The sequence below is a fragment of the Chiloscyllium plagiosum genome, unplaced genomic scaffold, assembly GCF_037043375.1.
Source record: "Chiloscyllium plagiosum isolate Xiang-an unplaced genomic scaffold, Cpla_swu_hap1 HiC_scaffold_21, whole genome shotgun sequence".
Classification (NCBI taxonomy): domain Eukaryota; kingdom Metazoa; phylum Chordata; class Chondrichthyes; order Orectolobiformes; family Hemiscylliidae; genus Chiloscyllium; species Chiloscyllium plagiosum.
The window spans coordinates 60,507,172-60,793,470 of record NW_028270159.1 but is presented as its reverse complement, the minus strand read 5'-3'; the positions used below and the strand labels follow the sequence as shown (position 1 = coordinate 60,793,470).

Here is a 286,299-nt window from a genome sequence, read left to right as displayed (position 1 = left end):
AACTCTAACCCTAACCCAAATCCTAACACAAACCCTAACCCTAACCCAATCCTAAACCTAACCCTAACCCAAACACTAACCCTTACCCGAATCCGAACCCTAACCATAACCCTAACCTGATTCCTAACCCTAACCCTATCACTAACCCTAACCCTATCGCTAACCCTAACCCTATCGCCATAACCCTAACCTAACCTAACCCTATCCCTAACCCTGACATTGACCCTATCACTAACCCTAACCCAAACCCTAACCCTATCACTAACCCTAACCCTAACACAACCCTAACCCTATCCCTCACCCTGACCCTGTCCCTAACCCTAACCCTATCCCTAGCCCCTAACCCTATCCCTAATCCTAACCCAAACCCTAACCCTATCCCTAGCCCTAACCCTATCCCTAACCCTATCCTTATCCCTAACCCTAACCCTATCCCTAACCCTATCCCTAATCCTAACCCTTACCCTCACCCTCACCCTGGCCCTAGCCCTAACCCTATCCCTAACCCTATCCCTAACCCTGACCTTGACCCTGACCCTAACCCTAACCCTAACCCTCACCCTGACCCTGTCCCTGACCCTGACCCTATCCCTGACCCTAACCCTAACCCTGACCCTATCCCTAACCCTGACCCTATCCCTAACCCTAACCCTATCCTAACCTTAACCCTAACCCTAACCCTAAACCCATCTCTGACCCGAACACTAAACCTAACCAAATCCTAAACCTAACCCGAATCCTAAACCTAACTCGAACCCTGACCCAAATCCTAACCCTAACCCGAATCCTAACCCTAACCCTTCCCCTAAACCAAATCCTAACCCTAACCCGAATCTTAACGCTAACCCTAACCCGAATCCTAAGCCTAACCCTATCCTAACCCTAACACGAATCCTATCGCTAACCCTAACCCGAATCCTAACCCTAACCTGAATCCTAACCCTATCCTAACCCTAACACGAATCCTATCGCTAACACTAACCCTAACCCGAATCCTAACTCTAACCCTAACCCTATCCTAACCCTAACCCTAACCTGAACCCTAACCCTATCCTAACCCTAACACTAACCATAACCATAACCCTGACCCTAATGCTAACCCTAACCCTATCCTAACCCTAAAACTAACCCTAACCCTAATCCTAACCCTATCTCTAACCCTATCCTGAACCCTACTCCTAACCCTATCCTAACCCGAACCCTAACACTAACCATAACCCAAAAGCTAACCCTAGCCCTAGCCCAAATCCTAACCCTAAACCTACCCCTAACCCGAATCCTAACCTTAACCCGAATCCTAACCCTAACCCTAACCATAACCCGAATCCTAAACCTAACCCTAACCCGAATCCTAACTCAAACCCAACAATAATCTGAATCCTAACCCTAACCTAACGCTAACCCTAACCCGAATCCTAACCTTAACCCGAATCCTAACCCTAACCCTAACCATAACCCGAATCCTAACCCTAACCCGAATCCTAAACCTAACCCTAACCCGAATCCTAACTCTAACCCAACAATAATCTGAATCCTAACCCTAACCTAACGCTAACCCTAACCCGAATCCTAACCTTAACCCGAATCCTAACCCTAACCCTAACCATAACCCGAATCCTAACCCTAACCCGAATCCTAAACCTAACCCTAACCCGAATCCTAACTCTAACCCAACAATAATCTGAATCCTAACCCTAACCTAACGCTAACCCTAACCCGAATCCTAACCCTTACCATAACCCTAACATGAATCCAATCCTCACTCTAAACCTAACCTTAACCCTAACCCTATCCCAATCCTAACCATAGGCCTAACCCTAACCAAATCAGAACCTAACCCTAACCCTAACCCGAATGCTAAGCATAACCCTAACCTTAAACCGAATCCTAACCCTAATCGTAACCCTAACCCTACCCCTAACCCAAATCCTAACCCGAATCCTAACCCTAAACCGAATCCTAACCCTAACCCGAATCCTAACCCTAGCTCTAACCCTAACCCAAATCCTAACGCAAACCCTAACCCTAACCCTAACCCAATCCTAACCCTAACCCAAACCCGAATCCGAAACCTAACCATAACCCTAACCTGAATCCTAACCCTAACACAAATCCTAACCCTAACCCAATCCTAACCCAAACCCTAACTCTAACCCTAATCCTAACTCAAACCCTAACCCTAACCCAATCCTAACCCTAACCCAAACCCGAATCCGAACCCTAACCATAACCCTAATCTGAATCCTAACCCTAACCCGAATCCTAACCCTAACCCGAATCCTAACCATAACCTGAATTCTAACCCTAACCCTAACCCGAATCCTAACCCTAACCCGAATCCCAACCCTAACCATAACCCGAATCCCAACCCTAACCCAAATCCTAACCCTAACCCGAAACCTTACCCTAACCGGAGTCCTAACCCCAACCCTTACTCGAATCCTAACCCTAACCCTAATCCTAACCACAACCATAATCCTAACCCCAACCCGAACCAGAATCCTAACCCTAACCTGAATCAGAACCTAACCCTAACCCGAATGCTAAGCATAACCCTAACCCTAACCCTAACCCGAATCCTAACCCTAACCCTATCGCGGGCCTAACCCTAACCCTGACCCTGACCCTGACCCGATCCCTGACCCTAACGCTAACCATAACCCTAACCCTATCCCAAACCCTGACCCTAACCCTATCGCAGGTGACCCTGATCCTAACGCTAACCCTATCGCCTAACCCTAACCCAACCCTAACCCTATCCCTGACCCTGACCCTAACCCTAACCCTATCCCTAGCCCTATCCATAACCCTAACCCTAAACCTAACCCTATCCCTAACCCTAACCCTAGCCCTAACCCTAACCCTATCCCTAACCCTAACCCTATTCCTAACCTTAACCCTAACCCTAGTACGGGCCACCCTAACCTGATCCCTAACGCTAAACCTATACCGAACCCTAACCCTACTGCACGGGGTTCCCTAACCCTAAACTTATCCCTATCCCTAACCCTATCCCTATCGCCTAACCCTAACCCTATCCTTTACCCTAACCCTAATCCTCATCCTAACCCTCACCCTAACCCTACTCTAATCCTATCCCTAACCCTCACCCTAACCCTAGCCCTAACCGTAACCCTAACCCTATCCCTAACCCTTTTGGAGGCCTAACCCTAAGTCTAACCCTAACTCTAACCCCAACCCAAATCCTAACTCAAACCCTAACCCTAACCCAATCCTAAACCTAACCCTAACCCAAACACTAACCCTTACCCGAATCCGAACCCTAACCCTAACCCAATCCTAACCCTATCCCAAACCCTAACCCTAACCCGAATCCGAACCATAACCATAACCCTAACCTGAATCCGAACCCTAACACAAATCCTAACCCTAACCCGAATCCTAACCCTAACCTGAATCCTAACCCTAACCCTAACCCTGACCCGAATCCTAATCCTAACCCGAATCCCAACCCTAACCATAACCCGAATCCCAACCCTAACCCTAACCCTAACGCTAACCCAAATCCTAACCCTAACCCGAATCCTTACCCTAACCCGAATCCAAACAGTAACCCTTACTCGAATCCTAACCCTAATCCTAACCACAACCATAATCCTAACCCCAACCCGACTCCTAACCCGAAGCCTAACCCTAACCCGAATCCTAACCCTAACCCGAATCCTCACCCTAACTCTAACCCTGACGTGAATCCTAACCCTAACCCGAATCCTAACCCTAGCCATAACGGGAAGGAGAACTGTGAGTATAAATACTCACTGTTTCACCACCAACGGTCATTTGAGTGGGAGCAGCGGCCGAGTTGAGGTGAACCCGGGAGACTACAGCTAAGGTAAGAGTTTTTTTCAAAATTACTTACCTGTAGCGGGCATCGGTGTTTTGTTTTCTCTCTCCTTCACAGAAAGAGCGGGAGCAGCAGAGGAAGTGACGGCAAGCAGAGGGGCAGCCGAGACCCGGAAGCAGTTAGTGTAAGCTTAGCTGGGTTAGTTTTTTCCCCCTTTAAAAGCGTGAAGGAGAGAGATGGCAGATAGATGGGTTACAGTGAGGGGGACTGGGAGGAAGCAGCCAGTGCAGGGACCTCCTGCGGCCATTCCCCTCAAGAACAAGTATACCGTTTTGGATACTTGTGGGGGGGATGACTTACCAGGGGTAAGTAACGGGGCTCAGGTCTCTGGTACGGAGCCTGTCCCCGTTACTCAGAAGGGAAGGGTGAAGAAGAGCAGAGCAGTAGTAATTGGGGACTCGATAGTTCGTGGCACAGATAGGCGGTTTTGTGGGAACGAGAGAGACTCACGTTTGGTATGTTGCCTCCCAGGTGCAAGGGTACGTGATGTCTCTGATCGTGTTTTCCGGGTCCTGGAGGGGGAGGGGGAGCAACCCGAAGTCGTGGTCCACATTGGCACCAACGACATAGGTAGGAGGAGTGCTGAGGATGTTAGACAGGCTTTCAGGGAGCTAGGTTGGAAGCTTGGAGTTAGAACAAACAGAGTTGTTGTCTCTGGTTTGTTACCCGTGCCACGTGATAGAGATTCGAGGAATAGGGAGAGAGAACAATTAAATGCGTGGCTTCAGGGATGGTGCAGGAGGGAGGGGTTCCAGTTTTTGGATAACTGGGGTTCTTTCTGGGGACGGTGGGACCTCTATAAACAGGATGGTCTACACCTGAACCTGAGGGGAACCAGTATCCTTGGGGGGAGGTTTGCTAGTGCTCTTGGGGGGGGTTTAAACTAACTCGGCAGGGGCATGGGAACCCAGATTGTAGCTTCAGGGTGCAGGGCCTGGAGTGTAGGGAGGTGAGGAACATGGCATCAATTTCCAAGGAGGGTGCCTGTAAACAGGGAAGTGGCTTGAAGTGTGTATACTTCAATGCAAGAAGTATACGAAATAAGGTAGGTGAACTTGCAGCGTTGGTTGGTACCTGGGACTTCGATGTTGTGGCTATTACGGAGACATGGCTAGAACAGGGACAGGATTGGCTGTTGCAGGTTCCGGGATTTAAATGTTTTAGTAGGTTTAGAGGTGGGGGTAAAAGAGGGGGAGGTGTGGCATTGCTTGTCAAAGATAGTATTACAGTGGTGGAAAGGACGATGGATGAGGACTTGCCATCTGAGGTAGTTTGGGCTGAGGTTAGGAATAGGAAAGGTGAGGTCACCCTGTTAGGAGTCTTTTACAGGCCTCCTAATAGTCCTAGAATCATTGAAGAAAGGATTGGGAAGGTGATTCAGGAGATGAGTGGCAGTAATAGGGTGGTTGTTATGGGGGACTTTAACTTTCCTGATATTGATTGGGAAAGCTATAGCTCAAGTTCGTTAGATGGGTCAGTGTTTGTTCAATGTGTGCAGGAGAGTTTCCTGACACAATATGTAGACAGGCCAACAAGAGGTGAGGCCATACTGGATTTGGTTCTGGGTAACGAACCAGGCCAGGTGTTAGAATTAGAGGTAGGTGAGCACTTTGGGGATAGTGACCATAATTCGGTGATTTTTACTCTCGTGATGGAGAGGGATAAGTGTGTACTACAGGGCAAGAGTTATAGCTGGGGTCAGGGAAATTATGATGCGGTGAGGCATGACTTAGGATGTGTGGCTTGGAAAAGTAGACTCCAAGGCAAGAGTGTAAATGATATGTGGAACTTGTTCAAGGGGCAACTATTGAGTGTCCTTGATAATTATGTACCTGTCAGGCAGGTAGGAAAGGGTCGTGCAAGGGAGCCGTGGTTTAATAAGGAATTGGAATCCCTTGTTAAATGGAAGAGGGCGGCCTATCTCAAGATGAGACGTGAAGGTTCAATTGGGGCGATTGAGAGTTATAGGGTAGCCAGGAAGGACCTGAAGAGAGAGCTAAAAGCAGCAAGGAGGGGACATGAAAGGTCCTTAGTAGATAGGATTAGGGAAAACCCTAAGGCTTTCTATAGGTATGTTAGGAATAAAAGAATGACTAGGGTAGGAATAGGTCCAGTCAAGGATAGTAGGGGGAAGTTGCGTGTGGAGGCGGAAGAGATTGGGGAGACACTGAATGAATACTTTTCTTCAGTATTCACTCAGGAACAGGGCATTGTTGTCGATGAGAATACTGAGGCACAAATAAGTAGAATGGATGGCTTTGAGGTATGTAGAGAAGAGGTGTTGGAAATCCTGGAAAAGGTGAAAATAGATAAGTCCCCTGGGCCTGATGGCATTTATCCTAGGATTCTCTGGGAAGCAAGGGAGGAGATTGCAGAGCCATTGGCCTTGATTTTTATGTCCTCTTTGTCTACAGGAGTAGTCCCAGAAGACTGGAGGATAGCAAATGTGGTTCCCTTGTTCAAAAAGGGGAGTAGGGATAGCCCTAGTAACTATAGGCCGGTGAGTCTCACTTCTGTTGTGGGCAAAGTCTTAGAGAGAATTGTAAGGGATAGGATTTATGCACATCTAGATAGGAATAATGTGATCAAGGATAGTCAGCATGGTTTTGTGAAGGGCAAGTCGTGCCTCACAAACCTTATTGAATTCTTTGAAAAGGTGACGAAGGAGGTTGATGAGGGGAAAGCAGTAGATGTGGTATATATGGATTTTAGTAAGGCGTTTGATAAGGTTCCCCATGGTAGGCTACTGCAGAAAATACGGAGATATGGCATTGAGGGTGAGTTGGAGGTTTGGATTAGGAATTGGCTGGATGGAAGAAGACAGAGGGTAGTAGTTGATGGCAAAGTTTCTTCATGGAGTGCCGTCACTAGCGGTGTTCCGCAAGGATCTGTTTTGGGACCATTGCTGTTTGTCATTTTTATAAATGACCTGGAAGAGGGGTTAGAAGGTTGGGTGAGCAAGTTTGCGGATGACACGAAAGTCGGAGGAGTTGTTGACAGTGAGGAAGCATGTGGCAGGTTACAGCAGGATATAGAGAAGCTGCAGAGCTGGGCAGAAAGGTGGCAGATGGAATTCAATGTAGCTAAGTGCGAGGTGATTCACTTTGGGAAGAATAACAAAAAGATGGGGTACTGGGCTAATGGTCGGATACTTGGTAGTGTGGATGAGCAGAGGGATCTTGGTGTCCATGTACACAGATCTCTGAAAGTTGCCACCCAGGTAAATAGTGCGGTGAGGAAGGCATATGGCGTACTGGCTTTTATTGGTAGAGGAATTGAGTTCCGGAGTCCTGAGGTCATGATGCAGTTGTATAAGACTCTGGTACGGCCGCATCTGGAATATTGTGTGCAGTTTTGGTCGCCATACTATAGGAAGGATGTGGAGGCATTGGAACGGGTGCAGAGGAGGTTTACCAGGATGTTGCCTGGTATGGAAGGAAAATCGTATGAGGAAAGACTGAGGCACTTGGGGCTGTTTTCACTAGAGAAAAGAAGGTTTAGGGGTGACTTGATTGAGGTGTACAAGATGATTAGGGGGTTAGATAGGGTCGACAGTATGAACCTTTCCCGCGTATTGAGTCGGGTATTACAAGGGGGCATAGCTTTAAATTAAGGGGGGGTAGATATAGGACTGATGTTAGGGGTAGGTTCTTCACTCAGCGAGTCGTTAGTTCATGGAATGCCCTGCCAGTAACAGTGGTGGACTCTCCCTCTTTATGGGCATTTAAGAGGGCATTGGATAGGTATATGAAGGATAGTGGGTTAGTGTAGTTTAGGTGGGCTTGGATCGGCGCAACATCGAGGGCCCAAGGGCCTGTACTGCGCTGTATTCTTCTATGTTCTATGTTCTATGTTCTAACGCGAATCCTAACCCTAACCCGAATCCTAAACCTAACCCGAATCCTGGCACTACCCCGAACCCCTAACCCTAACCCTATCCCTAACCCAAATCCTAACCCTAACCCTAACCATAACGCGAATCCTAACCCTAACCCGAATCTTAACCCTAACCCTATCCTAACCCTACACTAACCCAAACCCTAACCCGAAACCTAACCCTAACCAGAATCCTAACCCTGACCATAACCCTAACCCTATCTCTAACCTTAAACCTAACCCTAACCCTAAACCTAAACCTAACTCTGACCCGAACCCTAAACCAAACCTGAATCCTAAACCTAACCCGAATCCTAAACCTAACTCGAACCCTGACCCAAATGCTAACCCTAACCCGAAACCTAACCCTAACCCTTCCCCTAACCCAAATCCTAACCCTAACCCGAATCCTAACCCTAACCCTAACCCAAATCCTAAATCTAACCCGAATCCTAACCCAAATCCTAAATCTAACCCGAATCCTAACCCAAAACCTATCCCTAACCTGAATCCTAACCCTAACCCTAACCCTAACCCGAATACTAACCCTAACCTGGATCCTAACCCTAACCCTATCCTAACCCTAACACGAATCCTATCGCTAACCCTAACCCTAACCCGAATCCTAACTCTAACCCTAACCCAAACCCGAATCCAAACCCAAACCATAGCCCCAAACCGAATCCTAACTCTAACCCTAACCCTAACCCTAACCTGAACCCTAACAAAAACCCGAACCCTTTCCTAACCCTAACACTAACCATAACCCTAATGCTAACCCTAACCCTAACCCTAACCCAAACACTAACCATAACCCAAATGCTAACCCTAACCCTAACCCCAGCCCGAATCCTAGCCCTAAACCTACCCCTAACCCGAATCCTAACCTTAACCCGAACCCTAACACTAACCATAACCCGAATCCTAATCCTAACCCGAATCCTAAACCTAACCCTAACCCTAACCGGAATCCTAACTCTAACCCAACATTAATCTGCATCCTAACCCTAACCTAACGCTAACCCTAACCCGAATCCTAACCCTAACCCGAATCCTAACCCTTACCATAACCCTAACACAAATCCTCACTCTAAACCTAACCTTAACCCTAACCCTAACCCCAATCCTAACCATAGGCCTAACCCTAACCCGAATCCTAACCCTAACCCTAACCTGAATCAGAACCTAACCCTAACCCAAACCCTGACCTGATTCCTAACCCGAATCCCAACCCTAACCATAACCCAAAACCTAACCCTAACCAGAACCCTAACCCCTACCCAAATCCTAACCCAAACCCTAATCCTAACCACCACCCGAATCCTAACCCTAACCCTAATCCGAATCCTAACCCTAACCCTAACCTTAATCCTAACCCTATCGCCTAACCCCATCGCCTTACCCGAACCCTACCAATAACCCTAACCCTAGCACTAACCTTCACCCTAACCCAAACCCTCACACTAACCCTCGCCCTCACTCTCACCCTAACCCTCAATTTAACCCGAACCCTAACCCTAACCTGAATCCTAACCCTAACCCGAATCCTAACCCTAACTCTAACCCTAACCCAAATCCTAACACAAACCCTAACCCTAACCCAATCCTAAACCTAACCCTAACCCAAACACTAACCCTTACCCGAATCCGAACCCTAACCATAACCCTAACCTGATTCCTAACCCTAACCCTATCACTAACCCTAACCCTATCGCTAACCCTAACCCTATCGCCATAACCCTAACCTAACCTAACCCTATCCCTAACCCTGACATTGACCCTATCACTAACCCTAACCCAAACCCTAACCCTATCACTAACCCTAACCATAACACAACCCTGACCCTATCCCTCACCCTGACCCTGTCCCTAACCCTAACCCTATCCCTAACCCCTAACCCTATCCCAAACCCTAACCCTATCCCTAGCCCTAACCCTATCCCTAGCCCTAACCCTATCCCTAACCCTATCCTTATCCCTAACCCTAACCCTAACCCTCACCCTGACCCTGACCCTATCCCTGACCCTAACCCTAACCCAACCCTAACCCTAACCCTGACCCTATCCCTAACCCTATCCTAACCTTAACCCTAACCCTAGTACGGGCCACCCTAACCTGATCCCGAACGCTGAACCTATACCGAACCCTAACCCTACTGCACGGGGTTCCCTAACCCTAAACTTATCCCTATCCCTAACCCTATCCCTATCGCCTAACCCTAAACCTATCCTTTACCCTAACCCTCACCCTAACCCTACTCTAATCCTATCCCTAACCCTCACCCTAACCCTAGCCCTAACCGTAACCCTAACCCTATCCCTAACCCTTTTGGAGGCCTAACCCTAAGTCTAACCCTATCCCTAACCCTAACTCTAACCCTAACCCAAATCCTAACTCAAACCCTAACCCTAACCCAATCCTAAACCTAACCCTAACCCAAACACTAACCCTTACCCGAATCCGAACCCTAACCCTAACCCAATCCTAACCCTATCCCAAACCCTAACCCTAACCCGAATCCGAACCCTAACCCAATCCTAACCCTATCCCAAACCCTAACCCTAACCCGAATCCGAACCATAACCATAACCCTAACCTGAATCCGAACCCTAACACAAATCCTAACCCTAACCCGAATCCTAACCCTAACCTGAATTCTAACCCTAACCCTAACCCGAATCCTAACCCTAACCCGAATCCCAACCCTAACCATAACCCGAATCCCAACCCTAACCCAAATCCTAACCCTAACCCGAAACCTTACCCTAACCCGAATCCTAACCCCAACCCTTACTCGAATCCTAACCCTAACCCTAATCCTAACCACAACCATAATCCTAACCCCAACCCGAACCAGAATCCTAACCCTAACCCGAATCAGAACCTAACCCTAACCCGAATGCTAAGCATAACCCTAACCCTAACCCTAACCCGAATCCTAACCCTAACCCTATCGCGGGCCTAACCCTAACCCTGACCCTGACCCTGACCCTATCCCTGACCCTAACCCTATCCCTAACCCTGACCCTAACGCTAACCATAACCCTAACCCTATCCCAAACCCTGACCCTAACCCTATCGCAGGTGACCCTGACCCTAACGCTAACCCTATCGCCTAACCCTAACCCAACCCTAACCCTATCCCTGACCCTGACCCTAACCCTAACCCAAACCCTAACCCTATCCATAGCCCTATCCATAACCCTAACCCTAAACCTAACCCTATCCCTAACCCTAACCCTAGCCCTAACCCTATCCCTAACCCTAACCCTATCCCTAACCCTAAACCTAACCCTATCGCGGGCCTAACCCTAACCCTGACCCTGACGCTAACCCTCACCCTGACCCTATCTCTAACCCTAACCCTAACCCTATTCCTAACCTTAACCCTAACCCTAGCACGGGCCACCCTAACCTGATCCCTTACGCTAAAACTATCCCGAACCCTAACACTACTGCACGGGGCTCCCTAACCCTAAACGTATCCCTATCCCTAACCCTATCCCTATCGCCTAACCCTAAACCTATCCTTTACCCTAACCCTAATCCTCATCCTAACCCTCACCCTAACCCTACTCTAATCCTATCCCTAACCCTCACCCTAACCCTAGCCCTAACCCTAACCCTAACCCTATCCCTAACCCTTTCGGAGGCCTAACCCTAAGTCTAACCCTATCCCTAACCCTAACCCTAGCCGAAGCCCTAACCCTAGCCTTAACCCTAACCCTTGCCCTAGCCCTAGCCCTAACCCTAACCCTGACCCTATCTCTAACCCTGACCATAACCCTAACCCTAACCCTAACCCTATCACAGAGTCACCATTGGAAATCCAGATAGACTGGAACTTTTTTAACTGGAGGGTGAGAGTTCAGGGAGTGACGGCATATAAGTTTATAAAGCCATGAGTGGAAAGGTGAATGGCTCTAATGGACATGATTCATATTGGAAATGTACGAAGCTTTCGTTTCAAAAATATCACACATCAATAAACTCCAGTTTCATCTGCAGTCAGACACAAAATTCAGACCATTGCACAGAAAATAGACGAGCCCTCCCAACATTGGAAATGACTTTGTTTGATAAAACAGTCCATCATAGACTTGCTTAGAGCAACTCGTGAATAGTGCTTGATTTCTTTTTGTGTGGGGTAACACATGAAATGTTACTGTATTCCGACTGATGTGAACCATTTACACTTCAAGTTATTTGAAAACGTCCTTCACAACAGATATGTGAGCAAATTTTAGAAATCATTGATCAAAGGGACAATTTTTTTTGGATTCAAGGAAGATCCATAGTGATATTTTGTAAATATTTGGAGCTGTGATTGCTTTAAAATTTTAACTAAGACATTGGCATACAGTGCACAACTTCACAATTTGCTGTAACATGAAACTCGCAACCACTGTGAACCTGGAAGGCGATGGTACAGAACTTAACAAGGACCTAGCAAGGTTCGTGAATGGGCCAACAAATGATTCATGAAATTTAACAACGGCATTTCTGAAATGATTAATTTAGCTAGGAAGAATGTAGAGACACAAATTCACATCTCTGTTTGCATTATATTATACTATAAATAACTTTTCTATTATATCCTGAAATAATAGGATATTATTGTTCATATTTAATACAGTCTATCTTGTCCCGTTGTTAAGATAGTTTCTTTATTTATTTCACTCAAGACTGTATGCTGCATTTTTGCCTCAGTATTCACCTAGTTTATATCACTTGAGCTGCTTTTTCAGGAAGTGAATCTCTCCACCTGTTATGTCAAAATTATCTGTTCATACTTAGATCAAAATAAATCCTGTTAATATCATCCCAAATTCAGGCTCAGTTATTTTGTATTTATTCATTGGAAATGAACAGACTATGACCGGCCTGTTCTTGGTGGAGTGGGAGAGGGAGTTAAAGTGTTCAGCCACGGGGCCGTGGGGTTGGTTGGCACGGGTGTCCCAGAGATGTTCTCTGAAATGATCAGCAAGTTAGTGTCCTGTCTCCCTGATGTAGAGGAGACCACATCAGGTGGAACAGACACAGTGGATGACATTTGTGGAAGTATAGATAAATTTCTCTGGGATGTGGAAGGATCATTTGAGGCCTTATTGGAGGTGAGGGGGGAGGTGTGGGTGCAGGTTTTGCATTTCCTGTGTTGGCAAGGGAAGGTGACAGGGGTGGGGAGTGGGCTGGTGGAGGGGCATGGACCTGACGAGGGAGTCGCGGAGGGAATGGTGTCTCCAGAATGCAGATAGGGGTAGGGAGGGAAATATACCCCAAGTGATGGGGTCTGTTTACAGGTGGTGGAAGCAGCGGAAGATGATATGATGTATGCAAGGTTGGTGCGTTGGAAGTTGAGGACCAGGAGGGCTCCCTGTTGCGATTGGAGGAATGGGGTTCAAGGGCATTGTCGACCATGTGGGAGGGGAAATTGCAGTCTTTGAAAAAGGTTATTTGGGATGTTTTATGGTGGAACTGGTCCTCCTGCGAGCAGGTGCGGTGGTGGCAGAGGAATTGACAATAAGGGATGGCATTTTTACAGGATATCGGGTGGGAGGAGTGTAGTCCAGGTAGCTGTTGGAGTCAGTGGGCTTGTAGCAAATGTTTAGTCGGTCACTGGAGATAGAGGTGGAGAGGTCTAGGAAAGGGAGGGAGGTGTCCAAGATGGTCCCTGTGAAGTTTAGGTCAGGGTGGAAGGTCTTATTAAAGTTGATGAACTGTTCAACCGCCTAGTGGTAGCATCAGGTGGTGTTGATACAGTCATCAATGTAGCAGTGGTAAAGGTGGGCAATGATACCAGAGTAGCTGTGGAAGATTGACTGTTCCACATATCTGACGAAGAGGCAGGCATAGTTGGAGTCCATACAGGTGTCCATGGCTACCCCTTTGGTTTGGAGGAAGTGGGAGGATTGAAAGGAAATGTAGTTGAGGTTGAGCACGTACTGCTTGGGTTTGGCATGACAGGGAGAAACGGAGGGCTTCGAGGCCTACATCATGGCGTTTGGATGTGTATGGGGCCTGGACATTCTGTTCATTCTGGGGCTTAGCAATAGCTTGCAGTTATTATGGAACTGCAAGTGCAATGGCTGGGAACTCGGAGAAACCAATGTTTAAGTCCTCTGCTTGAAGCAAATTTTGACCAGAACATTTAAACACCACAAAGCTCACTGTAGGAAATGCCAGGGCTGCAACTTTTAATAATATTTGAAACTTTGTTAAAAATAGGGATTTTTAGTCATAGTTTCTGAAATAATCAAGAAAATAATTAACTGTTAGAACAAGCTCTTTCAAAGAGAGAGGATTTGCAAAGTTTGAAACCATACAGTGAAACCATTCAGCCAGAAGTGGTTTATTTGAATTCAATGTCGGTCAGAGTTAGATACAGCCAAGGTGATCTCTCCATATATTGATTCTGTTAATCGGACACACCAACATACCTGGATCAGTGGTGCTGGGAAGAGCACAGCAATTCAGGCAGCATCCGAGGACAGGCAAAATCGACGCTTCGGGCAAAAGCCCTGTACAAAACTGTATTATTTGTTTAGTTGATCAAAATTTAGGAAACAGATCAAACAGAATGTATTCGGCTGGGAAGGTGATGGATACAGAAGACAGAATCAAAAACTGGGAACATTAAATCTGAAGAGAGACTAACAAGTAGTACAAGATCAAAGACATGAAAAGGTGCATATCGATGTGCTCCAGATGTTAGTGAATCGAATGAGCTTGTTAGACGGTCGAGAGACTCGTCCAATGATGTCCTGGAATCAGACCGTGAAACAAGAGATCGAAAGGTCGATTTGCAAATGTCACTTCAATGTGATCGCTTCACACTCAGTGTCCTGATATAGGTCACATTGGCAGATGTTTCCGCCAGATTGCATCCCCTGGGTTTATTTTCTGATCAGAAGTGAGATGTGTGGCTTGCTGCTGGCACATTGTTTTAAAAAATTCTCAAGGTCAGGTTTGTAGGAGAGTAGTCTGACACAGAACAAACGACCAAGAGGCGAGTCTGCTAGAATATGGGCATTTTATTCCCCGCACCGTCGCCACAACCAACGGGTCTGGCTTATACTCACTCTACATGTTACCGGAACTGGGAGCCGTCAGTTCTCGTAGAGCGGTTGCCAACAACCCACGCTCGGCGGTTAAACGTAACCCCGGAGCAGACTCACCGAACTGGAGACTTTTCCAGCTGATATACTCTTTTCCAGATATAAACATTCATGTGAACAGCAGAGCAAGGCTAAAAAACACATTCCATTCTGGTTACATACAGATAAGAAGATTCACACGGGGAGGTGTGTAATAAGATTCACACGGGACTAAGCAACACCTCCATTCCGGTTAGATTCACACATGTATTGGGACATAATTTTTAACTGTTTCACCACACACATAGAAACAGGAAGTTGCGCGCCAGCTGAGAATGATGTGCTACTTTCCGTATTATCAGCACAAACAGTCTTCCTACCTCTGAGGGTGAACACACACTGACAGTGTCAAGAACAAATGGACAGATTGTTGTTGGTCTCAACATTGTATTCAATTCCATTCCCATTTTCCAGAATGAAACAGAAGAGACACAAGATTATTTCAGTTAGAGTAAATTATCTGTCAGAGAGATAAGAAGAGTTATCATCGGGTGAAAGGAGCTAAATGGCAATGTGTAGTTTCACTCATAAACCTATGTTTAAAAGTAGAAAGCTTGGGGGAAGTTAATAAGTAAATCTAAGAGACAACATTCATTAAAAGTTGGAATTGTAAGGTTTAAGCAATAAAATTCAGCATGGCTTTGGTGGAAGTGATATCATATCGGAAGTGGTTGATTCTGTTTTCCGGAGAGGCAATGAGATCTGTCATCGGGTGTAAAAAGTGGATGTAATGCTTCTTGACTTCAATCAGGTTTTTGACCAGATCTTGCATCTTTAATATGGTAAGGGTTCATGGTATCTGGTGCAGTTTGGCAAATGCATCGAAGGTTTATTTGTTGGCAGAAGGTAATGGTCGAAGGTAGTCATTGTGAAGACATCTTGTGTCCAGTGGCTTACTATATGACTTGGTGCTGGATCCTTTGCTGTTTGCGGCGTATAGCAACGATCTAGTCAAGAATGTAGCAATTTTGATCAGTAAGTTCAAAGATGAGATGAAAAACGTTTGGTTTTGCAATTAGTGAGGAGGAAAGCCAGTGTGACATCGATGACCTTGCCTGTCGGACAGAAGAATTGAAAACAGAACATTATATCCTAAAGTCTGTGAAGTAAAGTATTTTCGAGACTAACAATTTAAGCGAATATACGATGCATTGTTGGAATCTACACAATACAAAAGATAAGCAATCTTCTGTTGTGAATATCCACATCATGGAGTGGGGGTTGGAGTTATAGTCTGGAGATATTGTGGCTGGACCATTCATTCAGGAAACAGGGGTCTGAGACCACACTGCTGCCACATCAAGTCATGAATTAAAGTTGATAATTAAACAACTCATTGAAGGAATAAGCTCCACAGATATTCCCTTGCTCTGCTTTGGAGAGCACAAAACATCAGCGCAAAAGTTAAGGCTGAAGCATTCACAGCAATCTTCAGCCAGAAATGCCAATTGTCTGATCCATCTCGGCATCTTCCATAGGTCACCAATATCACAGATACCTGTCAGCAGGGAATTCGCTTCTCTCCATGTGAAATCAAGACACTGTTGGGCGGGGGGAGCAGGGGTTACTGCAAATGCTTTGGAGCCTGACAAAATTCTCGCAATAATACTGATGACTTGTGCTCGCCAAGCACTCCCGGTACAGCTAAAACACTGGCATGAACAATGTGGAAAATAGACCAGGCACATCCTGTGCACAGAAAATAGGTCAAACCACCCTAGCGAATTACTGCCCATCAGTCCATGCTCAATCATGAGTTAGATGTAGGAAGGTGCTATCAAGCAGCACTAGCTCAGCAATAACCTGCATAAATGTGGGTTACGCAAGGCCTACTCAGCTCATGTCTGAATTACAGACTTGATTTAAACATGGACAAAGAACTGAATTCCAGAAATGAGGGGAGAGTGACAGCCCTTGACATTAAGGTCACATTCGGCAGAGTGTGATATCATGGAATCGTAGCAAAACTGGATTCAATGGGTATTAGGCAACAAACTCTCTGCTGCCTGCAGTCATATCTCACACATTCGAAGATGGCTCTGCTTGTTAGAGGTCAGTTGTCTCAGCCAAAGCAAATCTCTGTTGGAGTTCCGAAAGAAAGTGTCCTTGGCCCAATCATGTTCAGCTGCTTCAGCAATGACCTTCCTTCCATCAGAAGGTCAGAAGTGAAATCTGCATTAATCCAGCACTTTTTTGTGACTCCTCAGTCCACATTCAAACGCAAAATCTGGACAATATCCAGACTTGAGCTGACAAGTGGCACATAGCATTCACACCACAAAACTGCGAGACAATGACCATTGACAATAAGAGACAATCTAACCAAAACCCCTTGACATTCAATAGTGTTACCATCACTGAATCCCTCACCATCGACACCCGAGGTTTTATTGTTCATTAGAAATTGAGCTGGACACTCCACATAAACACAATGGTTGTACGAGCAGCCAGAAGCTAGGAATACGACAGCGAGGAACTCACCCTCCTGACTCGCAAAGCCAATTGACTGTCTAAGAGTCAGAGGTCAGGAGGCTAATAGCACAGCTCGCCCCTTGACTGGATAGGAGCAGCTTCAACTGCACCCAAAAAGCTTGGCATTATCCAGGACAAAGCATCCCACTTGATCAGTAGCACATCCACAAGCATCCATTGCCTCCAAATCTGATTCTTAGTACCTGCCATATGCACTATCTAAAATACTACAGTGCCGTAACTTAGCAACTTCCTTAGACAGTACCTTCCCACTACCACTTGCATCTCAAAGGACAGGAGCAGCAGATACATGAGAACAGCACCACTGTAAGCTCCTCTCTAAAACACTTGGCATCCTGACATGGAAATATTCACCAATCCTTTACTGTAGTTGGGTCAAAATCTGGAATTCTCTTTCTCAGGCCATTTTGGAACATGTTATTTCAGAAAGGCAGCTTACTGCCATCTGCTGAAGGACATCTACAGACAAGTAAAAGCAACCACCATGTTCCATGAGTCAATAAAAAAATAATTGAAGCGAACATGACAGTTTGATAAAGTGGTTGAGGAGGCATAATGAGTATGTAATAAGCAATCAAAAGGTTTGGAGTAAAGTTCCAGAATCAGTCCCTACCAGTCCCTTTCAATTAATAAAAGAGTATGAAATGATAATGCTGGGATAATGGCAGACCTACCAAAGGTTTGAAGCATGTTACATGGTTCAGTATTGTCCTTCAGAGGAGGACGTCTGACCTTCCTACCTGGCCTGCCCTACCCGTTCAACAATAAGGTGATGGTCCTTTCCTGTGCCGAACCTGACTAAGATGGGTTTCTTAGGAGAAAGTGAGGACTGCAGGTGCTGGAGATCAGAGTTGAGAGTGTAGTGCTGAAATGCACAGCAGGTCAGGCAGCATTCGAGGAGCAGGAAAATCAACGTTCCAGGCATAACCCCTTCATCAGGTATCCTAATGAAGGCCTCATGCCCGAAACGTCGATTCTCCTGCTCCTCGGATGCTGCGTGACCTGCTGTACATTTCCAGCACTACAGTCTCGACTGAGAAGCCATTTGGTTGTAATAAAGCTTCTCAAGAAAGATCAACCATAATTAGCTGAGCAAGATGGCAGGCCTTCAAAAAGGTAGCTGATGACCACCTCCTTGGGATATGTAACTAACTTTTTCATAAATCAGTGAAGAATTCAAAAACTGCAAATGACGGTGAGTCAGGCTTTTCAGACAGAATCTGGTACAAATTTAAGATTGATGATTGGATGCAAAGTCTCCTGTGATGTTGCTGTGAACAGCAAGAGAGTTCTTGCCAGTATTGCACTCCAATATTTGTTCATGATGTAAAGTGTCAGATTTATTGCATTTCTGTTTGTGACCACTTTCTGTGCATTTTCAATATTAGGATCACAGTGGTGATATCATGACACCAGTATTCCCAAACTCCAGTTTGACGCTGAATGGACGGGGTTTGGAATACCATCGTTTGCCCAGGGTGAAATTTGAATTCAAAGAAAGCCTGGAATCGGAAAGAAAGCCAAATGGTGACCATGTAACCCGAGTCAATAGATAAAATACAAACACAGCTGGTTCACGAATGACAAGGCATCTGTGCCACCGTGCCACTGTGGGCGGCACGGTGGCACAGTGGTTAGCACTGCTGCCTCACAGCGCCAGAGACCCAGATTCACTTCCCGCCTCAGACTGTGTGGAGTTTGCACGTTCTCCCCGCGTCTGCGTGGGTTTTCTCCGGGTGCTCCTGTTTCCTCCCACAGTCCAAAGATTTGCAGGTCAGGTGAATTGGCCATGCTAAATTGCCTGTAGTGTTAGGTAAGGGGTAAATGTAGGGGTATGGGTGGGTTGCGCTTCGGCGGGTCGGTGTGGACTTGTTGGGCCGAAGGGCCTGTTTCCACACTGTAATGTAATCTTTACATGTGTTGTGGAGATTTCACTGGGGTGTTTAATGTAGGGCTAGGGAGGGTGACACTAGTTCTGCAACAGACACTTCTAGTTCCAGCCCTGAAATGGTTAACAACAGCCAAGCGAGCTGCTGCTGGCGACTGCATGACTACCTGGCTGGAGCTTGTAAGGGATATGTATAATGTTAATTAAATCTTGGAGCCTGTAAATACCAGCCAGTATCAATTGCCCCATCGAAACTCGGGATTAATAAAGAAACCGATCGGAATCTGTAACTGTTAGACAAGTGTGAATTGCTCTATCGGAACCTGTAACTGTTAAGTGTGAATGGCTCTATTTAAGTCTAAAGTTGATAAGTGTAATTGTCAATTTAGTTAAACTGAAACTATTGAAAATGGCTAGCCTGTCAGACGCATAGTAATTCCTTGAAACAATGAACTATTGAATACGGGATCGGAACATGCCTATTCATAGTCAGTTACTGCTGGATAGCGTAGCCCTGCATAAGGAAAAGTTGGACCTGGTGATTGCCCAAGCACCAGAACAAAAGGGAATTATCCTGGCAAGATTGAGGGAAACATTTAAAAATCCCACATTAATGATCAAGATTCTGGACGGTCTCTACAGGTCACCACATTATTCGGCTCTCCAAACAATTGTGCTAGGCAAGCCCCCCGCTGGGTGGGCACCCCCGAGTACTGATAGCTCCCGGGAATGGAAAACAAAAATGGTTGTGACCTTTACCCTGCAGTGGCGATACAGACCGGTTTGTTCCCCGAATGGCCCAACTGTTTCGGACGGTCTTACCCGGGAGCTAGACTATTTAGCCGCGACTGTTACTTTACCCACTGATGCATACACTAACGAGTCCACCCCAGTCCCGAAAACCCCCGACTCGCGGCCACCAACAGGGGAGATATTGTGGGAGATCAGGACCCAGTTAAGGGAGAATAATACTGCTATGGAAGCTAAAAGAAAGGTCCGTAACCTAGAGAATAGTCTCAAGCTGTGGCGGGTTAAGAACTGGTTCCCTAAGGATGACCAACCCTTCTTTACGACAAGCGAATTTGATGCCTTCCAAGCTAAAATCCTAACCTACCTGCGGGAGAGGAAAGGGATACCAAGAAAGGGTTTTTTTAATTTAGCCAAATCTTCCACTAAAAGGGAGGATGAAGACGTTTACTTGCGGGAGCTTCTGATATGCTTCCAAAGCCACTTACCGATTTCACCTATTCACACACCAGTATTGGGTGAGCAGGGTCCTGTCCCGGAATGTGAGCCTGACTGGTCTCTGAGCCAAACTCCAATTTACCCCCCTACCCCCTACACTTCCCCTGTGGACGTGCCCACCCCCTACACTTCTCCTGTGGCCGTGCCGACCCAAGGTGCCAACCACGAGGAAGTCCGCCACCCCCTTACCAGCCCACAGTCAGGATCACCCGCTCCCGGTGCATCACCCACGGCCCCGCCTGCGGACACCAGGGCACCACTGTGTCCGCTCCAACTGCGTTGCGAGGGGCCAACCATACAGGCGCCTGTTGTCAAAGTTCTAGGGGGAAATATCGCGTCTGAGGACCCGGTCCAAGACCGTGTAACAGAGCGACTGGTGAGTGTGCTCAATAATCATGAGCAGAAACTAAACGCCCTCACTGAAATGGTCGCAGCCGGGACGGGGATGGTAAAGGCAGGGGGCAGTCTGTGTCGGATCGGCCAGCCGGACGTCATCCCACAGAGATGGGAAGTACAGGACGTAGAGGTACAAGGGGAGGGTTGCTGCCCCGTGCTGGGACAGGATGGCTCCCATGCCCCAAAGTTTCCTTCCCTGGGAAGACATGACAAATTGGCTTCAATGAATGGCCAGTCCGCCAAGTCTGAACAGGCGCCCCGGGGAATTCAAAAATCCCGGCGGGACAGTAGGTCCTTTGTTGCAGAAGGGGACACTTTAATTGTTACGGGAGCTCGCCTCCAGAACAAGCTTGTGAAGGGAGGGAGCGAGTATGACTCCCAGCTAGATACCACCTCCCTGGAGGACAAGGGCGAGATTATTGGGGATTTTGATAAGGGGTCCTACACATCACTCCCACGGCCCCACGGCAGCCCAATGCAGGGGACTCTCGCCACTATGCCACCCGTTCAAGCGGCTCTTCTCGCCACAAGCATGGGGGTAGAGAAGTACGTCCCCTGGTCACGGACAGACCTAGACGCCCTGGTCAGGAGGCTTCCTCCGATTGCCAACGGGGCGTCTGCCTGGATAGCGACTTTCGAGAGGGAGACCTGTCATGAGAAACTAGCGCTGGCGGATTTTCGAACCATAATGGTACGCATCCGAGCAGAGGAGGCGCTGATCAGGGCAGAAAGACTGGCTAGGTGTTCCAGGTCAGATGAAACTGTCTCGTTTGACCTCTACCGAAATTTAATCTGGCGGTCCCTGCGGGACAGCTTCCCCACTACTTTCTCGCTGGACGCGTTGGGGACCCTCAGACTAAAGGACGGGGAGGACGTACATGAATACCTGGGACCTATGGCAGGCTGGGACAGGTGAAAGGCCAGATAGCTCTCCCTTGGCAATAGCACATTTTCGGAGGGGGGTGACCGAGGGACTCCCTGCACCAGTGCAGAGCAAATTGAAAGACCTGGTGGGGGTGGATTCAATGAAGGAGGACATATGGAGGAAACAGGTACATCACTATCTGAACAGGCACCGTACATCGGAAAAGATGAAAGCCGAAGGGCAGGCCTCCAAGACGACTATACAGATCTTAGAGCAGTTTGGGAAAATTTTAGAGCAGGTGGGGGCAAAGAGCGCCACGCGGGAGCTCGTGCCTCCAGCCGCTCAGATGTACAGTTCCCCACAGCCCAATGCACGCAAGGCCCTGCCACGTCCCAGCCCTGACAGGGCAGAATATGATGGTCATGATGTGTCAGCCCACGCCAGCCAACAGCAGCTATCTTCAGACGCACAGAGGCAGTTCCGGGGGGGAAGGCAGCGCGATCACTGCTGGACATGTAAGGGAACTGACCATTACTTTCAAAACTGTGACCAGAGGGTGAGGTGTGGGGTCCTGCAATGGGATTGGACATTTCGCCCGCGAGTGTGACAAGGGAAGGGAAGATCGATTCATGACTAAACACTCGGGACTGCGTCCCGGGGAACGGGATAGACGGGACAGTAATGAGAGACCCCGGGATACGAATAAACGGAGAGGTTGGGTTCAGACCCGGGGCAGGGGATGGGCAAGAGGTGGCGCATGGTCCATGACCTCCGAAGGATAAATGAAGCCACGGAGACTTTAAACCTGAAGGTCCCTGACCCCTACGTTGCACTGCAGGCGCTCACGCCTGCCAGCCGCTTTTTCTCTGTCATAGACCTGGCTAACGCTTTCTTCTGCCTTCCACTGCGCCCAGAGTGTCAGGAGTGGTTTCCCTTCACCTTCGAGGGAGAGCGGTACACATACAATCGCCTCCCACAGGGGGACAAAGACTCCCCAGGCCTGTTTAGTGCGGCTTTGACCCCGACACTTAAACAGATATCGCTTCCCACCAGCACCACAATCATACAGTATGTCGATGATTTGTTGATTGCCAGTGAAACTGACACCCAAAATTTGGAGGCGGTCCGCACCTTGCTGGACACCCTTGTGGCAGCCGGTTTTAAAGTAAAACAGGAAAAGTGCCAGATAGCCCGAAAATCAGTATCCTTTATGGGACGGATAGTAGGAAAAGGGGGCACCACACTTTCAAGAGCGCACACGGAAGCGATCCTCTCCTATGGCACCCCTGTTACAGTACAGGACATGATGGCCTTCCTGGGGTTATGTGGGTATTCTCGCACCTACGTCCTGACTTTGTGACTATGACATCCCCACTCAGGGAAATGATCACGGAGGTTGGGGCAAAGAGGCTCAAGAGTCAGTTGCGATGGAACGCGGAGAGAGAGAAATCATTCAAGGAGGTAAAGCAAGCCTTGGGAGCAGTGGCCACGCTAGCGCACCCAGACTATAAGAAAGGTTTCCACCTGGACGTGGCAGAGACTGAGGGGATAGTAAACGCCGGCCTGTACCAAAAGGACCGAGGCTGCAGGAGAGTGCTGGGGTATTACAGCTGCCGTTTAGAGCCCATTGAGAAAGGGCAGCCAGGCTGTGCCAGATTTGTGGCAGCAGTAACGAAAGCGGTCAACAACACTGACCATCTCGTACTCGGCCATCCCTGGACTATTCACACAGATCACAGCATAGGAGCCTTTCTGGCCTCCAACTCATTCAGCTTTTCAGCTGGGAGGCAGGTTAGAATTGAGAATGCCCTTCTATCACTGCACATTACGTTTGAATCCGATAGGGGGAGTACTAGGAATATGATGGTGGGAGTGAATGGGGGATCCTTGAAGCCCCACGACTGTGTGGCCAGAGTGGCTGAGGAGAGGAGGATACGTAAGGGGTTGCACACAGAACCCCTGGCCGAGGCAGACTGGGACCTGTACACCGATGGCAGCAGCCGTCAGGAAGCAGGCGGCGTACGAGCCTCGTATGCCGTGGTCAGAGATTCAGGGGGGGTATACGACACCATTGAGTCTGGGGAAATCCCACAGCCTGCATCTGCACAGCTAGCAGAGATTACAGCCCTGACAAGGGCATTAGAACTGAGTGAGGGACACCGAGTTAACATCTTCACTGACTCCAATTATGCATGGACCGCAGTCCACGTAGAGGGCACAGCATGGGTTAGATGTGGTTTTAAAACCAGCACGGGGAGGCCGGTAAAACACGACCAGAGTTTGCGACGGTTGCTCCAGGCAGTGCATCGTCCAAGGGAAGTGGCAGTAGTGAAAGTGCAAGGACACTCTGCCTTACGTACCAGGGAAGCGCTGGGAAATGATGCAGCTGACAGGTTAGCCAAGCTCGCAGTGCAGACGGTCACCCTGAGGTCAGGGACAGACACCCAACAGAGTCTGGGGCCGGGGGAGGGTAGCAGTGATTCCCCTGGGGAGGCGGCTAGGGTTGATGCCATTAGGCATCTGTGTGAGCTGCAGGGACGGGCGAGCAATGCTGAGGTCAGGGAATGGGAGAATAAAGGCGCAGTCCGACAGTATGTGGAGGTCGAAGGGTCTCAACAGCCCCTTTGGCGATCCCCGGGAGGAGAGGTAGTGGCCCCGAGGGCTCTCCTGCCAACACTTTTCTCTGAAATACATGGGCCACCACACGTGGGAGTTGCCCAAGTTGTAAGAACCGTCCAGAACCACTGGTGGGCACCCCGGCTGCGGGAACATATAGAGAACCTGAGGGCTGAGTGCAGGGTTTGTAATGAGTACAACACCAGGAGAGTTCTCCCACACCCGATGTTAAACTTCCCAACCCCGACAGGGCCGTGGCAGGAGATCTGCGTGGACTTTACGGACATGGGAGTCAAATGGAGGACCCCAGATAAATACAGATACATGCTAGTCGTAGTGGACAGATTCTCCTGGTGGGTAGAGGCAACTCCTACAAAGACGGAGGATGGGGAAGTTGTTGTGAAGTGGCTCACAAAGGAACCGATTCCCTGCTATGGCGTCCCCCGAAAAATCTGCACAGACAATGGGACACATTTTAAAAACGAACATCTTGCCCAGGTGGAGGCTACTCTAGGGATACTTCACCGCTACGGTAGTGTCTACCACCCTGAGAGTCAGGGGTTAGTAGAGAGGGCCAATCGCACGCTTAAAGACAAGATTGCCAAGGTCATGGCAGGGACTGCATTGACGTGGGTGCAGGCACTCCCCCTAGCCTTGCTGTCAATGAGGCAGGAAAGGAGTGGCGATACCTTCCTGACACCCCATGAAATCCTGACAGGTCGCTCCATGCCTGGCCCCCGAACATCACCCCTGTGGGAAACAGATTGGGATACAATGAATCAGGACATGACACAGTACATGCAAGTACTGGGGGAAATGGTCCGGCTAATATCCAACCAGGTTACAGCTGCACGGCCGGACACCCCCGACAGGTCCCGACCCCTTCGAGAGGGGGACAAGGTCTACCTCCGGCAGATGGGCCGTACGACCTGGGACGGGGGTCGCTGCCAACGCCTTGAGGGTGAACTGGGAGGGGGACAATAACAGGCACCATTTCTCTCATTGCTCCAGGTCAGGAAAGCCTAACACTACTCTGACTCCAGTTGCGGAGGTCGCGCCCGACAAGGAGCTGGAAAATGAGGGAAAGTAACAGACTCCTGAACTAGCTGTGTTTCTGCCTAGTGGTAAGACTGTCCGTGCAGGTTTCAAGGGATTCATGTGGAGCAATGGTTACCATACACGCAGAACCTGCGCAGGATAAGACTTTCCAGTTCGATCTGTGCGATGTGATAGACTGTGGGAGGACTGACTCAGAGGAGGGATGCACTGCTTACAGTGTATACATGTGTCCTTGCTCATGCGCCCCCCCGCATCTTGCACAAATGCTACGGATATCCGAAAGACATCCGTACACGCCGCATGTGTGCCTCCTGGGATGATGTTTGGTGGGGGCAGGCTTACACCAGCACCCCGATACAAGCAGAATACTTGGACTATAGCAGAAAACTCTCCCTCAGGAGAGGGCGAGTCTCTGGCTCGCAAGCTCGTAAGAACCCTTTGCTTCTCCGAGTCAAGCCCGGACTCTCCAATCCCATGATCATGACAGGGTGGTCCAGTGACACCTGCTGGGCACGGGGGCACGAATCCGACCAGTCAGATGTAGCCCACGCAAAAATCCTCTATTTGGCAATTGGGGTTGCAGTCACGGGGAAAGACCTGGAGGGGATTATCCGAATAAATCTGGGAATGCCTGGTTCTTCCCAGGACCAGCTGGGGGTCCTGTTCGACCGGGATAACCATCCCCCCTGGCCTGCGCCTGGTATAGTTGCAGAGTTTGAATCGCGCAAGCTGACTAAGCTGGTTGATCCCCGAGAGCAGATCGCACCTGCCACTGGCTACATGGAGACAAACACCTGGCTGGATCGAGTCATCCAGTTTTCACGACAGGCAGGCCACGACCACTGCTGGGTTTGCGCGGGCGGGGGGGGTGGGGGGGGGCGGCCCGGCCTGATAATGAGTAGGACCCCATTTGAAGACGGCCACATGGGCTGTGCGGTCGAACTAATGTCCGAGACTAACCCTACATTGAAGTGCAGGTCATGGGAACAGTACTTCCCGATGGCACCGGCAAACGTTACCCCTCCTGACTTCGTTGTACACCCGCTAGTAAACTTCACCTGCTTCATCAACCCCACACCACTTACCTGAGGATATCCAGTTGGCAGCGTAGACAGGGCAAGCTGCAGCAGAACCTGGGTGCTTACAGGAAGCCGAGCGGCAGCACTAACAGTGAGCCGCGCGGACTTGTGGTGGTACTGCGGAGGACGGATTCTGTACAATTGGTTGCCCCTAAATTGGGAAGGGAGCTGTGTCCTGGTCACCCTCAATATCCCACTCTTCATCTCCCCGCAGGCCCCGGGAGATTACACCCTCCACGAGCCCCCGCCTGGGCTCACCTCTCTGACCCGACACAGACGGGCTGTTGACCCGCTGTTGGATTTCAAGAATTCGGATGGGGTCTGGATTGATGCCATTGGGCAGGCCAGAAATATCCCCGACGAATACAAGCTGGTGGATGAGATTGCTGCGGGTTTTTAAAGTTTTCCCCTTTTTTCTGCCATTTTCCCGATCACGGTTAATAAAAACGTTAACAGAATCAACCTCCTCCACTACAATATGCAGAGGCTTACCAACCTAACCCGGGATGCAGTTGACGCCATCCATGAACAGCTTGAACAGTCCTCCCTCATGACCTTACAAAATAGGATGGCTTTGGACATGTTACTTGCTGAAAAAGGAGGTGTTTGTGCACTGTTTGGGACCATGTGCTGTACAGCCATATCAAACAACACAGGCTCAGCTGGAAAAAAAACTCACTAAGACCCTGGTGAAGCTCCGAACCCTGGCTGCTGAGCTGAAGCACCAATCGGGGGTCAAAAATCCAGTCGTCGACTGGCTGAACGCCACATTTGGGAGATGGGGGACTCTGCTAGGGCAGCTGGCCATGGGGGCGTGCATCTCGGTAGCTATTCTTGTCACTTGCGGGTGTTGCTGCATTCCGTGTATCAGGACACTGGTAACATGCACTATTGATCGTGCCCTATCTGGAACAGATGCCTCCTCGCCCGCATACCAGGCAGTGATGCTGGACCGGCCTCCAGCTGAAACTGCCCATCGAGAGGGTACGCTCCAAAACCCGCACACATTACATGCAACATCACGGGTAATGAGTCGCAAGACTATCTACGACTTTCCCCTGTAACCCTAGTGCCCGATTCCCTCACTTTCACCCGGGTGTGGGTACTGTATTCCACAGACCCCGGGCTGTGTCATCTGTCCGTTTAAATCGGGAACTCACCCGGCTTTTACCTCAAAGGGCCCTTGCTGTCTACACAGCCGACGGCCTGTGGTGAAATTGCTAGAGTTCTAGGTAATCACTTATCAAGTGCCTTTAATATGTTTACACAGCTGGCGGGCTGCGGGGGAACTCCTGCTGATTCGAGAACTTAAATCCTAGAAAGCTTACTCAGCTGACAGCCGGATTGCCTCTGTGTGGGGGGTAATTGCTTGTGTTCAGGTGCTTGCGGTTTATAATGATTTTTTTCTCAAGTGGGAGCAGGTGCTTGCGGTTTATATTTTATTAAACAAATTACAAACAGTTTACAAAAAACATTTACAGCTGTACATAAGAGACAGCAATGTTACAAGGGAGAGGAGCAGCAAAGCTAGGCCCCAAACCCTACCGTTCAACCATTTTACAGGGAGATGAGGACAAACCTCAAATCCCAGTTCCACTTATGGCAAGACAGTGACAATGACATTTGTACGTTAGACAATACTGTTACATACAAAGTGCAGACAATACAGACCCAGCAAGCCCCCATCCCTCCCACCTTCCGACCACTAAGGCAGCCCGCCCCTACCCACCTTCTGGTTCTCGGTCCACCCCATGCCCCTTCCAGTTCTCAGTCCGCCCTGACACACCTTTCGACCACCTCTAGGACAGCCCGCCCAGGGTGACAGCAGTCAGGACAGCCTACCCACCTTCCGGCTTGTGCTTGCGGTTTATAATGATTTTTTCTCAAGTGGGAACATATGCTTGCGGGTTACAATGATTTTTTCTTCTCTTGGATAGATACAGATGCTGCAGTTTGCGTGCATGTCCGTTCCCGGTAGACGGGGGACTATCATTAATGTATGGCAATTCACACTGCTCACGGTGACAGGTCTATTTCAGGTTCGTCTATTTCCGTAGGGTACGGGGTTCCAATAGGTGTGTGCTTATGCTTCTTTTTTCCCCTACTACTACCCAATACTATCCCTTCTCCCTCAGTGTAACATCTGCTGTTCAAAAAACAGAATAATAAACCCCTTCCATGTTAGTTTTGCCCACCTACATTGGCAGCACTTTGACTTATACTGTACGCTGCAGTCAGGGGCCGAGAAGTACTGTATGCCCCGGGATTCACCTGCTGATCACACCAGTGACTACTACACTGCAATCGGAGGTTCTACGTGGGTTTTGATCGGATTGCCACTGCCCGGCTCTGTCCTCAGCGGCACCTGGATGGAGGTTGCTGTCCGTTACTGACTGGAGGTTATCCAGTGGCAGAAGAGTCTCCTCGGGCACGGGTCAGCCTGGCACAGGTGCAATTGCGCTGTGCACTCGGAGGAGATTGCCTCCGACCACATGGCCTGCAGTACATACATCAGACGCCTGGACGGGCCTGCAGGCCTGTGAACCATTCTGGCCGGCAGGAAGGCCGGGGCACAGTACACTGTTCCAATGGTTTTCCGATCGCTGGCGTGTACCTGACTGCGGGCAGTATGCCCTTACACCTTCTCGTTTGTTTTAAAAAAAAACACAAGACAAAACACACACCACCGTAGCGAATGGGCATTTACACTTGGGACTTTTTTTGGACAGCTGACGTGGCACCCGATGTAGTTTACTTTCCCCCCTTCCGGACCTCTTACGTTCGTTAATGTTTACATGGGTTGGTGTGGCCTCAGTAGAGGCCAAGGGAGGGAATGTTGGGGAGATTTCACTGGGGTGTTTAATGTAGGGCTAGGGAGGGTGACACTAGTTCTGCAACAGACACTTCTAGTTCCAGCCCTGAAATGGTTAACAACAGCCAAGCGAGCTGCTGCTGGCGACTGCATGACTACCTGGCTGGAGCTTGTAAGGGATATGCATAATGTTAATTAAATCTTGGAGCCTGTAAATACCAGCCAGTATCAATTGCCCCATCGAAACTCGGGATTAATAAAGAAACCGATCGGAATCTGTAACTGTTAGACAAGTGTGAATTGCTCTATCGGAACCTGTAACTGTTAAGTGTGAATGGCTCTATTTAAGTCTAAAGTTGATAAGTGTAATTGTCAATTTAGTTAAACTGAAACTATTGAAAATGGCTAGCCTGTCAGACGCATAGTAATTCCTTGAAACAATGAACTATTGAATACGGGATCGGAACCGCTCCCGGGGATGGCTGAGCCATTGTCAAGCACAGCAGGAGCTGGACAGGCACTTCGATGCGGCCAATAGGAGGACGGATCCCCAGCGCGCGCAGATGAATTGACCAATGGGGAAGGCGAACTGACCGGGGACTCCAGGCAGCGCGAAGTATAATTGTGTCAAGTTTGAACGAGAAGGGAGAACGCCTTCTCCAATGAATGCATGCTTGTAGATTCATTGTACCAGTTAAGATTCCGTGAATAAACGGCTGTCTGCGTCTAACCATAGTTGCCAGTGTGAGTCTCTCCTTCCGAAAGAACACGCAAAGACGGGACCCCGCGGGTCCGTCTTAACACATGGTCTGGCCGACATGAGATTCCAGACCCATTGGGAAGTAATTGACTGTGTTCTGAAGTGGCTTTAGCAAGCTATTCAATGGGCAATTGGGGATAGGGACTCATTGCTGACCCTACCCAGAAAGTAATACATGTAACAAAACCTCATAACAACTATATCAATTAAATGTAATTGTTGCGGCAGTTCCTGATGTCATTTCAAGTATTTCACGTAAATATTCTAAAATGCACTTTGAGTGATGTTGCACCGTCTAAACTGACTACAATATAAATCAGTGGGACATTCAGAGTAGATCCAGTTCAACACTGAAGTTTAATTGCTGAATTTTCAGCACTGAATTTTTAACCTAAATAAAAGTTTTAAATTGTGTTTATCATCCAGAAATAAATAAAATCTGTTGCAATTCGTCTTCATAAATTTGTATTCACTTCTGAAAATGGTCAACGTTCTTAAAATAAACTTGTTTCGATTTGAATCTTACCAACAAATCACTTCTTTCATCTGGCTTTGCTGTCACCATCACTTCCTCGAAACCAATTAAGCAGTTATGTAAATAAACACAGAAATAGAATTCTCAGAATAAATTACAGAACAACAAAACCCCAATTTATATTTCCCCACAAGCACAGCACACGAATTGTGGAAAAAAATGCAAATAACTCAATGGATTCCAATACGAATTGATGTTAGGACTTTTTAATACATAAGTTGTATGATTGTTAAATGACAGAGGTATCAATTGTCATGTTTAGTCAAAAAAAAACTATAATTAAGAGACATATTGGCACAGCTAATATTTCTGTCTCTCTTTTTCTCTCTTCCCCTCCTGCCTTCCCCCCATTTTTCTTTATATCTGATGCCTTGTTTTGCCTCTCCACAATCGGACAATGTTTTCCTTAATAACATGAAGCTAACTCCTCACCAACATATGCTCTCAGCCAAATTCATCCATTTCTTTCGAGAGATTTGAGTCAGTACAGCCAGATTTTCTCAAAAATCTGTCTGAGTATTGAGTGATCTGGAAATGCTTGATCGGAATGAGGCTGCAAGACTTTACTGTGATAGCGTTTTCATTGTAACTCAGCAGTATTATTCTTGGCTGAGGAATGTTTAATGGTTCAGTGCAATTCATATTTAGTCTATAATTAACTTTTACTGCACATCTCATGGAATGTTTAATATTGTAGAGGGTGATTTATTCTGTGTCGACCTGCTCTGGGAGGGTTTTTTTTAGGGAATCCTGGATGCAGCTCTACACTATGTCTAAACCAAAATGTATTTGACATGTTTGCATTGGACAGCACAATATAGAGGGTGGTTTACTCAGCACATTACATGAGCTGTACAATCACAGAAAACATTTGATTCCTACCCACTGTCTTTCTGATTTTGAAATGCTTGATACCAGAATAAACAGGGAACAACACTATGCATCGAAACTTTGTTATACAAGTAGATTATCATCTACAGGCACAGACATACATACACACATAAGCAAATCATCTATGAACAACCCTTGCAGTGTTTAATGGATGAGTGCTGAGAGACCTTTAATGTGTGTATTCCATGCTACACATGCCAACAGTGAGTTTGATATGGTAGTTTAAATGTAGTTTTCATCTGTCTTTAATCTTTTCTGTGACAGCCGTGGTTGTGTTTGACAAATATTCAACAGAACTGGGGGACTATAAATGCAGTCACTGCATTAGAGGCAGAATGCAATGCCATCAAACAGGGAGAAAGGCGATTTCTGTCTTTTTTCATGATGAGGAGGGATTGAAGCAGCTGGGCTTCAAACATGAAATGGAGGTTAATTTAAATGAGGCCTATATAATTCTGAAAAGACTAACTTAGAGCAAAGGTCAATGATAGGGAACCAGAAGCAGCCTGTTCAGCCAATGGAGTTTCGTCTTCCAAACAATGACATCATGGCTGAACTCCTCAGCTGTAAGCGTTTTAACTGTAAGCATTGATTCAATTACCAAATCAAAATCTGTCCATTTCAGCCTTCAAACTACTGAATGACCCAACCTCGACAGTCTTCTGTGGTAAAGAATTCCACAAATTCTCTACATTCTGGGAGACAAAATTCTCTTCTGCCCGAAATTTGTGACCTCTAATTCAGAGATTCTACTCCCTGGTCCAAAACTCTCCCACAAGGGGAAACAACATTTCTGCATTTACACCATCACGTTTCCTGAAAATAATAGATGTTTCAGAATGTCACCACTGAACCTTCTATGTTGCAATGAGTATAGGCCCAAACGACTCAGTCTCTGCTCTCAAGACAGTCCCTCCATCCTCAGGATCAGTCGACTGAACCTTGTGTGGATTGTCTCACATTCCAGTGTACCTTTTCTTTGTGATATGAGACCCAAGAACAGGTCACAGTATTCCAGCTGTGGTAAGAATAGAGCTTCTTTTCAGTTTTAACAAACATTATAGTCATACAGATATCCAGCACAGAAACAGACCTTCGGTCCAACTGCACTGACCAGATATCCCAATCTGACTGAGTACCATTTGCCAAATATTTGGCCAATCTTTCTCTAAATGTTACCTGTTCATACATCCACCCAGGTGCCTTTTAATTGCAGTAATTGAACCCGCCTCCACCACTACCGCTGGCAGCTTTTTCCATACATACACGTGAAAAGGTTACCCCTCAGGTTCTTTTCAAATGTTTCTCCTCTCACGTTAAACTGCTGTCCTCTAGTCTTGGACTCTCCCGCTCGAGGAAAAAGGCATTGGCTATTTACCATTTCAATGCCCCGCATGATTTTACAAGTCTTGTTCAGGCCACTCCTTAGCCTCCTTTTCTCTCACTGCAGGGAAAAGAAAAGCCCCAGCCTCTTCAGCCTCAGCTTATACCTTAAACACTCCAGTTCCAGCATCATTCTTGGAAATCTTTTCTACACCCTCTCAAGTTTCACAAAATCCTTCAGAGAAATGGTCAGCCAGATTTGTCTGTAATCATTCTAAACGTGGCCTCACAAATGTTCTGTACAGCTGAGATATGACATCTCGACTCCTACACTTTATGTTATGACCAATGAACGAAAGCGTGCCAAACACCTTCTTCCCCACCCTGTCTCCCTGCAACTCCACTTTCAAGGAATGATGCATCTGCACCCTTTGGTTTCTTTGCTCAGCAACACTCCCCAAGGCCCAGCCATTAATTGAATAAGTCCTGCCCTGGTTTGCCTTACAAAAATGCAACACCTCACATTTATTTAATGAAGAATGGGTTCATGAAAGGCAAGTCATCTTTAACTGATTTATTGGAATTCTTTGAGGTTATAACGAGCGTGGTAGACAATGGGGAACTGGTGAACGTGATGTATCTGGATTTCCAAAAGGCATTCAGCAAGGTGCTGCACAAAAGGCTGCTGCATAAGATAAAGATGCACAGTGTTACGGGCAATGCATTAGCATGGACAGAAGAATGGTTAACTAACAGAACACAAAAATTGGGGATAAATGGGTGTTTTTCGGTTGACAATCAGTGGCTAGTGATGTGTCTCAGGGATCAGTGTTGAGACTGCAATTGGTTACAATTGTTGGGACTGCAATTGTTTACATTTCAGGTAGATTGCTTCGAGTTAGAGACCAAGTGTAGTGTGTTGTAGCTGAGCAGAAGTCACTTAAATTAGTGATAGAGCAAGGTGTGCAGAAGGATATAGACAGGCTAATTGAGTGGACAAAGTTCTGGCAGATGGAGTACAATGTTAGTAAACGTGGGGTCATCCATTTTGGTAGGAATAATAACAACGTGGACTACTTTAAAATGGTGAAAAATTACAGAATGCTGCTGTGCAGGGGGACCTGGGTGTTCTTGTGCATGAAACACAAACGTATGGGATGCAATCCAGTAGCTAATTAGGAAGATGAATGGAATAATGTCCTTCATTGGCAGTGGATAGAGTTTAAAATTAGGACTTTCTGCTGCAGCTGTATAGGGCGCTGGTGTGGCCACGCCTGGAGTACTCTGTACACTTTTCATTGCCTTACATGAGATGGCACTGGGGGTGGGGTTTGCTGAGGAGTTTGACTATGTTGATTCTGGAAATGAGGGAGTTGGCTTATGAGGAGAGATTGAGCAGACTGGGATTATACTCATTGGAATTCAGAAGAATGGGGGAGGGGATTGTAAAATTATAAATGGGATATGTAAGACAGAAGCAGGGAGACTCAAAGTTTGAGAGAAGATTTGTAGCTTGGGTGCTCTTTTTTTTAAAGATTAGATTACTTACAGTGTGGAAACAGACCCTTCGGCCCAACAAGTCCACACCGCCCCGCCGAAGCGCAACCCACCCATACCCCTACGTTTTACCCCTTACCTAACACTACGGGCAATTTAGCATGGCCAATTCACCTGACCTGCACATCTTTGGACTGTGGGAGGAAACCGGAGGACCCTGAGGAAATCCACGCAGACACGGGGAGAATGTGCAAACTTCACACAGTTAGTCACCTGAGGCGGGAATTGAACCCGGGTCTCTGGCGCTGTGAGGCAGCAGTGCTAACCACTGTGCCACCGTGCCGCCCGTGTTGTGGTTCTGTTCGCCGAGCTGGGAATTTGTGTTGCAAACGTTTCGTCCACTGTCTAGGTGACATCCTCAGGGCTTGGGGGCCACCTGTGAAGCGCTTCTGTGATGTTTCCTCGGGCATTTATAGTGATTTGTATCTCCCGCTTCCGGTTGTCAGTTCCAGCTGTCCATTGTAGTGGCCGGTATATTGTGTCCAGGTCGATGTGCTTATTGATTGAATCGGTGGATGAGTGCCATGCCTCTAGGAATTCCCTGGCTGTTCTCTGTTTGGCTTGTCCTGTAATAGTAGTGTTGTCCCAGTCGAACTCATGTTGCTTGTCATCTGCGTGTGGCTACTAAGGATAGCTGGTCAAGCCAACGTCTTCACCCAAAGGGTTGTGAATCTCTGGCATCCCCTGCCTAGTGGAGCAGCTGAGGCTAACCTGTTGACTGTTTTAAAGGTGAAGATAGATTTGTGAACAGTAAAGGAATGAGAGGGTTATAGTGAGGGGTGGGTAAGTGGAGTCTCAGTCCATTGAAAGATGACCCACGATATTATTGAAAGGCAGAGCTGACTCATGGAGTCAGATGGCCTACTCCTGATTGTATTTCTTATGTTCGGATGTTGTTATGTTCTAACAGGCGTCCAATTCAAAACGTAATGCTCTCTAACTACTAAATAAAAACTGAAAGAACTGTGGATGCTGTGTATCAGAAACAAAAGCAGAAACTGCTGGAAATGCTCAGAAGGTCTGGCAGCATCTCTGGCGTGAAAGGCTCACCAGTTTATGGTTCCCTTGCTTTTCCATACAACTTTCTTCAATAATGCTGCCACATTAGTCACTCTCCAGTCTTCTGGCATCTCATCTATGATTATCAACAATACAAATATCTCAACAAGGGGTCCAGGAATCTCTTCCCTAACTTCCCACAAAGTTCTGGGAAACACCTAATCAGGTCTCCAGGATTTATTTCAATTATTCTACTTTAAGACGTCCAACACCTCCTTTTCTGCAAAATGAACTCATTTTAAGATCACATTATTTATTTCCCAAGTTTCTTAGCTTCCATGCTCCTATCTACTGTAAATATTGATACAAAATATTTGCTTAGTGTCTCTGCCATCAACATGGAAAGCCATGTTGATCTTTAAGGGCTGTATTCTCTCCTTAGTTATTCTTTTAACCTTAAAATAATTTTAGAATCTTTTCGGATTCTCCTTAATTCTATTTGCCAAAGCAATTTGATGTCCCCTTTTTTCCCCTCATGATTTCCTGTTTAAATATACTCCTACTGCCCTTATACCCTTCTCAGGATTCACTCAATCCCAACTGTCTATATCTGATGAATGCCCCCTTCTTTTTCTGGACAGGAGTTGCAATTTCCCTCATCATTGAGCTTTTCCCATGCCTTGCCCTTCACACAAACAGAAACATACCATCACTCAACTCTCATTCTTAAAGGCCTCCCACTTGTCAGCCGTCCCTTTACCTGTGAATAACCTCCCCCAACCAACTTCTCAAAGTCTAATACCATCGAAACTGGCCACACTCTAATTTGAAACTTTCATTTTTAAATCAATTCTATCCTTTCTCATCATTATTATTAAACCAATAGAATTATGATCACTTTCCCTGAAGCGTGCCCCTATGGACACCTCAGTCACTTGCCCTGCTTTGGTTCCCAACAGAAGGTCAAGTATTGCGAATTGTCTAGTAGGTGCATCCACATATTGAATAACAACGTTTTCTTGTACACGCTTAACCAATTTCTCCACATTCCAAGATCTTAACACTACCCCAAACTCTGTTTGGAAAGTTAAAATTCCCTATCATTATCCTTTTTTCTTACAGATAGCATAATCGCTTGTAAATTTCCCACTGACTATTACGAGGCCCATTTTACAATCCCAGCAAGGTCATCACCTCTTTCTTATTTTTAAGTTTCATCCATATGACTTCACTGGGCAGTCTCCAAGAAATATCCTCTCTACATCCAGCTGTAATGTTCTTTCTAACCAAAAAACCACTCCATCTCCTCTCTTGATACATTCTATAGCATCTATATCCTGGAACATTAAGCTGCCAGTCCTGTTCATCCCTGAGCCACATTCCTGTAATGGTAATGATATCCTTGTCCTACATTCCCATCTATGCCCCATATTCATCTGTCTCACATGTCAGGCCTCTTGCATCAAAGTAAATGCAGTTTCGCAGTCTTACCCCGCTCTTGCCAAACTGTTGTCTGCCTTGACCCCTTGAATTGCTCACCGCATCTCACCTCAAACATTTCTCTTTTCTCACTATTTTGTTGGTTCCCACCATCCCCCTTACTAGTTTAAAACCTTCAGCATACTGCTAGCAAATTTCCCCACAAGAATATCGGTCCCCTTCCAATTCAGGTCCCTCTTATACAGGTCATTTCTATCCCTGAAGAGATCCCAATGATTGAAAAATGGGAATCCTAACCCCAGCAGCAGCTCCTCAGCCACACATTAGCTGCTCTATCTGACTGTTCCTAATCTCAATATTCCAATAGTTTTTAAACAAACCCCAACATGACATTTGCCATCTTTATTGACAGTTGAAATTAAAAGCTAACTTTTTGTGGGTCGGAGATGCGGACTCCCTTTAGATTTCTGAATTCAATCTCCATCTTGCCTGTTAAAATGCATAACTTCACTGTTTATGTCTGTTCTCATTTATTTAATGCAAAGCTCCTTGTTCACTCTCTTGTCCTATCTGTATCCCTCCGCAAACTTCTTTTTGTGTCATATTCACCACTTGTCTCCGCTCCAATTTTTGAGTCATTCGCAAACTTGCCTACAATATATTCACTTTCCTCATCTAAGTCATCAAAATACTTTGTAAATTATTTTGTCCCCAGAACAGATTTATGTGGTACTCCACAGATTGACATCCTGTAAAATAAAACACTTAATCAAACTTTTCTGAATGGGATTTCAAATATCCTTTCTCCATATTAATACAGTACCTCCAAAGCCAAGGCTCCTTTATTATTCAGTAATCTTATGCATGGATGCTATCAAACATCTTCAGAAAATCAAAACATGTTACAATCACGGTTTCCTCCATTTTCTCCAAGAATTTCGATACTTTTATCAGGCAAGATTTCCATTTTGTAAAGCCATTGTCAGTTTTCTGCTGTAACATCCTTTTTTAAAGACTCCACCATTTTTTTCAATAAATGATGTGAAACTAAGTAGCCTCAGTCAATCTTTTGTGTGCCTTAACTTTTTATGAGTGAAGGTGTTGGGTGAAGGATCTACTATTAGCCCTCACTTCCAACTGCTGGAGAAGCACTGTCATTGCATCTACTGTGAAAATCTCAACAAAATTTATCTATGTACATTTACTGAGAAAGCAATTCCACAAATGTTCTAGCTCATCACCTTCTGCTGGTGGTCCCAGATTTTACGGTGGCATGGTGGCACAGTGGTTAGCACTGCTGCCTCACAGCACCTGAGACCTGGGTTCAATTCCCGCCTCAGGCAACTGACTGTATGGAGTTTGCACGTTCTCCCCGTGTCTGCGTGGGTTTCCACCGGGTGCTCCGGTTTCCTCCCACAGTTCAAAGACGTGCAGGTCAGGTGAATTGGCCATGCTAAATTGCCCGTAGTGTTAGGTAAGGAGTAAATGTAGGGGTATGGGTGGGTTGCGCTTTGGCGGGTCGGTGTGGACTTGTTGGGCCGAAGGGCCTGTTTCCACACTGTAATGTAATGTAATGTAATCTAATCTAATCTAATCTCACTGAAAGTCGACAAGGCTAATTAGCAGCAAACCAAGATCAATATTTGAGCAAAAATATCTCAATTCTTGGTCACGTATTTTTCTTCATCTCTTTTTAGGACATTAGCTTACACAATGTGGAATCTGTGTGGGTGGAGCTGTGAAATACCAAGGGAGAAAAAACATTCGTGGGTGTTATACACAGACCCCTAGATTGCAGTGGTCATGCTGGAATAGTATTAAACAGGAAATTAGCCAAGCATGTGATATGGAGACATCGGTAATCATGGGTGATTTTAACCTGCATCTAGATTGGTCAAATCAAATTAGCCACAATGTCTAAGTAGGGGAATTTTTGGAGTACATATGGGATGGTTTTTTTTAAACCAACATGTGGATGAACCAACTAGAGAACAAGCCAACTTAGACTGGGTACTGTGTAATGAGAAGGGAATCATTGCCAATCTAGCTGCGTGAGACTCCTTGGGGATGAGTGACCATGACATGATACAACTTTTTTATCAAGATGGAAAGTGAGCCAGCTGATTTGGAGACTAGGGTGCTGAATCTTAATAAAGGAAACTATTAAGGTATATAAGGCATGAGTTTGCATTGATAGATTAGTGGAAGTTGCTTAAAGGTGTGACAATAGATATGCATTGGCAAATATTCAAGGAAATCATGGGGGAGCTGCAACAACTATTTATTCCTGTCTGGTACAAAAGCAAAATGGGTAACAGGGCCAATCCAAAGCTTATAGAGGAAATTAGATAGTATCCAATTGAAGGAAGTAGCATAGAGATTGGCCAAGAAAAAATAATAGGTCTGATGTTTGAGAGCAGTTTCGAATTCAGCAAAGAAGGACCAAGGGATTGATTAAGATGGGGAAAACAGTACAAAAGAAAGTAAGCTTGCAGGGAACATGAAGACTGACATGACAAGGTTCTACAGTATGTGAAGAGAAAGAGATTGATGAAGACAAATGTAGGTCCCTACAGATGGAAATTGGGGAAATGTATAACAAAGGACAAAGGAACAGCTGAGCAATTGTATACATACTTTAGTTCTGTCTTCACAAACAAACGACAGTTGTACAGGAGGTTGGTGAGGCTGCAATTGGAGCATATGTTCTGCTTGTCACCTTGCTCGAGGAAGGAAGTTATTAAACTGGAAAGAGTGCAGAAGAAATTTATACGGATGTTGCTCACACTAAGTGGTCTGAGTTATAAGGAGAGGCTGAACAAGCCTCACTTCTGTTGTGGGCAAAGTCTTAGAGAGAATTGTAAGGGATAGGATTTATGCACATCTGGATAGGAATAATGTGATCAAGGATAGTCAGCATGGTTTTGTGAAGGGCAGGTCGTGCCTCACAAACCTTATTGAATTCTTTGAAAAGGTGACGAAGGAGGTTGATGAGGGGAAAGCGGTAGATGTGGTATATATGGATTTTAGTAAGGCGTTTGATAAGGTTCCCCATGGTAGGCTACTGCAGAAAATAAGGAGATATGGCATTGAGGGTGAGTTGGAGGTTTGGATTAGGAATTGGCTGGATGGAAGAAGACAGAGGGTAGTAGTTGATGGCAAAGTTTCTTCATGGAGTGCCGTCACTAGCGGTGTTCCGCAAGGATCTGTTTTGGGACCATTGCTGTTTGTCATTTTTATAAATGACCTGGAAGAGAGGTTAGAAAGTTGGGTGAGCAAGTTTGCGGATGATACGAAAGTCGGAGGAGTTGTTGACAGTGAGGAAGGATGTGGCAGGTTACAGCAGGATATAGAGAAGCTGCAGAGCTGGGCAGAAAGGTGGCAAATGGAATTCAATGTAGGTAAGTGTGAGGTGATTCACTTTGGGAAGAATAACAAAAAGATGGGGTACTGGGCTAATGGTCGGATACTTGGTAGTGTGGATGAGCAGAGGGATCTTGGTGTCCATGTACACAGATCTCTGAAAGTTGCCACCCAGGTAAATAGTGCGGTGACGAAGGCATATGGCGTACTGGCTTTTATTGGTAGAGGAATTGAGTTCCGGAGTCCTGAGGTCATGATGCAGTTGTATAAGACTCTGGTGCGGCCGCATCTGGAATATTGTGTGCAGTTTTGGTCGCCATACTATAGGAAGGATGTGGAGGCATTGGAACGGGTGCAGAGGGGGTTTACCAGGATGTTGCCTGGTATGGAAGGAAGATCGTATGAGGAAAGACTGAGACACTTGGGGCTGTTTTCATTAGAGAAAAGAAGGTTTAGGGGTGACTTGATTGAGGTGTACAAGATGATTAGGGGGTTAGACAGTGTGAACCTTTTCTCGCGTATGGAGTCGGGTATTACAAGGGGGCATAGCTTTAAATTAAGGGGGGGTAGATATAGGACTGAAGTTAGGGGTAGGTTCTTCACTCAGCGAGTCGTAAGTTCATGGAATGCCCTGCCAGTAGCAGTGGTGGACTCTCCCTCTTTATGGGCATTTAAGCAGGCATTGGATAGGTATATGGAGGATAGTGGGTTAGTATAGGTTAGGTGGGCTTGGATCGGCGCAACATCGAGGGCCAAAGGGCCTGTACTGCGCTGTATTCTTCTATGTTCTATGTTCTATGTTCTAAGCTAGAACTTCTTTTCTTGGCAGTCTAGGAGACAGAGAGGGGATCTTATAGACCTGTACAAAATTATGAGAGGCATACACTCAGTCTTTTTTGTCAGGGTTGGGGAATCGAGGATTAGATGGCATTAGTTTAAGGTTAGAGGGGAAAAGTACAAAAGGGAACCTGAGGGGCAATTTGATTACACAGAGGCTGGCATGCGTATGCATTGAGCTGCCAGCGGAAGTGGTTGAGGTGGGTACGTTAACAACATTCAACGGCATTTTGACAAACACATGGATAGGAAAGGGTTAGAAGGATGTGGACCAAATGCAGGGAAATGGGGTTAGCATGGGTGGACATTTTGGTCAGTATGGACCAGTTTGGGTTAAACGACCTCTCTCTGTGCTGTAGGACTCTCTGACTCGAAGATACAAATCAAGTACCAGAAATCCTGGAGAATGCAAGATTTAGTGAGAGGCAAGAACTGAGGGAGGTTAATATTAATAGAGAAATGCTGCTGGGAAATTGAAGGGATTGAACCCGATAAATCCTCAGGGCCTGATAAATCTACATCCCAGAGTACTTAAGGAAATGGTTCTAGAAATAGTGGATGCTTTGGTTGTCAGGATTCTTTAGATTTTGGTACAGTCCTTGCAGATTGGAGGGCAGCTATTGCCACTCCAATACTCAGAAAGAGAGGTACAGAGAAACCAGGGAATTATAGACCAGTAAGCTTCAGATCAGTAGTGGGGAAAATTATCAAATCCTTTATCAAGTACTTTATGGCAGAGCATTGAGAAAGCCGTGGCAAGATCAAAGAGAGTCAGCATGGATTTATGGAGGGGAAATCATGCTTGTCAAATCTATTGGAATTCTGTGAAGATGTAACTATCAGGGTCAACAAAGGGGCACTGGTCAATATGGTATATTTGGGCTTTAAGAAAGTGTTTGATAATGTCCCACTTAAGACATCACTGTACAGTATTAAAATGCATGGGATTGGGGTAGGTGTACTGAGGTAGATAGAAAACAGATCGGTAGAGAGGAAACCGAGTAGGGCTTAAGGGGTCTGTTTCAAATTGGCAGCCAGTAGCTAGTGGGGTGCCACAGGGACCCCAGCTATTAACAATTATTTTAATGATTTGGATGAAGGAATAAAATGTAATATCTCAAGGTTTGCAGATGATACCAAATTGGGTAGGAGGGTGAACTGTGATGAGGATGTAGAGACCCTATGGCATGGTCTGGACAGATTAGGTGAGCGGGCAAATCAATGACAGATGCAGTTATTTTGGATAAATGTCAGGTTAATCACTTTGGAGACAAAAGTAAGGTGGTGTATTACTACCTGACTGGCTGTAAATTGGGAGAGAAGAGTGTGCTGCAGGGCCTACATGTCCTTGTGCACCAGTCGCTGAAGGTAAGCATGCGAGTGCAGCAGGCAGTAAAGAAGGCAAATGCTATATTGGCCTTCATTGTGAGATACTTCAAGTACAGGAGCAGGGATGTGTTGCTACAGTTATACAGAGCCATGGTGAGGCCACACCTCAAACACTGTGTGCAGTTTTGGTCTCATTTTCTGAGGAAGGGTGTTCTTGCTTGGAAATAACATACGAGGACAGATTGTCCAGCTTAGGATTGTATTCGCTGGAATTTAAACGAATGGGAGGGGATCTCATTCTAACAGGACGAGACAGGGTAGATACAGGGAGGATGCTCCTGATGGTGGGGGTGTCTAGAATCAGGGGACACAGACTGAAGATTTGGGGTGGATCATTTAGGACAGAGATGAGGGAGACATTTCTTCACCCAAAGAGTGATGAGCCTGTGGAATTCATTATCACAGAAATTAGTTGATGCCAAGACATTGAGTGTATTGAAGATGCTGCTCAATATAGCATTTAAGGCAAATGGGTTCAAAGGGGAGTAAACAGGATGAGGTTGTTGAGTTGGACGATGAGCCACGATCATGATAATGGCAGAGCAGGCTCAAAGGGCTGAATGGCCTCCTCCTGCTCCTATCTTCTATTTTTAAGAGGATATTGCCCTGAGAAAACCATGCTTCCCCATTTAACTCAAAATCATCCCACCTGAAGATAATATGGAGACATAACCTCTGAAATTTCAATGACACATCGCCTCCCAAGTGTCAAGATGTGATGATTGAAGTGCAGCTTTGCTCATTCTTAACACAAGATGTCATTTTGTTCTATGATTGTGTGTGTGTCTGCAATTCTGTGTGCGTGTCTGTGTGGTGGGTGTGCCTGTGTTCGCATGTGTTTGTGTGCGTGGGTCTGTGTATGTATGTATCTGTCTCTGTGTGGTTGCATGTGTGTGTGAGTGTCTGTGTGTGTCTCTGTGTGGGGGTGTGTGCGTATCTGTGTCTGTTTGTGTCTCTGTGTAGGTGTATGTCTTTGTGTGTCTGTATATGTGCGTGCGCGTGTGTATGTGTGCATGTACATTTCTGTGTCTGTAGCCATGTGAAGCACATCATATTTCCTTGAAACTACTTTCTTTGTCAGAGGCCACCAGCATGCTCCAGTTGCTGGAAGGTGCTCTGATGTATTTCAGATTGTGTGCCTCCATGCAATGTAACTTTGCTGCTTGATGAAAAGACTGATTCATAAGAGACAGCTTAGAACATAGAACAATACAGCACAGAACAGGCCCTTCAGCCCATGATGTTGTGCCGAACATTTGTCCTAGCTTAAGCACCCATCCATGTACCTATCCAATTGTCGCTTAAAGGTCACCAAAGATTCTGACTCTACCACTCCCACAGGTAGTGCATTCCATGCCCCCACCACTCTCTGGGTAAAGAACCCACCCTTGACATCTCCCCTATACCTTCCACCCTTCACCTTAAATTTATGTCCCCTTGTAACACTCTGTTGTACCCAGGGAAAAAGTTTCTGACTGTCTACTCTATCTATTCCTCTGATCATCTTATAAACCTCTATCAAGTCACCCCTCATCCTTCGCTGTTCCAACGAGAAAAGGCCGAGCACGCTCAACCTATCCTCGTACGACCTATTCTCCATTTCAGGCAACATCCTGGTAAATCTTCTCTGCACCCTCTCCAAAGCTTCCACATCTTTCCTAAAAGTGAGGCGACCAGAACTGCACACAGTACTCCAAATGTGGCCTAACCAAGGTCCTGTACAGCTGCAACATCACTTCACGAGTCTTGAATTCAATCCCTCTGCTAATGAACGCTAATACACCATAGGCCTTCTTACAAGCTCTATCCACCTGAGTGGCAACTTTCAAAGATGTATGAACATAGACCCCAAGATCCCTCTGTCCCTTCACCTCACTAAGAAACCTACCGTTAACCCTGTATTCCGCATTCTTATTTGTCTTTCCAAAATGGACAACCTCACACTTGGCAGGGTTGAACTCCATCTGCCACTCCTCAGCCCAGCTCTGCATCATATCTAAGTCCCTTTGCAGCCGACAACAACCCTCCTCACTATCCACAACTCCACCAATCTTCATATCATCTGCAAATTTACTGACCCACCCTTCGACTCCCTCATCCAAGTCATTAATACAAATTACGAACAGCAGAGGACCCAGAACTGATCCACTTGTGCTCCAGGCTGAATATTTACCATCTACCACCACTCTCTGGCTTCGACCGATTAGCCAGTTTTCTATCCAATTGGCCAAATTTCCCTCTATCCCATGCCTCCTGACTTTCCGCATAAGCTTCTATCACCAATTTCTCACTAACAATTACAGAGTGTCATTATGAGTTATTGTCTTTAGTTTTAGCGTCTAAGATCACCCTGACAGCTCATGTCAAACCAATGGAAATCTTCCCATTCATTTCTCTCAGCCAATTGGGACTCTCACCATGTATAGTCGATATTCAGGGCTGCCATACCATTCTTCAGCATTCCTGAAGCGGACCCTTTGGTCCATCACTAGCTGCCTGGCTGTAGGAATCTCACCATGCAGGAAGCAAATTCACAAGTCACATGCTTCCATTCTGTCAACATGCTCAAGACACACTTGTTGGATGATTTAGGGACTCTCCATTTGAGAGGACACAGAATTCAAGAATTTGTCATGTCACCTCCAAATCTCAGCATTCTAACTGGGATACCCTCACCAACATCTCAATTCAACCCAACAAACTCTGCATGTCTCCATACAACAGCCTTTTCACTCCTCCCTCTGCATGTTCCAGGACCACAAAACTCCTTGCAAGGGCATCCGTACCTCTCAGATTATTCCAGACCAGACAACCAAGGGAAAAGGAGTAAGAAAGGACTGCAGCTCAGAGTCAAAAAGCGTGGCGCTGAAAAAGCACAGCGGGTCAGGCAGTATATCCAAGGAGAAGAGTCAACGTTTGGGGCATAAGCTTTTCATGGAGTGTCCTGCCCGAAACATTGACTTTTCGGTCATAAGTGAAGACTATTGTTGGGACAAGGTCTGCTGTTAGAATTGGGCAGTGAAAAGTTAGTTGTCACTCTAATAGAACGCCATAATACAACATTCTTGTGGATGGATCATCTCATGCTCTCAATAAAATACAATGAACATCATTGTTATGTGAATCATGAAAAAATTGGAGAACATTAACAGACTGATAACAAAGTCACAAAGCCACTAGTTGACACAGGAGAAGAAAACAAAGAGTACAGTTAAAGCAGAATTATCAGAGACCATATTTGATTGAATGGCTGAGACAAAACAAGAACAGATGACGAACAAATGGATATTTTCAGTTCAGAGAAATTAACTGAACTACAACGGAAAGAAGAAACACTGAAGCAATATATAGAAAAGCATACACAAAAGTAGAATCTGAAAACATTCCCAAATTTTACTAACCTAAAAATAATGTCTTGATGAGGAAATGGAGATGATCACATATTCAGGCAGATGGGAAAGTGGCAGAAATTCATTACCAGGGGCTTATAGAAAGGAGGTGTGGCATGTAGCACCTAAACTACCTGTGGGTCATTGTGGGAGTGATAAAACTCACCAAAATACAAGAACATTTTTACTGGCCTAGATTGCATTAAGATGGAGTTTAAAGTTGAAAGAAATGTCATACATGTCATGCACCTGGAAAACCTCAAGTAGGAATAAAACCAGCACCTTAATACCCATCCCTGCATTTCAGGAACCTTTTACAATTCTTTGAAGAGGTGACAAGTAGGTTAGACCAGGGAAACCCAGTGGATGTGGTCTACTTAGACTTCCAAAAGGCCTTTGATAAGGTGCCACACGGGAGGCTGCTGAGCAAGGTGAGGGCCCATGGTGTTCGAGGTGAGCTACTGGTATGGATTGAGGATTGGCTGTCTGACAGAAGGCAGAGAGTTGGGATAAAAGGTTCTTTTTCGGAATGGCAGCCGGTGACAAGCGGTGTCCCGCAGGGTTCAGTGTTGGGGCCGCAGCTGTTCACATTATATATTAATGATCTGGATGAAGGGACCGGGGGCGTTCTAGCGAAGTTTGCCGATGATACAAAGTTAGGTGGACAGGCAGGTAGTACTGAGGAAGTGGAGAGGCTGCAGAAGGATCTGGACAGTTTGGAAGAGTGGTCCAGGAAATGGCTGATGGAATTCAATGTGAGCAAATGCGAAGTCTTGCACTTTGGAAAAAAGAATACAAGCATGGACTACTTTCTAAATGGTGAGAAAATTCATAAAGCCAAAGTACAAAGGGATCTGGGAGTGCTAGTTGAGGATTCTCTAAAGGTAAATATGCAGGTTGAGTCCGTGATTAAGAAAGCGAATGCAATGTTGTCATTTATCTCAAGAGGGTTGGAATATAAAAGCACCGTTGTGCTACTGAGACTTTATAAAGCTCTGGTTAGGCCCCATTTGGAGTACTGTGTCCAGTTTTGGGCCCCACACCTCAGGAAGGACATACTGGCACTGGAGTGTGTCCAGCGGAGATTCACATGGATGATCCCTGGAATGGTAAGTCTAACATATGAGGAACGGCTGAGGATCCTGGGATTGTATACATTGGAGTTTAGAAGATTAAGGGGAGATCTAATAGAAACTTACAAGATAATACATGGCTTGGAGTGGGTGGACACTAGGAAATTGTTTCCGTTAGGCAAGAACACTAGAACCCGTGGACACAGCCTTAGAATTAGAGGGGGTAAATTCAGAACAGAAATGTGGAGACATTTCTTCAGCCAGAGAGTGGTGGACCTGTGGAATTCATTGCCGTAGAGTGCAGTGGAGGCTGGGATGCTAAATGTCTTCAAGGCAGAGATTGATAAATTCGTGATGTCACGAGGAATTAAGGGCTACGGGGAGAATGCGGGTAAGTGGAGTTGAAATGTCCATCAGCTATGATTGAATGGCGGAGTGGACTCGATGAGCCGAATGGCCTTACTTCTGCTCCTATGTCTTATGGTCTTACAAGGGCGGCACGGTGGCCCTGTGGTTAGCACTGCTGCCTCACAGCGCCAGAGACCTGGGTTCAATTCCCACCTCAGGCGACTGACTGTGTGGAGTTTGCACATTCTCCCTGTGTCTGCGTGGGTTTCCTCCGGGTGCTCCGGTTTCCTCCCACAGTCCAAAGATGCGCAGTCAGGTGAATTGGCCATGTTAAATTGCCTGTAAGGGGTAAATGTATGGGTGGGTTGCGCTTCAGCGGGTCAGTGTGGACTTATTGGGCCACACTGTAATGTAATCTAATCTAAGGGTCTTAACTGATTCAGTAGGTCCCCTACATAAAACAAAAAGTGGGAATCAGTATTTGTTAACAATTATAGATGAGTCCATTAGATTTGCAGAGGCTATTCCATTTGTGCAATACCACTGCTAGAAGGATTGTAGAAGAGCTACCCCAGTGTTTAACTCAATAAAGACTACCCACAGAGATACAACCGGATGAAGGATCAAATTTTACATCAAATTTATGGCAGGGAGTGTTAGAAAGGTGGCATCAAACTTCAAAGACCATTAGCAAATTTAGACAAGACCATATTGAGGGCTTATATTCAAGATAATCCAACCAACTGGATAAAGGAATTCCATTTGCACATCTTGCCAATAGGGATGTAGTAAATGAATCTGCCTCATTCAGTCCATTTGAATGAGTGTTGGGACATAAGCTCAGAGGACCACTGAAATTAAATAAAGAGAAATTAGTGAGTCAGAGTTCAGCAAACACATATTTGAACTGTGTATCAAATTTTACGGAATGATTAATTTGAGCGGGGAGTTGGCTAGATGGCATTTAAAAGTAGGGCCACACTGTCAGGAGTTTAGTTCTGAGGGAGGGCCGCACTGTCAGCGGTTTAGTTCTGAGGGAGGTCCGCACTGTCAAGAGTTTAGTTCTGAGGAGGGCCACACTGTCAGGAGTTTGTTACTGAGAGAGGGCCACACTGTCAGGCATTTAGTACTGAGGGAAGGCGGCACTGTCAGGAGTTTATTACTGAGGGAGGGCTGCACTGTCAGAAGTTTATTACGGAGGGAGGGCTGCACTGTCAGGAGTTTAGTTCCGAGCGAGGTCCGCACTGTCAGGTGTTTAGTACTGAGGGAAGGACACACTTTCAGGTGTTTTGTGCTGACGGAGGGCCGCACTGTCAGGAGTTTAGTTCCGAGGGAGGTCCGCACTGTCAGGTGTTTAGTACTGAGGGAAGGACACACTTTCAGGTGTTTTGTGCTGACGGAGGGCCGCACTGTCAGGAGTTTAGTACTGCGGATGGGCCGCACTGTCATGGGGTTTAGTTCCGAGGGAGGTCCGCACTGTCAGGTGTTTATTCCTGAGGGAAGGACACACTTTCAGGTGTTTTGTGCTGAAGGAGGGCCGCACTGTCAGGAGTTTAGTTCTGAGGGAGGGCCGCACTGTCAGGTGTTTAGTACTGAGGGAGGGCCGCACTGTCAGGTGTTTAGTACTGAGGGAGGGCCGCACTGTCAGGTGTTTAGTACTGAGAGAGGGCCGCAATGTCAGGTGTTTAGTACTGAGAGAGGGCCGCAATGTCAGGAGTTTAGTACTGACGGAATGCTGCACTGTCAGGAGTTTAGTGCTGAGGGAGGACCGCACTGTCAGGAGCTTAGTTCTGAGAGAGGGCCGCACTGTCAGGAGCTTAGTTTTGAGGGAGGGCTGCACTGTCAGGAGTTTAGTACTGATGGAATGATGCACTGTCAGGCATTTATTTCCGAGAGCGACGCATTGTCAGGAGTTTAGTACAGACGGAATGATGCACTGTCAGGAGATTTGTACTAAGGGAGGTCCGCACTGTCAGGAGTTTAGTTCTGAAGGAATCCCACACTGTCAGGTGTTTAGTTCTGAAGGAAGGCCGCACTGTTAGGAGTTTAGTACTGAGGGAGGCCCGCACTGTCAGGAGTTTAGTACTGAGGGAGGTCCGCACTGTCAGGAGTTTAGTTCTGAAGGAATCCCACACAGTCAGGTGTTTTGTTCTGAGGGAGGGCTGCACTGTCAGGAGTTTAGTACTGAGGGAGGGCCGTGCTGTCAGGAGCTTAGTTTTGAGGGAGGGCCGCATTGTCAGGAGTTTAGTACTGAGTGAATGCCGCACTGTCAGGAGTTTATTTCTGATGGAGGGCCGCACTGTCAGGAGCTTATTACTGAGGGAGGGCCTCACTGTCAGCAGTTTAGTTCTGTGGGAGGGCCGCAATGTTAGGTGTTTAGTTCTGAGGGAGGGCCACGCTGTCAGGTGTTTACTTCTGAGGGAGGGCCGCGCTGTCAGGAGTTTAGTACAGAGGGAAGGCCGCACTGTCAGCAGTTTATTAATGAGGGAGGGCTGCACTGTCAGGAGTATATTACTGAGGGAGGGCCGCACTGTTAGTAGTTTAGTTCAGAGTGAAGGCCGCACTTTCAGGTGTTTAGTACTGAGGGAGGACCGCCCGGTCAGGAGTTTAGTTCTGAGGGAGGGCCGCAATGTCAGGTGTTTAGTTCTGAGGGAGGGCCACGCTGTCAGGAGCTTAGTTTTGTGGGAGGGCCGCATTGTCAGGAGTTTAGTACTGAGGGAATGCCGCACTGTCGGGAGTTTAGTACTGATGGAGGGCCGCACTCTCAGGAGTTTAGTACTGAGGGAGGGCCGCGCTGTCAAGAGTTTATGTCTGAGGGAGGGCTGCCCGGTCAGGAGTTTAGTACTGACGGAATGCTGCACGGTCAGGAGTTTAGTTCTGAGGGAGGGCCGCGCTGTCAGGAGTTTAGTACAGAGGGAAGGCCGCACTGTCAGCAGTTTATTAATGAGGGAGGGCTGCACCGTCAGGAGTTTATTACTGAGGGAGGGCTGCACTGTCAGGAGTTTATGAGGGAGGACTGCCCGGTCAGGAGTTTAGTACTGACGGAATGCTGCACGGTCAGGAGTTTAGTTTTGAGGGAGGGCCGCACTCTCAGGAGTTTAGTACTGAGGGAGGGCTGCACTGTCAGGAGTTTAGTTCTGTGGGAGGGCTGCACTGTCAGGTGTTTAGTTCAGAGTAGGGCCGCACTGTCAGGAGTTTAGTTCAGAGGGAGGGACGCACTGTCAGGAGTTTATTAATGAGGGAGGGCTGCACTGCCGGGGGTGTATTACTGAGGGAGGGCCGCACTGCCGGGTGTGTATTACTGAGGGAGGGCCGCACTGTCAGGAGTTTACTTCAGAGGGAGGCCCGCAATGTCAGGAGTTTATTACTGAGGGAGGGCTGCGCTGTCAGGAGTGTATTACTGAGGGAGGGACGCACTGTCAGGAGATTAGTACTGATGGAGGCCACAATGTCAGGTGTTTAGTCCTGAGGGAGGGCCGCGCTGTCAGGTGCTTAGTTTTGAGGGAGGGCCACACTGTCAGGAGTTTAGTACTGACGGAATGCTGCACTGTCAGGAGTTTAGTACTGAGGGAGGGCCACGCTGTCAGGTGATTAGTCCTGAGGGAGGGCCGCGCTGTCAGGTGTTTAGACCTGAGGGAGGGCCACGCTGTCAGGAGCTTAGTTTTGAGGGAGGGCTGCACTGTCAGGAGTTTAGTACTGACGGAATGCTGAACTGTCAGGCATTTATTTCTGCGAGAGCGACGCACTGTCAGGAGTTTAGTACTGACGGAATGATGCACTGTAAGGAGTTTAGTACTGAACGAGGGCCACGCTGTCAGGAGTTTAGTACTGAACGAGGGCCACGCTGTCAGGAGTTTAGTACTGAGGGAAGGCTGCACTGTCAGGAGTTTAGCACTGAGGGAGGGCCGCACTGTCAGATGTTTCGTACTGACGGAGGGCCGCACTTCCAGGTGTTTTGTGCTGAGGGAGGGCCGCACTGTCAGGAGTTTAGTTCTGAGGGAGGACCGCACAGTCAAGAGTTTAGTACTAAGGGAGGGCGGCACCGTCAGGAGTTTAGTACTGAGGGAGCGCCAAACGGTCAGGTGTTTAGTCCTGAGGGAGGGCCGCACTGTCAGGAGTTTAGTTCTCAGGGAGGGCTGCACTGTCAGGAGTTTAGTTCTGAGGGAATGCCGCACTGTCAGGAGTTTAGTACTGAGGGAGGGCCGCGCTGTCAGGTGATTAGTCCTGAGGGAGGGCCGCGCTGTCAGGAGTTTAGTCCTGAGGGAGGGCCGCGCTGTCAGGAGTTTAGATTAGATTTAGATTACTTACAGTGTGGAAACAGGCCCTTCGGCCCAACAAGTCCACACCGCCCCGCCGAATCGCAACCCACCCATACCCCTACATTTACCCCTTACCTAACACTACGGGCAATTTAGCATGGCCAATTCACCTGACCTGCACATCTTTGGACTGTGGGAAGAAACCGGAGCACCCGAAGGAAACCCACGCAGACACGGGGAGAACGTGCAAACTCCACACAGTCAGTCGCCTGAGTCGGGAATTGAACCCGGGTCTCTGCCGCTGTGAGGCAGCAGTGCTAACCACTGTGCCACCGTGTACTGACGGAATGCTGAACTGTCAGGCATTTATTTCTGAGAGAGCGACGCACTGTCAGGAGTTTAGTACTGACGGAATGATGCACTGTAAGGAGTTTAGTACTGAATGAGGGCCACGCTGTCAGGAGTTTAGTACTGAGGGAAGGCTGCACTGTCAGGTGTTTCGTACGGACGGAGGGCCGCACTTCCAGGTGTTTTGTGCTGAGGGAGGGCCACACTGTCAGGAGTTTAGTTCTGAGGGAGGACCGCACTATCAGGAGTTTAGTTCTGAGGGAGGACCGCACAGTCAAGAGTTTAGTACTAAGGGAGGGCGGCACCGTCAGGAGTTTAGTACTGAGGGAGCGCCAAACGGTCAGGTGTTTAGTCCTGAGGGAGGGCCGCACTGTCAGGAGTTTAGTACTGAGGGAGGGCCACGCAGTCAGGAGCTTAGGTCTGAGGGAGGGCTGCGCCGTCAGGAGTTTAGTTCTGAGGGAGGGCCACGCTGTCAGGAGTTTAGTACTGAGGGAGGGCCGCCCGGTCAGGAGTTTAGTTCTCAGGGAGGGCTGCACTGTCAGGAGTTTAGTACTGAGGGAATGCCGCACTGTCAGGAGTTTAGTACTGAGGGAATGCCGCACTGTCAGGAGTTTAGTTCTGAGGGAGGGCGGCACTGTCAGGAGTTTATTTCTGAGGGAGGGCCGCACTGTCAGGAGGTTAATACTGAGGAAGGGCCGCACTGTCAGGAATTTAGTACTGATGGAGGGCCGCACTGTGAGGTGTTTCGTACAGAGGGAGTCCGGCACTGTCAGGTGTTTAGTACTGATGGAGGGCCGCACTGTCAGAAGCTTAGTTCTGAGAGAGGGCCGCACCGTCAGGTGTTTATTCCTGAGGGAATGCCGCACTGTCAGGAGCTTAGTTCTGAGAGAGGGCCGCACTGTCAGGTGTTTATTCCTGAGGGTGGGCCACACTGTCAGGAGTTTAGTACTGAGGGAGGGTCGCACTGTCAGGAGTTTAGTTCTGAGGGAGTGCCACACTGTCAGGAGTTTAGTACTGATGGAATGCTGCACTGTTAGGCGTTTATTTCTGAGAGAGCGACACACTGTCAGGAGTTTAGTACAGACGGAATGATGCACTGTCAGGAGATTTGTACTGAGGGAGGGTCACACTGTCAGGTGTTTAGTTCTGAGGGAAGGCTGCACTGTCAGGAGTTTAGTACTGAGGGAAGGCCGCACTGTCAGGAGTTTAGTTCTGAAGGAATTCCACACAGTCAGGTGTTTAGTTCTGAGGGAGTGCCACACCGTCAGGAGTTTAGTACTGAGGGAGGACCACACTGTCAGGACTTTAGTACAGAGGGAAGGCCGCACTGTCAGCAGTTTAGTACTGAGGGAGGGCCGTGCTGTCAGGAGCTTAGTTTTGAGGGAGGGCCGCATTGTCAGGAGTTTAGTACTGAGTGAATGCCGCACTGTCTGGAGTTTATTTCTGAGGGAGGACCACACTGTCTGGAGCGTAGTTCTGAGGGAGGGCCTCACTGTCAGGAGTTTAGTTCTGTGGGAGGGCCGCAATGTTAGGTGTTTAGTTCTGAGGGAGGGCCACGCTGTCAGGTTTTTAGTTCTGAGGGTAGGCCGTACTGTCAGGAGTTTAGTACTGAGGGAGGGCCGCGCTGTCAAGAGCTTAGGTCTGAGGGAAGGCTGCCCGGTCAGGAGTTTAGTACTGACGGAATGCTGCACGGTCAGGAGTTTAGTACTGAGGGAGGACCGCAATGTCAGCAGTTTAGTTCTGAGGGAAGGCCGCACTGTCAGGAGTTTAGTTCTGAAGGAATCCCACACAGTCAGGTGTTTAGTTCTGAGGGAGGGCTGCACTGTCAGGAGTTTAGTTCTGAGGGAGGGCTGCACGGTCAGGAGTTTAGTACTGAGGGAGGGCCGCGCTGTCAGGAATTTAGTTCTGTGGGAGGGCTGCACTGTCAGGTGTTTAGTTCAGAGTAGGGCCGCACTGTCAGGAGTCTAGTTCAGAGGGAGGGCCGCACTGTCAGGAGTTTAGTTCAGAGGGAGGGCCGCACTGTCAGGAGTTTATTAATGAGGGCTGCACTGCCGGGAGTGTATTACTGAGGGAGGGCCGCACTGCTGGGAGTGTATTACTGAGGGAGGGCCGCACTGTCAGGAGTTTACTTCAGAGGGAGGGCCGCAATGTCAGGGGTTTATTACTGAGGGAGGGCCGCACTGTCAGGAGATTAGTACTGATGGAGGGCCACACAGTCAGGTGTTTAGTCCTGAGGGAGGGCCGCGCTGTCAGCTGCTTAGTTTTGAGGGAGGGCCGCACTGTCAGGAGTTTACTTCAGAGGGAGGGCCGCACTGTCAGGAGTTTAGTACTGACGGAATGCTGCACTGTCAGGAGTTTAGTCCTGAGGGAGGGCCGCGCTGAGAGGTGTTTAGTACTGAGGGAGGGCCGCGCTGTCAGGTGTTTAGTCCTGAGGGAGGGCAGCGCTGTCAGGTGTTTAGTCCTGAGGGAGGGCTGCACTGTCAGGCGTTTAGTACTGACGGAATGATGCACTGTAAGGAGTTTAGTACTGAAGGAGGGCCACGCTGTCAGGAGCTTAGTTTTGAGGGAGGGCCTCAATGTCAGGAGTTTAGTACTGACTGAATGCTGCACTGTCAGGAGTTTAGTACTGAGGGAAGGCCGCACTGTCAGGATTTTAGTATTGAGGGACGGCCGCAATGTCAGGTGTTTCATAATGAGGGAGTGCGGCACTGTTAGGAGTTTAATAGAGGGAGGGCCGCACTGTCAGGTGTTTCGTACTGACGGAGGGCCGCACTTCCAGGCGTTTTGTGCTGAGGGAGGACCGCACTATCAGGAGTTTAGTTCTGAGGGAGGACCGCACAGTCAAGAGTTTAGTACTAAGGGAGGGCGGCACCATCAGGTGTTTAGTCCTGAGGGAGGGCCGCACTGTCAGGAGTTTGGTACTGAAGGAGGGCTGCACATTCAGGAGTTTAGTACTGAGGGAGGGCCGCACTCTCAGAAGATTAGTACTGAGGGACGGCCGCAATGTCAGGTGTTTCAAAATGAGGGAGTGCGGCACTGTTAGGAGTTTAGTTGTGAGGGAAGGCTGCACTCTCAGAAGTTTAGTTCTGAGGGAGGGCCACACTGTCAGGAGTTCAGTACTGAGGGAATGCCGCACTGTTTGGAGTTTAGTTCTAAGGGTGTGCCGCACTGTCAGGAGTTTAGTTCTGTGGGAGGACCGCACTGTCAGGAGTTTAGTGCTGAGGGTAGGCTGCACTGTCAGGAGTTTAGTACTGAGGGAGGGCCACACTGTCAGGAGCTTAGGTCTGAGGGAGGGCTGCGCCGTCAGGAGTTTAGTACTGAGGGAGGGCCACACTGTCAGGAGCTTAGGTCTGAGGGAGGGCTGCTCCGTCAGGAGTTTAGTACTGAGGGAGGGCCACACTGTCAGGAGCTTAGGTCTGAGGGAGGGCTGCGCCGTCAGGAGTTTAGTTCTGAGGGAGGGCAGCACTGTCAGGAGTTTAGTACTGAGGGAAGGCCGCACTGTCAGGAGGTTAGTTCTGAGGGAGGGCCGCACTGTCAGGAGTTTATTACGGAGGTAGGGCTGCACTGTCTGGAGTTTAGTACTGAGGGAGGGCCGCACTGTCTGGAGTTTAGTACTGAGGGAGGGCCGCGCTGTCAGGAGATTATTTCTGAGGGTAGGCCGCACTGTCAGGAGTTTAGTACTGAGGGAGGGCCGCGCTGTCAGGAGCTTAGGTTTGAGAGAGGGCTGCACTGTCAGGAGTTTAGTACTGAGGGAGGGCCGCGCTGTCAGGAGCTTAGGTTTGAGAGAGGGCTGCACTGTCAGGAGTTTAGTTCTGAGGGAAGGCCGCACTGTCAAGAGTTTAGTACTGAGGGAGGGCCGCACTGTCAGAGATTTAGCACTGAGAGAGGGCCGCACTGTCAGAGGTTTAGTACTGAGGGAATGCCGCACGGTCAGATGTTCAGTACTGAGGGAGTGCCGCACTGTTAGTAGTTTCGTTCTGAGGGAGTGCCGCAAAGTCAGGAGTTTAGTACTGCGGGAGGGCCTCACTGTCAGGAGTTTAGTACTGAGGGAGGGCGGCACTGTCAGGTGTTTAGTCCTGAGGGAGGGCCGCACTGTCAGGAGTTTAGTTCTGAGGGAGGGCTGCAATGTCAGGTGTTTAGTACTGAGGGAGTGCCGCACTGTTAGTAGTTTAGTTCTGAGGGAATGCCGCACTGTCAGGAGTTTAGTACTAAGGGAGGGCCACGCTGTCCGGTCTTTAGTACTGATGGAATGCTGCACTGTCAGGAGTTTAGTTCTGAGGAGGGCTGCAATGTCAGGAGTTTATTACTGAGAGAGGGCCACACTGTCGGTAGTTTAGTTCTGAGGGAAGGCCGCACTGTCAGGAGTTTAGTACTGACGGAGGGCCGCACTGTCGGTAGTTTAGTTCTGAGGGAAGGCCGCACTGTCAGGAGTTTAGTACTGAGGGAAGGCCGCACTGTCAGGAGTTTATTACTGAGAGAGGGCCACACTGTCGGTAGTTTAGTTCTGAGGGAAGGCCGCACTGTCAGGAGTTTATTACTGAGAGAGGGCCACACTGTCGGTAGTTTAGTTCTGAGGGAAGGCCGCACTGTCAGGAGTTTAGTGCTGCGGGAGGGCCGCACTCTCAGAAGATTAGTACTGAGGGACGGCCGCAATGTCAGGTGTTTCAAAATGAGGGAGTGCGGCACTGTTAGGAGTTTAGTTGTGAGGGAAGGCTGCACTCTCAGAAGTTTAGTTCTGAGGGAGGGCCACACTGTCAGGAGTTCAGTACTGAGGGAATGCCGCACTGTTTGGAGTTTAGTTCTAAGGGTGTGCCGCACTGTCAGGAGTTTAGTTCTGTGGGAGGACCGCACTGTCAGGAGTTTAGTGCTGAGGGTAGGCTGCACTGTCAGGAGTTTAGTACTGAGGGAGGGCCACACTGTCAGGAGCTTAGGTCTGAGGGAGGGCTGCGCCGTCAGGAGTTTAGTACTGAGGGAGGGCCACACTGTCAGGAGCTTAGGTCTGAGGGAGGGCTGCGCCGTCAGGAGTTTAGTACTGAGGGAAGGCCGCACTGTCAGGAGTTTAGTACTGAGGGAGGGCCGCAAAGTCACGAGTTTAGTACTGCGGCAGGGCCGCACTGTCAGGAGTTTAGTACTGAGGGAATGCCGCACTGTCAGGAGTTTAGTTCTGAGGGAGGGCGGCACTGTCAGGAGTTTATTTCTGAGGTAGGGCTGCACTGTCTGGAGTTTAGTACTGAGGGAGGGCCGCACTGTCTGGAGTTTAGTTCTGAGTGAGGTCCTTCATGTCAGGGGTTTCGGCCTGAGGGAACGTCGCACTGTCAGGAGATTATTTCTGAGGGTAGGCCGCACTGTCAGGAGTTTAGTACTGAGGGAGGGCCGCGCTGTCAGGAGCTTAGGTTTGAGAGAGGGCTGCACTGTCAGGAGTTTAGTACTGAGGGAGGGCCGCGCTGTCAGGAGCTTAGGTTTGAGAGAGGGCTGCACTGTCAGGAGTTTAGTTCTGAGGGAAGGCCGCACTGTCAAGAGTTTAGTACTGAGGGAGGGCCGCACTGTCAGAGATTTAGCACTGAGAGAGGGCCGCACTGTCAGAGGTTTAGTACTGAGGGAATGCCGCACGGTCAGATGTTCAGTACTGAGGGAGTGCCGCACTGTTAGTAGTTTAGTTCTGAGGGAGTGCCGTAAAGTCAGGAGTTTAGTACTGCGGGAGGGCCTCACTGTCAGGAGTTTAGTACTGAGGGAGGGCGGCACTGTCAGGTGTTTAGTCCTGAGGGAGGGCCGCACTGTCAGGAGTTTAGTTCTGAGGGAGGGCTGCAATGTCAGGTGTTTAGTACTGAGGGAGTGCCGCACTGTTAGTAGTTTAGTTCTGAGGGAATGCCGCACTGTCAGGAGTTTAGTACTGAGGGAGGGCCACGCTATCCGGTCTTTAGTACTGATGGAATGCTGCACTGTCAGGAGTTTAGTTCTGAGGAGGGCTGCAACGTCAGGAGTTTATTACTGAGAGAGGGCCACACTGTCGGTAGTTTAGTTCTGAGGGAAGGCCGCACTGTCAGGAGTTTAGTACTGAGGGAGGGCCGCACTGTCGGTAGTTTAGTTCTGAGGGAAGGCCGCACTGTCAGGAGTTTAGTACTGAGGGAAGGCCGCACTGTCAGGAGTTTATTACTGAGAGAGGGCCACACTGTCGGTAGTTTAGTTCTGAGGGAAGGCCGCACTGTCAGGAGTTTAGTACTGCGGGAGGGCCGCACTGTCAGAGGTTTAGTACTGAGAGAGGGCCGCACTCTCAGGTGTTTAGTACTGAGGGAGTGCCGCACTGTTAGTAGATTAGTTCTGAGGGTGGGCCGCAAAGTCAGGAGTTTTGTCCTGAGGGAAGGCCGCACTGTCAGGTGTTGAGTTCTGAGGGAGAGCTGCACTGTCAGGAGTTTTGTACTGAGGAAGGGCCGCACTGTCAGGAGTTTAGTACGGTGGGAATGCCGCACTGTCAGGAGTTTAGCTCTGAGGGAGGGCGGCACTGTCAGGTGTTTAGTTCTGAGGGAGGGCCGCATCGTCAGGAGTTTAGTACTGACTGAATGCTGCACTGTCAGGAGATTATTTCTGAGGGAGGGCCGCACTGTCAGGAGTTTAGTTCTGAGGGAGGGCTGCAATGTCAGGTGTTTAGTACTGAGGGAGTGCCGCACTGTTAGTAGTTTAGTTCTGAGGGAGTGCCGCAAAATCAGGAGTTTTGAACTGCGGGAGGGCCTCACTATCAGAAGTTTAGTACTGAGGGAATGCCGCACTGTCAGGAGTTTAGTACTGAGGGAGGGCCGCACTGTCAGGAGATTATTTCTGAGGGAGGGCGGCACTGTCAGGAGTTTAGTTCTGAGGGAGGGCCGCACTGTCAGGAGATTATTTCTGAGGGAGTGCCGCACTGTCAGGAGTTTAGTTCTGAGGGAGGGCCGCACTGTCTGGAGTTTAGTAATGAAGGAGGGCTGCACATTTAGGAGTTTAGTACTGAGGGAGTGCCGCACGGTCAGGAGTATAGTTCTCAGTGAGGTCCGCACTGTCAGGTGTTTAGTTCTGAGGGAGTGCCGCATCGTCAGGAGTTTAGCACTGACTGAATGCTGCACTGTCAGGAGATTAGTACGGAGGGAGGGCCGCACTGTCAGGAGTTTATTTCTGAGGATAGGCCGCACTGTCAGGAGTTTAGTACTGAGGGAGGGCCGCGCTGTCAGAAGCTTAGTTTTGAGGGAGGGCCGCATTGTCAGGAGTTTAGTACTGACTGAATACTGCATTGTCAGGAGTTTAGTACGGTGGGAGGGCCGCGCTGTCAGGAACTTAGTTCTGAGGGAGGGCTGCACTGTCAGGAGTGTAGTACTGAGGGAGGACCGAGCTGTCAGGACTTTAGTACAGAGGGAGGGCTGCGCTGTCAGTAGCTTAGTTTTCAGGGAGGGCCACATTGTCAGGAGTTTAGTACTCAGTGAATGCCGCACTCTCTGGAGTTTAGTACTGAGGGAGGGCCGCGCTGTCAGGAGCTTAGGTCTGAGGGGGGGGCCGCACTGTCAGGAGTTTAGTACTGATGGAATGTTGCACTGTCAGTTTATTTCTGAGAGAGGGGCGCACTGTCAGGAGTTTAGTACTGACGGAATGATGCTCTGTCAGGAGTTTATTACTGAGGGAGGGTCGCGCTGTCAGGAGTTTAGAACTGAGGGAGGGCCACACTGTCAGGAGCTTAGTTCTGAGGGAGGACCACACTGTCAGGAACTTCGTTCTGAGGGAGTGCTGCAATGTCAGGTGTTTAGTTGTGTGGGAAGGCCCCACTGTCAGGAATTTAATACTGAGGGAGGGACGCACTGTCAGGTGTTTAGTTCTGAGGGAAGGCTGCACTGTCAGGAGTTTATTACTGAGGGAGGGCCGCGCTGTCAGGAGTTTATTATTGAGGGAGGGCCACACTGTCAGGAGCTTAGTTCTGAGGGAGGACCACACTGTCAGGAGCTTAGTTCCGAGGGAGGGCCGCACTGTCAGGAGTTTATTACTGAGGGAGGGCCGCACTGTCAGGAGTTTAGTTCTGATGGAGGGCCTCACTGTCAGGAGTTTATTACTGAGGGAAGGCCGCACTGTCAGGAGTTTAGTTTTAAGGGAGGGCCGCACTGAAAGGAGTTTAGTACTGAGGGAGGTCCGCACTGTCAGAGATTTAGTACTGAGGGAATGCCGCACGGTCAGGTGTTCAGTACTGAGGGAGTGCCGCACTGTTAGTAGTTTCGTTCTGAGGGAGTGCCGCAAAGTCAGGAGTTTAGTACTGCGGGAGGGCCTCACTGTCAGGAGTTTAGTACTGAGGGAGGGCGGCACTGTCAGGTGTTTAGTCCTGAGGGAGGGCCGCACTGTCAGGTGTTTAGTTCTGAGGGAGGGCTGCAATGTCAGGAGTTTAGTACTGAGGGAGTGCCGCACTGTTAGTAGTTTAGTTCTGAGGGAATGCCGCACTGTCAGGAGTTTAGTACTGAGGGAGGGCCATGCTGTCCGGTCTTTAGTACTGATGGAATGCTACACTGTTAGTAGTTTAGTTCTGAGGGAGGGCTGCAATGTCAGGAGTTTAGTACTGAGGAAGGGCCGCACTGTCGGTAGTTTAGTTCTGAGGGAAGGCCGCACTGTCAGGAGTTTAATACTGAGGGAAGGCCGCACTGTCAGGAGTTTAGTACTGAGGGAGGGCCGCACTGTCAGAGGTTTAGTACTGAGAGAGGGCCGCACTCTCAGGTGTTTAGTACTGAGGGAGTGCCGCACTGTTAGTAGATTAGTTCTGAGGGAGGGCCGCAACATCAGGAGTTTAGTACTGAGGGAATGCCGCACTGTCAGGAGTTTAGTTCTGAGGGAGGGCGGCACTGTCAGGTGTTTAGTCCTGAGGGAGGGCCGCACTGTCAGGAGTTTAGTACTGAGGGAGGGCCGCACGGTCAGCAGTTTAGTTCGGAGTGAGGGCCGCACTGTCAGGAGTTTAGTTCTGAGGGAGGTCCTTCCTGTCAGGAGTTTTGTCCTGAGGGAAGGCCGCACTGTCAGGTGTTGAGTTCTGAGGGAGAGCTGCACTGTCAGGAGTTTTGTACTGAGGAAGGGCCGCACTGTCAGGAGTTTAGCTCTGAGGGAGGGCGGCACTGTCAGGTGTTTAGTTCTGAGGGAGGGCCGCATCGTCAGGAGTTTAGTACTGACTGAATGCTGCACTGTCAGGAGATTATTTCTGAGGGAGGGCCGCACTGTCAGGAGTTTAGTTCTGAGGGAGGGCTGCAATGTCAGGTGTTTAGTACTGAGGGAGTGCCGCACTGTTAGTAGTTTAGTTCTGAGGGAGTGCCGCAAAGTCAGGAGTTTTGAACTGCGGGAGGGCCTCACTATCAGAAGTTTTGTCCTGAGGAAGGGCCGCACTGTCAGGAGTTTAGTACGGTGGGAATGCCGCACTGTCAGGAGTTTAGCTCTGAGGGAGGGCGGCACTGTCAGGTGTTTAGTTCCGAGGGAGGGCCGCATCGTCAGGAGTTTAGGACTGACTGAATGCTGCACTGTCAGGAGATTAGTACGGAGGGAGGGCCGCACTGTCAGGAGATTATTTCTGAGGGAGGGCCGCATTGTCAGGAGATTATTTCTGAGGGAGTGTCGCACTGTCAGGAGTTTAGTTCTGAGGGTGGGCCGCACTGTCAGGAGATTATTTCTGAGGGAGTGCCGCACTGTCAGGAGTTTAGTTCTGAGGGAGGGCCGCACTGTCAGGAGATTAGTACTGAGGGAAGGCCGCAATGTCAGGAGTTTAGTTCTGAGGAGGGCTGCAATGTCAGGAGTTTATTACTGAGGGAGGACCACACTGTCAGGCATTTAGTACTGAGGGAAGGCCGCACTGTCAGGAGTTTAGTTCTGAGGGAGGGCCGCATCATCCGGTCTTTAGTACTGATGGAATGCTGCACTGTCAGGAGTTTAGTACTGAACGAGGCCGCACTGTCAGGAGTTTAGTTCTGAGGGAGGGCCGCAATGTCAGGAGTTTAGTTCTGAGGAGGGCTGCAATGTCAGGAGTTTATTACTGAGGGAGGACCACACTGTCAGGCATTTAGTACTGAGGGAAGGCCGCACTGTCAGGAGTTTAGTTCTGAGGGAAGGCCGCACTGTCAGGAGTTTAGTACAGAGGGAGGGCTGCACTGTCAGAGGTTTAGTACTGAGAGAGGGCCGCACTGTCCGGTCTTTAGTACTGATGGAATGTTGCACTGTCAGGAGTTTATTTCTTAGAGAGGGGCACACTGTCAGGAGTTTAGTACTGACGGAATGATGCACTGTCAGGAGGTTAGTACTGAGGGAAGGCCGCACTGTCAGGAGTTTAGTTCTGAGGGAGTGCTGCAATGTCAGGTGTTTAGTTGTGAGGGAAGGCCCCACTGTCAGGATTTTAAAACTGAGGGAGGGACGCACTGTCAGGTGTTTAGTTCTGAGGGAAGGCTGCACTGTCAGGAGTTTATTACTGAGGGAGGGCCGCGCTGTCAGGAGTTTAGTTCTGAGGGAGGGCCGCAATGTCAGGAGATTAGTACTGAGGGAAGGCCGCAATGTCAGGAGTTTAGTTCTGAGGAGGGCCGCACTGTCAGGAGTTTATTACTGAGGGAGGGCCGCACTGTCAGGAGTTTAGTTCTGATGGAGGGCCGCACTGTCAGGAGTTTATTACTGAGGGATGGCCGCGCTGTCAGGAGTTTAGTACTGAGGGATGGCCGCACGGTCAGGAGTTTAGTACTGAGGGAGGGCCGCACGGTCAGGAGTATAGTTCTCAGTGAGGGCCGCACTGTCAGGAGTTTATTACTGAGGGAGGGTCGCGCTGTCAGGAGTTTATTACTGAGTGAGGGCCACACTGTCAGGAGCTTAGTTCTGAGGGAGGGCCACACTGTCAGGAGCTTAGTTCTGAGGGATGGCCGCACTGTCAAGAGTTTATTACTGAGGGAGGGCCGGGCTGTCAGGAGCTTAGTTCTGAGGGAGGGCCACACTGTCAATAGTTTAGTCCTGAGGGCGGGCCGCACTGTCAGGAGTTTAGTTTTGAGGGAGGGCCGCACTGAAAGGAGTTTAGTACTGAGGGAGGGCCGCGCTGTCAGGAGCTTCGTTCTCAGGGATGGCTGCACTGTCAGGAGTTTAGTACTGAGCGAGGACCGCGCCATCAGGAGCTTAGTTTTGAGGGAGGGCCGCATTGTCAGGAGTTTAGTACAGACGGAATGCTGCACTGTCAGGAGTTTAGTACTGAGGGAGGGCCGCGCTGTCAGGAGCTTAGGTCTGAGGGAGGGCTGCACTGTCAGGAGTTGAGTACTGATGGAATGCTGCACTGTCATGCGTTTATTTCTGCGAGAGCGACACACTGTCAGGAGTTTAGTACTGACAAAATGATGCACTGTCAGGAGTTTCGTACTGAACGAGGGCCACGCTGTCAGGAGCTTAGGTCTGAGGGAGGGCTGCACTGTCAGGAGTTGAGTACTGATGGAATGCTGCACTGTCATGCGTTTATTTCTGCGAGAGCGACACACTGTCAGGAGTTTAGTACTGACAAAATGATGCACTGTCAGGAGTTTAGTACTGAACGAGGGCCACGCTGTCAGGAGCTTAGGTCTGAGGGAGGGCTGCACTGTCAGGAGTTGAGTACTGATGGAATGCTGCACTGTCATGCGTTTATTTCTGAGAGAGCGACACACTGTCAGGAGTTCAGTACTGACAAAATGATGCACTGTCAGGAGTTTAGTACTGAACGAGGGCCACGCTGTCAGGTGTTTAGTAATGAGGGAAGGCCGCACTGTCAGGAGTTTAGTACTGAGGGACGGCTGCAATGTCAGGTGTTTCGTAATGAGCGAGTGCGGTACTGTCAGGAGTTTAGTACTGAGGGAGGGCCACACTGTCAGGAGCTTAGTTCTCAGGGATGGCAGCACTGTCAGGATTTTAGTACTGAGGGAGGGCCGGCCGTCAGGAGCTCAGTTTTGAGGGAGGGCCGCATTGTCAGGAGTTTAGTACAGACGGAATGCTGCATTGTCAGGAGTTTAGTACTGAACGAGGACCGCACTGTCAGGTATTTAGTTCTGAGGGAGGGCCTCAATATCAGGTGTTTAGTTCTGAGGGAGGGCCACGCTGTAAGGTTTTAGTTCTGAGGGAGGGCTGCATTGTCAGGAGTTTAATACTGAGGAAGGGCATCACTGTCAGCAGTTTAGTACTGAGGGAGGGCCGCACTGTCAGGTGTTTAGTTTTGAGGGAGGGCCGTACTGAAAGGAATTTAGTACTGAGAGAGGCCCGCATTGTCAGGAGATTAGTTCTGAGGGAGGGCCGCACTGTCACGAGTTTAGCACTGATGGAGGGCCGCACTGTCAGGTGTTTCATCCTGAGGGAAGGCCGCACTGTCATGTGTTGAGTTCTGAGGGGGGACAGCACTGTCAGGACTTTAGTTCTGAGGGAGGGCCGCACTGTCAGGAATTTATTACTGAGGCCGGACCGCACTGTCAGGAATTCATTACTGAGGCAGGGCCGCACTGTCAGGAGATTAGTTCTGAGGGCGGGCCGCACCGTCAGGGGTTTAGTACAGAGGGAAGATCGCACTGTCAGGGGTTTAGTACTGAGGGAGGATCGCACTGTCAGGGGTTTAGTACAGAGGAAGGATCGCAGAGGAAGGATCGCACTGTCAGGAGTTTAGTTCTGAGGGAAGGCTGCAATGTCAGGTGTTTAGTTCTGAGGGCGGGCCGCACTGTCAGGAGTTTAGTACTGAGGGAGGGCCGCGCTGTCAGGAGTTTAGTACAGATGGAGGGCCGCGCTGTCAGGAGCTTAGTTTTGAGGGAGGGCCTCCCTGTCAGGAGTTTAGTACTGAGGGAGGGCCGCGCAGTCAGGAGCTTAGGTCTGAGGGAGGGCTGCGCTGTCAGGAGTTTAGTTCTGAGGGAGGGCCACGCTGTCAGGAGTTTAGTACTGAGGGAAGGCCGCACTCTCAGGAGCATAGTACTGAGGGAGGGCTGCCTGGTCAGGAGTTTAGTTCTGAGGGAGAGCCGCACTGTCAGGAGTTTAGTTCTGAGGGAAGGCCGCACTGTCAAGAGTTTAGTACTGAGGAAGGGCCGCACTGTCAGGAGTTTAGTACTGAGGGAGAGCCGCAATGTCAGGTGTTTAGTACTGAGGGAGTGCTGCACTGTTAGTAGTTTAGTTCTGAGGGAGTGCCGCACTGTCAGGAGTTTAGTACTGTGGGATGGCCTCACTGTCAGGAGTTTAATAGTGAGGGAGGGCGGCACTGTCAGGCGTTTAGTACTGAGGGAGGGCCGCATTGTCAGGAGATTATTTCTGAGGGAGTGCCGCGCTGTCAGGAGTTCAGTTCTGAGGAAGGGCCGCACTGTCAGGTGTTTAGTACTGAGGGAATGCCGCACTGTCAGGAGTTTAGTACTGAGGGAGGGCATCACTGTCAGGAGTTTAGTACTGAGGGAGAGCCGCACTGTCAGGAGTTTAGTACTGAGAGGGGGCTGCACTGTCAGGAGTATAGTACTGAGGGAGGGCCGCCCGGTCAGGAGTTTAGTTCTGAGGGATGGCCGCAATGTCAGGTGTTTAGTTCTGAGGGAGGGTCACACTGTCAAGAGTTTAGTTCTGAAGTTGGGCAGCACTGTCAGGAGTTTTGTACTGTGGGAGGGCCACGCTGTCAGGAGCTTAGTTTTGAGTGAGGCCGCATTGTCAGGAGTTTAGTACTGACGGAATGCTGCACTGTCAGGAGTTTAGTACTGAGGGACGGCCACGCTGTCAGGAGTTTAGTACTGAGGGAAGGCCGCACTCTCAGGAGCATAGTACTGAGGGAGGGCTGCCTGGTCAGGAGTTTAGTTCTGAGGGAGGGCCGCACTGTCAGGAGTTTAGTTCTGAGGGAAGGCCGCACTGTCAAGAGTTTAGTACTGAGGGAGGGCTGCACTGTCAGAGATTTAGTACTGAGAGAAAGCCGCACTGTCAGAGGTTTAGTACTGAGGGAATGCCGCACGGTCAGGTGTTCAGTACTGAGGGAGTGCCGCACTGTTAGTAGTTTAGTTCTGAGGGAGTGCCGCAAAGTCAGGAGTTCAGTACTGCGGGAAGGCCTCACTGTCAGGAGTTTAGTACTGAGGGAGGGCCGCACTGTCAGGAGTTTAGTTCTGAGGGAGGGCGGCACTGTCAGGTGTTTAGTCCTGAGGGAGGGCCGCACTGTCAGGAGTTTAGTTCTGAGGGAGGGCTGCAATGTCAGGAGTTTAGTACTGAGAGGGGGCTGCACTGTCAGGAGTTTAGTTCTGAGGGAGGGCCGCACTGTCAGGCGTTTAGTACTGAGGGAGAGCCGCGCTGTCAGGAGTTTAGTACTGAACGAGGGCCACACTGTCAGGTGTTTAGTTCTGAGGGAGGGCCTCAATGTCAGGTGTTTCGTAATGAGGGAGTGCGGCACTGTTAGGAGTTTAGTAGAGGGAGGGCCGCACTGTCAGGAATTTAGTTTTGAGGAAGGGCCGCACTGAAAGGAGTTTAGTACTGAGGGAGGGCCACGCTGTCAGGAGCTTAGTCCTGAGGGAGGGCTGCACTGTCAGGAGTTTATTACTGAGGGAGGGCCGCGTGTCAGGAGCTTAGTTTTGAGGGAGGGCCGCACTATCAGGAGTTTAGTACTAAGGGAGGTCCGAACTGTCAATAGTTTAGTCCTGAGGGCAGGCCGCACTGTCAGGAGTTCAGTACTGAGGGAGGGCCGCACTGTCAGGTGTTTAGTTCTGAGGGAGGGCCACACTGAAAGGAGTTTAGTACTGAGGGAGAGCCGCGCTGTCAGGAGTTCATTACTGAGGGAGTGTCGCGCTGTCAGGAGTTTAGTACTGAACGAGGGCCGCACTGTCAGTTGTTTAGTTCTGTGGGAGGGCCTCAATGTCAGGTGTTTAGTTCTGAGGGAGGCCCGCACTGTCAGGAGTTTAGTTCTGAGGGAGGGCCACACTGTCACGTGGTTAGTTCTGAGGGAGGGCCTCAATGTCAGGTGTTTAGTTCTGAGGGAGGGCCACGCTGTCAGGTGTTTAGTTCTGAGGGAGGGCTGCACTCTCAGGAGTTTAATACTGAGGAAGGGCTGCACTGTCAGGAGTTTAGTTCTGAGGGAGGCCCGCACTGTCAGGAGTTTAGTTCTGTGGGAGGGCTGCACTGTCAGGAGTTTAGTTCTGTGGGAGGGCTGCACTGTCAGGTGTTTAGTTCTGAGGGAGGACCGCGTGTCAGGAGCTTAGTTTTGAGGGAGGGCCTCAATGTCAGGAGTTTAGTACTGACTGAATGCTGCACTGTCAGGAGTTTAGTACTGAGGGAAGGCCGCACTGTCAGGATTTTAGTATTGAGGGACGGCCGCAATGTCAGGTGTTTCGTAATGAGGGAGTGCGGCACTGTTAAGAGTTTAGTAGAGGGAGGGCCGCACTGTCAGGAGTTTAGTTTTGAGGGAGGGCCGCACTGAAAGGAGTTTATTACTGAGGGATGGCCACGCTGTCAGGAGCTTAGTTTTGTGGGTGGGCCACACTGTCAGGAGCCTAGTTCTGAGGGAGGGCCACACTGTCAATAGTTTAGTCCTGATGGCGGCCCTCCCTCAGTAATAAACTCGTGACAGTGCAGCCCTCCCTCAGGACTAAGCACCTGACAGCGTGGCCATCCCTCAGTAATAAATTCCTTTCAGTGCGGCCCTCCCTCAAAACTAAACTCCTGACAGTGCGGCCCTCCCTCTACTAAACTCTTAACAGTGCCGCACTGTCTGGAGTTTAGTTTTGAGGGAGGGCCGCACTGAACGGAGTTTAGTTTTGAGGGAGGGCCGCGCTGTCAGGAGTTTAGTACTGAGCGAGGGCCGCGCCATCAGGAGCTTAGTTTTGAGGGAGGGCCGCATTGTCAGGAGTTTAGTACAGACGGAATGCTGCACTGTCAGGAGTTTAGTACTGGACGAGGGCCACGCTGTCAGGAGTTTAGTTCTGAGGGAGGCCCGCATTGTCAGGAGTTTAGTTCTGAGCGAGGTCTGCACTGTCAGGAGTTTAGTTCTGAGGAAGGGCCACACTGTCAGGAGTTTAGGTCTGAGGAGGGCCGCACTGTCAGGAGTTTATTACTGAGGGAGGACCACACTGTCAAGCATTTAGTACTTAGGGAATGCCGCACTGTCAGGAGTTTATTAATGAGGGAGGGCTGCACTGTCAGGAGATTAGTACTGAGGGAGGGCCGCTCTGTCAGGAGATTAGTACTGAGGGAGGGCCGCTCTGTCAGGAGATTAGTACTGAGGGAGGGCCGCTCTGTCAGGAGATTAGTACTGAGGGAGACCCGCGCTGTCAGGAGTTTAGTACTGAACGAGGGCCGCACTGTCAGGTGTTTAGTTCTGAGGGAGGGCCTCAATGTCAGGTGTTTAGTCCTGATGGAGGGCCGCACTGTCAGGAGTTTAGTTCTGTGGGAGGGCTGCACTGTCAGGAGATTAGTTCTGAGAGAGGGCCGCTCTCTCAGGGGTTTAGTTCTGAGGGAGTTCCGCACTGTCAGGAATTTAGCACTGATGGAGGGCCGCACTGTCAGGCGTTTAGTACTGAGGGAGAGCCGCGCTGTCTGGAGTTTAGTACTGAACGAGGGCCACACTGTCAGGTGTTTAGTTCTGAGGGAGGGCCTCAATGTCAGGTGTTTCGTAATGAGGGAGTGCGGCACTGTTAGGAGTTTAGTAGAGGGAGGGCCGCACTGTCAGGAGTTTAGTTTTGAGGAAGGGCCGCACTGAAAGGAGTTTAGTACTAAGGGAGGGCCGAACTGTCAATAGTTTAGTCCTGAGGGCAGGCCGCACTGTCAGGAGTTCAGTACTGAGGGAGGGCCGCACTGTCAGGTGTTTAGTTCTGAGGGAGGGCCACACTGAAAGGAGTTTAGTACTGAGGGAGAGCCGCGCTGTCAGGCGTTCATTACTGAGGGAGTGCCTCACTGTCAAGAGTTTAGTACTGAACGAGGGCCGCACTGTCAGGTGTTTAGTCCTGAGGGAGGGCCTCAATGTCAGGTGTTTAGTCCTGATGGAGGGCCGCACTGTCAGGTGTTTAGTTCTGTGGGAGGGCTGCACTCTCAGGAGTTTAATACTGAGGAAGGGCCGCACTGTCAGGATTTTAGTTCTGAGGGAGGCCCGCACTGTCAGGAGTTTAGTTCTGAGGGAGGGCTGCACTGTCAGGAGTTTAGTTCTGTGCGAGGGCCGCACTATCAGGGGTTTAGGTCTGAGGAGGGCCGCACTGTCAGGTGTTTCGTAATGAGGGAGTGCGGCACTGTTAGGAGTATAGTAGAGGGAGGGCCGCACTGTCAGGAGTTTAGTTTTGAGGAAGGGCCGCACTGAAAGGAGTTTAGTACTGAGGGAGGGCCACGCTGTCAGGAGCTTAGTCCTGAGGGTGGGCTGCACTGTCAGGAGTTTATTACTGAGGGAGGGCCGCTTGTCAGGAGCTTAGTTTTGAGGGAGGGCCGCACTATCAGGAGTTTAGTACTAAGGGAGGGCCGAACTGTCAATAGTTTAGTCCTGAGGGCGGGCCGCACTGTCAGGAGTTCAGTACTGAGGGAGGGCCGCACTGTCAGGTGTTTAGTTCTGAGGGAGGGCCACACTGAAAGGAGTTTAGTACTGAGGGAGAGCCGCGCTGTCAGGAGTTTAGTACTGAACGAGGGCCGCACTGTCAGTTGTTTAGTTCTCTGGGAGGGCCTCAATGTCAGGTGTTTAGTTCTGAGGGAGGGCCACGCTGTCAGGTGTTTAGTTCTGAGGGAGGGCTGCACTCTCAGGAGTTTAGTTCTGAGGGAGGGCTGCACTCTCAGGAGTTTAATACTGAGGAAGGGCCGCAATGTCAGGAGTTTAGTTCTGAGGGAGGGCTGCACTGTCAGGAGTTTAGTTCTGTGCGAGGGCTGCACTGTCAGGTGTTTAGTTCTGAGGGAGGACCGCGTGTCAGGAGCTTAGTTTTGAGGGAGGGCCTCAATGTCAGGAGTTTAGTACTGACTGAATGCTGCACTGTCAGGAGTTTAGTACTGAGGGAAGGCCGCACTGTCAGGAGTTTAGTATTGAGGGACGGCCGCAATGTCAGGTGTTTCGTAATGAGGGAGTGTGGCACTGTTAAGAGTTTAGTAGCGGGAGGGCCGCACTGTCAGGAGTTTAGTTTTGAGGGAGGGCCGCACTGAAAGGAGTTTATTACTGAGGGATGGCCACGCTGTCAGGTGCTTAGTCCTGAGGGAGGGCTGCACTGTCAGGAGTTTATTACTGAGGGAGGGCCGCTTGTCAGGAGCTTAGTTTTGAGGGAGGGCCGCACTATCAGGAGTTTAGTTTTGAGGGAGGGCCGCACTGTCAATAGTTTAGTCCTGAGGTCGGGCCGCACTGTCAGGAGTTTAGTTTTGAGGGAGGGCCGCACTGTCAATAGTTTAGTCCTGAGGGTGGGCCGCACTGTCAGGAGTTTAGTTTTGAGGGAGGGCCGCACTGAAAGGAGTTTAGTACTGAGGGAGAGCCGCGCTGTCAGGAGTTCAGTACTGAGGGATGGCTGCACTGTCAGGAGTTTAGTACTGAGCGAGGGCCGCACTGTCAGTTGTTTAGTTCTGTGGGAGGGCCTCAATGTCAGGTGTTTAGTTCTGAGGGAGGGCCACGCTGTCAGGTGTTTAGTTCTGAGGGAGGGCCGCACTGTCAGGAGTTTAGTTCTGAGGGATTGCGGCACTGTCAGGTGTTTAGTCCTGAGGGAGGGCCGCACTGTCAGGAGTTTAGTTCTGAGGGAGGCCCGCACTGTCAGGAGTTTAGTTCTGAGGGAGGGCCGCCCGGTCAGGAGTTTAGTACTGAGGGAGGGTCGCACGGTCAGTAGTGTAGTTCTGAGGGAGAGCCGCACTGTCAGGACTTTAATACTCGGGAGTGCCGCGCTGTCAGGAGTTTAGTACTAAGGGAGGGCCGAACTGTCAATAGTTTAGTCCTGAGGGCAGGCCGCACTGTCAGGAGTTTAGTACTGAGGGAGGGCCGAACTGTCAATAGTTTAATCCTGAGGTCGGGCCGCACTGTCAGGAGTTTAGTTTTGAGGGAGGGCCGCACTGTCAATAGTTTAGTCCTGAGGGTGGGCCGCACTGTCAGGAGTTTAGTTTTGAGGGAGGGCCGCACTGAAAGGAGTTTAGTACTGAGGGAGAGCCGCGCTGTCAGGAGTTCAGTACTGAGGGATGGCTGCACTGTCAGGAGTTTAGTTTTGAGGGAGGGCCGCACTGAAAGGAGTTTAGTACTGAGGGAGAGCCGTGCTGTCAGGAGTTCAGTACTGAGGGATGGCTGCACTGTCAGGAGTTTAGTACTGAGCGAGGGCCGCACTGTCAGTTGTTTAGTTCTGTGGGAGGGCCTCAATGTCAGGTGTTTAGTTCTGAGGGAGGGCCACGCTGTCAGGTGTTTAGTTCTGAGGGAGGGCTGCACTCTCAGGAGTTTAGTTCTGAGGGAGGGCTGCACTCTCAGGAGTTTAATACTGAGGAAGGGCCGCACTGTCAGGAATTTAGTTCTGAGGGAGGCCCGCACTGTCAGGAGTTTAGTTCTGTGGGAGGGCTGCACTGTCAGGAGTTTAGTTCTGTGCGAGGGCCGCACTATCAGGGGTTTAGGTCTGAGGAGGGCCGCACTGTCAGGGGTTTATTACTGAGGGAGGACCACATTGTCAAGCATTTAGTACTTAGGGAATGCCGCACTGTCAGGAGTTTATTAATGAGGGAGGGCGGCACTGTCAGGAGGTTAGTTCTGAGGGAGGGCCGCTCTGTCAGGAGATTAGTACTGAGGGAGGGCCGCTCTCTCAGGGGTTTAGTTCTGAGGGAGTTCCGCACTGTTAGGAGTTTAGCACTGATGGAGGGCCGCACTGTCAGGTGTTTAGTCCTGAGGGAGGGCCGCACTGTCAGGAGTTTAGTTTTGAGGGAGGTCCGCGCTGTCAGGAGCTTAGTTTTGAGGGAGGGCCGCATTGTCAGGAGTTTATTAATAAGGGGGGGCTGCACTGTCAGGAGTTTATTACTGAGGGAGGGCCGCATTGTCAGGAATTTAGTTCAGAGGGAGGGCCACTCTGTCACGAGTTTAGTTCTGAGGGAGGGCCGCACTGTCAGGGGATTAGTTCTGAGGGAGGTCCACACTGTCAGGGGATTAGTACTGAGGGAGGACCGCACTGTCAGGTGTTTAGTAATGAGGGAGGACAGCACTGTCAGGAGTTTAGTACTGAGTGAGGGCCGCACTTTCAGGAGTTTAGTACTGAGGGAGGGCCACACGGTCAGGAGTTTACTTCAGATGGTAGGCCGCACTGTCAGCAGTTTAGTACTGAGGGAGTGCCGCACTGTCAGGTGTTTAGTTCTGAGGGCGGGCTGCACTGTCAGGAGTTTAATACTGACGAAGGGCTGCACTGTGAAGAGTTTAGTACTGATGGAGGGACGCACTATGAAGAGTTTAGTACTGATGGAGGGCTGCACTGTCAGGAGTTGAGTACTGAGGGAGGGCCGCACTGTCAGTAGTTTAGTACTGAGGGAGGGCCGCCCGGTCAGGAGTTTAGTACGGAGGGAGGGTCGCAAGGTCAGTAGTGTAGTTCTGAGGGAGAGCCGCACTGTCAGGACTTTAATACTGGGGGAGGGCCGCACTGTTAGGATTTAGTACTGATGGAGGGCCACACTGTCAGGAGTTTAGTACTGATGGAATGCTGCACTGTCAGGATGTAAGTATTGAGGGAGGGCCGCGTCGTGAGGAGTTTAGTACTGAGGGAGGGCCGCATTGTCAGGAATTTTGTACTGAGGGAATGCCGCACGGTCAGGAGTTTAGCTCTGAGGGAGGGCCGCGCTGTCAGGAGTTTAGTACTGAGGTAGGGCCGCGCTGTCAGGAGTTTAGTACTGAGGGAGGGCCACGCTGTCAGGAGCTTAGTTTTGTGGGAGGGCCGCATTGTCAGGAGTTTAGTACTGAGGGAATGCCGCACTGTCAGGAGTTTAATACTGAGGAAGGGCCGCACTGTCAGGAGTTTAGCTCTGTGGGAGGATCGCACTGTCAGGAGTTTAGTACTGAGGGAGGGCCGCACTGTGAAGAGTTTAGTACTGATGGAGGGCCGCAATGTCAGGAGTTTAGTACTGAAGGAGGGCCGCACTGTCAGTAGTTTAGTTCTGAGGGAGGGCCGCACTGTCAGGAGTTTAGTACTGAGGGAATGCCGCACTGTCAGGATGTAAGTATTGAGGGAGGGCTGTGTCGTGAGGAATTTAGTTCTGAGGGAGGGCCGCGCTGTCAGGAGTTTAGTACTGACGTAGGGCCGCCCGGTCAGGAGTTTAGTTCAGAGGGTAGGCCGCACTGTCAGGAGTTTAGTACTGAGGGAGGGCCACGCTGTCAGGAGCTTAGTTTTGTGGGAGGGCCGCATTGTCAGGATTTTAGGACTGAGGGAATGCCGCACTGTCAGGAGTTTAGTTCTGAGGGAGGGCCGCGCTGTCAGGAGTTTAGTACTGAGGTAGGGCCGCGCTGTCAGGAGTTTAGTACTGTGGGAATGCCGCACTGTCAGGAGTTTAATACCGAGGAAGGGCCGCACTGTCAGGAGTTTAGTACTGAGGAAGGGCCGCACTGTCAGGAGTTTAATACCGAGGAAGGGCCGCACTGTCAGGAGTTTAGTACTGAGGGAGGGCCGCATTGTCAGGAGTTTAGTCCTGAGGGAATGCCGCACTGTCAGGAGTTTAATACCGAGGAAGGGCAGCACTGTCAGGAGTTTACTTCTGTGGGAGGATATCACTGTCAGGAGTTTAGTACTGAGGGAGGGCCACGCTGTCAGGAGCTTAGTTTTGAGGGAGGGCCGCATTGTCAGGAGTTTAGTACTGAGGGAGGTCTGCACTGCCAGGAGTTTAGTTCTCAGGGATGGCTGCACTGTCAGGAGTTGAGTACTGAGGGAGGGTCACACTGTCAGGAGCTTAGGTCTGAGGTAGGGCTGCACTGTGAGGAGTTTAGTACTGATGGAATGCTGCACTGTCAGCAGTTTAGTTCTGTGGGAGGGCCGCAATGTCAGGTGTTTAGTTCTGAGGGAGGGCTGCACTGACAGGAGTTTATTCCTGAGGGAGGGCCGCACTGTCAGGAGTTTATTAATGAGGGAGGGCCGCGCTGTCAGGACCTTAGGTCTGAGGGAGGGCTGCAGTGTCAGGAGTTTAGTACTCACGGAATGCTGCACTGTCAGGCGTTTATTTATGAGAGATGGACGCACTGTCAGGAGTTTAGTACTGAGGGAATGCCGCACTTTCAGGAGTTTAGTACTGAGGGAGGGCCATACTGTCAGGAGTTTAGTACTGAACGAGGCCCGCACTGTCAGGAGTTTAGTACTGAGGGAGGGCCACACTGTCAGGAGTTTAGTACTGAGGGAGGGCCATACTGTCAGGAGTTTAGTACTGACGGAATACAGCACTGTCAGGAGTTTACTACTGGGGGAGGGCCGCCCGGTCAGGAGTTTAGTTCTGAGGGGAGGGCCACACTGTCAGGAGTTTAGTTCTGAGGAGGGCTGCAATGTCAGGAGTTTATTACTGAGGGAGGACCACACTGTCAGGAGTTTAGTCCTGGGGGAGGGTCACACTGGCAGGAGTTTAGCACTGAGGGAGGACCGCAGTGTCAGGAGTTTAGTACTGAGGGAGGGCCGCACTGTCAGGTGTTTAGTTCTGAGGGACGGGCGCACTGTCAGGAGTTTAATTCTGAGGGACGGGCGCACTGTCAGGAGTTTAGTACTGATGGAGGGCCGCACTGTCAGTAGTTTAGTACTGAGGGCGGGCTGCACTGTCAGGTGTTTATTCCTGAGGGTGGCCTGCACTGTCAGGTGTTTATTCCTGAGGGAGGGCCGCACTATCAGGTGTTTAGTACTGAGGGAGGGCCGAACAGTCAGGTGCTTAGTCCTGAGAGGGGGCCACACTGTCAGGAGTTTAGTACTGAGGAAGGGCCGCACTGTCAGGAGTTTAGTACTGACAGAATGCTGCACTGTCAGGAGATTAGTACTGAGAGAGGCTGCAATGTCAGGTGTTTAGTTCTGAGGGAATGCCGCACTCTCTGGAGTTTAGTACTGAGGGAGTGCCGCGCTGTCAGGAGTTTAGTACTGAGGGAGGGCCGTGCTGTCAGGAGTTTAGTACTGAGGGTGGGTCGCGCTGTCAGGAGTTTAGGTCTGAGGGAGGGCTGCACTGTCAGGAGTTTAGTACTGATGGAATGCTGCACTGTCAGGAGTTTATTTCTGAGAGAGGGACGCACTTTGATTAGATTAGATTAGATTACTTACAGTGAGGTAACAGGCCCTTCGGCCCAACAAGTCCACACCGCCCCGCCGAAGCGCAACCCACCCATACCCCTACATTTACCCCTTACCTAACACTACTGGCAATTTAGCATGGCCAATTCACCTGACCTGCACATCTTTGGACTGTGGGAGGAAACCGGAGCACCCGGAGGAAACCCACGCAGACACGGGGAGAATGTGCAAACTCAACACAGTCAGTCGCCTGAGGCGGGAATTGAATCCTGGTGTCTGGCGCTGTGAGGCAGCAGTGCTAACCACCGTGCCACCCACTGTTAGGAGTTTACTACTGATGGAATGATGCACTGTCGGGAGGTTAGTACTGAATGAGGGCAGCACTGTCAGGTGTTTATTCCTGAGGGAGGGCCGCACTGTCAGCAGTTTAGTACTGAGGGAATGCCGCACTGTCAGGAGTTTCGCACTGAAGGAGGGCTGCACTGTCAGGAGTTTAGTACTGAGGGAGGGCCGCACGGTCAGCTGTTTAGTTCTGAGGGATGGCCGCACTGTCAGGTGTTTAGTTCTGAGGGAGGGCCACACTGTCAGGAGTTCAGTACTCAGAGGGCCGCGCTGTCAGGAGCTTAGTTTTGAGGGAGAGTCTCGCTGTCAGGAGTTTAGCACTGAGGGAGGGCCGCACTGTCAGGAGTTTAGCACTGAGGGAATGCCGCACTGTCAGGAGTTTAGTACGGCGGGATGGCCTCACTGGCAGGAGTTTAGTACTGAGGGAATGCCGCACTGTCAGGAGTTTAGTATTGAGGGAGGGCCGCACTTTCCGGAGTTTAGTAATGGGGAAGGGCCGCACTGTCAGGAGTTTAGTAATGGGGAAGGGCCGCGCTGTCAGGTGTTTAGTAATGAGGGAGGGCCGCACTGTCAGGAGTTTAGTACTGAGGGAGGGCTGCACTGTCAGGAGTTCATTACTGAGGGAGGGCCGCACTGTCAGGAGTTTAGTTCAGAGGGAGTTCATTACTGAGGGAGGGCTGCACTGTCAGGACTTTATTACTGTGGGAGGGCCACACTGTCAGGAGTTTAGTTCTGAGGAAGGGCCGCACTGTCAGGAGTTTTGGACTGAGGAAGGGCCGCACTGTCAGGAGTTTAGTACTGAGGGAGGGCCTCACTGTTAGTAGTTTAGTTCGGAGGGAGGGCCACACTGTCAGGAGTTTAGTTCTGAGTGAAGGCCGCACGGTCAGGAGCTTATTTCTGAGGGAAGGCCGCACTGTCAGGAGTTTCGTACTGGGGGAGGGACCACTGTCAGGAGTTTAGATCTTAAGGATGCCCACACTGTCTTGAGTTTAGTTCTGTTGGATGACCGCACTGTCAGGAGTTTAGTTCTGAGGGACGGCCGCACTGTCAGGTGACTAGTTCTGAAGGATGCCCACACTGACATGAGTTTAGTTCTGAGGGAGGGCTGCACTCTCAGGAGTTTAGTACTAAGGGACGGCCGCAATGTCAGGTGTTTCGTACTAAGAGAATGCGGCACTGTTAGGGGTTTGGTACTGGGGGAGGGCCACACGGTCAGGAGCTTAGTTTTGAAGAGCTTAGTTTTCCGGAGTTTAGTTCTGAGGGAGGGCCACACTGTCAGGAGTTTAGTACTGGGGGAGGGCCGCGCTGTCAGGTGTTTAGTAATGAGGGAGGGCCGCACTGTCAGGAGTTTAGTTTTGAGGGAGGGCCGCATTGTCAGGAGTTTATTACTGAACGAGGGCTGCACGGTCAGGAGTTTAGTACTGAACGAGGGCAGCACTGTCAGGAGTTTAGTACTGAGGGAGGGCCGCAATGTCAGGTGTTTCGTACTGAGGGAGTGCGGCACTGTCAGGAGTTTAGTACTGAGGGAGGGCCGCACTGTCAGGCATTTAGTACTGAGGGAAGGCCGCACTGTCAGGAGTTTATTACTGAGGGAGGGCCGTGCTGTCAGGAGTTTAATACTGAGGGAGGGCCGCGCTGTCAGGAGTTTAGTTCTGAAGGATGGCCGCACTGTCAGGAGTTTAGTACTGATGGAGGGCCGCACTGTCAGGAGTTTAGTTTTGAGGGAGGGCCGCATTGTCAGGAGTTTATTACTGAAGGAGGGCTGCACGGTCAGGAGTTTAGTACTGAACGAGGGCAGCACTGTCAGGAGTTTAGTACTGAGGGAGGGCCGCAATGTCAGGTGTTTCGTACTGAGGGAGTGCGGCACTGTCAGGAGTTTAGTACTGAGGGAGGGCCGCACTGTCAGGCATTTAGTACTGAGGGAAGGCCGCACTGTCAGGAGTTTATTACTGAGGGAGGGCCGTGCTGTCAGGAGTTTAATACTGAGGGAAGGCCGCGCTGTCAGGAGTTTAGTTCTGAAGGATGGCCGCACTGTCAGGAGTTTAGTACTGATGGAGGGCCGCACTGTCAGGAGTTTAGTACTGAGGGAGGGCCGCACTGTCAGGTGTTTATTCCTGAGGGAGGGCCGCACTTTCAGGTGTTTTGTGCTGAGGTAGGGCCGCACTGTCAGAAGTTTAGTTCTGAGGGATGGCCGCACCGTCAGGAGTTCATTACTGAGGGAGGGCTGCACTGTCAGGACTTTATTACTGAGGGAGGGCCGCACTGTCAGGAGTTTAGTTCAGACGGAGGGCTGCGCTGTCAGGAGTTTAGCACTGAGGGAGGGCCGTGCTGTCAGGAGTTTAGTTCTGAGGGAGGGCCGTGCTGTCAGCTGCTTAGTTCTGAGTGAATGCCGCACGCTCTGGAGTTTAGTACTGACAGAATGCTGCACTGTCAGGAGTTTAGTACTGAGGGAGGGCCGTGCTGTGAGTAGCTTAGGCCTGAGGGAGGGCTGCACTGTCAGGAGTTTAGTACTGATGGAATGCTGCACTGTCAGGAGTTTATTTCTGAGAGAGGGACGCACTGTCAGGAGTTTAGTAGTGACGGAATGATGCACTGTCAGGAGTTTAGTAATGAACGAGGGCCGCACTGTCAGGAGTTTAGTTCTGTGGGAGGGCTGCAATGTCAGGTGTTTAGTTCTGAGGGAGGGCCGCTCTGTCAGGAGTTTAGTTCTGAGGGAGAGCCACACTGTCAGGCATTTAGTACTGAGGGAAGGCTGCACTGTCAGGAGTTTATTACTGAGGGAGGGCCGTGCTGTCAGGAGTTTCGTTCTGAAGGATGGCCGCACTGTCAGGAGTTTAGTACTGATGGAGGGCCGCACTGTCAGGAGTTTAGTACTGAGGGAGGGCCGCACTGTCAGGAGTTTAGTACTGAGGGAGGGCCGCACTGTCAGGTGTTTATTCCTGAGGGAGGGCCGCACTTTCAGGTGTTTTGTGCTGAGGTAGGGCCGCACTATCAGGTGTTTAGTACTGAGGGAGGTCCGAACAGTCAGGTGTTTAGTCCTGAGAGGGGGCCGCACTGTCAGGAGTTTAGTACTGAGGAAGGGCCGCACTGTCAGGAGTTTAGTACTGACAGAATGCTGCACTGTCAGGAGATTAGTACTGTGGGAGGGCTGCACTGTCAGGAGTTTAGTACTGATGGAATGCTGCACTGTCAGGAGTTTATTTCTGAGTGAGGGACGCACAGTCAGTTTAGTACTGAGAGAGGGCTGCAATGTCAGGTATTTAGTTCTGAGGGAGGACCGCACTTTCAGGAGTTTAGTACTGAGGGAGGACCGCGCTGTCTGGTGCTTAGTTCTGAGGGAGGGCTGCACATCAGTAGCTTATGTCTGAGGGAGAGCTGCACTGTCAGGAGTTTAGTCCTGAGGGAGGATCACACTGTCAGGAGTTTAGTACTGAGAGAGAGCCACACTGTCAATAGTTTTGTCCTGAGGAGGGCTGCACTGTCAGGAGTTTAGTACTGAGGGAGGGTCACACTGTCAGGGGTTTAGTCCTGAGGGAGGGCCGCAATGTCACGTGTTTCGTACTGAGGGAGGGCCGCACTGTCAGGAGTTTAGTAATGGGGGAGGGCCGCGCTGTCAGGTGTTTAGTAATGAGGGAGGGCCGCACTGACAGGAGTTCATTACTGAGGGAGGGCTGCACTGTCAGGAGTTCATTACTGAGGGAGGGCCGCACTGTCAGGAGTTTAGTTCAGAGGGAGGGCCGCACTGTCAGGAGATCAGTACTGAGGGAGGGCCGCACTGTCAGGAGTGTAGTTCTGAGGGAGGGCCGCGCTGTCAGGAGTTTAGCACTGAGGGAGGCCCGTGCTGTGAGTAGCTTAGGCATGAGGGAGGTCTGCACTGTCAGGAGTTTAGTACTGATGGAATGCTGCACTGTCAGGAGTTTATTTCTGAGAGAGGGACGCACTGTCAGGAGTTTAGTAGTGATGGAATGATGCACTGTCAGGAGTTTAGTAATGAACGAGGGCCGCACTGTCAGGAGTTTAGTTCTGTGGGAGGGCTGCAATGTCAGGTGTTTAGTTCTGAGGGAGGGCCGCTCTTTCAGGAGTTTAGTTCTGAGGGAGAGCCGCACTGTCAGGAGTTTAGTACTGAGGGAGGGCTGCAATGTCAGGTGTTAGGTTTTGAGGGAGCGCCGCATTGTCAGGAGTTTAGTTCTGAGGGAGGGCCGCACTGTCAGGAGTTTAGTACTGAGGGAGGGCCGCACTGTCAGGAGTTTAGTACTGACAGAATGCTGCACTCTCAGGAGATTAGTACTATGGGAGGGCTGCACTGTCAGGAGTTTAGTACTGATGGAATGCTGCACTGTCGGGAGTTTATTTCTGAGTGAGGGACGCACAGTCAGTTTAGTACCGAGAGAGGGCTGCAATGTCAGGTATTTAGTTATGAGGGAGGGCTGCACTTTCAGGAGTTTAGTACTGAGGGAGGGCCGCGCTGTCTGGAGCTTAGTTCTGAGGAAGGGCTGCACTGTCAGTAGCTTACGTCTGAGGGAGAGCTGCACTGTCAGGAGTTTAGTACTGAGGGAGGGCCGTGCTGTCAGGAGTTCAGTACTGAGGGAGGGCCGCGCTATCAGGAGCTTAGTTCTGAGGGAGGGCTGCACTGTCAGGAGTTTAGTACTGAGGGAGGGCCGCGCTGTCAGGAGCTTAGTTCTGAGGGAGGGCTGCACTGTCAGGAGTTTAGTACTGAGGGAGGGCTGCGCTGTCAGGAGCTTAGGTCTGAGGGAGGGCTGCACTGTCAGGAGTTTAGTCCTGTGGGAGGATCACACTGTCAGGAGTTTAGTACTGAGAGAGAGCCACACTGTCAATAGTTTAGTCCTGAGGAGGGCTGCACTGTCAGGAGTTTAGTTTTGAGGGAGGGCCGCACTGAAAGGAGTTTAGTACTGAGGGAGGGTCACACTGTCAGGGGTTTAGTACTGAGGGAGGGCTGCAATGTCAGGTGTTTCGTACTGAGGGAGGACCGCACTGTCCGGAGTTTCGTACTGAGCGAGGGCCGCACTGTCAGGTGTTTATTCCTGCGGGAGGGCCGCACTTTCAGGTGCTTAGTGCTAAGGGAGGGCCACACTGTCAGGAGTCTAGTACTGAGGGAATGCCGCAGGGTCAGGAGTTTATTTCTGATGGAGTTTTGAGGGAGGGCCACACTGTCAGGAGTTTAGTACTGACGGAATTCTGCACTGTCAGGAGTTTAGTACTGAGGGAGGGCCGCGCTGTCAGGAGCTTAGGTCTGAGGGAGGGCTGCGCTGTCAGGAGTTTAGTACAGAGGGAAGGCCGCACTGTCAGCAGTTTATTAATGAGGGAGGGCTGCACTGTCAGGAGTATATTACTGAGGGAGGGCCGCACTGTTAGTAGTTTAGTTCAGAGTGAAGGCCGCACTTTCAGGTGTTTAGTACTGAGGGAGGACCGCCCGGTCAGGAGTTTAGTTCTGAGGGAGGGCCGCAATGTCAGGTGTTTAGTTCTGAGGGAGGGCCACGCTGTAAGGTTTTAGAACTGAGGGAGGGCCGGCCGTCAGGAGCTTAGTTTTGAGGGAGGGCCGCATTGTCAGGAGTTTAGTACAGACGGAATGCTGCATTGTCAGGAGTTTAGTACTGAACGAGGGCCGCACTGTCAGGTATTTAGTTCTGAGGGAGGGCCTCAATATCAGGTGTTTAGTTCTGAGGGAGGGCCACGCTGTAAGGTGTTTAGTTCTGAGGGAGGGCTGCATTGTCAGGAGTTTAATACTGAGGAAGGGCAGCACGGTCAGCAGTTTAGTACTGACGGAGGGCCGCACTGTCAGGTGTTTAGTTCAGAGTAGGGCCGCACTGTCAGGAGTTTAGTTCAGAGGGAGGGCCGCACTGTCAGGAGTTTATTAATGAGGGAGGGCCGCACTGCCGGGAGTGTATTACTGAGGGAGGGCCGCACTGTCAGGAGTTTACTTCAGAGGGAGGGCCACAATGTCAGGAGTTTATTACTGAGGGAGGGCTGCGCTTTCAGGAGTATATTACTGAGGGAGGGCCGTGCTGTCAGGAGTTTAGAACTGAGGGAGGGACGCACTGTCAGGAGATTAATACTGATGGAGGGCCACAATGTCAGGTGTTTAGTCCTGAGGGAGGGCCGCGCTGGCAGGTGCTTAGTTTTGAGGGAGGGCCACACTGTCAGGAGTTTAGGACTGACGGAATGCTGCACTGTCAGGAGTTTATTACTGAGGGAGGGCCACACTGTCAGGAGTTTAGTTCTGAGGGAGGGCCGCACTGTCAGGAGTTTAGTACTGACGGAATGCTGCACTGTCAGGAGTTTAGTACTGAGGGAGGGCCGCGCTGTCAGGTGATTAGTCCTGAGGGAGGGCCGCGCTGTCAGATGTTTAGTCCTGAGGGAGGGCCACGCTGTCAGGAGCTTAGTTTTGAGGGAGGGCTGCACTGTCAGGGGTTTAGTACTGACGGAATGCTGAACTGTCAGGCATTTATTTCTGAGAGAGCGACGCACTGTCAGGAGTTTAGGACTGACGGAATGATGCACTGTAAGGAGTTTAGTACTGAGAGAGAGCCACACTGTCAGGAGTTTAGTACTGAGGGAGGGCCGCACTGTCAGGTGTTTCGTACTGACGGAGGGCCGCACTTCCAGGTGTTTTGTGCTGAGGGAGGGCCGCACTGTCAGGAGTTTAGTTCTGAGGGAGGACCGCACTATCAGGAGTTTAGTTCTGAGGGAGGACCGCACTGTCCGGAGTTTCGTACTGAGCGAGGGCCGCACTGTCAGGTGTTTATTCCTGCGGGAGGGCCGCACTTTCAGGTGCTTAGTGCTATGGGAGGGCCACACTGTCAGGAGTCTAGTACTGAGGGAATGCCGCAGGGTCAGGAGTTTATTTCTGATGGAGGGCCGCACTGTCAGGAGCTTAGTTTTGAGGGAGGGCCACACTGTCAGGAGTTTAGTACTGACGGAATTCTGCACTGTCAGGAGTTTAGTACTGAGGGAGGGCCGCGCTGTCAGGAGCTTAGGTCTGAGGGAGGGCTGCGCTGTCAGGAGTTTAGTACAGAGGGAAGGCCGCACTGTCAGCAGTTTATTAATGAGCGAGGGCTGCACTGTCAGGAGTATATTACTGAGGGAGGGCCGCACTGTTAGTAGTTTAGTTCAGAGTGAAGGCCGCACTTTCAGTTGTTTAGTACTGAGGGAGGACCGCCCGGTCAGGAGTTTAGTTCTGAGGGAGGGCTGCAATGTCAGGTGTTTAGTTCTGAGGGAGGGCCACGCTGTAAGGTTTTAGAACTGAGGGAGGGCCGGCCGTCAGGAGCTTAGTTTTGAGGGAGGGCCGCATTGTCAGGAGTTTAGTACAGACGGAATGCTGCATTGTCAGGAGTTTAGTACTGAACGAGGGCCGCACTGTCAGGTATTTAGTTCTGAGGGAGGGCCTCAATATCAGGTGTTTAGTTCTGAGGGAGGGCCACGCTGTAAGGTGTTTAGTTCTGAGGGAGGGCTGCATTGTCAGGAGTTTAATACTGAGGAAGGGCAGCACGGTCAGCAGTTTAGTACTGAGGGAGGGCCGCACTGTCAGGAGTTTAGTTCAGAGGGAGGGCCGCACTGTCAGGAGTTTATTAATGAGGGAGGGCTGCACTGCCGGGAGTGTATTACTGAGGGAGGGCCGCACTGCCGGGAGTGTATTACTGAGGGAGGGCCGCACTGTCAGGAGTTTACTTCAGAGGGAGGGCCACAATGTCAGGAGTTTATTACTGAGGGAGGGCTGCACTGTCAGGAGTTTATTACTGAGGGAGGGCCGCACTGTCAGGAGTTTAGTTCTGAGGGAGGGCCGCACTGTCAGGAGTTTAGTACTGACGGAATGCTGCACTGTCAGGAGTTTAGTACTGACGGAATGCTGCACTGTCAGGAGTTTAGTACTGAGGGAGGGCCGCGCTGTCAGGTGATTAGTCCTGAGGGAGGGCCGCGCTGTCAGGTGTTTAGTCCTGAGGGAGGGCCACGCTGTCAGGAGCTTAGTTTTGAGGGAGGGCTGCACTGTCAGGGGTTTAGTACCGACGGAATGCTGAACTGTCAGGCATTTATTTCTGAGAGAGCGACGCACTGTCAGGAGTTTAGGACTGACGGAATGATGCACTGTAAGGAGTTTAGTACTGAACGAGGGCCACGCTGTCAGGAGTTTAGTACTGAGGGAGGGCCGCACTGTCAGGTGTTTCGTACTGACGGAGGGCCGCACTTCCAGGTGTTTTGTGCTGAGGGAGGGCCGCACTGTCAGGAGTTTCGTTCTGAGGGAGGACCGCACTATCAGGAGTTTAGTTCTGAGGGAGGACCGCACAGTCAAGAGTTTAGTACTAAGGGAGGGCGGCACCGTCAGGAGTTTAGTACTGAAGGAGCGCCAAATGGTCAGGTGTTTAGTCCTGAGGGAGGGCCGCACTGTCAGGAGTTTAGTTCTCAGGGAGGGCTGCACTGTCAGGGGTTTAGTACTGAGGGAAGGCCGTACTGTCAGGAGTTTAGTACTGAGGGAATGCCGCACTGTCAGGAGTTTAGTACTGAGGGAGGGCCGCACTGTCAGGAGTTTAGTTCTGAGGGAGGACCGCACATATTGAGGCCCTCCCTCAGAACTAAATACCTGACAGTGCGGCCCTCGTTCAGTACTAAACTCCTGACAATGCAGCATTCCGTCTGTACTAAACTCCTGACAATGCGGCCCTCCCTCAAAACTAAGCTCCTGACGGCCGGCCCTCCCTCAGTACTAAAATCCTGACAGTACCGCACTCGCTCATTACGAAACACCTGACATTGCAGCCGTCCCTCAGTACTAAACTCCTGACAGTGCGGCCTTCCCTCAGTACTAAACTCCTGACAGCGTGGCCCTCGTTCAGTACTAAACCCCTGACAGTGCATCATTTTGTCAGTACTAAACTCCTGACAGTGTGTCGCTCTCGCAGAAATAAACGCATGACAGTGCAGCATTCCATCAGTACTCAACTCCTGACAGTGCAGCCCTCCCTCAGACCTAAGCTCCTGACAGCGCGGCCCTCCCTCAGCACTAAACTCCTGACAGTGCAGAATTCCGTCAGGACTAAACTCCTGACAGTGTGGCCCTCCCTCAAAACTAAGCTCCTGACTGCGCGGCCCTCCATCAGTACTAAACTCCTGACAGTGCGGCCCTCCCTCAGTACTAAACTCCTGACAGTGCGGCCCTCCCTCAGTACCAAACTCCTGACAGTGCGGCCCTCCCTCTGGACTAAACACCTGACCATTTGGCGCTCCTTCAGTACGAAACTCCTGACGCACTGCTGGGAGTGTATTACTGAGGGAGGGCCGCACTGTCAGGAGTTTACTTCAGAGGGAGGGCCGCAATTGTCAGGAGTTTATTACTTTGGGAGGGCCGCACTGCTGGGAGTGTATTACTGAGGGAGGGTCGCACTGTCAGGAGATTAGTACTGATGGAGGGCCACACTGTCAGGTGTTTAGTCCTGAGGGAGGGCCGCGCTGTCAGGTGCTTAGTTTTGAGGGAAGGCCGCACTGTCAGGAATTTACTTCAGAGGGAGGGCCGCACTGTCAGGAGTTTATTACTGAGGGAGGGCCACACTGTCAGGAGTTTAGTTCTGAGGGAGGGCCGCACTGTCAGGAGTTTAGTACTGACGGAATGCTGCACTGTCAGGAGTTTAGTCCTGAGGGAGGGCCGCGCTGAGAGGTGTTTAATCCTGTGGGAGGGCCACGCTGTCAGGTGTTTAGTACTGAGGGAGGGCCGCGCTGTCAGGTGTTTAGTCCTGAGGGAGGGCCGTGCTGTCAGGTGTTTAGTCCTGAGGGAGGGCCACGCTGTCAGGTGTTTAGTCCTGAGGGAGGGCTGCACTGTCAGGCGTTTAGTACTGACGGAATGATGCACTCTAAGGAGTTTAGTACTGAACGAGGGCCACGCTGTCAGGAGTTTAGTACTGAGGGAGGGCTGCATTGTCAGTAGTTTAGTTCTGAGGGAAGGCTGCACTCTCAGAAGTTTAGTATTGAGGGACGGCCGCAATGTCAGGTGTTTCATAATGAGGGTGTGCGGCACTGTTAGGAGTTTAATAGAGGGAGGGGCGCACTGTCAGGTGTTTCGTACTGACGGAGGGCCGCACTTCCAGGTGTTTTGTGCTGAGGGAGGACCGCACAGTCAAGAGTTTAGTACTAAGGGAGGGCGGCACCGTCAGGTGTTTAGTACTGAGGGAGCGCCGAACGGTCAGGTGTTTAGTCCTGAGGGAGGGCCGCACTGTCAGGAGTTTAGTACTGAAGGAGGGCTGCACATGCAGGAATTTAGTACTGAGGGAGGGCCGCACTCTCAGAAGTTTAGTACTGAGGGATGGCCGCAATGTCAGGTGTTTCAAAATGAGGGAGTGCGGCACTGTTAGGAGTTTAGTTGTGAGGGAAGGCTGCATCTCAGAAGTTTAGTTCTGAGGGAGGGCCACACTGTCAGGAGTTCAGTACTGAGGGAATGCCGCACTGTCCGGTCTTTAGTACTGATGGAATGCTGCACTGTCAGGAGTTTAGTTCTGAGGAGGGCTGCAATGTCAGGAGTTTATTACTGAGAGAGGGCCACACTGTCGGTAGTTTAGTTCTGAGGGAAGTCCGCACTGTCAGGAGTTTAGTACTGAGGGAGGGCCGCACTGTCGGTAATTTAGTTCTGAGGGAAGGCCGCACTGTCAGGAGTTTAGTACTGAGGGAGTGCGGCACTGTCAGGAGTTTATTACTGAGAGAGGGCCACACTATCGGTAGTTTAGTTCTGAGGGAAGGCCGCACTGTCAGGAGTTTAGTACTGAGGGAGGGCCGCACTGTCAGAGGTTTAGTACTGAGAGAGGGCTGCACTGTCAGGTGTTTAGTACTGAGGGAGTGCCGCACTGTTAGTAGATTAGTTCTGAGGGAGCGCCGCAAAGTCAGTAGTTTAGTACTGAGGGAATGCCGCACTGTCAGGAGTTTAGTTCTGAGGGAGGGCGGCACTGTCAGGTGTTTAGTCCTGAGGGAGGGCGGCACTGTCAGGTGTTTAGTCCTGAGGGAGGGCCGCACTGTCAGGAGTTTAGTTCTGAGGGAGGGCGGCACTGTCAGGTGTTTAGTCCTGAGGGAGGGCCGCACTGTCAGGAGTTTATTTCTGAGGGAGGGCCGCACTGTCAGGAGTTTAGTACTGAGGGAGGGCCGCACGGTCAGCAGTTTAGTTCGGAGTGAGGGCCGCACTGTCAGCAGTTTAGTTCGGAGTGAGGGCCGCACTGTCAGGAGTTTAGTTCTGAGCGAGGTCCTTCCTGTCAGGAGTTTTGTCCTGAGGGAAGGCCGCACTGTCAGGTGTTGAGTTCTGAGGGAGAGCTGCACTGTCAGGAGTTTTGTACTGAGGAAGGGCCGCACTGTCAGGGGTTTAGTACGGTGGGAATGCCGCACTGTCAGGAGTTTAGCTCTGAGGGAGGGCGGCACTGTCAGGTGTTTAGTTCTGAGGGAGGGCCGCATCGTCAGGAGTTTAGTACTGACTGAATGCTGCACTGTCAGGAGATTAGTACGGAGGGAGGGCCGCACTGTCAGGAGATTATTTCTGAGGGAGGGCTGCACTGTCAGGAGTTTAGTTCTGAGGAAGGGCTGCAATGTCAGGTGTTTAGTACTGAGGGAGTGCCGCACTGTTAGTAGTTTAGTTCTGAGGGAGTGCCGCAAAGTCAGGAGTTTTGAACTGCGGGAGGGCCTCACTATCAGGAGTTTAGTACTGAGGGAATGCCGCACTGTCAGGAGTTTAGTACTGAGGGAGGGCCGCGCTGTCAGAAGCTTAGTTTTGAGGGAGGGCCACATTGTCAGGAGTTTAGTACTGACTGAATACTGCACTGTCAGGAGTTTAGTACGGAGGGAGAGCCGCGCTGTCAGGAACTTAGTTCTGAGGGAGCGCTGCACTGTCAGGAGTGTAGTACTGAGGGAGGACCGAGCTGTCAGGATTTTAGTACAGAGGGAGGGCTGCGCTGTCAGTAGCTTAGTTTTGAGGGAGGGCCACATTGTCAGGAGTTTAGTACTCAGTGAATGCCGCACTCTCTGGAGTTTAGTACTGAGGGAGGGCCACACTGTCAGGAGTTTAGTTCTGACGGAATGCTGCACTCTCAGGAGTTTAGTACTGACGGAGTGCCGCGCTGTCAGGCGCTTAGGTCTGGGGGGGGGGGGGGGGGGGGGGGGGGCGCACTGTCAGGAGTTTAGTACTGATGGAATGTTGCACTGTCAGTTTATTTCTGAGAGAGGGGCGCACTGTCAGGAGTTTAGTACTGACGGAATGATGCGCTGTCAGGAGTTTATTACTGAGAGAGGGCCACACTGTCAGGAGCTTAGTTCTGAGGGAGGGCCACACTGTCAGGAGCTTAGTTCTGAGGGATGGCCGCACAGTCAGGAGTTTATTACTGAGGGAGGGCGGCACTGTCAGGAGTTTAGTACTGAGGGAGGCCCGCATTGTCAGGAGATTAGTTCTGAGGGAGGTCCGCACTGTCACGAGTTTAGCACTGATGGAGGGCCGCACTGTCAGGTGTTTCGTCCTGAGGGAGGGCCGCACTGTCATGTGTTGAGTTCTGAGGGGGGACAGCACTGTCAGGACTTTAGGTCCGAGGGAGGGCCGCACTGTCAGGAATTTATTACTGAGGCCGGACCGGACGGTCAGGAATTTATTACTGAGGCCGGGCCGCACTGTCACGAGATTAGTTCTGAGGGCGGGCCGCACCGTCAGGGGTTTAGTACAGAGGGAGGATCGCACTGTCAGGGATTTAGTACTGAGGGAGGATCGCACTGTCAGTAGTTTAGTACTAAGCGAGGGCCGCAGTGTCAGGAGTTTAGTTCTGAGAGAGTGCGGCACTGTTTGGAGTTTAGTACAGAGGAAGGATCGCACTGTCAGGAGTTTAGTTCTGAGGGAAGGCCGCAATGTCAGGTGTTTAGTTCTGAGGGAGGGCCGCAATGTCAGGAGTTTAGTACTGAGGGAGGGCCGCGCTGTCAGGAGTTTAGTACAGATGGAGAGCCGCGCTGCCAGGAGCTTAGTTTTGAGGGAGGGCCTCCCAGTCAGGAGTTTAGTACTGAGGGAGGGCCGCGCAGTCAGGTGCTTAGGTCTGAGGGAGGGCATGCTGTCAGGAGTTTAGTTCTGAGGGAGGGCCACGCTGTCAGGAGTTTAGTACTGAGGGAAGGCCGCACTCTCAGGAGCATAGTACTGAGGGAGGGCTGCCTCGTCAGGAGTTTAGTTCTGAGGGAGGGCCGCACTGTCAGGAGTTTAGTTCTGAGGGAAGGCCGCACTGTCAAGAGTTTAGTACTGAGGGAGGGCCGCACTGTCAGAGGTTTAGTACTGAGGGAATGCCGCACGGTCAGGTGTTCAGTACTGAGGGAGTGCCGCACTGTTAGTCGTTTAGTTCTGAGGGAGTGCCGCAAAGTCAGGAGTTTAGTACTGCGGGAGGGCCTCACTGTCAGGAGTTTAGTACTGAGGGAGGGCCGCACTGTCAGGAGTTTAGTACTGACTGAATGCTGCACTGTCAGGAGATTAGTCCTGAGGGAGGGCCGCACTGTCAGGAGTTTAGTTCTGAGGGAGAGCTGCAATGTCAGGTGTTTAGTACTGAGGGAGTGCCGCACTGTTAGTAGTTTAGTTCTGAGGGAGTGCCGCATAGTCAGGAGTTTTGTACTGCGGGAGGGCCTCACTATCAGGAGTTTAGTACTGAGGGAATGCTGCACTGTCAGGAGTTTAGAACTGAGGGAGGGCCACGCTGTCCGGTCTTTAGTACTGATGGAATGCTGCACTGTCAGGAGTTTAGTACTGAACGAGGGCCGCACTGTCAGGCGTTTAGTTCTGAGGGAGGGCCGCAATGTCAGGAGATTAGTACTGAGGGAAGGCCGCAATGTCAGGAGTTTAGTTCTGAGGAGGGCTGCAATGTCAGGAGTTTATTACTGAGGGAGGACCACACTGTCAGGCATTTAGTACTGAGGGAAGGCCGCACTGTCAGGAGTTTAGTACTGAGGGAGGGCTGCACTGTCAGAGGTTTAGTACTGAGAGAGGGCCGCACTGTCCGGTCTTTAGTACTGATGGAATGTTGCACTGTCAGGAGTTTATTTCTGAGAGAGGGGCGCACTGTCAGGAGTTTTGTACTGACGGAATGATGCACTGTCAGGAGGTTAGTACTGAGGGAAGGCCGCACTGTCAGGAGTTTAATTCTGAGGGAGTGCTGCAATGTCAGGTGTTTAGTTCTGAGGGAAGGCTGCACTGTCAGGAGTTTATTACTGAGGGATGGCCGCGCTGTCAGGAGTTTATTACTGAGGGAGGGCCACACTGTCAGGAGCTTAGTTCTGAGGGAGGACCACACTGTCAGGAGCTTAGTTCCGAGGGAAGGCTGCACTGTCAGGAGTTTATTACTGAGGGAGGGCCGCACTGTCAGGAGTTTAGTTCTGATGGAGGGTCGCGCTGTCAGGAGTTTATTACTGAGAGAGGGCCACACTGTCAGGAGCTAAGTTCTGAGGGAGGGCCACACTGTCAGGAGCTTAGTTCTGAGGGATGGCCGCACTGTCAGGAGTTTATTACTGAGGGAGGGCCGCATTGTCAGGAGTTTAGTACAGACGGAATGCTGCACTGTCAGGAGTTTAGTACTGAACGAGGGCCACGCTGTCAGGAGTTTAGTTCTGAGGGAGGCCCGCATTGTCAGGAGTTTAGTTCTGAGCGAGGTCTGCACTGTCAGGAGTTTAGTACTGAGGGAGGGCCGCACTGTCAGGAGTTTAGTACTGATGGAGGGCCGCGCAGTCTGGAGCTTAGTTTTGAGGGAGGGCCACACTGTCAGGAGTTTAGTCCTGACGGAATTCTGCACTGTCAGGAGTTTAGTACTGAGGGAGGGCCGGCCGTCAGGAGCTTAGTTTTGAGGGAGGGCCGCATTGTCAGGAGTTTAGTACAGATGGAATGCTGCATTGTCAGGAGTTTAGTACTGAACGAGGGCCGCACTGTCAGGTATTTAGTTCTGAGGGAGGGCCACGCTGTAAGGTGTTTAGTTCTGAGGGAGGGCTGCATTGTCAGGAGTATAATACTGAGGAAGGGCAGCACTGTCAGCAGTTTAGTACTGAGGGAGGGCCGCACTGTCAGGTGTTTAGTTTTGAGGGAGGGCCGTACTGAAAGGAGTTTAGTACTGAGAGAGGCCCGCATTGTCAGGAGATTAGTTCTGAGGGAGGTCCGCACTGTCACAAGTTTAGCACTGACGGAGGGCCGCACTGTCAGGTGTTTCGTCCTGAGGGAAGGCCGCACTGTCATGTGTTGAGTTCTGAGGGGGGACAGCACTTTAGTTCTGAGGGAGGGCCGCACTGTCAGGAATTTATTACTGAGGCCGGGCCGCACTGTCAGGAATTTATTACTGAGTCCAGGCCGCACTGTCAGGAGATTAGTTCTGAGCGCGGGCCGCACCGTCAGGGGTTTAGTACAGAGGGAGGATCGCACTGTCAGGGGTTTAGTACTGAGGGAGGATCGCACTGTCAGGGGTTTAGTACAGAGGAAGGATCGCAGAGGAAGGATCGCACTGTCAGGAGTTTAGTTCTGAGGGAAGGCCACAATGTCAGGTGTTTAGTTCTGAGGGAGGGCCGCAATGTCAGGTGTTTAGTACTGAGGGAATGCCGCACTGTCAGGAGTTTAGTCCTGAGGGCGGGCCGCACTGTCAGGAGTTTAGTACTGAGGGAGGGCCGCGCTGTCAGGAGTTTAGTACTGATGGAGGGCCGCGCTGTCAGGAGCTAGGTTTTGAGGGAGGGCCTCCCGGTCAGGAGTTTAGTACTGAGGGAGGGCCGCGCAGTCAGGAGCTTGGTCTGAGGGAGGGCTGCGCTGTCAGGAGTTTAGTTCTGAGGGAGGGCTGCCTGGTCAGGTGTTTAGTCCTGAGGGAGGGCCGCACTGTCAGGAGTTTAGTTCTGTGGGAGGGCTGCACTGTCAGGTGTTTAGTTCTGAGGGAGGACCGCGTGTCAGGAGCTTAGTTTTGAGGGAGGGCCGCACTGTCAGGAGTTTAGTACTGAGGGAGAGCCGCGCTGTCAGGAGTTTAGTACTGAACGAGGGCCGCACTGTCAGGTGTTTAGTTCTGAGGGAGGGCCTCAATGTCAGGTGTTTAGTCCTGAGGGAGGGCTGCACTGTCAGGTGTTTAGTTCTGAGGGAGGACCGCGTGTCAGGAGCTTAGTTTTGAGGGAGGACCTCATTGTCAGGAGTTTAGTACTGACTGAATGCTGCACTGTCAGGAGTTTAGTACTGAGGGAAGGCCGCACTGTCAGGAGTTTAGTTCTGAGGGAGGACGGCACTGTCAGGTGTTTAGTCCTGAGGGAGGGCCGCACTGTCAGGAGTTTAGTTCTGAGGGAGGGCCGCACTGTCAGGAGTTTAGTACTGAGGGAGGGCCGCACTGTCAGGAGTTTACTAGTGAGGGACGGCGGCACTGTCAGGAGTTTAGTACTGAGGGAGGGCCGCGCTGTCAGGAGCTTAGGTCTGAGGGAGGGTTGCACTGTCAGGAGTTTATTACTGAGGGAGGGCCGCACTGTCAGGAGTTTAGTTCTGATGGAGGGCCGCACTGTCAGGAGTTTATTACTGAGGGAGGGTCGCGCTGTCAGGAGTTTATTACTGAGAGAGGGCCACACTGTCAGGAGCTAAGTTCTGAGGGATGGCCGCACTGTCAGGAGTTTATTACTGAGGGAGGGCCGCGCTTTCAGGAGCTTAGTTTTGTGGTAGGGCCACACTGTCAGGAGCTTAGTTCTGAGGGAGGGCCACACTGTCAATAGTTTAGTCCTGAGGGCGGGCCGCACTGTCAGGAGTTCAGTTTTGAGGGAGGGCCGCACTGAAAGGAGTTTAGTACTGAGGGAGGGCCGCGCTGTCAGGAGCTTCGTTCTCAGGGATGGCTGCACTGTCAGGAGTTTAGTACTGAGCGAGGACCGCGCCATCAGGAGCTTAGTTTTGAGGGAGGGCCGCATTGTCAGGAGTTTAGTACAGACGGAATGCTGCACTGTCAGGAGTTTAGTACTGAACGAGGGCCACGCTGTCAGGAGTTTAGTTCTGAGGGAGGCCCGCATTGTCAGGAGTTTAGTTCTGAGCGAGGTCTGCACTGTCAGGAGTTTAGTACTGAGGGAGGGCAGCACTGTCAGGAGTTTAGTACTGATGGAGGGCCGCGCAGTCTGGAGCTTAGTTTTGAGGGAGGGCCACACTGTCAGGAGTTTAGTCCTGACGGAATTCTGCACTGTCAGGAGTTTAGTACTGAGGGAGGGCCGCGCTGTCAGGAGCTTAGGTCTGAGGGAGGGCCACACTGTCAGGAGTTTAGTCCTGACGGAATTCTGCACTGTCAGGAGTTTAGTACTGAGGAAGGGCAGCACTGTCAGCAGTTTAGTACTGAGGGAGGGCCGCACTGTCAGATGTTTAGTTTTGAGGGAGGGCCCTACTGAAAGGAGTTTAGTACTGAGAGAGGCCCGCATTGTCAGGAGATTAGTTCTGAGGGAGGTCCGCACTGTCACAAGTTTAGCACTGATGGAGGGCCGCACTGTCAGGTGTTTCGTCCTGAGGGAAGGCCGCACTGTCATGTGTTGAGTTCTGAGGGGGGACAGCACTTTAGTTCTGAGGGAGGGCTGCACTGTCAGGAATTTATTACTGAGGCCGGGCCGCACTGTCAGGAATTTATTACTGAGTCCAGGCCGCACTGTCAGGAGATTAGTTCTGAGCGCGGGCCGCACCGTCAGGGGTTTAGTACTGAGGGAGGATCGCACTGTCAGGGGTTTAGTCCTGACGGAATTCTGCACTGTCAGGAGTTTAGTACTGAGGAAGGGCAGCACTGTCAGCAGTTTAGTACTGAGGGAGGGCCGCACTGTCAGATGTTTAGTTTTGAGGGAGGGCCCTACTGAAAGGAGTTTAGTACTGAGAGAGGTCCGCATTGTCAGGAGATTAGTTCTGAGGGAGGTCCGCACTGTCACAAGTTTAGCACTGATGGAGGGCCGCACTGTCAGGTGTTTCGTCCTGAGGGAAGGCCGCACTGTCATGTGTTGAGTTCTGAGGGGGGACAGCACTTTAGTTCTGAGGGAGGGCTGCACTGTCAGGAATTTATTACTGAGGCCGGGCCGCACTGTCAGGAATTTATTACTGAGTCCAGGCCGCACTGTCAGGAGATTAGTTCTGAGCGCGGGCCGCTCCGTCAGGGGTTTAGTACTGAGGGAGGATCGCACTGTCAGGGGTTTAGTACAGAGGAAGGATCGCAGAGGAAGGATCGCACTGTCAGGAGTTTAGTTCTGAGGGAAGGCCACAATGTCAGGTGTTTAGTTCTGAGGGAGGGCCGCAATGTCAGGTGTTTAGTACTGAGGGAATGCCGCACTGTCAGGAGTTTAGTCCTGAGGGCGGGCCGCACTGTCAGGAGTTTAGTACTGAGGGAGGGCCGCACTGTCAGGAGTTTAGTACTGAGGGAGGGCCGCGCTGTCAGGAGTTTAGTACTGATGGAGGGCCGCGCTGTCAGGAGTTTAGTACTGATGGAGGGCCTCCCCGTCAGGAGTTTAGTACTGAGGGAGGGCCGCGCAGTCAGGAGCTTAGGTCTGAGGGAGGGCTGCGCTGTCAGGAGTTTAGTTCTGAGGGAGGGCCACGCTGTCAGGAGTTTAGTACTGAGGGAAGGCCGCACTCTCAGGAGCATAGTACTGAGGGAGGGCTGCCTGGTCAGGAGTTTAGTTGTGAGGGACGGCCGCACTGTCAAGAGTTTAGTACTGAGGAAGGGCCACACTGTCAGGAGTTTAGTACTGAGGGAGGGCCGCAATGTCAGGTGTTTAGTACTGAGGGAGTGCTGCACTGTTAGTAGTTTAGTTCTGAGGGATGGCCGCAATGTCAGGTGTTTAGTTCTGAGGGAGGGTCACACTGTCAAGAGTTTAGTTCTGAGGTTGGGCTGCACTGTCAGGAGTTTTGTACTGTGGGAGGGCCACGCTGTCAGGAGCTTAGTTTTGAGTGAGGGCCGCATTGTCAGGAGTTTAGTACTGACGGAATGCTGCACTGTCAGGAGTTTAGTACTGAGGGAGGGCCGCGCTGTCAGGAGTTTAGTACTGAGGGAAGGCCGCACTGTCAAGAGTTCAGTACTGAGGGAGGGCCGCACTGTCAGTGATTTAGTACTGAGAGAGGGACGCACTGTCAGAGGTTTAGTACTGAGGGAATGCCGCACGGTCAGGTGTTCAGTACTGAGGGAGTGCCGCACTGTTAGTAGTTTAGTTCTGAGGGAGTGCCGCAAAGTCAGGAGTTTAGTACTGCGGGAAGGCCTCACTGTCAGGAGTTTAGTACTGAGGGAGGGCCGCACTGTCAGGAGATTAGTTCTGAGGGAGGGCCGCACTGTCAGGAGTTTAGTTCTGAGGGAAGGCCGCACTGTCAAGAGTTTAGTACTGAGGGAGGGCCGCACTGTCAGTGATTTAGTACTGAGAGAGGGCCGCACTGTCAGAGGTTTAGTACTGAGGGAATGCCGCACGGTCAGGTGTTCAGTACTGAGGGAGTGCCGCACTGTTAGTAGTTTAGCTCTGAGGGAGTGCCGCAAAGTCAGGAGTTTAGTACTGCGGGAAGGCCTCACTGTCAGGAGTTTAGTACTGAGGGAGGGCCGCACTGTCAGGAGTTTAGTTCTGAGGGAGGGCGGCACTGTCAGGTGTTTAGTCCTGAGGGAGGGCCGCACTGTCAGGAGTTTAGTTCTGAGGGAGGGCTGCAATGTCAGGTGTTTAGTACTGAGGGAGTGCCGCACTGTTAGTAGTTTAGTTCTGAGGGAGTGCCGCAAAGTCAGGAGTTTTGTACTGCGGGAGGGCCTCACTATCAGGAGTTTAGTACTGAGGGAATGCCGCACTGTCAGGAGTTTAGTACTGAGGGAGGGCCACGCTGTCCGGTCTTTAGTACTGATGGAATGCTGCACTGTCAGGAGTTTAGTACTGAAAGAGGGCCGCACTGTCAGGAGTTTAGTACTGTGGGATGGCCTCACTGTCAGGAGTTTACTAGTGAGGGAGGGCGGCACTGTCAGGAGTTTAGTACTGAGGGAGGGCCGCACTGTCAGAAGATTATTTCTGAGGGAGTGCCGCACTGTCAGGAGTTTAGTTCTGAGGGAGGGCCTCAATGTCAGGTGTTTAGTCCTGAGGGAGGGCCGCACTGTCAGGAGTTTAGTTCTGTGGGAGGGATGCACTGTCAGGTGTTTAGTTCTGAGGGAGGACCGCGTGTCAGGAGCTTAGTTTTGAGGGAGGGCCTCATTGTCAGGAGTTTAGTACTGACTGAATGCTGCACTGTCAGGAGTTTAGTACTGAGGGAAGGCCGCACTGTCAGGAGTTTAGTTCTGAGGGAGGACGGCACTGTCAGGTGTTTAGTCCTGAGGGAGGGCCGCACTGTCAGGAGTTTAGTACTGAGGGAGGGCCGCACGGTCAGCAGTTTAGTTCGGAGTGAGGGCCGCACTGTCAGGAGTTTAGTTCTGAGGGAGGTCCTTCCTGTCAGGAGTTTTGTCCTGAGGGAAGGCCGCACTGTCAGGTGTTGAGTTCTGAGGGAGTGCTGCACTGTTAGTAGTTCAGTTCTGAGGGAGTGCCGCACTGTCAGGAGTTTAGTACTGTGGGATGGCCTCACTGTCAGGAGTTTACTAGTGAGGGACGGCGGCACTGTCAGGAGTTTAGTACTGAGGGAGGGCCGCGCTGTCAGGAGCTTAGGTCTGAGGGAGGGTTGCACTGTCAGGAGTTTATTACTGAGGGAGGGCCGCACTGTCAGGAGTTTAGTTCTGATGGAGGGCCACACTGTCAGGAGCTAAGTTCTGAGGGAGGGCCACACTGTCAGGAGCTTAGTTCTGAGGGATGGCCGCACTGTCAGGAGTTTATTACTGAGGGAGGGCCGCGCTTTCAGGAGCTTAGTTTTGTGGTAGGGCCACACTGTCAGGAGCTTAGTTCTGAGGGAGGGCCACACTGTCAATAGTTTAGTCCTGAGGGCGGGCCGCACTGTCAGGAGTTCAGTTTTGAGGGAGGGCCGCACTGAAAGGAGTTTAGTACTGAGGGAGGGCCGCGCTGTCAGGAGCTTCGTTCTCAGGGATGGCTGCACTGTCAGGAGTTTAGTACTGAGCGAGGACCGCGCCATCAGGAGCTTAGTTTTGAGGGAGGGCCGCATTGTCAGGAGTTTAGTACAGACGGAATGCTGCACTGTCAGGAGTTTAGTACTGAACGAGGGCCACGCTGTCAGGAGTTTAGTTCTGAGGGAGGCCCGCATTGTCAGGAGTTTAGTTCTGAGCGAGGTCTGCACTGTCAGGAGTTTAGTACTGAGGGAGGGCCGCACTGTCAGGAGTTTAGTACTGATGGAGGGCCGCGCAGTCTGGAGCTTAGTTTTGAGGGAGGGCCACACTGTCAGGAGTTTAGTCCTGACGGAATTCTGCACTGTCAGGAGTTTAGGTCTGAGGGAAGGCTGCACTGTCAGGAGTTTAGTACTGAGGGAGGGCCGCACGGTCAGCAGTTTAGTTCTGATGGTGGGCCGCACTGTCAGGAGTTTATTACTGAGGGAGGGCCACACTGTCAGGAGTTTATTACTGAGGGAGGGCCGCGCTGTCAGGAGCTTAGTTTTGTGGTAGGGCCACACTGTCAGGAGCTTAGTTCTGAGAGAGGGCCACACTGTCAATAGTTTAGTCCTGAGGGCGGGCCGCACTGAAAGGAGTTTAGTACTGAGGGAGGGCCGCGCTGTCAGGAGCTTCGTTCTCAGGGATGGCTGCACTGTCAGGATTTTAGTACTGAGGGAGGGCCGGCCGTCAGGAGCTTAGTTTTGAGGGAGGGCCGCATTGTCAGGAGTTTAGTACAGATGGAATGCTGCATTGTCAGGAGTTTAGTACTGAACGAGGGCCGCACTGTCAGGTATTTAGTTCTGAGGGAGGGCCTCAATATAAGGTGTTTAGTTCTAAGGGAGGGCCACGCTGTAAGGTGTTTAGTTCTGAGGGAGGGCTGCATTGTCAGGAGTATAATACTGAGGAAGGGCAGCACTGTCAGCAGTTTAGTACTGAGGGAGGGCCGCACTGTCAGATGTTTAGTTTTGAGGGAGGGCCCTACTGAAAGGAGTTTAGTACTGAGAGAGGCCCGCATTGTCAGGAGATTAGTTCTGAGGGAGGTCCGCACTGTCACAAGTTTAGCACTGATGGAGGGCCGCACTGTCAGGTGTTTCGTCCTGAGGGAAGGCCGCACTGTCATGTGTTGAGTTCTGAGGGGGGACAGCACTTTAGTTCTGAGGGAGGGCCGCACTGTCAGGAATTTATTACTGAGGCCGGGCCGCACTGTCAGGAATTTATTACTGAGTCCAGGCCGCACTGTCAGGAGATTAGTTCTGAGCGCGGGCCGCACCGTCAGGGGTTTAGTACAGAGGGAGGATCGCACTGTCAGGGGTTTAGTACTGAGGGAGGATCGCACTGTCAGGGGTTTAGTACAGAGGAAGGATCGCAGAGGAAGGATCGCACTGTCAGGAGTTTAGTTCTGAGGGAAGGCCACAATGTCAGGAGTTTAGTTCTGAGGGAGGGCGGCACTGTCAGGTGTTTAGTCCTGAGGGAGGGCCGCACTGTCAGGAGTTTCGTTCTGAGGGAGGGCTGCAATGTCAGGTGTTTAGTACTGAGGGAGTGCCGCAAAGTCAGGAGTTTTGTACTGCGGGAGGGCCTCACTATCAGGAGTTTAGTACTGAGGGAATGCCGCACTGTCAGGAGTTTAGTACTGAGGGAGGGCCACGCTGTCCGGTCTTTAGTACTGATGGAATGCTGCACTGTCAGGAGTTTAGTACTGAAAGAGGGCCGCACTGTCAGGAGTTTAGTACTGTGGGATGCCCTCACTGTCAGGAGTTTACTAGTGAGGGAGGGCGGCACTGTCAGGAGTTTAGTACTGAGGGAGGGCCACGCTGTCAGGAGTTTAGTACTGAAGGAGGGCTGCACATTCAGGAGTTTAGTACTGAGGGAGGGCCGCACTGTCAGGAGTTTAGTACTGAGGGAGAGACGCACTGTCAGGAGTTTAGTACTGAGAGGGGGCTGCACTGTCAGGAGTAAAGTACTGAGGGAGGGCCGCCCGGTCAGGAGTTTAGTTCTGAGGGATGGCCGCAATGTCAGGTGTTTAGTTCTGAGGGAGTGTCACACTGTCAAGAGTTTAGTTCTGAGGTTGGGCTGCACTGTCAGGAGTTTTGTACTGTGGGAGGGCCACGCTGTCAGGAGCTTAGTTTTGAGTGAGGGCGGAATTGTCAGGAGTTTAGTACTGACGGAATGCTGCACTGTCAGGAGTATAGTACTGAGGGAGGGCCGCACTGTCAGGAGTATAGTTTCGAGTGAGGGCCGAATTGTCAGGAGTTTAGTACTGACGGAATGCTGCACTGTCAGGAGTATAGTACTGAGGGAGGGCCGCGCTGTCAGGAGTTTAGTACTGAGGGAGGGCCGCGCTGTCAGGAGCTTAGTTCTCAGGTAGGGCTGCACTGTCAGGAGTTTAGTACTGAGGGAGGGCCGCGCTGTCAGGAGCTTAGGTCTGAGGGAGGGCTGCACTGTCAGGAGTTTAGTACTGACGGAATGCTGCACTGTCAGGAGTTTCGTTCTGAGGGAGGGCTGCACTGTCAGGAGTGTAGTTCTAAGGGAGGGCCGCACTGTCAGGTGTTTAGTTCTGAGGGAGGACCGCGTGTCAGGAGCTTAGTTTTGAGGGAGGGCCGCACTGTCAGGAGTTTAGTACTGAGGGAGAGCCGCGCTGTCAGGAGTTTAGTACTGAACGAGGGCCGCACTATCAGGTGTTTAGTTCTGAGGGAGGGCCTCAATGTCAGGTGTTTAGTCCTGAGGGAGGGCCGCACTGTCAGGAGTTTAGTTCTGTGGGAGGGCTGCACTGTCAGGTGTTTAGTTCTGAGGGAGGACCGCGTGTCAGGAGCTTAGTTTTGAGGGAGGGCCTCATTGTCAGGAGTTTAGTACTGACTGAATGCTGCACTGTCAGGAGTTTAGTACTGAGGGAAGGCCGCACTGTCAGGAGTTTAGTTCTGAGGGAGGACGGCACTGTCAGGTGTTTAGTCCTGAGGGAGGGCCGCACTGTCAGGAGTTTAGTTCTGAGGGAGGGCCGCACTGTCAGGAGTTTAGTACTGAGGGAGGGCCGCACGGTCAGCAGTTTAGTTCGGAGTGAGGGCCGCACTGTCAGGAGTTTAGTTCTGAGGGAGGTCATTCCTGTCAGGAGTTTTGTCCTGAGGGAAGGCCGCACTGTCAGGTGTTGAGTTCTGAGGGAGTGCTGCACTGTTAGTAGTTCAGTTCTGAGGGAGTGCCGCACTGTCAGGAGTTTAGTACTGTGGGATGGCCTCACTGTCAGGAGTTTACTAGTGAGGGAGGGCGGCACTGTCAGGAGTTTAGTACTGAGGGAGGGCCGCGCTGTCAGGAGCTTAGGTCTGAGGGAGGGTTGCACTGTCAGGAGTTTAGTACTGACGGAATGCTGCACTGTCAGGAGTTTCGTTCTGAGGGAGGGCCGCACTGTCAGGAGTTTAGTTCTACGGGAGGGCCGCACTGTCAGGAGTTTTGTACTGCGGGAGGGCCTCACTATCAGGAGCTTAGGTCTGAGGGAAGGCCGCACTGTCAGGTGTTGAGTTCTGAGGGAGTGCTACACTGTTAGTAGTTCAGTTCTGAGGGAGTGCCGCACTGTCAGGTTTTTAGTACTGTGGGATGGCCTCACTGTCAGGAGTTTACTAGTGAGGGAGGGCGGCACTGTCAGGAGTTTCGTTCTGAGGGAGGGCTGCACTGTCAGGAGCGTAGTTCTGAGGGAGGGCCGCACTGTCAGGAGTTTTGTACTGCGGGAGGGCCTCACTATCAGGAGTTTAGTACTGAGGGAATGCCGCACTGTCAGGAGTTTAGTACTGAGGGAGGGCCACGCTGTCCGGTCTTTAGTAATGATGGAATGCTGCACTGTCAGGAGTTTAGTACTGAACGAGGGCCGCACTGTCAGGAGTTTAGTTCTGAGGGAGGGCCGCAATGTCAGGAGATTAGTACTGAGGGAAGGCCGCAATGTCAGGAGTTTAGTTCTGAGGAGGGCTGCAATGTCAGGAGTTTATTACTGAGGGAGGACCAGAATGTCAGGCATTTAGTACTGAGGGAAGGCCGCACTGTCAGGAGTTTATTACTGAGAGAGGGCCACACTGTCAGTCGTTTAGTTCTGAGGGAAGGCCACACTGTCAGGAGTTTAGTACTGAGGGAGGGCCGCACTGTCAGAGGTTTAGTACTGAGAGAGGGCCGCACTGTCCGGTCTTTAGTACTGATGGAATGTTGCACTGTCAGGAGTTTATTTCTGAGAGAGGGGCGCACTGTCAGGAGTTTAGTACTGACGGAATGATGCACTGTCAGGAGTTTAGTACTGAACGAGGGCCGCACTGTCAGGAGTTTAGTTCTGAGGGAGGGCCGCAATGTCAGGAGGTTAGTACTGAGGGAAGGCCGCAATGTCAGGAGTTTAGTTCTGAGGGAGTGCTGCAATGTCAGGTGTTTAGTTGTGAGGGAAGGCCCCACTGTCAGGAATTTTATACTGAGGGAGGGACGCATTGTCAGGTGTTTAGTTCTGAGGGAAGGCTGCACTGTCAGGAGTTTATTACTGAGGGAGGGCCACACTGTCAGGAGCTTAGTTCTGAGGGAGGACCACACTGTCAGCAGCTTAGTTCTGAGGGAGGCCCGCATTGTCAGGAGTTTAGTTCTGAGCGAGGTCTGCACTGTCAGGAGTTTAGTTCTGAGGAAGGGCCGCACTGTCAGGAGTTTATGTCTGAGGAGGGCCGCACTGTCAGGAGTTTATTACTGAGGGAGGACCACACTGTCAAGCATTTAGTACTTAGGGAATGCCGCACTGTCAGGAGTTTATTAATGAGGGAGGGCTGCACTGTCAGGAGATTAGTACTGAGGGAGGGCCGCTCTGTCAGGAGATTAGTACTGAGGGAGGGCCGCTCTGTCAGGAGATTAGTACTGAGGGAGGGCCGCTCTGTCAGGAGATTAGTACTGAGGGAGAGCCGCGCTGTCAGGAGTTTAGTACTGAACGAGGGCCGCACTGTCAGGTGTTTAGTTCTGAGGGAGGGCCTCAATGTCAGGTGTTTAGTCCTGAGGGAGGTTCGCACTGTCAGGAGTTTAGTTCTGTGGGAGGGCTGCACTGTCAGGAGATTAGTTCTGACAGAGGGCCGCTCTCTCAGGGGTTTAGTTCTGAGGGAGGTCCGCACTGTCTGGAGTTTAGTACTGAGGGAGAGCCGCGCTGTCAGGAGTTTAGTACTGAACGAGGGACGCACTGTCAGGTGTTTAGTTCTGAGGGAGGGCCTCAATGTCAGGTGTTTAGTCCTGAGGGAGGGCCGCACTGTCAGGAGTTTAGTTCTATGGGAGGGCTGCACTGTCAGGTGTTTAGTTCTGAGGGAGGACCGCGTGTCAGGAGCTTAGTTTTGAGGGAGGGCCTCATTGTCAGGAATTTAGTACTGACTGAATGCTGCACTGTCAGGAGTTTAGTACTGAGGGAAGGCCGCACTGTCAGGAGTTTAGGTCTGAGGGAGGTTCTTCCTGTCAGGAGTTTTGTCCTGAGGGAAGGCCGCACTGTCAGGTGTTGAGTTCTGAGGGAGTGCTGCACTGTTAGTAGTTCAGTTCTGAGGGAGTGCCACACTGTCAGGAGTTTAGTACTGTGGGATGGCCTCACTGTCAGGAGTTTACTAGTGAGGGAAGGCGGCACTGTCAGGAGTTTAGTACTGAGGGAGGGCCGCACTGTCAGAAGATTATTTCTGAGGGAGTGCCGCACTGTCAGGAGTTAGTTCTGAGGGAGGGCCGCATTGTCAGGAGATTATTTCTGAGGGAGTGCCGCACTGTCAGGAGTTTAGTTCTGAGGGAGGGCCGCACTGTCAGGAGTTTAGTACTGAAGGAGGGCTGCACATTCAGGAGTTTAGCACTGAGGGAGGGCCGCGCGGTCAGGAGTTTAGTTCTGAGGGATGGCCGCAATGTCAGGTGTTTAGTTCTGTGGGAGTGTCACACTGTCAAGAGTTTAGTTCTGAGGTTGGGCTGCACTGTCAGGAGTTTTGTACTGTGGGAGGGCCACGCTGTCAGGAGCTTAGTTTTGAGTGAGGGCCGAATTGTCAGGAGTTTAGTACTGACGGAATGCTGCACTGTCAGGAGTATAGTACTGAGGGAGGGCTGCGCTGTCAGGAGTTTAGTACTGAGGGAGGGCCGCGCTGTCAGGAGCTTAGTTCTCAGGTAGGGCTGCACTGTCAGGAGTTTAGTACTGAGGGAGGGCCGCGCTGTCAGGAGCTTAGGTCTGAGGGAGGGCTGCACTGTCAGGAGTTTAGTACTGATGGAATGCTGCACTGTCAGGAGTTTCGTTCTGAGGGAGGGCTGCACTGTCAGGAGCGTAGTTCTGAGGGAGGGCCGCACTGTCAGGAGTTTAGTTCTAAGGGAGGGCCGCACTGTCAGGTGTTTAGGTCTGAGGGAGGGCTGCGCTGTCAGGAGTTTAGTACTGACGGAATGCCGCACTGTCAGGAGTTTAGTTCGGAGGAGGGCCGCACTGTCAGGAGTTTATTACTGAGGGAGGACCACACTGTCAGGAGTTTAGTACTGTGGGATGGCCTCACTGTCAGGAGTTTACTAGTGAGGGAGGGCGGCACTGTCAGGAGTTTAGTACTGAGGGAGGGCCGCACTGTCAGAAGATTATTTCTGAGGGAGTGCCGCACTGTCAGGAGTTAGTTCTGAGGGAGGGCCGCTCTGTCAGGAGATTAGTACTGAGGGAGGGCCGCTCTGTCAGGAGATTAGTACTGAGGGAGGGCCGCTCTGTCAGGAGATTAGTACTGAGGAGAGCCGCGCTGTCAGGAGTTTAGTACTGAACGAGGGCCGCAATGTCAGGTGTTTAGTTCTGAGGGAGGGCCTCAATGTCAGGTGTTTAGTCCTGAGGGAGGGCCGCACTGTCAGGAGATTAGTTCTGAGAGAGGGTCGCTCTCTCAGGGGTTTCGTTCTGAGGGAGGTCCGCACTGTCAGGAGTTTCGCACTGATGGAGGGCCGCACTGTCAGGAGTTTAGTACTGACGGAATGCTGCACTGTCAGGAGTTTAGTACTGAACGAGGGTCGCACTGTCAGGTGTTTAGTTCTGAGGGAGGACCGCGTGTCAGGAGCTTAGTTTTAAGGGAGGGCCTCATTGTCAGGAGTTTAGTACTGACTGAATGCTGCACTGTCATGAGTTTAGTACTGAGGGAAGGCCGCATTGTCAGGAGTTTAGTTCTGAGGGAGGGCGGCACTGTCAGGTGTTTAGTCCTGAGGGAGGGCCGCACTGTCAGGAGTTTAGTTCTGAGGGAGGGCCGCACTGTCAGGAGTTTAGTACTGAGGGAGGGCCGCACGGTCAGCAGTTTAGTTCGGAGTGAGGGCGCACTGTCAGGAGTTTAGTTCTGAGGGAGGTCCTTCCTGTCAGGAGTTTTGTCCTGAGGGAAGGCCGCACTGTCAGGTGTTGAGTTCTGAGGGAGGGCGGCACTGTCAGGAGTTTAGTACTGAACGAGGGCCGCACTGTCAGGAGTTTAGTTCTGAGGGAGGGCCGCAATGTCAGGAGATTAGTACTGAGGGAAGGCCGCAATGTCAGGAGTTTAGTTCTGAGGAGGGCTGCAATGTCAGCAGTTTATCACTGAGGGAGGACCAGAATGTCAGGCATTTAGTACTGAGGGAAGGCCGCACTGTCAGGAGTTTATTACTGAGAGAGGGCCGCACTGTCAGTAGTTTAGTTCTGAGGGAAGGCCACACTGTAAGGAGTTTAGTACTGAGGGAGGGCCGCACTGTCAGAGGTTTAGTTCTGAGAGAGGGCCGCACTGTCCGGTCTTTAGTACTGATGGAATGTTGCACTGTCAGGAGTTTATTTCTGAGAGAGGGGCGCACTGTCAGGAGTTTAGTACTGACGGAATGATGCACTGTCAGGAGTTTAGTACTAAACGAGGGCCGCACTGTCAGGAGTTTAGTTCTGAGGGAGGGCCGCAATGTCAGGAGGTTAGTAGTGAGGGAAGGCCGCAATGCCAGGAGTTTAGTTCTGAGGGAGTGCTGCAATGTCAGGTGTTTAGTTGTGAGGGAAGGCCCCACTGTCAGGAATTTAATACTGAGGGAGGGACGCACTGTCAGGTGTTTAGTTCTGAGGGAAGGCCCCACTGTCAGGAGTTTATTACTGAGGGAGGGCCACACTGTCAGGAGCTTAGTTCTGAGGGAGGACCACACTGTCAGCAGCTTAGTTCTGAGGGAGGCCCGCATTGTCAGGAGTTTAGTTCTGAGCGAGGTCTGCACTGTCAGGAGTTTAGTTCTGAGGAAGGGCCGCACTGTCAGGAGTTTATGTCTGAGGAGGGCCGCACTGTCAGGAGTTTATTACTGAGGGAGGACCACACTGTCAAGCATTTAGTACTTAGGGAATGCCGCACTGTCAGGAGTTTATTGATGAGGGAGGGCTGCACTGTCAGGAGATTAGTACTGAGGGAGTGCCGCTCTGTCAGGAGATTAGTACTGAGGGAGGGCCGCTCTGTCAGGAGATTAGTACTGAGGGAGAGCCGCGCTGTCAGGAGTTTAGTACTGAACGAGGGCCGCACTGTCAGGTGTTTAGTTCTGAGGGAGGGCCTCAATGTCAGGTGTTTAGTCCTGAGGGAGGTCCGCACTGTCAGGAGTTTAGTTCTGTGGGAGGGCTGCACTGTCAGGAGATTAGTTCTGAGAGAGGGCCGCTCTCTCAGGGGTTTAGTTCTGAGGGAGGTCCGCACTGTCAGGAGTTTAGCACTGATGGAGGGCCGCACTGTCAGGAGTTTAGTACTGAGGGAGAGCCGCGCTGTCAGGAGTTTAGTACTGAACGAGGGCCGCACTGTCAGGTGTTTAGTTCTGAGGGAGGGCCTCAATGTCAGGTGTTTAGTCCTGAGGGAGGGCCGCACTGTCAGGAGTTTAGTTCTATGGGAGGGGTGCACTGTCAGGTGTTTAGTTCTGAGGGCGGACCGCGTGTCAGGAGCTTAGTTTTGAGGGAGGGCCTCATTGTCAGGAGTTCAGTACTGACTGAATGCTGCACTGTCAGGAGTTTAGTACTGAGGGAAGGCCGCACTGTCAGGAGTTTAGTTCTGAGCGAGGTCCTTCCTGTCAGGAGTTTTGTCCTGAGGGAAGGCCGCACTGTCAGGTGTTGAGTTCTGAGGGAGTGCTGCACTGTTAGTAGTTCAGTTCTGAGGGAGTGCCACACTGTCAGGAGTTTAGTACTGTGGGATGGCCTCACTGTCAGGAGTTTACTAGTGAGGGAGGGCGGCACTGTCAGGAGTTTAGTACTGAGGGAGGGCCGCATTGTCAGGAGATTATTTCTGAGGGAGTGCCGCACTGTCAGGTGTTTAGTCCTGAGGGAGGGCCGCACTGTCAGGAGTTTAATTCTGTGGGAGGGCTGCGCTGTCAGGAGTTTAGTACTGACGGAATGCTGCACTGTCAGGAGTTTAGTTCTGAGGGAGGGCTGCAGTGTCAGGAGTTTAGTTCGGAGGAGGGCCGCACTGTCAGGAGTTTATTACTGAGGGAGGACCAGACTGTCAGGAGATTAGTACTGACGAGGGCCGCTCTGTCAGGAGATTAGTACTGAGGGAGGGCTGCTCTGTCAGGAGATTAGTACTGAGGGATGGCCGCGCTGTCAGGAGTTTAGTACTGAACGAGGGCCGCAATGTCAGGTGTTTAGTTCTGAGGGAGGGCCTCAATGTCAGGTGTTTAGTCCTGAGGGAGGGCTGCACTGTCAGGAGTTTAGTTCTGTGGGAGGGCTGCACTGTCAGGAGATTAGTTCTGAGAGAGGGTCGCTCTCTCAGGGGTTTAGTTCTGAGGGAGGTCCGCACTGTCAGGAGTTTCGCACTGATGGAGGGCCGCACTGTCAGGAGTTTAGTACTGAGGGAGAGCCGCGCTGTCAGGAGTTTAGGACTGAACGAGGGCCGCACTGTCAGGTGTTTAGTTCTGAGGGAGGGCCGCACTGTCAGGAGTTTAGTTCTGAGGGAGGGCCGCACTGTTAGGAGTTTAGTACTGAAGGAGGGCCGCACGGTCAGCAGTTTAGTTCGGAGTGAGGGCGCACTGTCAGGAGTTTAGTTCTGAGGGAGGTCCTTCCTGTCAGGAGTTTTGTCCTGAGGGAAGGCCGCACTGTCAGGTGTTGAGTTCTGAGGGAGTGCTGCACTGTTAGTAGTTCAGTTCTGAGGGAGTGCCGCACTGTCAGGAGTTTAGTTCTGAGGGAGGGCCGCACTGTCAGGAGTTTAGTAATGAAGGAGGGCTGCACATTCAGGAGTTTAGTACTGAGGGAGTGCCGCACTGTCAGGAGTTTAGTACTGAGGGAGAGACGCACTGTCAGGAGTTTAGTACTGAGAGGGGGCTGCACTGTCAGGAGTATAGTTCTGAGGGAGGGCCGCCCGGTCAGGAGTTTAGTTCTGAGGGATGACCGCAATGTCAGGTGTTTAGTTCTGTGGGAGTGTCACACTGTCAAGAGTTTCGTTCTGAGGTTGGGCTGCACTGTCAGGAGTTTTGTACTGTGGGAGGGCCACGCTGTCAGGAGTATAGTTTTGAGTGAGGGCCGAATTGTCAGGAGTTTAGTACTGACGGAATGCTGCACTATCAGGAGTTTAGTACTGAGGGAGGGCCGCGCTGGCAGGAGTTTAGTACTGAGGGAGGGCCGCGCTGTCAGGAGCTTAGGTCTGAGGGAGGGCCGCGCTGTCAGGAGTTTAGTACTGACGGAATGCTGCACTGTCAGGAGTTTCGTTCTGAGGGAGGGCTGCACTGTCAGGAGCGTAGTTCTGAGGGAGGGCCACCCTGTCAGGAGTTTAGTTCTAAGGGAGGGCCGCACTGTCAGGAGTTTAGTTCTGTGGGAGGGCTGCACTGTCAGGAGTTTCGTTCTGAGGGAGGGCTGCACTGTCAGGAGCGTAGTTCTGAGGGAGGGCCACCCTGTCAGGAGTTTAGTTCTGAGGGAGGACCACACTGTCAGGTGTTTAGTTCTGAGGGAGGGCTGCACTGTCAGGAGTTTCGTTCTGAGGGAGGGCTGCACTGTCAGGAGCGTAGTTCTGAGGGAGGGCCACCCTGTCAGGAGTTTAGTTCTGAGGGAGGACCGCGTGTCAGGTGCTTAGTTTTGAGGGAAGGCCTCAATGTCAGGAGTTTAGTACTGACTGAATGCTGCACTGTCAGGAGTTTAGTACTGAGGGAAGGCCGCACTGTCAGGAGTTTAGTATTGAGGGACGGCCGCAATGTCAGGTGTTTCGTAATGAGGGAGTGCGGCACTGTTAAGAGTTTAGTAGAGGGAGGGCCGCACTGTCAGGAGTTTAGTTTTGAGGGAGGGCCGCACTGAAAGGAGTTTATTACTGAGGGAGGGCCGCGTGTCAGGAGCTTAGTTTTGAGGGAGGGCCGCACTGTCAGGAGTTTAGTACTGAGGGAGGGCCGCACTGTCAATAGTTTAGTCCTGAGGGTGGGCCGCACTGTCAGGAGTTTAGTTTTGAGGGAGGGCCGCACTGAAAGGAGTTTAGTACTGAGGGATGGCTGCACTGTCAGGAGTTGAGTACTGAGCGAGGGCCGCACTGTCAGTTGTTTAGATCTGTGTGAGGGCCTCAATGTCAGGTGTTTAGTTCTGAGGGAGGGCCACGCTGTCAGGTGTTTAGTTCTGAGGGAGGGCTGCACTGTCAGGAGTTTAGTACTGAGGGAATGCCGCACTTTCAGGAGTTTAGTACTGAGGGAGGGCTGCACTCTCAGGAGTTTAGTTCTGAGGGAGGGCTGCACTGTCAGGAGTTTAATACTGAGGAAGGGCCGCACTGTCAGGAGTTTAGTTCTGAGGGAGGCCCGCACTGTCAGGAGTTTAGTTCTGAGGGAGGGCTGCACTGTCAGGAGTTTAGTTCTGTGCGGGGGCCGCACTATCAGGGGTTTAGGTCTGAGGAGGGCCGCACTGTCAGGGGTTTATTACTGAGGGAGGACCACACTGTCAAGCATTTCGTACTTAGGGAATGCCGCACTGTCAGGAGTTTATTAATGAGGGAGGGCGGCACTGTCAGGAGGTTAGTTCTGAGGGAGAGCCGCTCTGTCAGGAGATTAGTACTGAGGTAGGGCCGCTCTCTCAGGGGTTTAGTTCTGAGGGAGGTCCGCACTGTCAGGAGTTTAGGACTGAGGGAATGCCGCACTGTCAGGAGTTTAGTACTGAGGTAGGGCCGCACTGTCAGGAGTTTAATACTGAGGAAGGGCCGCACTGTCAGGAGTTTAATACTGAGGAAGGGCCGCACTGTCAGGAGTTTAATACTGAGGAAGGGCCGCACTGTCAGGAGTTTAATACTGAGGAAGGGCCGCACTGTCAGGAGTTTAATACCGAGGAAGGGCCGCACTGTCAGGAGTTTAATACCGAGGAAGGGCCGCACTGTCAGGAGTTTAATACCGAGGGAGGGCCGCACTGTCAGGAGTTTAGTACTGAGGGAGGGCCGCATTGTCAGGAGTTTAGTCCTGAGGGAGGGCCGCAATGTAAGGAGTTTAGTTCTGAGGGTGGGCCGCACTGTCAGGAGTTTAATACCGAGGAAGGGTCGCACTGTCAGGAGTTTACTTCTGTGGGAGGATATCACTGTCAGGAGTTTAGTACTCAGGGAGGGCCGCAATGTCAGGAGTTTAGTACTGAGGGAGGGCCGCAATGTAAGGAGTTTAGTACTGAGGGAGGGCCGCAATGTAAGGAGTTTAGTACTGAGGGAGGGCCACAGGAGTTTAGTTCTCAGGGATGGCTGCACTGTCAGGAGTTGAGTACTGAGGGAGGGCCACACTGTCAGGAGCTTAGGTCTGAGGTCGGGCTGCACTGTGAGGAGTTTAGTACTGATGGAATGCAGCACTGTCAGCAGTTTAGTTCTGTGGGAGGGCCGCAATGTCAGGTGTTTAGTTCTGAGGGAGGGCTGCACTGACAGGAGTTTATTCCTGAGGGAGGGCCGCACTGTCAGGAGTTTATTAATGAGGGAGGGCTGCGCTGTCAGGACCTTAGGTCTGAGGGAGGGCTGCAGTGTCAGGAGTTTAGTACTCACGGAATGCTGCACTGTCAGGCGTTTATTTCTGAGAGATGGACGCACTTTCAGGAGTTTAGTACTGAGGGAGGGCCGCACGGTCAGGAGTTTAGTTGTGAAGGAGGGCCGCATTGTCTGCTGTTTAGTTCTGAGGGTTGGCCACACTGTCAGGAGTTTAGTTCTGAGGGTAAGCCGCACTGTCAGGAGCTACGTTTTGAGGGAGGGCCACATTGTCAGGAGGTTAGTACTGACGGAATACAGCACTGTCAGGAGTTTAATACTGAGGGAGGGCCGCCCGGTCAGGAGTTTAGTTCTGAGGGGAGGGCTGCAATGTCAGGTGTTTAGTTCTGAGGGAGGGCCACACTGTCAGGAGTTTAGTTCTGAGGTTGGGCCACACTGTCAGGAGTTTAGTTCTGAGGTTGGGCCACACTGTCAGGAGTTTAGTACTGTGGGACGGCCATGCTGTCAGCAGCATGGTTTTGAGTGAGGGCCGCATTGTCAGGAGTTTAGTACTGAGGGAGGGCCGGGTTGTTAGGAGCTTAATTCTCAGGGAGGGCTGCACTATCAGGAGTTGAGTACTGAGGGAGGGACGCACTGTCGGGAGTTTAGTACTGACGGAATGCTGCACTGTCAGGAGTTTAGTCCTGAACGAGGCCCGCACTGTCAGGAGTTTACTACTGAGGGAAGGCCGCAATGTCAGGAGTTTAGTACTGAGGGAAGGCCGCAATGTCAGGAGCTTAGTTCTGAGGAGGGCTGCAATGTCAGGAGTTTATTACTGAGGGAGGACCACACTGTCAGGAGTTTAGTCCTGGGGGAGGATCGCACTGGCAGGAGTTTAGCACTGAGGGAGGACCGCAATGTCAGGAATTTAGTTCTGAGGGAGGGCCGCACTGTCAGGAGTTTAGTCCTGAGGGTAGGCCGCACTGTCAGGAGTTTAGTAATGAGATAGGGCCGCGCTTTCAGGAGCTTAGTTTTTAGGGAGGGCTGCAGTGTCAGGAGTTTAGTACAGAGGGAGGGCCGCGCTGTCAGGAGCTTAGTTTTGAGGGAGGGCTGCACTGTCAGGAGTTTAGTTCTGAGGGAGACCGCAATGTCAGGAGTTTAGTAATTTTCGGAATGATGCACTGTCAGGAGTTTCGTACTGAACGAGGGCCGCACTGTCAGGAGTTTATTTCTGAGGGAGGGCTGCAATGTCAGGTGTTTATTTCTGAGGGAAGGCCGCACTGTCAGGAGTATAGTACTGGGGGAGGGACGCACTGTTAGGAGTTTAGTTCTGAAGGATGCCCACACTGTCAAGAGTTTAGTTCTGAGGGACGGCCGCACTGTCAGGAGTTTAGTTCTGAGGAGGGCCTCACTGTCAGAAGTTTAGTTCTGAGGGACGGGCGCACTGTCAGGAGTTTAGTACTGATGGAGGGCCGCACTGTCAGGAGTTTAGTACTGAGGGAGGGCCGCACTGTCAGGTGTTTATTCCTGAGGGAGGGCCGCACTGTCAGGTGTTTAGTACTGAGGGAGGGCCGCACTGTCAGGAGTTTAGTACTGAGGGAGGGCCGCACTGTCAGGTGTTTATTCCTGAGGGAGGGCCGCACTGTCAGGTGTTTAGTACTGAGGGAGGGCCGCACTGTCAGGTGTTTAGTACTGAGGGAGGGCCGCACTGTCAGGTGTTTAGTACTGAGGGAGGGCCGCACTGTCAGGTGTTTAGTACTGAGGGAGGGCCGCACTGTCAGGTGTTTAGTACTGAGGGAGGGCCGCACTGTCAGGTGTTTAGTACTGAGGGAGGGCCGCACTGTCAGGTGTTTAGTACTGAGGGAGGGCCGCACTGTCAGGTGTTTAGTACTGAGGGAGGGCCGCACTGTCAGGTGTTTAGTACTGAGGGAGGGCCGCACTGTCAGGTGTTTAGTACTGAGGGAGGGCCGCACTGTCAGGTGTTTAGTACTGAGGGAGGGCCGAACAGTCAGGTGCTTAGTCCTGAGAGGGGGCCACACTGTCAGGAGTTTAGTACTGAGGAAGGGCTGCACTGTCAGTTTAGTACTGACAGAATGCTCCACTGTCAGGAGATTAGTACTGTGGGAGGGCTGCACTGTCAGGAGATTAGTACTGATGGAATGCTGCACTGTCAGGAATTTATTTCTGAGTGAGGGACGCACCGTCAGGAGTTTCGTACTGAGAGAGGGCTGCAATGTCAGGGGTTTAGTACAGAGGGAGGGCCGCGCTGTCAGGAGCTTAGTTTTGAGGGAGGGCATTATTGTCAGGAGTTTAGTACTGAGGGAATGCCGCACTCTCTGGAGTTTAGTACTGAGGGAGTGCCGCGCTGTCAGGAGTTTAGTACTGAGGGAGGGCCGTGCTGTCAGGAGTTTAGCACTGAGGGTGGGCCGCGCTGTCAGGAGTTTAGGTCTGAGGGAGGGCTGCACTGTCAGGAGTTTAGTACTGATGGAATGCTGCACTGTCAGGAGTTTATTTCTGAGAGAGGGACGCACTTTGATTAGATTAGATTAGATTACTTACAGTGAGGAAACAGGCCCTTCGGCCCAACAAGTCCACACCGCCCCGCCAAAGCGCAACCCACCCATACCCCTACATTTACCCCTTACCTAACACTACTGGCAATTTAGCATGGCCAATTCACCTGACCTGCACATCTTTGGACTGTGGGAGGAAACCGGAGCACCCGGAGGAAACCCACGCAGACACGGGGAGAATGTGCAAACTCAACACAGTCAGTCGCCTGAGGCGGGAATTGAATCCGGGTGTCTGGCGCTGTGAGGCAGCAGTGCTAACCACTGTGCCACCGTGCCACCCACTGTTAGGAGTTTACTACTGATGGAATGATGCACTGTCAGGAGGTTAGTACTGAACGAGGGCAGCACTGTCAGGTGTTTATTCCTGAGGGAGGGCCGCAATTTCAGGAGTTTAGTACTGAGGGAGGGCCGCACTGTCAGCAGTTTAGTACTGAGGGAATGCCGCACTGTCAGGAGTTTAGTACTGAGGGAGGGCCGCACGGTCAGCTGTTTAGTTCTGAGGGAGAGTCTCGCTGTCAGGAGTTTAGCACTGAGGGAGGGCCGCACTGTCAGGAGTTTAGCACTGAGGGAATGCCGCACTGTCAGGAGTTTAGTATTGAGGGAGGGCCGCACTTTCCGGAGTTTAGTACTGACGGAATGCTGCACTGTCAGGAGTTTAGTACTGAGGGAGGGCCGCACTGTCAGGAGTTTAGTACTGGGGGAGGGCCGCGCTGTCAGGTGTTTAGTAATGAGGAAGGGCCGCACTGTCAGGAGTTTAGTACTGAGGGAGGGCCGCAATGTCAGGTGTTTCGTACTGAGGGAGTGCGGCACTGTCAGGAGTTTAGTACTGAGGGAGGGCCGCACTGTCAGGAGTTTAGTTCTGAGGGAGGGCCGCACTGTCAAGAGTTTAGTACTAAGGGAGGGCCGCACTGTCAGGAATTTAGTGCTGACGGAATGCTGCACTGTCAGGAGTTTAGTGCTGAGGGAGGGCCGTGCTCTCACGAGCTTAGTTCTGAGGGATGTCTGCACTGTCAGGTGTTTAGTTCTGAGGGTGGGATCAATGTCAGGTGTTTAGTTCTGAAGGATGCCCACACTGTCTTGAGTTTAGTTCTGAGGGAGGGCCGCATTGTCAGGAGTTTAGTTCTGAGGGAGGGCCACACTGTCAGGCATTTAGTACTGATGGAGGGCCGCACTGTCAGGAGTTTAGTACTGAGGGACGGCCGCACTGTCAGGTGTTTTGTGCTGAGGTAGGACCGCACTGTCAAAAGTTTAGTTCTGAGGGAGGGCCGCACTATCAGGCGTTTAGTATTGAGGGAGGTCCGAACAGTCAGGTGTTTAGTCCTGAGAGGGGGCCGCACTGTCAGGAGTTTAGTACTGAGGAAGGGCCGCACTGTCAGGAGTTTAGTACTGACAGAATGCTGCACTGTCAGGAGATTAGTACTGTGGGAGGGCTGCACTGTCAGGACTTTAGTACTGATGGAATGCTGCACTGTCATGAGTTTATTTCTGAGTGAGGGACGCATAGTCATTTTAGTACTGAGAGAGAGCTGCAATGTCAGGTATTTAGTACTGAGGGAGGGCCGCGCTGTCTGGTGCTTAGATCTGAGGGAGCGCTGCACTGTCAGTAGCTTACGTCTGAGGGAGAGCTGCACTGTCAGGAGTTTAGTACTGAGGGAGGGCCGCGCTGTCAGGAGCTTAGGTCTGAGGTAGGGCTGCACTGTCAGGAGTTTAGTCCTGAGGGAGGATCACACTGTCAGGAGTTTAGTACTGAGAGAGAGCCACACTGTCAACAGTTTAGTCCTGAGGAGGGCTGCACTGTCAGGGGTTTAGTCCTGAGGGAGGGCCGCAATGTCAGGTGTTTCGTACTGAGGGAGGGCCGCACTGTCAGGAGTTTAGTAATGGGGGAGGGCCGCGCTGTCAGGTATTTAGTAATGAGGGAGGGCCGCACTGTCAGGAGTTCATTACTGAGGGAGGGCCGCACTGTCAGGAGTTCATTACTGAGGGAGGTCTGCACTGTCAGGACTTTATTACTGAGGGAGGGCCGCACTGTCAGGAGTTTAGTTCAGAGGGAGGGCCGCACTGTCAGGAGATCAGTACTGAGGGAGGGCCGCTCTGTCAGGAGTTTAGTTCTGAGGGATGGCCGCGCTGTCAGGAGTTTAGTTCTGAGGGAGGGCCGCACCGTCAAGAGTTCATTACTGAGGGAGGGCTGCACTGTCAGGGGTTTAGTTCTGAGTGAGGGCCGTACTGTCAGGTGTTTAGTTCTGAGGGAGGGCCACACTGTCAGGTGTTTATTTCTGAGGGAGGGCCACGCTGTCAGGAGTTCAGTACTGAGGGACGGCCGCACTGTCAGGAGTTTCGTTCTGTTGGACGGCCGCACTGTCAGGAGTTCAGTACTGAGGAAGGGCCGCACTGTCAGGTGACTAATTCTGAAGGATGCCCACACTGACATGAGTTTAGTACTGAGGGACGGCCGGAATGTCAGGTGTTTCGTACTAAGAGAGTACGAAACTGTTAGGAGTTTAGTACTGAGGGAGGGCCGCGTTATCAGGAGCTTAGGTCTGAGGAAGGGCCACACTGTAAGGAGTTTAGTTCTGAGGGACGGCCGCACTGTCAGGAGCTTCGTTCTCAGGGAGGGCTGCACTGTCAGGAGTTTTGTACTGAGGGAGGGCCGCGCTGTCAGGAGCCTAGTTTTGAGGGAGGGCAGCATTGTCAGGAGTTTAGTACTGAGGGAATGCCGCACTCTCTGGAGTTTAGTACTGAGGGAGTGCCGCGCTGTCTGGAGTTTAGTACTGAGGGAGGGCCGCGCTATCTGGAGTTTAGTACTGAGGGAGAGCCGCGCTGTCTGGAGTTTAGTACTGAGGGAGGGACGCGCTGTCAGGAGTTTAGTACTGAGGGAGGGACGCGCTGTCAGGAGCTTAGGTCTGAGGGAGGGCTGCACTGTCAGGAGTTTCGTACTGAACGATGGCTGCAATGTCAGGTGTTTCGTTCTGAGGGAGGGGCGCATGGTCAGGGGATTAGTTCTGAGGGAGGGCCGCACTGTCAGGAGTTTAGTTCTGAGGGACGGCCACACTTTCCGGAGTTTAGTACTGACGGAATGCTGCACTGTCAGGAGTTTAGTACTGAGGAAGGGCCGCACTGTCAGGAGTTTAGTTCTGAGGGACGGGCGCACTGTCAGGAGTTTAGTTCTGAGGGACGGGCGCACTGTCAGGAGTTTAGTACTGAGGGAGGGCCGAACAGTCAGGTGCTTAGTCCTGAGAGGGGGCCACACTGTCAGGAGTTTAGTACTGAGGAAGGGCTGCACTGTCAGGAGTTTAGTACTGACAGAATGCTGCACTATCAGGAGATTAGTACTGTGGCAGGGCTGCACTGTCAGGAGATTAGTACTGATGGAATGCTGCACTGTCAGGAGTTTATTTCTGAGTGAGGGACGCACTGTCAGGAGTTTCGTACTGAGAGAGGGCTGCAATGTCAGGTGTTTAGTTCTGAGGGAGGGCTGCACTGTCAGGAGTTTAGTGCAGAGGGAGGGCCGCGCTGTCAGGAGCTTAGTTTTGAGGGAGGGCATTATTGTCAGGAGTTTAGTACTGAGCGAGTGCCGCGCTGTCAGGAGTTTAGTACTGAGGGAGGGCCGTGCTGTCAGGAGTTTAGTACTGAGGGTGGGCCGCGCTGTCAGGAGTTTCGGTCTGAGGGAGGGCTGCACTGTCAGGAGTTTAGTACTGATGGAATGCTGCACTGTCAGGAGTTTATTTCTGAGAGAGGGACGCACTTTGATTAGATTAGATTACTTGCAGTGAGGAAACAGGCCCTTCGGCCCAACAAGTCCACACCGCCCCGCCGAAGCGCAACCCACCCATACCCCTACATTTACCCCTTACCTAACACTACTGGCAATTTAGCATGGCCAATTCACCTGACCTGCACATCTTTGGACTGTGGGAGGAAACCGGAGCACCCGGAGGAAACCCACGCAGACACGGGGAGAATGTGCAAACTCAACACAGTCAGTCGCCTGAGGCGGGAATTGAATCCGGGTGTCTGGCGCTGTGAGGCAGCAGTGCTAACCACTGTGCCACCGTGCCACCCACTGTTAGGAGTTTACTACTGATGGAATGATGCACTGTCAGGAGGTTAGTACTGAACGAGGGCAGCACTGTCAGGTGTTTATTCCTGAGGGAGGGCCGCACTTTCAGGAGTTTAGTACTGAGGGAGGGCCGCACTGTCAGCAGTTTAGTACTGAGGGAATGCCGCACTGTCAGGAGTTTCGTACTGAAGGAGGGCTGCACTGTCAGGGGTTTAGTTCTGAGGGATGGCCGCACTGTCAGGTGTTTAGTTCTGAGGGAGGGCCACACTGTCAGGAGTTCAGTACTCAGAGGGCCGCGCTGTCAGGAGCTTAGTTTTGAGGGAGAGTCTCGCTGTCAGGAGTTTAGCACTGAGGGAGGGCCGCACTGTCAGGAGTTTAGCACTGAGGGAATGCCGCACTGTCAGGAGTTTAGTTCAGAGGGAGGGCCGCACTGTCAGGAGATCAGTACTGAGGTAGGGCTGTGCTGTCAGGAGTTTATTTCTGAGGGAGGGCCGTGCTATCAGCTGCTTAGTTCTGAGTGAATGCCGCGCGCTCTGGAGTTTAGTACTGACAGAATGTTGCACTGTCAGGAGTTTAGTACTGAGGGAGGCCCGTGCTGTGAGTAGCTTAGGCCTGAGGGAGGGCTGCACTGTCAGGAGTTTAGTACTGATGGAATGCTGCACTGTCAGGAGTTTATTTCTGAGAGAGGGACGCACTGTCAGGAGTTTAGTAGTGACGGAATGATGCACTGTCAGGAGTTTAGTAATGAACGAGGGCCGCACTGTCAGGAGTTTAGTTCTGTGGGAGGGCTGCAATGTCAGGTGTTTAGTTCTGAGGGAGGGCCGCTCTGTCAGGAGTTTAGTACTGACGGATTGATGCACTGTCAGGAGTTTAGTACTGAGGGAGGGCTGCAATGTCAGGAGTTTAGTTCTGAGGGAGGGCCGCACTGTCAGGAGTTTAGTACTGAGGGAGGGCCGCACGGTCAGGGGTTTAGTTCTGAGTGAGGGCCGTACTGTCAGGTGTTTAGTTCTGAGGGAGGGCCACACTGTCAAGAGTTCAGTACTGAGGGAAGGCCGCACTGTCAGGAGTTTCGTTCTGAACGAGGGCTGCACTGTCAGGAATTTAGTTCTGAAGGATGCCCACACTGTCTTGAGTTTAGGTCTGAGGGACGGCCGCACTGTCAGGAGTTTCGTTCTGTTGGACGGCCGCACTGTCAGGTGTTTAGTTCTGAGCGACGGCCACACTGTCAGGAGTTTAGTACTGAAGGAGGGCCGCATTGCCATGAGTTTAGTACTGAGGGAATGCCGCACTGTCAGGAGATTAGTACTGAGGGAGGGCCACACTGTCAGGAGTTTAGTTCTGAGGGAGGGCCTCACTGTTAGTAGTTTAGTTCGGAGGGAGGGCCACACTGTCAGGAGTTTAGCTCTGAGTGAAGGCCGCACGGTCAGGAGCTTATTTCTGAGGGAAGGCCGCACTGTCAGGAGTTTCGTACTGGGGGAGGGACGCACTGTCAGGAGTTTAGATCTTAAGGATGCCCACACTGTCTTGAGTTTAGTTCTGTTGGACGACCGCACTGTCAGGAGTTTAGTTCTGAGGGACGGCCGCACTGTCAGGTGACTAGTTCTGAAGGATGCCCACACTGACATGAGTTTAGTTCTGAGGGAGGGCTGCACTCTCAGGAGTTTAGTACTGAGGGACGGCCGCAATGTCAGGTGTTTCGTACTAAGAGAGTGCGGCACTGTTAGGAGTTTGGTACTGGGGGAGGGCCGCACGGTCAGGAGCTTAGTTTTGAGGAGCTTAGCTTTCCGGAGTTTAGTACTGACGGAATGCTGCACTGTCAGGAGTTTAGTACTGGGGGAGGGCCGCGCTGTCAGGTGTTTAGTAATGAGGGAGGGCCGCACTGTCAGGAGTTTAGTACTGACAGAATGCTGCACTGTCAGGAGATTAGTACTGTGGGAGGGCTGCACTGTCAGGAGTTTAGTACTGATGGAATGCTGCACTGTCGGGAGTTTATTTCTGAGTGAGGGACGCACAGTCAGTTTAGTACTGAGAGAGGGCTGCAATGTCAGGTATTTAGTTCTGAGGGAGGGCTGCACTTTCAGGAGTTTAGTTCTGAGGGAGGACCGCACTTTCAGGAGTTTAGTACTGAGGGAGGGCCACGCTGTCTGGAGCTTAGTTCTGAGGGAGAGCTGCACTGTCAGTAGCTTACGTCTGAGGGAGAGCTGCACTGTCAGGAGTTTAGTACTGAGGGAGGGCCGCGCTATCAGGAGCTTAGTTCTGAGGGAGGATCACACTGTCAGGAGTTTAGTACTGAGAGAGAGCCACACTGTCAATAGTTTAGTCCTGAGGAGGGCTGCACTCTCAGGAGTTTAGTTTTGAGGGAGGGCCGCACTGAAAGGAGTTTAGTACTGAGGGAGGGTCACACTGTCTGGAGTTTCGTACTGAGCGAGGGCCGCACTGTCAGGTGTTTATTCCTGCGGGAGGGCCGCACTTTCAGGTGCTTAGTGCGAAGGGAGGGCCACACTGTCAGGAGTCTAGTACTGAGGGAATGCCGCAGGGTCAGGAGTTTCGTACTGAACGAGGGCTGCAATGTCAGGTGTTTCGTTCTGAGGGAGGGGCGCATGGTCAGGAGTTCAGTTATGAGGGACGGCCACACTTTCCGGAGTTTAGTACTGACGGAATGCTGCATTGTCAGGAGTTTAGTACTGAGGGAGGGCCGCACTGTCAGGAGTTTAGTACTGAGGGAGGGCCGCACTGTCAGGAGTTTAGTACTGAGGGAGGGCCGCACTGTCAGGAGTTTAGTTCAGAGGGAGGGCCGCACTGTCAGGAGTTTAGTTCAGAGGGAGGGCCGCACTGTCAGGAGTTTAGTTCAGAGGGAGGGCCGCACTGTCAGGAGATCTGTACTGAGGGAGGGCCGCGCTGTGAGGAGTTTAGTTCTGAGGGATGGCCGCACTATCAGGAGTTTAGTTCAGAGGGAGGGCCGCACTGTCAGGAGATCAGTACTGAGGGAGGGCCGTGCTGTCAGCTGCTTAGTTCTGAGTGAATGCCGCACGCTCTGGAGTTTAGTACTGACAGAATGCTGCACTGTCAGGAGTTTAGTACTGAGGGAGGCCCGTGCTGTGAGTAGCTTAGGCCTGAGGAAGGGCTGCACTGTCAGGAGTTTAGTACTGATGGAATGATGCACTGTCAGGAGTTTAGTAATGAACGAGGGCCGCACTGTCAGGAGTTTAGTTCTGTGGGAGGGCCGCAATGTCAGGTGATTAGTACTGAGGGAGGGCTGCACTGTCAGGAGTTTAGTACTGACGGAATGATGAACTGTCAGGAGTTTATTTCTGAGGGAGGGCAGCGCTGTCAGGTGTTTGGTTTTGAGGGAGCGCCGCATTGTCAGGAGTTTAGTTCTGAGGGAGGGCCGCACTGTCAGGAGTTTAGTACTGACAGAATGCTGCACTGTCAGGAGTTTATTTCTGAGGGAGGGCAGCGCTGTCAGGAATTTAGTACTAAGGGAGGGCCGCACATGTCAGGAGTTTAGTAGTGAGGGAGGGCCGCACTTTCAGATGTTTTGTGCTGACGGAGGGCCGCACTGTCAGATGTTTCGTTCTGAGGGAGGGCCGCACTGTCAGGAGGTTAGTATTGAGGGAGGGCTGCACTGTCAATTGTTTAGTACTGAGGGAATGCTGCATTGTCAGCAGTTTAGTTCTGTGGGAGGGCCGCACTGTCAGGTGTTTAGTTCTGAGGGAGGGCTGCACGGTCAGGAGTTTCGTACTGATGGAATGCTGCACTGTCAGGAGTTTATTTCTGAGAGAGGGACGCACTGTCAGGAGTTTAATAGTGACGGAATGATGCACTGTCAGGAGTTTAGTAATGAACGAGGGCCGCACTGTCAGGAGTTTAGTTCTGTGGGAGGGCTGCACTGTCAGGTGTTTAGTTCTGAGGGAGGGCCGCACTGTCAGGAGTTTAGTACTAAGGGAGGGCTGCAATGTCAGGTGTTTGGTTTTGAGGGAGCGCCGCATTGTCAGGAGTTTAGTTCTGAGGGAGGGCCGCACTGTCAGGAGTTTAGTACTGACAGAATGCTGCACTGTCAGGAGTTTATTTCTGAGGGAGGGCAGCGCTGTCAGGAATTTAGTACTAATGGAGGGCCGCACATGTCACGAGTTTAGTAGTGAGGGAGGGCCGCACTTTCAGATGTTTTGTGCTGACGGAGGGCCGCACTGTCAGATGTTTCGTTCTGAGGGAGGGCCGCACTGTCAGGAGGTTAGTATTGAGGGAGGGCTGCACTGTCAATTGTTTAGTACTGAGGGATTGCTGCATTGTTAGCAGTTTAGTTCTGTGGGAGGGCCGCACTGTCAGGTGTTTAGTTCTGAGGGAGGGCTGCATGGTCAGGAGTTTAGTACTGATGGAATGCTGCACTGTCAGTTTATTTCTGAGAGAGGGACGCACTGTCAGGAGTTTAATAGTGACGGAATGATGCACTGTCAGGAGTTTACTAATGAACGAGTGCCGCACTGTCAGGAGTTTAGTTCTGTGGGAGGGCTGCACTGTCAGGTGTTTAGTTCTGAGGGAGGGCTGCAATGTCAGGTGTTTGGTTTTGAGGGAGCGCCGCATTGTCAGGAGTTTAGTTCTGAGGGAGGGCCGCACTGTCAGGAGATTAGTACTGTGGGAGGGCTGCACTGTCAGGAGTTTCGTACTGATGGAATGCTGCACTGTCGGGGGTTTATTTCTGAGTGAGGGACGCACAGTCAGTTTAGTACTGAGAGAGGGCTGCAATGTCAGGTATTTAGTTCTGAGGGAGGGCTGCACTTTCAGGAGTTTAATTCTGAGGGAGGGCCACGCTGTCTGGAGCTTAGTTCTGAGGGAGGGCTGCACTGTCAGTAGCTTACGTCTGAGGGAGAGCTGCACTGTCAGGAGTTTAGTACTGAGGGAGGGCCGTGCTGTCAGGAGCTTAGTTCTGAGGGAGGGCCGCACTGTCAGGAGTTTAGTCCTGAGGGAGTGCCGCGCTGTCAGGAGCTTAGGTCTGAGGGAGGGCTGCACTGTCAGGAGTTTAGTCCCAAGGGAGGATCACACTGTCAGGAGTTTAGTACTGAGAGAGAGCCACACTGTCAATAGTTTAGTCGTGAGGAGGGCTGCACTGTCAGGAGTTTAGTACTGATGGAGGGCCGCACTGTCAGGTGTTTATTCCTGAGGGAGGGCCGCACTTTCAGGTGTTTTGTGCTGAGGTAGGGTCGCACTGTCAGAAGTTTAGTTCTGAGGGAGGGCCGAACAGTCAGGTGTTTAGTCCTGAGAGGGGGCCGCACTGTCAGGAGTTTAGTACTGAGGAAGGGCCGCACTGTCAGGAGTTTAGTACTGACAGAATGCTGCACTGTCAGGAGTTTATTTCTGAGTGAGGGACGCACAGTCAGTTTAGTACTGAGAGAGGGCTGCAATGTCAGGTATTTAGTTCTGAGGGAGGGCCGCGCTGTCTGGTGCTTAGTTCTGAGGAAGGGCTGCACTGTCAGTAGCTTACGTCTGAGGGAGAGCTGCACTGTCAGGAGTTTAGTACTGAGGGAGGGCCGTGCTGTCAGGAGTTCAGTACTGAGGGAGGGCCGCGCTGTCAGGAGCTTAGGTCTGAGGGAGGGCTGCTCTGTCAGGAGTTTAGTCCTGAGGGAGGATCACACTGTTAGGAGTTTAGTACTGAGAGAGAGCCACACTGTCAATAGTTTAGTCCTGAGGAGGGCTGCACTGTCAGGAGTTTAGTACTGAGGGAGGGTCACACGGTCAGGGGTTTAGTCCTGAGGGAGGGCCGCAATGTCAGGTGTTTCGTACTGAGGGAGGGCCGCACTGTCAGGAGTTTAGTACTGAGGGAGGGCTGCACTGTCAGGACTTTATTACTGAGGGATGGCCGCGCTATCAGGAGTTTAGTTCTGAGGGATGGCCGCACCGTCAGGAGTTCATTACTGAGGGAGGGCTGCACTGTCAGGAATTTAGTTCAGAGGGAGGGCCGCACTGTCAGGAGATCAGTACTGAGGGAGGGCCGCACTGTCAGGAGTTTAGTTCTGATGGAGGGCAGCGCTGTCAGTTTAGTACCGAGAGAGGGCTGCAATGTCAGGTAATTAGTTCTGAGGGAGGACCGCGCTGTCAGGAGCTTAGGTCTGAGGGAGGGCCGCACTGTCCGGAGTTTAGTCCCGAGGGAGATCACACTGTCAGGAGTTTAGTACTGAAAGAGAGCCACACTGTCAATAGTTTAGTCCTGAGGAGGGCTGCACTGTCAGGAGTTTAGTACTGATGGAGGGCCGCACTGTCAGGTGTTTTGTGCTGAGGTAGGGCCGCACTTTCAGGTGTTTAGTACTGAGGGAGGTCCGAACAGTCAGGTGTTTAGTCCTGAGAGGGGGCCGCACTGTCAGGAGTTTAGTTCAGAGGGAGGGCCGCACTGTCAGGAGATCAGTACTGAGGGAGGGCCGCACTGTCAGAGTTTAGTTCTGATGGAGGACCGCGCTGTCAGGAGTTTAGTTCTGAGGGAGGGCCGTGCTGTCACCTGCTTAGTTCTGAGTGAATGCCGCACGCTCTGGAGTTTAGTACTGACAGAATGCTGCACTGTCAAGAGTTTAGTACTGAGGGAGGCCCGTGCTGTGAGTAGCTTAGGCCTGAGGGAGGGCTGCACTGTCAGGAGTTTAGTACTGATGGAATGCTGCACTGTCAGGAGTTTATTTCTGAGAGAGGGACGCACTGTCAGGAGTTTAGTATTGACGGAATGAGGCACTGTCAGGAGTTTAGTACTGAGGGAGGGCTGCAATGTCAGGTGTTTGGTTTTGAGAGGAGCGCCGCATTGTTAGGAGTTTCGTTCTGAGGGAGGGCCGCACTGTCAGGAGTTTAGCACTGAGGGAGGGCCGCACTGTCAGGAGTTTAGTTCTGAGGGAGGGCCGTGCTGTCAGCTGCTTAGTTCTGAGTGAATGCCGCACGCTCTGGAGTTTAGTACTGACAGAATGCTGCACTGTCAGGAGTTTACTACTGAGGGAGGCCCGTGCTGTGAGTAGCTTAGGCCTGAGGAAGGGCTGCACTGTCAGGAGTTTAGTACTGATGGAATGATGCACTGTCAGGAGTTTAGTAATGAACGAGGGCCGCACTGTCAGGAGTTTAGTTCTGTGGGAGGGCTGCAATGTCAGGTGTTTAGTTCTGAGGGAGGGCCGCACTGTCAGGAGTTTAGTACTGAGGGAGGGCTGCAATGTCAGGTGTTTGGTTTTGAGAGGAGCGCCGCATTGTTCGGAGTTTCGTTCTGAGGGAGGGCCGCACTGTCAGGTGTTTAGTACTGAGGGAGGGCCGCACTGTCAGGAGTTTAGTACTGACAGAATGCTGCACTGTCAGGAGATTAGTACTGTGGGAGGGCTGCACTGTCAGGAGTTTAGTACTGATGGAATGCTGCACTGTCGGGAGTTTATTTCTGAGTGAGGGACGCACAGTCAGTTTAGTACTGAGAGAGGGCTGCAATGTCAGGTATTTAGTTCTGAGGGAGGGCTGCACTTTCAGGAGTTTAGTACTGAGGGAGGGCCGCGCTGTCTGGAGCTTAATTCTGAGGGAGGGCTGCACTGTCAGTAGCTTACGTCTGAGGGAGAGCTGCACTGTCAGGAGTTCAGTACTGAGGGAGGGCCGTGCTGTCAGGAGTTCAGTACTGAGGGAGGGCCGCGCTGTCAGGAGTTCAGTACTGAGGGAGGGCCGCGCTGTCAGGAGTTCAGTACTGAGGGAGGGCTTCACTGTCAGGAGTTTAGTCCTGAGGGAGGATCACACTGTCAGGAGTTTAGTACTGAGAGAGAGCCACACTGTCAATAGTTTAGTCCTGAGGAGGGCTGCACTCTCAGGAGTTTAGTTTTGAGGGAGGTCCGCACTGAAAGGAGTTTAGTACTGAGGGAGGGTCACACTGTCAGGGGTTTAGTACTGAGGGAGGGCCACACTGTCAGGAGTTTATTTCTGAGGGAGGGCAGCGCTGTCAGGAGTTTAGTACTAAGGGAGGGCCGCACATGTCAGGAGTTTAGTACTAAGGGAGGGCCGCACATGTCAGGAGTTTAGTTTTGAGGGAGGGCCGCACTGAGAGGAGTTTAGTACTGAGGGAGGGTCACACTGTCAGGGGTTTAGTACTGAGGGAGGGCCGCAATGTCAGGTGTTTCGTACTGAGGGAGGACCGCACTGTCAGGAGTTTAGTACTGAGGGAGGACCGCACTGTCAGGAGTTTCGTACTGAGCGAGGGCCGCACTGTCAGGTGTTTATTCCTGCGGGAGGGCCGCACTTTCAGGTGCTTCGTGCTAAGGGAGGGCCACACTGTCAGGAGTCTAGTACTGAGGGAATGCCGCAGGGTCAGGGGTTTCGTACTGAACGAGGGCTGCAATGTCAGGTGTTTCGTTCTGAGGGAGGGGCGCATGGTCAGGAGTTTAGTTATGAGGGACGGCCACACTTTCCGGAGTTTAGTACTGACGGAATGCTGCACTGTCAGGAGTTTAGTACTGAGGGAGGGCCGCGCTGTCAGGTGTTTAGTAATGAGGGAGGGCCGCACTGTCAGGAGTTTAGTACTGAGGGAGGGCCGCACTGTCAGGAGTTCATTACTGAGGGAGGGCCGCACTCTCAGGAGTTTATTTCAGAGGGAGGGCCGCGCTGTCAGGAGTTTAGCACTGAGGGAGGGCCGTGCTGTCAGGAGTTTAGTTCTGAGGGAGGGCCGTGCTGTCAGCTGCTTAGTTCTGAGTGAATGCCGCACGCTCTGGAGTTTAGTACTGACAGAATGCTGCACTGTCAGGAGTTTAGTACTGAGGGAGGCCCGTGCTGTGAGGAGCTGAGGCCTGAGGGAGGGCTGCACTGTCAGGAGTTTAGTACTGATGGAATGATGCACTGTCAGGAGTTTAGTAATGAACGAGGGCCGCACTGTCAGGAGTTTAGTTCTGTGGGAGGGCCGCAATGTCAGGTGTTTAGTACTGAGGGAGGGCCGCACTGTCAGGAGTTTAGTACTGAAGGAATGATGCACTGTCAGGAGTTTAGTACTGAGGGAGGGCTGCAATGTCAGGTGTTTGGTTTTGAGGGAGCGCTGCACTGTCAGGAGTTTAGTACTGAGGGAGGGCCGCACTGTCAGGAGTTTAGTACTGAGGGAGGGCCACACTGTCAGAAGTTTAGTACTGACAGAATGCTGCACTGTCAGGAGTTTATTTCTGAGGGAGGGCAGCGCTGTCAGGAGTTTAGTACTAAGGGAGGGCCGCACATGTCAGGAGTTTAGTAGTGAGGGAGGGCCGCACTGTCAGGAGTTTAGTTCTGAGGGAGGGCCGCACTTTCAGATGTTTTGTGCTGACGGAGGGCCGCACTGTCAGATGTTTCGTTCTGAAGGAGGGCCGCACTGTCAGGAGGTTAGTATTGAGGGAGGGCCGCACTGTCAATTGTATCGTACTGAGGGAATGCTGCACTGTCAGCAGTTTAGTTCTGTGGGAGGGCCGCACTGTCAGGAGTTTAGTACTGATGGAATGCTGCACTGTCAGGAGTTTATTTCTGAGAGAGGGACGCACTGTCAGGAGTTTAGTAGTGACGGAATGATGCACTGTCAGGAGTTTAGTAATGAACGAGGGCCGCACTGTCAGGAGTTTAGTTCTGTGGGAGGGCTGCAATGTCAGGTGTTTAGTACTGAGTGAATGCCGCATTGTCAGGAGTTTAGTACTGAGGGAGGGCCACACTGTCAGGAGTTTAGTTCTGAGGGAGGGCCGCACTGTCAGGAATTTAGTACTGAGGGAGGGCCGCACTGTCAGGTGTTTAGTACTGAGTGAATGCCGCATTGTCAGGAGTTTAGTACTGAGGGAGGGCCACACTGTCAGGAGTTTATTTCTGAGGGAGGGCAGCGCTGTCAGGAGTTTAGTACTAAGGGAGGGCCGCACATGTCAGGAGTTTAGTACTAAGGGAGGGCCGCACATGTCAGGAGTTTAGTTCTGAGGGAGGGCCGCACTTTCAGATGTTTGTGCTGACGGAGGGCCGCACTGTCAGATGTTTCGTTCTGAGGGAGGGCCGCACTGTCAGGAGGTTAGTATTGAGGGAGGGCCGCACTGTCAGGTGTTTAGTCCTGAGAGAGAGCCGCACTGTCAATAGTTTAGTACTGAGGGAATGCTGCACTGTCAGCAGTTTAGTTCTGTGGGAGGGCCGCACTGTCAGGTGTTTAGTCCTGAGGAAGGGCTGCACGGTCAGGAGTTTAATACTGAGGGAGGGCCGCAAAGTCAGGTGTTCCGTGCTGAGGGAGTGCGGCACTGTTAGGAATTTAGTACAGAGGGTGGGCCGCACTGTCACGAGTTTAGTTTTGAGGTAGGGCCGCATTGTCAGGAGTTTAGTACTGATGGAATGCTGCACTGTCAGGTGTTTAGTTCTGAGGGAGGGCCACACTGTCAGGAGTTTAGTACTGAGAGAGAGCCGCACTGTCAGGAGTTCAGTAATGAGAGAGGGCCGCACTGTCAGGAGTTTAGTTCTGAGGGAGGGCCGCATTGTCAGGAGCTTATTACTGAGGGAGGGCCGCAATGTCAGGTGTTTTGTTCTGAGGGAGGGCCGCATTGTCAGGAGCTTATTACTGAGGGAGGGTCGCAGTGTCAGGTGTTTCGTACTGAGGGAGGGCCGCACTGTCAGGAGGTTAGTATTGAGGGAGGGCCGCACTGTCAATTGTTTAGTACTGAGGGAATGCTGCACTGTCAGCAGTTTAGTTCTGTGGGAGGGCCGCACTGTCAGGTGTTTAGTTCTGAGGGAATGCCACACGGTCAGGAGTTTAATACTGAGGGAGGGCCGCAATGTCAGGTGTTTCGTACTGAGTGCGGGCCGCACTGTCAGGAATTTAGTGCTGACGGAATGCTGCACTGTCAGGAGTTTAGTGCTGAGGGAGGGACGCGCTCTCACCAGCTTAGGTCTGAGGGAGGGCTGCACTGTCAGGTGTTTAGTTCTGAGGGTGGGATCAATGTCTGGTGTTTAGTTCTGAAGGATGCCCACACTGTCTTGAGTTTAGTTCTGAGGGAGGGCCGCATTGTCAGGAGTTTAGTTCTGAGGGAGAGCCGCACTGTCAGGAGTTTATTCCTGAGGGAGGGCCGTGCTGTCAGGAGTTTCGTACTGAGGGAGGGCCGCGCTGTCAGGAGCTTAGTTCTGAGGGAGGGCCGTACAGTCAGGTGTTTAGTCCTGAGAGGGGGCTGCACTGTCAGGACATTAGTACTGTGGGAGGGCTGCACTGTCAGGAGTTTAGTACTGATGGAATGCTGCACTGTCAGGAGTTTATTTCTGAGTGAGGGACGCACTGTCAGTTTAGTACTGAGAGAGGGCTGCAATGTCAGGTATTTAGTTCTGAGGGAGGGCCGCGCTATCAGGAGTTCAGTACTGAGGGAGGGCTGCACTGTCAGGAGTTTAGTACTGAGGGAGGGCCGCGCTGTCAGGAGCTTAGGTCTGAGGGTGGGCTGCACTGTCAGGAGATTAGTACTGATGGAATGATACACTGTCAGGAGTTTAGTCCTGAGGGAGGATCACACTGTCAGGAGTTTAGTGCTGAGAGAGAGCCGCACTGTCAATAGTTTAGTCCTGAGGAGGGCTGCACTGTCAGGAGTTTAGTTTTGAGGGAGGGCCGCACTGAGAGGAGTTTAGTACTGAGGGAGGGTCACACTGTCAGGGGTTTAGGACTGATGGAGGGCCGCAATGTCAGGTGTTTCGTACTGAGGGAGGACCGCACTGTCCGGAGTTTAGTACTGAGGGAGGACCGCACTGTCTGGAGTTTCGTACTGAGCGAGGGCCGCACTGTGAGGTGTTTATTCCTGCGGGAGGGCCGCACTTTCAGATGCTTAGTGCTAAGGGAGGGCCACATTGTCAGGAGTCTCGTACTGAGGGAATGCCGCAGGGTCAGGAGTTTAGTTCTGGGGGAGGGCCGCACTGTCAGGAGCTTATTACTGAGGGAGGGATGCACTGTCAGGAGAACAGTACTGAGGGAGGGCCGCACTGTCAGGAGTTTAGTTCTGAGGGAGGATCGCGCTGTCAGTAGTTTAGCACTGAGGGAGGACAACGCTGTCAGCTGCTTAGTTCTGAGGGAGGGCCGCGCTGTCAGGAGTTTATTTCTGAGGGAGGGCCGTGCTATCAGCTGCTTAGTTCTGAGTGAATGCTGCACGCTCTGGAGTTTAGTACTGACAGAATGCTGCACTGTCAGGAGTTTAGTACTGAGGGAGGCCCGTGCTGTGAGTAGCTTAGGCCTGAGGGAGGGCTGCACTGTCAGGAGTTTAGTACTGATGGAATGCTGCACTGTCAGGAGTTTATTTCTGAGAGAGGGACGCACTGTCAGGAGTTTAGTAGTGACGGAATGATGCACTGTCAGGAGTTTAGTAATGAACGAGGGCAGCACTGTCAGGAGTTTAGTTCTGTGGGAGGGCTGCAATGTCAGGTGTTTAGTTCTGAGGGAGGGCCGCTCTGTCAGGAGTTTAGTTCTGAGGGAGGGCCGCACTGTCAGGAGTTTAGTACTGACGGAATGATGCACTGTCAGGAGTTTAGTACTGAGGGAGGGCCGCACTGTCAAGAGTTTAGAACTGAGGGAGGGCCGCACTGTCAGGTGTTTAGTACTGAGTGAATGCCGCATTGTCAGGAGTTTAGTACTAAGCGAGGGCCGCACATGTCAGGAGTTGAGGGAGGGCCGCACATGTCAGGAGTTTAGTTCTGAGGGAGGGCCGCACTTTCAGATGTTTGTGCTGACGGAGGGCCGCACTGTCAGATGTTTCGTTCTGAGTGAGGGCTGCACGGTCAGGAGTTTAATACTGAGGGAGGGCCGCAATGTCAGGTGTTTCATACTGAGGGAGTGCGGCACTGTTAGGAATTTAGTACAGAGGGAGGGCCGCACTGTCAGTAGTCTAATACTGAGGGAGGCCTGCAGTGTCAATAGTTTAATTCTGAGGGTGGGCCGCACTGTCACGAGTTTAGTTTTGAGGTAGGGCCGCATTGTCAGGAGTTTAGAACTGAGGGAGGGCCGCACTGTCAGGAGCTTAGGTCTGAGGGAGGGTTGCATTGTCAGGAGTTTAGTTCTGAGGGTGGGATCAATGTCAGGTGTTTAGTTCTGAGGGAGGGCCACACTGTCAGGAGTTTAGCACTGAGAGAGAGCCGCACTGTCAGGAGTTCAGTCATGAGGGAGGGCCACACTGTCAGGTGTTTAGTTCTGAGGGAGGGCCGCATAGTCAGGAGCTTATTACTGAGGGAGTGCCGCACTGTCAGGTGTTTTGTTCTGAGGGAGGGCCGCATTGTCAGGAGCTTATTACTGAGGGAGGGTCGCAATGTCAGGTGTTTCGTACTGAGGGAGGGCCGCACTGTCAGGAGGTTAGTATTGAGGGAGGGCCGCACTGTCAATTGTTTAGTACTGAGGGAATGCTGCACTGTCAGCAGTTTAGTTCTGTGGGAGGGCCGCACTGTCAGGTGTTTAGTTCTGAGGGAGTGCCACACGGTCAGGAGTTTAATACTGAGGGAGGGCCGCAATGTCAGGTGTTTCGTACTGAGGGAGTGCGGCACTGTTAGGAATTTAGTACAGAGGGAGGGCCGCACTGTCAGGAGTCTAGTACTGAGGGCGGGCCGCACTGTCAGGAATTTAGTGCTGACGGAATGCTGCACTGTCAGGAGTTTAGTGCTGAGGGTAGGGCCGCGCTCTCACGAGCTTAGGTCTGAAGGAGGGCTGCACTGTCAGGTGTTTAGTTCTGAGGGTGGGATCAATGTCAGGTGTTTAGTTCTGAAGGATGCCCACACTGTCTTGAGTTTAGTTCTGAGGGAGGGCCGCATTGTCAGGAGATTAGTTCTGAGGGAGGGCCACACTGTCAGGCATTTAGTACTGAGGGAAGGCCGCACTGTCAGGAGTTATTACTGAGGGAGGGCCGTGCTGTCAGGAGTTTCGTACTGAGGGAGGGCCGCGCTGTCAGGAGTTCAGTTCTGAAGGATGGCCGCACTGTCAGGAGTTTAGTACTGAGGGAGGGCCGCACTGTCAGGTGTTTATTCCTGAGGTAGGGCCGCACTGTCAGGAGTTTAGTTCTGAGGGAGGGCCGCACTGTCAGGAGTTTAGTTCTGAGGGAGGGCCGCACTGTCAGGAGTTTAGTTCTGAGGGAGGGCCGCACTATCAGGTGATTAGTACTGAGGGAGGTCCGAACAGTCAGGTGTTTAGTCCTGAGAGGGGGCCGCACTGTCAGGAGATTAGTACTGAGGGAGGGCCGCGCTGTCAGGAGCTTAGGTCTGAGGGTGGGCTGCACTGTCAGGAGTTTAGTCCTGACGGACGATCACACTGTCAGGAGTTTAGTGCTGAGAGAGAGCCACACTGTCAATAGTTTAGTCCTGTGGAGGGCTGCACTGTCAGGAGTTTAGTTTTGAGGGAGGGCCGCACTGAAAGGAGTTTAGTACTGAGGGAGGGTCAAACTGTCAGGGGTTTAGTACTGACGGAGAGCCGCAATGTCAGGTGTTTCGTACTGAGGGAGGACCGCACTGTCAGGAGTTTAGTACTGAGGGAGGACGGCACTGTCAGGAGTTTAGTACTGAGGGAGGACCGCACTGTCAGGGGTTTAGTACTGAGGGAGGACCGCACTGTCTGGAGTTTCGTACTGAGCGAGGGCCGCACTGTGAGGTGTTTATTCCTGCGGGTGGGCCGCACTTTCAGGTGCTTAGTGCTAAGGGAGGGCCACACTGTCAGGAGTCTAGTACTGAGGGAATGCCGCAGGGTCAGGAGTTTAGTTCTGGGGGAGGGCCGCACTGTCAGGAGCTTATTACTGAGGGAGGGCTGCACTGTCAGGAGATCAGTACTGAGGAGGGCCGCACTGTCAGGAGTTTAGTTCTGAGGGAGGGCCGCGCTGTCAGGAGTTTAGCACTGAGGGAGGGCCGTGCTGTCAGGAGTTAATTCTGAGGGAGGGCCGCACTGTCAGGAGTTTAGCACTGAGAGAGGGCCGTGCTGTCAGCTGCTTAGTTCTGAGGGAGGGCCGCGCTGTCAGTAGTTTTGTTCTGAGTGAATGCCGCACGCTCTGGAGTTTAGTACTGACAGAATGCTGCACTGTCAGGAGTTTAGTACTGAGGGAGGCCCATGCTGTGAGTAGCTTAGGCCTGAGGGAGGGCTGCACTGTCAGGAGTTTAGTACTGATGGAATGCTGCACTGTCAGGAGTTTAGTAATGAACGAGGGCCGCACTGTCAGGAGTTTAGTTCTGTGGGAGGGCTGCAATGTCAGGTGTTTAGTATGACGGAATGATGCACTGTCAGGAGTTTAGTACTGAGGGAGGGCTGCAATGTCAGGAGTTTAGTTCTGAGGGAGGGCCGCACTGTCAGGAGTTTAGTACTGAGGGAGGGCCGCACTGTCAGGTGTTTAGTACTAAGGGAGGGCCGCACATGTCAGGAGTTTAGTACTAAGCGAGGGCCGCACATGTCAGGAGTTTAGTTCTGAGGGAGGGCCGCACTTTCAGATGTTTGTGCTGACGGAGGGCCGCACTGTCAGGAGGTTAGTATTGAGGGAGGGCCGCACTGTGAGGTGTTTAGTTCTGAGAGAGAGCCGCACTGTCAATAGTTTAGTACTGAGGGAATGCTGCACTGTCAGCAGTTTAGTTCTGTGGGAGGGCCGCACTGTCAGGTGTTTAGTCCTGAGGGAGGGCTGCACGGTCAGGAGTTTAATACTGAGGGAGGGCCGCAATGTCAGGTGTTTCGTACTGAGGGAGTGCGGCACTGTTAGGAATTTAGTACAGAGGGAGGGCCGCACTGTCAGGAGTTTAGTTCTGTGGGAGGACTGCACTGTCAGGAGTTTAGTACTGAGGGAGGGCCACACTGTCAGTAGTCTAATACTGAGGGAGGCCTGCAGTGTCAATAGTTTAATTCTGAGGGTGGGCCGCACTGTCACGAGTTTAGTTTTGAGGTAGGGCAGCATTGTCAGGAGTTTAGTACTGAGGGAGGGCCGCACTGTCAGGAGTTTAGTACTGATGGAATGCTGCACTGTCAGGGGTTTAGTTCTGAGGGTGGGATCAATGTCAGGTGTTTAGTTCTGAGGGAGGGCCACACTGTCAGGAGTTTAGTACTGAGAGAGAGCCGCACTGTCAGGAGTTTAGTACTGAGAGAGAGCCGCACTGTCAGGAGTTCATTAATGAGGGAGGGCCACACTGTCAGGAGCTTATTACCGAGGGAGGGCCGCAATGTCAGGTGTTTCGTACTGAGGGAGTGCGGCACTATTAGGAATTTAGTACAGAGGGAAGGCCGCACTGTCAGGAGTTTAGTTCTGTGGGAGGACTGCACTGTCAGGAGTTTAGTACTCAGGGAGGACCGCACTGTCAGGAGTTTAGTACTCAGGGAGCACCGCACTGTCAGGAGTTTAGTACTCAGGGAGGACCGCACTGTCAGGAGTTTAGTACTGAAGGAGGAACGCACTCTCCGGAGTTTAGTTCTGAGGGTGGGCCGCACTGTCACGAGTTTAGTTTTGAGGTAGGGCCGCATTATCAGGAGTTTAGTACTGAGGGAGGGCCGCACTGTCAGGAGCTTAGGTCTGAGGGCGGGCTGCATTGTCAGGAGTTTCGTACTGATGGAATGCTACACTGTCAGGAGTTTAGTTCGGAGGGTGGGATCAATGTCAGGTGTTTAGTTCTGAGGGAGGACAACGCTGTCAGGAGTTTAGTTCTGCGGAAAGACCGCACAGTCAGGTGTTTAGTTCTGAGGGAGGGCCGCACTGTCAGGAGTTTAGTACTGAGGGTGGGCCGCACTGTCAGGAGTTTAGTACTGAGTGAATGCCGCATTGTCAGGAGTTTAGTACTGAGGGAGGGCCACACTGTTAGGAGTTTATTTCTGAGGGAGGGCAGCGCTGTCAGGAGTTTAGTACTAAGGGAGGGCCGCACATGTCAGGAGTTTAGTTCTGAGGAGAGCCGCACTGTCAGGAGTTTACTACTGAGGGAGGGCCACACTGTCAGGCATTTAGTACTGAGGGAAGGCCGCACTGTCAGGAGTTAATGACTGAGGGAGGGCTGCACTGTCAGGAGTTTATTACTGAGCGAGGGCCGTGCTGTCAGGAGTTTAATACCGAGGGAGGGCAGTGCTGTCACGAGCTTAGTTCTGAGGGAGGGCTGCACTGTCAGGAGCTTCGTTCTGAGGGAGGGCTGCGCTGTCAGGACTTTAGTACAGAGGGAGGACCGCGCTGTCAGGAGCTTAGTTTTGAGGGAGGGCCACATTGTCAGGAGTTTAGCACAGAGTGAATGCCGCACTCTCCGGAGTTTCGTACTGACGGAGTGCTACACTGTCAGGAGTTTAGTACTGAGGGAGGGCCACGCTGTCAGAAGCTTAGTTCTGAGAGAGGGACGCGCTGTCAGGAGTTTAGTAGTAATGGAATGCTGCACTGTCAGGAGTTTAGTACTGAACGAGGGCCACACTGTCAGGTGTTTAGTCCTGAGGGAGGGCCACGCTGTCAGGAGTTTAGTACTGAGGGAAGGCCGCACTGTCAGATGTTTAGTTCTGAAGGATGCCTACACTGTCTTGAGTTTAGTTCTGAAGGAGGGCTGCATGGTCAGGAGTTTAGTTCTGAGGAGGGCCGCACTGTCAGGAGTTTAGTTCTGAAGGATGTCCACGCTGTCTTGAGTTTAGTTCTGTGGGTGGTCCGCACTGTCATGGGTTGATCCTGAGGGAGGGCAGTACTTTCAGGTGTTTTGTGCTGACGGAGGGCCACACTGTCAGGAGTTTATTTCTGAGGGAGGGCCGCACTGTCAAGAGTTTAGTAATAAGAGAGGGCCGCACTTCCAGGTGTTTAGTACTGAGGGAGGGCCGGACTGCCAGAGGTTTTGTTCTGAGGGAGGGCCACACTGTCTGGAGTTTAGTACTGAGCGAGGGCCGCACTGTCAATAGTTTAGTCCTGAGGGAGGGCCGTACGGTCAATAGTTTAGTTCTGAGGGTGGGCTGCACTTTCAGGAGCTTAGTACTGAGGGAGGGCCGCACTGTCAGAAGTTTAGTTCTGAGGGAGGGCCGCACTGTCAGGTGTTTAGTAATGAGGGAGGGCCGCACTGTCAGGAATTTAGTACGGAGGGAGGGCCGCACTGTCAGGAGTTTAGTACTGAGGGAGGGCTGCACTGTCAGAAGTTTAGTTCTGAGGGTGAGCCGCACTGTCAGGACTTTATTACTGAAGGAGGGCTGGACGGTCAGGAGTTCAGTTCTGAGGGAGGGCCGCACTGTCAGGAGTTTAATACTGAGGAAGGGCCGCACTGTCAGGAGTTTAGTACTGAGGAAGGGCCGCACTGTCAGGAGTTTAGTTCTGAGGGTGGGCCGCACTGTCAGGAGTTTAATACTGAGGGAGGGCCGCAATGTCAGGTGATTCGTACTGAGGGAGTGCGGCACTGTCAGGAGTTTAGTACTGAGAGGGGGCCGCACTGTCAGGAGTTTAGTTCTGAGGGAGGGCTGCACGGTCAGGAGTTTAATACTGAGGACGGGCCGCACTGTCAGAAGTTTAGTCCTGAGGGAGGGCCGCACTGTCAGAAGTTTAGTAATGAGGGAGGGCCGCACTGTCATGAGTTTAGTTCTGAGGGAGGGCCGCACTGTCAGGAGTTTAGTACTCAGGGAGGGCCGCATTTTCAGGAGTTTAGTACTCAGGGAGGGCCGCACTTTCAGGTGTTTAGTGCTGAGGGAGGGCCGCACTGTCAATAGCTTAGATCTGAGGGTGGGCCGCACTGTCAGAAGTTTATAACTGAGGGAGGGCCACACTTTCAGGTGTTTTGTTCTGAAGGAGGGCCGCACCGTCAGGTGTTTAGTACTGAGGGAGGGCCGCACTGTCAGAAGTTTAGTCCTGAGGGAGGGCCGCACTGTCAGAAGTTTAGTTCTGAGGGAGGACCGCATTTTCAGGTGTTTAGTGCTGAGGGAGGGTCGCACTGTCAATAGTTTAGTCCTGAGGGAGGGCCGCACTGTCAATAGCTTAGTTCTGAGGGTGGGCCGCACTGTCAATAGCTTAGTTCTGAAGGAGGGCCGCACCGTCAGGTGTTAAGTACTGAGGGAGGGCCGCACTGTCAGGGGTTTAGATCTGAGGGATTTCCGCACTGTCAGGAGTTTAGTCCTGAGAGAGGGCTGCACTGTCAAGAGTTTAGTTCTGTGGGAGGGCCGCACTGTCAGAAATTTAGTTCTGAGGGAGGGCCGCACTGTCAGAAGTTTAGTTCTGAGGGAGGGCCGCACTGTCAGGAGTTTATTACTGTGGGAGGGCCGCTCTGTCAGGAGTTTATTACTGAGGGAGGGCCGCAGTGTCAGATGTTTTGTACTGACGGAGGGCTGCACTGTCAGGAGTTTAGTAATGAGGGAGGGCCGCATGTTCAGTTTAGTTTTGAGGTAGGGCTGCATTGTCAGGAGTTTAGTACTGATGGAATGCTGCACTGTCAGGAGTTTAGTTCTGAGGGTGGGATCAATGTCAGGTGTTTAGTTCTGAGGGATGGCCACACTGTCTTGAGTTTATTTCTGAGGGAGGGTTGCACTCTCAGGAGTTTATTACTGAGGGAGGGCCACAATGTCAGGACTTTAATACTGAGGGAGGGCTGCACTGTCAGGAGTTTCGTTCTGAGGGAGGGCCGCTCTGTCAGGAGTTTATTACTGAGAGAGGGCCGCACTGTCAGGTGATTTGTACTGACGGAGGGCTGCACTGTCAGGAGTTTAGTAATGCAGGAGGGCCGCACTATCAATAGTTTAGTTCTGAGGGTGGGCCGCACTGTCAATAGTTTAGTTCTGAGGGTGGGCCGCACTGTCAGGTGTTTAGTACTGAGGGAGGGCCGCACTGTCAGGTGTTTAGTACTGAGGGAGGGCCGCACTGTCAGGAGTTTAGTCCTGAGGGAGGGACGCACTGTCAGGAGTTTAGTACTGAGGGAGGGCCGCACTGTCAGAAGTTTAGTCCTGAGGGAGGGCCGCACTGTCAGAAGTTTAGTTCTGAGGGAGGGCCGCACTGTCAGAAGTTTAGTTCTGAGGGAGGGCCGCATTGTCAGGAGTTTAGTACTCAGGGAGGGCTGCACTTTCAGGAGTTTAGTACTCAGGGAGGGCCGCACTTTCAGGTGTTCAGTGCTGAGGGAGGGCCGCACTGTCAATCGCTTAGTTCTGAGGGTGGGCCGCACTGTCAGAAGTTTATTACTGAGGGAGGGCCACACTTTCAGGAGTTTAGTAATGAGGGAGGGCCGCACTGTCAGAAGTTTAGTCCTGAGAGAGGGCCGCACTGCCAGAGGTTTTGTTCTGAGGGAGGACCGCACTGTCAGGAGTTTAGTACTGAGTGAGGGCTGCACTCTCAGGTGTTTATTACTGAGGGAGGGCTGCACTGTCAGCAGTTTATTACTCAGGGAGGGCCGCACTGTCAGGGCTTTAGTTTTGAGGGAGGTCCGCACTGTCAGGGGTTTATTCCTGAGGGATGGCCGCACTGTCACGAGTTTAGTACTGACGGAGGGCCGCACTGTCAGGGGTTTAGATCTGATGGATTTCCGCACTGTCAGGAGTTTAGTCCTGAGGGAGGGCCGCACTGTCAGGAGTTTAGTTCTGAGGGAGGGCCGTGCTGTCAAGAGTTTAGTTCTGATGGAGGGCCGCACTGTCAGAAGTTTAGTTCTGAGGGAGGGCCGCACTGTCAGGAGTTTAGTAATGAGGGAGGGCCGCACTGTCAGAAGTTTAGTTCTGAGGGAGGGCCGCACTGTCAGGAGTTTAGTTCTGAGGGAGGGCCGCACTGTCAGGAGTTTAGTTCTGAGGGAGGGCCGCACTGTCAAGAGTTTAGTTCTGATGGAGGGCCGCACTGTCAGGAGTTTAGTTCTGAGGGAGGGCCGCACTGTCAGGAGTTTAGTTCTGAGGGAGGGCCGCACTGTCAGAAGTTTAGTTCTGATGGAGGGCCGCACTGACAGGTGTTTAGTAATGAGGGAGGGCCGCACTATCAGATGTTTAGCTCTGAGGGAGGGCCGCACTGTCAGTAGTTTAGTCCTGAGAGAGGGCCGCACTGTCAGAAGTTTAGTCCTGAGGGAGGGCCGCACTGTCAGGAGTTTAGTCCTGAGAGAGGGCCGCACTGTCAGAAGTTTAGTTCTGAGGGAGGGCCGCATTGTCAGGAGTTTAGTTCTGAGGGAGGGCCACACTGTCAGGCATTTAGTACTGAGAGAAGGCCGCACTGTCAGGAGTTTATTACTGAGGGAGGGCCGTGCTGTCAGGAGTTTAATGCTGAGTGAGGGCCGCGCTGTCAGGAGCTTAGTTCTGAGGGAGGGCTGCACTGTCAGGAGCTTCGTTCCGAGGGATGGCCGCGCTGTCAGGACTTTAGTTCAGAGGGAGGGCCACATTATCAGGAGTTTAGTACAGAGTGAATGCCGCACTCTCTGGAGTTTAGTAGTGACGGAATGCTGCACTGTCAGGAGTTTAGTACTGAATGAGGGCCGCACTGCCAGGCGTTTTGTCCTGTGGGAGGGCCGCACTGCCAGAGGTTTTGTTCTGAGGGAGGGCCGCACTGTCAGGGCTTTAGTTTTGAGGGAGGTCCGCACTGTCAGGGGTTTATTCCTGAGGGATGGCCGTACTTTCAGGTGTTTTGTGCTGACGGAGGGCCGCACTGTCAGGTGTTTAGTACTGACGGAGGGCCGCACTGTCAGGGGTTTAGATCTGAGGGATTTCCGCACTGTCAGGAGTTTAGCCCTGAGGGAGGGCTGCACTGTCAAGAGTTTAGTACTGAGGGAGGACCGCATTTTCAGGTGTTTAGTGCTGAGGGAGGGTCGCACTGTCAATAGTTTAGTCCTGAGGGAGGGCCGCACTGTCAATAGCTTAGTTCTGAGGGTGGGCCGCACTGTCAATAGCTTAGTTCTGAAGGAGGGCCGCACCGTCAGGTGTTAAGTACTGAGGGAGGGCCGCACTGTCAGGGGTTTAGATCTGAGGGATTTCCGCACTGTCAGGAGTTTAGTCCTGAGAGAGGGCTGCACTGTCAAGAGTGTAGTACTGAGGGAGGGCCGCACTGTCAGAAATTTAGTTCTGAGGGAGGGCCGCACTGTCAGAAGTTTAGTCCTGAGGGAGGGCAGCACTGTCAAGAGTTTAGTTCTGTGGGAGGGCCGCACTGTCAGAATATTAGTTCTGAGGGAGGTCCGCACTGTCAGAAGTTTAGTTCTGAGGGAGGGCCGCACTGTCAGGAGTTTATTACTGTGGGAGGGCCGCTCTGTCAGGAGTTTATTACTGAGGGAGGGCCGCAGTGTCAGATGTTTTGTACTGACGGAGGGCTGCACTGTCAGGAGTTTAGTAATGAGGGAGGGCCGCATGTTCAGTTTAGTTTTGAGGTAGGGCTGCATTGTCAGGAGTTTAGTACTGATGGAATGCTGCACTGTCAGGAGTTTAGTTCTGAGGGTGGGATCAATGTCAGGTGTTTAGTTCTGAGGGATGGCCACACTGTCTTGAGTTTATTTCTGAGGGAGGGTTGCACTCTCAGGAGTTTATTACTGAGGGAGGGCCACAATGTCAGGACTTTAATACTGAGGGAGGGCTGCACTGTCAGGAGTTTCGTTCTGAGGGAGGGCCGCTCTGTCAGGAGTTTATTACTGAGAGAGGGCCGCACTGTCAGGTGATTTGTACTGACGGAGGGCTGCACTGTCAGGAGTTTAGTAATGCAGGAGGGCCGCACTATCAATAGTTTAGTTCTGAGGGTGGGCCGCACTGTCAATAGTTTAGTTCTGAGGGTGGGCCGCACTGTCAGGTGTTTAGTACTGAGGGAGGGCCGCACTGTCAGGAGTTTAGTCCTGAGGGAGGGACGCACTGTCAGGAGTTTAGTACTGAGGGAGGGCCGCACTGTCAGAAGTTTAGTCCTGAGGGAGGGTCGCACTGTCAGGAGTTTAGTCCTGAGGGAGGGCCGCACTGTCAAGAGTTTAGTTCTGTGGGAGGGCCGCACTGTCAGAAGTTTAGTCCTGAGGGAGGGCCGCACTGTCAGAAGTTTAGTTCTGAGGGAGGGCCGCACTGTCAGAAGTTTAGTTCTGAGGGAGGGCCGCATTGTCAGGAGTTTAGTACTCAGGGAGGGCTGCACTTTCAGGAGTTTAGTACTCAGGGAGGGCCGCACTTTCAGGTGTTCAGTGCTGAGGGAGGGCCGCACTGTCAATCGCTTAGTTCTGAGGGTGGGCCGCACTGTCAGAAGTTTATTACTGAGGGAGGGCCACACTTTCAGGAGTTTAGTAATGAGGGAGGGCCGCACTGTCAGAAGTTTAGTTCTGAGGGAGGGCCGCACTGTCAGAAGTTTAGTCCTGAGAGAGGGCCGCACTGCCAGAGGTTTTGTTCTGAGGGAGGACCGCACTGTCAGGAGTTTAGTACTGAGTGAGGGCTGCACTCTCAGGTGTTTATTACTGAGGGAGGGCTGCACTGTCAGCAGTTTATTACTCAGGGAGGGCCGCACTGTCAGGGCTTTAGTTTTGAGGGAGGTCCGCACTGTCAGGGGTTTATTCCTGAGGGATGGCCGCACTGTCACGAGTTTAGTACTGACGGAGGGCCGCACTGTCAGGGGTTTAGATCTGATGGATTTCCGCACTGTCAGGAGTTTAGTCCTGAGGGAGGGCCGCGCTGTCAGGAGTTTAGTTCTGAGGGAGGGCCGTGCTGTCAAGAGTTTAGTTCTGATGGAGGGCCGCACTGTCAGAAGTTTAGTTCTGAGGGAGGGCCGCACTGTCAGGAGTTTAGTTCTGAGGGAGGGCCGCACTGTCAGAAGTTTAGTTCTGAGGGAGGGCCGCACTGTCAGGAGTTTAGTTCTGAGGGAGGGCCGCACTGTCAGGAGTTTAGTTCTGAGGGAGGGCCGCACTGTCAAGAGTTTAGTTCTGATGGAGGGCCGCACTGTCAAGAGTTTAGTTCTGAGGGAGGGCCGCACTGTCAGGAGTTTAGTAATGAGGGAGGGCCGCACTGTCAGGAGTTTAGTACTGAATGAGGGCCGCACTGCCAGGCGTTTTGTCCTGTGGGAGGGCCGCACTGCCAGAGGTTTTGTTCTGAGGGAGGGCCGCACTGTCAGGGCTTTAGTTTTGAGGGAGGTCCGCACTGTCAGGGGTTTATTCCTGAGGGATGGCCGTACTTTCAGGTGTTTTGTGCTGACGGAGGGCCGCACTGTCAGGAGTTTAGTACTGACGGAGGGCCGCACTGTCAGGGGTTTAGATCTGATGGATTTCCGCACTGTCAGGAGTTTAGTCCTGAGGGAGGGCCGCACTGTCAGGAGTTTAGTTCTGAGGGAGGGTCGCACTGTGACCCGTTTAGTTCTGAGGGAGGGCCGCACTGTCAGGTGTTTAGTACTGAGGGAGGACCGCACTTTCAGGTGTTTAGTGCTGAGGGAGGGTCGCACTGTCAATAGTTTAGTCCTGACGGAGGGCTGCACTGTCAAGAGTTTAGTACTGAGGGAGGGCCGCACTGTCAGAAGTTTAGTTCTGAGGGAGGGCCGCACTGTCAGAATATTAGTTCTGAGGGAGGGCCGCACTGTCAGGGGTTTAGATCTGATGGATTTCCGCACTGTCAGGAGTTTAGTCCTGAGGGAGTTCCGCACTGTCAGGAGTTTAGTCCTGAGGGAGGGCCGCACTGTCAGGACTTTAGTTCTGAGGGAGGGTCGCACTGTGACACGTTTAGTTCTGAGGGAGGGCCGCACTGTCAGGTGTTTAGTACTGAGGGAGGACCGCACTTTCAGGTGTTTAGTGCTGAGGGAGGGTCGCACTGTCAATAGTTTAGTCCTGACGGAGGGCTGCACTGTCAAGAGTTTAGTACTGAGGGAGGGCCGCACTGTCAGAAGTTTAGTTCTGAGGGAGGGCCGCACTGTCAGAAGTTTAGTTCTGAGGGAGGGCCGCACTGTCAGAAGTTTAGTTCTGAGGGAGGGCCGCACTGTCAGAATATTAGTTCTGAGGGAGGGCCGCACTGTCAGGAGTTTAGTTCTGAGGGAGGGCCGCACTGTCAGGAGTTTAGTTCTGAGGGAGGGCCGCACTGTCAGGAGTTTATTACTGTGGGAGGGCCGCTCTGTCAGGAGTTTATTACTGAGGGAGGGCCGCAGTGTCAGATGTTTTGTACTGAGGGAGGGCTGCACTGTCAGGAGTTTAGTACTGAGGGAAGGCCACACTGAAAGGAGTTTCGTCCTGAGGGAGGGCCGCACGGTCAGGAGTTTAGTTTTGAGGGAGGGACGCACTGTCAGGAGTTTAATACTGAGGAAGGGCCGCACTGTCTGGTGTTTAGTACTGAGGGAGGGCCGCAATGTCAGGAGTTTAGTAATGAAGGAGGGCCACACTGTCAGGAGTTTAGTACTGATGGAATGCTGCACTGTCAGGAGTTTAGTTCTGAGGGTGGGATCAATGTCAGGTGTTTTGTACTGAGGGAGGGCCGCACTTTCAGGAGTTTAGTTTTGAGAGAGGGCCGCACTGTCAGGTGTTTTGTACTGACGGAGGGCTGCACTGTCAGGAGTTTAGTAATGAAGGAGGGCCGCACTGTCAGGAGTTTAGTTCTGAGGAATGCCCACACTGACTTGAGTTTAGTTCTGAGGGAGGGTTGCACTCTCAGGAGTTTATTACTGAGGGAGGGCCACAATGTCAGGACTTTAATACTGAGTGAGGGCCGCGCTGTCAGGAGCTTAGTTCTGAGGGAGGGCTGCACTGTCAGGAGCTTCGTTCTCAGGGAGGGCCGCTCTGTCAGGAGTTAATTACTGAGAGAGGGCCGCACTGTCAGGTGTTTTGTACTGCCGGAGGGCTGCACTGTCAGGAGTTTAGTAATGAAGGAGGGCCGCAAAGTCAGGAGTTTAGTTCTGAGGGAGGACCGCACTGTCAGGAGTTTAGTACTGAGGGAGGGCCGCACTGTCAGGAGTTTAGTCCTGAGGGAGGGCCGCACTGTCAGGAGTTTAGTTCTGAGGGAGGACCGCACTGTCAGGAGTTTAGTACTGAGGGAGGGCCGCACTGTCAGGAGTTTAGTCCTGAGGGAGGGCCGCACTGTCAGGAGTTTAGTCCTGAGGGAGGGCCGCACTGTCAGGAGTTTAGTCCTGAGGGAGGGCCGCACTGAAAATAGTTTAGTTCTGAGGGTGGGCCACACTGTCAGGAGTTTAGTTCTGAGGGTGGGCCGCACTGTCAGGTGTTTAGTAATGAGGGAGGGCCGCACTGTCAGAAGTTTAGTTCTGAGGGAGGGCCGCACTGTCAGAAGTTTAGTTCTGAGGGAGGGCCGCACTGTCAGGAGTTTAGTTCTGAGGGAGGGCCGCACTGTCAGGAGTTTAGTTCTGAGGGAGGGCCGCACTGTCAGGAGTTTAGTTCTGAGGGAGGGCCGCACTGTCAAGAGTTTAGTTCTGATGGAGGGCCGCACTGTCAAGAGTTTAGTTCTGAGGGAGGGCCGCACTGTCAGAAGTTTAGTTCTGATGGAGGGCCGCACTGACAGGTGTTTAGTAATGAGGGAGGGCCGCACTGTCAGATGTTTAGCTCTGAGGGAGGGCCGCACTGTCAGAAGTTTAGTCCTGAGGGAGGGCCGCACTGTCAAGAGTTTAGTTCTGAGGGAGGGCCGCACTGTCAGGAGTTCAGTACGGAGGGAGGGCCGGACTGTCAGGTGTTTAGTACGGAGGGAGGGCCGCACTGTCAGGAGTTTAGTACGGAGGGAGGGCCGCACTGTCAGGAGTTTAGTAGGGAGGGAGGGCCGCATTGTCAGGAGTTTAGTTCTGAGGGAGGGCCGCACTGTCAGAAGTTTAGTCCTGAGGGAGGGACTCACTGTCAAGAGTTTAGTTCTGTGGGAGGGCCGCACTGTCAGGAGTTTAGTCCTGAGGGAGGGCCGCACTGTCAGGAGTTTAGTACTCAGGGAGGGCCGCACTGTCAGGAGTTTAGTTCTGAGGGTGGGCCACACTGTCAGGAGTTTAGTACTGAGGGAGGGCCGCACTGTCAATACTTTAGTTCTGAGGGTGGGCCGCACTGTCAGGAGTTTAGTCCTGAGGGAGGGCCGCACTGTCAGGAGTTTAGTACTGAGGGAGGGCCGCACTGTCAGGAGTTTAGTTCTGAGGGAGGGCCGCACTGTCAGGAGTTTAGTTCTGATGGAGGTCCGCACTGACAGGTGTTTAGTAATGAGGGAGGGCCGCACTGTCAGATGTTTAGCTCTGAGGGAGGGCCGCACTGTCAGTAGTTTAGTCCTGAGGGAGGGCCGCACTGTCAGAAGTTTAGTCCTGACGGAGGGCCGCACTGTCAGAAGTTTAGTTCTGAGGGAGGGCCGCACTGTCAGAAGTTTAGTTCTGTGGGAGTGCCGCACTGTCAGAAGTTTAGTACGGAGGGAGGGCCGCACTGTCAGGAGTTTAGTACGGAGGGAGGGCCGCACTGTCAGGAGTTTAGTACGGAGGGAGGGCCGCACTGTCAGGAGTTTAGTACGGAGGGAGGGCCGCACTGTCAGGAGTTTAGTCCTGAGGGAGGGCCGCACTGTCAGAAGTTTAGTTCTGAGGGAGGGCCGCACTGTCAGGAGTTTATTACTGAGGGAGGGCCACACTGTCAGGCATTTAGTACTGAGGGAATGCCGCACTGTCAGGAGTTTAATACTGAGATAGGGCCGCGCTGTCAGGAGCTTAGTTCAGAGGGAGGGCTGCACTGTCAGGAGCTTCGTTCCGAGGGACGGCCGCGCTGTCAGGACTTTAGTTCAGAGGGAGGGCCACATTATCAGGAGTTTAGTACAGAGTGAATGCCGCACTCTCTGGAGTTTAGTAGTGACGGAATGCTGCACTGTCAGGAGTTTAGTACTGAATGAGGGCCGCACTGTCAGGAGTTTAGTCCTGAGGGAGGGCCGCACTGTCAGAGGTTTAGTCCTGAGGGAGGGCCGCACTGTCAGAGGTTTTGTTCTGAGGGAGGACCGCACTGTCAGGAGTTTAGTACTGAGTGAGGGCTGCACTCTCAGGTGTTTATTACTGAGGGAGGGCTGCACTGTCAGCAGTTTATTACTGAGGGAGGGCCGCACTGTCAGGGCTTTAGTTTTGAGGGAGGTCCGCACTGTCAGGGGTTTATTCCTGAGGGATGGCCGTACTTTCAGGTGTTTTGTGCTGATGGAGGGCCGCACTGTCAGGTGTTTAGTACTGAGGGAGGGTCGCACTGTCAGACGTTTCGTTCTGAGGGAGGGCCGCACTGTCAGGTGTTTAGTACTGAGGGAGGACCGCACTTTCAGGTGTTTAGTGCTGAGGGAGGGTCGCACTGTCAATAGCTTAGTTCTGAGGGTGGGCCGCACTGTCAATAGCTTAGTTCTGAGGGAGGGCCGCACCGTCAGGTGTTTAGTACTGAGGGAGGGCCGCACTGTCAGGGGTTTAGATCTGAGGGATTTCCGCACTGTCAGGAGTTTAGTCCTGAGCGAGGGCCGCACTGTCAGAAATTTAGTTCTGAGGGAGGGCCGCACTGTCAGAATATTAGTTCTGAGGGAGGGCCGCACTGTCAGAATATTAGTTCTGAGGGAGGGCCGCACTGTCAGGAGTTTATTACTGTGGGAGGGCCGCTCTGTCAGGAGTTTATTACTGAGGGAGGGCCGCAGTGTCAGATGTTTTGTACTGAGGGAGGGCTGCACTGTCAGGAGTTTAGTACTGAGGGAAGGCCACACTGAAAGGAGTTTCATCCTGAGGGAGGGCCGCACGGTCAGGAGTTTAGTTCTGAGGGAGGGCCGCACTGTCAGGAGTTTAATACTGAGGAAGGGCCGCACTATCAGGTGTTTTGTACTGAGGGAGGGCCGGACTTTCAGGAGTTTAGTTTTGAGAGAGGGCCGCACTGTCAGGTGTTTTGTACTGACGCCGGGCTGCACTGTCAGGAGTTTAGTAATGAAGGAGGGCCGCAATGTCAGGAGTTTAGTTCTGAGGGAGGGCCGCACGGTCAGGAGTATAGTACTGAGGGAGGGCCGCACTGTCAAGAGTTTAGTACTGAGGGAGGGCCGCACTGTCAGGAGTTTAGTACTCAGGGAGGGCCGCACTGTCAAGAGTTTAGTACTCAGGGAGGGCCGCACTGTCAAGAGTTTAGTCCTGAGGGAGGGCCGCACTGTCAATAGTTTAGTACGGAGGGAGGGCCGCACTGTCAGGAGTTTAGTACGGAGGGAGGGCCGCACTGTCAGGAGTTTAGTACTGATGGAATGCTGCACTGTCGGGAGTTTAGTTCTGAGGTTGGGATCAACGTCAGGTGTTTAATACTGAGAGAAGGCGGCACTGAAAGGAGTTTTGTCCTGAGGGAGGGCCGCACTGTCAGTAGTTTAGTTCTGAGGGTGGGATCAATGTCAGGTGTTTAGTTCTGAAGGATGCCCACACTGCCTTGAGTTTAGTTCTGAGGGAGGGCCGCATTGTCTGGAATGTTTATTACTGAGAGAAGGCCACACTGTCAGGGATTTAGTACTGAGGGAAGGCCACAATGTCAGGAGTTTATTACTGAGGGAGGGCCGTGCTGTCAGGAGTTTAATACTGAGTGAGGGCCGCGCTGTCAGGAGCTTAGTTCTGAGGGAGGGCCGCACTGTCAGGTGTTTAGTACTGAGGGAGGACCGCACTTTCAGGTGTTTAGTGCTGAGGGAGGGTCGCACTGTCAATAGTTTAGTCCTGAGGGAGGGCCGCACTGTCAATAGCTTAGTTCTGAGGGTGGGCCGCACTGTCAATAGCTTAGTTCTGAGGGTGGGCCGCACTTTCAGGTGTTTTGTTCGGAAGGAGGGCCGCACCGTCTGGGGTTTAGTACTGAGGGAGGGCCGCAGTGTCAGATGTTTTGTACTGAGGGAGGGCTGCACTGTCAGGAGTTTAGTACTGAGGGAAGGCCACACTGAAAGGAGTTTCATCCTGAGGGAGGGCCGCACGGTCAGGTGTTTAGTACTGAGGGAGGGCCGCACTTTCAGGAGTTTAGTTTTGGGAGAGGACCGCACTGTCAGGTGTTTTGTACTGACGGAGGGCTGCACTGTCAGGAGTTTAGCAATGAAGGAGGGCCGCACTGTCAGGAGTTTAGTTCTGAGGAATGCCCACACTGTCTTGAGTTTAGTTCTGAGGGAGGGTTGCACTCTCAGGAGTTTATTTCTGAGGGAGGGCCACAATGTCAGGACTTTAATACTGAGGGAGAGCCGCGCTGTCAGGAGCTTAGTTCGGAGGGAGGGCTGCACTGTCAGGAGTTTAGTCCTGAGGGAGGGCCGCACTGTCAGGAGTTTAGTACTGAGGGAGGGCCGCGCTGTCAGGAGCTTCGGTCTGAGAGAGGGACACACTGTCAGGAGTTTAGTAGTGATGGAATGCTGCACTGTCAGGAGTTTAGCACTGAGGGAAGGCCGCACTGCCAGGTGTTTAGTTCTGAAGGATGCCCACACTGTCTTGAGTTTAGTTCTGAGGGAGGGCCGCTCTGTCAGGAGTTTAGTAATGAGGGAGGGCCGCACTGTCAGGAGTTTAGTTCTGAGGGTGGGCCGCACTGTCAGGAGTTTAGTAATGAGGGAGGGCCGCACTGTCAGGAGTTTAGTTCTGAGGGTGGGCCGCACTGTCAGGAGTTTAGTACGGAGGGAGGGCCACACAGTCAGGAGTTTAGTCCTGAGGGAGGGCCGCACTGTCAAGAGTTTAGTACTAAGGGAGGGCCGCACTGTCAGAAGTTTAGTTCTGAGGGAGGGCCGCACTGTCAGAAGTTTAGTTCTGAGGGAGGGCCGCACTGTCAGAAGTTTAGTACTGAGGGAGGGCCGCACTGTCAGATGTTTTGTACTGAGGGAGGGCTGCACTGTCAGCAGTTTAGTACTGAGGGAAGGCCACACTGAAAGGAGTTTCGCCCTGAGGGAGGGCCGCACGGTCAGGAGTTTAGTTCTGAGGGAGGGCCGCACTGTCAGGAGTTTAATACTGAGGAAGGGCCGCACTGTCAGGTGTTTAGTACTGAGGGAGGGCCGCACTGTCAGGTGTTTTGTACTGAGGGAGGGCCGCACTTTCAGGAGTTTAGTTCTGAGGGAGGGCCGCACTGTCAGGAGTTTAATACTGAGGGAGGGCCGCACTGTCAGGTGTTTAGCACTGAGGGAGGGCCGCACTGTCAGGTGTTTTGTACTGAGGGAGGGCCGCACTTTCAGGAGTTTAGTTTTGAGAGAGGGCCGCACTGTTAGGTGTTTTGTACTGACGGCGGGCTGCACTGTCAGGAGTTTAGTAATGAGGGAGGGCCGCATGTTCAGGAGTTTAGTTTTGAGGTAGGGCTGCACTGTCAGGAGTTTAGTTCAGAGGGAGGGCCGCACTGTCAGAAGTTTAGTTCTGAGGGACGGTCGCACTGTCAGAAGTTTAGTTCTGATGGAGGGCCGCACTGACTGGTGTTTAGTAATGAGGGAGGGCCGCACTGTCAGAAGTTTAGCTCTGAGGGAGGGCCGCACTGTCATAAGTTTAGTTCTGAGGGAGGGCCGCACTGTCATAAGTTTAGTTCTGAGGGAGGGCCGCACTGTCAGAAGTTTAGTTCTGAGGGACGGCCACACTGTCAGAAGTTTAGTTCTGAGGGAGGGCCACACTGTCAGAAGTTTAGTTCTGAGGGAGGGCCACACTGTCAGAAGTTTAGTTCTGAGGGAGGGCCACACTGTCAGAAGTTTAGTTCTGAGGGAGGGCCACACTGTCAGAAGTTTAGTTCTGAGGGAGGGCCACACTGTCAGAAGTTTAGTTCTGAGGGAGGGCCGCACTGTCAGAAGTTTAGTTCTGAGGGAGGGCCACACTGTCAGAAGTTTAGTTCTGAGGGAGGGCCACACTGTCAGAAGTTTAGTTCTGAGGGAGGGCCACACTGTCAGAAGTTTAGTTCTGAGGGAGGGCCACACTGTCAGAAGTTTAGTTCTGAGGGAGGGCCGCACTAACTGGTGTTTAGTAATGAGGGAGGGCCGCACTGTCAGAAGTTTAGCTCTGAGGGAGGGCCGCACTGTCAGAAGTTTAGTTCTGATGGAGGGCCGCACTAACTGGTGTTTAGTAATGAGGGAGGGCCGCACTGTCAGAAGTTTAGTTCTGAGGGAGGGCCGCACTGTCAGAAGTTCAGTTCTGAGGGAGGGCCGCACTGTCAGAAGTTCAGTCCTGAGGGAGGGCCGCACTGTCAGAAGTTTAGTCCTGAGGGAGGGCCGCACTGTCAGAAGTTTAGTTCTGAGGGAGGGCCGCACTGTCAGAAGTTTAGTTCTGAGGGAGGGCCGCACTGTCAGAAGTTTAGTTCTGAGGGAGGGCCGCACTGTCAGAAGTTTAGTTCTGAGGGAGGGCCGCACTGTCAGAAGTTTAGTTCTGAGGGAGGGCCGCACTGTCAGAAGTTTAGTCCTGAGGGAGGGCCTCACTGTGAAGAGTTTAGTTCTGAGGGAGGGCCGCACTGTCAGGAGTTTAGTACGGAGGGAAGGCCGGTCTGTCAGGAGTTTAGTACGGAGGGAGGGCCGCACTGTCAAGAGTTTAGTACTCAGGGAGGGCCGCACTGTCAATAGTTTAGTCCTGAGGGAGGGCCGCACTGTCAGGAGTTTAGTACGGAGGGAGGGCCGCATTGTCAGGAGTTTAGTACTGATGGAATGCTGCACTGTCGGGAGTTTAGTTCTGAGGGTGGGATCAACGTCAGGTGTTTAATACTGAGGGAAGGCCGCACTGAAAGGAGTTTTGTCCTGAGGGAGGGCCGCACTGTCAGGAGTTTAGTTCTGAGGGAGGGATCAATGTCAGGTGTTTAGTTCTGAAGGATGCCCACACTGCCTTGAGTTTAGTTTTGAGGGTTGGCCACATTGTCAGGAGTTTAGTACAGAGTGAATGCCGCACTCTCTGGAGGTCAGTACTGACAGTGCGCTACACTGTCAGGAGTTTAGTACTGAGGGAGGGCCGCGCTGTCAGGAGCTTAGGTCTGAGAGAGGGACACACTGTCAGGAGTTTAGTAGTGATGGAATGCTGCACTGTCAGGAGTTTAGTTCTGAGGGAGGGCCGCTCTGTCAGGAGTTTAGTAATGAGGGAGAGCCACACAGTCAGGAGTTTACTTCTGAGGGAGGGCCGCACAGTCAGGAGTTTAGTCCTGAGGGAGGGCCGCACTGTCAGGAGTTTAGTACTAAGGGAGGGCCGCACTGTCAGGAGTGCAGTTCTGAGGGAGGGCCGCACTGTCAGAAGTTTAGTTCTGAGGGAGGGCCGCACTGTCAGAAGTTTAGTTCTGAGGGAGGGCCGCACTGTCAGAAGTTTAGTTCTGAGGGAGGGCCGCACTGTCAGAAGTTTAGTTCTGAGGGAGGGCCGCACTGTCAGAAGTTTAGTTCTGAGGGAGGGCCGCACTGTCAGAAGTTTAGTTCTGAGGGAGGGCCGCACTGTCAGAAGTTTAGTTCTGAGGGAGGGCCGCACTGTCAGAAGTTTAGTTCTGAGGGAGGGCCGCACTGTCAGAAGTTTAGTTCTGAGGGAGGGCCGCACTGTCAGAAGTTTAGTTCTGAGGGAGGGCCGCACTGTCAGAAGTTTAGTTCTGAGGGAGGGCCGCACTGTCAGAAGTTTAGTTCTGAGGGAGGGCCGCACTGTCAGAAGTTTAGTTCTGAGGGAGGGCCGCACTGTCAGAAGTTTAGTTCTGAGGGAGGGCCGCACTGTCAGAAGTTTAGTTCTGAGGGAGGGCCGCACTGTCAGAAGTTTAGTTCTGAGGGAGGGCCGCACTGTCAGAAGTTTAGTTCTGAGGGAGGGCCGCACTGTCAGAAGTTTAGTTCTGAGGGAGGGCCGCACTGTCAGAAGTTTAGTTCTGAGGGAGGGCCGCACTGTCAGAAGTTTAGTTCTGAGGGAGGGCCGCACTGTCAGAAGTTTAGTTCTGAGGGAGGGCCGCACTGTCAGAAGTTTAGTTCTGAGGGAGGGCCGCACTGTCAGAAGTTTAGTTCTGAGGGAGGGCCGCACTGTCAGAAGTTTAGTTCTGAGGGAGGGCCGCACTGTCAGAAGTTTAGTTCTGAGGGAGGGCCGCACTGTCAGAAGTTTAGTTCTGAGGGAGGGCCGCACTGTCAGGAGTTCAGTTCTGAGGGAGGGCCGCACTGTCAGAAGTTTCGTTCTGAGGGAGGGCCGCACTGTCAGAAGTTTAGTTCTGAGGGACGGCCGCACTGTCAGAAGTTTAGTTCTGAGGGACGGCCGCACTGTCAGAAGTTTAATACTGAGGAAGGGCCGCACTGTCAGGTGTTTAGTACTGAGGGAGGGCCGCAATGTCAGGTGTTTTTTTCTGAGGGAGTGCGGCACTTTCAGGAGTTTAATACTGTGGGAGGGCCGCACGTTCAGGAGTTTAGTTTTGAGGTAGGGCTGCATTGTCAGGAGTTTAGTACTGATGGAATGCTGCACTGTCAGGAGTTTAGTTCTGAGGGTGGGATCAATGTCAGGTGTTTAGTTCTGAGGGATGGCCACACTGTCTTGAGTTTAGTTCTGAGGAAGGGTTGCACTGTCAGAAGTTTAGTTCTGAGGGAGGGCCGCACTGTCAGAAGTTTAGTTCTGAGGGAGGGCCGCACTGTCAGTAGTTTTTTCCTGAGGGAGGGCCTCACTGTCAAGAGTTTAGTTCTGAGGGAGGGCCACACTGTCAGAAGTTTAGTTCTGAGGGAGGGCCGCACTAACTGGTGTTTAGTAATGAGGGAGGGCCGCACTGTCAGAAGTTTAGCTCTGAGGGAGGGCCGCACTGTCAGGAGTTTAGTTCTGATGGAGGGCCGCACTAAATGGTGTTTAGTAATGAGGGAGGGCCGCACTGTCAGAAGTTTAGCTCTGAGGGAGGGCCGCACTGTCAGAAGTTTAGTTCTGAGGGAGGGCCGCACTGTCAGAAGTTTAGTTCTGAGGGAGGGCCGCACTGTCAGAAGTTTAGTTCTGAGGGAGGGCCGCACTGTCAGAAGTTTAGTCCTGAGGGAGGGCCGCACTGTCAGAAGTTTAGTTCTGAGGGAGGGCCGCACTGTCAGAAGTTTAGTTCTGAGGGAGGGCCGCACTGTCAGAAGTTTAGTTCTGAGGGAGGGCCGCACTGTCAGAAGTTTAGTTCTGAGGGAGGGCCGCACTGTCAGAAGTTTAGTCCTGAGGGAGGGCCTCACTGTGAAGAGTTTAGTTCTGAGGGAGGGCCGCACTGTCAGGAGTTTAGTACGGAGGGAAGGCCGGTCTGTCAGGAGTTTAGTACGGAGGGAGGGCCGCACTGTCAAGAGTTTAGTACTCAGGGAGGGCCGCACTGTCAATAGTTTAGTCCTGAGGGAGGGCCGCACTGTCAGGAGTTTAGTACGGAGGGAGGGCTGCATTGTCAGGAGTTTAGTACGGAGGGAGGGCCGCATTGTCAGGAGTTTAGTACTGATGGAATGCTGCACTGTCGGGAGTTTAGTTCTGAGGGTGGGATCAACGTCAGGTGTTTAGTTCTGAAGGATGCCCACACTGCCTTGAGTTTAGTTTTGAGGGATGGCCACATTGTCAGGAGTTTAGTACAGAGTGAATGCCGCACTCTCTGGAGGTCAGTACTGACAGTGCGCTACACTGTCAGGAGTTTAGTACTGAGGGAGGGCCGCGCTGTCAGGAGCTTAGGTCTGAGAGAGGGACACACTGTCAGGAGTTTAGTAGTGATGGAATGCTGCACTGTCAGGAGTTTAGTTCTGAGGGAGGGCCGCTCTGTCAGGAGTTTAGTAATGAGGGAGAGCCACACAGTCAGGAGTTTACTTCTGAGGGAGGGCCGCACAGTCAGGAGTTTAGTCCTGAGGGAGGGCCGCACTGTCAGGAGTTTAGTACTAAGGGAGGGCCGCACTGTCAAGAGTTTAGTACTAAGGGAGGGCCGCACTGTCAGGAGTGCAGTTCTGAGGGAGGGCCGCACTGTCAGAAGTTTAGTTCTGAGGGAGGGCCGCACTGTCAGAAGTTTAGTTCTGAGGGAGGGCCGCACTGTCAGAAGTTTAGTTCTGAGGGAGGGCCGCACTGTCAGAAGTTTAGTTCTGAGGGAGGGCCGCACTGTCAGAAGTTCAGTTCTGAGGGAGGGCCGCACTGTCAGAAGTTTAGTTCTGAGGGACGGCCGCACTGTCAGAAGTTTAGTTCTGAGGGACGGCCGCACTGTCAGAAGTTTAGTTCTGAGGGACGGCCGCACTGTCAGAAGTTTAATACTGAGGAAGGGCCGCACTGTCAGGTGTTTAGTACTGAGGGAGGGCCGCAATGTCAGGTGTTTTTTTCTGAGGGAGTGCGGCACTTTCAGGAGTTTAATACTGTGGGAGGGCCGCACGTTCAGGAGTTTAGTTTTGAGGTAGGGCTGCATTGTCAGGAGTTTAGTACTGATGGAATGCTGCACTGTCAGGAGTTTAGTTCTGAGGGTGGGATCAATGTCAGGTGTTTAGTTCTGAGGGATGGCCACACTGTCTTGAGTTTAGTTCTGAGGAAGGGTTGCACTGTCAGAAGTTTAGTTCTGAGGGAGGGCCGCACTGTCAGAAGTTTAGTTCTGAGGGAGGGCCGCACTGTCAGAAGTTTTTTCCTGAGGGAGGGCCTCACTGTCAAGAGTTTAGTTCTGAGGGAGGGCCGCACTGTCAGACGTTTAGTACGGAGGGACGGCCGCACTGTCAGACGTTTCGTACGGAGGGAGGGCCGCACTGTCAGGAGTTTAGTACGGAGGGAGGGCCGCACTGTCAGGAGTTTAGTACTGAGGGAGGGCCGCAGTGTCAGATGTTTTGTACTGAGGGAGGGCTGCACGGTCAGGAGTTTAGTTCTGAGGGACGGCCGCACTGTCAGGACTTTAATACTGAGGGAGGGCTGCACTGTCAGGAGCTTCGTTCTGAGGGAGGGCCGCTCTGTCAGGAGTTTATTACTGAGAGAGGGCCGCACTGTCAGGTGATTTGTACTGACGGAGGGCTGCACTGTCAGGAGTTTAGTAATGCAGTAGGGCCGCACTATCAATAGTTTAGTTCTGAGGGTGGGCCGCACTGTCAGGAGTTTCGTACTGAGGGAGGGCCGCACTGTCAGAAGTTTAGTTCTGAGGGAGGGCCGCACTGTCAGTAGTTTTTTCCTGAGGGAGGGCCTCACTGTCAAGAGTTTAGTTCTGAGGGAGGGCCGCACTGTCAGACGTTTAGTACGGAGGGACGGCCGCACTGTCAGACGTTTAGTACGGAGGGAGGGCCGGACTGTCAGGAGTTTAGTACTGATGGAATGCTGCACTGTCAGGAGTTTAGTTCTGAGGGTGGGATCAATGTCAGGTGTTTAGTTCTGAGGGATGGCCACACTGTCTTGAGTTTAGTTCTGAGGAAGGGTTGCACTGTCAGAAGTTTAGTTCTGAGGGAGGGCCGCACTGTCAGAAGTTTAGTTCTGAGGGAGGGCCGCACTGTCAGTAGTTTTTTCCTGAGGGAGGGCCTCACTGTCAAGAGTTTAGTTCTGAGGGAGGGCCGCACTGTCAGACGTTTAGTACGGAGGGACGGCCGCACTGTCAGACGTTTCGTACGGAGGGAGGGCCGGACTGTCAGGAGTTTAGTACGGAGGGAGGGCCGCACTGTCAGGAGTTTAGTACGGAGGGAGGGCCGCACTGTCAGGAGTTTAGTACGGAGGGAGGGCCGCACTGTCAGGAGTTTAGTACTGAGGGAGGGCCGCAGTGTCAGATGTTTTGTACTGAGGGAGGGCTGCACGGTCAGGAGTTTAGTTCTGAGGGACGGTCGCACTGTCAGGACTTTAATACTGAGGGAGGGCTGCACTGTCAGGAGCTTCGTTCTGAGGGAGGGCCGCTCTGTCAGGAGTTTATTACTGAGAGAGGGCCGCACTGTCAGGTGATTTGTACTGACGGAGGGCTGCACTGTCAGGAGTTTAGTAATGCAGGAGGGCCGCACTATCAATAGTTTAGTTCTGAGGGTGGGCCGCACTGTCAGGAGTTTAGTACTGAGGGAGGGCCGCACTGTCAATAGTTTAGTTCTGAGGGTGGGCCGCACTGTCTGGTGTTTAGTACTGAGGGAGGGCCGCACTGTCAGGAGTTTAGTCCTGAGGGAGGGACGCACTGTCAGGAGTTTAGTACTGAGGGAGGGCCGCACTGTCAGGAGCTTAGGTCTGAGAGAGGGACACACTGTCAGGAGTTTAGTAGTGATGGAATGCTGCACTGTCAGGAGTTTAGTACTGAGGGAAGGCCGCACTGCCAGGTGTTTAGTTCTGAAGGATGCCCACACTGTCTTGAGTTTAGTTCTGAGGGTGGCCGCACTGTCAGGAGTTTAGCACGGAGGGAGGGCCACACAGTCAGGAGTTTAGTTCTGAGGGAGGGCCGCACTGTCAAGAGTTTAGTACTAAGGGAGGGCCGCACTGTCAAGAGTTTAGTACTAAGGGAGGGCCGCACTGTCAGGAGTGCAGTACTGAGGGAGGGCCGCACTGTCAGGAGTTTAGTAATGAGGAAGGGCCGCACTGTCAGGAGTTTAGTTCTGAGGGTGGGCCGCACTGTCAGTTGTTTAGTAATGAGGAAGGGCCGCACTGTCAGGAGTTTAGTTCTGAGGGTGGGCCGCACTGTCAGGAGTTTAGTACGGAGGGAGGGCCGCACTGTCAGGAGTTTAGTTCTGAGGGAGGGCCGCACTGTCAGGAGTTTAGTACTAAGGGAGGGCCGCACTGTCAGGAGTGCAGTACTGAGGGAGGGCCGCACTGTCAGAAGTTTAGTTCTGAGGGAGGGCCGCACTGTCAGAAGTTTAGTTCTGAGGGAGGGCCGCACTGTCAGACGTTTAGTACGGAGGAAGGGCCGGACTGTCAGGAGTTTAGTACGGAGGGAGGGCCGCACTGTCAGGAGTTTAGTACTGTGGGAGGGCCGCACGTTCAGGAGTTTAGTTTTGAGATAGGTCTGCATTGTCAGGAGTTTAGTAATGAGGGAGGGCCGCATGTTCGGGAGTTTAGTTTTGAGGTAGGGCTGCATTGTCAGGAGTTTAGTACTGATGGAATGCTGCACTGTCAGGAGTTTAGTTCTGAGGGTGGGATCAATGTCAGGTGTTTAGTTCTGAGGGAGGGCCACAATGTCAGGACTTTAATACTGAGGGAGGGCTGCACTTTCAGGAGCTTCGTTCTGAGGGAGGGCCGCTCTGTCAGGAGTTTATTACTGAGAGAGGGCCGCACTGTCAGGTGATTTGTACTGACGGAGGGCTGCACTGTCAGGAGTTTAGTAATGCAGTAGGGCCGCACTATCAATAGTTTAGTTCTGAGGGTGGGCCGCACTGTCAGGAGTTTCGTACTGAGGGAGGGCCGCACTGTCAATAGTTTAGTTCTGAGGGTGGGTCGCACTGTCAGCAGTTTAGTCCTGAGGGAGGGACGCACTGTCAGCAGTTTAGTCCTGAGGGAGGGACGCACTGTCAGGAGTTTAGTACTGAGGGAGGGCCGCACTTTCAGGTGTTTATTCCTGAGGGAGGGCCGCACTGTCAGAAGTTCAGTTCTGAGGGAGGGCCGCACTGTCAGAAGTTCAGTTCTGAGGGAGGGCCGCACTGTCAGAAGTTTAGTTCTGAGGGAGGGCCGCACTGTCAGAAGTTTAGTTCTGAGGGAGTTCCGCACTGTCAGGTGTTTACTCCTGAGGGAGGGCCGCACTTTCAGGTGTTTTGTGGTGACGGAGGGCAGGAATGTCGGGAGTTTAGTTCTGAGGGAGGGCCGCACTGTCAGGAGTTTAGTACTAAGGGAGAGCCGCATTGTCAAGAGTTTAGTTCTGAGGGAGGGCCGCACTGTCAGGAAATTAGTTCTGAGGGAGGGCTGCCATGGGAAGGAGTTTATTCCTGAGGGAGAGCCGCTCTGTCAGGAGTTCATTACTGCCCGAGGGCCGCACTGTCAGGAGTTTATTTCAGAGGGAGGGCCGCACTGTCAGGAGTTTAGTACTGAGGGAGGGCTGCACTGTCTGGAGTTTAGGACTGAGCGAGGGCCACACTGTCAGGAGTTTAGTACTGAGGGAGGGCCACTCTGTCAGGAGTTTAGTTCTGAGTGAGGGCCGCACTGTCAGGAGTTTCATAGAACATAGAAGAATACAGCGCAGTACAGGCCCTTTGGCCCTCGATGTTGCGCCGATCCAAGCCCACCTAACCTTTCCTAACCCACTATCCTCCATATACCTATCCAATGCCCGCTTAAATGCCCATAAAGAGGGAGAGTCCACCACTGCTACTGGCAGGGCATTCCATGAACTTACGACTCGCTGAGTGAAGAACCTACCCCTAACTTCAGTCCTATATCTACCCCCCCTTAATTTAAAGCTATGCCCCCTTGTAATACCCGACTCCATACGCGGGAAAAGGTTCACACTGTCAACCCTATCTAACCCCCGAATCATCTTGTACACCTCAATCAAGTCACCCCTAAACCTTTTTTTCTCTAATGAAAACAGCCCCAAGTGTCTGTCTGTCCTCATACGATCTTCCTTCCATACCAGGCAACATCCTGGTAAACCTCCTCTGCACCCGTTCCAGTGCCTCCACATCCTTCCTATAGTATGGCGACCAAAACTGCACACAATATTCCAGATGCGGCCGCACCAGAGTCTTATACAACTGCATCATGACCTCAGGACTCCGGAACTCAATTCCTCTACCAATAAAAGCCAGTACGCCATATGCCTTCCTCACCGCACTATTTACCTGGGTGGCAACTTTCAGAGATCTGTGTACATGGACACCAAGATCCCTCTGCTCATCCACACTACCAAGTATCCGACCATTAGCCCAGTACCCCATCTTTTTGTTATTCTTCCCAAAGTGAATCACCTCACACTTAGCTACATTGAATTCCATTTGCCACCTTTCTGCCCAGCTCTGCAGCTTCTCTATATCCTGCTGTAACCTGCCACATCCTTCCTCACTGTCAACAACTCCTCCGACTTTCGTATCATCCGCAAACTTGCTCACCCAACCTTCTAACCCCTCTTCCAGGTCATTTATAAAAATGACAAACAGCAATGGTCCCAAAACAGATCCTTGCGGAACACCGCTAGTGACGGCACTCCATGAAGAAACTTTGCCATCAACTACTACCCTCTGTCTTCTTCCATCCAGCCAATTCCTAATCCAAACCTCCAACTCACCCTCAATGCCATATCTCCGTATTTTCTGCAGTAGCCTACCACGGGGAACCTTATCAAACGCCTTACTAAAATCCATATATACCACATCTACCGCTTTCCCCTCATCAACCTCCTTCGTCACCTTTTCAAAGAATTCAATAAGGTTTGTGAGGCACGACCTGCCCTTCATAAAACCATGCTGACTATCCTTGATCACATTATTCCTATCCAGATGTGCATAAATCCTATCCCTTACAATTCTCTCTAAGACTTTGCCCACAACAGAAGTGAGACTCACCGGCCTATAGTTACTAGGGTTATCCCTACTCCCCTTTTTGAACAAGGGAACCACATTTGCTATCCTCCAGTCTTCTGGCACTACTCCTGTAGACAAAGAGGACATAAAAATCAAGGCCAATGGCTCTGCAATCTCCTCCCTTGCTTCCCAGAGAATCCTAGGCTAAATGCCATCAGGCCCATGGGACTTATCTATTTTCACCTTTTCCAGGATTTCCAACACCTCTTCTCTACATACCTCAAAGCCATCCATTCTACTTATTTGTGACTCAGTATTCACATCGACGACAATGCCCTGTTCCTGAGTAAATACTGAAGAAAAGTATTCATTCAGTGTCTCCCCAATCTCTTCCGCCTCCACACGCAACTTCCCACTACTATCCTTGACTGGACCTATTCCTACCCTAGTCATTCTTTTATTCCTAACATACCTATAGAAAGCCTTAGGGTTTTCCCTAATCCTACCGACTAAGGACCTTTCATGTCCCCTCCTTGCTGCTCTTAGCTCTCTCTTCAGGTCCTTCCTGGCTACCCTATAACTCTCAATCGCCCCAATTGAACCTTCACGTCTCATCTTGAGGTAGGCCGCCCTCTTCCATTTAACAAGGGATTCCAATTCCTTATTAAACCACGGCTCCCTCGCACGACCCTTTCCTCCCTGCCTGACAGGTACATAATTATCCTTGAACAAGCTCCACATATCATTTACACTCTTGCCTTGGAGTCTACTTTTCCAAGCCACACATCCTAAGTCATGCCTCACCGCATCATAATTTCCCTGACCCCAGCTATAACTCTTGCCCTGTAGTACACACTTATCCCTCTCCATCACGAGAGTAAAAATCACCGAATTATGGTCACTATCCCCAAAGTGCTCACCTACCTCTAATTCTAACACCTGGCCTGGTTCGTTACCCAGAACCAAATCCAGTATGGCCTCACCTCTTGTTGGCCTGTCTACATATTGTGTCAGGAAACTCTCCTGCACACATTGAACAAACACTGACCCATCTAACGAACTTGAGCTATAGCTTTCCCAATCAATATCAGGAAAGTTAAAGTCCCCCATAACAACCACCCTATTACTGTCACTCATCTCCTGAATCACCTTCCCTATCCTTTCTTCAATGATTCTAGGACTATTAGGAGGCCTGTAAAAGACTCCTAACAGGGTGACCTCACCTTTCCTATTCCTAACCTCAGCCCAAACTACCTCAGATGGCAAGTCCTCATCCATCGTCCTTTCCACCACTGTAATACTATCCTTGACAAGCAATGCCACACCTCCCCCTCTTTTACCCCCACCTCTGACCCTACTAAAACATTTAAATCCTGGAACCTGCAACAGCCAATCCTGTCCCTGTTCTAGCCATGTCTCCGTAATAGCCACAACATCGAAGTCCCAGGTACCAACCCACGCTGCAAGTTCACCTACCTTATTTCGTATACTTCTTGCATTGAAGTATACACACTTCAAGCCACTTTCCTGTTTACAGGCACCCTCCTTTGAAATTGATGCCATGTTCCTAACCTCCCTACACTCCAGGCCCTGCACCCTGAAGCTACAATCTGGGTTCCCATGCCCCTGCAGAGTTAGTTTAAACCCCCCCCCCAAGAGCACTAGCAAACCTCCCCCCAAGGATACTGGTGCCCCTCAGGTTCAGGTGTAGACCATCCTGTTTATAGAGGTCCCACCGTCCCCAGAAAGAACCCCAGTTATCCAAAAACCGGAATCCCTCCCTCCTGCACCATCCCTGTAGCCACGCATTTAAGTGTTCTCTTTCCCTATTCCTCGAATCTCTATCACGTGGCACGGGTAACAAACCAGAGACAACAACTCTGTTCGTTCTAACTCTGAGCTTCCAACCTAGCTCCCTGAAAGCCTGTCTAACATACTCGGCACTCCTCCTACCTATGTCGTTGGGGCCAATATGGACCACGACTTCGGGCTGCTCCCCCTCCCCCTCCAGGACCCGGAAAACACGATCAGAGACATCACGTACCCTTGCACCTGGGAGGCAACATACCAAACACGAGTCTCTCTCGTTCCCACAAAACCGCCTATCTGTGCACCGAACTATCGAGTCCCCAATTACTACTGCTCTGCTCTTCTTCACCCTTCCCTTCTGAGTAACGGGGACAGGCTCCGTTCCAGAGACCTGAGCCCCGTTACTTACCCCTGGTAAGTCATCCCCCCCACAAGTATCCAAAACGGTATACAGGGGGTCCCTGCACTGGCTGCTTCCTCCCAGTCCCCCTCACTGTCACCCATCTATCTGCCATCTTTGGAGTTACTACTTCCCTATAACTCTGATCTATGACCCCCTCTGCCTCCCGAATGATCCGAAGTTCATCCAACTCCAGCTCCAGTTCCCTAACACGGTCTTGGAGGAGCTGGAGATGGGTGCACTTCCTGCAAGTGTAATCGGCAGGGACGTCGATGGCATCCCTCACCTCATACATGTTGCAGGAGGAACATTGCACTGCCTTCACTGCCATCCCTCTAAAGCTAACTTTTATTTAAAAAAAAAACTGGGTCTAAAGAATACAACAAGCAAAATTCAGCACTTACCTACTTACCACAACAGATGTTATTATTAGGTTAGAGGAGGAGGGCGGGTGGGAGGCACTACCCGTGCTCCCGCTCTTTCTGTGAAGAGAGAGTGAAAGAGAAAAAAAAATACCGCTGCCCGCTACCGGTAAGTACTTTTAAAACCAAATGGTCTTACCTTCGCTGCTGCTCACACTGGAAATGCGAGGGGTTTCGTCCTGAGGGAGGGCCGCACTGTCAGGTGTTTAGGACTGATGGAGGGCCACAATGTCAGGTGTTTAGTTCTGGTGGTGGGCCACACTGTCAGGAGTGTTGTACTGAGGGAGGGCCACGCTTTCAGGAGCTTAGTTTTGAGGGAGGGCCACTCTGTCAGGAGTTTCGTAATGAGGGAGGGCCGCACTGTCAGGAGTTTAGTCCTGAGTGAGGGCCGCACTGTCAGGAGTTTAGTCCTGAGGGAGGGCCACACTGTCAGGTGTTTAGTACTGATGGAGGGCCGCACTGTCAGGTGTTTAGTTCTGTGGGAGGACCGCAATGTCAGGTGTTTAGTTCTGAGGGAGGGCTGCACATTCAGGAGTTTACTAATGAGGGAGGGCCGCACGGTCAGGAGTTTAGTTCTGAGGGAGGGCCACAATGTCAGGACTTTAATACTGAGGGAGGGCTGCACTTTCAGGAGCTTCGTTCTGAGGGAGGGCCGCTCTGTCAGGAGTTTATTACTGAGAGAGGGCCGCACTGTTAGGTGATTTGTACTGACGGAGGGCTGCACTGTCAGGAGTTTAGTAATGCAGGAGGGCCGCACTGTCAATAGTTTAGTTCTGAGGGTGGGCCGCACTGTCAGGAGTTTAGTACTGAGGGAGGGCCGCAATGTCAGGTGTTTTGTACTGAGGGAGTGCGGCACTTTCAGGAGTTTAGTTTTGAGAGAGGGCCGCACTGTCAAGAGTTTCGTCCTCAGGCAGGGCCGCACTGTCAATAGTTTAGTCCTGAGGGTGGGCCGCACTGTCAGGAGTTTAGTCCTGAGGGAGGGCCGCACTGTCAGGAGTTTAGTACTGAGGGAGGGCCGCACTGTCAGAAGTTTAGTTCTGAGGGAGGGCCGCACTGTCAGGAGTTTAGTTCTGAGGGAGGGCCGCACTGTCAGAAGTTTAGTTCTGAGGGAGGGCCGCACTGTCAGAAGTTTAGTTCTGAGGGAGGGCCGCACTGTCAGAAGTTTAGTTCTGAGGGAGGGCCGCACTGTCAGAAGTTTAGTTCTGAGGGAGGGCCGCACTGTCAGAAGTTTTGTACTGAGGGAGGGCTGCACGGTCAGGAGTTTAGTTCTGAGGGACGGCCGCACTGTCAGGAGTTTAATACTGAGGAAGGGCCGCACTGTCAGGTGTTTAGTACTGAGGGAGGGCCGCAATGTCAGGTGTTTTGTTCTGAGGGAGTGCGGCACTTTCAGGAGTTCAGTACTGTGGGAGGACCGCACGTTCAGGAGTTTAGTTTTGAGAAAGGGCCGCACTGTTAAGTGTTTTGTACTGACGGAGGGCTGCACTGTCAGGAATTTAGTAATGAGGGAGGGCCGCATGTTCAGGAGTTTAGTTTTGAGGTAGGGCTGCATTATCAGGAGTTTAGTACTGATGGAATGCTGCACTGTCAGGAGTTTAGTTCTGAGGGTGGGATCAATGTCAGGTGTTTAGTTCTGAGGGATGGCCACACTGTCTTGAGTTTATTTCTGAGGGAGGGTTGCACTCTCAGGAGTTTAGTTCTGAGGGAGGGCCACACTGTCAGGCATTTAGTACTGAGAGAAGGCCGCACTGTCAGGAGTTTATTACTGAGGGAGGGCCATGCTGTCAGGAGTTTAATACTGAGTGAGGGCCGCGCTGTCAGGAGGTTAGTTCTGAGGGAGGGCTGCACTGTCAGGAGCTTCGTTCCGAGGGAGGGCCGCGCTGTCAGGATTTTAGTTCAGAGGGAGGGCCACATTATCAGGAGTTTAGTACAGAGTGAATGCCACACTCTCTGGAGTTTAGTAGTGACGGAATGCTGCACTGTCAGGAGTTTAGTACTGAATGAGGGCCGCACTGCCAGGCGTTTAGTCCTGTGGGAGGGCCGCACTGCCAGAGGTTTTGTTTCAGAGGGAGGACCGCACTGTCAGGAGTTTAGTACTGAGTGAGGGCTGCACTCTCAGGTGTTTATTACTGAGGGAGGGCCGCACTGTCAGGGCTTTAGTTTTGAGGGAGGTCCGCACTGTCAGGGGTTTATTCCTGAGGGATGGCCGTACTTTCAGGTGTTTTGTGCTGACGGAGGGCCGCACTGTCAGAAGTTTAGTTCTGAGGGAGTTCCGCACTGTCAGGAGTTTAGTCCTGAGGGAGGGCCGCACTGTCAGGAGTTTAGTTCTGAGGGAGGGCTGCACTGTCAGGTGTTTAGTACTGAGGGAGGACCGCACTTTCAGGTGTTTAGTGCTGAGGGAGGGTCGCACTGTCAATAGTTTAGTCCTGAGGGAGGGCTGCACTGTCAAGAGTTTAGTACTGAGGGAGGGCCGCACTGTCAGACGTTTAGTTCTGAGGGAGGGCCGCACTGTCAGAAGTTTAGTTCTGAGGGAGGGCCGCACTGTCAGGAGTTTATTACTGTGGGTGGGCCGCTCTGTCAGGAGTTTATTACTGAGGGAGGGCCGCAGTGTCAGATGTTTTGTACTGAGGGAGGGCTGCACTGTCAGGAGTTTAGTGCTGAGGGAAGGCCACACTGAAAGGAGTTTCGTCCTGAGGGAGGGCCGCACTGTCAGGAGTTTAATACTGAGGAAAGGCCGCACTGTCTGGTGTTTAGTACTGAGGGAGGGCCGCAATGTCAGGTGTTATGTACTGAGGGAGGGCCGCACTTTCAGGAGTTTAGTTTTGAGAGAGGGCCGCACTGTTAGGTGTTTTGTACTGACGGCGGGCTGCACGGTCAGGAGTTTAGTAATGAGGGAGGGCCGCATGTTCAGGAGTTTAGTTTTGAGGTAGGGCTGCATTGTCTGGAGTTTAGTACTGATGGAATGCTGCACTGTCAGGTGTTTAGTTCGGAGGGTGGGATCAATGTCAGGTGTTTTGTACTGAGGGAGGGCCGCACTTTCAGGAGTTTAGTTTTGAGAGAGGGCTGCACTGTCAGGAGTTTAGTAATGAAGGAGGGCCGCACTGTCAGGAGTTTAGTTCTGAGGAATGCCCACACTGTCTTGAGTTTAGTTCTGAGGGAGGGTTGCACTCTCAGGAGTTTATTACTGAGGGAGGGCCACAATGTCAGGACTTCAATACTGAGGGAGGGCCGCGCTGTCAGGAGCTTAGTTCTGAGGGAGGGCTGCACTGTCAGGAGCTTCGTTCTCAGGGAGGGCCGCTCTGTCAGGAGTTTATTACTGAGAGAGGGCCGCACTGTCAGGTGTTTTCTACTGCCGGAGGGCTGCACTGTCAGGAGTTTAGTAATGAAGGAGGGCCGCAATGTCAGGAGTTTAGTTCTGAGGGAGGGCCGCACAGTCAGGAGTTTAGTACTGAGGGAGGGACCGCACTGTCAGGAGTTTAGTTCTGAGGGTGGGCCGCACTGTCAGGAGTTTAGTCCTGAGGGAGGGCCGCACTGTCAGGAGTTTAGTCCTGAGGGAGGGCCGCACTGTCAGGAGTTTAGTACGGAGGGAGGGCCGCACTGTCAGGAGTTTAGTACGGAGGGAGGGCCGCACTGTCAGGAGTTTAGTACGGAGGGAGGGCCGCACTGTCAGGAGTTTAGTACGGAGGGAGGGCCGCACTGTCAGGAGTTTAGTACGGAGGGAGGGCCGCACTGTCAGGAGTTTAGTACGGAGGGAGGGCCGCACTGTCAGGAGTTTAGTACGGAGGGAGGGCCGCACTGTCAGGAGTTTAGTACGGAGGGAGGGCCGCACTGTCAGGAGTTTAGTACGGAGGGAGGGCCGCACTGTCAGGAGTTTAGTACGGAGGGAGGGCCGCACTGTCAGGAGTTTAGTACGGAGGGAGGGCCGCACTGTCAGGAGTTTAGTACGGAGGGAGGGCCGCACTGTCAGGAGTTTAGTACGGAGGGAGGGCCGCACTGTCAGGAGTTTAGTACGGAGGGAGGGCCGCACTGTCAGGAGTTTAGTACGGAGGGAGGGCCGCACTGTCAGGAGTTTAGTACGGAGGGAGGGCCGCACTGTCAGGAGTTTAGTACGGAGGGAGGGCCGCACTGTCAGGAGTTTGGTACGGAGGGAGGGCCGCATTGTCAGGAGTTTAGTACTGATGGAATGCTGCACTGTCGGGAGTTTAGTTCGGAGGGTGGGATCAATGTCAGGTGTTTAGTTCTGAAGGATGCCCACACTGCCTTGAGTTTAGTTCTGAGGGAGGGCCGCATTGTCTGGAATGTTTATTACTGAGGGAAGGCCACACTGTCAGGGATTTAGTACTGAGGGAAGGCCACAATGTCAGGAGTTTATTACTGAGGGAGGACCGTGCTGTCAGGAGTTTAATACTGAGGGAGGGCCGCGCTGTCAGGAGCTTAGTTTTGAGGGATGGCCACATTGTCAGGAGTTTAGTACAGAGTGAATGCCGCACTCTCTGGAGGTCAGTACTGACAGAGTGGTACACTGTCAGGAGTTTAGTACTGAAGGAGGGCCGCGCTGTCAGGAGCTTAGGTCTGAGAGAGGGACACACTGTCAGGAGTTTAGTAGTGATGGAATGCTGCACTGTCAGGAGTTTAGTACTGAGGGAAGGCCGCACTGCCAGGTGTTTAGTTCTGAAGGATGCCCACACTGTCTTGAGTTTAGTTCTGAGGGTGGGCCGCACTGTCAGGAGTTTAGTACGGAGGGAGGGCCACACAGTCAGGAGTTTAGTTCTGAGGGAGGGCCGCACTGTCAAGAGTTTAGTACTCAGGGAGGGCCGCACTGTCAAGAGTTTAGTACTAAGGGAGGGCCGCACTGTCAGGAGTGCAGTACTGAGGGAGGGCCGCACTGTCAGAAGTTTAGTTCTGAGGGAGGGCCGCACAGTCAGAAGTTTAGTTCTGAGGGAGGGCCGCACAGTCAGAAGTTTAGTTCTGAGGGAGGGCCGCACAGTCAGAAGTTTAGTTCTGAGGGAGGGCCGCACAGTCAGAAGTTTAGTTCTGAGGGAGGGCCGCACAGTCAGAAGTTTAGTTCTGAGGGAGGGCCGCACAGTCAGAAGTTTAGTTCTGAGGGAGGGCCGCACAGTCAGAAGTTTAGTTCTGAGGGAGGGCCGCACAGTCAGAAGTTTAGTTCTGAGGGAGGGCCGCACAGTCAGAAGTTTAGTTCTGAGGGAGGGCCGCACAGTCAGAAGTTTAGTTCTGAGGGAGGGCCGCACAGTCAGGAGTTTAGTCCTGAGGGAGGGCCGCACTGTCAAGAGTTTAGTACTAAGGGAGGGCCGCACTGTCAGGAGTGCAGTACTGAGGGAGGGCCGCACTGTCAGAAGTTTAGTTCTGAGGGAGGGCCGCACTGTCAGAAGTTTAGTTCTGAGGGAGGGCCGCACTGTCAGAAGTTGAGTACTAAGGGAGGGCCGCACTGTCAAGAGTTTAGTTCTGAGGGAGGGCCGCACTGTCAGATGTTTAGTTCTGAGGGAGGGCCGCACTGTCAGAAGTTTAGTTCTGAGGGAGGGCCGCACAGTCAGGAGTTTAGTCCTGAGGGAGGGCCGCACTGTCAAGAGTTTAGTACTAAGGGAGGGCCGCACTGTCAGGAGTGCAGTACTGAGGGAGGGCCGCACTGTCAGAAGTTTAGTTCTGAGGGAGGGCCGCACTGTCAGAAGTTTAGTTCTGAGGGAGGGCCGCACTGTCAGAAGTTGAGTACTAAGGGAGGGCCGCACTGTCAAGAGTTTAGTTCTGAGGGAGGGCCGCACTGTTAGATGTTTAGTTCTGAGGGAGGGCCGCACTGACAGGAAATTAGTTCTGAGGGAGGGCTGCACTCGCAGGAGTTTAGTACTGATGGAGGGCCGCACAGTCAGGAGTTTAGTACTGATGGAGGGCCGCACAGTCAGGAGCTTCGTACTGAGGGAGGGCCGCACAGTCAGGAGCTTCGTACTGAGGGAGGGCCGCACTGTCAGGGCTTTAGTCCTGAGGGAGGGCCGCAGTGTCAGGAGTTTAGTCCTGAGGGAGGGCCGCAGTGTCAGGAGTTTAGTCCTGAGGGAGGGCCGCAGTGTCAGGAGTTTAGTCCTGAGGGAGGGCCGCAGTGTCAGGAGTTTAGTCCTGAGGGAGGGCCGCACTGTCAGGAGTTTAGTCCTGAGGGAGGGCCGCACTGTCAGGAGTTTAGTCCTGAGGGAGGGCCGCACTGTCAGGAGTTTAGTCCTGAGGGAGGGCCGCACTGTCAGGAGTTTAGTCCTGAGGGAGGGCCGCACTGTCAGGAGTTTAGTCCTGAGGGAGGGCCGCACTGTCAGGAGTTTAGTCCTGAGGGAGGGCCGCACTGTCAGGAGTTTAGTCCTGAGGGAGGGCCGCACTGTCAGGAGTTTAGTCCTGAGGGAGGGCCGCACTGTCAGGAGTTTAGTCCTGAGGGAGGGCCGCACTGTCAGGAGTTTAGTCCTGAGGGAGGGCCGCACTGTCAGGAGTTTAGTCCTGAGGGAGGGCCGCACTGTCAGGAGTTTAGTCCTGAGGGAGGGCCGCACTGTCAGGAGTTTAGTCCTGAGGGAGGGCCGCACTGTCAGGAGTTTAGTCCTGAGGGAGGGCCGCACTGTCAGGAGTTTAGTCCTGAGGGAGGGCCGCACTGTCAGGAGTTTAGTCCTGAGGGAGGGCCGCACTGTCAGGAGTTTAGTCCTGAGGGAGGGCCGCACTGTCAGGAGTTTAGTCCTGAGGGAGGGCCGCACTGTCAGGAGTTTAGTCCTGAGGGAGGGCCGCACTGTCAGGAGTTTAGTACTGAGAGGGGGCCGCACTGTCAGGTGTTTTGTACTGAGGAAGGGCCGCACTGTCAGGAGTTTAGTCCTGAGGGAGGGCCGCACTGTCAGGAGTTTAGTCCTGAGGGAGGGCCGCACTGTCAGGAGTTTAGTCCTGAGGGAGGGCCGCACTGTCAGGAGTTTAGTACGGAGGGAGGTCCGCAGTGTCAGGAGTTTAGTACTGAGAGGGGGCCACACTGTCAGGTGTTTTGTACTGAGGAAGGGCTGCACTGTCAGGAGTTTAGTTCTGAAGGAGGGCCACACAGTCAGGAGTTCAGTACTGAGGGAGGGCCGCAATGTCAGGTGTTTCATACTGAGGGAGGACCGCACTGTCAAGAGTTTAGTACTAAGGGAGGGCCGCACTGTCAGGCGTTTAGTACTGAGGGAGGGCTGCACTGTCTGGAGTTTAGTACTGAGCGAGGGCCACACTGTCAGGAGTTTAGTACTGAGGGAGGGCCGCACTGTCAGGAGTTTAGTTCTGAGGGAGGGCCGCAATGTCAGGTGTTTAGTTCTGAGGGAGGGCCGCAATGTCAGGTGTTTAGTTCTGAGGGTGGGCCACACTGTCTGGAGTGTTGTACTGAGGGAGGGCCACGCTTTCAGGAGCTTAGTTTTGAGGGAGGGCCGCAATGTCAGGAGATTATTACTGAGGGAGGGCCGCAGTGTCAGGAGTTTAGTACTGAGGGAGGGCCACACTATCAGGAGTTTAGTACTGACGGAATGCTGCACTGTCAGGAGTTTAGTACTGAGGGAGGGCTGCGCTGTCAGGAGTTTAGTACTGAGGGAGGGCCGCGCTGTCAGGAGCTTAGTTCTCAGGGATGGCTGCACTGTCCAACTAGCACCTCTAGCCCCCGTTACTCCACTCTTATTGGTCCTGCGCTGACATCAATAATCCGAGGCCCATTGTGGGCTGCAGCATGCTCAGTGCTTCCTGCATTTGCTGTTGTTCCTCAGCTATGAGAGAGATGGCTCATCCCTGTTTCTCGTGATGTCAGACAATAACAACAACTACCTGCATTGTATGGAGCCTTTCACATTGACAAATCTCCTAAAATGCTTCACGAATGTTGGAAACGTTGATTAAAGAGAACGATTTTTAGATACATCTTTAAGGCGGACAGAGGGGGTTCGGGAGGATATTCCAAAGGTTTGTGTCCTCGGCAGCTCCAATCGTGGAGTGATATAGGTGGGCAACAGCTTACAATGGAGACAGTTAGTGGCTAACCATAGGTTAACAACCTCATGTCGTAGCGCCCTACCCCACACACCAGTCCTTGTTCTCACACTACCTATGGTTAGCCACTAACAGTCTCCATTAACAGTTAGTCACCCTCCCCCAGCCAGATCGTTATCCTTTATCCAACTGTTCTTCTCACTCTATCCCCACCTATCCTTTACTCCTTTTATCTTCCCCCCGACATTAACTTTTGCACATAAACTGACTTTTTTTCTCAGTAACATCTGTCCTGAGGAAGGGACACTGGGTCTGAAACTTTAACTCTGATTTTTCATCACAGATACTGCCAGACCTGCTGAGCTTTTCCAGAACCTCCCTGGTTGTTGTTTCTGATTTTCATCTTCCGCAGTTCTTTTGGTTTTAATTTACCGGGAGTTTGTAATTCAGGTCCATCAGCCTCTGTCCCAGTCTCTGCTGTATCTCCCAACCCCAAACAGTGACACTGAACCTGCACAGCTCATGGACAGGTGTTGTCTGCCACACCCCCCATTGGCTGCAGGACCACACAGCCTCTCCTCCTATTGGTATGGAGCTGCCGTTAATTAAGCCGGCGCCGATTGAGAGGTGAGTGGTTGGCTCCTCCCTCTGCCCTGAGATGAGCTTCATCATTCACAGTGAATGGGACAGTATCACAGAGCACAGGGGCTGGGGGCTATTCAGCCCATTGGGGCTGTACTCTCTCCCTCTGGAGATGCTGCAAGTCTGTCCCAAGTCCCCTCCCATGTGCCCACAGCCCCCTAAATCTTTCATTAAAAAGTAAAATTCCAAGTCTGTTTCAGAATACCTGCTGAATCTGTGGCATTCAGACTGTTCCAGATGCTCAGAACTTACTGAATAAAATAATGTTCATATTTTCACCTTGTATTATTTGCCAATTACTTGAAAGTAGATACTAAAAATTGTGACAGTGTTAACAATTCCTCTCTCTCTCTCTCTGCAAATTCAAGACCTTGGAACCAAATCTGCACCAGGTCGAAATCACTGCTTCACCTTCTCAGCTCTCCACAAAAGAGAGGAATGCATCTTAATTTATTAAGATCAAAGAAACAGACCTTCGGTCCAATTCGTCCGTGCCAACGAGGAATCCTAAACTAATGGATTCCCATATACCAGTTATTGGCCTGTATCCATCAAAACCCTTCCTATTCATGTACCCAATTGGAAGCCTTTTAAGTATTGTGATTTTTCAGCCACCACTACTTCATCTGGTAGCCCCTCCCATACACACACCACACTCAGCTTGAAAACGTTGCCATTTAGATCCCTTTTAAATGTTTGCCCTCTCAACTTAAACCCAGGGGCTCTAGTTTTGGACCCACCTGACCTGAGGAAATAGGACCCCGGCTGCTCACCTTATTCACACCCCGCGTGATTTTATAAATCTCCATGAAATCACCTCCTAGTCTTTGACTTACCAGAGAAAATAGCCCCAGCCTATTCAGCCTCTCCCTGTAGCCCAAATCCTCCAATCCTGGCAACGTTTTTGTAAATCTTGTCCAAATCTTTTCAAGTTTCACAACATCCTTCCCAGAACAGGGAAATTCAAACTGAAAACAGAATTCCAGAAGTGGCTTAATCAATGTCCTGTCCAGCCACAATATGGCACCCCGGCTTCTGTATTCAATGCATTGACCAATAACGGAGAGCATTAATGAAGTCCCATTTGCCAGCGGTTCACCCTTATCCCTCTAAATCCTTCCTCTTCATGTACCCAATCAGATGCCTTTTAAATGCTGCAATTGTACTCGCCTCCACCCCTTCCTCTGGCAGTTCATTCCATACTTGCAATGCCCTCAACATGAACAAGATGCCCCTTAGATCCCTTTTAAATCTTTTCCCTCTCACCTTAAGCCTGTACCCACCGAACTTGGGAAAAAGTCCCTGACTGCTCACCTTATGATTTTATAAGATCACCTCTCAGTCTTCAACCCTCCAGGGAAAATAGTCCCAGCCTATTCAGCCTTTCCCAATAGCTCAAACCATCCAATCCTGGCAAAGTCCTTGCAAACGTTTTCTGAACCCTTTCAAGTTTCTCAACATTATTCCAAGAACAGGGAGATTGGAACTAAAAATAGAATTCCAGAAGAGCTGTAATCAGCACCCTGTACAGCCACAATATGACGTTACAACAGCTGCATTCAATGCATTGACCAATAACGGGGTGCGTACCAAATGCTGCATTCACTACCCTGCCTACCTGTGACTCTACTTTCAAGGAACTATGAACCTGCATTCCAAGGTCCCTTTGTTCAGCAATGTTCCCCAGGACTTTACCATTAAGTATATAAGTCCTGCCCTGATTTGCCTTTCCAAAATACAACAGCTCACATTTATCTAAATTGAACTCCATCTGCCATTCCTTGCCCCATCTGATCAAGATCCTGTTGTATTCGGAACTAACCTTCTTCACTGTCCACTACACCTCCAATTTTGTGTCTTCTGTAAACCTACTGACCATACCTTATATATTCACATCCAAGTCATTTATTTAAGGGCCCAATATCCATTCTTGCAGCACACTGCTGCTCACAGGCCTCCAGCCCGCAAAGCAACCCTCCATCATCATCCTCCGTCTCCTACCTTCAAGGTAGTTTTGTAATGGCTTGCTCTCCCTGCATTCCATGTTATCTAACCCTGCTAACCAGTCTGCTTTGTGGAACCTTGTTGAATGTCCATATAAACAACGTTCACTGCCTGGCTTAATCAATTTTCTTTGTCACTTCAAAGCACTCACTCAAGTTAGTGAAACACAATTGTGCATGTACAAAGCCACATTGACTCTCCCTGATCATTCCTTACCTTTCCAAATAGATGGATATCCTGTCCCTCAGAATCCCTTCCAACAACTTGCCTGCCACTGACTTCAGGCTCACTGTTCTCTTGTTCCATGGCCTCTCCTTACCACTTTTTAAAAATAAGGGCACCTCACCTGTCGCTATCAATGATACAAATACCTCAGGAGAGGCCCAACAATCAGTTCCCTAGATTTCCAGAAAGTTCCAGGATACACCTGATCATTTTCCAGGGCTTTATCCACCTTGATGCGATTTAAGACATCCAGTACCACCTCCTCTGTAACATGGACACTTTTCAAGTTATCACTATTTATTTCTCCAATCTCTCGAGCTTCCATATACTTCTCCAGTAAAAATGACGTGAAATATTTGCATATCTTTCACACCCCCTGTGGTTCCATCGACAGCCTTGTTGACCTTTAAGGGATCCTATTCTCTGGTCCAGTTAATCTTTTATCTGTGATATATTTGTTTAATCTCTTTGGATTCTATTCCAGGACATCCCAGAAAGGACTACTTCATGGACCATAATTTTCCTCTGACTTGATCAACAATGCCCTCCAACACTTCCTGCACCTCTGCCTTTACCCCACCCCTCCAGCCACAATAAAGAATATAACCCTGCGGTCTTCACCTTCCACCCCACTAATCTCCAGATACAGCGCATTAACCTCTTATTTCTGCTACCTAAAGTCAGACCCCACCACCAGAGACATATTACCCTCCCCACCTCTATCTGCGTAAAGCAGAGACCATTCCCGCTGCGCCTTCCTTGTTCGGTCCATACCCTCCCACCAACACATGCTCCACACCCTTGACCCTCCCTTGCCGCCATGGGAGATGTAAAACATGCGGCCACAGCTCCCTCTGACCTCTGTCCAAGACCCTAAAAGGATCTTTTCACATCAGGCAGAGATTTGCCTGCACATCCCAAAACCTCATATACTGTTACCCAGAACGTTATCTGGGTCTCTGGATTAACTGTCTAGCGATAATTTCACTCTGTCATCGCTGCCTCTTAGGAAATGAGGCAGGGTGAGTGACCGAGGTATCAGTGGGGCAGCGCATCAGCACCAAAGATCCCACAGTATTGTGGTTCAGTGGTTAGCGCTGCTTCCTCAGCACCAGGAACCTGGGTTTAACATTAGATTAGATCTTTAACATTAGATTACTTACAGTGTGGAAACAGGCCCTTCGGCCCAACAAGTCCACACCGCCCCGCCGAAGCGCAACCCACCCATACATTTACCCCTTACCTAACACTACGGGCAATTTAGCATGGCCAATTCGCCTGGCCTGCACACATTTGGACTGTGGGAGGAAACCGGAGCACCCGGAGGAAACCCACGCAGACACGGGGAGAATGTGCAAACTCCACACAGTCAGTCGCCTGAGGTGGGAATTGAACCCGGGTCTCTGGCGCTGTGAGGCAGCAGTGCTAACCACTGTGCCACCGTGCTGCCCACACGGGATATGTATAGTGTTCCGAGGATTAGGGTTAGAATCCCAACATGGCTGATGGCAGCATCGGAATTCAATACAATCTAAAATGAAAAGGCGAATGATGACCATGAAACTATTGTTGATTGTTAGAAAACCCATCTGGTTCACTAATGTCCTTTGGGAAGGAAACTGTCATCCTCACCTGGTCTGGCCTACATGCGACTCCAGACCCACAGCAATGTGGTTAACTCTCAACTGCCCTCAGGAAAAGTACTTTAAAAACTGTTAACAAATACTCCGCAGGTATCACTTAAAAACTGGCTGTTCCCATTGGGTCTGTGAATTTTTGAACGGCCTGAACTAAAATGGAGTTTCAGTTTCAACTTCTCCCTGTCTCACCTCACTCTGTTTACACCCAATTCCAAAACACTCTCATTGAGCCAACCAGCCCTCACAGTGCTGCCCTGTCATTTTCATTGTCTGCTCATACCTACACTGCCCTCAGCCTCCTGTACTGTTCCAAAGCATCTCAATGGGAGCTCAGGGACAGCACCTCATCTTTCAATTCAGCCCTTTGTAACCCCAGAGTCAACATGGACCTCAGCAGTTTCTGAATGAACAGATAGTTGTCAGAAGCTGGAACATTCCACCTGAAAAGGTACGGAATTTGAGTCCAAAAGGACTTTTAATGGGAAGTTTGCAGGTAATTGAAAATATGAAGTTTACAGGTTAACATCATGAAGTGGGTGATTGGGTCTAAATCTGAGAGTTCTTACAAAAAGACGAGGTGTAATCTGGATAAACCTGTGCTCCCTCTCAGGCCAATATCTCCTTCCTCTGCTGCAGGGCCCAGAACAGAGCACATACCCAAAGGGTGATCCAACCATAAATTTGTACATCTTACTGCTTAACAAAAATATTGGAGATATTTTCCCACAAACAGATCAGACAAACCTTTCTCCTTCCACAGTTAAATGCCAATGATATTCCGATGACTCCATTGACTGTAAAAACTTGCTTTTGAGATCCCAGCCTCAATTATTCTGATTTAATATCCTATGAAATTAATTCACAAAACAAAACTGACAGTCAGTACAGGAAGAATATAAAGACATACTTTTCTCTTGGTATGTGCTTGATGTGTAAATGCCTCTCTTCAAATCGCAGCCCCCATCCTAGGAAGGGGACATGCACATGCGCCTCACCTGTACCTTGCCCCCAATAAAGATGGCGGCCATATCCCAGAACCTTTCACCGCCTGAGGGCCGCAGCCATTTTCCCATCTGCTGCAAACGCGGGATTAAAAGTTTCTAATTCAGATTTACGAAACGCACAGAGTGTAATTAAAACTTCCCAGTCTAAAGTGACTCATTATCTCCCTGTCTCTGAGGCCACTCTCCCCTTCCCTGTTTGCGTCTCCCACAATCAACAACTGCCGAGTCACGTAGCACTGCACAGACAGAGTTACTGGTGACGTGTCATCCCACTGGCCACGCCCCTTATTCACTCCCATTGTTTAGTTCGTCCACCAGTCCCACCACCTTTTCCTATTGGTCCGAAGCTGCCATCAATCAGCTGGACCTCATTGCGAGGTCAGTGGGGGGGGATCCTCCCCCGCCTTAATTTAAACCCAGAAGGTGTATGGATGGTGTCAATCAGGAACAACAAGCAGAAGGTGCTGGGAAATCTCAGCAGGTCTGGCAGCATCTGGGAACAGAAATCTGTCCAGTGGCCCTTCCTCAGATCCGATGGGAGCTGGAAAAATTAGAATCTTGACAGCATGGAAACAGGTTATTCGGCCCAAAACATCCACAGCGTCCCTCCGAAGGGTATCCCACCCAGACCCATTCCCCTACCCTGCTACTGTATATTTCTCCTGACTAATGCACCGAACATACACATCCCTGAATATTATGGGAAATTTAGCTTGGCCAATTCAACTAACCTGCAGATCTTTGTACTGCAGGAGATAGAAGTTAAAGTGTAAATAACAGGGAGGGACAGAACCCAAAGAGAGACTGGAACATTTGGAAAGAAAAAGGAGTGGATTACTCTGGTTGGGGGGGTGCATAGCTGTTAATGGAGGGGACAGGAACCTGTGTCTGGCAGCATCTCAGTGGAGGTGGCGGAAATGGCGACTGATGATCTACGTTCTGCTGCAAAAACAGACCCCGAGCTTCCAGCTGCCTGCCATTTTAACACACGAGCCTGTTCCCTGGCCAATATCTCTATCTCATGCTTACTGCTGTGTTCCAGTGAAGCCAGAACATACCAACTGGCCCCATATTTCAAGGACTGCAATTTCCCCTCCCATGTGGTCAATACCATCCAATGTATCTCCTCCACTTCCTGCACCTCTGCCTTTGAAACCCACACTTCCAACTGCAACAAGGATAGAACCTCCCCACCAAGTCCTTACCTTCCACCCAGATACAACACATCATCCTCTGCCATTTCCACCACCTACAATCAGACCGCACCACCAGATTCTTAAGGGGTTTGACAGAATAAATACTGATGTGTCTGAGGGTAAATACTGAGAGGGGAGTCTGAAACCAGATTCAGAGCCAGTCACAGAATCAAGGGTTCTGCTTTGGATTCGTCAAGTTTAAGGCAACACAGACATGGGTAAGGGGTTTCAGTAGCAATGGAGCTAGGGTGAAGAGGAGATAAGCAACGGTTTAGAGATTGGAATTCCTGGTGTTTGGGATTGTGTAGATGTCTAATCAGAAGGTCAGCTTCGCGTCAGATATAACAGCAGTATTGTGAAGAGTCTAGTTCTGCTGCATTGTTCCCAGTGAGAGGGAGAGGCTCAGCAGTTAGGGAAAGGAATTTGTAAGGCAACGGGTTTAACCATTACAATGTTTCATTGGAGGAAACTGCACCTAATCGAGTAGTGGGAATGTGGTAAGCAGTTTGATAACTGAGTAACAGTGGAGTAATGGAGAGGGATGATGGGGAGGGAGAGCTGGGCATCGTCAGTGTACATGTGAAACCCAACATGGTACTTTTGCACAATGTCACCTCCTGGCAGTATGTAGGTGAGATACAGGAGGGGCCAAGGATAGATCTATGAGGGACACCAAATGCAAGGAATTCAGAAAGGAAAGGGAGAGTGGAGATGGAGCAGGATTTTCCAACAACCGTGAGGTCAAATGTCAGTTTTTCACAGAATGGGAGAGAAGGACATAACCAGAAAAGACAGAACAAGGAACAATGTCTGTGAATCGGTGAGGGGGACTGATGAGGAGGAGGAGAAAAGAGAGTTGGAAAGTCTATGGTTTAGTGAGATTAGGGTAAAGGGTCAAGATAAGCTCTGATAAGGCTTGACATGAGATGAGATTGGAGAAAGATGTAGGTTTGGACAAAAACCGGGAACACCATGTGAGGCAGTTTGACTCAGTGGGCTAGTGGGAGGGAGGGAGGAAGGAAAGGAAGCAGCAGATCGGATTATCTCAGACTTAGTGACAGAGAAACTCCATGTGCTCCAAACTCTTGTTGTTGGAGAGAAGGATGGAGGAGACAGGATGATGGACAATGTTTCACAAAGAAACAAAACCTGGGTAAGTGATATTTAAAGTGAGTGAACAAACCTAATGTATTTAAATTTTATCCAAAATATTAAAACAAACGACTGACGTCCTGGTTCGAATCTCATCTTGGCAGATGGTGGAATCTGAATTCAAGAAAAAATAACTGGAATTAGGAATCTCCTGATCTCCATGGAATCATTGTCAATGGCAGAAAAAAACCCTGCCAACCTGACAGTGGCCCAGCAAGCTACTCACTGTATTAATCACTGCAAAGTCTCAACAAAGGAATGAAACTGGATGGACCACTCAGCATCTAAGAAGGCACCAGAAAATACAACCACAGAATCAGCCCTCTCGATGGTGTAACGTCCTCCAGACTAACATCTGGATTTTGGTGCCAAAATGTGCAGAGCTGTCTCACAGACCAATCAAGGAACAGCCTGACATACTCATACTCATGAAATCAACCCTGACAGACAATGACCAGACACCACCATAACCATCCCAAGATATTGAGATTGTGGTGATGGAAAAGCACAACAGGTCAGGCAGCATCCGAGGAGAAGGAGAATCGATGTTTCGAGCCTAAGCCCTTCATCAGCCTGACCTGCTGTGCTTTTCCAGCACCAGACTCTTGACTCTGATCTCCAGCATCTGCCGTCTTCACTTTCTCCTGAAATCTCTGGATATGTCCTGCCCCACCAGCAGGACAGACCAGGCAGAGGTCGTGGCACAGACAGGGAGGATTTGCCCTTGGAGTACTCAGCATTGACTCCGAACACCAGGAAATCTCATGGCTCCTGCTGATTACCACGTACTCTCCTCCCTTGGCTGATGGATCAGTTCTCCTTCATGTTGAACAACATTGAAGCACTGATGGTGCCAAACGTACTCCGAGTACAGGATTTCAATGTCCACAATCGAGACTAACTCTGCAACAGAATTACTGACTGAGCTGGCCAGGTCCTAAAGGACATAGCTGCTCAACTGAGTCTGCAGCGGATGGTGAGGGAACCAAGAGGGAAAAACATACTTGATCTCATTGTTATGAATTGACCAGATACATCTGTCCATGACAGTATCAATAAGAGCGACCATCACACATTCCTTTTGGAGTCACAAGTCTTGGCTTAAAGTTGAGAAAAACCTCCATTGTGCTGAGTGGTACTATCACCGTGCTTAATGGGACAGATGTAGGATCTCAAACTGGGTATCTCTGAGGCACTGTGGGACATCAACAGCAGCAGAACTGTACTCCAGCACAATCTATAATCTCATAGGTTTGTAAATCCTGCTCTCACCCATCACAATGGACAGGAAAGGAGGGCATGCCAAGAGCAGCACCAGGCATACCTAAAAATGAAGTGCCAACCTGGTGAAGCTACCAAACAGGACCATCTGCATTTCAGAAAGCATCAGCAGCAAGCAACAGAGCTAAACAATCCCACAACCAATGGAACAGATCGGAGCTCTGCAGTTCTGCCACACCCAGTTGTGAACGGTGATGGACAATTAAACAACTCACTGGAGGAAGCATCACAGATATCCCCACCCTTACTGATGGAGGGGCCTCGCACATCCATGCACCAGATAAGATGACAGCATTTGCAGCAATCTTCAGCCAGAAGTGCAAAATGGGGTGATCCATCTTAGCCTTCTCCAGTGGTTTCGAACATCACAGATGTGAGTTTTAAGCCAGTTCGGTTGAGTTTGAATAACATCAAGAAATGGTTAAGTAGTGCAAAGGCTACGGGCCCTGCCAACGTTCTGGTAATAATACTGATGGCTTGTGCTCCAGAATTTGCCACCCACCAAGTCACGTACCGCTCCAGCACTGGCATCTACCAACAATGTGAAACATTGCCCAGGCATGTTCAACACAAAAACAGAGGGCAATCCAACCCAGCCAATTTCCCTCACACTCGATCAGCAATCAAGTGATGGAAAATGTCATCAACAGGGCTATCAAGCAGCAGCTGCTCAGCAACAGCCAGCTGAGCGACACTCATTTTAGGCTCCACCAGGACCACTCAGCTCCCGATTGTGTTACCGCCCTGATTCACAACCTGACAACTAACTGAATCCCAGAGGCGAGGTGAGGGTGACAGCCAAGTCCCACTCCAAGACCACTAATTCTAGCTGATTCCACCTTTGTCTCAGCTTATACACTTTCATCTATCTTGCGTTATCTCCAGACTTCATTATCCAAACGTACTCCTGGCCAGCTTCCCACATTCAACCTCCCTGTAATCTCAAGAAAACTAAATCTCTGCTGCCCAAGTACTCCCTCATACCAAAACTTGTTGATCCATCAAAAGGCTCCTATTCATAATCATCAACATAGAGCCACAGAGATTTACAGCATGGAAACAGACCCTTCAATCCAACCCGTCCATGCCGACCAGATATCCCAATTCAATCTAGTCTCACCTGCCAGCATCCGGCCCACATCCCTCAATTTAAAATTCTCACCCTTGATTTAATTCCTGATTGTGATCATCCCTAGCTCGCTGCATCACACAACCTTTGAGACCTCGACAACCCATTCTGTTCGAAACTCCCAATGATCTGCTAATTCATTACTTCACCTATGTGGCTGCTTTTACAGTTGCCAAAGCAACAAGGTCTGAAATTCACAGCCAAAACCTCTCAGGTCTGCTTTCCTCCTTTAAAACATTCCTCAAAACCTGCTTATTTGGCAATGCTTTTGGTCACCTGACCTAATATCACCATCTCTGGCCTTATGTTTAAAATTCTCAATAATATTTTTGTGGAATTATAAGCATGATAATAAAAATACAAACTGTTGTTGATTTGGACATTATCTTCAGATCTTTACTGTTGCTGAATGAATACTCTGTAATGTCTCTTAACCAACCACATTATGGGAACACCTTCACCACACAAACTTCAGCTGTACAAGAAAGTCAAACATCACCCTCTCCACAGGCAACAGGGATTTGGCATTACTAACTGGTATCTGTGGAAGGAGAAACACAGTTGATGTTTCAAGGAGTGCAAAACGGATTACAGGGAATGAAAATGGTGCAGAATGAGATAGTCAGAAATGGAAGGAAGATACACTTGCTTATTGGAAAAAGGAATTCTTGACTGTTAAAGATTTTCCAGAAAATATTGATAAGCAGTACATGGTCAGGGGCTGGGCAGCAGTGAAAAATTAACTTACAAAAATGTCTGTAAAAATAATAGTAAAATACCAAACAGACCAAAAATACACCCATTGTTCAAGATTGAGGAAGCTAGATATTGACAAAGTGGTCATGAGGGAGCCCAGAGATGAAGCAGAGCAGTATATGCTGTTATGATCCCACAGTCATAGAGATGTATAGCACCGACACAGACCCTTCGATCTAACTCATCCTTGCCAAACAGGTATCCGAACCTAGTCTATTCCCATTTGCCAGCACTTGGCCCATATCCCTGTAAAGCCTTCCTAATCATATCATGTGTCTATTTAAATGCCTTTAACATGTTTTAATTGTACTAGCCTCCACCACTTCCTCTGGCAGCTCATTCGACCCACTGCAATAAAAGAGTTGTCCTTTAGGCCCCTTTGAAATTTTATCTGTTCACCCTAAAGCAATGCCCTCTACTTCTGGACACCAGCACTCCAGGGAAAACACCTTGTTCATTTACTCTATTCATGCCCCTCATGATTGTATAAACCTCCATAACATCACCACTCAGCCTATGGCACTCCAGGGAAAACAGCCCCAGCCTTTTACGTCTCACCCTGTAGCTCAAATCCTCCAACCCTCACAACATCCTTGTAAGTCTTTTTTGAAACCTTTCAAGTTTCACAGCACCCTTCTGATAGGAGGCAGGCCAGAACTGCACACACTATTCCAAAAGTGGCCTAACGAATGTCCTGTACAGCAACATGACCTCCCACATCCTATGCTCAATGCTCTAACGAATAAAGGAAAATATACTGAACACCTTCTTCATCATCCTATCTACCTGCAACTTGACTTGCAAGGACTATGAACCTGCAGTCCAAGGTCTCTTTGTTCTGCAAACGTCTCCAGGGCCTTGCCATTCAGTGTATAAGTCCTGCCCTGATTTGCTTTTCCAAACTGCAGCACCTAACATTTATCTAAATTAAACCCCATCTGATCAATATCTTATTGTAACCTGAGGTAACCTTCTTCATTATCCACAATACCTCCAATTTTGTATGACCTGCAAACTCATTTACGATACCAAATTATTTAAATGAATGATGAAACAAATCCAGAAATAAACATCCATTTCTCTGAGTTTGAATGTGCTCTGTATAAATCCTGCCCAATGACCCTGTACCAGAGAAAGGCTGCACATGCGCCTGGCTGCACCTTGCACCCGACAAAGCTGGTGGCTCCGCACGTGTCCAGTGAATTTTTGCCCCAAATAAAGATGGCGGCGCGCACCCATGCCTGCAGCCACACTGAGGCAATTCCCCGTTTACTGAAAACACGAGACTGGGACGTTCAAATTTGTGTTTTCCGACGTGCACATTTTGTTTGTAAAACCTCTCCGCTCATACAGAATCTCTCTCACCTTCTGCGGTTCCACAGACAGCCTTGATGATTTTTGCAGGTACCTATTCTCTGCCTGGTTACTCATTTGTCCTTAGTGTATTTGTACAATCACTTTGGATTCTCCTTAAACCTATTTCCTAAAGCTATCTCATGTCCCCTTTTTGCCCTCCTGGTTTACCTCGAGTATACTCCTACTGCCCCTATACTCCTCTAGGGATTCACACAAAAACAGCTCTCTGTACCTGCCATATGCCTCCTTCATTTTCTTGACCAGGCCCTCAATTTCTTTCGATAGGCAGCATTCTCTACACCTACCAGCCTTGGCCTTAACAGGAACATACTGTCTGTGTACTCTTGTTGTCGCAGGCCTATGGAAGCAATGGCAGATGAGGACAGAGAAGCAATCATTCCCAGTAAAGAGGTAATGTTGGGAAAGATAACAGCCTAAAGGTAGATGGGTCTCCTGACCCTGATGGATTGCATCCCAGGGACTAAACGAGATGGGGGGGGGGTGGTGGTTGAGGGGGCGGTGAATAACATATAAACTCGTGATAATTCACTAAAATTTGTTGGATTCTGGGATGGTTTTGACAGACTGGAAGCTGCAAATGCGGTGTCACTATTTTTCAAAAAGGATCTGTTAGCTTAATTTCTGTAGTGGAGAAAATGCTCGAATCTCTCAAGGAAGTAGTGGTGAGATATCTGGGTAGAAATTGTCTCATTTAGCAAACACAGCATGGATTCATGAAAGGCAGGTTACGTTTAAGGATTTACTGGAATTATTTGAGGATACAACGAGCGCGTTGGACAAGGCGGACTCAGTGGATGTGGTGTACCTGGATTTCCAGAAGGTATTCGATAAGTTGCCACACAAAAGGCTGCTGAATAAGATAAAGGTGCACAGCATTATGGGTAATGTATTATCATTGATACAGGATTGGTTAACCAACAAAAAAATAAAAAATGGGGATAAACGGGTGTTTGGGTTAGTGTTGGCACTACAACTATTTGCAATTTACACAAATGTTTTGGAGTTAAGGACCAAGTGTACGGTGTCGGAGTTCACATTTGATACAAAGATGAGGTTGAGCAATGTCTGCAGAGGCCACTGTCAATCTGCACAGGGATACAGATAGGTTAAGTGAGTGGGTAAGGGTCTGGCAGATGGAGTTCAATGTTGGGATATGTGAAGTCATCCATTTTGGTTGGACTAACAGCAAACTGGATGATGAAATGGTGAAAACATGCAGCAGGCTGCTGTGCAGAGGAAGCTGGGTGTCCTTATGCATGAATCACAGGAAGTTGGTTTGCAGGTGCAGCAGGTAATTATGGCAGTGGAGGGAATATTGTCCTTCATTGCTAGAGGGATGGTTATGCTGCAGCTGTACAGGGTGCTGGTGAGGCCACACCTGGAGTACTGTGCACAGGTTTGGTCCCCTTACATTAGCAAGGATGTACTGGCACTGGAGGGAGTACAGAGGAGATTCACTAGTTTGAGTTGGGAGTTGAGAGGATTGGTGTATGTGGAGAGATTGAGAAAACTAGTTCTATAGTCATTGTAATTTAGAAGAATGGGAGGTTGGAGAGGAAAAAATAAAACTATGAAGGGAGTAGATAAGATAGAAGCAGGGAGTTTATTTCCACTGGGGGCGGGTCAAACTAGAGCATAACCTCAAAATAAGGGGGAGCAGATTTAGGACTGAGTTCAGGAGGAGCTTCTTCAGCTAAAGGGTTGTGAATCTGTGGAATTCCCTGTCGAGTGCAGCATTTGACGTTATCAACTTGAATGCCTTTAAGGCAAAATGTAGATTTTTGAACAGGAAAATAATTAAGGGTTATGGTGAGAGAGCAGGAATGTGGAGCTGAGGCCATGAAAAGATCAGCCCTGATCTTATTGAATGGCAGAGCAGGCTTGAGGGGCCAGATGAAAGTTCTTGCCTTGTGCCATCAAAATTGGCCTTTGTCCAATTCAGAACCTTAACATTTAGATCCGGTATATTATTTTCTGTAACTATTTTAAAACTAGTAGAAATATCAGAGAATTCCAAACAGTGTGGAAGCAGGTCATTCAGCCCATCATATTAATACTGACCCTTAGCCTCCTAACCACCCCTGTAACATTGCATTTCCCAGGGCCACCCAACCTACACATCCCTGAACATTATGGGCAATTCAGTCTGGATAATCCACTCAACCTGCACATCCCTCAACACCGTGGGCAATTCAGCCTGGATAATCCAACCTACCCTATACATCTTTGGACTGTGGGAGGAAACCAGAGGACCCAGACGAGATCCATGCAGAAAACCCCAATAAGGTGATCATCCCTTTCTTATTTCCCAGTTCCACCTAAATAACTTCACTGGGCGTACTCCCAGGAATATCCTCCCTAAGCAAAAACATAATGCTATCCCGAATCAAAAATGCCACTCCCCCTCCTCTCTTGTCCCCCTTTCTATTCTTCCTATAGCATCTATACCCTGGAACATTAAGCTGCCAGGCCGATCCATCCCTGAGTGATGCCTCTGTAATTGCTATAATATCCCAGTGCCATGTTCAAAACCATACCCTGAGCTCATCTGCCTTCCCTGTCAGGCCTCTTGCATTGAAGTAAATGCAGTGCAACTGCTCAGTCCAACTTCATTCAGCCCATCATATTAATACTGACCCTTGCCTGCTTGACTATTTGACTTCTGAACTGTACCAGCCTCAGACATACCTCTTTTCTCACTATCTTCTTGGGTTTACACCCACTCCCTCACTGGTTTAATGCCTCCCGAGTATCACTAGCAAGTCTCCCTGCGTAGATATTAGACAACTTCCAATTCAGGTACAATCCATCCTTCTTATGCAGGTCAACTCTACTCCAGAGGAGATCACAATGATCCAAAAAACGTGAATCCTTTTCCCCTGTACCAGCTCCTTAGCCACTCATTGAGCACCTTCTCCTCTGATATATGGACATTTTTCAAGATGTCACCATTTATTTCCCCACATTCTATATCTCCCATGTACTTCTTCGTAGTAAACATGATGCAAAATACTTGTCTCCGTATCTCACCCATCGCCTGCAGCTCCACACAATGGCTGCCTTGCTGATCTTTGAGGGTCACCTCTCAGTCTTTGACCCTCTAGGGAAATTATCCCTAGCCTATTCTGCCTCACCCTGTAGCCTACATCCTCCAACCCTGGCAAAGTCTTTGTAAATCTTGTCTGAACTCTTTCAAGATTCACAACATCCTTTCCAGTACAGGGAATTTCGAACTTAAAACATAATTCCTGAAATGCTTAATCAATGTCCTGTCCAGCCACAATTTGACGTCCCAGCTTCTGTACTCAATGCATTGAACAATAAATATAAGCATACCAAACACCACCTTCACTAGTCTGCCTACCTTCGACTCTACTTTCAAGGAACAATGAACCTGCACTCCATGGTCTCTATGTTCAGCAACATTCCCAAGGACTTTATCATTAAGTGTATAAGTCCTGCCCTGACTTGTCTTTCCAAAATCCAACAGCTTACGTTTGTCTAAATTGAACCCAATCTGCCATTCCTCACCCCAATGGCCCATCTGATCAAGATCCTGTTGCATTCTGAACTAACCTTCTTCATTGTCCACGACACCTCCAATTTTGGTGTCTTCTGTAAACCTACTGACCATATCTCATATATTCACATCCAAGTCAATTATTTAAAGACCCAATATCCATTCCTGCAGCACACTGCTGCTCACAGGCCTCCAGTCCACAAAGCAACCTCTTTCACCACCCTCTGCCTCCTACCTTCAAGCCAGTTTTGTATGGCAAATGGCAAGTTCTCCCAACATTTCATGTTATCTAACCTTGCTAACCAGTCTGCTTTGTGGAACATCGTTCAGTGTCAATATAGACAACGTCCACAGTCTACCTTCAAAAAAACTCAATCAAGTTGGAGAGAGAGAATTTCCCACACACAAAGCCATGTTGACTATACCTAATCATTCCTTGTCTTTCCAAATACATGTAGATCCTGTCCCTCAGAATCCCTTCCAACAACTTGCCTTCCACTGACTTCAGGCTCACTGTTCTCTTGTTCCCTGGCCTTTCCTTACAACCTTTTTAAATAAAAGCACATGTCTTCCAGCACCTCACCGGTCACCAATGACAATATAAATATCTCAGGGAAGGGAACTGCCATCGTTTTCTTAGCTTTCCACAAATGTCTGGGATACACCTTAACAGGTCCCAGCGATTTATCCACCTTGCTATGATTTAAGACATCCAGTACTACCTCCTCTGTAAGATGGCCAGGAGCCGGGCAGCAGTGGACAATTCATTTACAGAAAGGTCTGTGAACGTAATCATAAAATACTAAACAGAGCAAAAATACACTCAGAGACTGAGGAAGCTAGATAATGAACAAGTGGACATCAAGGAGCTCACAGGCGAATCAGAGCAGTGTTCACTTTTATGATCCCACAGTCAGAGATTCTAGCACCGAAACAGACTCTTCAACCCAACCCATCTATGCCAACCAGATATTCTAACCTAATCCATTCCCATTTTCCAGCACTTGGCCGACATCCCTCTGAACCCTTCCTATTCAAATGCCTTTGAGATGTTCCAATTTTGTTGCCCTTTAGGCTCCTGTTGAATTTTCCCCTCACACCCTAAACCTATATCCTCTAGTTCTGGGCTCCACCACCCCAGGGTAAACACCTTGTCTACTTACGCTATCCATGCCCCTCACGATTATATAAACCTCTTCAACATCACATCTCAGCCTATGACACTGCAGGGAAAATGGCCCAGCCTATTATGCCTCTCCCTGCAACTCAAATCCTCCAACCCTGGCAACATCCTTGAAAATCAATTCTCAAACCTTTCAAGTTTCAGTGCCTCCTTCTGATAAGAGGGATACCAGAATTGCACACAATATTCCAAAAGTGGCCTAACCAACGTCCTGTCCAGCTCCTTTACTCAACGCTGTGACCAATAAAGGGAAGCATACCAAATGCCTTCTTCACTATCCTATCTACGTGCGATTCTACTTTCAAGGAACTGTGAACCTGCACTCCAAGGTCTCTTTGTTCAGCAAGACTCTCCAAGACCTTACAATTCAGTGTGTGAGTCTTGCTCTGATTTGCTTTTCTAAAATGCAGCACCTCACATTTATCTAAATTAAACCCTATCTGCCACTCCTCAGCCCATTGGCCCACCTGATCAATATCCCATTGTATTCTGAGACAACCTTTATCACTGACCACAATACCAACAATTTTGGTGTCACCTGCAAACTTACTAACTGTACCGCCTCTATTCATATCCAAATCATTTAAATGAATGATGAAACAAATCCAGAGAGAAAAAAAAATCAATGTGCTCTGTGTAAATCCTGCCCTATGACTCTTTACCAGAGAAGGCTGCACAGACACTCCTCTGAACTTTGCCCTCTACAAAGCTGGCGGCCGCACGTGTCCAGTGAATCGTTGCCCCGAATAAAGATGGCGGCGCTTACTCGAGTCAATCGCTAGATGAGGCATTTTCCCGTTTACTGCAAAAAACGAGACTAAGTTTCAAATTTGTATTTTCCAATGTGCAACAAATGTTTGCAAAATCTCTCAGCCCATACCAACACCATTTCCCTCCCGCTTCCTATTGTTTATTCCTTTCCTTACCGACAACTCAATTTCAGAATGGCAGGCAGTGACCAATGGGGTACCGCAGGGATCCGTGCTGGGACCGCAGCTTTTTACAATATATGTTAAGATATAGAAGATGGTATCAGCAATAACATTAGCAAATTTGCTGATGATACAAAGCTGGGTGGCAGGGTGAAATGTGATGAGGATGTTAGGAGATTATAGGGTGACCTGGACAAGTTAGATGAGTGGGCAGATGCATGGCAGACGCAGTTTAATGTGGATAAATGTAAACCATCCACTTTGGTGACAAGAACAGGAAGGCAGATTACTACCTCAATGGAATCAATTTAGGTAAAGGGGCAGTACAGAGAGATCTGGGTGTTCTTGTACTCCAGTCATGCAGGTACAGCAGGTAGTGAAGAAGGCTAATAAGCATGCTGGCCTTCATAAGAGGAATTCAGTATAGAAGCAAAGAGGTGCTTCTGCAGCTGTACAGGGCCCTGGTGAGACCACACCTGGAGTACTGTGCGCAGTTCTGGTCTCCAAATTTGAGGAAAGACATTCTGGCTATTGAGGGAGTGCAGCGTAGGTTCACGAGGTCAATTCCTGGAATGGCGGGATTACCTTACACTGAAAGACTGAAGCGACTGGGCTTGTATACCCTTGAGTTTAGAAGACTGAGAGGGGATCTGATTGAGACATATAAGATTATGAAAGGATTGGACACTTTGGCAGCAGGAAACATGTTTCCGCTGATGGGTGAGTGCTGAACCAGAGGACACAGCTTAAAAATACGGGGTAGACCATTTAGGACAGAGATGAGGAGAAACTTCTTCACCCAGAGAGTGGTGGCTGTGTGGAATGCTCTGCCCCAGAGGGCAGTGGAGGCCCAGTCTCTGGATTCATTTAAGGAAGAGTTGGATAGAGTTCTCAAAGATAGTGGAATCAAGGGTTATGGAGATAAGGCAGGAAGAGGATACTGATTAGGAATGATCAGCCATGATCATATTGAATGGCGGTGTAGGCTCGAAGGGCTGAATGGCCTACTCCTGCACCTATTGTCTAACTCTCTGCCCGCACATTCGCGCTGTCCGCGAGGATGATCACGTGGTATAGCCAAGTCCCGCCCCTCGCTCACTGATTGATTGGAGGGCCAACTGAAGGGCTAATGCCCGAAACGTCGATTCTCCTGTTCCCTAGATGCTGCCTGACCTGCTGCGCTTTTCCAGCAACACATTTCCATCTCTGATCTCCAGCATCTGCAGACCTCACTTTCTCCCCGGAGGGCCAACTGCCCCACTAGGTCCTCCAGCTGTGCCCCTGATATCAATCATCCGGGGACCATTGTTGGCTGGAGCATGCGCACTGCTTCGTGGCTTTTGTTGCTGCTCATAAGTTACAAGAGTGAGGGACAAAGTTAAAAACATGCAACCACCTGATGAAGCAGCAGCAACGCTAGTGCTTCCAAATAAACCTGCTGGACTATAACCTGGTGTTCTGTGAATTTTAATTTTGTCCATCCTAATCCAACACCAGCACCTCCAAGTCACGAGTGAGGGAGGAATGCATAACATAAGAACTAGGAACAGGAGAAGGCCATCCTGCCCTTTGAGCTTGCTCTGTCATTCAATAAGATCATGGCTGATCATTTCGTGGACAGAGAACCATTTACCCATGTTCTCACCGTATTCCTTAATTAATTATTTCTTTTTTAAAAAAAGCTACCTTAGCTTTAAAAACATTTACTGAACTAGCATCAACTACTTCCCTGGGCAATGAATTCCATTGAGGTTAAGAAGTTCCTTCTCAATTCAGCCCTAAATTTGCTGCCTCTAATCTAGAGTTGATGCCCTCTTGCCCTAGATTCACCTGCCAGTGGAAACATCCTCTCTACTTCTATTTTATCCATTTCATTCATTATTTTATATGTTTCCATTCTTCTGAATTCCAATGAATATAATCCCAATCTACTCAATCTCTGTTAAGCCAAACCCCTCAACTCTGGAATCAACCCATTTAACCTCCTCTACACCCCCTCTAGTGCCATTACATCTTTTCTCAACTAAGGAGATAAAAACTACATGGAGTACTCCAGGTGTGGCCTCACCAGCACTCAATACAGCTGGAACATAACCTCTGCTTTTAAGCACAATCACTTCAGCAATGAAGGACAAAGTTGCATTTGCCTTCTGAACTGATTGTTATACCTAGTGACCAACCTTCATGCAGAAGGATACTCAGGTACCTCTGCATAGCAAATAATGCAACTTTTTAAAATTGAAGTAATAATCTCTTTTTAAATGTTACTCCAACCAAACAGTATGACATTACATTTATGAACATTATATTCCACATGACTGACCATTGCCCACTCAATGTATCTATGTTCCTCTGCAAAGTTTCACAGTCCTCGTTGTTGTGATTCTGTTCGCCGAGCTGGGAATTTGTGTTGCAGACGTTTCGTCCCCTGTCTAGGTGACATCCTCAGTGCTTGGGAGCCTCCTGTGAAGCGCTTCTGTGATCTTTCCTCCGGCATTTGTAGTGGTTTGAATCTGCCGCTCCGGTTGTCAGTTCCAGCTGTCCGTTGCAGTGGTCGGTATATTGGGTCCAGATCGATGTGCTTATTGATTGAATCTGTGGATGAGTGCCATGCCTCTAGGAATTCCCTGGCTGTTCTCTGTTTGGCTTGTCCTATAATAGTAGTGTTTCCCAGTCGAATTCATGTTGCTTGTCATCTATGTGTGGCTACTAAGCATAGCTGGTCATGTCGTTTCGTGGCTATTTGGTGTTCATGGATGCGGATCGTTAGCTGTCTTCCTGCTTGACCTATGTAGTGTTTTGTGCAATCCTTGCATGGGATTTTGTACACTACGTTGGTTTTGCTCATGCTGGGTATCGGGTCCTTCGTCCTGGTGAGTTGTTGTCTGAGAGTGGCTGTTGTAATGTGTGCTATTGTGAGTCCTAGTGGTTGCAGTAGTCTGGCTGTCAGTTTGGAAATGCTCTTGATGTATGGTAGTGTGGCTAGTCCTTTGGGTTGTGGCATGTACTCATTCCGTTGTCTTTCCCTTAGGCATCTGTGGATGAAATTGCGCGGGTATTCGTTTTTGGCAAATACATTGTATAGGTGTTCTTCTTCCTCTTTTTGCAGTTCTGGTATACTGCAGTGTGTTGTGGCTCTTTTGAATAGTGTCTTGATGCAACTTCTTTTGTGTGTGTTGGGGTGGTTGCTTTCGTAGTTCAGGACTTGGTCTGTGTGAGTGGCTTTCATGTATGCCTTGTGGTGAATTCAAAGGTACACAGGAAAGCCACTCACACAGACCAAGTCCTGAACTACGAAAGCAACCACCCAACACACACAAAAGAAGTTGCATCAAGACAATATTCAAAAGAGCCACAACACACTGCAGTACACCAGAACTGCAAAAAGAGGAAGAAGAACACCTATACAATGTATTTGCCAAAAACGGATACACACGCAATTTCATCAACAAATGCCTAAGAGAAAGACAACGGAACAAGGACATGCCATAACCCAAAGGACTAGCCATACTACCATACATCAAGAGCATTTCTGAACTGACAGCCAGACTACTGCGACCACTAGGACTCATAACAGCACACAAACCAACAGCCACTCTAAGACAACAACTCACCAGAATGAAGGACCTGATACCCAGCATGAGCAAAACCAATATAGTGTACAAAATCCCATGCAAGGATTGCACAAAACACTACATAGGTCAAACAGGAAGACAGCTAATGATCCGCATCCATGAACACCAACTAGCCACGAAACAACACGACCAGCTATCCTTAGTAGCCACACACGCAGAATCCAAGCAACATGAATTCGACTGGGACAACACTACTATTATAGGACAAGCCAAACAGAGAACAGCCAGGGAATTCCTAGAGGCATGGCACTCATCCACAGATTCAATCAATAAGCAAATCGATTTCAACCCAATATACCGACCACTGCAATGGACAGCTGGAACTGACAACCGGAAGCGGCAGATTCAAACCACTACACATGCCGGAGGAAAGATCACAGAAGCGCTTCACAGGAGGCTCCCAAGCACTGAGGATGTCACCTAGACAGGGGACGAAATGTCTGCAACACAAATTCCCAGCTCGGCGAACAGAACCACAGCAACGAGCACCCGAGCTACAAATCTTCTCACAAACTTTTCGCAGTCTTCCGCACACATTGTCCTGCTACTCATCTTAGTGTCATATGCAAACTTTGACACCCTACATGTGGTCCCCAACTCCAAATCATCTGTATCAATTCTAAATAATCGCAGTCCCAACAGTGATCCCTGAGGCACACTACTAGTCACTGATTGCCAGCCAGAATAATACGCATTTATCCCCACACTTTGCTTCCTGTTAGTCAACCAATCTCCTATCCATGCTAATACTCTACCCCTTATGCCATGCACCCTTATATTATGCAACAGCCTCTTGCACAGCACCTTGTTGAAGGCCTTTTGGAAATCCAGGTACACCATATCCACTGGGTTCCCATTGTCCACCTTGCTTGAAATGTTTTCATAGAATTTCAAAAGATTTGTCAAACATGACCTGCACTTCATGAACCCTGTGTCTGTCCAATGGGACAATTTCTATCGAGTCCCTGCTATTTCTTCTTTGATAATAGACCCAAGCATCTTTCCCACTACAGAGATAAAGTTAACTTGGGTATAATTCCCCATTTTTTGTCCACCTCCTTTTTGAAATAGTGGTGTCACTTTTGCTGCTTTCCAATCTGCTGGGACTGCCATAATGTCCAGTGAATTTTGGAAAATTACTGTCAGTGCATTTGTTATTTCTCCTGGCATCTCTTTTAGTACCCTGGGATATATTCTGTCAGGGCCAGGAGAATTTTCTATTATTAGCTCAATTACCTCCAACAGTCCAAAACTAGCTGTTCTGTAATAATGATAGTTTCCAAATCCTCACCTACTTTTGTCTCTTTGTTAATTACTGCCAAGATATTAGTATCCTCCACTGTGATATCCTATAACGAAATTCTCCTTCTCTTTTTCCAAAGGACCAACATTTACTTTAGCCACTCTTTTCTCATTATGTATGTTTATGTAAACCTTTGCTCTCTGTCCTTATAGTCTGTGCTAGTTTATTTTTCTCATGTTCTATCTTACATTTCTTTGTAGCTCTTCTGTGACTTTCTGTTGACGTTTAAAGTTTTCCCAGTTCTAGTTTCATGCTGATTTTGGACACTTTGTATGCCTTTCAATTTGATCACTTTCCTTAGATACCCATCGCAGAGAACGCCTTTTCTTACAGTCCTTCCCTTTCACTGGAATATACCTTTGCTGAGGACTTTGGAAAGTGTCTTTGAAAATCTTTTACTGCTCATCAACTGTCCCACCATAAAATCTTTGTTTCCAGTCTACGTTATCCAGGTTCTCCCTCATTCTATTGTAGTTCCCCATGTCCAAGCACAGGACCCAGGTATGAGATTTTATCTTCACACTCTCCACATGTATTAAATTCAACCATACAGTAATCACTTCTTCCGAGAGGATCCCTAACTCTGAGATCACTAATTATTCCTGTCTCATTGTACAGGGCCAGATCTTGGATAGCTTGCTCCCTTGTAGATCCATTTCATACTGTTCAAGTAAAATATCACAGATACACTTAATGAACTCCTCAAAGCTACCCTGACTGAGCTGGTTTGACCAATCTACATGTAGATTAAAATCACCCATGATAATAACCATACCATTTTTACAGGCATTAGTTATTTCTTTGTTTATTTGCCCATCCCAATGCGATGTTATTATTTGGTGGCCTATACACTGCGCCTATCAGTGACTTTCTTGTTAGAATCTTGAATGCATCATTCCTGTTTCTCCTAATGTACGGCAAAACAACAACTACTTGCTTTGTATGGAATCTTTCACAATGGCAAATCTCCTAAGGTGCTTCATGGATGATCAAAACATTGATTAAGGAGAATGATTTTAAAATACATCTTAAAGGAGGATAGAAAAGGTTAGGGAGGCTATTTGACAGACTTCTGCCCTTGACAGCTCCAATTGTGGAGTGATGCAGGTGGGGTGGGTTGGAAAGGGAACATGCAAAGGGGAAACGGAGGAGTGCAGGCAGTGTATAAGGTCTTAAGAGGGGGTTCTAGACTGAGTCTGTCTGTCATAGAGAGTATGGCTGCCTCATGGAGTTTGAAGCACTGCAATGGGTCCATGCAAGTCATGTTAGTCGAGGATAGTATAACGGTGGCTGAGAGTACTTTTGATGAGGACTCTATTACTGAGGTAGTGTGGGCTGAGGTTAGAAACAGGAGAGGAGAGGTCACACTGATTGGAGTTTTTTTATAGGCCTCCACAGAGTTCCAGGGAAGTGGAAGCGAGGATTAGCAAAATTATTCTGGGTAAGAGCAAAAGTACCAGGGTGGTCATTATGGGGGACTTTAGCTTCCCCAACATTGACTGGGAATGCTATAATTCTAGTACGTTGGATGGATCAGTTTTTGTCCAGTGTGTACAGGAGGATTTCCTGACACAGTATGTCGAAGGCCAACAAGAGGGGAGGCCACATTGGATCTGGTGCTTGGTAATGAACCAGACCAGTTGTTTGATTTAGTTTTAGGTGAGCACTTTGGAGAGAATGACCATAATTCAGATACGTTTTGTTTAGCAACGGAAAGGGACCGGTACATGCCACAGGGCAAGAGTTAAAATTGGGCAAGGACAATTATAATGCGATTAGGCAGGAATTAGGATGCATAGAATAGGATAGCAAAATGCAGACAATGAAAATGTGGAGCTGGTTTAAGGAAGAGATATTGCATGTCCTTGATAGGTATGTCCCTGTCAGGCAGGAAGGAAGTGATAAGGTAAGGGAACCGTGGTTTACTACAGAAATTGCATTGCTTGTTAAGAAGAAGAAGGAGGCTTATGTGTTGATGAGGCAAGATGGTTCAGATGAGGAGATGGAGAGTTACAGATCAGATAGGAAGGATTTAAAGAGAGTTAAGAAGAGCAAAGAGAGGACACGAGCAGTCTTTAGCAAATAGAATAAAGGAGAACCCTGAAGTTTTCTATAGGTATGTGAGGAATAAAATGATGATTAGGGTAGGAATAGGTCCAATCAAAGACAGAAGTGGGAAGTTGAGAGTGTACCCTGTGGAGATCGGAGAGGTGCTAACAAACATTTCTCATCGGTTTTCACTCAGGGCAAGGAGAATATTGTAGAGGAGAAGAATGTGAGATATTAGACTAGAAAGGATCGAGATTAGTTAGAAACAGGTGTTATCAATTCTAGAAAGAGTGAAAGTAGACAAGTCCCCTGGGTCAGATGGGATTTATCCGAGGATTCTCTGGGAAGCTAGGGAGGAGATAGCAGAGCATTTGGCTTTCATATTTGAGTCGTCATTGTCTACAGGTTTGGTACCAGAGGACTGGAGAATTCCAAATATTATGCCTTTGTTCAAGAAGGGCAGTAGAGATGACCCAGGTAATTATACACCAGTGAGCCTGACTTCTGATGTAGGAAAGGTTTTGGAAAGGATTATAAGAGATAAGATTTATAATCATCTTGCAAACAACAATTTGATTTCAGATAATCAACATGGTTTCGTCAAGGGCAGGTCATGTCTCGCAAACCTCTGAGTTTTTTGAGAAGGTGATCAAGCATGTAGATGAAGGTAGGGCAGTTGATGTGGTATACACAGACTTCAGTAAAGCCTTTGATAAGGTTCCACATGGTAGGCTGTTGGAGAAAATGCAGAGACATGGAAATGAGGTGATTTAGCAGTTTGGATGAGAAACTGGCTTTCTAAAGGAAGGGAGTGAGTGGTGGTTGATGGAAAATATTCAACTGGAGTCCAGTTACTCGTGGTGTGCCACAAAAATCTGTTTTTGGACCACTGCTGTTTGTCATTTTTAGAAATGACGTAGACGCAGGCATAGGTGGATGGATTAGTAAATTTGCTGATGACACTAAAGTCGGTGGAGTAGTGTACAGTGTGGAAGTGTGTTACAGGTTGCAGGGGGACTTGGATAAACTGCAGAATTGGGCTGAGAGGTGGCAAATGGAGTTCCATGCAGCTAAATGTGAGATGACGCATTTTGAGAAGAAGAACAGGAAGGCAGAGTACTAGGTCAATGGAAAGATTCTTGGTAGTGTGGATGTACAGAGGGATGTCAGAGTCCATGTACATAGATCCCTGAAAGTTGCCACCCAGGTGGATCGGACTGTTAAGGCGGCATACAGTGTGTTAGGTTTCATTCATAGAGTAATTGAGTTCCAGAGCCGCAATATCATGCTGCAAATATACAAAACTCTGGTGCGACCATACTTGGAATATTGTGTGCAGTTCTGGTGCCCATATTTCGGGAAGGATGGGAGGAATTGGAAAAGGTGCAGAGGAGATTAACCAGGATATTGCCTAGTCTGGAGGGAAGGTATTATGAGGAAAGGCTGAGAGACTTGAACCTGTTCTCCTTGGCAAGAAGGCGGCTAAGAGGGAATTTGATAGAGACATACAAGATGATCAGAGGCTTAGGTAGGGTAGACAGTGGAAGTCTTTTTCTAGGATGATGTCGTCAGTATGTACGAGGGGGCATAACTACAAATGAGGAGTGATAGATTAAAGACAGATTTCAGAGGCAGGTTCTTTACTCAGAGAATGGTAAGGTTGGTGGAATGTACTACCTGCTAATGTAGACAACTCAGCCACATCAGGAAGATTTAAACAATCCTTAGATAAGGACATGGGTGATTTTGGGATAGTGTAGGGGGGCGAGCCGAGAACGGTTCACAGGTTGGCGCGACATCAAGGACTGAAGGGCCTGTTCTGCACTGTATTGTTCTATGACTATTGTGCTACAAGAGATTTCCGCTGTCTTAAACAGAGTGACAGATCTTGTATGTTGGCTTACGAAATGTCACTGATCTCTACCAAAAACGTACGAGGTCGAGTCAGGGCAATAATAAGTTGCTGCAACAGGAGGGGAACAGGTAACTCCATACAAACCCTGCTTCTTCTCACCTATTTTCACCTCCAAAAACGAGGGAGTTCCAGAAAAGCACCTCTGTATCACACCACAACACTTTGCCCCACAATTGTGATATCTGGCTGTGCACGAGGTGGAGTGGAATAGTCTGTACTGGGACCCATTGGGCCCTGAAACACTTGGTAAAGACTAAAATCATCTGAGCATTGAGAACCCCACCACATTGTATGCATTTTCTATTGTTTTTACTCTGTTCCTGACTTCCCTTGTTTTTCCGAATGAACCTGTTCAAAGTTGTTATTAGGCACACCTGCACTTGCTATGAATTGAAACCAGCCTCCCGGTCCAAAATTCGGGATATTTTCACCGCATCACAAGACATCGACTCTAACTTCCCTTGTCCCTTAATGTTTCTGGTGCTTAGCTGCTGAGTCACGCCCGAATCAACTTTGCAAATGGGAGGAAGGGGCGGAACTCAGCGGCTTGGTCCTCCAACCAGAGTGAGTGAGGAGCGGGGCCAAAGCATTCTCGGGAGTGAACGCTTCAGGATTGGTCAGAAAGCAAACTGTTTTGCAGGATTGATCGTTGTCACTTCATAGTGGAGCGTTAAACCTCTCTCTTCAAATCTCACATTGATTTATGAAATAGTTGTGATGTAAATCTGATAACGTACATATTTCCAATCGACCTGCACAAATTGAGTAAGAAACTTCTTTTCAAACTCAGAACGACTGGTAATGTACATACTTGGCCGGTATGGTTGAGTTGGACCGAACAATCTACTCGCATATGAGACAGCTCTAAGTCGACAGAACAGTTGTTAATGACAAATACTTCACCCATGATTCTGTGCAGTTATGAATAGTCTGTCTCAACGCACCGGAAACCTCGCGCACGCGCAGTTTGGTTTCTATGGAGAGGCATGCGCACGACAGAGAGAGCGACATGGAGCTGCTTTCTCTGGCAGCGGCTGCGATCGGCTTTAGAGAGCGGCGATCGAGCCGGTGTGTGGGAGCCCTCGCTGGGAGAAAGGAGCGGAGAGATTTCACAAATCCCGGATAGAGGTTAAAAAAAACCCCAAAAAAGACCCTCCAGGCTCGGGTAAGGAGGTGGCGGTCTCTGATCAGGGAAGGGGCCCAGGGTCACGGCCGCCATTTGTTTGAGGGAAGAGGGAGCGCTCAGGGCCGCCATCTTGAGAAGGTCAAGGCGCAAGAGGGCGGGGCTCTCGGGGTCTGTAGAATAATCAGAGGAAAGGGAAGACCCATTGTTATTGATTAATTCCACGAACACAGCTTCACTGGGCGATCCCGCAGGAATATCCTCTCTCAGTCCTGCTGTGATGTTTCACCCAACCAGAACCAGCATCTCTCTCAGCACCCCTTCTGTCCTTCCTGCAGCATCTGTCCCCTGGAATATTGAGCTGCCTATCCTGTCCCTCCCTAGCTGTGTTTCTGTAATTCCTGTGATATCCCAGTCCCACTTTAGATTACTTCACTAAAGACAGGAATGCACCCGATGGATTTTTCTTAACATCAGCAATTGTTTAATACTCATTTACAGGTTTTTAATTACATCGTTTTTGAAGCATTTACTTCACATTCAATCATTTGCAATGGTGGGATTTGAACTTGTGTCCAGAGAACACTTGCTGAGTTTCTGGATAAATTATCACACAATAATGCCACTAGGCCATCACTTCGCTTGCTCACAGTTTGTATATCCCAGTGCAACATGAAGCAAAAACCTTTCTTCCTGCACAATTGTTTGACCCGGCACTCTGGTGATGTGACTCAGTACCTCTCCATGTGGTATCCCTCACTGTGTGGGTCTAATTGCTGCCTCTGTCAGCGTCTCTCACTCTTGAAGCTACTCCAGATCATGAGCCAACAGAATTCTCCACTCCAGAGAGATGAGGCAGCACACTCCAGGAATGGAGACTGGGATTTTCCAGATCTCTGTGGGGCTCAGTGTAACCCTCAAAGCATTCGTCTAATTTCCCATTCTGCCTATTTCTGTGTCTTCTTCAGGTACTCATGGAGTTCCTGACTCAATAGACTTGCCAACTGCTGGTTGGGACGATGGTTGGTCAACCAGAAAGACAAAGTCAGGGAGATCAGGAGTCTTCAATAAATCCTGCTGCCAGGTAAGATCATTCCAGTGCACAGAGCAGAAAGTAATAAGGGGGATCCAAACATCAACTAACAAGACATGACATAGAGAAAGTGCTGGAGGGGGAGCACAGTACAGACACACCCCAGGCTCAATCACCATGCCTGCTGCAAGTTTTGTTGTAATGAAACAGCATCGGGAGTTCCCAGTTATCAGTTCATGCCTGTGCTTTCTTAGGGAGCATCAGAACAACTGAGGGGAAAGCAGGCCTCCCACGAGAGGGTGGTAATGCTGCCAGGGATCTTTCTGTTCCCTAATCCCTCTCCAACACTGTATCTATGGCTTGTATTGAGGACCAGTGTCTTCAATCATTCTAATTCCTATAACAGTTCCTATCTCTGTCATCTCCTCCCCTCTCACCAATTATTTCACATATTTGAAACCTCCAGTCCAGATGACCATCCATATCGCTGTAACTTGCTTCAGTCTCGACAACATGCCTTGTCTCGATAGTCTCCTCCTCCGATAACTGGAGACATAGGGTCTGTTTCTGTGCGGCATGACCTTTCGGCCGAGGTTTCCGAAATGGAATGAGTTGCATTTGCCTGTGTTTGGCCCATATTCCTTCCAATCTACTTCTCTCCATGTACCTGCCCAACTGTCTTTTCCATGTTGTAATTTACTTGTTTTCACCATTTCCTCTGGCAGTCCATTCCATCTATGCACCATCCTCTGTGGAAAATGTTGCCCCTCTTTAAATCCTTGCTCTCTCACCTCACGTTTATGCCTCTAGCTTTGGACTCACCTACCCTTGGCTATTCACCTTACTTAGGCCCTACATTGTTTCATAAACCTTTACAGGTCACCCCGTGCCCTCCTCTGCCCAGGAGAAATATTGACAACAATGTTACAAATATCTCCAACTCATGTACTCAATGCTCTGACCAATGAAGACAAGTGTGCCAATTGCCGCTTTCAACACCCTGTCACCCTGTGATTCCATTCCAAGGAACAATGTAACTGCACCCCTTGGTCTCTCTCTGTTCGACAGCACTGCCCAGGGCCCGACCATTAACTGTGTTAGTCCTCCCTGGTTTGTCTTAACTAAATCCAACACCTGAATTAAATTCCATCTTTCATTCCTTGGCCCACTGGCCCAGTTGATTAACATCCCCTTCGATAACTATATTCCCTACCCACTCTTCCACTAATCTTGGTATCCACAAACATACTCACAGGGATTCCTATATTTTCACTCAAATTGTTTATGTAAATGGTGCACAACAGTGGTCCCAGCACTAATCCTTTTAGCACACTGCTGGTCAGAGGCCTCCAGTCTGAACAACAACCCTCTCCCACCATCTGCTGTCTCCCACTGTCATCCCATTTTGTATCCAGTTGGCTAGCTCTCCCTGAACCTTTGTTATCTACCGTTACTAACCAATGTATCATGCTACACCCTGAACAAGGGTTTGCGGAAGCCAGAAACAACGTCTGTTGTTCTGCCTTCGTCTATCTTTTTGGTCACATCTTGAGCAAACTCCAGTCAAGTTTGTGAGACATGTTATCCCACGCACAAAGCCATGCTGGCTGTCCGTAATCAGGCCTTATCTTTCCAAATGCATGTAAGGCCTACCTCTCAGAATGACCTCCAACAACTGACTCACCCTGATGTCTCGCTCATCAGTCTGTAGTTCCCTGGCTTTCTCTTGCAGTCTTTCTTAAGTAATGACACAACATTATAATCATAGTCAGAGTCATACCGCACTGTTCGGTTAACGCTAACCATACTCTAAAACGGATCTCGTCCCACCTGCCTGTTCCTGGTTCATATCCTTTCAAACCTTTCCTATTCCTATTCTAATCCAAATGTCTTTTAAACATTGTAATTGTCCCCATGTTCACCCTTTCCTTGGGAAGTTCATTTCACACACAACCCACCCTCTGTGTAACAATGTGCCCCTCATGTCTTTTTTTTATATGTCTCTCCTCTAAACTTAAAAATGTAGTGCCTTGTCTTGAAACTCCCCTGTCCATGGGAAAAGACAACTCCCATTAAATCTATCTATCCCCCTCATGATTTTATAAACTTCTATGAGGTCATCTGTCAACATTCAGGTTTCAGTGAAAAATACTAACCTATTCAGCCTTTCTTTATACTGAAGCCTTTCGTACCGAGCCACATCCCAGTAAATCTCCTCCCAACCCTTTCCAGCTTAATAATATCCTTCCTATAACTGGGCAACCAGAACTGGACACAGTATTCCAGAAGAGGACTCACCAATGGCCTGTATAATCTCAATATGACTTCCAACTCCTATATCCAAAGGACTGAGCAATGAAAGCAAGTGAGGCAAGCCCCCTTTTTTTTTTAAACTATCCTGTCTCTCCATGTTGCAAACATCAAAGAATTATGTAGCTGAACCCTAAGGTCCCTCTGTTCTACAACACTACGGAAGGTCTTGCAATTAATTGTATAAGTCCTGCCCGTGTTTGTTGTTCCAATTGCATTACCTCACATTTATTCAGATTGAACTCCATCTTCAGTTTTTCAGCCATTCACACATTTCATCAGGATCCCTTTGTAATCTCAGAAAACCTTCTTCACTGTCCACAATGCCACCCTCCAGTCTAACAGCCTATCACACAGCTCTCTATGGTACAAATATCTCTGTTGGAGGCCCTATAACTTCTTCACCAGCTTCGCACAATGTCCTGAGATATATTTGATCAGGTCCTGGGGATTTATCTATCTTTCTGTTTTAAAACCTCCTGCACCTCCTTTTTTATAATGTGGACTCATTTCAAGACATTGAGTCATAGAGATGTACAGTACGGAAACAGGCCCTTCGGACCAACTCCAGTATGACGTATCTAGTCACATTTGCCACAATTTTGCCACAATTCTGAACCCTTGCTATTCATACACCCATCCACATGCCTTTTAAATGTATTTCTAACAGCCTCCACTATTTGCTCTGGCAGCTTATTCCATCCACTCTGCGGGAGCCAGTTGTCCTTTCGATCCCTTTGAAAAGTTTCCCTCACCTGGGGAAATGACCTTGTCTATTGACTCTGTCGATGACCATAATGATTTTAAACACCTTTTATCGGTTAACTCCTCAGCCTCCCATGTTCAACTGAAAACAGCCCCAGCCTATTCAGGCTTTTCCCTGAAGCACAAACCCTCCAACCCTGGCAACATCTTTGGGCATTTCATCTGAACCCTTTCATGATCCACGACATCCTTCCGATAGCATTGAGACCAGAATTGCATACATTATTCCAATAGTAGTCAGGCCAAACACTGATTAGTTCCCTGAGTACCCCATTTTTTATCCACAGTAAGTTCCAAAGTGAAATATTTGTTTCGGATCTTGTAGTTTCACATATCGTTGGCTTCAATGATCACTAAGTATAACGGTTTTGTCCCAAGCTCTTCTTTTGTTCTTAATACACTTAATACACTTGGCTCTTTGGATTGTCCTTGACTTTCTCTGCCAAAGCTATCTCGTGTCCCCTTTTTACATTCCTGATTTCCATCCTAAGTGTATTTCTACAGCCCCGATGCTCCTGAAGGGATTCCCTTGAGTCAGCCAGTTATATCTGACGTGACCTTTTTTTTTCTTGGCCACAGTCTCGAAACTCAGCCAATGTTTCCTAATTCAGTCAGCATTGAGCTGCACACTAACAGGGACACGCTGGCGCTGAACGCTCCTTTTATCTCGGTTTTAAAATATTCCTACTTGCCAGGTTTCCCTTTACCTGCAAATAGCCTCCCCAGATCTACTTTAAAAATTCCTGTCTAATGCTACCTTGCTCCCTTGAGTAACTTGAACTTGTGGACCAGGCCTGTCCTTTTCCATCGCTATTTTCAAACTAATACAATTGTGGTAACTTTCCAAAGTGCTCCCCCACTAACACCTCAGTCCCGTTCCCGACCTTGTTTCCCAAGGGGAGGTCAGGTTTAGCCCCATTCTCCAGTTGGGCCATTTACATAATGACTGGGAGTTTTCGGAACACACTTAACAAATTCCTTCCATCCAAATGCTTAACTTAGTAGCAATCCCAGTCCAGGTTTGGAACGGTTAAGATCCACTATCATTACAATCCTATTATTCTAAGAGGTATCTGAAATCTCCTGATGTATTTGCTCCTTCATCTCCCATTGCCTATAGCTGTAGTCCGACCGTAGAAAACTAATGACCAATTTTTATTTCTCAGTTCCACTAATATCGCTTAACTAGGCAATCCTGCATGAATACGCTCTCTAGGTACTGCTGGGATGTTTTCCCCAATCAAAACCACCAGGTCTCCTCCTGTTTTACTTCCTGTAGCATCTGTCTCTGGAACATTGAGCTGCTGGTCCTGTTGCTCCCTCAGTTGTGTTTCTGTAATATCTATGGTATCCCAATCCCATGTTCCCATCCATGCTCTGGGTTCATCTGCCTTATCTGTCTGGCCCTTTGCATTGAAATAACTGCAGTTTAATCCACCAGTTTTCCCTAATTGTCTGCTATGTTCTTGCCTGCCTTGTCTACTTATATTGCTCTCTTGAACATTTGTACCAGCCTCAACTTTCTTTCTGGCCTTACGACTCTTTGGGGTCACACAGCCCTGCCAGACAAGTTTAAATCCTCTCGAGCAGCTCCAGCAATGCTCCCCTCCAGGATGTGGGTCCGCCTCCTGTTTTCAGTTCAGGTGTATGCCCCACCCTGTCTACCTATGCTGACACCTTCAGAATCTCAGGACTTGCCCACCAAGATCCCTGTATTCCTCAGTACTCCAGGAGGACCTACCATTCATGATGTATATCATTCATTTATTAGACTTCCCACAGTGCATTACCTCACAGTGATCAGGAGTAAACGCTGTCTGCCATTACTCTGCTCAGTTTATCATCTGATCGATATCAGACCGCAGCCTAAGTCCATCCCCCTCACTGTGGACAACATCCTCACCTTTCCTGTTATCTGCAAACCTACTAATGATTCCTTCTGCTTTGATATCCAAGTTATTAATGTACGTAACAGCCTGCAATGGTTCCTGCACAGATCTCTGTGGAACACCTGCTGGGCAAAGGCTTTCAATCACAAAAACAACCCTCCCACAATTGAGGACCCAATTTACCAACTTGCCTTGGATCCCATGGGCTCTTCCCTTTTGGACCAGCCCTCCATGTGGGACCTTGTCAAAGACCTTAATGAACTCCATATAAACTACATCATCTGCACTGCCCTCATCAATATCAGAGGACAGTCGTCTAGCAAATCCGTACAGACAATCCCTCATGAAATTGCGGGGGGTATCCGTTTTTGGCAAATACATTGTATAGGTGTTCTTCTTCCTCTTTTTGCAGTTTGGTGTACTGCAGTTTGTTGTGGCCCTTTTGAACAGTGTCTTGATGCAACTTCTTTTGTGTGTGTTGGGGTGGTTGCTTTCGTTGTTCAGGACTTAGTCTATGTGTGTGGTTTTCCTCTATACCTTTGTGGTAAATTCTCCGTTTGGTGTTCTCTATACCGTCACGTCTAGGAATGGGAGTTGGTTGTCCTTTTTTTCCTCTCTAGTGAATGGGATTCCTGTGAGTGTGGTGTTGATGATCCGGTGTGTGTTCTCTATTTCTGTGTTTTTAATGATTACAAAGGTGTCATCCACATATCTGACCCAGAGTTTGGGTTGAATTTGCGGTAAGACTGTTTGTTCTAATCTTTGCATGACCGCTTCTGCTATGAGTCCAGAAATGGGTGAGCCCATTGGTGTGCCGTTGATTTGTTCATATATTTGGTTGTTGAATGTGAAGTGTGTTGTGAGGTACAGGTCCAGTAGTTTGAGTATGCTGTCTTTGTTGATAGGTTCCCCGTCTTGTTGTCTGTTCTGTATGTCCAGCAGGTTGGCTATTGTTTCTCTGACTAGGGCTTTGTCGATAGAGGTGAACAGTGCCGTGACATCGAATGAGACCATAGTTTCTTCCTTGTCTATGTGTAAATTTCTGATGATGTCCAAGAATTCCTGTGTTGACTGTACAGAGTGTCTGGATCTGCTGATCAGGTGTTTCAGTTTCTGCTGTAGTTCTTTAGCCAGTTTGTGTGATGGTGTCCCTGGTAATGATACTATGGGTCTGAGTGGGATGTCTGGTTTGTGCACTTTAGGTAGTCCATAGAATCTGAGGGTGTTGTTGCTTTCAGTTTTCATTCTCTGTAGGTCAAACCTGGTTATCTGTCCGGTTTTTTTTTGTAGGTTTCTCAGTGTGTTGTTTATCCAATTGGTGAGCTGCGGGGTGGGGTCAAACTCCACGCAATTGCATCCACAGATGCCTCAGGGAAAGACAACGGAATAAAGACATGCCACAACCCAAAGGACTGGCCACACTACCATACATCAAGAGCATTTCTGAACTGACAGCCAGACTACTGCGACCACTAGGACTCATAACAGCACACAAACCAACAGCCACTCTCAGACAACAACTCACCAGAATGAAGGACCCGATACCCAGTATGAGCAAAACCAACGTAGTGTACAAAATCCCATGCAAGGACTGCAGAAAACACTACATAGGACAAACAGGAAGACAGCTAACGATCCACATCCATGAACACCAACTAGCCACAAAACGACACGACCAGCTATCCTTAGTAGCCACACACGCAGATGACAAGCAACATGAGTTCGACTGGGACAACACTATTATTATAGGACAAGCCAAACAGAGAACAGCCAGGGAATTCCTGGAGGCATGGCACTCATCCACAGTTTCAATCAATAAGCACATCGACCTGGACCCAATATACGGGCCACTGCAGCGGACAGCTGGAACTGACAACCAGAAGCAGCAGATGCAAATCACTATAGTTGCCGGAGGAAAGATCACAGAAGTGCTTCACAGGAGGCTCCCACGCACTGAGGATGTCATCTAGACAGGGGACGAAACGACTGCAACACGACTCTACAAAGCTCCGTCATGAACAAGCCACCATGTCTCTATTTCCTTTGCCTTCTTCAGTGTCTGCAACTCTCGCTGTATCTTCCAGTAACATTCTTTAGTCTGCCTAGCTCCCCAGGCAACTTGTTTCATCCCCTATAGCTCCCTCAATCACTGTAACACCCTCTGCTCTGTCTAATCCTCCTCTTTCCCACTGTCTTCCAGGCACAACGGCGGTCCTGTAAGAGAGCAGTGCGGAATGGGATGTTATAAATCTCAGCTGAGGCTTGAGGCCTATCATTACCTGGGAGTCGCAAGGGGAGAGAACCTGAGCGAGTGCAGCACAAAGCGGGAAAATATAAATCAGCAGTGAGGGTCAAGGCCGACTGGGACTTGGATTTGGATAAAAAGCAGAACAGGAGGCTCGAAATCAGCACCGAGTCACAGAGGGAGTGACCGTGTGAGGGAGCAACTTGGAGCAGGAGCTTGAGATTGACTCACACCTGGGAGTCACAGAGACGGTGATCCTGTGAGGGAGCAGACTGGAGTGAGAGCTGGATGATTACACGTCCGAGGACACACATCACTGTGTGTGCAGGTGTCCCTGCATTGTTCTGTGTTTGTGTGTGTGTGTGTGTATGCGTGTGTGTCCCCTTCCCTCGCTGTGTGTGTGTAACTCTCCTCACTGTGTGTGTTTGTCCCTCCCTCGCTGTGTGTGAGCATATCCCTCCCTCACTGTGTGTTTGTGCGTGTCCCTCCCTCACTGTGTGTGTGTGTGTGTGTGTGTTTGTGTGTGCGAATGTCTGCGTGCCACCCTCCCTCACTTTATGTGTGTCCCCTCGCGCTGTGTGTGTGTGTCCTCTTGCTTTCTGAGCACATGTCCCACCCTCGCTGTGTCTGCATGTCTCAACCTTGCTTTGTGTGTGCATGTCCCACCCTCACTGTGTGTGTGTGCCCCTCTTGCTGTGAGTGTGTGTGCCCCTCTTGCAGTGTGTGAGGGTGTCCTCTCTTCGCTCTGTATGTGTGTGTATGCGTATCACTCACTCACTGTCTGTGTGTCCCTCCCTCGCTGTGTAAGTATGTGTGTGTGCGTGTCCCTCTCTCACTGTGTGCGCGTCGCTCTTGCTGTGTGTGTGTGTGTCCACCTCCCTCGCTGTGTGTGTGTGTCCCTCCCTCGCTGTGTGTGTGTGTCCCTCCCTCGCTGTGTGTGTGTGTCCCTCCCTCGCTGTGTGTGTGTGTCCCTCCCTCGCTGTGTGTGTGTGTCCCTCCCTCGCTGTGTGTGTGTGTCCCTCCCTCGCTGTGTGTGTGTGTCCCTCCCTCGCTGTGTGTGTGTCCCTCCCTCGCTGTGTGTGTGTGTCCCTCCCTCGCTGTGTGTGTGTGTCCCTCCCTCGCTGTGTGTGTGTGTCCCTCCCTCGCTGTGTGTGTGTGTCCCTCCCTCGCTGTGTGTGTGTGTCCCTCCCTCGCTGTGTGTGTGTGTCCCTCCCTCGCTGTGTGTGTGTGTCCCTCCCTCGCTGTGTGTGTGTGTCCCTCCCTCGCTGTGTGTGTGTGTCCCTCCCTCGCTGTGTGTGTGTGTCCCTCCCTCGCTGTGTGTGTGTGTCCCTCCCTCGCTGTGTGTGTGTGTCCCTCCCTCGCTGTGTGTGTGTGTCCCTCCCTCGCTGTGTGTGTGTGTCCCTCCCTCGCTGTGTGTGTGTGTCCCTCCCTCGCTGTGTGTGTGTGTCCCTCCCTCGCTGTGTGTGTGTGTCCCTCCCTCGCTGTGTGTGTGTCCCTCCCTCGCTGTGTGTGTGTCCCTCCCTCGCTGTGCGTGTGTGTGTCCCTCCCTCGCTGTGCGTGTGTGTGTCCCTCCCTCGCTGTGCGTGTGTGTGTCCCTCCCTCGCTGTGCGTGTGTGTGTCCCTCCCTCGCTGTGCGTGTGTGTGTCCCTCCCTCGCTGTGCGTGTGTGTGTCCCTCCCTCGCTGTGCGTGTGTGTGTCCCTCCCTCGCTGTGCGTGTGTGTGTCCCTCCCTCGCTGTGCGTGTGTGTGTCCCTCCCTCGCTGTGCGTGTGTGTGTCCCTCCCTCGCTGTGCGTGTGTGTGTCCCTCCCTCGCTGTGCGTGTGTGTGTCCCTCCCTCGCTGTGCGTGTGTGTGTCCCTCCCTCGCTGTGCGTGTGTGTGTCCCTCCCTCGCTGTGCGTGTGTGTGTCCCTCCCTCGCTGTGCGTGTGTGTGTCCCTCCCTCGCTGTGCGCGTGTGTCCCTCCCTCGCTGTGCGCGTGTGTCCCTCCCTCGCTGTGCGCGTGTGTCCCTCCCTCGCTGTGCGCGTGTGTCCCTCCCTCGCTGTGCGCGTGTGTCCCTCCCTCGCTGTGCGCGTGTGTCCCTCCCTCGCTGTGCGCGTGTGTCCCTCCCTCGCTGTGCACGTGTGTCCCTCCCTCGCTGTGCGCGTGTGTCCCTCCCTCGCTCTGTGTGTGTGTGTCCCTCCCTCGCTGTGTGTGTGTCCCTCGCTCTGTGTGTGTGTGTGTGTGTCCCTCCCTCGCTGTGTGTGTGTGTGTGTCCCTCCCTCGCTGTGTGTGTGTGTGTGTCCCTCCCTCGCTGTGTGTGTGTGTGTGTGTGTGTGTCTGTGTGTGTGTGTGTCTCTCCCTCGCTGTGTGTGTCCCTCCCTCGCTGTGTGTGTCCCTCGCTCGCTGTGTGTGTGTGTGTCCCTCCCTCGCTGTGTGTGTGTGTGTCCCTCCCTCGCTGTTTGTGTGTATGTGTGTCCCTCCCTCCCTCGCTGTGAGTGTGTCCCTCCCTCCCTCGCTGTGAGTGTGTCCCTCCCTCCCTCGCTGTGAGTGTGTGTGTCCTCCTCCCTCGCTGTGAGTGTGTGTGTCCCCCTCCCTCGCTGTGAGTGTGTCCCTCCCTCGCTGTGTGTGTGTGAGTGTGTGTCCCTCCCTCGCTGTGTGTGTGTGTCCCTCCCTCGCTGTGTGTGTGTGTGTGTGTGTGTGTGTGTGTGTGTCCCTCCCTCGCTGTGTGTGTGTGTGTCCCTCCCTCCCTCGCTGTGTGTGTCCCTCCCTCCCTCGCTGTGTGTGTCCCTCCCTCCCTCGCTGTGAGTGTGTCCCCCCTCCCTCGCTGTGAGTGTCCCCCCCCTCCCTCGCTGTGAGTGTGTCCCCCCTCCCTCGCTGTCTGCACGCGCGCGCGTGGCCCACCCTCACTGTGTGCGTGCGTGTCAATCCCTCGCTGTGAGTGCATGTCTCTTACTCTCGCTGTGTGTGTGTGCACATCCCTCCCTCGCTGTGTGTGTGTGCGTGTCCCTCCCTCGCTGTGTGTGTGCGTGTCCCTCCCTCGCTGTGTGTGTGTGTTTGTATTTGTCCCTCCCTCGCTGTGTGTGTGTGTGTCCCTCCCTCGCTGTGTGCGTGTGTGTCCCTCCCTCGCTGTGCGTGTGTGTCCCTCCCTTGCTGTCTATCCCTCCCTTGCTGTGTGTCCCTCCCTCGCTGTGTGTGTCCCTCCCTCGCTGTGTGTGTGTGTGTGTCTCCCTCACTGTGTGTGTGTGTGTGTGTGTGTGTGTGTGTGTGTGTGTGTGTGTGTGTCCCCCTCCCTCGCTGTGTGTGTCCCTCCCTCGCTGTGTGTGTGTGTGCGTGTGTGTCCCCCTCCCTCGCTGTGAGTGTGTGTCCCCCTCCCTCGCTGTGAGTGTGTCCCCCTCCCTTGCTGTGTGTGTGCGCGCGCGTGGCCCTCACTGTGTGCGTGCGTGTCCCTCCCTCGCTGCGTATGTGAGTTTCCCCTACTTGCCGTGTGTGTGTGTGTCCCTCTTGCTGTGCGTGTGTATGCATGGCCCTCCCTCGCTGCGTGTGCATATGTCTCCACCTCACTGTGTGTGTGTCTGTATCCCTCTCTTGCTGTGTGGGTGTGTCCGTGTGTGTGTGTGTGACCCTCCCTCACTGTGTGTGCATGTCCCCCCTGGCTGTGTGTGCGCGTGTCCCTCTCTTGCTCTGTGTGTGTGTGTTTGCGTGTGTGTCCCTCCCTCGCTGTGTGTGCATGTCCCTCCCTGGCTGTGTGTGTGTGCGCGAGCCCCCTCTCGCTATGTGTGTGTGTCTCTCTCTCTCGCTGTGTGTGTTTCTGTTTGTGTGCTTGCGCATGCGCATGTCCCTCCCTTGCTGTGTGTGTGTGTGTGTGTCCCTCTTGCTGTGTGTGCGCATGTCACTCCCTCACTCTTTGTGTGTGTGTGTATTTGTGCATGTCCCTCCCTCGCTTTGCATGTGTGTGCCCCCTCTCAATTTCTGTGCACATGTCCTCCCCCTTGACATGTGTGTACATGTCCCTCCCTCGCTGAGTGTCTGCGTGTATTCACCTCACCATAAGTGTGTGTGTGTTGTCCCTCATTCGTTGTGTGTGCGCGTCTCTCCCTTGCTCTGTGTTTGTGTGTGTGTGTATATGTGCGCGTGTCCCTCCTTCGCTTTACGTGTGTGTGTCCCTGTCCCTTGCTGTGTGTGTGTGTCCCTCCCTCGCTGTGTGTCTGCGTGTATCCCCCTCACTGTGTGTGTGTTTGTGTGTCCCTCCTTCGCTTTGTGTGTGTGTGTGTGTCCCTGTCCCTCGCTGAGTGTGTCCCTCTCTCGCTGTGTGTCTGTGTATCCCCCTCACTGTGTGCATGTGCGTGCTCTCCCTCGCTGTGTGTGTGTGTATGTATTTGTGAGCATGTGTGCGCGCGCGTGTCCCTCCCTCGCTGTGTGCGCGCGCGTGTCCCTCCCTCGCCGTGAGCACGTGTGTCCCTCCCTCGCCGTGAGCACGTGTGTCCCTCCCTCGCTGTATGTGCGTGTCCCTCCCTCGCTGTGTGTGTTCGTGTCCCCCTCGCTCGCTGTGTGTGTTCGTGTCCTTCCCTCGCTGTGTGTTCATGTCCCTCCCTCGTTGTGTTTGTGCGTGTCCCTCCCTCGCTGTGTGTGCGTGTCTCTCACTCTTGCTGTGTGTGTGCGTGTCTCTCGCTGTGTGTGTGCGTGCGCGTCCCTCCCTCGCTGTGTGTGCACGCGTGTCCCTCCCTCGCTGTGTGCGTGCGTGTCCCCCTCCCTCGCTGTGTGCGTGCGTGTCCCCCTCCCTCGCTGTGTGTGTGCATGTCCCTCCCTCGTTCTGTTTGTGCGTGTCCCTCCCTCGCTGTGAGTGCTTGTCTCTCACTCTTGCTGTGTGTGCGTGTGTCCCTCACTCGCTGTGTGTGCGCGTGTCCCCCACTCGCTGTGTGTGTGCGCGTGTCCCCCACTCGCTGTGTGTGTGCGCGTGTCCCCCACTCGCTGTGTGTGTGCGCGTGTCCCCCACTCGCTGTGTGTGTGCGCGTGTCCCCCACTCGCTGTGTGTGCGCGCGCGTGTCCCCCACTCGCTGTGTGCGCGCGCGTGTCCCCCACTCGCTGTGTGCGCGCGCGTGTCCCCCACTCGCTGTGTGCGCGCGCGTGTCCCCCACTCGCTGTGTGCGCGCGCGTGTCCCCCACTCGCTGTGTGCGCGCGCGTGTCCCCCACTCGCTGTGTGCGCGCGCGTGTCCCCCACTCGCTGTGTGCGCGCGCGTGTCCCCCACTCGCTGTGTGCGCGCGCGTGTCCCCCACTCGCTGTGTGCGCGCGCGTGTCTCTCCCTCGCTGTGTGTGCGCGCGTGTGTCTCTCCCTCGCTGTGTGTGCGCGCGCGTGTCTCTCCCTCGCTGTGTGTGCGCGCGCGTGCCCCTCCCTCGCTCTGTGTGCGCGCGTCCCTCCCTCGCTCTGTGTGCGTGCATGTCCCTCCCTCGTTGTGTGTGCGTGCATGTCCCTCCCTCGTTGTGTTTGTGCGTGTCCCTCCCTCGCTGTGTGCGCGCGCGTGTCCCCCACTCGCCGTGCGCGCGCGCGTGTCCCCACTCGCCGTGCGCGCGCGCGTGTCCCTCCCTCGCTGTGTGCGTGCGTGTCCCCCTCCCTCGCTGTGTGCGTGCGTGTCCCCCTCCCTCGCTGTGTGTGTGCATGTCCCTCCCTCGTTCTGTTTGTGCGTGTCCCTCCCTCGCTGTGAGTGCATGTCTCTCACTCTTGCTGTGTGTGCGTGTGTCCCTCACTCGCTGTGTGTGCGCGTGTCCCTCACTCGCTGTGTGTGCGCGTGTCCCTCACTCGCTGTGTGTGCGCGTGTCCCCCACTCGCTGTGTGTGCGCGTGTCCCCCACTCGCTGTGTGTGCGCGTGTCTCCCACTCGCTGTGTGTGCGCGTGTCCCCCACTCGCTGTGTGTGCGCGTGTCCCCCACTCGCTGTGTGTGCGCGTGTCCCTCCCTCGCTGTGTGTGTCCCTCCCTCGCTGTGTGTGTGTCTCCCTCACTCTGTGTGTGTGTGTGTGTGTGTGTGTCCCTCCCTCGCTGTGTGTGTCCCTCCCTCGCTGTGTGTGTGTGTGCGTGTGTGTCTCCCTCCCTCGCTGTGAGTGTGTGTCCCCCTCCCTCGCTGTGAGTGTGTGTCCCCCTCCCTCGCTGTGAGTGTGTGTCCCCCTCCCTTGCTGTGTGTGTGCGCGCGCGCGTGGCCCTCACTGTGTGCGTGCGTGTCCCTCCCTCGCTGTGCATGCGTGTGTGTGTCCCTCCCTCGCTGCGTATGTGAGTTTCCCCTACTTGCCGTGTGTGTGTGTGTCCCTCTTGCTGTGCGTGTGTATGCATGGCCCTCCCTCGCTGCGTGTGCATATGTCTCCACCTCACTGTGTGTGTGTCTGTATCCCTCTCTTGCTGTGTGGGTGTGTCCGTGTGTGTGTGTGTGACCCTCCCTCACTGTGTGTGCATGTCCCCCCTGGCTGTGTGTGCGCGTGTCCCTCTCTTGCTCTGTGTGTGTGTGTTTGCGTGTGTGTCCCTCCCTCGCTGTGTGTGCATGTCCCTCCCTGGCTGTGTGTGTGTGCGCGAGCCCCCCTCTCGCTATGTGTGTGTGTCTCTCTCTCTCGCTGTGTGTGTTTCTGTTTGTGTGCTTGCGCATGCGCATGTCCCTCCCTTGCTGTGTGTGTGTGTGTGTCCCTCTTGCTGTGTGTGCGCATGTCACTCCCTCACTCTTTGTGTGTGTGTGTATTTGTGCATGTCCCTCCCTCGCTTTGCATGTGTGTGCCCCCTCTCAATTTCTGTGCACATGTCCTCCCCCTTGACATGTGTGTACATGTCCCTCCCTCGCTGTGTATCTGCGTGTATTCCCCTCACCATAAGTGTGTGTGTGTTGTCCCTCCCTCGTTGTGTGTGCGCGTCTCTCCCTTGCTCTGTGTTTGTGTGTGTGTGTATATGTGCGCGTGTCCCTCCTTCGCTTTACGTGTGTGTGTCCCTGTCCCTTGCTGTGTGTGTGTGTCCCTCCCTCGCTGTGTGTCTGCGTGTATCCCCCTCACTGTGTGTGTGTTTGTGTGTCCCTCCTTCGCTTTGTGTGTGTGTGTGTGTCCCTGTCCCTCGCTGAGTGTGTCCCTCCCTCGCTGTGTGTCTGTGTATCCCCCTCACTGTGTGCATGTGCGTGCTCTCCCTCGCTGTGTGTGTGTGTATGTATTTGTGCATGTCCCTCCCTCGCTTTGCATGTGTGTGCCCCCTCTCAATTTCTTTGCACATGCCCTCCCCCTCGACATGTGTGCGTTTGTCCCTCCTTCGCTGTGTGTGCGCGTCTCTCCCTTGCTCTGTGTTTGTGTGTGTGTGTGTGTGTATATGTGCGCGTGTCCCTCCTTCGCTTTGCGTGTGTGTCCCTCCCTCGCCGTATGTCTGCGTGTATCCCCTTCACTGTGTGTATGTGCGTCTCCCTCCATCGCTTTGCGTGTGTGTGCCCCCTCTCAATTTGTGTGCACATGCCCTCCCCCTCGCGGTGTGTGTGCTTGTCCCTCCTTCGCTGTGTGTCCCTCCCCCGCCGTGAGCGTGTGTGTCCCTCCCTCGCCGTGAGCATGTGTGTCCCTCCCCCGCCGTGAGCGCGTGTGTCCCTCCCCCGCCGTGAGCGCGTGTGTCCCTCCCCCGCCGTGAGCGCGTGTGTCCCTCCCTCGCCGTGAGCGCGTGTGTCCCTCCCTCGCCGTGAGCGCGTGTGTCCCTCCCCCGCCGTGAGCGCGTGTGTCCCTCCCCCGCCGTGAGCGCGTGTGTCCCTCCCCCGCCGTGAGCGCGTGTGTCCCTCCCCCGCCGTGAGCGCCTGTCCCTCCCCCGCTGTATGTGTGTCCCTCCCCCGCTGTGTGTGTGTCCCTCCCCCGCTGTGTGTGTGTGTCCCTCCCCCGCTGTGTGTGTGTGTCCCTCCCCCGCTGTGTGTGTGTCCCTCCCCCGCTGTGTGTGTGTGTCCCTCCCCCGCTGTGTGTGTGTGTCCCTCCCCCGCTGTGTGTGTGTGTCCCTCCCCCGCTGTGTGTGTGTGTCCCTCCCCCGCTGTGTGTGTGTGTCCCTCCCCCGCTGTGTGTGTGTGTCCCTCCCCCGCTGTGTGTGTCCCTCCCTCGCTGTGTGTGTGCGTGCGTGTCCCTCCCTCGCTGTGTGCGTGTGCGTGTCCCTCCCTCGCTTTGCATGTGCGTGTCCTTCCCTCGCTGTGTGTGTGCATGTCCCTCCCTCGCTGTGTGTGCATGTCCCTCCCTCGTTGCGTTTGTGCGTGTCCCTCCCTTGCTGTGAGTACGTGTCTCTCACTCTTGCTGTGTCTGTGCGCGTCTCTCACTCTTGCTGTGTGCGCGCGTGTCCCCCACTCACTGTGTGTGCGCGCGTGTCCCCCACTCGCTGTGTGTGCGCGCGCGTCCCTCCCTCGTTGTGTGTGCGCGCGTGTCCCTCCCTCGTTGTGTGTGCGCGCGTGTCCCTCCCTCGCCGTGAGCGCGCGCGTCCCTCCCTCGCTGTGTGCACGCGCGTGTCCCTCCCTCGCTGTGTGCGCGCGCGTGTCCCTCCCTCGCTGTGTGTGCGTGTGTGTCCCTCCCTCGCCGTGAGCGTGTGTGTCCCTCCCTCGCCGTGAGCGTGTGTGTCCGTCCCTCGCCGTGAGCGCGTGTGTCCCTCCCTCGCCGTGAGCGCGTGTGTCCCTCCCTCGCCGTGAGCGCGTGTGTCCCTCCCTCGCCGTGAGCGCGTGTGTCCCTCCCTCGCCGTGAGCGCGTGTGTCCCTCCCTCGCCGTGAGCGCGTGTGTCCCTCCCTCGCCGTGAGCACGTGTGTCCCTCCCTCGCCGTGAGCACGTGTGTCCCTCCCTCGCTGTATGTGCGTGTCCCTCCCTCGCTGTGTGTGTTCGTGTCCCCCTCGCTCGCTGTGTGTGTTCGTGTCCTTCCCTCGCTGTGTGTTCATGTCCCTCCCTCGTTGTGTTTGTGCATGTCCCTCCCTCGCTGTGTGTGCGTGTCTCTCACTCTTGCTGTGTGTGTGCGTGTCTCTCGCTGTGTGTGTGCTTGCGCGTCCCTCCCTCGCTGTGTGTGCGCGCGTGTCCCTCCCTCGCTGTGTGCGTGCGTGTCCCCCTCCCTCGCTGTGTGCATGCGTGTCCCCCTCCCTCGCTGTGTGTGTGCATGTCCCTCCCTCGTTCTGTTTGTGTGTGTCCCTCCCTCGCTGTGAGTGCTTGTCTCTCACTCTTGCTGTGTGTGCGCGTGTCCCCCACTCGCTGTGTGTGCGCGCGTGTCCCCCACTCGCTGTGTGTGCGCGCGTGTCCCCCACTCGCTGTGTGTGCGCGCGCGTGTCCCCCACTCGCTGTGTGTGCGCGCGTGTCCCCCACTCGCTGTGTGTGCGCGCGCGCGTGTCCCCCACTCGCTGTGTGCGCGCGCGTGTCCCCCACTCGCTGTGTGCGCGCGCGTGTCCCCCACTCGCTGTGTGTGCGCGCGCGTGTCTCTCCCTCGCTGTGTGTGCGCGCGCGTGCCCCTCCCTCGCTGTGTGTGCGCGCGTCCCTCCCTCGTTGTGTGTGTGTGTGCATGTCCCTCCCTCGTTGTGTTTGTGCGTGTCCCTCCCTCGCTGTGTGCGCGCGCGTGTCCCCCACTCGCTGTGTGCGCGCGCGTGTCCCCCACTCGTCGTGCGCGCGCGCGTGTCCCCACTCGCCGTGCGCGCGCGCGTGTCCCTCCCTCGCTGTGTGCGTGCGTGTCCCCCTCCCTCGCTCTGTGTGTGCATGTCCCTCCCTCGTTCTGTTTGTGCGTGTCCCTCCCTCGCTGTGAGTGCATGTCTCTCACTCTTGCTGTGTGTGCGTGTGTCCCTCACTCGCTGTGTGTGCGCGTGTCCCCCACTCGCTGTGTGTGCGCGTGTCCCCCACTCGCTGTGTGTGCGCGTGTCCCCCACTCGCTGTGTGTGCGCGTGTCCCCCACTCGCTGTGTGTGCGCGTGTCCCCCACTCGCTGTGTGTGCGCGTGTCCCCCACTCGCTGTGTGTGCGCGTGTCCCCCACTCGCTGTGTGTGCGCGTGTCCCCCACTCGCTGTGTGTGCGCGTGTCCCCCACTCGCTGTGTGTGCGCGTGTCCCCCACTCGCTGTGTGTGCGCGTGTCCCCCACTCGCTGTGTGTGCGCGTGTCCCCCACTCGCTGTGTGTGCGCGTGTCCCCCACTCGCTGTGTGTGCGCGTGTCCCCCACTCGCTGTGTGTGCGCGTGTCCCCCACTCGCTGTGTGTGCGCGTGTCCCCCACTCGCTGTGTGTGCGCGTGTCCCCCACTCGCTGTGTGTGCGCGTGTCCCCCACTCGCTGTGTGTGCGCGTGTCCCCCACTCGCTGTGTGTGCGCGTGTCCCCCACTCGCTGTGTGTGCGCGTGTCCCCCACTCGCTGTGTGTGCGCGTGTCCCCCACTCGCTGTGTGTGCGCGTGTCCCCCACTCGCTGTGTGTGCGCGTGTCCCCCACTCGCTGTGTGTGCGCGTGTCCCCCACTCGCTGTGTGTGCGCGTGTCCCCCACTCGCTGTGTGTGCGCGTGTCCCCCACTCGCTGTGTGTGCGCGTGTCCCCCACTCGCTGTGTGTGCGCGTGTCCCCCACTCGCTGTGTGTGCGCGTGTCCCCCACTCGCTGTGTGTGCGCGTGTCCCCCACTCGCTGTGTGCGCGCGCGTGTCCCCCACTCGCTGTGTGCGCGCGCGTGTCCCCCACTCGCTGTGTGCGCGCGCGTGTCCCCCACTCGCTGTGTGCGCGCGCGTGTCCCCCACTCGCTGTGTGCGCGCGCGTGTCCCCCACTCGCTGTGTGCGCGCGCGTGTCCCCCACTCGCTGTGTGCGCGCGCGTGTCCCCCACTCGCTCTGTGCGCGCGCGTGTCCCCCACTCGCTGTGTGCGCGCGCGTGTCCCCCACTCGCTGTGTGCGCGCGCGTGTCCCCCACTCGCTGTGTGCGCGCGCGTGTCCCCCACTCGCTGTGTGCGCGCGCGTGTCCCCCACTCGCTGTGTGCGCGCGCGTGTCCCCCACTCGCTGTGTGCGCGCGCGCGTCCCTCCCTCGCTGTGTGCGCGCGCGCGTCTCTCCCTCGCTGTGTGTGTGCGCGCGTGTCCCTCCCTCGCTGTGTGTGCGCGCGTGTCCCTCCCTCGCTGTGTGTGCGCGCGTCCCTCCCTCGCTGTGTGTGCGTGCATGTCCCTCCCTCGTTGTGTGTGCGTGCATGTCCCTCCCTCGTTGTGTGTGCGTGCATGTCCCTCCCTCGTTGTGTGTTTGTGCGTGTCCCTCCCTCGCTGTGAGTGCATGTCTCTCACTCTTGCTGTGTGTGTGCGTGTCCCCGACTCGCTGTGTGCGCGCGCGTGTCCCCCACTCGCTGTGCGCGCGTGTGTCGCCCACTCGACGTGCGCGCGCGCGTGTCCCCCACTCGCTGTGCGTGCGCGTGTCCCCCACTCGCTGTGTGTGCGCGTGTCCCCCACTCGCTGTGCGCGCGCGCGCGTCCCCCACTCGCTGCGCGCGCGCGCGTGTCCCCCACTCGCCGTGCACGTGCGCGTGTCCCCCACTCGCCGTGCGCGCGCGCGTGTCCCCCACTCGCTGTGTGCGCGCGCGTGTTCAGTTCTGGTCCCCTGTTTACAGGAAGGCTGTGCAAGTTTTAGAGAGCGTACATAGGAGATTTACCAGGATGCTGCCTGTAATGGAGGGCAATTCTTATGAAGAAAGGTTAAGGGAGCTAAGGCTTTTTTCATTGGAGTGAAGAAGGGGGAGGGGGGACTTTGTGGAGGTGAACAAGATGATGAGAGGCACAGAGTGAGTGAATAGTCAGACGTTTCCTCCTATGGCATAAATGGCTTTTCCAAGGCGGCATAATTTTAAGGTGAATGGAGGATGGATAAGAGGATAGAGAATGGTAGGTGGTTGGATGGATTGCCAATGGTGGTAGTAAAATTAGACACATCTGGGACATTTAATAGACTCTTGGACAGACACATGGACAATGATTTCATGCCAACCTTTTATCCAACTGTAAGATCAAAGTAAACTACATACCCTTCATTTTACTAAGGGTCTAGGGCTGAACTGTTCTGTGTTCTGTATGGTAAACTGGGTAATAAGCTCAGATCAGTGTAAAAGGATATGGCATTCAGGAGGAGCTAGTGAACTGGATACAAAATTTGCTTGATGGTTGTAGACAGAGGATGGTGGGAGACATGTTGTTGTACTGACTAGAGGCATGTGACCAGCGGTGTAGAGGATCCCCTGTTGTTTGTCATTTGGATAAATGGTTTGGATGGAAATATTGGTTTCCTGGTAAGAAATTGTTTTGGATGACATTTAAATTGGTGGTAAAGTGGACAGTGATGAAGGTTATCTGTGATACAACAGGATGAACAGTACTACTGGGATAGTGGGCTGAAGAATAGCAGATGGAGTTTAATTAGATAAATGTGAGATGTTCCATTTTGGTGAAACGAACCAGGACGGGACTTGTACAGTTAATGTTCGGGCCCTGGGTAGTGGTTTCAGTCAGAGATCCAGTGACGCAGGTACACAGTTCTTTGAATGTGGTGTAGACAGGCTGGTGAAGCAGGCCTTTGGGATGGTTACCTTCATTCGGGAGAGCATTAAGAGTAAGAGTTGGGATGTCATGTTGTGGATGTAAAAACATTGTTGATCAGTAGGAAGAACTCATCTAGTTCACTAACCTCCTTTAGGGAAGGACATCAAATATTCTAACCTGGTCTGGCTGACATGTGACTCCAGACCCACAGTAATATGGCTGACTCTGAGCTACCCTTTCAGTAATTAGCAGAGGGGTCAAAGAACGTTGTTCCAGGCAGTGACACCCACATCCCATGAATGAATATATAAAAATACCTATGTCCCTCCCTACCTCTGCAAACCCCTCCAGCTGCAGCAATCCGTCCTGGCTTTGTAACACCCTGACCACTCTCTGTAACACTCTCACCACCTCCAGCACCTTCACCTCTCCCTGTTCCTGTCGTGTCAATGAACCCTGACCGTGGTTACCCTTCCCACACCCCTCCTCCTGCGAGCAGACCCATTGCAATCCATTAACATTTACTCCTAAAACACTCTCTCACTTAAGGATTTTAAGTACTTTTTGGTGATCTTCTCAGCCTCATAATCTAGTATGATTCCTTTTGTCCTGAGTGAGGGATCAGTGGGAATTTCTTGCTGAGGTTTTTACTGTTTCAATTGAATGTCCTTTTGTTGAGTATTTTGCATTGTCCCTTCAAATGTTTTCCACTGTTCATTTACAGACACATCTTTCAGTCTGTTTAGCCTGTTTACCTTGGTCAGTTCTCCTCTCAAACTCATGTCATTGGCTATTTTTGTTTCTAGTTGTAGCTTGTCCTTACTGTGATTCACTTTAAAACTTTATATTTATTTAAACTGCACTTTATCACGTTTTCCCGAAGGATCTCTGCAGGTGACATTACTCATTCACTAAGTTTCAATCCACGTTCGCTCTGAGATAGTAATGTCCTTAAACAGTTGCACAATGTGTTTTTCAAAGAAACACTGAAAAAAAAATTAACCGAACTCCTCTTCCAATATCAATGTTGACCGTGTGATTGTCCCAGATTATACAAATATTGAAGTTTTCCAAAATTATCACAATGCCTTTGTTGAAAAATTCCAATGAGTTCCTGTGTAATGCAGTGATGAGCAATGAAATGCTGTTCGGTGGCTAAAACTGTTCTGCTGCTTGTGTCCTTGGCAAGTAGGAGCCAGAATTTACATTCAGACTGACTCTACTTCATGATCTGAGGCCAAATGCTTTCTCAGTATTGCCTTTGTTATCCATTATTGTTAGCGTTGCCCATTTTGCCTGAGTTTGCACAAGATTACGAATCACTGAATATTTTTGTTCACCCTGTATCCATGTTTCCCTGGTGTCTAAATCTCTTTTATCTCTGTGTCACAAATCCATCGACCTTATTGCACCAACGTTGTCCATTCAAAAAAAAAACATAATATACTCTCTTCCACAATTTTCTGTCACAAATCTATATGCTGATGTACAATTTTAGTTAAACTCTGTCCCATCCTGTTCCTTTCAGCTTGTCTTCAGCCACATTCCCATGCTGTTCCATTGCTTCACCTTTTCCCTCTGGATTTGGAAAACTCCTTTCACCTGCATCCTCTCTGTCAATTTAATGCCCTGTCCGTAAACCTACCGACATGATTGGCCAGAATACTGGTCCCAGCACAGTTCCAGGGGGACCATCCTAATAGATTTTTTTTAAAATCAGATATGGGATGTGTGAGGTCTCTGGCTGACCGGCCTTTCTTGCCCAGTCCTAGAAGCCCTTGAACTGAGTAACTTGCTCGGCTATTTCAGAGGGTAATTGAGAGGCAAACACTTTGCTGTGGGGATGTCGTGCAGACCACGTGAGGATGGGCAGATGTCCTTCTCTAAAGGACAAGTGTTTTGGTTTGTTGTACATCAGTAATGGTTTCATACTTATTTGTGGATTGTTAATTATTATTTTTAAAATTATTGATTTCAAATGTCTCCTTTTCAGATGGCGGGATTCAATCCTCTCTCCCCTGAACATTAGCTGAGATTTTGGATACATTCGCAATAATACCACTCGGCCATTACTTCACCTGCTCACTGGGTGCTCATCCCTGAGCACTGATACCAGGGCATCATGAAGCTAAACCCATTCTTCCGACACAATTGTGTGATCCTGACATCTTCCAGCGATCTGGGACTATTATTAATATTGCTCCATTTTCCAGATCTCTGTGGAACTCAGTGTCATTCTCGATGTGTAACCCTCACTGCATCTGTTTAATTTCCCATTCTGTCTATTTCTCTGACTCCTGTAGGTACTCAGGAAAGTCCTGATTCAATAGCCTTCCCAGCTGCGGGGTGGATCATCCATCACCTCATTGAACGCAGTTGGTCGGCCAGAGAGAGACAAAGGGAAAGGTGATCTGGAGCCTTCAATAAATCCTGTAGTGAAGTAAGGTCACCCACAGTGCACAGAGCAAAGAACAATGAGAGGGCTCCAAACATCTGTGAACACAACATGACATAGATACAGTGCTGGAGGGGAGCACAGTACACACACACACACACCCCAGGCTCAATCACCACCCCAATGTAAGTTCTGTTATATTAAAACTCACTACTCTGCAACAGTGTATCTGTGGCATGGCTTGTGGTCCAGTGTCTTCAATAATTTTTAATTCCTATAACAGATCCTATCGCTGTAACCTCCTCCCTTCCCGATAGTCCCTCCACATATTTGAAATGTACTGCATTCCAGACTACCATCCCTATCCCTGTAACTTGGTTCAGTGTCTACAACATGCCTTATCTTGGTCCTCCTTCAATAAGGTAAAAACAAGGACTGCAGATGCTGGAAACCAGAGTCTAGATTAGAGTGGTGCTGGAAAAGCTCAGCAGGTCAGGCAGCATCCGTGGAGCAGGAAAATTGATGTTTTGGGCAAAAGCCCTTCGTCAGGGACAGAGGCCGGGAGCCTGCAGAGTGGGGAGATAAATGAGAGGGGGGTGGCAATGGGGAGAAAGTAGCATAGAGTACAGTAGGTGAATGGGGCGGGGAAGAAGGTGATAGGTCAGAGTGGAGGATGGGGCAAAGAGTAATAATGGGTGAATGGGGGTGGAGATGAGGGTGATAGGTCAGAGACGAGGGTAGAATGGATAGGTGGGAAGGGAGATAGGCCATTAGGACAGGTCATGAGGGCGGTGCTGAGCTGGAAGGCTGGAGGTGGGGTGAGATGGGGAAAGGGGAAATGAGGAAACTGGTGAAGTACACATTGATGCCCTGGGGTTGAAGTGTTCCGAGGCGGAAGGTGAGGCGTTCTTCCTCCAGGCGTCGGGTGGTGAGGAAGTGGCGGTGGAGGAAGCCCAGGACCTGCATGTCCTTGGCAGAGTGGGAGGGGGAGTTGAAATGTTGGGTCACAGGGCGGTGGGGTTGATTGGTGCAGGTGTACCAGAGATGTTCCCTAAAGTGCTCTGCGAGGAGGTGTCCAGTCTCCCAACGTAGAGGAGACCGCATCGGGAGCATCGGATACAATAAATGATATTGGTGGATGTGCAGGTAAAACTTTGGATGTGGAAGGCTCCTTTGGGGCCTTGGATGGTGGTGAGGGGAGAGGTGTGGGCGCAGGTTTTGCAATTCCTGCAGTGGCAGGAGAAGGTGCCAGGAAGGGAGGGTGGGTTTTTGGGGGGCGTGGAACTGACCAGGTAGTTACGGAGGAAATGGTCTTTGCGGAAAGTTGAGAGGTGTGGGGAGGGAATATATCCCTGGTGGTGGGGTCCGTTTGGAGGTGGCGGAAATGGCGGCGGATGATTTGGTTTATGCGAAGGTTGGTAGGGTGGAAGGAGAGCACCGGGGCGTTCTGTCCTTGTTACGGTTGGAGGGGTTGGGTTTGAAGGCGGAGGTGCGGGATGTGGACGAGATGCGTTGGAGGGCATCTTTAACCACGTGGGAAGGGAAATTCCGATCTCTAAAGAAGGAGGCTATCTGGTGTGTTCTGTGGTGGAACTGGCCCACCTGGGGCAGGTACGGCGGAGGCGGAGGAATTGGGAATAGGGGTTGGGAATTTTGCAGGCGGTAGGGTGGGAGGATATGTAATCTAGGTAGCTGTGGGAGTCGGTAGGTTTGTAAAAAATGTCGGTGTCAAGTCGGTTGTAATTAATGGGGATGGAGAGGTCCAGGAAGGGGAGGGAGGTATCAGAGATGGTCCAGGTAAATTTAAGGTCAGGGTGGAATGTGTTGGTGAAGTTGATGAATTGCTCAAACTCCTCGAGGGAGCACGAGGTGGTGCCAATGCAGTCATCAATGTAGCGGAGGAAGACGTGGGAAGTGGTGCCATTGTAACTACGGAAGATGGACTGTTCTACATAGCCAACAAAGAGACAGGCATAGCTGGGGCCCATACGGGTGCCCATGGCTACCCCTTTGGTCTGGAGGAAGTGGGAGGATTTGAAGGAAAAATTGTTAAGGGTGAGGACAAGTTCAGCCAAACGAATGAGAGTATCGGTGGAAAGATACTGTTGTGGACGTCGGGAGATGAAGAAACGGAGGGCTGGGAGGTCCTGGTCATGGTGGATGGAGGTGTAGAGGGATTGGATATCCATTGTGAAGATGAGGCGTTGGGGGCCAGGGAAACGGAAGTCGTGGAGGGTGTGAGTGGTGTCTCAAACGAATGTGGGTAGTTCCTGGACCGGGGGATAGGAAAATGTCGAGATAGGCAAACATGAGTTCGGTGGGGTAGGAGCATGCTGAGACAATGGGTCGACCAGGGTGGTCAGGCTGTGGATCTTGGGAAGGTGGGAGAACCTTGGGGATCCCGGACAATGAGGTTGGAAGCTGTGGGTGGGAGATCTCCTCCTGAGGTGATGAGGTTCTATATGCTCTGGAAGATGACAGTTTGGTGATGGGAGGTGGGTCACAGTAGAGGGGGTGGTAGGAGGAGGTGTCTTTGAGTTGGCATCATGGCTTCAGCGGTGTAGAGGTCATTGCACCAGACTACCACTGCACCCCCTTTATCTGGTTTGATGGTGAGGTCAGTATTGGAGCAGAGGAAGTGGAGGGCTGCACTTTGTGAGGGTGAGAGGTTGGAGTGAGGGAGGGGGTAGATAGGTTGAGGTGGTTAATGTCTCGGTGGAAGTTGGAAATGAAGAAATCGAAGGCAGGTAATAGGCCAGCGCGGGGTGTCCAGGTGGATGGAGTATATTGGAGGCCGGCAAAGGCGGGAGTCTTCATTGTAAAAGTAAGCTCTGAGGCGGTGGTGGTGGAAGAAGTGTTCGATGTCACAGCGTGTATTAAATTCATTGATGTGTGGACAGAGGGGAATAAAGGTGAGGCCTTTGCTGAGGACTGATCATTCGTCCTCAGTGAGGGGGCGGGGGGGGGTCAGGGGGAATGGTGAAAACTCGGCAGGACTGGGAGCTGGGACCAAGCATAGGTGTGGAGCTAGGGGAGGCGGCGGAGCCTGTAACTGGAGTGGGTGTGGTGTTAGGGGGAATGGGGATGGAGTTATGAGCAGGGGTACCAGAGGAGCCTATCCCAATAAAATAGCTCAGTCTTCCCTGGGGACTGGAAGCAGTGCTCACTGGTCAGAAGCACTTCTGATTATATCATTGTGTGATTCTGATACATTCCTACACTCTGCTGATATCACTGTCTCTCTCCATGTGATATCCCTAACTGTGAGGGTCTAATTGCTGCCTCTGTCAGTGTCTCTCGCTCTTGCAGCTACTCCAGATCCTGAGCCAACAGCATTCTCCACTCCAGAGGGAAGTAACTGCACAGGCCATGGATGGAGACTGGGAATTTCCAGATCTCTGTGGGACTCAGTGCCATTGTCCAAGTGTAACCTTCATTGCATTAGTCTAATTTCCCATTCTGCCTACTTCTCTGTCTCCTATAGGTATTCCTGATGTCCCTGACTCAGCAGAATTCCCAATTCCTGTCTCGTCCATCACCACATTGAAGACAGTTGGTCAGCCAGAGAGAGATGGAGAGTGAGATCTGGAGCCTTCAGTAAATCCTGCAGCCGGTAAGATCACTCACAGTAAACAGCACAGGGAGGAGTTAGTGGACTTTAAATCAGACCCTGAGGGCATGATGTAGGAACAATGCTGGGCAAGGAACATGAGAAAATTCTCAGGCTTCATTATCACCATCTTGTCTGTAAATTCATCTGTTGCACAGAACCCTCCCTATGTCAGTTTCTCCATTGTCTGTTTCATCGATACCACTTCCCCTATCTCTATCAGCCCCTACAATCCTGCCCCTGTAACCCTGTAAGCTCCTCATATCAGTAAAACTCTCCAAGTTTCTGCTTTGCCTTTAATCCCGGGTTCTGTCACATCTCTCCTTAACTGAAGAAAAACAACTCTTCAGTTCCTTAAGCCATCCTGGTCAATGTAGTCCTTTCCAGACCTGAAAAACCTCCCTGTCTTTGTGACTTTTTTGAACTCCTACTACCTTCATGATCTCTGTAACCTTCCCGTCATGACAACAAAAAAGCTCTGTACCTTAGTAACCTCCTCCAGCTGTTAGACCTCCTCCTTGTCTCTGGGCACAAAGCAGAGTGACCCTGCTTCTCTCATAAATTAGTTTCTGCATTTCTAATGATGACTATGAACTCTTCCTGTCTCTAAAACGCACTCAGTCTCTGTAAACTCTGCTGGTCCCGATTGATGTAATTTCCTTCGGTAACTACAAACCTTTATACCTTTAATCTCCTCCAGACGCGACCACACAGTTTATTTCTATAACCTCTATGAATGATAGAGTCATAGAGATGTACAGCACGGAAACAGACCCTTCGGTCCAACCCGTCCATGCCAACCAGATATCCCAACCCAATCTCGTCCCACCTTCCAGCACCCGGCCCATATTCCTCCAAACCCTTCTCATTCATATACCCATCCAAATGCCTCTTAAATGTTGCAGTTGTACCAGCCTCCACCACATCCTCTGGCAGCTCGTTCCATACACGTACCACCCTCTGCACGAAAAAGTTGCCCCTTAGGTCTCTTTTATATCTTTCCCCTCTCACCCTAAACCTATGCCCTCGAGTTCTGGACTCCCTGATCCCAGGGAAAAGATTTTGTCTATTTATCCTATCCTATCCATGCCCCTCATAATTTTGTAAACCTCTGTAAAGTCACCTCTCAGCCTCCGAAGCTCCAGAGAAAACCGCCCCAGCCTGTTCAGCCTCTTCCTGTAGCTCAAATCCTCCAATCCTGGCAACATCCTTGTAAATCTTTTCTGAACCCTTTCAAGTTTCACAACAATCCGATAGGAAGGAGACCGGAATTGCACAAAATATTCCAACAGTGGCCAAACCAATGTCCTGTACAGCCGCAACATGACCTCCCATCTCCTGTACTGAATACTCTGACCAATAAAGGAAAGCATACCAAATGCCGCCTTCACTATCCTATCTACCTGCGACTCTACTTTCAAGGAGCTATGAACTTGTACTCCAAGGTCTCTTTGGTCAGCAACACTCCCGAGGACCTTACCATTACGTGTATAAGTCCTGCTAAGACTTGCTTTCCCAAAATGCAGCACATCGCATTTATCTGAATTAAACTCCATCTGCCAGTTAGCCCATTGTCCCATCTGATCCAGATCCTGTTGTAACCCTCTTCGCTGTCCACTACACCTCCAATTTTGGTGTCATCTGTAAACTTACTAACTATACCTCTTAAGCTCGCATCCAAATCATTTATGTAAATGACAAAAAGTAGAGGGCCCAGCACTGATCCTTGTGGCACTGCACTGGTCACAGGCCTCCAGTCTGAAAACAACCTTCCACCACCACTCTGTCTTTTACCTTTGAGCCAGTTCCGTATCCAAATGGCAAGTTCTCCCTGTATTTCATGAGTTCTAACCTTGCTAATCAGCCTCCCATGGGGAACCTTGTCGAATGCCTCACTGAAGTCCATATAGATTACATCTATCACTCTGCACTCCTCAATATTCTTTGTTACTTCTTCAAAAAACTCAATCAAGTTTATGAGACATGATTTCCAACGCACAAAGCCATGTTGACTATTCTCACTCAGTCCTTGCCTTTCCAAATACATGTGCATCTTGTCCCTCAGGATTCCCTCCAACAACTTGCCCACCACTGAGTTCAGGCTCACCGGTCTATAGTTCCCTAGCTTGTCTTTACCACCCTTCTTAAACAGTGGCACCACTTTTGCCAACCTCCAGTCTTCTGGCACCTCACCTGTGACTATTGATGATACAAATATCTCAGCAAGAGGCCCAGTAATCACTTCTCTAGCTTCCCACAGAGTTCTCGAGTACGCCTGATCAGTTCCTGGGGATTTATTCACCTTTAACCGTTTCAAGACATCCAGCACTTCCTCCTCTGTAATCTGGACGTTTTGCAAGATGTCACCATCTATTTCCCTACAGTCTATATCTTCCATATGCGTTTCCACAGTAAATACTAATGCAAAATATTCTGTGGCTCCACACAAAGGCCGCGCTGCTGATCTTTGTGGGGCCCTATTCTCTCCCTAGTTACCCTTTTTTCCTTAATATATTTTTAAAAACCCTTTGCATTCTCCTTAATTCTATTTGTCAGACCTATCTCATGTCCACGTTTTGCCCTCCTGATTTCCCTCTTAAGTATACTCCTACTTCCTTTATACTCTTCTAAGGATTCACTCGATCTATCCTGTCTATACCTGACATATGCTTCCTTCTTTTTTCTGAACCAAATACTCAATTTCTTTAGTCATCCAGAATTCCCAATACTTACCAGCCTTCCCTTTCACCCTGACGGGAATATACTTTCTCTGGACTCTTGTTATCTCATTTCTGAAGACTTCCCATTTTCCAGCCGTCCCTTTAGCTGCGAACATCTGCCTCTAATCAGCTTTCAAAAATTCTTGCCTAATACCATCAAAATTGGCCTTTCTCCAATTTAGAACATCAACTTTTAGATCTGGTCTATCCTTTTCCATCACTATTTTAAAACAAATAGAATTATGATCGCTGGCTTCAAAGAGCTCCCCCACTGACACCTCACTCACCTGCCCTGCCTTATTTCCCAAGAGTAGGTAAAATTTTGCATCTTCTCTAGTAGCTACATCCACATACTGAATCAGAAAATTGTCTTGTACACACTTAAGAAATTCCTCTCCATCTAAACCTTTAACACTATGGCAGTCCCAGTCAATGTTTGGAAAGTTAAAATCCCCTCCCATGCCTACCCTATTATTCTTACAGATAGCTGAGATCTCCTTACAAGTTTGTTTGGCAATTTCCCTTTGACTATTGGGGGGGGGTCTGTAATACAATCCTAATAAGGTGATCATCCCTTTCTTATTTCTCAGTTCCACCCAAATAACTTCCCTGGATGTATTTCTGGGAATATCCTCCCTCAGCACAGCTGTAATGCTATCCCTTATCCAAAATGCCACTCCCCCTCCTCTGTTGCCTCCCTTTCTATCCTTCCTGTAGCATTTGTATCCTGGAACATTAAGCTGCCAGTCCTGCCCATCTCTGAGCCATGTTTCTGTTATTGCTATGAGATCCCAGTCCCATGTTCCTAACCATGCACCGAGTTCATCTGCCTTCCCTGTTAGGCCCTTTGCATTGAAATAAATGCAGCTTAATTTATTAGTCCTACCTTGTCCCTGCCTGTCCTGACTGTTTGATTCACTTCTGTTCTCAGCTGTACCCGTCTCAGATCGAGCTCCCAAAATCCTCCCTGTGATTGTTATCATATCCCATCCCTGCATTCCTCCAAATCCCAGTAAAGTCCTCCCATTCCTAAAACCCACCCTGTATCTCTCACGTGTCCCAGCTTCCACAGCCCTCCCTATCTCTGTAAGACACACCCGCTACACCCACGTCCCAGTTACTACAGCCTGCTGTATCACTAAATGCCAGTAGTCACTATAATATCAGAGTAAGGTGTGAAAGCAGGAATACTGTACTGGGTTAGATGATCAGTCGTGATCATAGAACATAGAACATAGAACAATACAGCACAGAACAGGCCCTTCAGCCCACGATGTTATGCCGAACATTTGTCCTAGCTTAAGCACCCATCCATGTACCTATCCAATTGCCGCTTAAAGGTCACCAAAGATTCTGACTCTACCACTCCCACAGGCAGCGCATTCCATGCCCCCACCACTCTCTGGGTAAAGAACCCACCCCTGACATCTCCCCTATACCTTCCACCCTTCACCTTAAATTTATGTCCCCTTGTAACACTCTGTTGTACCCGGGGAAAAAGTTTCTGACTGTCTACTCTATCTATTCCTCTGATCATCTTATAAACCTCTATCAAGTCACCCCTCATCCTTCGCCGTTCCAACAAGAAAAGGCCTAGCACTCTCAACTTATCCTTGTACGACCTATTCTCCATTCCAGGCAACATCCTGGTAAATCTTCTCTGCACCCTCTCCAAAGCTTCCACATCTTTCCTAAAGTGAGGCGACCAGAACTGCACACAGTACTCCAAATGTGGCCTAACCAAAGTCCTGTACAGTTGCAACATCACTTCACGACTCTTGAATTCAATCCCTCTGCTAATGAACGCTAATACACCATAGGCCTTCTTACAAGCTTTATCCACCTGAGTGGCAACTTTCAAAGATCTATGAACATAGACTCCAAGATCCCTCTGTTCCTCCACCTCACTAAGAACCCTACCGTTAACCCTGTATTCCGCATTCTTATTTGTCTTTCCAAAATGGGCAACCTCACACTTGACAGGGTTGAACTCCATCTGCCACTCCTCAGCCCAGCTCTGCATCATATCCAAGTCCCTTTGCAGCCGACAAGAGCCCTCCTCACTATCCACAACTCCACCAATCTTCGTATCATCTGCAAATTTACTGACCCACCCTTCGACTCCCTCATCCAAGTCATTAATAAAAATTACGAACAGCAGAGGACCCAGAACTGATCCCTGCAGAACTCCACTTGTAACTGGGCTCCAGGCTGAATATTTACCATCTACCACCACTCTCTGACTTCGACCGGTTAGCCAGTTTTCTATCCAATTGGCCAAATTTCCCTCTATCCCATGCCTCCTGACTTTTCGCATAAGCCTACCATGGGGAACCTTTTCAAATGCCTTACTAAAATCCATGTATACTACATCTATTGCTCTACCCTCATCCACATGCTTGGTCACCTCCTCAAAGAATTCAATCAGACTTGTAAGGCAAGATCTACCCTTCACAAATCTGTGCTGGCTGTCCCTAATCAAGCAGTGCCTTTCCAGATACTCATAAATCCTATCCCTCAGTACCGTTTCCATTACTTTACCTACCACCGAAGTAACTGGCCTGTAATTCCCGGGGTATCCCTATTCCCTTTTTTGAACAGGGGCATAACATTCGCCACTCTCCAGTCCCCTGGTACCACCCCCGTTGACAGTGAAGATGAAAAGATCATTGCCAACGGTACTGCAATTTCCTCTCTTGCTTCCCACATAATCCTAGGATATATCCCATCAGGCCCGGGGGACTTGTCTATCCTCAAGTTGTTCAAAATATCCAACACATCTTCATTCCTAACATGTATCTCCTCTAGCTTACCAGTCCGTTTCACACTCTCCTCTTCAACAATACGGTTCCTCTCATTCGTAAATACTGAAGAAAAGTACTCATTCAAGACCTCTCCTATCTCTTCCGACTCAATACACAGTCTCCTACTACTGTCCTTGATTGGACCTACCCTCGTTCTCGTCATTCTCATGTTTCTCACATACGCATAAAATGCCTTTGGGTTATCCTTGATCCTATCCGCCAAAGATTTTTCATGCCCTCTCTTAGCTCTCCTAATCCCTTTCTTCAGGTCCCTTCTGGCTATCCTGTATCCCTCCACTGCTCTGTCTGAACCCTGTTTCCTCAACCTTCTGTTCGCCTCCTTCTTCCTCTTTACAAGACATTCAACCTCCCTCGTCAACCAGGGTTCCCTCACACGACCATTTCTTTCCTGCCTGACCGGTACATACATATCAAGGACACGTCGTATCTGTTCCTTGAAAAAGTTCCACATTTCCACGACATCCTTCCCCGACAGCCTATGCTCCCAACTTATGCTCCTCAGATCCTGTCTTACAGCATCACAATTACCCTTCCCCCAATTGTAAAACCTACCCTGTTGCACGCACCTATCTCTCTCCATAACCAAGGTGAAAGTCACAGAATTGTGGTCACCATCACCAAAATGTTCACCCACTAACAAGCCCATCACTTGTCCTGGTTCATTACCGAGTACCAAATCCAAAATGGCCTCCCCTCTGGTCGGACAATCTACATACTGTGTTAGAAAAGCTTCCTGGACACACTGCACAAACACCACCCCATCCAATGTACTAGATCTAAAGAACTTCCAATCAATATTTGGGAAGTTGAAATCGCCCATGACTACTACCCTGTGGCTTCTGCACCTTTCCAAAATCTGTTTCCCAATCTGTTTCTCCACATCTCTGCTGCTATTGGGAGGCCTATAGTAAACACCCAACAAGGTGACTGCACCTTTCCTATTTCTGACTTCAGCCCATACTACCTCTAAAGGCAGATCCCCCTCGAACTGCCTTTCTGCAGCTGTTATAGCATTTCTAATTAGCAACGGCACCCCCCCTCCTTTTTTACCACCCTCCCTAATCCTACTGAAACATCTGTAACCAGGAACCTCCAACAACCATTCCTGTCCCTCTTCTATCCACGTTTCCGTGATGGCCACAACATCGTAGTCCCAGGTACCTATCCACGCTTTAAGTTCACCCACCTTATTTCTGATACTCCTTGCATTGAAGTACTTGAACCCATCTCTGTGTCCGCAAGTATTCCCTGTCAATGCTACCTTCTTCACAGCCTCCCCACTTTGACATCCTGACAAACAGCTAGCCTACTTGCTGGACTACAAGTCCGGATCCCATCCCCCTGCCAAATTTAGTTTAAACCCCCCCGAAGATAGCTAGCAAACCTACCCCCAGGATATTGGTGCCCTTCTGGTTCAGGTGCAACCCATCCTGCTTGTACAGGTCCCACCTTCCCCAGAATGCAGTCCAATTGTCCAAATACCTGAAGCCCTCCCTCCTACACCATCCTTGCAGCCACGTGTTCAACTGCACTCTCTCCCTATTCCTTGCCTCACTGTCACGTGGCACCGGCAACAACCCAGAGATGACGACTCTGTCTGTCCTGGCTTTCAGCTTCCAGCCTAACTCCCTGAGCTCTTGAATGACCTCCCCACCTCTCTTCCTACCTATGTCATTGGTGCCAACGTGCACCACGACTTCTGGCTGCACACCCTCCCCCTTAAGGATTCTGAAGACACGGTCCGAGACGTCTCGGACCCTGGCACCCGGGAGGCAACAAACCATCCGAGAATCATATTGAATGGTGGGACCAACTCTGTGGTCAAATGGCCGATACCTGTTCTTCTTTTCTGTGCTTCTCTATAAACTTATATAACCTCCTTCAGTCCCCACAGCCCTCTCTGTCTCCATAAACTCCTTCAGTCCCCACAACTCTTCCTATCCATGTAACCTGAATCATTCCCCACGACCCTCCCTATCTCCATAATCTCATCCTGACCCAACGACCCTCCCATTCAGAGTAACGTCCTTCAATCCCCATGATCCTCCTGATCTGTGCAACCTCCTTCAGGCCCAACAGCCCTGCAGATTTATTTGGCCCCTTTCAGGCCCCACAGCACTCCCTATCTCCATAATGTTCTTCAGTCACCACTGCACTCTCTGTGTCCATAATCTCATACAGTCCCCAGATCACTCCCTATCTCCATAATGTTCTTCAGTCACCACTGCACTCTCTGTGTCCATAATCTCATACAGTCCCCAGATCACTCCCTATCTCCATAATGTCTTTCAGTCCCCACGACCCTCCTTATTTCCAAAACATCTATTACCTGTTGAACCTGTAAGCTACATTTTTCAGATTGATAAACACGAACTTCCATCACCCTTTCTGCTGCCAGTCTGAAACCAGCAGTGTTTACCTAATAGTAGGTCGGGAGCTGAAATATGTTTGGAAGGATATGTCAATGAACAATAACTGGACCCTTAGAAATGCTTTTAATAAAAAGAGAATGTGTTTTTGAGCCTGTTGGATTTTATTTTTATTGGTGTGAATATAAATGGAAGAGTAGATACGGGTGTAGGAGTGGCTGTACCGAGGATACGGTTTATTTGAATTTTCAGAAACCTTTACACAAATTTCAATAAGGGCTAAAGAGTAACTTGGTAGAGAATAGGGCACCTTAACTGTCAGGAGGTGGGTGAGATATTAGACAAAATAGTGTTGTCAAAATTTACTGTAGAGAAAGACATGGAAGCTTGGGAACTTGGGGAAATAAATAGCGATGTCTTGGAAAGAATCCTCAACAGAGAAGAGAAAGTGCTGGAATCTTAAAACAAATAAAGGTAGATCAATTCTCAGTCGCTTATTAGGTCAATCCTAGAATTTTGTGGGAATCTGGGGAAGAGATTGCAGTGTCCCTAACAGATATTTATATTATCAACAGACACAATGGGTTACCGGAAGATTGGAGGGTGGCTAATGCTGTTCCATCACTTAAGGTCTGCAGGGAAAAGCCAGGAAATCACAGCCCAGTGAACCAGTGCTGGGTAAGTTGTTGGAGGAGATTCTGAGAGAAAGGAGCTACATATATTTGGAAAGGCAAGAGCTGATTAGAGATAGTCAGCATGGCTTTGTGAGAGGAAAACCATGTTTCACAAATCGGATTGACTCTTCGAGGAGTTGACCAAGCGATAGATGAAGGCAAAGCAGTCAGCATTGTCTACATGAACTTCAGCAAAGCATTTGACAAGGTTCCAAGGGATGTAGAACATCTAGTCAAGAGGATGAAGGAAGCTAACTTAAGTTTGAGGAACCAAGGATCAGAAGCAGGGCTCTAGAGAGTTACATGGGACAGCGCGGTGGCTCAGTGGTTAGCACTGCTGCCTCACAGCACTCGGGACACGATTTCAATTCCAGCCCCAGGCGACTGTCTGCGTGGAGTTTGCACATTCTCTCCATGTCTGCGTGGGTTTCCGACAGGTGCGCCGGTTTCCACCCACAGCCCAAAGATGTGCAGGTTAGGTGAATCAGCCATGCGTTGTTCAAGAAAGGGAATAGAGATAATCCTGGGAATCACAGACCTGTCAGTCTTCTGTCTGTGATGTGCAGATTATTGGAGAGGACTCTGAGATACAGGATTTATGATTCCTTGGAAAACCATAGTTTGATTAGAGGAAGTCATCATGGCTTTGTAAGGGACAGGTCATGCCTCACAAATCTTATTGAATCCTTTGAGAATGTGACAAAACACATTTATGGCTCATTGAGAAAGTACAGAGCATGGGATACAGGGAAACCTGCCTGTCTGGATACAGAATTCCTGGCCCATAGAAGACAGAGGGTGATGACAAATGGAAATCATTCAGCCTGGAGCTCAGTGACCAGTGGTTTTCTGCAGGGAGAGGTCAAAAAATCTTTGCTCTTTGTGATTTTATGAATGACTTGGATGTGTGAGTGGAAAAGTGGGTAAGTAAGTTTGCCAATGACATGAAGGTTGGTGGAGTGGTGAATAGTGTGGATGTCTGCTGGAGGTTGCAATGGGACATTGACAGGCTGTAGAGCTGGGCTGAGAAGTGGCAGATGAAGTCAAATCTGGAAAAGTGTGAAATGATGCATTTTGGAAGGTGAGACTTGAATGCAGAATACAGGGGTAAAGGCAGAATGCTGAATAGTGTGGAGGAACAGATGAATCTTGGATTTCATGACCAGAGATCCATCAAATTTGCCACCAAGCTGATAGTTTTGTTAAGAAAGAATATGTTGTATTGGCTTTCATTAGCTGGGGGATTGAGTTTTAAAGCCACCAGGTTATGCTGCAGCTCTAGACAGTCCTGTTTAGATCCCAATTAGAATATTGTGTTCAGTTTTGATCCCTTCATTACAGGAAGGATGTGGAAGTTTTAGAGAGAGTAAAGAGGAGATTTACCAGGATGCTACCTGGACTGGAGAGCATGTCTTATGAAGAAAGGTTGAGGGAGCTAAGGCTTTTCTCATTGGAGTGAAGAAGAGTGTGGTGTGATTTGGTAGAGGTGAACAAGATGGTATGAGGCAAAGATAGAGTGAACAGTGAGAGACCTCGTTATCCCATGGCATACATGGTACAAGGGGGCATAATTGTAAGGTGATTGGAGGATGGGTAAGGGGAGATTTCAGATGTAGGTTCTTTACACAGAGATTGGTGGGTGAGTGGAACGGGACACTTTAACAGACTCTTGGATAGGCATATGGATGATAGTAAAATGAAGGGTATGTAAGTTAGTTTGATATTACAGTCGGGTAAAAGATGAGCATGGCAACATGGCCGAAGGGTCTTGTGCTGTACTGTTCTGTGTTCTACGTTCTGTATGGTAAACTGGGTAATAAGCTCAGATCAATGTAAAAGAATATGGCGTTCAGGAGGAGCTAGTCAACTGGATACAAAATTGGGCTTGATGGTAGGAGACAGAGGGTGATGGGAGACATGTTGCCTTTCTGACTGGATACATGTGACCAGCGGTGAAGTGGGTCCCCTGTTTTGTCATTTGGAAAAATGGTTTGGATGGGAATATTGGTTTTGTGGTAAGTAAGTTTTTTGAGTGACACTGAAATTGTTGGTAAAGTGGACAGTGAAGAAAGTTATCTATGATACAACAGGACGAATATTACACTGGGATAGTGGGCTGAAGAATAGCAGATGGAGTTTAATTAGATAAATGTGAGGTGTTCCATTTTGCTGAAACAAACCAGGGTGGGACCTGTACAGTTAATGTTTGGGCCCTGGGTAGTGTTGTCAGTCAGAGACCCAGGGACGCAGGTAGACAGTTCTTAGTAAGTGGTGTCACAGGTAGACAGGTTGGTGAAGCAGGCGTTTGGGATAGTTACCTTCATTGGGCAGAGCATTGAAAGTAGAAGTTGGGATGTCATGTTGTGGCTGTACAGGACATTGGTGAGGCCACCATGAAAGCATTGTTGACCAGTAGGAAGTATTCATCTGGTTCACTTACGTCCTTTAGAGAAGAACATCTGACATTCTAACCTGGTCTGGCCTGCACGTGACACCAGACCCACAGCAATATGGCTGACTCTGTGCTATACTCTGGGTAATTAGCAGTGGGGCAAAGAATGTTGGTCCAATCAGTGACATCCTCATCCCATGAATGAATAAATAAAAATACATATATCCCTCCCTAACTCTGCAAACACCTCCAGCTGCAGCAATCTGTACTGGCTTTGTAACATTGTTCAGGCCCTGACCACTCTCTGTAACACTCTCACCACTTCCAGCACCTTCAGCTCTCCCGGTTCCTTTTGTGACATAAAACCTTGACAATTATTCCCTCTTCCATCTGACCTCCTCCTGCGAGCAGACCCTTTGCAATCCCTTTAAAACTTACTCCTAAAACATTCTCTCACTTCAGGATGTTAAGTACTTTTTGGTGATCCTCTAAGCCCGATAATCTAATATGATCCTTTTTACTTTAGTGAGAGACCGATGGGGATTTCTTGCTGAGGATTTGTCTGTTTCAACAAACACTCCTTTTGTTGAGTGTTTTACACTGCTCCTTCAAATGTTTTCCACTGTTCATTGACAGGTACATATTTCAATCTGTTTAGCCTGTTTGCCTTGGTCAGTTCTCCTCTCAAACTCATGTTATTGGTTATTTTTGTTTCTAGTTGTAGCTTGTCCTTTCTGTGATTCACTTTAAAACTTCTCTGAACTCCTCTTCCAATATCACTCTTGCCAGTGTGACTATCCCACATTTTGTGAATATTGATGTGTCCCAAAATTATCACAATGTGTTTGTTAAAAAAATTCCAATGAGTTCCTGTTTAATGCAGTAATGAGCAACAGAATGCTGTTCGGTGGCTAAAACTGTTCTGCTGCTTGTGTCCTTGGCAAGTAGTAGCCAGAATTTACATTCAGACTGACTCTACTTCATGATCTGAGATCAAATGCTTTCTCTGTGATACCTTTCTTATTCATTATTGTTAGTGTTACCCATTTTGCCTGAGTTTCCGCAAGGTTGTGATCCATTGAATATTTATGTCCACCTTTTGTTCACCCTGTAACCATATCTCTCTGGTATCTAAACCTCTTTTATCTCCGTGTCACAAATCCATCTGCCTTATTGATAAGACTTTGTCCATTCAAAAAAAAAACATAATTTACTCTTTCCCACAATTTCCTGTCACAAACCTATTCACTGATGTACAGTTTTAGTTCATCGCTGTCCCATCCTGTTCCTTTCTGATTGCCTTCAGCCACATCCCCATACTGTTCCGATGCTTCACCTTTTCTCTTTGGATTTGGAAAGTTTCTTTCACCTGGACCCTGTCTCTGCATCCTCTCTGTCAGTTTAAAGCCCTGACCATAAACCTACGGACATGATTGGCCAGGACACTGGTCCCAACACGGTTCCAGTGGGACCATCCTATTGGATTTTTTTATAAATCAGGTAGGGGATGTGGGAGTCTCTGGCTGACCAGCCTTTATTGCCCAGCCCTAGCTGCCATGAGCTGAGGAGCTTGCTTGGCCATTTCAGAGTGCAATTGAGAGGCAAACACTTTGCTGTGGGTATGTCATGCAGACCACGTGAGGATGATCCGATCTCGTTGTCGAAAGGACAAGTGATGGTGACACAGTGATTAGCACTCCTGCCTCACAGCACCAGGGTCCAGGTTCGATTCCAGCTGCGGGCGACTGTGTGGAGTTTGCATATTCTCCCCGTGTCTGCGTGAATTGCCTCCGGATGCTCCGGTTTCCTCCCACAGTCCGAAGACGTGCAGGTCAGGCGAATTGGCCATGCTAAATTGCCCATAATGTTAGGTGTATTAGGTCGAGGGAGATGGGTCTGAGTGGGTTACTATTTGGAGGGATGGCGTGGACTGGTTGGGTCGAAAGGCCTGTTTCCACATTGTAGGAAATCTAATCTAAGGGATTGTGATTTTTGTACATCAGCAATGGTTTCATATTTGTTTATGGATTGTTAATTGCTATTTTTAAAACTATTGATTTTAAATTCCACCATATCTTATGATGGGATTCAAACCTGCCTCCCCTGAACATTAGCTGAGGTTTTTGACAAATGCCCTAACAATAATGTTACTGGTCATCACTTCACCTGCTCACTGGTTGCTCATCCCTGAGCACTGATACATGAAGCTGAATCCATTCTTCCAACGTGATTGTGTGATCCTGAAGTTTTCCAGCACACTGGTGATATCACTCCATCTCTCTCCATGTGGTATCCCTCACTGTGTGGGTCTAATTGCTGCTTCTGAAAGTGTCTCTCGCTCTTGCAGCTACTCCAGATCCTGAGCTAACAGAATTCTCCACTCCTGAGAGACGCAACAGCACAGGCCAGGGATGGAGTTTGGGATTTTCCAGATATTTGTGGGACTCAGGGCCATTCTCCTTGTGTAACCCTCACTGCATCAGTCTAATTTCCCATTCTGTCTATCTCTCTGTCTCCTGTAGGTACTCAGGAAGTTGCTGACTCAATAACTTCCCAACTGCTGTGTGTCTCATCCATCACCTCATTGAAGATGGTTGGTCAGCCAGAAAGACAAAGTGCAGGGAGATCTGGAGCCTTCAATAAATCCTGCAGTGAGGTAAGATCACTCATAGTGCACAGAGCAGAGAGCAATGAGAGGGCTCCAAACATCGGCTAACAAGACATGACATAGATACAGTGCTGGATGGGGAGCACAGTATAGACACACCCCATGCTCAATCACTATGTCTACTTTTAACTTATGTTGCATTGAGACAGCATCGGGAGTTCATAGTTATCAATCCAGTCCTGTGCTGTCTTAGTGAGCATCAGTACAACAGAGGGGGGAGTAGGCCTCCGACGAGAGGTTGTGAATGCTGCCTGGAATCTTTCTGTTCTGTGTTCTCCCTCCAACACTGTACTAAGACTCACTACTCTGCAACACCGTATCTGTGGCATGGCTTGTGCACCAGTTTCTTCAGTCATTTTTAACTCCTACAATAGTCCCTATCCCTGTAACCTCCTCCCTTCCCAATAGTCCCTCCACATATTTGAAATGTACTGCATTCCAGACTACCATCCCTAACGCTGTAACTTGCTTCAGTGTCTACAACATGCCTTATTTTGGTACACTAATCCTCTTTAACTGGATACAGAGTGATACAGCACAGAAACAGAACCTGTGGTCCAACTCCTCAATGCTACCCATGTTACCTAAACTGAACGAGTCTCATTTCCCTGCATTTGGCCCTTATCTCTTCAAACCTTCTCCTCTCCATGTACCTGCCCAAATGTCTTTTCCATGCTGTAATTGTTCTTGTTTCTCCCATGTGCCTGAGGCAGTCTGTTCCGTCTGTGCACCGTCCTCTGTGGATAATGTTCCCCCTTAGCTCCCTCTTTAAATCTTTGCTCTCTCACCTCCTGTTTATACCCTCTAGTTTTGGACTCACCTACCCTTGGTTATTCACCATTCCTAGGGTCACTCCGTGGCCTCCTCTGCCCAAGGGAAATATTTAGGACAATGTTACAAATATCTCCAACGTATGTAACAAAGTGCTGGCCAATGTCAGCAAATGTCGCTTTCCCCACCTTGTCCACCTGTGATGCTACTTCCGAGGAACAATGTAACTTGCACCCCCTGGTCTCTCTCTCTCTCTCTCTCTCTGTTCAACAACCCTGGCCAGAGCCCTTCCATTAACTGTATTAGTCCTCCCTGGTTTGTCTTAACAAAATCCAACACCTGAATTAAACTCCATCTTTCATTCCTTGGTCCAGTGGCCCAGTTGGTCAAAATCCCCTTTGATAACCGTATTTACTGCCCACGACACCATTAATTTGATCATCAACAAACTTTTACACAAGCACTCCAAATTTTCAACCAAATCGTTTATGTAGATGATGCACATCAGTGGACCCAGCCCTGATCCTTTCTTCAATAATGGAATAAAACCATATTCTTGTCATAGAGCCATACAACATGGAAACTGACCCTTCAGCTGATACCCACCATAATCTAAAACTAAACTCTTCCCAGCTGCCTGTTGCTGGCCCATATCACTCCAACCCTTCCCTATTCACCTGTTTATCCAAATATCTTTTAAGTGTTGTAATTGTATCCACATCAACCCCTTTCTCAGGAAGTTCATTCCACACTCAAACCACCCTCTGTGTAGCAAATTGCCCCATATCTTTTTTTTGAACATCTCTCTAACCTTAAAAATATGGCCCCTCCTCTTGAGACTTCCCCCATCCTGAGGAAAAGGCAACTATCATTAAATTGATCTATATACCTCATTTTTTTTCATAAACATTTATAGCATCATGTCTCAACCTCCAGGCTCCAGTGAAAAAAGACTCAGCCTATCCAGCCATTTTTCAGAACTCAAGCCTTCCATACCCAGCAATATCCTGGTAAATCTCTTCTGAATGCCCTGCAGCTTAATAATATCCTCCCTGTTAACTGGGCGACCAGAAATGGACAGAGTATTGCAGAACAGGCCTCACAAATGTCTGTGCAATCTCAACATGACGTTCCAAATCCTCCACTCAATGGACTGAGCAATAGTCAGGCATGCAAAGCACTGTCTTATCCATCCTGTGATGCAAACTTCAAGAATTATGTACCTGAACCCGGAGGTCCCTCTGCTCTAAAAGACTAACCGAAGCCTTAACATTAATTGTATAAGCTCGACCCTTGTTTGTTTTACAAAATGCATTACCTCGTATTTATTCAGATTGAATTCCATCTCTAGTTTTTCAGCCCATTCACTCACTTCATCAAGATCCCTTTGTAATCTCAGAAAACATCCTTCACTGTCCATGATGCCACCCTCCAGCCTGCCAGCCCATCACACATGGCTGTCAGTAGTACACATACCTTTGCTAGGGGCTCCACAATTTCTTCCCTAGCATCCCACAGTGTCCTGTGATACACTTAATCAGGTTCTGGGCCTTGGCATAGCTTTGTGTTTTAAAACCTCCATCACCACCTCTTCTATAATGTGCACTCTTTTCAAGTCATAGAGATATACAGCATAGAAACAGACCCTTCGGTCCTCAACTCGTCCAGGCTTACCAGAAGATCTAAATTAATCCATTCCCTTTTCCAGCATTTGGCCCATATACGTCTACACCCTTACTATTCAGATGCCCATCCAGATACCTTTTAAATGTTGTAATTGTATCAGTCTCCATTACTTTCTCTCTCAGCTCATTCCATACACACATCACCATTTGTGTAAAGAAGCTGTCCCTTCAGTCCCTCTGTAAACCATTCACCTCTAACCTTAAACTTATGCCCTCTAGTTTTGGACTCCCCAACTTCTGGGAAAAGGCCTTGAATGCTTACCCTATCAATGTCGCTCATGTTCATATAAACCTCTGTAAGGACATCCCTCAGTCTCCGATTCTCCAGTGACAGTAACCCCAACTTATTCAGCAACAACCCGGGCAATATCTTGTTAATCTTTTCTGAGCCCTTTCAAGTTTCACAACATCCTTCCTGTAGCAGAGAGACTGGAATTGCAGAGAACTCCAATCAATTGTGTTCTAATGTGTTACTCTTGTTCCCTGAGTTCCCCAGTCTTTCTCCACAGTAAGTTCTGGAGTGAAAAAATTGTTTAGGATCTTAGCAAATATCCTGAAGTTCCACACATCGATGGCCTCATTGATCTTTAATGGACACTATTTTGTCCCCAGTTACTTATGTAGTCTTAATATACTGATACAATCACTTTTGGATTCCCCTTTCCTTCTCTGCTCAGGCTATTTCATTTCACCTTTCTCCATTCCTGTTTTCTACTCAAAGTGTATTCCTACAGCCCCTGTATATCCTCAGGGATTCCCTTGATGCAGCTGGCTATACCTGACATGTGCCCCCTTTTCCTTGACCAGACCCTCAATAGACAGCCAGTGTTCCCTAATGCTGTTAGCATTGACCTGCACACAAACAGGAAAATGCTGGTGCTGATCGATCAGTTTATCTCACTTTTAAAATATTCTCACTTGCCAAATTTCCCTTTCCCTGTAAATAATTCCTTTCCCCAATCACATTTTGAAAGTTCCTGGCTAATACGATCAAGATTGGTCAGGCCCCATTTTATAACTTGCACTTATGGACTAGGCCTGTCCTTTTCCAAAGCTATTTTCAAACTACGAGAACTGTAGTCACTTTGGCAAAATGCTTTCCCACTCACATCTCAGTCCCTTTCCCTACCTTGATTCCCAAGTGGAGGTCAGGTTTTGCCCCTTTCTCTTTTCAGGCCATTTACATATTGATTGGGAGTTTCTGGAACACTATTACCAAATTCCTTCCTTGCAAACGCTGAACACTGGCAGTCCGAGTCTCAGTTTGGAAAGTTTAAAAACCCCTACCATAACAGCCCTATTATTATGGTTGATATTTAAGATGTCCCGACATATTTGTTCCTCAGTCTGCCACCGATTATTCGGGGTCAGCAGTCCGATCGTATCAAAGTGATGACCCATTCTTATTTCTCAGTTCCACTAACATAGCTTCACTGGGCGATCCCACAGGAATATCCTCTCTAAGTACTGCTGGGATGATTCATGCAATCAAAACCCACCACCACACGTCCTCTCTTGCCTCCCCTTCCTGTAGCATCTCTACCTTGAAACAATGAACTGCCAGTCCTGCCCCTCTCTCAGCTGTGTTTCTGTAATAATTATAATATTCCAGTCCCATGTTCTAATCCATGCCTTGAGTTCATCTTCCTTAGCTGTCTGGCCCCTTGCATTGAAATAAATGGAGTTTAATCATCAGTTTTCCCCCATTCCCTGCTATGTTCTTGCCTGCTTTGTCTGCTGAAATTGCTGTCTTTAGCTCGTGAACCAGCCTCAATCTTCTTTCTGACCTTACGTTTATTTAAGGTCCAAAACCCTGCCAGACTAGGTTATATCCTCTCAAGCATCTCGAGCAATTCACCCCACCAGGATATGGGTCCCTCTCCTGCTCCCAGTTGAGGTGCCTTTCCCACCCTGTCTCCCTGTGCTGACACCTTCAGGGATCTATGGACTTGTCCACCATGGTCCCTGTATTCCTCAGTACTCTGCAAGGACCTACCGTTTATTATGTCTGTACTTCGCTTATCGTACCTCCCACAGAGTATTACCTCACTTCGATCAGAACTAAACTCTGCTTAGATTATCATCCGATCGACATCGGACTGCAGACAGAGACCATCCTCCTCACTGTGAACAACGCCCTCACCTTTCATGTCATCTGCAAACCGACTAATGATACCTTCTGCTTTCACATCTGAGTTATTAATGTTCAATGGTTCCTGCACAGTTGCCTGTGGTACACCCGGTGGTGAAAATATTCTATCCACCAATTTTGCATCCAATTTGCCAACTTGCCTTGGAACCCAGTCCTTTTGGACCAGCCTTCCATGTTGGATTTTGTTTAAGTCCATGTAAACCACATCATCTGCACTGCCCTCATCAATATACTTAAGCACCATTTCAAAAAAACTGAACTGAATTTCTCAAACAGTATCTTCCTCTGCCAAATCCGTGATGACTAAACTGAGTTGATCCTTACCTTTGCAAGTGTTGATTCATCCTCACAATTGTTTCCAATAATTTCCCTCCCCCTGCTATCAGACTATCTGCTCTGTAATTACCTGGCCTATCCCTGCTGCCCTTCTTGAACAAAGGAACCATATTAGCGATCCTCCAGTCATTCAGCACTTCACCTGTGACCAGCAAAGTATTATATTTATCCACCAGGGCCCCAGCAATCTCTGGGTAATTAGCATTGGGTCAAAGAATGCTCGTCTAGGCAGTGACACCCACATCCCATGAATGAATAAATAAAAATACATATGTCCTTCCTTCCCTCTGACACACCTCACAGCTACAGCAATCCTTACTGGCTTTGTAACACCATTCAGGTCCTGACCACTCTCTGTAACACTCTCACCACCTCCAGCACCTTCATCTCTCCCTGTTCCTATTGTATCATTAAACCCTGACAATGATTCTCCTTCCCACTGCCTTCCCCCTGCTTGCAGACCCTTTACAATCCCTTCAAAACTTACTCCTAAAATACTCTCTCATTTCAGGATTTTAAGTACTTTGTGGTGATCTTCTCAGCCTGATAATCTAATATGATCCATTTTGTCCTGAGTGAGGGACCGGTGGGGATTTTTTGCTGAGGTTTGATCTGTTTCAGTGGAATGGTCTGTTTCAGTGTAAAATACTCAATACCTTTTGAGTATTTTACACTGTTCCTTCAAATGTTTTCCACTGTTCATTTACATGTTTCAGTCTATTCAGCCTGTTTACCTTGGTCAGTTCTCCTCTCAAACTCATGTAATTGTCTATTTTTGTTTTTAGTTGTAGTTTGTCCTTTCTGTGATTCACTTTAAAACTTTATATTTCTTTAAACTGCACTTTATCACAATTTCCCGGAGGATCTCTCCAAGTGACATTACTCATTCACGAAGTGTCATCACACGACTGTCGCTCTGAGATAGTTATGTCCCTCGCCAGTTGCACAATGTGTTATTCAAAGAAACACTGAAAAAAAATCTCCGAACTCCTCTTCCAATATCACTCTTGTCAGTGTGATTGTCCCAGATTATGCGAATATTGACGTTTCACTAAATTTTCACAGTGCCTTTATTAAAAATTCCATTGAATTCCCACTTATTGCAGTGATGGGCAATGAAATATTGTTCCGTGGTCTAAAACTGTTCTGCTGCTTGTGTCCCTGGCAAGTAACAGCCAGAATTTACATTCAGACTTACTCTACTTCATGATCTGAGAGCAAATGCTTTCTCTGTAAGGTCTTTGTTATCCATTATTGTTAGCATTGCCCATTTTGCCTGAGTTTCCGCAAGGTTGTGAACCATTGAATATTTATGTTCCACCTTTTATTCATCCTGTAACCACAATTCCCTGGTGATAAATCTCTTTTATCTCTGTGTCACAAATCCATCTACCTTGATGCAGAGAGTTTGTCCATTAAAATAAAACATAACTTACTCTTTCCCACAATTTCCTGTCACAAATCGATTTGCTGATCTACAGTTTTAGTTAAACTTTGTCCCATTTGTTCCTTTCTGTTGTCTTCAGTCACATTCCCATGCTGCTCTGATGCTTCACCTTTTCTCTTTGGATTTGGAGAGCTCCTTTCACCTGAACCCTGTCCCTGCGTCCTCTCTGTCAGTTTAAAGCCCTGTCGATAAACCTACCGATGTGATTGGCCGGGACACTGGTCCCAGCACAGTTCCAGTGGAACAATCTGAATGGATTTTTTTAAAAATCAGGTATGGAATGTGGATGTCTCTGGCTGACTGGCCTTTATTGCCCATCCCTTGCTGCCCTTGAGCTAAGCAGCTGGCTCGCCCATTTCAGAGGGCAGTTGAGAGGCAAACACTTTGCTGTGGGTATGTTCTGCAGACCACGTGAGAGTGAACTGTTGTCTTTCTTTGAAGGTCAAGTGTTTGGGATTTTTATCAATACTTATTTATGGATTGTTAATTCCAATTTTTAAAAAAGTATATTCATTTAAAATTCCATCATTTCAAATGGTGGTAGTCAAACCTGCCTCCCCTGAACATTAGCTGAGGTTTGGGATACATGCTCTAGCAGTAATACCACTAGGCCATCACTTCGCCTGCTCACTGGTTGCTCATTCCTGACCAGTTATACCAGTGCATCATGAAGCAAAACCCGTTCTTCCGACACGATTGTGCGATCCTGCCATCTTTCTGCACTCTAGTGCTATCATTCAGTCTCTCTCCATGTGGTATCCTTCACTGTGAGGGTCTAATTGCTGCCTTTGTCAGCGCCTCTCACTTTTGCATCTACTGCAGATCCTGAGCCAACAGAATTCTTCACTCTAGAGTAACGCAGCAGCTCTAGCCATAGATGGAGACTGGGATTTTCCAGATCTCTGTGGAACTCAGTGCCATTCTCCACATGTAACCTTGACTGCATCAGTCTAATTTCCCATTCTGTCTATCTCGCTATCTCCTGTAGGTACTCAGGAGGTTCTTGACTCAATAGACTTCCCAACTGCTGGGTGTATCGTCCATCACCACATTGAAGATGGTCGGTCAGCCAGAGAGACAAAGTGCAGGGAGATCTGGAGCCTTCAATAAATCCTGCAGTGAGGTAAGATCACAGTGCACAGAGCAGAGGGCAATGAGAGGGCTCCCAACATCAGCTAACAAGACATGACATGGATATAGTGCTGGAGGGGGAGCACAGTACAGACATACCCAGGCTCAGTCACTACCCCGACTGTAAGTTTTGTTGCACTAAGTCGGCACCGAGGGTGTCACAGTTATCAATCCAGGCCTGTGCTGTCTTAGCGAGCATCAGTACAACAGAGGGGAAAGCAGGCTTCCCATGAGTGGGTTGTAATGCTGACTGGGAACTTTCTGTACTGTGCTGTCCCTCCAACACTGTACCTTTGTCACGTCTTGTGGACCAGATATCTGACATCTCCCACATATCTGTTGCTCAAATTCCTGCTGACTGCTGAGGACCTGTAGTACAGTCATATCAAACTGACGACACATTCTCATTTCTCAATTGCACTATTACAGCTTCACTCAGTGATCGCCAGGAATATCCTCTCTCAATACTGCAGTGATGTTTTCACTGATCAAAACATCCGCTCTTCTTCCTTCTCCTTCTCTTCTTCCTGCAGCATCTGTACCCCAGAACATTATGTTGCTTGGCCTATCCTTCCCTCAGCTGTATCTCTGTAATTCCTGTGATATCCCAGTCCCATGTTCCTATCCATGCCGTGCATTCATCTGCCTTTCCTGTCAGGCATTTTATATCAAAGTAAATGTAGCTGAATACATCAGTTTTCCCTCATCGCCTGCCTGCCTTGTCAATTGAAATGGGGTAGTACATGCGGCGTTGTGGACGTGTAGGTTAGTTCTCCGCCCCCACGCCTAACCCCGCCCTCACGCCTAACCCCGCCCCCCGGCGAGTTCCGTCACCACGCCTAACCCCGCCCTCACGACGTTCTCCGTCACCACGCCTAACCCCGCCCCTTGGCCGATCTCCGTCTGCATGCCTAACCCCGCCCCCACGCCTATTTCCGTCACCATGTCTAACCCCGCCCCTTCGCCTATCGCCATCACCACGCCCAGCCCCGCCCCCACGCCGATCCCCGTCCCCGCCCCCAGACATAACCCCGCCCCCACACCCAGCTCCCTCCCCACACCAGGTCCTAGCTCCCAGCCCTGCCGTGTTTTCACCATCCCTCCAGACCTACCCCTCTCTGAGGATGAAAGATCAGTCCTCAGCAGAGGCGTCACCTTCATTCCCCTACGCTCTCGGATTAATGAGTTCAACACGCGGCGTGACATCGAACAATTTTTCCGCCGCCTTCGCCTCCGCGCCTACTTCTTTAACCAAGACTCTCGCCCACCCTCTGACGACCTCTTCTCCCGCCTCCAACACACCCCATCCACCTGGACACCCCGTGCTAGCCTCCTACCTGCCCTCGGCCTCTTCATAGCCAACTGCCGCCGCGATATTAACCGCCACCTGAACTCCCCCACCCCTCTCACCCACTCCAACCTCTCACCCTCGGAACGCGCAGCCCTCCACTCCCTCCGTTGCAACCCCAACCTCACTATCAAACCAGCGGGCAAGGGAGGCACGGTAGTAGTTTGGCGCACTGACCTCTACACCGCTGAGGCCAAACGCCAGCTCGCAGATACCTCCTCCTACTGCCCCCTTGACCATGACCCCACCCCCCACCACCAAACCATCATCTCCCAGACCGTCCATAACCTCATCACCTCGGGGGATCTCCCATCCACCGCCTCCAACCTCATAGTCCCACAACCCCGCACCGCCCGCTTCTAACTCCTGCCCAAAATCCTCAAACCTGACAGCCCCGGCCGACCCATTGTCTCCGCCTGCTCCTGCCCCACCGAACTCATCTCCGCATACCTTGACTCCGTCCTGTCCCCCTTAGTCCAAGAACTCCCCACCTACGTTCGGGACACCACCCATGCCCTCCACCTGCTCCATGATTTTCGCTTCCCCTGTCCCCAACGCCTTATTTTCACCATGGACATCCAGTCCCTGTACATCTCCATCCCCCATCACGAAGGACTCAAAGCCCTCCGCTTCTTTCTTTCCCGCCGTACCGACCAGTACCCTTCCACTGACACCCTCCTTCGACTGACTGAACTGGTCCTCACCCTGAACAACTTCTCTTTCCAATCCTCCCACTTCCTCCAAACGAAAGGAGTAGCCATGGGCACCCGCATGGGCCCCAGCTATGCCTGCCTCTTCGTAGGATATGTAGAACAGTCCATCTTCCGCAACTACACTGGCCCCACCCCCCACCTTTTCCTCCGCTACATCGGTGACTGTATTGGCGCCGCCTCGTGCTCCCACGAGGAGGTTGAACAGTTCATCCACTTCACCAACACCTTCCACCCCAACCTCAAATTCACTTGGACAGTCTCAGATTCCTCCCTCCCCTCCCTCGACCTTACTATTTCTATCTCAGGCGACCGAATCAACACGGACATCTACTACAAACCGACCGACTCCCACAGCTACCTGGACTACACCTCCTCCCATCCTGCCCCCTGTAAAAACGCCATCCCATTCTCCCAATTCCTTCGACTCCGCCGCATCTGCTCCCAGGAGGACCAGTTCCAAAAACGCACAACCCAGATGACCTCCTTCTTCAAGGACCGCAATTTCCCCCCCGACGTGGTCGACGATGCCCTCCACCGCATCTCTTCCACTTCCCGCTCCTCCGTCCTTGAGCCCCGCCCCTCCAACCACCACCAGGACAGAACCCCACTGGTCCTCACCTACCACCCCACCAATCTCCATGTACAGCGCATCATCCGCCATCATTTCCGCCACCTCCAAACGGACCCCACCACCAATGGATATATTTCCGTCCCCTCCCCTATCAGCATTCCATAAAGACCACTCCCTCCGTGACTCCCTCGTCAGATTCACACCCCCCACCAACCCAACCTCCACTCCCGGCACCTTCCCCTGCAACCGCAGGAGGTGCAAGACTTGCGCCCACACCTCCCCCCTCACCTCTCCCCAAGGCCCCAAAGGAAACTTCCATATCCGCCACAGATTCACCTGCACCTCCACACACATCATCTATTGCACCCTCTGCACCCGATGTGGCCGCCTCCTATATTGGGGAGACAGGCCGGCTACTTGCGGAGCGTTTCAGAGAGCACCTCTGGGACACCCGGACCAACCAACCCAACCACCCTGTGGCTCAACATTTCAACTCCCCCTCCCACTCCACCAAGGATATACAGGTCTTTGGACTCCTCCATCGCCAGACCACAACAAAACGACGGTTGGAGGAAGAGCGCCTCATCTTCCGCCTAGGAACCCTCCAACCACAAGGGATGAACTCAGATTTCACCAGTTTCCTCATTTCCCCTCCCCCCACCTTGTCTCAGTCAAATCCATCAAATTCAGCACCGCCTTCCTAACCTGCAATCTTCTTCCTGACCTCTCCGCCCCCACCCCAGTCTGACCTATCACCCTCACCTTGACCTCTTTCCACCTATCACATTTCCGATGCCCCTCCCCCAAGTCCCTCCTCCCTACCTTTTATCTTAGCCTGCTGGACAAACTTTCCTCATTCCTGAAAAGGGCTTATGCCTGAAACGTCGATTCTCCTGTTCCCTGGATGCTGCCTGACCTGCTGCGCTTTTCCAGCAACACATTTTCAGCTCTTGTCAATTGAAATGACTCTCTTGAAATTCTGATCCAGCCTCAAACTTCAGACTGTATGCTGAGACCGTCCCCCTCACTGTGGACAACACCCTCACCTTTCATGTCATCTGCAAACTTACTAATGATACCTTCTGCTTTCACATCCAACTCATTAATGTACATAATAAACAGCAACGGTTGCTGCACAGATCCCTGTGGTACACCCGCTAGGCAAAGGATTTCAGTCACAAGACAAATCCTCCACCAATTTTGGATCCAATTTGCCAACTTGCTTTGGATCCCATGGGCTCTTCCCATTTGGATGAGCCCTCCATGTGGGACCTTGTCAAAGACCTTAATGAACTCCATGGAACCCACATCATCTGCACTGCCCTCATCAATATTTTTAATTGTAATTTCAAAGAAAAATTAGCTGAATTCATCAGACAGGATCTTCTCCTACCAAATCCGTATTAAGTATCCCTAATCAATCCCTACCTTGCCAATTATTGATTCAAATTGACCCTCACAATTGTTTCCAATAATTTCCCTCACACTGATGTTGGGCTATACACTCTAAATACCTGGCCTATCCCTGCTGCCCTTCTTGAATTTCACCTGTGGCCAGCAAAGTATTACATTTCTCTGCCAGGGCCCCAGCAATCTGCTCCCTTACCTTCCACAGCAGCCTGAGATATATTTCATTGGGCACTGGGGATTTCCCCACCTTTAATGCCTGTGAAAACATTTAATACCTCCTCCTTATTGATCTTAACATGTTCTGGGACCAAACCATTCCACTTAAATCCCCGGCTACAATGTCTTTCTCCTGTGTGAATACAGATGGGAAGTATTCATTGAAGACCTCACCTACTTCCTCTGGTTCCATGTACCGATTGTCCCTTTGGTTTCTAGTAGGCCCCACTCTTTCCCTAGTAATCCTCTTACTCTAACAAGCTGATAAAATACCTTGTGGCTTTTCCTCAATCATTTCTGCCAAATATATTTCTTGTCTATTGTTTGCCTTTCATTTTCGACAATCCCCTTTCACTGGATGAAATTTTGAAGAGCTTCACCTGTTTTTATTGCACTGTACTTTCTTTATGAAACTCACAATATCACTGAATCAGTGTTTGCTGGACATGCAGCCTTTACTATTCACTCGACAGGAACACGCTGGCCATGGATTCTCACTGTATCACTTTAAAATACTCCCACTTTCCGAATATAGACCCAACTGCAGATAGTTCCTCACAGTCTCTGTCTAATGGTACTGATAGGAGATACTGATACTATTGATACTGATAGGTGACTCCATTGTGAGGGGGACAAGCAGGAGACTGTGTGGCTACAGAAGCGACCCCAGGATGGTCTGCTCCCTCCCGGGTACCAGGGCCAAGAATGTCTCTGAGCAGTTGCAGAGCATTCTGAAGGGGGAGGGTGAACAGCCAGAGGTCATTGTGCAATTGGTACACATGCCATAGTTAAACAAAGGGATGGGGACTTGTGAAATGTGCACAGGTAGTTCGATTAGATTAGATTCACTACATTATTTGGCACAACAAGTCCACATCGAGCCACCAAAGAATAACTCACCCAGACGCATTCCCCTCCCCTTGACTAACGCACCTGACACTATGGGCAATTTAGCTTGGATTGTGGGAGGAAACCAGAGCACCCGGAGGAACTCTACGCAGTTTGGTAAGAAGTTAAAAAGCAAGACCTCAGGGGAGGGGATCTCCCGATTACCCCCAGTACCGTGTGCCAGTGAGGATAGAAATAGAAAGATAGGCCAGATGGATATGCGATTGAGGAGATCTTAAAGTGGGCAGGCTTGTCAGTTCTTGGATCATTGGGACCTCTTCTGGGGTACAGGTGACAGGTTGGAGTTGAAGCAGAGGGGCACCATCACCCCTGTAGGATGATTTGTTCACGTTACCCGGGAGGGTTTAAACTAGTTTGGCAAGGGGTAGGGACTCTGAATAAGAGAGGGATCACCGACCTGTCAGGGGAAAATACATCAGCCATCGAAAGCAAGTTTCCTATTCAGGATATCCAGGGACACAGTCAAGGCAGGGAAAAGACTTCTGGTTTAAAGGGCATTTATTTCGACACACAAGGCCTGACTGGTAAGGCAGACGAGCTCAGAGCTTGGAATAGCTTGGGTAACTGGGATATTATAGCGATAACAGAAACATGGCTGAGAGAAGAGCAGGACTGGCAGCTCAGTGTTCCAGGATAAAGAAACTACAGGAGTGATAAAAGGACAAGTATGTGAGGGGGTGAAGAGGGAAATTTGTCCTTTTGATAAGGGTAGACAATGTTCAGAGAGGATACTCTTAAGTGGTCATCAAATGAGGTCACATGATTAGAAGTTAGAAAGAAGAAGGGGGGGTCACTTTGTTGGGACTGTATTGTAGACTGTTGTAGACCCAACAGATACCAGAGGAGTAGATGTGTAGAGAGATTGCAGATAACTATAGGAATAATAGAGGAGTATTGGCTGGAGATTTTAATTTTCCCTGTATTGACTGGACCAGCCAGAGTATAAAAGACCTGGAAGGAGAGCAATTTTTCAAATGTGTCTAAGAAAGGTTCCTAAATCAATATGCAGAGGGCCCTACTCTACTCAGGCAGGTGCAACATGAGGCCTTCCCTCAGAAAACGAGGTCGGGCAAGTGACTGAAGTGTCATTCGGAGAGCACTTTGGGTCCAGTGCCCACAACTGTCTTCATTTTAACATAGTTATGGAAAAAGATCAGCAGGTCCACAGATTGAAGAGGAAAACTGGAACAGGGCCAGTTTTGGGGCCATTCTGCAGGATTTGGCCAGCGTCAATGTTGTGAATTTAAAATTGCACAATGCCCAGCTATAATCCAACTCGCTTTGGAAGCGCTGGTGATCACTGTAACAGATGAAAGGCTTCAACTAAATTTGTTTGATTTTATATGCCATGACACTGCCATCCTGTTGCTATAAATTCTGTGCCTTAGGATTGTGCTCCACAACCACCTGATGAAGAAGCAGTGCTCTGACAGCTAGTACTTTCAAATAAACCGGTTGGACTGGAACCGAGTGTCGGGTGATTTTTAACTTTGTCCACCCCCAGTCCAACACCGGCACCTCCATATTATGATTCCAATCGATCGGGTGAGTATGTTTGAAGGAAAAGGAACAACTGGCAAATGGGAGGCTTTGCAAAGTGTGATATCAAGAATCCAGGACCAGTATGCTCCATTGGGATAAAGGGAAAAGCTGGCAGGGTTAGGAATCCTTGGCTGATGAGGGATAATAAGGCTCTGGTCTTGAAATGAAGACTGCATGCATTGGGTTTAAGCTTTCAGTATCTACATAAACTCTTCTATTCTTAAAGACACGATCAATCTATGGAGACCCTACAATCCTCTCAGTCTCTGTAACACTCCCAATCTGCAGAAGTCATTCCAATGCCTGTGACTCTTTCAATCTTCCTACAAGATCCTCTATCTATGTGATATCTTCCCATTGCCAGCAATTACATTACCCTGTAAGCTCCTCCAGTGTCTCCATCCATCTACTCATTTCCATAATCTTCTCCAGCTCTTACATGTGTAAACATCACGCTTTCCTACAACCCTTCCCACTCTGACCAAACTGGAGGAGGTTACTAATGCTCCCTAATCTGTGAAACTGTCTCCAACCAAAATTGCTGTTTTTATCACTTGGAAAATCTGTATGATTCCACACCCTCCATGTCTAAATAACCTGCAGAAGCTAAGCCTTCCTGTATCTATAAACATCTTCAGTCACGATTACCCTCCATATGTCTGTTTGTTTTTCCAATCTGTGCAACCCACTTTATCTCTGAACTCAGCTCCATTCACCTGAAACATTCCTGTCTGTGTAAAACACCCCATCCTACCAACATCCTTATCCCTGTAAACTGATCCATCCTTCCCAACCTCCCCAACTCCATGAAACCCCTGTAGGCCCTACAGCTCTCCACATTTCTGTAACCTCCTGTGGCTCTATGCACCTCCCTGCGAAACCACCACCAGTCCCCACAACTGTCTGTTACCTCATACGACCTTAGCAACGCTTCCTCTTTGTGTTTCTTCATTCAGACCCCATCCTCTCCAGCTTCCTGAAAATCTTCCTGCCATCATAACCCTCGCTATTTAGAACATAGAATAGGACAGCCCAGTACAAGCCCTTCAGCCCTCGATATTGTGCTGACCTTTTATCCTACTCTGAAGACTAAACTAACCTACATACCCTACATTTTGCTATAATCGCTGTGCTTATGCAAGAGTTGCTTAGATGTCCGTAATGTGTCTGAATCTACTACCACGGCTGGCAGTCCATTCCACGCACCCACCACACTCTGTGAAAATAACTTACCTTTGACATATAAGCTAAATCTTCCGCAAATTACCTTAAAATATGTCTCCTTGTGATAGCCATTTTGCCATGGGAAGTTGTCTCTGGTTTTCCACGCAATCGATGCCTCTCATTACCTTGCACACCTCTATCATGTTACCATTCTTCCTTCTTCACTCCGATCAGAAAAGCCTGAGCTTCCACAGCCTAACTTCGATGGGCATGCCCTCCAGTCCAGGCAGCATCTTGCTAATTATCCTCTGCACTGTCTTTAAAGCTTCCACATCCTTCATATAATGAGGTGAACAGAACCGTGTTGATTCGGTCGCCTGAGATAGAAACAGAAAGGTCGACTCCCACAGCCATCTACTACAAACCAACCGACTCCCACAGCTACCTGGACTACACCTCCTCCCATCCTGCCCCCTGTAAAAACGCCATCCCATTCTCCCAATTCCTTCGTCTCCGCCGCATCTGCTCCCAGGAGGACCAGTTCAAAAGACGTACAACACAGATGGCCTCCTTCTTCAAGGACCTCAATTTCCCCCCCGACGTGGTCGACGGTGCCCTCCACCGCATCTCCTCCACTTCCCGCTCCTCCGCCCTTGAGCCCCGCCCCTCCAACCGCCACCAGGACAGAACCCCACTGGTCCTCAACTACCACCCCACCAATCTCCATGTACAGCGCATCATCCGCCGTCACTTCCGCCACCTCCAAACAGACCCCAGCACCAAGGATATATTTCCCTCCCCTCCCCTATCAGCTTTCCGTAGAGACCACTCCCTCCGCGACTCCCTTGTCAGATCCACACCCCCCACCGACCCAACCTCCACTCCCGGCACCTTCCCTTGCAACCGCAGGAGGTGCAACACTTGCGCCCACACCTCCCCCCTCACTTCTCTCCAAGGCCCCAAAGGAAACTTCCATATCCGCCACAGATTCACCTGCACCTCCACCCACATCATCTACTGCATCCGCTGCAGCCGGTGTGGCCTCCTCTATATTGGGGAGACAGGCCGCCTACTTGCGGAGCGATTCAGAGAGCACCTCTGGGCCACCCGGACGAACCAACCCAACCACCCTGTAGCACAGCATTTCAACTCCCCCTCCCACTCCACCGAGGATATGCAGGTCATTGGACTCATCCACCGCCAAACCACAACAACGCGACGGTCAGAGGAGGAGCGTCTTATCTTCCGACTGGGAACTCTCCAACCACAGGGGATGAACTTGGACTTCACCAGTTTCTTCATCCCCCCTCCCCCCACCTTGTCTCAGCCGAATCCCTCCAGCCCGGCACCGCCTTCCTGACCTGCAGTCTTCTTCTTGACCTCTCTGCCTCCATTCTACTCCGACCTATCACCGTCACCTTGACCTCTTTCCACCTATCACATTTCCAACGCCCCTCCTCCAAGTCCCTCCTCCCTACCTTTTATCTTCTCCTGCTGAACACTCTCTGCTCATTCCTGAAGAAGGGCCTGTGCCCGAAACGTCGAATCTCCTGTTCCCTGGATGCTGCCTGACCTGCTGTGCTGTTCCAGCAATAAAGTTTCAACTTTGATCTCCAGCATCTGCAGACCTCACTTTCTCCCCCAGCCTGTTCAGCCTCTCCCTATAGCTCAAACCCTCCAATCCTGGCAACATGCTTGTAAAAATTTTCTGAACCCTTTCAAGTTTCACAACATCCTTCCCATAGGAAGGTGACTAAAATTGCCCACAGTATTCCAAAAGTGACCTAACCAATGTTCTGTGCAGCCACAACATGTCCTCCCAACTCTTGTGCTCAATATTCTGACCAATAAAAGAAAGCATACCAAATGCCTTCTTCACTATCCTACCTACCTCCGACTCTGCGTTCAAGGAGCTATGAATCTGCGCTCCAATATCTCTATGTTCAGCAACACTTCGTCAGACCTTACTACTAAATGTGTAAGTCCAGCAAAGATTTGCTTTTGCAAAATGCAGCACCGCGCATATATCTGAATTAATCTCCATCTGTCACTTCTCAGCCCATTTGCCCATCTGATCAGGATCCCATTGTAATCGGAAGTAAACTCTTTCACTGACCACTACACCTCCAATTTTGTGGTCAACTGAACACTTACAAACTATACCTCTTATGCTCACATCAATCATTTATGTAAACAATGCAAAGTATTGGACCCAGGACCGATCCTTGTGGCAATCCACTGGTCACATGCCTCCAGTTTGAAAGCCAACTCTCCACCACCATCCTCTGTCTTCTACCTTTGAGCCAGTTCTGTACCAATTGGCTAGTTCTCCCTGTATTCCGTGAGATCTAACCTTGCTAACCAGTCTCCCATGGGGAATCTTATTGAACGCCTTACTAAAGTCCATATAGATCACATCCACCGCTCTGCCCACATCAATCCTCTATGTTACTTCTTCAAAAATCGCAATCAAGTTTGTGAGACATTATTTACCACTCACAAAGCAATGTCGACTATCCCTAATCAGTCCTTGCCTTTCCAAGTACATGTACATCCTGTCCCTTACGATTCCCTCCAACAACTTGCCCACCGATGTTAGGCTCACCAGTCTATAGTTCCTTGGCTTTTCCTTACTGTCTTCCTTAAATAGTAGCAACACGATAGCCAACTTCCAGTCTTCTGGCTCTGATGTCCTGTTTCTAGAGATCTTTCCCGGAATGGGTGAGCACTGCTTCAAATTGCCAGGCTGGGAGATGTGAATTCCGATGTGAATCTATTTGCTCATTCTGTCTGTGTTCCTGATACTGACCTGGTGGTAGAAAGCACTCGCCATGCATCTGGTAACCTCCAGGTCTATTTTACTGACCAGAGCTCACCTCATCAAAGTCTCCATTTGGAATGTTCTTTATTTTAATATTTTTAAATGGCAGTTTTGTGAGATGCAGGAATTGAGGAGTTGTCATTTTTGAAAGAATGAAACTTTTGTCATTGACCTTGGCCCATGCAATGGGGATTTGTGGATTCTGTTGTTATCTGCAGACTATCACTCAGAGGATTGTATCACCAGGGAATCTGAGCGCAGATGGTCTTCGCCTGGTAGAGTGTGAATTTACCAGTTTATGTCGGCTAGGACACAGTGTTGCTGGAGAATGTATAACTGTGTAAATACTTCGCTGACTGGTTCAGGGGTGAGTGCACTGGGCCCTGAGCACCAGGATCTGGCAACCCTCATGCTGTTTGTATGTGGGGCTTGGAACCAGACTGGGTGAGAGAATCTCCCTGAGTAAATGACAGGTATGGAGCTTGGGATCCTCCTGCTGTGTTTGACCTTGTGCCATATTGTTATCTCCCTCTCATGAGTGAGCGTATCATGTTCTCCAGTCCTGACAGTGTCCACTCCCTGTAAACACTTCCAGCTGTTGAACATCTCCGTTCTCTCTCACCCCCTCCAGCCCGTCCAACCTCGCCTTGGTCTCATATCTCCTGCAGTCCCAACCGACCTTGCTCTTTGTTATCGCATTGCATTGCTTTGAGCTGTGTGAGAACAAACCTAGAGGAGGTTTGGGCCATTGGAAGAAAAAGATCAGTGCCCATTCTTCATCTTTGTCAAACAGAGTCTCCTTGTCTGCCTCTCTCCCATAAGAGGAAGGAAGCATCCTTTCAGCATCCACTCTGTCCATTCCCCTGAGGATCTGTACATTTTAATGAAGAAGACTGTTGACCTGATGACCCTCAGTGGCACAGCACCGAAGTGACGTGTTTATGTTCCTATAATTTTTGCGACCACTTCCTTTTGCTCGACCCCTCCATCATTCTGAAGCCTCCCCCAGTCTGGACAGTGCTCCAAGCCAATAATTACTGAGAATTCTCTAACCCTCTATCTCCATAAACTCCCCACATTCCTACAATCCTCCTTTTCTGTGAGAACCCCTCCAGCTTCTGCAGTCCAGCCAAATTATTGCAACTCCTCCAGCCCTCACCATCTCTGTGTGCTGCAGTCACTACATTTCTCCATGCATCTGTAAGCCCCTCCAGCCCCTCCAAATCTACCTATCTTTCCAAAGTCCAACAGTTCCAAAAACCATCCCTCAACATGGAACTTCCACCAGAGACCACTGGCCACCATATCTCTGCAATCCCCTGCGCTTCTCTCTATTTCTGTTCCCAGCTTCAGTCCTTATAACTCTACTTCCATGTACAACATCATCAAGTCCCTGCAATCCTCCCGAACTGTGGAACCTCCAAAAGACCTTACAATTCTATCTCGGTCTCTAACTGCCTGCAGTGATTTTGGCAATTAGAGTCAGAAAATCATAGAGATGTAGAGCATGGAAACAAACCCTTCGGTCCAACTCTTCCATGCCGATCCAGTTGCATCAACCAGCACCTGGCACATCTCCCTCTAAACCCTTCTTCCTATTCATGTACCCATCCAGATGCCTTTTAACTGTTACAATTGTACTAGCCTCCACCACTTCCTCTGGCAGCTCATTCCGTACACGTACCGCCCTCTGCGTGAAAACGGAGCCCCTTAGGTCTCTTTTATATCTTTCCCCTCTCATCCTAAACCTATGCCCTATAGTTCTGGACACCCAACCCCATGGAAAAGACTTTGTCTATTTATCCTATCCATTCCCCTCATAATTTTGTAAACCTCTGTAAGGTCATCCCTCAACCTCTGATGCTCCAGGGAAAACAGCCCCAGCCTGTTCAGCCTCTCCTTATAGCTCAAATCCTCCAACCGTGGCAACATCCTTGTAAATCTTTTCTGAACCCTTTTAAGTTTCATAACATCCTTCTGATAGGAAGGAGACCAGAATTGCACATGGTATTCCAAAAGTGGCCTAACCAATGTCCCGTACAGCCGCAACATGACCTCCCAACTCTTGTACTCAATATTCTGAATAATAAAGGAATGCATACCAAGTGCCTTCTTTGCTATCCTATCTACCTGTGACTCTACTTTCAAGGAACTCTGTCATTTCATTTGAAAAATTGGATAAACAGATGGAGTGGCCTGAGGTCTTATGGGTAAAGCTAGTTCAGTCTAAGCTATTAGGCAGAGCCAGTAAGGTATTTGCAGCGCTGTCTCATGAGTGGTCAAAAGATTATGCACATGTCAAACAGCCTATTTTAACTGCTTACGGATTAGTACCAGAAGCGTATCGACAGCAGTTCAGAAACATAAAGAAGGAACCAGGAGAGACTAATGTGGAGTTCTAAAGTATTAAGCATAGTAATCTTTCTGCAACATCTCCAGTCTCCATGCGTCTCTCTGTCATGTTGAGCTGCTCCAACCCCCACAAGCTTTCCTGCCTGTGTACATGATCAAGTTGATACAACCCTTCTGATTTCTGTTGTGTCCTGCAGACCCGTTTTTGTGAATTCTGCCGACCACTAATACTCTCCCTCTCTGTGTAAATGCCCCCAGCCACTACAATCCCCAATACTTTGCGGCCCCCACTAGACCCGACAGCCATCGCTATCTGTGAAAGCTCCTTCAAGTCTATATCCTTCAACATGCTGAAACCTGCTCTCACCATTGCAACCCCCATTATTTCCTAATGTTGTTGAGTCTCTAAAGCTATCCCTATCAGTTTAATCTACTCCACTGCATACAACACTCCCAGTCTGTGTAATCTCTTCAATTCCTTCAGTTCCAATATACCTATGTATTGGTGTGACTGCTTTGTGGCAATTGTATCCTCATTTATATCTGCAAAGGTCTCTGCTCTGTAGCACATCCTATGCTCATAAGTGAATCTGGACTCTCACAAGCCTCTCTATGACTCTTTTGTCCAGTCTCTACAAGCTTACCTATCCCTGTCGTAACTTGCAGCATGCACACCACTCACTCTCTATGAAGTACAGTACAGAGCATAAAATCATCTCTCCTTTCAAGTTTATTCAGTCCACAACTTCCTCCCTATCCGTGCAACATTCTCCAGTCTATATCATCTTACATATGCTTGCAACATTCTCCAGTCCATACCACCCTCCCTTTCCCTGTAATATTCTCCAGTCTATACCATCCTCCCTATCACTGTGATATTCTCCAGATCCCACAAGTGTTGTTAAATGTACCACATCCTGGAATCATGCGAATGTTTCTACACCCTGATCAGCATAGTCCATGTAACGATCCACAACCCTACACACATCCTATTTCTGGAATCTAATCAAAGACGCTGTATCTCTCTAACTTCCTTCAAACAATAAAATGTTTTCTCCTGTGAACGTTCGCTAGCAACTGAAGCTATGCTTAACCCTGCAACATCGTCGCATTCCCAAACATCTCTCCAACTCTGTGACCTCTATCCATCCCTCAAAGACCCTCTGTCGGTGACACGCGCCATGCATTTCCAACAAGGCAGATGGAATGACAGCATTAACTGAAGAGAACAGATATGATCGAAATGTTGTTATGGAGATGTGGCTGCAGAATGACCAAGGCTGGGATGTGATTATTGAGGGGTTGTAGGGACTTAGGCAGGATCAGTAAAAAAAACCAAACAAGGTCCCGTTTTGTTGTGAAGAAAGGATGCAGTCAGTGCATCCTGAGACAGCCAACTTAATCTGGGCATCAAAATATAGAGTCATGTTGAATGGATAACTTTCAAATAGCAAGGGAAATCTGGAAGATCAAATCGCAATCCATGGAATCAATGGTCATTGGTAAATTAGATACAATATTTTCTTGGTGATAGTAGATAGAGGCATGTGCAGTGGTGAATTTCTAATTGGACGTCTGTGGCCAATGCTGTTTCACAGGATCAGTGCTGCGATATCTGTTTGTAATTTATCTCTGTGAATAAGATGAAAAGGTCAGCAGTTTGATTAGTAATTTTGCAGACAACATTTGGAAAGGCATGTAATAATTAGGGGTAATTCGGGGAATTGTGGATAGTGAGGAAGACTGTTAAAGGTTGCAGTGGTGTGCAGATCAGCTGGAACGCTGGGCAGAGAAATGGCAAATCGAATTTCGTTGGGACAAGTGTCAAGTGGTGCATTTATGAAGTCAAATGGAAGAGAGAAGTGCACTAATTGACTAATTGGAAACATTGATAAAACAGGCGACCTTGGATGCAAATCCGTAGCTCCCTGAAAATAACAACACAGCAGAATGTGGTGGTAAAGGAGGAGTATGGCATGCTTCCTTTCATTGGTCACAGTATTGAGTACAGACGTTTGCATGTCATGTTGTGACTGAATGAAACTTCATTCGGCCATGTTTGGTATGTTGTGTGTAGGTCTCATCGACACACTACAGGAAGGATGTGGAGGCTTTGGGGAGCGTGCAACAGAGGGTTACCAGAATCTTGTCTGGATGAGAATGTGTTTACTGTAAGGAGTTTAGACACAGTTGGATTATCTTGTGAGAGTATTGGAGCTGAGGGGTGACCTGGTACAGATATATAGCAATAGGAGAGGCATGGATAGTGTGGATAATTGGAATCCTCCTTCCAATGTCGAAATCTCAAATACTAGGGCACCTCAGTTTAAGTTTTATGTGAGATGAAGGAGGCCAGTTTTCTTGACAGAGAGTGGAAGCTTCTCAGGAGGTGGGAGAAGTGGCAATGAGAGCATAGTTTTGAAGTGGCATTTAGACAGACACATGAACAGGCAGAGAATAGACGGATATCGCCCATGTGCAGGCAGACAGGATTAATTTAGAATAGCATCATGGTCAGCACAGCCATGGTGGGCAGAAGGGCCTATTACTGTGCTGTACTGTTCTACTTTCTAACTTCACCGCATCTACCCTGTCAAAGCCCCTCAGAATCCTGGATTTTTCATTCAATTTCTTTCCCATTCTTCGAAACCCCATTAGGTTCAAGGGCAATCTACTCCACCTCTTCTCATTGGAAAATCCCGCCATCTCCAGGATCAGCCGAGTGAACCTTCCCTGGCCTGCCTCCAATTCAAGAATATCTTTCCTTAGGGCACTCGTACTGTTCATTATAATCTAGGTGTGGTCTGACTTGTACCTTGCATCGTTTTAGCAAGACCTCCCTATTTTTAGACTCCATTCCCTTTGTAATAAATGCCAGCATTTGATCTGCCTTCTCAATTACCTGCTGACACTGTAAGCTACCTGTTTCAGAATGATTCACAAGGATTCCCAAAACCCTTTGTGCAGTCAGTCTGAAACCAAACGGTGTTAGCCTGACAGTAAATCGGGAACATGCTGGACTGTGTTATAAAGGATATGACAAAAAATGATAACTGGATGCTTAGAAACAATGGGAGAGGCATGATTTTATAAAAGGGGAATATTTTTAAATTTGTTGCATTCTATATTTTGGTGTGACCATAAATGGCAGAATAGTTAAATCTGGGGGAGGCTAGTAGTGCTAGGGGGATATTTGAAATTTCAGAAGCATTTTGACAAGTTTCAACAAGGGCTAAAAATTAGCTCGGGAGAGAATAGGGCCCCAGAAAGGTCAATGAGGCTGTCTGTGTGGAATCACTGCTGATGGGGGAGATACTGAACAAGTATTTTGCGTTAGGATTTACTTTGGAGAAAGAGATAGAAGCTCGGGACCTTGGGAAAATACATAGTGATGTCTTGAACAGAGTTTACATTGGAGAACAGGAGGTGCTGGATGTCTAAAAATGCAAAATGTTAGATAAAACCTTGGGACATGATCAGATTTATCCCAGTGCCTAGTGAGAAGCTAGCGAGGAAACTACCAGGTCCCTTGCAGAGATGTTTGTGTCATCGACAGCCACTACAGGCAGTGAGACTGATGGTAGAGGTGGGTAAGTTTTTGGAGGTGATTCTGAGAGAAAGGATCATCATGCATTTGGAAAGGCAAGGACAGACTAACGATAGTCAACATGGCTTTGTGTAAGGGAAATCGTGCCTCAAACCTGAGTGTAGCGGTAGATAAATGACAGATCAAAGCAGAGCAGTACATGATGTCCACATTAACTTTAGCAAGGCCTTTGACAATGTTATGCATGGCAGACTGGTTAATAAGTTTAGATCACACATAACCAGGGAGCACTCACCAACTGGATACAAAACAGGATTGACGGTAGGAGACAGAGTGTGTTCATAGAGGGTTGCTGTTCAAACTACAGGCCTGTGACAAATGGTGCGCCATAGCGTTTGGTGCTGGGTCACTGTTGTGCATCATTTATATAAACAATTTGGATGAGAATACAGGAGTCCTGGTTAGCAAGTGTGTGAGTGACACTGAAATTAGTGGTAAAGTGGACAGTGAAGAGAGTTATCGAAGAGTACAATGGGATCAACAGTACTGCTGGGTCAGTGAGGTTAGGAATAGCAGGTGGAGAAATGCACAGTGTTGTATTCTGGTAAAGCAGACCAGGGCTGGACTTGTACAGTTAATGTTAGGACCCTGGATAGTGTTGTCAATCAGTGACCCAGGGATACAGGTACACAGTTCTTTGAAAGTAGCATCACAGGTAGACAGGTTGATGAAGCCGGCATTTGGGATAGTTAGCTTCATTGGTCAGAGCATTGTGAATAGGAGTTGGGATGTCAGGTTGTATCTGTACCGGACAATCATGAGGTCACCATATAAGCATTGTTGATTATCTGGAAAAACTCATCTTGTTCATATATATCCTTTAGTGAAGGAAATCTGACATTCTTACCTGGTCTGGCCTACATGTGACTCCAGACCCACAGCAATATGGCTGCCTCTGGGCAATTAGCAGTCGGGCAATGTATGCCGGTCCAACCGGTGATATCCTCAGGCCATGAATGAATCAATGAAAAATATATATGTCCATCCCTACCCCTGCAAACAGCTCTAGCTGCAGCAATTCTGGCTTTGTAACATTGTTCAGGCCTTTGCCTCTCTCTGTAACAGCCTCACCACCTCCAACACCTTCAATTCCCCGTGTTCCGATACTCTCATTAAACGCTGGCAACGTTTCTTCTTTCTACTGCACTCCTCCTGCTAGGAGACTCCCTAGCGATCTCTTTAACAAATGCGTCCACATTTCTAAACTTTGGCTTCTTCAGAATTGATTGTTTTTTTTTCATCTCTTTATCAAATCTGGTAACTCCTGGGAATTACGGGGCCAAGACCGTCCGAAGTGTGGGAGGAGCATTGAGACGATGTCGAGTACCTCGAATCTTGCTGTTGGGAAAATGGGGAATCCAGAAGAAAACAGCACACGGAGCGTGCTGTTACACCAACGCCCCACCCACCCTCTTCCCATGGCAACCTGTTACCCCAAGTGTAACAGAATCTATGGAAGGCCACAGCGGTCTGTACAGCTACCTACAGACTCCACCTGAGAGTGGGAGACAGTCAGCCTCATCTGTGACCCATCACCAATGAGATGAAGAGATAGGAAGACTGAATTCCTTCTCAATTATCCCAGTGCCTTTGTTACAAATTCCAATAACTCCCTGTTAATGCAGTGTCTAATAATGTAATGCTATAAAGGGGCTTAAACACCGTCCTTCCACTTTTATGTTCTGACCCTTATTACCCAGAATTTGGTTTCCTATTGCTTGATAATCTGAGGACACATATTTTGCTGGTAATCCCATTGTAATCTCTAACTGTGGGAGTTCCCCATCCTGTTTCCCATTCTGTCTGGCTTTCCACAATGTTGTCTGACCTCGAATATTAATGACTCACCTTTTTGTTCACCCTGTGAAAATGTCACCCTGATTGTGATTAGACAGGAATCACAGTCACATGTGCATGTAACTTATTGCAAATACTTTATGCATTAAAATTAAGAAACAGCAATTTACTTTTTTTTAATCATAATTTCCATCACAAACCTATTTGCTGATGTACAATTTCAGTTAAACGCAGTCCCTTCTGTTTCTTTCTGTTTGTCTTTAGCCACATCCAATATTTCAACCTTTCTCTTTGCACTTGGGAATTTTCTTTCACCTATGCCGTGTCCCTCCTCCTCTGTGTCAGTTTAAAGCAATCTGCACAATCCTGGTCATATGATTGACAAGGACATTGGCCCTAGCACAGTACCAGTGGAGCCCATTCCAATATAATGGTTGACTCCTCCTTGAGTACTGGTAGCAGTTCCCACTGCATCAGAACCACGTCTTCTGACACCATTGTGTAATCCTGACACCTTCCTCTACTCTGGTGATATCACTCAGTCTCTCTCCATGTGGTACCCCTCGCTGCGTGGGTCTATTTGCTGCCTCTGTCAGCGTTTCTCCCTCTTACAGCTTGTCTGATATCCTGAGTCAACAGAATTGTCCACTCCAGAGAGATGCAGCAGCGCAGGCCAGGGACGGACACTGGGATTTTCGTGATCTCTGGTGGACTCTGTGCCACTCTGCACAAGTTATCCTCACTGCATCAGTCTAATTTCCCATTCTGTCTATTTCTCGGCCTCCTGCAGGTAATCAGGATATTCCGAATTCCTGTCTCATCCATCACCTCATTGAAGACGCTTGGTCAGCCAGAGAGAGATGGAGATGGAGAGGGAGATCTGGAGCCTTCAGTAAATCCTGCAGCCAGTAAGACCACTCGCAGTAAACAGCACATGGAGGAGTTAGTGGCCTTCTGTATTCAGACCCGAAAGACAGGACATAGATACAGTGCTGGGCAAGGAGCATTCTAGGCTTCATTCCCACCAGCTTGTGAGGGTCCTGCTCTCACCTCTGCTGTATTGGGCCTCCTTGAGACAGCACAGGGGATCGCAGGCATCAATCCTGGCCCATGATGTATTAGTTATCTCTGTAATATCCTCCAGTCCCGATAATCCTTCCTCTGTTTGGAATTTTCTCTGTCACTGTCAGGTTCTCTAACTCCTAACGCCCTAATCCCTAACCCTCTCCAGTAGATACTAATTTCCTTCATCCCTGCAAACCCCCACAGTCCTGTCTATCCCTGTAAGCTCCTCCTACCAATACCATCCTCCATATCAATGTATTTGTCTTTAACCTTACCATCGGTCCCTACCTAAGTAATCTTCTCCAGCTCCTACAACCCTTCCTTAGCTTTGAAAGATTTGTAATCTCCTTATCTTTCTCCAATTCTTCGATCTGAATTGTTTTAAATTTCACCCTCGTTCCCGACCCCACACCCCTCCTGACCATAGGAACCTCTTTCAGTTTGTGCAACCCTCCCCATCTGTGTAACTGTCTCCAACCCAGCAACCTGGCATTCTCCATTGCCTTCCTATCTCTGTAGTCTCCAGAACGTAGAAACCACCTTATATCTGTGAACGTCTTCTGTCACTACAACCTTCCATATCTCTGTTAGTATATACAATACTATTCTACTGAAACACACTCCTGTCTGCGCCGCTCAGTCTGCCCCCCTCTCCCTATATCCAGAATATAATCCAGCTCCCTCTATCTCTGTAAATTCCTCCAATCCTCAAACCCCTTTGTCCCACTGACATTCATGACCAGATGTAACTCTGTTTAACTCAAACATCCTCGAGCCCCTGTAAGCCTTCCTATCTCTGTAACCTCTACCCATCCGTTCAACTCCCCACTACTGAAGATTGACTCCCTGCATTTGCCACAGGGCAGATGGAATGACAGTGAACAGATATGATGGAACTGTCATTCCGGAGATGTAGATGCAGAATCACCGTCACTGGGAAGGGAATATTGAAGGGTTGTTGGGATAGAGTCATAGAGTCAATGAGATGTACAGCATTGAAACAGATCCTTCAGTCCAACCCATCCATGCCGACAGATATCCCAACCCAATCTAGTCCCAAGAGGCAAACTAGGCAAAAAATCAACAAGTTGTGAAGAAAGATGAGGTTGATGCATAAATGTGATAGCCACATGGAAGTGAAGATCAAAATTTGTAGTCTATTTGGATGTAGCTGAGAATAAACAAGGAGCAGCAACTATAAGCAGGAATTCCTTTATAGGCATCAGACAGTGATGGTAATGTCAATATGGTTACAGTCAGGCCACTGAATGTACTTGTAGTAAGGGCAGTACAGTAACTGTGTGTGACAGTGGTCTCCATCCCGACTGGATAACTATTGAGTATCAGGGCTGTAATGGATGGAATCCTGGATTAGATACGTGATGGTTTTTCTGTGACATCACATCAAGGAGCCATCAACAAAATTGTCTACTGAATATCAAATGCTGTGTAATAAGTATCTAAAAATCCCATTATAAAGGAGTTTTGTGAGCAGAGACCCATAATGTTATGCAGGACATATTGAGTTTGAGTTCGGACCATGTGATGTAGGAGCGGAATTAGGCCATTTGGCCCATTGAGGGTGCTCTGCCCTTCAATCAGATCATGGCTGACCTGATGATCTTTAACTCTACTTTCCTGCCTTCTCCACAAAACCCTTGTTTCCCTGATTCATTAAAACCTCACCATCTCTGCTGTAACTATTCTTAATGACCCAACCATGGCAGCCCCCTGCAGTCAGGAATTCCCACAGAGTCACTACCCTCTGAATGAAGACATTCCTCCTCCTCTCCATCTTCAATGGGTGAGCCTTTGCTGGGGTTTTATGCTCTCTGGTTACAGATTCTCTCACAATTGAAATGAAAGGAAGTGACAAATATGATTATTGCAGGTGACATGAAAATTGGTGGAGTTGGGGTGAATGAGCAAGGAGATCCAAGGTTGCAGGAGGTTACTGATCAGTTGGAAAGATGTGGAGAGAAATGGCAAAATGAGTTTAATCTGGACAAATGTGAGATCATGTCAAAGTCAAGAAGAAAGTTAGGCTACTGAGGGACATTGATAAACAGAAGGATCTTGGTGAAAATCAGGAATTCCCTGAAAATGGCAACAGAGCTGTTTCAGATGGGATAGAAAGCAAATGGAATACTGGCCATGATCGGTCACAGCGTTGGGTATAGTAATTTGCATCTGATGTTGTATTTGTATAAAATGTTTGTTTGGCCACATTTGGAGTACTGTGTGCAGTTCTCATCTCCACACAATAGGAAGGATGTGGAGACTTTGGAGAGGGTGCAAAAGGGGTTTATCAGTATGTTGCCTGTGTTAGGTTTTTTTAAGTGTTGTTTGGTGTAAGAGGAAATTTAAACAAAGTTGGATTGTTTTGCGAGATTATCAGAGGGTGACAGGTGACCAGGTACAGGAACAAACATTGGGAGAGGAACAGATAATATGGATAGTGTTAAGACGGACCCGCGGGGTCCCGTCTTTGCGTGTTCTTTCGGAAGGAGAGACTCACACTGGCAACTATGGTTAGACGCAGACAGCCGTTTATTCACAGAATCTTAACTGGTACAACGAATCTACAAGCATGCATTCGTTGGAGAAGGCGTTCTCCCTTCTCGTTCAAACTTGACACAATTATACTTCGCGCTGCCTGGAGTCCCCGGTCAGTTCGCCTTCCCCATTGGTCCATTCATCTGCGCGCGCTGGGGATCCGTCCTCCTATTGGCCGCATCGAAGTGCCTGTCCAGCTCCTGCTGTGCTTGACAATGGCTCAGCCATCCCCGGGAGCGGTTCCGATCCCGTATTCAATAGTTCATTGTTTCAAGGAATTACTATGCGTCTGACAGGCTAGCCATTTTCAATAGTTTCAGTTTAACTAAATTGACAATTACACTTATCAACTTTAGACTTAAATAGAGCCATTCACACTTAACAGTTACAGGTTCCGATAGAGCAATTCACACTTGTCTAACAGTTACAGGTTCCTATAGAGCAATTCACACTTGTCTAACAGTTACAGATTCCGAACGGTTTCTTTATTAATCCCAAGTTTCGATGGGGCAATTGATACTGGCTGGTATTTACAGGCTCCAAGATTTAATTAACATTATGCATATCCCTTACAAGCTCCAGCCAGGTAGTCATGCGGTCGCCAGCAGCAGCTCGCTTGGCTGTTGTTAACCATTTCAGGGCTGGAACTAGAAGTGTCTGTTGCAGAACTAGTGTCACCCTCCCTAGCCCTACATTAAACACCCCAGTGAAATCTCCCCAACATTCCCTCCCTTGGCCTCTACTGAGGCCACACCAACCCATGTAAACATTAACGAACGTAAGAGGTCCGGAAGGGGGGAAAGTAAACTACATCGGGTGCCACGTCAGCTGTCCAAAAAAAGTCCCAAGTGTAAATGCCCACTCGCTACGGTGGTGTGTGTTTTGTCTTGTGTTTTTTTTTAAAACAAACGAGAAGGTGTAAGGGCATACTGCCCGCAGTCAGGTACACGCCAGCGATCGGAAAACCATTGGAACAGTGTACTGTGCCCCGGCCTTCCTGCCGGCCAGAATGGTTCATAGGCCTGCAGGCCCGTCCAAGCGTCTGATGTATGTACTGCAGGCCATGTGGTCGGAGGCAATCTCCTCCGAGTGCACAGCGCAATTGCACCTGTGCCAGGCTGACCCATGCCCGAGGAGACTCTTCTGCCACTGAATAACCTCCAGTCAGTAACGGACAGCAACCTCCACCTAGTTGCCGCTGAGGACAGAGCCGGGCAGTGGCAATCCGATCAAAACCCACGTAGAACCTCCGATTGCAGTGTAGTAGTCACTGGTGTGATCAGCAGTTGAATCCCAGGGCATACAGTACTTCTCGGCCCCTGACTGCAGCGTACAGTATAAGTCAAAGTGCTGGCAATGTAGGTGGGCAAAACTAACATGGAAGGGGTTTATTATTCTGTTTTTTGAACAGCAGATGTTACACTGAGGGAGAAGGGATAGTATTGGGTAGTAGTAGGGGAAAAAAGAAGCATAAGCACACACCTATTGGAACCCCGTACCCTACGGAAATAGACGAACCTGAAATAGACCTGTCACCGTGAGCAGTGTGAATTGCCGTACATTAATGATAGTCCCCCGTCTACCGGGAACGGACATGCACGCAAACTGCAGCATCTGTATCTATCCAAGAGAAAAAAAATAATTGTAACCCGCAAGCATATGTTCCCACTTGAGAAAAAAATCATTATAAACCGCAAGCACCTGAACACAAGCAATTACCCCCCACGCAGAGGCAATCCGGCTGTCAGCTGAGTAAGCTTTCTAGGATTTAAGTTCTCGAATCAGCAGGAGTTCCCCCGCAGCCCGCCAGCTGTGTAAACATATTAAAGGCACTTGATAAGTGATTACCTAGAACTCTAGCAATTTCACCACAGGCCGTCGGCTGTGTAGACAGCAAGGGCCCTTTGAGGTAAAAGCCGGGTGAGTTCCCGATTTAAACGGACAGATGACACAGCCCGGGGTCTGTGGAATACAGTACCCACACCCGGGTGAAAGTGAGGGAATCGGGCACTAGGGTTACAGGGGAAAGTCGTAGATAGTCTTGCGACTCATTACCCGTGATGTCGCATGTAACGTGTGCGGGTTTTGGAGCGTACCCTCTCGATGGGCAGTTTCAGCTGGAGGCCGGTCCAGCATCACTGCCTGGTATGCGGGCGAGGAGGCATCTGTTCCTGATAGGGCACGATCAATAGTGCATGTTACCAGTGTCCTGATACACGGAATGCAGCAACACCCGCAAGTGACAAGAATAGCTACCGAGATGCACGCCCCCATGGCCAGCTGCCCTAGCAGAGTCCCCCATCTCCCAAATGTGGCATTCAGCCAGTCAACGACTGGACTTTTGACCCCCGATTGGTGCTTCAGCTCAGCAGCAAGGGTTCGGAGCTTCACCAGGGTCTTAGTGAGTTTGCCATCTGGGCCTGTTGTTTGATATGGCTGTACAGCACATGGTCCCAAACAGTGCACAAACACCTCCTTTTTCGGCAAGTAACATGTCCAAAGCCATCCTATTTTGTAAGGTCATGAGGGAGGACTGTGCAAGCTGTTCATGGATGGCGTCAACTGCATCCCGGGTTAGGTTGATAAGCCTCTGCATATTGTAGTGGAGGAGGTTGATTCTGTTAATGTTTTTATTAACCGTGATCGGGAAAATGGCGGAAAAAAGGGGAAAACTTTCAAAACCCGCAGCAATCTCATCCACCAGCTTGTATTCATCGGGGATATTTCTGGCCTGCCCAATGGCATCAATCCAGACCCCATCCGAATTCTTGAAATCCAACAGCGGGTCAACAGCCCGTCTGTGTCGGGTCAGAGAGGTGAGCCCAGGCGGGGGCTCGTGGAGGGTGTAATCTCCCGGGGCCTGCGGGGAGATGAAGAGCGGGATATTGAGGGTGACCAGGACACAGCTCCCTTCCCAATTTAGGGGCAACCAATTGTACAGAATCCGTCCTCCACAGTACCACCACAAGTCGGCGCGGCTCACTGTTAGTGCTGCCGCTCGGCTTCCTGTAAGCACCCAGGTTCTGCTGCAGCTTGCCCTGTCTACGCTGCCAACTGGATATCCTCGGGTAAGTGGTGTGGGGTTGATGAAGCAGGTGAAGTTTACTAGCGGGTGTACAACGAAGTCAGGAGGGGTAACGTTTGCCGGTGCCATCGGGAATACTGTTCCCATGACCTGCACTTCAATGTAGGGTTAGTCTCGGACATTAGTTCGACCGCACAGCCCATGTGGCCGTCTTCAAATGGGGTCCTACTCATTATCAGGCCGGGCAGCCCCCCTCCCCCCCTCCGCCCCCCCCCCGCGCAAACCCAGCAGTGGTCGTGGCCTGCCTGTCGTGAAAACTGGATGACTCGATCCAGCCAGGTGTTTGTCTCCATGTAGCCAGTGGCAGGTGCGATCTGCTCTTAGGGATCAACCAGCTTAGTCAGCTTGCGCGATTCAAACTCTGCAACTATACCAGGCACAGGCCAGGGGGGATGGTTATCCCGGTCGAACGGGACCCCCAGCTGGTCCTGGGAAGAACCAGGCATTTCCAGATTTATTCTGATAATCCCCTCCGGGTCTTTCCCCGTGACTGCAACCCCAATTGCCAAATAGAGGATTTTCGCGCGGGCTGCATCTGACTGGTCGGATTCGTGCCCCCGTGCCCAGCAGGTGTCACTGGACCACCCTGTCATGATCATGGGAGTGGAGAGTCCGGGCTTGACTCGGAGAAGCAAAGGGTTCTTACGAGCTTGCGAGCCAGAGACTCGCCCTCTCCTGAGGGAGAGTTTTCTGCTAAAGTCCAAGTATTCTGCTCGTATCGGGGTGATGGTGTAAGCCTGCCACCACCAAACATCATCCCAGGAGGCACACATGCGGCGTGTACGGATGTCTTTCGGATATCCGTAGCATTTGTGCAAGATGCGGGGGGCGCATGAGCAAGGACACATGTATACACTGTAAGCAGTGCATCCCTCCTCTGAGTCAGTCCTCCCACAGTCTATCACATCGCACAGATCGAACTGGAAAGTCTTATCCTGCGCGGGTTCTGCGTGTATGGTAACCATTGCTCCACATGAATCCCTTGAAACCTGCACGGACAGTCTTACCACTAGGCAGAAACCCAGCCAGTTCAGGAGTCTGTTACTTTCCCTCATTTTCCAGCTCCTTGTCGGGCGCGACCTCCGCAACTGGAGTCAGAGTAGTGTTAGGCTTTCCTGACCTGGAGCAATGAGAGAAATGGTGCCAGTTATTGTTTCCCCTCCCGGTTCACCCTCAAGGCGTTGGCAGCGACCCCCGTCACTGGGTAGGGGCCATGCCACCGCCCCTCGTCCCAGGTCGTACGGCCCATCTGCCGGAGGTCGTACGGCCCATCTGACCTTGTCCCCCTCTCGAAGGGGTCGGGACCTGTCGGGGGTGTCCGGCCGTGCAGCCGTAACCTGGTTGGATATTAGCCGGACTATTTCCCCCAGTACTTGCATGTACTGTGTCATGTCCTGATTCATTGTATTCCAATCTGTTTCCCACAGGGGTGATGTTCAGGGGCCAGGCATGGAGCGACCTGTCAGGATTTCATGGGGTGTCAGGAAGGTATCGCCACTCCTTTCCTGCCTCATTGACAGCAAGGCTAGGGGGAGTGCCTGCACCCACGTCAATGCAGTCCCTGCCATGACCTTGGCAATCTTGTCTTTAAGCGTGCGATTGGCCCTCTCTACTAACCCCTGACTCTCAGGGTGGTAGACACTGCCGTAGCGGTGAAGTATCCCTAGAGTAGCCTCCACCCGGGCAAGATGTTCGTTTTTAAAATGTGTCCCATTGTCTGTGCAGATTTTTCGGGGGACGCCATAGCAGGGAATCAGTTCCTTTGTGAGCCACTTCACAACAACTTCCCCATCCTCCGTCTTTGTAGGAGTTGCCTCTACCCACCGGGAGAATCTGTCCACTACGACTAGCATGTATCTGTATTTATCTGGGGTCCTCCATTTGACTCCCATGTCCGTAAAGTCCACGCAGATCTCCTGCCACGGCCCTGTCGGGGTTGGGAAGTTTAACATCGGGTGTGGGAGAACTCTCCTGGTGTTGTACTCATTACAAACCCTGCACTCAGCCCTCTGGTTCTCTACATGTTCCCGCAGCCAGGGTGCCCACCAGTGGTTCTGGGCGGTTCTTACAACTTGGGAAACTCCCACGTGTGGTGGCCCATGTATTTCAGAGAAAAGTGTTGGCAGGAGAGCCCTCGGGGCCACTACCTCTCCTCCCGGGGATCGCCAAAGGGGCTGTTGAGACCCTTCGACCTCCACATACTGTCGGACTGCGCCTTTATTCTCCCATTCCCTGACCTCAGCACTGCTCGCCCGTCCCTGCAGCTCACACAGATGCCTAATGGCATCAACCCTAGCCGCCTCCCCAGGGGAATCACTGCTACCCTCCCCCGGCCCCGGACTCTGTTGGGTGTCTGTCCCTGACCTCAGGGTGACCGTCTGCACTGCGAGCTACCCTGTCAGCTGCATCATTTCCCAGCGCTTCCCTGGTACGTAAGGCAGAGTGTCCTTGCACTTTCACTACTGCCACTTCCCTTGGACGATGCACTGCCTGGAGCAACCGTCGCAAACTCTGGTCGTGTTTTACTGGCCTCCCCGTGCTGGTTTTAAAACCACGTCTAACCCATGCTGTGCCCTCTACGTGGACTGCGGTCCATGCATAATTGGAGTCAGTGAAGATGTTAACTCGGTGTCCCTCACTCAGTTCTAATGCCCTTGTCAGGGCTGTAATCTCTGCTAGCTGTGCAGATGCAGGCTGTGGGATTTCCCCAGACTCGATGGTGTCGTATACCCCCCCTGAATCTCTGACCACGGCATACGAGGCTCGTACGCCGCCTGCTTCCTGACGGCTGCTGCCATCGGTGTACAGGTCCCAGTCTGCCTCGGCCAGGGGTTCTGTGTGCAACCCCTTACGTATCCTCCTCTCCTCAGCCACTCTGGCCACACAGTCGTGGGGCTTCAAGGATCCCCCATTCACTCCCACCATCATATTCCTAGTACTCCCCCTATCGGATGCAAACGTAATGTGCAGTGATAGAAGGGCATTCTCAATTCTAACCTGCCGCCCAGCTGAAAAGCTGAATGAGCTGGAGGCCAGAAAGGCTCCTATGCTGTGATCTGTGTGAATAGTCAAGGGGTGGCAGAGTACTAGATGGTCAGTGTTGTTGACCGCTTTCGTTACTGCTGCCACAAATCTGGCACAGCCTGGCTGCCCTTTCTCAATGGGCTCTAAACGGCAGCTGTAATACCCCAGCACTCTCCTGCAGCCTCGGTCCTTTTGGTACAGGACGGTGTTTACTATCCCCTCAGTCTCTGCCACGTCCAGGTGGAAACCTTTCTTATAGTCTGGGTGCGCTAGCGTGGCCGCTGCTCCCAAAGCTTGCTTCACCTCCTTGAATGATTTCTCTCTCTCCGCGTTCCATCGCAACTGACTCTTGAGCCTCTTTGCCCCAACCTCCGTGATCATTTCCCTGAGTGGGGATGTCATAGTCACAAAGTCAGGGATGTAGGTGCGAGAATACCCACATAACCCCAGGAAGGCCATCATGTCCTGTACTGTAACAGGGGTGCCATAGGAGAGGATCACTTCCGTGTGCGCTCTTGAAAGTGTGGTGCCCCCTTTTCCTACTATCCGTCCCATGAAGGATACTGATTTTCGGGCTATCTGGCACTTTTCCTGTTTTACTTTAAAACCGGCTGCCACAAGGGTGTCCAGCAAGGTGCGGACCGCCTCCAAATTTTGGGTGTCAGTTTCACTGGCAATCAACAAATCATCGACATACTGTATGATTGTGGTGCTGGTGGGAAGCGATATCTGTTTAAGTATAGGGGTCAAAGCCGCACTAAACAGGCCTGGGGAGTCTTTGTACCCCTGTGGGAGGCGATTGTATGTGTACCGCTCTCCCTCGAAGGTGAAGGGAAACCACTCCTGACACTCTGGGCGCAGTGGAAGGCAGAAGAAAGCGTTAGCCAGGTCTATGACAGAGAAAAAGCGGCTGGCAGGCGTGAGCGCCTGCAGTGCAACGTAGGGGTCAGGGACCTTCAGGTTTAAAGTCTCCGTGGCTTCATTTATCCTTCGGAGGTCATGGACCATGTGCCACCCCTTGCCCATCCCCTTGGAGATGGGAAGGATTGGCGTATTCCAGTGTCCCCCCTTCATTTTCCTGAGGACCCCCACTTCTCGCAGTCCCCTGATTGTTGGGCGAATCCCTTCCCTCTGTTCTAAGGTGAGAGGATATTGTGTCACCAAGATGCAGCGTTTAACGGAAGGTTTCAACTGAAGATAGCTGCTGTTGGCTGTCGTGGGCAGACACATCATGGCCGTCATATTCTGCCCTGTCAGGGCTGGGACGTGGCAGGGCCTTGCGTGCATTGGGCTGTGGGGAACTGTACATCTGAGCGGCTGGAGGCACGAGCTCCCGCGCGGTGCTCTTTGCCCCCACCTGCTCTAAAATTTTCCCAAACTGCTCTAAGATCTGTATAGTCGTCTTGGAGGCCTGCCCTTCGGCTTTCATCTTTTCCGATGTACGGTGCCTGTTCAGATAGTGATGTACTTGTTTTCTCCATATGTCCTCCTTCATTGAATCCACCCCCACCAGGTCTTTCAATTTGCTCTGCACTGGTGCAGGCAGTCCCTCGGTCACCCCCCTCCGAAAATGTGCTATTGCCAAGGGAGAGCTATCTGGCCTTTCACCTGTCCCAGCCTCCCATAGGTCCCAGGCCCTCCCCAGGTATTCATGTATGTCCTCCCCGTCCTTTAGTCTGAGGGTCCCCAACGCGTCCAGCGTGAAAGTAGTGGGGAAGCTGTCCCGCAGGGACCGCCAGATTAAATTTCGGTAGAGGTCAAACGAGACAGTTTCATCTGACCTGGAACACCTAGCCAGTCTTTCTACCCTGATCAGCGCCTCCTCTGCTCGGATGCGTACCATTATGGTTCTAAAATCCGCCAGCGCTAGTTTCTCATGACAGGTCTCCCTCTCGAAAGTCGCTATCCAGTTGGCAATCGGAGGAAGCCTCCTGACCAGGGCGTCTAGGTCTGTCTGTGACCAGGGGACGTACTTCTCTACCCCCATACTAGTGGCGAGAAGAGGCGCTTGAACGGGCGGCATAGTGGCGAAAGTCCCCTGCATTAGGCTGCCGTGGGGCCATGGGAGTGATGTGTAGGACCCCTTATCAAAATCCCCAATAATCTCCCCCTCGTCCTCCGAGGAGGTAGTATCTAGCTGGGAGTCATACTTGCTCCCTCCCTTCACAAGCTTGCTCTGGAGGCGAGCTCCCGTAACAATTAAAGTGTCCCCTTCTGCAGCAAAGGACCTACTGTCCCGCCGGGATTTTTGAATTCCCCGGGGTGCCTGTTCAGACTTGGCGGACTGGCCATTCATTGAAGCCAATTTGTCATGTCTTCCCAGGGAAGGAAACTTTGGGGCATGGGAGCCATCCTGTCCCAGCACGGGGCAGCAACCCTCCCCTTGTACCTCTACGTCCTGTACTTCCCATCTCTGTGGGATGCCGTCCGGCTGGCCGATCCGACACAGACTGCTCCCTGCCTTTACCATCCCCGTCCCGGCTGCGACCATTTCAGTGAGGGCGTTTAGTTTCTGCTCATGATTATTGAGCACACTCACCAGTCGCTCTGTTCCACGGTCTTGGACCGGGTCCTCAGACGCGATATTTCCCCCTAGAACTTTGACAACAGGCACCTGTATGGTAGGCCCCTCGCAACGCGGTTGGAGTGGACACAGTGGTGCCCTGGTGTCCGCAGGCGGGGCCGTGGGCGATGCACCGGGAACGGGTGATCCTGACTGTGGGCTGGTAAGGGGGTGGCGGACTTCCCTCGTGGTTGGCACCTTGGGTCGGCACGGCCACAGGAGAAGTGTAGGGGGTGGGCACGTCCACAGGGGAAGTGTAGGGGGTAGGGGGGTAAATTGGAGTTTGGCTCAGAGACCACTCAGGGTCACATTCCGGGACAGGACCCTGCTCATCCAATACTGGTAAGTGGCTTTGGAAGCGAATCAGAAGCTCCCGCAAGTAAACGTCTTCATCCTCCCTTTTAGTGGAAGATTTGGCTAAATTAAAAAAACCCTTTCTTGGTATCCCTTTCCTCTCCCGCAGGTAGGTTAGGATTTTAGCTTGGAAGGCATCGAATTCGCTTGTCGTAAAGAAGGGTTGGTCATCCTTAGGGAACCAGCTCTTAACCCGCCACAGCTTGAGACTATTCTCTAGGTTACGGACCTTTCTTTTAGCTTCCATAGCAGTATTATTCTCCCTTAACTGGGTCCTGATCTCCCCCAATATCTCCCCTGTTGGTGGCCGCGAGTCGGGGGTTTTCGGGACTGGGGTGGACTCGTTAGTGTATGCATCAGTGGGTAAAGTAACAGTCGCGGCTAAATAGTCTAGCTCCCGGGTAAGACCGTCTGAAACAGTTGGGCCATTAGGGGAACAAACCGGTCTGTATCGCCACTGCGGGGTAAAGGTCACAACCATTTTTGTTTTCCATTCCCGGGAGCTATCAGTGCTCGGGGGTGCCCACCCAGCGGGGGGCTTGCCTAGCACAATTGTTTGGAGAGCCGAATAATGTGGTGAACTGTAGAGACCGTCCAGAGTTTTGATCATTAATGTGGGATTTTTAAATGTTTCCCTCAATCTTGTCAGGATAATTCCCTTTTGTTCTGGTGCTTGGGCAATCACCAGTTCCAACTTTTCCTTATGCAGGGCTACGCTATCCAGCAGTAACTGACTATGAATAGGCATGTCCCCACCGTCCCTGCAGTGCCACCAGGGTACTCCGGGACGTGCTGTCCTGAGGTGAGTCAACTTAGGTGGTCCGAAATTCCGGACCTCCCCTGAAGGGAACCGCTTCAAGAACAGTACGTCTTTCAAAGCCTGACCTTCGCGTGGCAGATCTCTGCTCTTAACAACCGGTCTAAGGCAGACGTCTGTACGGTTAAACCCTCTTTAGGAGAAGAGTTCCGACCTCTGTCACCCCGGGTATGTTCGGTGGTCACAACGAATATGCAAACAAAAAATTCGTCAGTTTTAAGTGCTCAGTAACATGGATCCAGGAAGTCGAATATGGTCAGCGCTCAGGTAGGTAACGTCAGGTAATCGTCAGGCAGAACAATCTGCAAAATCGGGCAAAACAGATATGCGCTCCGGCTCCGAAAGCCGCGCAAAGGACTCGGGCAAAAACAGATATGCGCTCCGGCTCCGAAAGCCGCGCAAGGGACTCAGGCAAAAACAGATATGCGCTCCGGCTCCGAAAGCCGCGCAAGGGACTCAGGCAAAAACAGATATGCGCTCCGGCTCCGAAAGCCGCGCAAGGGACTCAGGCAAAAACAGATATGCGCTCCGGCTCCGAAAGCTGCGCAAGGGACTCAGGCAAAAACAGATATGCGCTCCGGTTCTGAAAGCTGCGCAAGGGACTCAGGCAAAAACAGTTAGGCGTTAGTGAAATAAACACTCTAGGTAAGTTAAAAGGTTAGTAAAAGCTTACCAGTCAGGACTCTGCGATGCTGCTGTCAAATTGATCAGGTTTTTTGGGTTGGTGAGGGTCGGAGATCAGACAAGAAACTAACTGAGAGAAAATCTAACTACTGGAAGCCTTAGATTTAACAGGCGCTTCCTCACCTTTAGAAAACTTCGGCAGAAGGTTGTCTGCTCCCTGATCCGCCAACGTTGCCAACTTGCCGTTGTATCTTTTCCTTCCCGTGTCGGGGTCACCAAATGTTAAGACGGACACGCGGGGTCCCATCTTTGCGTGTTCTTTCGGAAGGAGAGACTCACACTGGCAACTATGGTTAGACGCAGACAGCCGTTTATTCACAGAATCTTAACTGGTACAACGAATCTACAAGCATGCATTCGTTGGAGAAGGCGTTCTCCCTTCTCGTTCAAACTTGACACAATTATACTTCGCGCTGCCTGGAGTCCCCGGTCAGTTCGCCTTCCCCATTGGTCCATTCATCTGCGCGCGCTGGGGATCCGTCCTCCTATTGGCCGCATCGAAGTGCCTGTCCAGCTCCTGCTGTGCTTGACAATGGCTCAGCCATCCCCGGGAGCGGTTCCGATCCCGTATTCAATAGTTCATTGTTTCAAGGAATTACTATGCGTCTGACAGGCTAGCCATTTTCAATAGTTTCAGTTTAACTAAATTGACAATTACACTTATCAACTTTAGACTTAAATAGAGCCATTCACACTTAACAGTTACAGGTTCCGATAGAGCAATTCACACTTGTCTAACAGTGACAGATTCCGAACGGTTTCTTTATTAATCCCGAGTTTCGATGGGGCAGTTGATACTGGCTGGTATTTACAGGCTCTAAGATTTAATTAACATTATGCATATCCCTTACAAGCTCCAGCCAGGTAGTCATGCAGTCGCCAGCAGCAGCTCGCTTGGCTGTTGTTAACCATTTCAGGGCTGGAACTAGAAGTGTCTGTTGCAGAACTAGTGTCACCCTCCCTAGCCCTACATTAAACACCCCAGTGAAATCTCCCCAACAATAGTCAGAATCTCTTTTCCAATGTGTCAGTTTTAAATACTAGATCGCATAGGTTTAAGGTGAGAAGAGAAAGTTTATACGCGATGTGTGAGGCAAGTTTATTTTTTACAAAGAGAGTGGAAGTTATCAAGGGTGGTCGTGGAAGCAAAAATGTGTGCAAAGTTTGAAGTGGCATTTAGACAGAAACATGAACAGGCAGAGAATAGAGGGATATGCAGGCAGATAGGATGAGTTAGAATAGCATCATGGACAGCACAGACATGGTGGGCCGAAGGGCCTGTTGCTGTGCTCTACTGTTCTATTTCCTAACTTCCCAGCATCTGCCCGATCAGAGCCCCTCAGAATCTTGCATGTTTCAGTCCATTTCTTTCTCATTTTCTAAACTTCAGTGGGTTTAACCTCAATCTACTCCACCTCTTCTCATTAGAAAATCCCTCAATTCCCAGGATCAGCCAAGTGAAATTTCTCTGGACTGCCTCCAATGCGACAATATCTTTCCTTCGGGCACTCACACTGTTCATAATATTCTAGGTGTGGTCTGACTGGTACCTTGTGTCATTTTAGCAAGATCTCCATAGTTTTTAACTCCATTCCTCTGTAATAAATGGCAGCATTTGATTTACCTTCTCTGTTGCCTGCTGACTTTTTTCAGATTGATAAAGAAGAAATCCCACAACCTGCTTCCAGTCTGAAACCAAACAGTGTTAGCCTGACTGTAAGTCAAGAGCGTGCTGAAATGAGTGAGAAAGGATGGGTCAATAAAAAATAACTGGACCCTTAGAAACACATTTTATAAAGGAGAATGTGTTTTTGAGCCTGTTGGATTTAATTTGTTGGTGTGAGTATAAATGGCAGCATTGTAAGTGTGTAGGAGGGGTGTAGTCGTACGGGGGATATGGTGTATTTGATTTTTCAGAAGCCTTTACGCAAGTTTCAATAAGGGCTAATGAGTAACTTGGTAGAGAATAGGGCCTCTTAAATATCGATAAGGTCACCTATGTGCGGAACCTGAGGAGAAGGGTGACATATTGGACAAAACAATCTTGTCAGTATTTACTGTGGAGAAAAACATGGAAGCTCAGGAACTTGGGGAAAAATATAGTGATGTCTTGGAAAGAATCCTCAACAGAGAAGAGAAAGTGCTGGAATCTTAAAACAAATAAAGCTAGATTCATCCTCAATAGCTCATTAGGTCTATGCTAGAACATTGTGGGAAGCTAGGGAAGAGATTGCAGTGTCCCGAACAGAGATATTTATATTATCAACAGACACAGTGAGGTACCAGAAGACTGGAGGGAAGATAATGCTGTTCCATCACTTAAGGGTTGCAGGGAAAAGTCGGGAAATTACAGCCCAGTGAGCCCAGTGATGGGGAAGTTGTTGGAGGAGATTCTGAGAAAGGAGCTACGTATATTTGGAAAGACAAGGGCTGATTAGAGATGGTCAGCATGGCTTTGTGAGTGGAAAACTGTGTTTCACAAACTGGATTGACTCTTTGATGAGGTGGCCAAGAGATAGATAGTCAACGTTGGCCACATGGACTTCAGCAAAGCATTTAACAGGGTTTGAAGGGATGTAGAACATCTAGTCAAGAGGAAGAAGGAAGCTTATTTAAGGTTGAGGAAGCAAGCGTCAGACAGGTTTCTAGAGGGTAACATAGAGCAGCACGACGGCACAGTGGTTAGCACTGCTACCTCATAGCACCACGGACTCCATTTCGATTCCAGCCTCAGGCGACTGTCTGTGTGGAGTTTGCACATTCTCCCCGTGTCTGCGTGGGTTTCCCTTAGGTATTCCAGTTTCGCCCACAGCTCAAGGATGTGCATGTCAGGTGACTCAGCCATGCTAAATTACCCATAGTGTTCACGGATGTGTAGGTTTGGTGCATTAGTCGGGGCAAATGGAGAGAATTAGGTTGGGAGAATGGTTCTGATTGGGGTACAGTTTGGAGCGTTGATATGCAGGTATTGGGCCAAATGGCCTGTTTCCACACTGTAGGGGTTCTCTGAAGGTAGCCAGGAAGGAACTGAGGAATGGACTTAGGACAGCTAGAAGGCGGCATGAAAAAGCATTATTGGGAAGGATTAAGAAAAACCATAAGGCATTCTCCACTTATGTGAGAAACAAGAGCATAGCCAGAGTGAGGGTCGGGCTGATCAGGATAGTGGAGGGAACTTGTGCCTGAAGTCGGAGGAGGTAGGGGATATCCTTAATACATACTGTGCTTCAGTATTCACTCCTGAGAGGGACCTTTGTTATTTGTGAGGACAGCGTGAAACAGGCTGATATATGGGAACAGGTTGATGTTAAGAATGAGGATGTGCTGAGTATTGTGTAAAACATAAGGATAGATAAGTCTATTGGACCAGACGGGATGTGCCCAAAGTTACTACACGAAGTGAGGGAAGAGATTGTTGTGCACTTGGCGATGACCTTTGTGCCCTCACTGACCACTGGAGTTGTACCAGATGGTTGGAGGGTAGCAAATGTTATTCCCTTGTTCAGGAAAGAGAATATGGATAACGCTGGGAATTTCAGACCTGTCAGTCTTATGTCTGTGGTGTGCAGATTATTGGAGAGGACTCTGAGACAGGATTTATAATTCCTTGGAAAACCATAGTTTGATTAGAGGTAGTCAGCATGGCTTTGTAAGGGGCAGGTCATGCCTTACAAATCTTATTGAGTCCTTTGGCGATGTAACAAAACACCTTTATGGCTCATTCAGAAAGTACAGAGACATGGGATACAGGGAAACCTGTCTGTCTGGATACAGAATTTCTGGCTCATAAAAGATCGAGGGTGATGATGAATGCAAAGCATTCATCCTGGAGCTCAGTGACCAGTGGTTTTCTGCAGGGAGAGGTTACAGGACCTCTGCTTTTTGTGGTTTTATAAATTACTTGGATGTGTGAGTGGAAAAGTGGGTTAGTAAGTTCTGCAAGGACACAAAGGTTGGTGGAATGGCTGATATTGTGGAGGGCTATTGTAGGTTGCAACTGGGCAATGACAGGATGCAGAGCTGGGCTGAGAAGTGGCAGATGGAGTTGAATCTGCAAAAATGTGAAGTCATTCATTTTGGAAGACTGAATTTGAATGCATAATGCAGGGTTAAATGTAGGATCCCTGGCTGTGTGGAGAAACAGAGGGATCTTGGGTTCCAAGTCCATAGATCCCTCAAAGTTGCCACCCAAGCTGATAGGCTTGTTAAGCAGGAATATATTGTGCTGGATTTCATTAGCTGGGGGATTGAGTTTTAAAGCCGTGAAGTTATGATGCAGCTCTACAGAGCCCTGGTTAGATCCCACTTGGAATATTGTGTTCAGTTCAGGTTCCCTCATTACATGATGGATGTGAAAGCTTGAGAGAGGGTAAAGAGGAGATTTACCAGGATGCTGCCTGTACTGGAGAGCATGTCTTATGAAGAAAGCTTGAGGGAGCTAGGGCTTTTCTCATTGGAGTGAAGAAGGCTGAGGGGTGACTTGGTAGAGGTGAACTCGATGATGAGAGGCAAAGAGAGAGTGAATAGTGAGACATTTTTTACCCTGACATAAATAGCTATTACAAGGGGGTATAATTTTCAGGTGATTCTCGGATGGTTAAGGGGAGATTTCAGAGGTAGGTTCGTTACATATAGAGTGGTGGGTGAGTGCAATGCACTGCCAGTGGTGGCAGTAAAATTAGATGCATTCGGGACATTTAATATACTTCTGGATAGGCACATGGATGATAATAAAATGAAGAGTATGTAGGTTAGTTTGATCATACAGTCAGATAAAGGGTTGGCATGGCATCATGGCCTAAGGATCTTGTGCTGTACTGTTCTGTGTTCTGTGCCTGTATGGTAAACTGGGTAATAAGCTCAGATCAATGTAAAAGGATATGGCATTCAGGAGGACCAAGGGAACTGGAAAAAATTGGGCTTGATGGTAGGAGACAGAGGGTGATGAGAGATATGTTGTTTTTCTGACTGGAGACATGTGACCAGCGGTGTAGTGGGCCCACTGTTGTTTGTCATTTGGCTAAATGGTTTGGATGGGAATATTGGTTTTGTGGTAAGTAAGTTTTCTGGGTTGCACTGAAAATGCTGGTAAAGTGGACAGTGAAGAAGGTTATCTGTGGTTCATCAGGATGAACAGTGCTGCTGGGATAGTGGGCTGAAGAAAAGCAGATGGAGTTTAATTATATATCTGTGAGGTGTTCCATTTTGGTGAAACAAATCAGGGTGGGACTTGTACATTTAATGTTCGGGCCCTGGGTAGTGATTTCAGTCAGAGATCCAGTGACCCAGGTACACAGTTCTTTGATGTGGTGTCACAGGTAGACAGGCTGGTGAAGCAGGCATTTGGGATGGTTACCTTCATTCGGGAGAGCATTGAAAGTAGGAGAAGGATGTCATGTTGTATCTGTACAAGACATTGGCAAAACCACCATGAAACCATTGTTGATCAGCAGGATGAACTCTTATTAGTTCACTTACCTCCTTAAGGGAAGGACATCTGACACTCTAACTTGGTTTGGCCTACACGTGACTCCAGACCCACAACAATTTGACTGACTCTGAGCTACCCTCTGGGCAATTAGCAGTGGGGGCAAAGATTGATGGTCCAATCAGTGGCACCCACATCCCATGAATGAATAAATAAAAATACATATGTCCCTCCCTATCTCTGCAAACCCCTCCAGCTGCAGCAATCCGTACTGGCTTTGTAACACTGTTCAGGCCCTGACCAGTCTCTGTAACACTCTCACCACCTTCAGCACCTTCAATTATCCCTGTTCCTATCGGTTCAATATGCCCTGACAATGTTTCCCCTTCCCAATGCCCTCCCCCTGCTAGCAGACCCACTGCAATCCCTTTTAAACATACTCCTAAAACACTCTCTCACTTCAAGATTTTAAGCACTTTTTGGTGATCTTCTCAGCCTCATAATCTAGTATGATCCCTTTTGTCCTGAGTGAGGACCAGTGGGGATTTCTTGTTGAAGTTATGTCTGTTTCAATGGAATGTCCTTTATTTGAATGATTTACACTGTTCCTTCAAATATTTTCCACTGTCCATTTACGGTCACACATTTCAGTCTGTTTAACCTGTTTACCTTGGTCAGTTCTCCTTTAAAACTCATGTCATTGGCTGTTTTTGTTTCTAGTTTCCCAAAATTATCACAATGCTTTTATTAAAAATTCTGATTGATTCCTGTTTATTGCAGTGATGAGCAATGAAATGCTGTTCGATGGCTAAAACTGTTCTGCTACTTGTGTCTTTGGCAAGTAGTGGCCAGAATTTACATTCAGACTGACTCTACTTCATGATCTGAGGCCAAATGCTTTCTCTTTAATGCCTTTGTTATCCATTATTATTAGCGTTGCCCATTTTGCCTGAATTTCCACAAGGTTGTGAACCATTGAATATTTATGTTCCACCTTTTGTTCACCCTGGAACCATGTCTCACTGCTGTCTAAATCTCTTTAATCTCTGTGTCACAAATCCATTTACTCTATTGCAGAGACTTTGTCCATTCCAAAAAAAACATAACTTACTTTTTCCCACAATTTCCTGTCACAAACTAATTCACTGATGTACAGTTTTAACTAAACTTTTTACCATCCTGTTCCTTTCTGATTGCCTTCAGCCACATCCCCATGCAGTTCCGATGTTTCACCTTTTCTATTTGGATTTGGAAAGCTCCTTTCACCTGAACCCTGTCCCTGCATCCTCTCTGTCAGTTTACAGCCTTGACCATAAACCTACCGACATGATTGGCCAGGACACTGGTCCCACCATGGTTCCAGTGGGGCCCAGTGCAACGGGATTGTTTTTATTAACTCATGGGATGTTGGTATCTCTGTCTTACCTGCCTTTCTTTCCCAGCCCTAGCTGCCCTTGAACTGAGTAACTTGCTCGGCTATTTCAGAGGGTCATTGAGAGACAAACACTTTGAACATAGAACATAGAACAATACAGCACAGAACAGGCCCTTCGGCCCACAATGTTGTGCCGAACATTTGTCCTAGCTTAAGCACCCATCCATGTACCTATCCAATTGCCGCTTAAAGGTCACCAAAGATTCTGACTCTACCACTCCCACAGGCAGCGCATTCCATGCCCCCACCACTCTCTGGGTAAAGAACCCACCCCTGACATCTCCCCTATACCTTCCACCCTTCACCTTAAATTTATGTCCCCTTGTAACACTCTGTTGTACCCGGGGAAAAAGTTTCTGACTGTCTACTCTATCTATTCCTCTGATCATCTTATAAACCTCTATCAAGTCACCCCTCATCCTTCGCCATTCCAACGAGAAAAGGCCTAGCACTCTCAACCTATCCTCGTACGACCTATTCTCCATTCCAGGCAACATCCTGGTAAATCTTCTCTGCACCCTCTCCAAAGCTTCCACATCTTTCCTAAAGTGAGGCGACCAGAACTGCACACAGTACTCCAAATGTGGCCTAACCAAAGTCCTGTACAGTTGCAACATCACTTCACGACTCTTGAATTCAATCCCTCTGCTAATGAACGCTAATACTCCATAGGCCTTCTTACAAGCTCTATCCACCTGAGTGGCAACTTTCAAAGACCTATGAACATAGACCCCAAGATCCCTCTGTTCCTTCACCTGACTAAGAACGCGACCGTTAACCCTGTATTCCGCATTCTTATTTGTCTTTCCAAAATGGACAACCTCACACTTGGTAGGGTTGAACCCCATCTGCCACTCCTCAGCCCAGCTCTGCATCATATCCAAGTCCCTTTGCAGCCGACAAGAGCCCTCCTCACTATCCACAACTCCACCAATCTTCGTATCATCTGCAAATTTACTGACCCACCCTTCGACTCCCTCATCCAAGTCATTAATAAAAATTACGAACAGCAGAGGACCCAGAACTGATCCCTGCGGAACTCCACTTGTAACTAGGCTCCAGGCTGAATATTTACCATCTACCACCACTCTCTGACTTCGACCGGTCAGCCAGTTTTCTATCCAATTGGCCAAATTTCCCTCTATCCCATGCCTCCTGACTTTTCGCATAAGCCTACCATGGGGAAATTTATCAAATGCCTTACTAAAATCCATGTATACTACATCCACTGCTCTACCCTCATGCTTGGTCACCTCCTCAAAGAATTCAATCAGACTTGTAAGGCAAGATCTACCCTTCACAAATCCATGCTGGCTATCCCTAATCAAGCAGTGCCTTTCCAGATACTCATAAATCCTATCCCTCAGTACCCTTTCCATTACTTTACCTATCACCGAAGTAAGACTAACTGGCCTGTAATTCCCGGGGTTATCCCTATTCCCTTTTTTGAACAGGGGCACAACATTCGCCACTCTCCAGTCCCCTGGTACCACCCCCGTTGACAGTGAAGATGAAAAGATCATTGCCAACGGTACTGCAATTTCCTCTCTTGCTTCCCACATCATCCTAGGATATATCCCATCAGGCCCGGGGGACTTGTCTATCCTCAAGTTGTTCAAAATATCCAACACATCTTCCTTCCTAACATGTATCTCCTCTAGCTTACCAGTCCGTTTCACACTCTCCTCTTCAACAATACGGTTCCTCTCATTCGTAAATACTGAAGAAAAGTACTCATTCAAGATCTCTCCTATCTCTTCCGACTCAATACACAGTCTCCCACTACTGTCCTTGATCGGACCTACCCTCGTTCTCGTCATTCTCATGTTTCTCACATGTGCATAAAATGCCTTTGGGTTATCCTTGATCCTATCCGCCAAAGATTTTTCATGCCCTCTCTTAGCTCTCCTAATCCCTTTCTTCAGGTCCCTTCTGGCTATGCTGTATCCCTCCACTGCTCTGTCTGAACCCTGTTTCCTCAACCTTATGTAAGCCTCCTTCTTCCTCTTTACAAGACATTCAACCTCCCTCGTCAACCAAGGTTCCCTCACACGACCATTTCTTTCCTGCCTGACCGGTACATACATATCAAGGACACGTCGTATCTGTTCCTTGAAAAAGTTCCACATTTCCACGACATCCTTCCCCGACAGCCTATGCTCCCAACTTATGCTCCTCAGATCCTGTCTTACAGCATCGTAATTACCCTTCCCCCAAGTGTAAAACCTACCCTGTTGCACGCACCTATCTCTCTCCATAACCAAGGTGAAAGTCACAGAATTGTGGTCACCATCACCAAAATGTTCACCCACTAACAAGCCCATCACTTGTCCCGGTTCATTACCGAGTACCAAATCCAAAATGGCCTCCCCTCTGGTCGGACAATCTACATACTGTGTTAGAAAAGCTTCCTGGACACACTGCACAAACACCGCCCCATCCAATCTACTAGATCTAAAGAGCTTCCAATCAATATTTGGGAAGTTGAAATCGCCCATGACTACTACCCTGTGGCTTCTGCACCTTTCCAAAATCTGTTTTCCAATCTGTTTCTCCACATCTCTGCTGCTATTGGGGGGCCTATAGTAAACACCCAACAAGGTGACTGCACCTTTCCTATTTCTGACTTCAGCCCATACTACCTCTAAAGGCAGATCCCCCTCGAACTGCCCTTCTGCAGCTGTTATAGCATTTCTAATTATCAACGCCACCCCCCCTCCTTTTTTACCACCCTCTCTCATCCTACTGAAACATCTGTAACCAGGAACCTCCAACAACCATTCCTGTCCCTCTTCTATCCACGTTTCCGTGATGGCCACAACACCGTAGTCCCAGGTACCTATCCACGCCTTAAGTTCACCGACCTTATTTCTGATACTCCTTGCGTTGAAGTATATGCACTTGAACCCATCTCTGTGTCCGCAAGTATTCCCTGTCAGTGCTACCTTCCTCACAGCCTCCCCACACACCTGGACATCCTGACAAATGTGGGTATTTTGTGCTGACCACGTGAGGATAGGCAGATGTCCTTCCCGAAATGACAAGTGTTTGTATTTTTTGTACATCAGCAATTGTCTCATATTTATTTATGGATTATTAATTGTTATCTTTAAAAGTATTGTTTTCAAATTCCCCCATTTCTGATGGTGGGATTCAAACATGTTTCCCCGAACATTAGCTGAGGTTTTGTATACATGCTCTAGCAATAATGCCACTAGGCCATCACTTCTCCTGCTCACTGGTTGCTCACTCCTGACCAGTTATACCATCACGAAGCAGAACCCCTTCTTCCCACACAATTGTTTGATTCTGAAGCCTGCTGACATGATTGTTTGAGCCTGATACCTTCCAGCATCCCTGGTGATATCACTCAGTATCTCTCCATGTGGTATCCCTCACTATGTGGGTCTAATTGCTGCCTCTGTCAATGCCCCTCACTCTAATAGTTACTCAAGATCCTGAGTCAACAGAATTCTCCACTCCAGAGAGACGCAGCAGCACAAGCCAGGGACGGAGTCTGGGATTTTCCAGATCTCTGTTTTACTCAGGCCCATTCTCCATGTGTAACTCTCACTACATCAGTATAAATTCCTATTCTGTCTATTTGT

General features: G+C 50.2%; 3 long non-coding RNA genes across 4 annotated transcripts; 2 read left to right on the top strand and 1 right to left on the bottom strand.

The window, feature by feature from the left end:
• Nucleotides 1-47,644: 47,644 nt before the first annotated feature.
• Nucleotides 47,645-173,044, bottom strand: LOC148146266 (uncharacterized). Its single transcript, XR_015760801.1, has 3 exons — nucleotides 172,805-173,044; nucleotides 172,554-172,655; nucleotides 47,645-48,104 (listed from the first exon to the last, which is right to left on the bottom strand). It is a non-coding gene; the product is annotated as an uncharacterized LOC148146266 (long non-coding RNA).
• A 20,844-nt stretch (nucleotides 173,045-193,888) lies between these two features.
• On the top strand, nucleotides 193,889-218,599 carry LOC148146265 (uncharacterized). The gene is made up of 4 exons (XR_015760767.1): nucleotides 193,889-193,897; nucleotides 195,292-195,406; nucleotides 196,333-196,448; nucleotides 218,049-218,599. It is a non-coding gene; the product is annotated as an uncharacterized LOC148146265 (long non-coding RNA).
• Nucleotides 218,600-221,909: 3,310 nt separating this feature from the next.
• Nucleotides 221,910-262,578, top strand: LOC148146264 (uncharacterized). Of its 2 annotated transcripts, none has more exons than XR_015760800.1 (4): nucleotides 221,910-222,063; nucleotides 235,563-235,696; nucleotides 243,088-243,222; nucleotides 262,471-262,578. It is a non-coding gene; the product is annotated as an uncharacterized LOC148146264 (long non-coding RNA). The 2 variants fall into 2 exon arrangements; XR_015760799.1 differs by lacking the exon at nucleotides 221,910-222,063 and adding an exon at nucleotides 230,565-230,652.
• Nucleotides 262,579-286,299: the final 23,721 nt, after the last annotated feature.